General features: G+C 43.9%; 1 protein-coding gene and 2 non-coding genes across 10 annotated transcripts; all 3 read left to right on the top strand.

Annotated features, from left to right (window-relative positions):
* The first annotated feature begins 4,836 nt into the window (after positions 1 to 4,836).
* SMARCA2 (SWI/SNF related, matrix associated, actin dependent regulator of chromatin, subfamily a, member 2) lies at positions 4,837 to 184,671 on the top strand. Of its 8 annotated transcripts, none has more exons than XM_038769625.1 (36): positions 6,793 to 6,956; positions 7,503 to 7,646; positions 9,609 to 9,773; positions 19,325 to 19,585; positions 25,069 to 25,198; positions 30,210 to 30,542; positions 33,739 to 33,840; positions 40,534 to 40,783; positions 52,876 to 53,002; positions 54,599 to 54,772; positions 55,571 to 55,744; positions 60,848 to 61,018; positions 66,264 to 66,317; positions 68,672 to 68,802; positions 68,999 to 69,056; positions 71,472 to 71,572; positions 71,749 to 71,896; positions 73,803 to 73,966; positions 75,392 to 75,458; positions 76,109 to 76,219; positions 80,152 to 80,394; positions 81,554 to 81,667; positions 87,487 to 87,594; positions 88,206 to 88,292; positions 89,657 to 89,703; positions 98,034 to 98,200; positions 109,113 to 109,276; positions 113,139 to 113,366; positions 115,369 to 115,446; positions 118,431 to 118,649; positions 158,244 to 158,461; positions 179,060 to 179,165; positions 180,211 to 180,312; positions 181,791 to 181,923; positions 182,563 to 182,705; positions 183,761 to 184,671. In XM_038769625.1, exons 4-36 carry the CDS (start codon positions 19,361 to 19,363, stop codon positions 183,794 to 183,796), a joined length of 4,713 nt encoding a protein of 1,570 aa, XP_038625553.1. In that variant the 5' UTR covers positions 6,793 to 6,956; positions 7,503 to 7,646; positions 9,609 to 9,773; positions 19,325 to 19,360; the 3' UTR covers positions 183,797 to 184,671. The 8 variants fall into 8 exon arrangements, with proteins under 8 accessions (XP_038625555.1, XP_038625557.1, XP_038625553.1 ...); XM_038769630.1 differs by having other exon boundaries at positions 33,763 to 33,840; XM_038769628.1 differs by lacking the exon at positions 9,609 to 9,773.
* A 37,370-nt stretch (positions 184,672 to 222,041) lies between these two features.
* LOC119948232 lies at positions 222,042 to 222,179 on the top strand. The gene has a single exon (XR_005456643.1). It is a non-coding gene; the product is annotated as a small nucleolar RNA SNORA7 (small nucleolar RNA).
* A 1,260-nt stretch (positions 222,180 to 223,439) lies between these two features.
* Positions 223,440 to 223,577, top strand: LOC119948548. The gene has a single exon (XR_005456938.1). It is a non-coding gene; the product is annotated as a small nucleolar RNA SNORA7 (small nucleolar RNA).
* The last annotated feature ends 64,781 nt before the right edge of the window (positions 223,578 to 288,358 follow it).

Here is a 288,358-nt window from a genome sequence, read left to right on the forward strand (position 1 = left end):
TCGAGATCATCTGGATCTACACCGTTGGTCTTTAACACACTAATCAACACAGGCCAAAACCTAATCCATTTTTCATGGATTAGATTTTACTCTCTCGGTCAGATGCAATTTTAATGGTTACCTCTCCTTTTGGGCTCCTGTTTTCATTCTACAATAACTTCTATTTGCGACTACACTCTTTACAAAATTAAATGACAGTTGGCCCAATTTGCCAAGATTCAGTTTCTTCTACAGGAGGTGAGATATTCATTCTCTGAGCATCCTTACTTTTTTCTTCTTCTTTGGAGAAGCAGGGCAAATATCGAAGACTGGGAGAGTTTGAATGCAATCATTTGACCTGTAAGCCTAGAAAGATTCTCAGTTTTTGCATTCTTAGTTCTTCATTTCAAACCCAATATTTACTCCTCCTGGAAACTCCCCCAAGTGTGTATGTCCAATACAGACACAAAAGAGCAGGCTTTATCCCTTAATTTGGGAAACCCAGTTCAGAGATCAAATTATTTTCCCATCAAAGTCTGGGAGGCAAATTTTCAGCCTCTTAGGGTCCTTATAGCCTCCAATCATACCTGCTGTTGTGTACATTTTAGCAAAACAAATGTAACCGTCTCACTGGTTCTTAACAATATCTGTAAATTTTGCATTGCTTGACGGATATTATTTGCTCTACTTTCTACATCCTTTCTGCTGAGGTGAAAGGTACTTTAGTTGATTTCTACAGAGTTTAGGCCTAATCTTTGTGAATGAACTATCTAGTTGCTACTATGACAGCTTATATGCAAGAAAAAAATCTCCATAGTTAAAATTTACTTCACTTATCTAAAGGACCAAGGAAGAAGTCGAGTATTTTCTTTACACAAAAGGTCTACTTTTTTACAACGAGAGGGGGGAAAAAAGAGAGACGCTATTAGAATTGGCCTGGGGTCACTTGCTGTTCAATGTTATTAATTCTTATATTTACTATGTTCCCTTAGTCATTTTATGAACACCTAGCAAAATACAACTCTTCCTTTCAAAAGTATAGCCAAAAATAAATTAAACATAAAACATAGTCCTCTACATCTACCTAGCTAGCTAGTCTCTGGGTTTGAAAATGAAGCTCCTGACAGTGGGATTTGACGGTAGACTGTAAGCTGCTTTTGCGCAGGGAACCCCCCTACCAACTCTGTTCTCCCGTACTCTCCCGAGTGCTTAGTACGGTGCTCTTCACACAGTGAGTGCTCAGTAAATACTATGGATCGTAATTGAGGATGAGTAGGACTAAAAAAAAGACCAATGCCTGACCAACAATCCTTTCCATGCTGTATGCTTCTGACCATTATCCCTTATTGCCCTATTGTATTTGGTAGTCATAGTGCTGGTCCTGTTTTCAATTGTCCCTCTTTATGTCATGATAATTTCAATGCCTCTGTATTAAGAGAGTTGTCCCATTTCTAACTGTTGTGCAAGGGATGATCTTCCCTGGTTATGTGATTATCCGCGGTACACGAGCATGCAGATTTTTTTCCACGCATGTGTGTTTATAATAATGATGGCATTTGTGAAGCGCTTACTGGGTGCCAAGCACTGTTCTAAGCGCTGGGGTAGATACAAGGTAATCAGGTTGTCCCCCGTGAGGCTCACAGTCTTAATCCCCATTTTACAGATGAGGTAACTGAGGCCCAGAGAAGCGAAGTGACGTGCCCAAAGTCACACAGCTGACAAGCGGCGGAGCCGGGATTGGGACCCACGACTTCCGACTCCCAAGCCCGTGCTCTTTCCACAGAGCCATGCTGCTTGAGATGCAGTATGGCCCAGTGGAAAAAATACGGGCCCGGGAGTCTGAGGACGTGGGTTCTGCCACTTGCCGGCTATGTGATCTCGGGCAAGTCGCTGCTCTGTGCCTCAGTTTCCTCATCTGTAAAATGGGGATTCAAAGCCTGTTCTTCCTCTTGCTTAGACTGTGAGCCCCTTGTCGGACATCATCATCATCATCATCATCAATCGTATTTATTGAGCGCTTACTATGTGCAGAGCACTGTACTAAGCACTTGGGAAGTACAAATTGGCAACATACAGAGACAGTCCCTACCCAACAGTGGGCTCACAGTCTAAAAGGGGGAGACAGAGAACAAAACCAAACATGCTAACAAAATAAAATAAATAGAATAGCTATGTACAAGTAAAATAAATAGAGTAATAAATATGTACAAACATATATACATATATACAGGTGCTGTGGGGAAGGGAAGGAGGTAAGATGGGCATGCCAACGTGGGCACGTTGGCGAGAGCTTAGGGAGGTGCGTACGTGAGCGGGTCAGGAGCCCTAGTTTGCTGCTCCTCCCTACCCCCATTGCCAAAATCGCCTAGCCGGGAAGCAGCAACATTTCAAAGCAGTGAGGCAGCAGGGAGGGTTGGCATGGGATTGAAGGGTTGGCCTGAGATTCAGGGCTAAAGCACCCTGGAAGAGTCCCGCACTTGACTAAATGCCAGGAGGAATAAACAGAGGCTCCTGCAGTGTTTCTTCAGTACATCTGCTTGTTCTCCATTTAGGAGAGTGGCTCTAAGGGCTGCGGTAAAGGGCAAGGGATGGAGGGAGAGGGAAGGGTCTGTTCACGAGGGGAAGAAACTGCCCTTTTGAGGACAAAAATGTTGGGAAACGAATTACTGCCAGAGAAACAAAGTGAAGAATTAAAATAAATGGACCAAATATTGCCTAATACGACAAGCGTTCTCATTAGATTAAAGCCAAGTTACAGACCATCAAATTAGTTGGCTGTTATTAGCTGCAATTTATTAGGTGCTTAGAGCTTGTTTAAACATTTTTACTGTGTTCTTTACTATGTCCCTAATTTTGCTCAAGTTCTCTTCCTGTATACACTATAGTTTATAATTATATGGGCATGACTTCAGGCTAAAAAAAAAAGTGATTTTACTAGATACTTGGGGATGTACAAGTGTAATTCTGATTCCCTCGATACAGTGAGTTGGCTTCTGTCACCTTCATATTCACTTTGGAAGGGGTAGATAACCAGGAAACTAAAGTTAGTGATGAAGTAATAAGACCCTGGAAAACTACAGGATCGGTGATAATTAACACTGTATACCTAGCATTATAATTAGGTCATTACTGATTCTAATTCTGCCAGCCATGGGCCAGCAATGTAAACAATACTTGTCACTTAATGACCATATGGAGCATTCGGTGCTGTAGATATTGCTTCAAGTTCTTAACTTTTCCAGCTGGTTGTTAGGAATACCAAAGGAACTGAATTTCAAATACTGCTGCTCAAATGCAGCCAATTTTGCGACAGCAAAATTCCTCTTAAAATAGGATTTTACTCTAGGGAAAAAAATTCTACAAAATAGTCGCAATGCACTCCGAATGACTAATTTAGCCCATTACACGGCAAAATAAGGGATACATCATACTTTTCATAACCCTACCAAATAGGAACGGTTTTAATTTTAGGAGTCAAACACCTACATTAATCTGAATCTAAAATAATAGGTCAGCGTTAAGAGTTTTCCAAAATAATTCTTCACACTTCACAAAAACAATTTATTTCTCCGCAAGCATTCATCTCCTGGAAGGCCTTGCTAGTGCAGTAGTTCAGGCAGATTATAACAAGAAGTCACGATTCTAAACGGCCCCAGAAGCACTGGGTTTGTAATCTTAACTGGTTTTAAGTAACAGAATGGCAGACATGGAGATTAAAGTTCATCTGAAAATAGGAGATTTTGCTCTCGTCCGACCTTAAGGACCGGTGAAACCTCCAACTTTCCGCCTGGAACAATTAGTTGGTCTTTTTGTTTCACACGTAGCTTACCGGTTACATACCTGCCTCAAGTTCGCAGAACAGAGGCTTTCTGGACCACTACTTATGAGCATTGCATCCTCCTCAACTGTTCTTTCTGGCATTTGGAAATGTACAGCCCGCTGCGTGGAAAGGCAGATTGGGTCGGAATGTTCCTTAAAACCTCCTTCCCCCTCTGCCAAAAGGCAGATTGATAATTACAGTTTAGGAGGAAAGAAAGAAAAAAGAAAAAAAGAAGGGGGTGGGGGAGGTAAAGAGTTTCAGCAGGCATGACAATGCCCGTTTTTTGTGTCCCCCCCCCCACCTCCCTCATCAACAGCGCAACAAAAACAGCTTGTGGTGCAACTCAGAGCCCTCCTCCTAATCACCACTTCTCCTCTTCCCCCTCCCTCTCTGCAGGCTGGCACTGGCAGGCACATGCACGGTTAAATTCCAGCACCTTCTTCATCCACCCCCCCACCCCAAACTACTACCACCTATTAAGCTCGCTGCCCGATCTCTCTCTCTCTGATCGCCTCCCCTTCGGGTGGCTGAATGAGTCAAAAGAAAAAAAAAACCACAACCCCAAATGGAGAAGAAAGTCAAACAAGCTCGGTCTGTCCCGCACAATATATTTAGTGCATGTAGACTGCGAGCGCAATGTTGGGTAGGGACTGTCTCTATATGTTGCCAATTTGTTCTTCCCAAGCGCTTAGTACAGTGCTCTGCACATAGTAAGCGCTCACTAAATATGATCGATTGATAGAAACACGGACAGAGGCAGTCGCCTTTTTAGGCACACATGCCCACACTCATACAGTAGATCACATTCTTGTACACCTCCTCCTCCCCACCCGCCTTCCTCTCCAAGTAGCAAAGAGGCGGTGATTGACAGCCGGCCCCGCCCAATCAGGCTGCGGGGGGCCGGCCGGCTCGCCCCCCCGGGCCAATCGGAGGGCCTCTTCCGGAGCCCGTGGTGTCGGCGGGGCGGGACTTGCGAGCAGTCAGGAGGCGGAGCCAGAATTTAGGAAGAGGAGGGGATGGCTGTCATCAATGAAGTCATATTCATAATCTAGTCCTCTACCTCTGTTTCTGTACTCTGGGTGACTCAGAGCGGGAGAGAGCCATACAGCACACTCTTCACCAGCAAGGTAAATATAACTTACAACTCCTTTCTCCTTCCCCTCCCCCCCCCCCCCCCGCCCTTCTCCTGCAGCGGCTGCGGTCGCACCACCGCCGGCACGCACTCGACCTGCACCATTATTTAGTCGGTATTCGCACGCTTATTATCGATTGCACCTTCACGGCGACCAAAACAAACAGATAAACCAAAACAGAGGGCCACCCCGCCACTCCAACGCCCCCAAGTGAAGCGAAAAACGTCAGCGGTTGGATTGGTAGTGAGAGAGGAGGGGGGGAGGAGGAGGGAAAGTTTCAACAGAATCATTTTCTAGTAATGACATTAATAATTACTTCTTAATGGGCGAGGGGAGGGGGCTGAAAAGCTTTGCTCCTGAATGCCAAGTCGGCGGCGCACGGTTGCAGCACAGACCCCACAACAGCGCACTCGGGCAAGGTCGCGTTTTTTTTCTTTGGGGGGAAAAGAGTGGAAACGAGCTAGTTTCTAACGAGCAGTCATCGTAGTAACAGTTCGGGGGAGAAGCCGGCCGCTGCCGGTGTTTTCCGGGGCACCGGGGAAAAGAAAAGGGTTTCCAGCAAGCAGCGGAGACCGAAATAGAGCGACAGACGGAGGAGCCGAACGAAGCGGTATGTTGGACTTGTCTCCTGCGGCGTTTCCTCCTGCCCTTTGGCACAAATGGGGGCGCAGGCCGGGGAGAGGGTGCAGGCGCCCCGTTTCAATGGCAGGGGAGCTGGGTGGCCCTCTGAAGTGCGTGCGAGAAGGAGTTGAGGGAGCTAGTTGGAAAGGCGGCGGCATTAACCAGCAGAGCCGAGGAGGCCATGATCCGGATAATCGCCCTGTCCGTCACAAACATCACCCGCGCGGCCGGAGAGGCCTGGAGGAGAGAACCGGCTCCGACCCCCCCCCCCCCCCCCCCCCTTGCGTTTGGGACTCTTGCTTTCCGCCGGCCGAATCCGGCTCGGGTTAGGTGGCCGCTTTCCCGGCCGTCTTTCGCTTTCCTCCTCCCGGTTGCGTTGCGAAACACGGTCACGCCAGCGGGGAAAGGTGTGGCGATTCGCCTCCTTGAATCGATCAGTCGTATGTATTGAGCGCCTACCGTGGGCAGAGCACTGGACTAAGCGCTTGGGAAGTCCAAGTTGGCAACATAGGGAGACGGTCCTGAGTCCGGCCCGGCGCTAAGGCAGGCGGCAACCTGCTCGGCCTCCGGGTGCTTGCCCCTCGCCGGGGGCCCGGACTTGTGGCTGCGACTGCTAAAAAAAAAAAACCCCACCCCAAACGCCCTCCCCGGCCCTAAGAGTTTGCCATTATTTCCCCCCTTTTAGACCGTGAGCCCACTGTTGGGTAGGGACTGTCTCTAGATGTTGCCAACTTGGCCTTTTAGTCCAGTGCTCCGCACACAGTGAGCGCTCAGTAAATACCACTGATTGATTGATTGATTGGTGGAAGCGGCTTCTTGGGCCCCGGTGCCGTTCTCCGGAGACTTGGGTGTTGCAGAAGTTAAAAGAAGACAGTCGGGCCCGCCTGCGTTTGGGAGCTAGGGGAGTTGGGAGGAGGAGGAAGAAAAGTTTGGCAGGGCAAATGAGGAAAGGTGGCGAGGTGCGGGGCGAAGGGGGGCGGGCCTCGCGGCTAATGTTACCGTTTTTTCGTCGTTGGTGCGGGCGGGCGCGCGCGGGGGCGCGCTCTCGTGTGTGCTTGTGCGTGGTGTGTTCCCTGTTTGAGACTGGAAAAGCAGCAGCAGCAGCAGGAGGAGGAGGAGGAGGAAGGGGAGGCTTGGCTCCCCCTCCCTTGGTCCCTCCCAGTGCCCGGAGAGGAAGAGGCGAGGTTTGGTGGTGGTTGGTGGGGGGTTTCCGTGTGCGATCCGCGGAGAATCAGGAAGTCACAGCGGCGAAACACACACACACAGACACACACAGACATGTTTGATCGTTCTGATATGAGAGCTGGGGAGAGACAGGCCTAGAGCCCCCGTGAGCTATGCCCCTCGTCCGCCAACGACAGCCACCCACCCCTGCTGCCCCTTTGCGGTTCCACCGCCTCCAGGTAAGGGGACGCGCCCCGATCGGGGCCCAGGCTCGAAAGGCAGCCCTCGCTCTGCTCCCCCTTTTTATCCGCCCCTCTCTTTCGGTTAAAAGTACGGCGAGAAATATTCGGGGGCCGATCGATCGGGTGGAAAACTTTCCAGCGAGAGGGAAAGGCGGGGGCGGGGGGGGATATGTGATTACTGGTGCCCGGCTGCCTTTTCTCTCGGTTGGCGTGTACGGTATTTGGAGATTGAATCCAAACTTCGGGCCTAAACACGCCCCACACTCTCGCAGGGACTCCCAATTGCGAGTCCAAGTGCACTGTTTTCTCTCCCAAACATTTTCATTTAAGGGTAGGGACCGTCTCTGCATGTTGCCCACTCGTACTTCCCAAGCGCTTAGTACAGTGCTCTGCACACAGTTGATTGATTTAAGGACGGAGGACTGCGGGGAGGGAGGGACAGAGAGAGATTGGTCAGGACAAGCTGCATGTTATGTAATTCCAAGTGCAAGTGTGTGCGTTAAACACATGGTGTGTTTTTCCATTTGTTTATGTAACTGCTAGCCCAGAGTGTTTCCGAATTGCCGTCTTTCGCCAGCCTGATGGGTTTTCACGACTCGGGATCATTATCTTATGGACTGGTGCCATCGTTACCCCCAGTTGAGGATGGCGTAGGCTCTTCGGCATTCACATGAACATCAGGCGACTGTAAGACAACAGATAAGTTAGAGTTTAAATAAAACGCCCAAGTGTACCAGTGGTAGAAGTCAAATCCTTTACATCTTGATTAAAAATTGCTTCCACTGGAGGTGACTTTTGCCATGATTTTCCCCATTCGTTTGGGATCATCAGTACGTGGTTTTTTTTTGTTTTTTTTTTTTTTTTAAGACAGAAACTTACCCCCTGCCTGCCTTCCTTCCCTCAAACGTGCACGGAAAGATTACCCAATTGATGCAACAGCTACCTAAAGGATTTTTGAAGCTGAAGGCATTGACAGCTACCCATTACCACCAGCTTCGACCCAAAATGTAGTCGGAGCATGTCACATTTCTGATGCCGTCTCTTCAGAAATATTTCCCTGCTGCCTGCCTGGATCGCTGAATGTAGAGCCAGACTTCCAGGCTACTTCCAACATACTAGATCTGTGTTGGGAGGTGTGGCAGCTTTGGATGTGGGAGTCGATGCATTGTTATGCAAATGGAGACACACTTTCTTTTTGGGAACCTAATTGCCCTATTATTCCTCACTGACTTTTTTTTCTCCCTCTGAGCCCGTTTGTCACTCAAAAAAATGTACCAGGAGGACGGGATTAGGCGGTTTTTATGTTTGAAGTAATGGAGATCATAATGGTGAGAATGAAAAGACCCGATAGATCATAGAGTCCATCTCCTCTGTCAGTGGCATCGAGCAAAGAGACTTTATTGGTAATGAGCATTTTAAAATAAATTCCGAGTTAAGTGTCATATAACACATGTGAGATTGACAGAGGTGAATGCAGTGCTTCATTAAATGCAGTCTTTCTCTCCTGAATTACATCCCGGCTTCAGGACTGGCGTTACCGTGGGGTTTCATAGAAAATATGCACCACAAGAGTGTGTTCAAAGTCGTCTCAGATCTTTTCTTTTGTTCATTTCCAAAGTGGTTCGTGAGCATTTCTTGTCAAGTTTGAAAAGTGCTTTGACCAACACCTGAGGTCTGAGACTGACAAAAAAAGCGCCCCAGCTAGTATTTTATATTGTTAATGTTGGAATTCTATTTAATATGGGCGTGACAAAGTACAACTGGACACATAACACATTTCCAGATATTGATTTCAAAGTTTATATTTAACTTTGAAGTTGAGATTAGAAGCTGTAGTACCATAGAGTCGAAACAGACCTCAGGAGAGATTTAGTCCAGCCCCCAGCCTCCAGGTGTGGCTCCTTCTTCCATTAAATGATTACGGTTCCAACTATGTGTCGCTGTGCTGTAAGTGTTCAATTGTAAGGGGAGGAATCTAGCATTGAAGCAAAACTGCACCAAATAAAATGATAAAAATCTATTAAAGTAATCTTACCCAGTATTTCCTTCCTTTTAGCCATTTTTTGGAAGGTAGTCCTGGATAAATGAGACATTTATTCCCCCCCCCCCCCGCCCCCCCCCCCAGCCCCCACTCTCTTCTAGGCCAGCTGCTGGATCCTCCAGAGAAGTAATAATTCTGTTTATGACACTTTGACACATTGCCATGAAAATGGTTGAATTATCACAAATCTAGTGCTAAGGTTACTTGAAAGCAAAATCAAATACATGGAGAGATGAATGATAGGCTACAGGACCTGATAAATGACTAGTAGTTTTCATACTCTGTGCATGGTAAAATGATTTAAAAAGAGGTCATTGGTAAATTAGATGCATAAAATGGATGGCGTTGGGAGATGTGCTATGCTTGAAGGCTACAGCTCTGTTCCCTCAGGGGAACACATTTCCCTCTCTTCCCCCTCCTCTCTCCAGTCCCCTATCCCCTCACCACCCTGCCCCTTCACAAGAGACTGGAGTGAAGGTGCTCTCGAAAGCTAGATTTGTAAACCGGTGGTTGACTTCTTCGGTTTTATCTTTTCTCCTCTTTTCGAGTAATCCGCTGTTTAACCTGATGTTTCGTCTCTCCCGTTAAAAATGGATTCTGTTATGTAGACTGCGTTTTTCTGACATGTAGAGGAAAGTTGAGGTGGTATCTTTGAAAAGAACAGACTGAAGACATTTAATCGCCCATCAGAGACATTTCATCTCCCATCATTTAGTAAAGACAAGAAACAGTCTACACTCCCTAGATGGGGGGGGAGAAGACCACCCCTAAAGGTAGGTCAGTGGAAAGTGTGCAAACTCCAAATGTAACCATAGTGGTGAGCGAACTTGAAATAGTCCTTGTAGTTAGAGTATGCTTACTTCTTTCTTCGGGAATAGGTAGTAGTAATTTAGGTGCATTGCTCGGTCCTGAAGGTAAATTCATTCAGTCGTATTTATTGAGAGTTTACTGTGTGCAGAGCACTGTACTAAGCGCTTGGGAAGTACAAGTTGGCAACATATAGAGACGGTCCCTACCCAACAACGGGCTCACAGTGGACAGAAGACCCGGGGTGCGATTAATGGCATGGCGTGCTTAGGCCCCTCGGGATGGTACGATACGATGGAATCGGTCGATCCTGAACGCGAGTTTACAGTCTGGAAAAAAGGGAGGCGGGGGGGCCCCTAGTCACATCATGCAAGCTGCCCGGACCCCAAACGGCAACAAACTCACAGTGCATGATAAGATGTGGAGCACAATATGAAAATATTTGCCATATAACCCAATAATTTTACAATTTGAAAATGTTCTAACTTTATTTACTCCCATGTGTTTATTTGATTAAAAAAATAATATAGCACCTTTTCCCTAGAGGCCAAGGAGTTACGCAGAGTTTTCAAGTAGTGTAATGTTTCCTAATAACAAGTGTTTGTTAAAGATTGCAACATCAAAAAACCCTTAAAAGTGAAAGGTATGAGAGCGGTGGGCTGGATTATTTGGAAATTGGCTTTCTTCAGTCAGTGGTATTCACTGAGTGCCTATTGAGTGCAAAAATACTCTACCAACTGCTTCCAGAATATGTAACTGAATTGTATATTTTCACATTTTGGAATGCAAAAATTATTATTAGTAACCTTTTCAGAATGAAGGTATCTCTAGGGAGTGTTTTTTATCTTTTAACACAGTATTTCTATTGTGGTTTGGGGTCAACTATGAATGGACTTGTAATTTTTTAAACGTGATATTAATTATATTATTTCATGTATATATATCAATGAGAATGGAGGAAAAACTACCACCGTATCCATGTGCATACACAAAAATGTACAGTATTTGCCACATTAAACCACATAATTAAACTTACAGAATAAAGAACTTTGAATGTTTTTGCTTGCAGTGTACAGATGAGAACTGAAAGTAATTTTTCATGGTCATTGTTCTTGAACTGGAAGTCATTATAATTACTTTTTTGAAAAATAGTGCCCATGCTATTTATTTGCATCACGACAGCGGTCTTTAATACATTCTTTCAAGCTGAATTGCATGTGTTTGCATTTAGTAGTACTGTTCTGTTTTTCTGGCGTCTGAGATGTGCGTTTCCAGTGTGGCAATATTGGTGAGCTCTGTTTGTGATGAGCTGCTGCTTTGTTCACTCATTAAAATGTGCTCTGGAAATACTCTGTTGGTAACCTCCATTACCATTTTATTTCTAGGCAACTGAATTTTGTGTATTCTTGAGAACTTTAAGCCATGTGACTACTCCCCTTTTACATTTTTAGTATTCAGAAAGTGTTCATTTGAGAAAGTAACCTCTTGGGCTACTCTCCTGGTAGTTTTATGATTTTTAGGTGAATTCTTTAAGCTGAGGAATTGCTCATTGTAACTTGCTTACTATAGTAACATTTTTTATCTTGCCAAATATGATCGGAGTACAGATCTCTTTCAGATGACTGGCATTTTCATATTTGAAGCATTTACCACACATAGCAGAAGTGTACTCCAAAGGTTAGTTCTTGCAGACCTTGAATTCCTGCCTCTGCCCAGTGGGTATCGTGCATATCAAGGGTGTACCATTCATTCACAGTTCATTCAGCGTGTCATGGTTGGTTTTTGCAACCATGCAACAATATATATACAAGTTTTTGCAACAGTATATATACAAGTGCTGTGGGGAGGGGAAGGAGGTAGGGCTGGGGGCGGGGTGGGGAGGAGGAGAGGAAAAAGGGGGCTCAGTCTGGGAAGGCCTTCTGGAGGAGGTGAGCTCTTGGTAGGGCTTTGAAGGGAAGAAGAGAGCTAGTTTGGCGGATGTGCGGAGGGAGGGCATTCCAGGCCAGGGGGAGGACGTGGGCCCGGGGTCCGTGGCGGGGCAGGTGAGAACGAGGCCCAGTGAGGAGGTTAGCGGCCAAGGAGCGGAGGGTGCGGGCTGGGCTGGAGAAGGACAGAAGGGAGGTGAGGTAGGAGGGGGCGAGGGGATGGAGAACCTTGAAGCCAAGAGTGAGGAGTTTTTGCTGTCTTTTGATAGTAAAACAAATGTTGACAGGAACATTTTTATGACATTTTTACTTTCCAAGCTCCTTAGTACAGTGCTCTGCACGTAGTAAGTGCTCAGTAAATACCATCGAGGAAGATGAGGATGACTTAGATTCCATATGTTCAGTTTACGTGTGTGTGTGTCGAGTTGAAGATGATGCGACGGCCTAAGACCAGACAAGTGTGTATATATATATTTACTGGTGTGTGTGTGTATGTATGGTGTTTCTTACCGCACAAATAAAGGTGGAGCTGTTGTCAGTTAATTTTTAGGAGCACCCCAGTCTTTGAGAAGGGACTTCCGCATAATTTTGTACAGGACAGGTTTAAATACATGTAATAACACATGAGATATGTCTCGTGGTGCTGGTCTGTGGAGCTATCTGAGCTACTTTCGTTAATTGCAAAGAAGCTTCTTTTCAATCTTGTCTACTCTTAGTAGTGGTAGTAATTGTTTAATTAGTTTGATAACTAAGTGGATTGGTACAACATTGGGTCTTAGCTCTGTGATAGTGGGAAAAGCTCTGCAAAGAGGCTGCATTTTCAATTGCTTCCATTTCTAGTCTGTAGAGACATTCTAAAGTGAAAGGGGCAGTGGTTGGCAGGTGTTTACTAAGCAGGAGAGGTGGTATTTTGAAGGTTAAAGAAAGAAAAACAGGTTATATAACAATGAAGGAGGAAAATAAACTTGGGAAGTACTGCTCTAAAGACTCCGCTGCATAATCACTGCCCTAAATTAGCTCCTTCCCCTTTATCTTCCCTGAACCCTAACTTCAGTAGATATTCTTTTTTTACTTATTTCCCCTCTAGATACTTCTCGGTCCTAAAATACATCCTTGCATTGGATTGGTTTGGATTACCGATGGAGCATGGTATCTGAGAGGCAGAGTAAGGTGTCTGCTGGGGAATCATTTTAAAATCAAGGATCCTTTTGAGGCAGGGCTTTAGGATCATAAGGGACTAATTAGCCCCTGTGGTGGCTTCTTGTTATCTTTTGTTTTGAACAGTAAAGCTTCAGAGGTATTGCCAGATCTCACTCCTGCTAGAATGGGCTCCCAAGGCAGTCTAATTTTACTTGAACGCAACAGAGGACGTTCTAATTTGTTATCTTGAATGAGAGTTGGAAACTGTGTTTTGTTTGATATAGAAAATATGTGGAGTCTTGTGTGAGGGAGTTGTAGCTATTTGCTTTTCATGGAGTCTTGTTAAAAGAGCACATTTTTAAAGTTAGCCTTTTTAAAGTACCCTTATAGGTAATTGAAAGTCATAGAGTGAACTGTAGAAGTTCAAGTCTTTACACACACAAACATCGTGGATGGAAGCAATAGTAACCACCACATAACATTCTTAGCTTCCAGCTCCGAGAGAAAAGTTTTGGCCATTCTTGTGTGTGTATTTACTCCTCTCCGAGACTTCCTCCTAGACCGTGAGCCCCATGTGGGATGGGACTATGTACAGTCTGATTGTCTTGTAGCTACCTCAGTGCTTAGTTCAGTGCTTGGCACATAATAAGCATTTAACAAATAATAATAATGATGGTATCTGTTAAAAGCACTTACTATGTGCAAAGCACTGTTCTAAACAAATCCCTTAAAAGAATTGTGGTCATTTTGTGATTTGGTGGTTTCACCAAATTTTAGTGGATACACGGTCAATTAATTGCTATAGGCTACTAAATATATTTTTTAAAGGAAGCAGAGAGAGGGTGGGAGAGTATTTTGAACGTTTTGAGTTGTGGTCTTTATTTATTCACGTATCCTTGAACCATTGAAATCCTACATCAACATACTATTAAAAAGGACCAGTGAGCTTTGTAAATAGATCGTGTTATTTCTCTGAGTAGATATAGGCCATTGAAGTTCTAGGTTCTCTTGCTGGTTTCCCCTTAACCTTCACTTTCTTTATAAAATGGGGAAATAGGTAAAAAAAAAAAAAAGAATATCTACTGAAGTAAGGGTTCAGGGACGATAAAGGGGAAGGAGCTAGTTTAGGGCAGTGATTATGCAGCGGAGTCTTTAGAGCAGTGCTTCCCAAATTTATTTTCCTCCATTGTTATATAACCTGTTTTTCTTTCTTTAACCTTTAAAATACCACCTCTCCTGCTTAGTAAATACCTGCCAACCACTGCTCCTTTCACTTTAGAATGTCTCTACAGTAACTCACTACTCTTCCTGGTTTTCTCTCTCTCTCTCTCTCTCTCTCTCTCTCTCTCTCTCTCTCTCTCGTAACAGTACGACTGATTTATTTATTAAGCACATTCTGGGTACTAAGCCCTGGGAAGGAATACGTGGTCCCTGCCTCTCAGAGGGCTCACGGTCTAAAAATAGTAGGGGAGTGGGGAAGAGAAGACTGTCGACAGTCTCATACAGAGAGATGAAATACTAAGAGGACGTAAAGCTACAGTAGTAGTAGTGGCACCCTTTACACTGTACATTCCCTGCCCACAAGGAGCTAACACTCAAGTGGGAGAAAAAGGCATAAAAAGTGTTTTCAAGCTGAGTAATCCAAAATCAATAATTGAATAGATTTATAGAATGTAAGTGCTGAGGATGGGTGGAAGGAAGTAGAAGTGTACTGCAGGTGGTTTATGTGGTTTCTATATTCTGGGGCCACTACATTGGACAGTGGTCATCTCCTGGGGCGTTTGGGACTAAATATCATAACAGACCCAGGGGACCACCACAACTTTGTGACACCGTCACACAGGCGGAGTGGCATTCTCTGGGATTACGACATAGCCCCGCTTCTATTTTGGCCCTGGTTCACTTCACTTCTGGACGGGCAGTGTTCCAGGCATTGCACAAGGCCTCCCCAGTTCAAAATGGCTCTATCAGATAGTTGTCCAACTTGTTCCCAACGGGTTTGGCTTTGCCCTAGCCTGGGGAGTGTGAAGTAGCTGTATTTTCAGCTTTTCCATTACCTTTGATGTAATCTTGTGCAAGTTATGAAACTTACCTATACCCCTGTGCCACCTTGTATTCAATGGCGATAATGACTTTACCTGTGTCATGGGGATGTTGCCACAATTAATTAGATAAAGTCTGAAAGTGCTTTAAGCTCCAAGAAGCTCTCATTACAGTACAGAACAGTGCTATTAATGCAGTAGAACCCTGAATTCCTCTTTCAAGTGTCTCCAGGAAACATTCTGACATAATATTCCATTCCTGCCTAACACCTTTTTTCTAAGGTTTCAGGAGGCTGGGTGCTTTAAAAAAAGGTCCTTAGGTGATTTTGCTGTGTTTTAATATTTGTAAGGTCCATTAAGATTCAAAGACAAAAGGATAACATGAGCAGAAATATTATCGGATCATCTACACGAAACAAAGGACCATTAGAAAGTATCGACATAAAGTTAAACATAAACATAAAACATAAATATTTGGGGCCTGCCTGGTTTAGTTAAACTCACCTCAGGAAATACAATTTGAAAAAGGAAACAAAGTGAATGGGTATACTACTTTGAGATCCATGAAAGGGTGTTATATCTTGTAATACCCCTTGATTGATAGCAGACTCCTAAATTCTAAATGCAGACTAGAAAAATGAGAGCGTATGTGTGTGTTTGAGGGGTGGGATGGAAATGGAGTTACTTCCGTTTGTTTTATAATTACATAGAATAAATAACAATAGTTGGCTCTCCAGTGAATTCAAGGCTATAATTCACTCCCTAGACTCTCCTGTCGTTTTAGAAACCTCTTGAGCTGTGTTTTTCCCAGTTCCATTTTCGATAAGCAAAACCCTTCTAGTTACAACTTTTTATTCACTTTAAAGTAGTCTGTCATTCTGTGTTTTGTCTTAGATCCCGATTCACACCAACATAGTGAAATATGTCCTAAACTAATGTCACAATATTTTAAAAATACTTTGGTGAAAACTTTATAGTAATACATTTCAAGCATTATTGCGTCCCTAATTTGAATTTTACAAATAAAATAAAATTACTTCAATTAAATGGGTTGCCCTTAAGATCCCTTCCCTATCTCAGCCAGAAGGGAAATAAAGTTGCTAAAAATAAACTACTGAAGCTTGTGCCTCTGCTGACCTCACCTCCGTATGGTCATGTCCAGAGCTGTTGCTGATATTATTTTTTTTTTCCTTCGGGCCTTCAAAAACCCAGATGGAGCTGTAAAAGGACAAAATAAAAAAAGAAAATCACATGCAACCAGATAGAAGCCCCTCACGCGACCGTGCTCTTGCGTGTGTGTGGGCGTACATGCACACCCACAGATGCACGCGTGCACACACACGTCCACACCCACTTGGATTTGCAGTGGGGTGGCAAATTCAGGGTGCTCCCTGCTTCAGCTGGTGTGTCTGAGCAGAGGAAGGGGAGGAGGCGCCCATTTTCCTACCTCCTTCTGTGCCCACTGAATGGGGAGACATGCTTGAGGCAGGGAATAAGTGCTCTTGGCTCAAGTCAAAAGGACAGAATGCCCCAACGGTGGGACAAGAAAATCTGCCTGTAAGCCCTTCTCCTACCTCCACACAGTCCAGGGACACGATGCCTCCAATGGTGTGTCCAGACTAAGAGGAATCTGGCTTAGAAGCAGTCCTTCCCCCTTTGTTACTGGAGATGATCTGTTTTTGTAATAACAATAATAATTGTGGCATTTGCTAGGCGCTTATTATGTGCCAAGCCCTGCATTAAGCTCTGGGGTAGATACAAGATAATCAGGTCCCACCTGGGACTCATAAACCGGAGGGAGAGCGGGTATTGAGATTGAGTCCCCATTTTACAGATGAGGAAACCGAGGCAGTGAGAAGTTAAGTGATTTACCCGGGATTAGAACAAGTTCCTTTGACTCCCAGGACCGTGCCCTAGGCCCCACTGCTTCTCACGTTGCTTTTGGGAAGCAGCGTGGCTCAGTGGAAAGAGCCCGGGCTTTGGAGTCAGAGGTCATGGGTTCAAATGCCGGCTCCGCCAACTGTCAGCTGTGTGACTTTGGGCAAGTCACTTCACTTCTCTGGGCCTCAGTTCCCTCATCTGGGAAAGGGGGATCAAGACTGTGAGCCCCCCGTGGGACAACCTGATCACCTTGTAACCTCCCCAGCGCTTAGAACAGTGCTCTGCACATAGTAAACGCTTAATAAATGCCATTATTATTATTATTATTTTATGGATTTACAGGGTGCAGGAAGTTCTGGAAATAGTCCGCAATCAGTTTTATGCCCCTCCAATCCCCAGAAAATGGGGGACATCTATGAAAATAGCATTCTTCATTTAGTGGACAGAGCCCTGGTCGAACAGGCTGAGGATGTGACTGAAACTCCCAGCCAACTATGTCATTAGGCCTTTCTGGTCTTCACTTTACCTGTATATCAAGTGAGGGAAAACTCTACTTCTCTCGCTTTTATAGGGATGTTGTGAAGGGGAGTGGAGTAATAGATATGAAACAACTTTCTACCTTTATGCAAAAAAACACAACAATAAGTGAGCCCAGTGCCACCTCTTTTTTTCTGCTTCAGTGTATTCTTGGAATTTGCTTTGCAGACAGAAAGTGCTCAATAAATGCCATTGAATGATTGGAATAAGGGGTGCCCAGTAGCATGGGACGAGGGAGACTTTTGCCTCTGTAGGATTGGCACTGGTTTTTTTTTTTGGCAGAGTGGACAGCCACAACCGGTCTGCCCCATTCCAGCAGGCCCTCCTCAGTCTCTCACCCATCCAAATTTATCTCCTTATTCTTCACCCCCCCACCCCCATCCCATCCTTCTTCCTCCCCTGTTTACCCCCCTGTTCAAAATGGAAAGTTGGCACCCCTGTTTAGAACACATCCATGATCATTTTGCAGTAGATTATACCTGTGTTTGCCTCATTTGAAAGGGTTTTCATTGTTTATATCATCCTGTTCTTTTTGTTCGTTTTCGGGGTAGCTGTGTTTTCCAGGATGACTAGAAAATTCATTCAGTCGTATTTATTGAGTGCTTACCGTGTGCCGAAAATGCCAGTTACCAGCCACCGTTAGAGAAGCAGTATGGGCCTGGGCATCAGAGGACGGGGTTCTAATCCCGGTTCCGCCATTTGTCTGCTGTGTGACTTTGGGCAAGGCACTCAACTTCTCTGTACCTCCCTTCTGTCATCTGCAAAATGGGGATTCAATACCTTTTCTCCCTCCTACTTACTATGAGCCCAGTTGGGGCCTGATTATCTTGTCATCTACCCGAGTGCTTAGCACAGCGCTTGACACATAGTAAGTGCTCAGCAAATACCAGAATTATTCGTAGTATTAGTAGTATTGCCATGCTCCTCTGTTAGATACCATTTAAATATTTCTCTTTGCACTGTTCAAATTCTGTGTCCTTGAGTCATGCTTGGCCCTGTTGTGTTGAGCTATGCGAAGCTTTATTGTGGTGCTATAGCCATGGCCAATGGGAGCATGATCATTTTCTATTTTTGAACAGTTGCAGGGCCGTACTCAGCTCACTTTTCCTCCAAGGGGCCAAGACTGCTTGGTAGGTCAGGGATTGGTGATGAAAATCTTTTTTCAGCCCACTGGTGATAGTAGTAGTAGTAGTAGTAGCAGCACTTATTGAGCACCCACTTGGAGAGGTGCACTGTACTAGGTGCTTGGACAGTACAGAATGATGAAGTGACCCATTCCCCCTGCACAGGGAGATTACACTCTTAACGGGGGAATCAGACATAAAAATATTTAGAACTAGAGAGGTCAAAATAAGTACAGTGGGACCTTTCTCCCAGACCACCTTTTCCACTCTTGCTCAGGTTTTGGAAGAGGAGGAAGGAGTAGATTACCCTAGGACTGACCTCTCTCTTCAACATCTAGAACCTTGGCTGAGGAAATGGATAGGATTCCAGAACGCTTAGAGAGCTTTTTAGTGCCTGAATATTTATGAGGATGGATTTTGTTTTTAAATTATTATACATAATGAGTTATAAATGCCAGAGCCCTTTGTTTTTCAATTTTAAAATGATTTTTGTAAATGTGACCTAAGGCTAATAAGTGAGGGGGCAGCCAGTGAATGCCACAAAATAAACAAGTCTCTGGTAATGGCAGCTTTGAGCTTCCCTGTGTTTTCTACTAATAGATGTTGATTTTCTCTAGAGAGTATTTTTGGACTTTTATTAATTGGTGTCTTTGGAAGGCGGCTTGCAGATATCATCAAATCATTTACAATTTTTGATTTTTTTTCCCTCATTTGCCTTGCAAGAGGCATCACCTGGTCCAGGATAGACCTACGTGGCGCTTGTTAGGGAAAAAAAACCAAATGGCTTTAACCAATAAACGGGCCCACTAGCTGGATACCACTGATCCTAAATTTATTTTAAGAAATGTTCTTTCTCTGTTCAAATTAGCATTTCCCTGGTGTCTGGAAGAGAGACGGGAGATAGATGTCCACCCCAACGGATCCAGGTGCCATGCCTCACCCTGGGCCTTCACCAGGGCCAGGCCCCTCCCCTGGACCGATTCTGGGACCTAGTCCAGGACCGGGACCGTCACCGGGGTCGGTTCACAGCATGATGGGACCAAGTCCTGGGCCACCAAGTGCCCCACATCCATTGCCAACGATGGGGTCTGCTGATTTTCCACAGGAAGGCATACACCAAATGCATAAGGTAACAATTTGTACTTCCCCTCGGTCTGTGACTTCTGAGTCATATCTGCTTCGTTGTGCTGACAAAAAACAAGATTTTCCTACTGCCAACACATAAGAGCATCGAGTTGTATTTTGTGTCTTGTACGCCATTTTAAAGACCACCTAAATTCGTGGTAATCTTGAACATTAGTTATGGGCTAGGGATCATAATAGCCCAATCTGGAACTTTTGGAACCTGGGTTGAATCTAGAGTTCTGGCAGGTAGACGGTGTTCTTCAGCTTTAAACAATGAAAGTTTTGGCATGGGAGTCATTGATGGAGAGTTAGTTTGGAGCATCAGGTTGTAAGTTCCAACAAACTCCAGATCATCACTTTTACAAGGCGTGTTAAAAAATCCGGCCACTCCATGGAAAACTCCAAAAAATCTTTTGCCTACTATAACTCTTTTTTTTTAACAATAGAATTTTGCTTCTTAAAGGGCAGTGGCTTTGTTGGAGTGAAATGGAAAGAAAAGACTTTAGCCTGAATTTTTCTGGAATTTCTTAAAATACGTTCCAAAACTATTTGTAGGGTATCTTTTTTGGGGCTTTGAATTAAGGCTCTGTCTCCTGCAAATCCTGCAGCCTCTTCGGCTGATCTGCGTATGACATCAGATTGTTGCCGTGGGAATGATTGTGATGGCACAAATTTAGAATTGTGGCTTCCCGGCAGACTCCAAGGAAAAGCTGACAGAATTCTCACTGACAACTATGGTACTTGAGAATTTCAGCATTTAAAGGGAAAAGCTGACTAACTGATGAGTGTTTGAATGCTTAGCCAATTAGGTGAGACTCTCAAATAATTAATTTCTTATAGATTGACCATATACCATACACTCAGTTCTACTTTAACTTGGTCTTTGATTACTCGATTTGGATATAGTGCAATGTAAGAACTAGGGGATATTTTTTGTACAGTATGAATCTGTTCTGGTCTAGCGTGACCCACAAGTAGATGAGGTGTAGAAAGAAATGGTTTGTGCTCATGGTTTTGATCCTGGCTGGATGCCACTAAACTTCCCTGCCTCTGCCTCAGCCATTCTCTACAGTACATTTTTAGTTTGTTTTTGTAACTTCACTGTATTTAATACAGTAAAACAACAGTGAGTGGCAGGAAAATGCTTTGGCCAAGTAAATGCCCCATATGAAAAAGAAGGCGGTAATATTCTGGTAGTGGCGGACAAGCAGTATAGCCTGTCGTGATGGTGTCTTTGAGCCCTCCCCGCTCAACCCGTTGATTCCCAGTGAATTCATCGTTACTATAATTGTGATTTTTAATTATTCCTAGAACAAGAGGGTCTTTAAGAAGACAATCCTCATGTTGTAGAGGAATTCCCTGTGTACATCAGCCGTGTAAGCCACTAGTGGCTGAGTTCCACGCCTCCGGTTGCTCAGTGGAGCTGTCTTTCTTGTCGGGCTCAGTTTGTTCACTGTCCTGTTACTTTATTACCAGATATCCCTCTCCTTTTCTTTCACCTCCTTCCATTAGCTCCTGGGACAAGGTTGGGTTGGCACAGACTTATCCCAGCGGGGCTGGGGTCTAGGTCCCCAGTTCACTGAACTGGAAGAACTTGGTGCCTGACCAGAAATGTTTGGTAACTCACTTATTTCGGGCGTGTGGAGTTGAACCCTGGGATGCAATCTCAACCTCATGTGCCTCTCTCTTTTTTAGTGGTATTTGTTAAGCACTTCCTCTGTGCCGGACACTGTACCAAGCACTGGGGTAGATATAATCTAATAAAGTTGGGCACAGTCCCTGGCCCACATAACCCCCAGTTTACAGATGAGGTAACTGAAGCAGAGAGAAGTTAAGTGACTTGCCCAAGGTCACACAGCAGACAAAAATAATTGTGGCATTTGTTCAGCGCTTACTATGTGCCAGGTACTCTACTAAGCGCTGGGGTGGATACAAGCAAATCAGGTTGGACGCAGTCCCTGGCCTGCATGGGGCTCACAGTCTTAATCCCCACTTTACAGATGAGGTTACCAAGGTACACAGAAGTGAAGTAACTTGCCCAAGGCTGCACAGCAGACAAGCAGTGGAGCCGGGATTAGAACCCATGACCTTTTGGCTCCCAGGCCTGTGCTCTTTCCACTGGGCCACACTGCTTCTGCGGAAGAGTTTCCAGACATATCTGATTTGGGAACACCACAACCAGTACCAAGTCCCAGATTTCCTTCCTGTGCAATGCTCTGCCATCTATGTTTATCCAAACGCCAGTTTCTGCCATTTCTAACTTCTTTTGGATCAATCTATCAATGATATTGGTTGAGTGCTTACCGTGTGCTGACCACTGTACTACTCTTTCTATTTACCTGCCACAACTTTTCCAAGTTCCACCCTCTCTGCTACTGTATAAATCCTGAGAAAGGGACATCACCTGGAGGCAGTGTCAGGAGGATCCCTTTTTTATGCTCCTTCCTCCAGTTCACACAGAGGAACTGCTCCGTTCTCTCCTTTCCAACTCCTCCCTACCACGGTTTGGTTCTTGTCAGCAGGAATCAAGCACAATGGCCTCTTTCCTTGCTCACTACCACTTGATTTCTCTTGAACTTCTGAAGGAAATACCATTTCTTTCAGTGCTTTGAATTTTCATTAGAGCTTTTCCACTTTGCTTGGATGTGAAACTTGCTAAATGGCCTAGTTTACTCACTTCTGCCCTCCTCCTTTCCCCATTTCTATCTCAAACCTCCTTAGTCTTTCTGCTCTGTTACCACTCCAGTTACAGTACTTCAGCGAATTGTACACATTTACATGGGGCAGACCTTATTATAACGGCAAGTTTAAATAATAAAAAGAGACCTAATGTTCTGTCCTAATTGAACTAATGTTAAAAGTCTAATTTTCAAGCAATAAAAGCTAACCGGTAGTTTCTTTTTGTCACAATTCCACATGGTAGACCTGGAAAAAAGCCGTTCGGGGTCATTTAGACAGTGCCCAAAGGGGATTGCTCCCCTTCCGAAAGGGGAGGCGTGTTGGCAGTTTTAGAATCATCACCCTCTCCTAGTACCTCGTTGGCAGAGATTACTTTTTTGCCCAGAGACCTGTGAGAGAGACTAGTGTTTACGTGTGTTAACCCAACCAGTTGTGTTATCAGCATATTGGGGATACAGAGCATAAAGCTGGGACAGAAGTCTGCCACCTTGGCAGTATACTGACCTAAGATGCACCGATAGATAAGGGAAGGGATGGTGTCTACCAATTCTGTTGTTCTCTTCTAAGTGTGTAAGTACAGTGCTCTGCCCACAGTAAGTGCTCAGTAAATACCACTGAGTGATAAGGAAGAAGAAAACAAAAACAAGAAGGCCAGTTTATCCTCTGGGAGACTGTCTGATTGTGGCAGCATCAGATTCCAGAGCAAACTCAAGGTCTTGTGGGCCATTCTCAATATCAAGTGGCAAAACAAGCTCACAAGTAATGGCATTCTGGAACTCCATCAGCCTCCTAGCATCAAAGCTATGCTCACCTAAATCCAGCTACACTGCTCTGGACATGTGAGGAGAATGAGTGACAGCCGGATAGTGCTGTAATTATTGTACAGTTGCTGTATGTGAAGAAACTGAGAAACTCTAATAGTGACCAGAGCTGTTCAGAGCTTGCCTAACAGTTTTCAGTTTTAGTATGACTGGAAAACTTGGGGCTTGTTATTCAGACTGGGACATATATAAACTCCTAAGGAAAATATGAACAAAAGAAAGCCAGTCATTGTGATGAGAGGAGAATGAAAAATGCAGTGATGAAGGATAAAAATGATCCTCTCTGATCTCCCATCCTCCTGTTTCTCCCCACTTCAATCCATACTTCACGCCGCTGCCCGGATTGTCTTTGTGCAGAAATGCTCTGGGCATGTTACTCCCCTCCTCAAAAATCCCCAGTGGCTACCAATCAACCTACGCATCAGGCAAAAACTCCTCACCCTCGGCTTCAAGGTTCTCCATCACCTCGCCCCCTCCTACCTCACCTCCCTTCTCTCCTTCTCCAGCCCAGCCCGCACCCTCCGCTCTCTGCCGCTAATCTCCTCACCGTGCCTCGTTCTCGCCTGTCCCGCCATCGACCCCTGGCCCACATCATCCCCCTGGCCTGGAATGCCCTCCCTCCGCACATCCGTACATCCTCCCTCCGCACATCTGCCAAGCTAGCTCTCTTCCTCCCTTCAAAGCCCTACTGAGAGCTCCAGGAGGCCTTCCCAGACTGAGCCCCCTCCTTCCTCTCCCCCTCGCCCCCCTCTCCATCCCCACCGTCTTACCTCCTTCCCTTCCCCACAGCGCCTGTATATATGTATATATGTTTGTACGTATTTATTACTCTATTTGTACATATTCTATTTGTTTTATTTTGTTAATATGTTTTGTTTTGTTGTCTGTCTCCCCCTTCTAGACTGTGAGCCTGCTGTCGGGTAGGGAACGTCTCTGTATGTTGCCAACTTGTACTTCCCAAGCGCTTAGTACAGTGCTCTGCACACAGTAAGCGCTCAATAAATACGATATGAATGAAAATGAATGAATGTAAAATAAAATAAAGTCTAATCATCTAATTAAGTGTCCAGTTCACTTAACACTCGAGCCATCCACAAAGATATTTATAAACCCCACATAAAATAGATACCCTGCTGACACCTCTCTTCCACCGCCTTCACTCCCCTGCAACCCTTGTCTTCAAAGTCACCAATAACCTCCTTGCCAATCTAATTCTCCCTGAACTCTCAGCAGCCTTTGATACTGATAACTCTTCCCTGGCTCCTCTACTGCCTCCAACCTTCGCAGTTCTGAGTCCCCTTCTTGTTTTCCATTTACACCCACTCCCTTGGGGATTCATTCATTCATTCAGTCATATTTACTGAGCGCTTACTGTGTGCAGAGCACTGTACTAAGTGCTTGGGAAGTACAAGTTTGCAACATATAGAGACGGTCACTACCCGACAGCGGGCTCACAGTCTAGAAGGGGGTGACAGACAACAAAACAAAGCTTATAAACCAAATAAGTGGGATCTTATCCACTCCTGTAGCTTCAGCTAGGCAGATGACTACTCCCAAATCTACGTCTCCAGCCTTGGCCTCCTAATAATAATAATGATAACTGTGGTATTTCTTAAGCATTTAACTATGTACCAAGCATGGTATTTAGGGCTAGGGTAGCCACAGTCCGTGTCCCACACAGGGCCCACATTCTAAGTAGGAAGGAGAACAGGAATTGAATCCTTGTTTTAGAGAAATGAGGAAACAAGAGGCACAGAGAAGTGAAGTGACTTGCCCAAGGTCACCTGGCAATTAGGTGGGGGGCCTGGGTTTAGAATCCAGGTCCTCTGACTGACTCCAGGCCTGTGCTCTCTCCACTAGGCCACGTTGCCTCCCAGGATCATAATATTATCTATAGGGATTATAAAGCACTTTGGGGGCATGTCTAAAACCCTTTGATATTTTGAGTGTTTTGGAAGTACCTAACTTTTGTTTTTATCTGTTTCAGGCCATTGATGGCATGCATGACAAAGGAATGGTTGAAGAGATGCATTGTAGCTCCATGAAGGGCACTGGTATGCGACCACCTCATCCTGGAATGGGCCCTCCTCAGAGTCCAATGGATCAGCATAGTCAAGGTCTATGACGTTCACTTTCTTCATGCTGCCCGAACAGACTTTTTATTCCCGCTAATATTTAGCTTAGTTATTAGTGAAACATTGAACCACACCATTCATAACTTATTCCGTTGAAAATTTGGCAAAATAGGATCACCGAGAAATGTGCCTAAGGAAAGTTGTGTTTTTTTTTTTCCCTTCCTTGAATCTCTAATGGGATTGTTTTTTTTCTATACATTAGCTTATGTGCTGCATTGGGCATCATTCTGCCCTTGAGGTCCAGGTGGTGCTGGAGGAGAAGAATTGCCTGACCCAATACAGGCTCTGCACAGACCAAGGGACAGGGAAAACAAGTACCTTAGGGGAAAAAGGCATAATAATAATTAACAGTAGTTGTGCTAAATAATTATTCATAGTTATTATTACTGATCATTAGTAAGGCTAGTGGAAAGAGCACTGGCTTCCGAGTCAGGACCTGGGGTGTAATGCTGGCTTCACCAGCTACCTTGGGCCTTGACTTTGGGCAGGTCACTTGACTTCTCTGTGCCTCAGTTTGCTCAACTGTAAAATGGGGATATAATACCCGTTCTCCCTCCTACTTACACTGTGAGCCCCATGTGGGACCTGATTTTCTTGTGTCTACCCGAGTGCTTATTACAGTGCTTGGCATGTAGTAAACTTTGGGGTAGATAATCAAGTCGGACACAGTCCCTGTTCCACGTGGGGCTCTCAGTCTAAGTATATAAATATATATATAGATCTATATATATATATTTCCTTTTTCTCCTACCAGTGAGAAATAAAAGAAGGTGGTGTTTTGGCAGTATGTAAGGGATCCTCAGTCAGTGAGGCAATAGTATTCATTCAGCACCTACTTTTGTTGGGTACTGTATACTAAGTGCTTGGAAGAGTTCAGTAGAATTAGTTGACACAATCCCTGCCCTCATGGAATTTACAGTCTAGGAAAACATGGAGGTGGAGGCATATTTAATCTGGTAATGTCCCATAATGTTTTTGGTATTAGAGTGAAAATGACAAAGAATTTTGGTCAGACCATGACAGACAAATATGAAAGCTTTGTCCCCCATGTGGAAAACCTATAACTAGATTGAGATTAAGATGTCCAACACTGATTTAGCCTTGGCATGGTCAGTTGTAATTAATCGAACAGGCGTGGCTCTTAATTCTGATGAAATCAGGGAATATCAGTACGCATCTACTGTTTGCAGGGCACTATGCTAAGTTCTTGGGAAAGTCCAATAGAATTAGTAGACATGATCCTTACCCCTAAAGGAATTTACATGCCCTTTTGAGCACTGTAGATGAAAGGCTCTGTGTGCAGTATATTATTAGTAATAGTGATATTTGAGCTTTATTTTAACTGTGCTTTTAAGTCCAAAAATATGTCTACCTTCGTACGGGATGATGGCTTACCGAAAGCATCAATCAATCATATTTATTGAGAGCGTACTGTGTGCAGAGTCGTTGCACTAAACTCTTGGGGGAGAGTACCATATAACAGATTTGGTAGACATGTTCCCTAACTACGAGGAGCTTACAGTCTAGATGGGGAGACGGGCGTTTCAATAAACTACGGATATTTACAGGAGTGCCGTGGGGCTGAAGCTGGGCAGAATCAAGGGTACAAATCAAAGTGCAAGGGTGACACAGAAGGGAGAGGCTGAAAGGGTAAATGAGGGGCTTAGTTGGGGAAGGCTTCTTGAAGGAGATGTGATTTTGAAAAGGCTTTGAAGCATGTACATGAAAGCATGCACATCTAAAGAGGCTGCCATTTTTCACTAAACTACAGTAAAACATCAATAATTTGAATTGCAAGGAACAGAAGAAAAGGACTTCCAATTAACCATTTTTATTAAAGAACAATAGAGTATCCAGCTGGCTGGGGAATAGCAGTTGCTTCAAATTACCATTACTTTGAGTCCCCCAAAGTGGTGAGGGTTTAGTGCATTTACTGAAAGAAAAAACATTTGGGGGAGCACATCAGTTAATGTCATTTTTAGATAAGAGTAGGGAGCAATGGGTACATTTATGTATCTTTAACAACAGACAATTATGGCATCGGTCTAAAGATTGCTAACCTTTACTCATAACAACTCATGGGTCCATTTAGAGTATTTGAAGAGAAGCATAACTATTTTTCTTGAATTGTGTACCATATGGTTCCAAAGATAACGCTGTTTATTTTTAGTGCACTGAAGAGAACAATTTTTCTGTGACAGGTACATAATATTTAAGGGTTTTTTGATGGGAACATTCATACATTCATAGAACTACTTCTAACTTTCCAGAGATTATTAAAATAAGAGTTTTTATTGTTTCTCTGGAAGGCAGGGCAAGACTAAGGGAATAATGGTCCTTGAAGTCTGAAGTAGGAAAACTGCCACTCTTTGGGCTCACTTGTAAATGAGCGAATCAAAAATGGTTTTAAAAAGCAGAATCGGCAACTACTTTGTCATTCTGCTGATAAATGTCTATCTGCTTTCAGAAAAGCATTCAGTCACTGTGTTATTTTCAACTGAAGATGATTACCAAAATAAGTTTTGCAGTTTGATCATTTAGATTCTGTTTTCTTTAAGTTTAGTTGAATGCTAGTCATGTAGAAGGAATATTTCTCAGTAGCTGAGACACTGTCACATTTTTAATGTCACACTGTGACAAGATGATTTTGCAAAAAAAATCTGCTATTAATTTGATGGGGAAATCTTCACGATTGGTTTCTCTTTTCCCTCTTCTTTTTCCCATCAAAACTGATGAGAGAGAAAATTTTGTTCATGAATGGTTCAAGTGACCAGTTTGCTCTTAATACTTGAATTCATTGTGTTTGTAGTACTTGGTGTGCCCGCCTAATCTTAGTAGTTCTATTTTTCTTCTATTTCTTGGTAAATATAGTACTTGAGTAAAACCAGTTTGTTTAATGAAGTTAGCCTGTATCACCAGTAAGAATATCGTGTTTTTGCTTCTTAAGTATTACTAAACAGCTCCCTGTAGATTGTAAGTTCACTGTGGGCAGGGAACGTGTCTACCAACTGTTACATTGTACTCTCCCAAATGCTTAATACAGTGCTCTGCACAATAATAATAAGTCCGATTGAACCTATCAGTCCCTGATCCTAGCTAGACCCCCTGAATTTCATTATGGATTCTTAAACTGTTAATAAGGCCAAGTAGAGAATTACCATACAGTTTTTGCATTAGGGAAAGGGCAGAGCTTGGAGCAAGTGTGAGAAATTGAATATTCATTTTCATAAATGAAATCTCACTGTTAGCTTTATTGGCACCACTGGTGGAAGCGGGGAGGAGAAGAGGGAGAAGGGGGGAGCTTTTCATGGATCTTTTTGAAATGCCACTTGGAATCCAAATATTAATTGAGAAACAAGTGGATGTTAGTTATGGCAGTTAGAGAAAAAGCAGATGCTGCAGAAGTTAGCCAAATGTTTTGGGGTTTGGTTTTTTTCCACTTCAGCGGTTTCCCTGCAATTTACCAAGCTACCTGTAGATCTTGTTGAGAATATCGATGTCCTTTAGCCCTGGCTGTTCACGAGTGGTTAGCCAGAATTCATTTCATGCTTCTTTTTTCCCCCCCCCACCCCTTGTGAGGCATGAATTCTGGAGATGAAAATTACCTTCAGGGCATCTAGTCCCATTTCCCATCATGGCAGGATTGATCTTTGCTGTGCTTGTCCAGTCTTATTTTTAACTGGTTTAAAGTGGCAGGTCTTCTACCACCTTCTTTGGTGGTCTCCTGTAACACTCGTTGCATAATATATTGGTTTTGGTTCCCTCTTCCAGTTAGAATACAGATATAAATATATTTCTGACCCCATTTATTCCAGAAGTTTGAATGGACAAAGTTAACCTTCCTTTTCCAGTGCTAGTGACAGTGCTATTCCTTTTCCGGTGCTATTATTCCGGTGGCTGTGTGGATGCACATCAATAAAGATCAAATAATGATTGGGGAAACCTTTTGCTATGAAGGCTTGGGAATTTTGCATTCCTCATTTGTTACAGATCACATTAGGGATTTTGTTTTTTCTGGGTATTCAAATTAAACTTTACTACTGTAGGCATTATTTCACCATTTCAAATAATACCATTAAACTACTCTGTCATTCTGTGATTTTTTAAAATTTATTTTTTGTCTTCAAATATCCTCAAATCATATACATTTTAGTGCCTATTTGGCCAAGCTCACCACATTTGTTTATTTAAAAAAAAAATTCACTCAGGACTCCTTGTTCCTATTTTCTTTCTTTCTTTCTTTTCTTTCTTTCTTTCTTTCTTTCTTTTCTTTCTTTCTTTCTTTCTTTCTTTCTTTCTTTCTTTCTTTCTTTCTTTCTTTCTTTCTTTCTTTCTTTCTTTCTTTCTTTCTTTCTTTCTTCCTTTCTTCCTTTCTTCCTTTCTTCCTTCCTTCCTTCCTTCCTTCCTTCCTTCCTTCTTCTTTCTTCTGTAGGACTATTGTACCATTGTTAAGTATTCTTGTTAACAAAAATATCTGGCATAACCAAAATACATCTCATTTGATTCGATAATAAACGTGTCCAGTGGATCTCTGAAACTTTCCTTCTTTAGCCTTATTATTGCATTTGTCCAGTTTGGTATCAGGCTAGTGATTTACTTATGTCAGACATCAAAAAAAAAAAAGGATGTGATAGGGGATGTGTGTTCATAACAGAAATATACAGAAGTCTCTGCTCTGGGATTCGAAAGTCCCCCCACCGCTCTTCAAAGCCGCACTCTCTAGATGCCGATGGTTCCTGCAGGCTCTGTCCCTAAATGCCCAGGCTCATTGCTGCTCATTGCTGACACAATGAGGTGTCCTGCCTATTGCCAATATACTCAAATGATTAGTGTGCTTATATTTTTATTACTTTGTTTCATTTTCATGAATACGTTCATTTGAGTTAATATCCTACATGACCTAAATTTTTCACTCTAGCTAATTAAAAATGCAGCAATAGCATTGAGTATAGGTCAGAGTCGGTCTGTGATCACCCTGTATCTTTTGTTTCAGGTTACATGTCTCCACACCCGTCCCCCTTGGGAGCGCCAGAGCATGTGTCCAGTCCCATGTCAGGAGGGGGTCCAACTCCCCCCCAGATGCCGCCAAGTCAACCGGGACCCATGATACCGGGAGACCCACAAGCGATGAGCCAGCCCACCAGAGGTCCTTCGCCTTTCAGTTCGGTACAATTGCATCAGCTCAGAGCTCAAATTTTAGCTTACAAAATGTTGGCGAGGGGCCAGCCACTTCCTGAAACCCTGCAGCTTGCCGTTCAGGGGAAGAGGACATTGCCTGGCATTCAGCAGCAGCAACCGCCTCTTGTTAACTACAACAGACCATCTGGTAGGTTAACGTGTAGCTTTATGAACAATGTGCAGATCGACTTCCGAAAGGACTAGGACCCCCACGGGGGAACCTTGACTTGTTGCTCCCCACTGCCTGGCAGTTTGGGAATTGTTTCGGTATTTTGCAGTGTTCAGTCTCCACTAATCGTGTACATTCTGCTTTTAGTTTTGAGATTTCATCCTCTCTTCTTGCCTAGAAGTCTGGCAGTGGCAGAAGCCACCTGAACAGCCTTGTAATTTCACATCTTGTAATCAGCCTGATAAATGCCCAGAAGGCAGTGCCAGGTCCTCAGGATCCTACTTTTGGTGGCGTGCTGTGGGATCATTCATTTGAGGAGTGGGTGGGTGGAGGCTTTTCCAAGGCCCACAGCAGAAGAGAGTGGTTGAGGTTGAGTGGCCATTGGAAGGAAGCCAAAAGGACAGTGTGGTTGTTATTATCCTCAGAGAGTTTTCTGGATCATTTCTGGGTGACTTCTCTTTCTTTCTAATTCTAGCTGCTGTATCAGACAATTTGCCTCAGCAGGCCCCCATCATTCACGGGGACTGACTGTAACTATCGCTGCTTCATGATTAGTGTCTTTAGTCGATTTGAATTCATCGATATCATCTTAATGGCCCTAGAACTTATTTGGGGCGATAGTATTAGTAGTAATAGTAGTGGTAGTAGAATTGGATTTATTCAGAGCCCACTTAGTGTGGTTGTTGTGCAAGGTGCTTGGGAAGTACACAGTAACAAAGTGACACATTCCCTGCCCACAAGGAATTTATACTGCAGCAGGAGGAGACAAATCTGAAAATATTTACAGCTAGAGGGATAGTGATAATAATAATTATGGTATTTGTTAAGCATCTACCATGTGCCAAGCACTGTTGTAAGTGCTGGGGTAGATACGAGGTAATCAGATTGATCACAGTCCCTTGTTCACACGGGGCTCACAGCCTCAATCCCCATTTTACAGGTGAGGTAACTGAAGCATAGAGAAGCAAAATGACTCGCCCAAGGTCACACAGCAGACAAGCGGCAGAGCCGGGATTAGAACCCACGTCTTCTGACTCCCAAGCCCGTGCTTCTGCCACTAGGCCATGCTGCTTTGATATCTATATCTAGATATATAGATATAGATATATATATCGCGAATGCTAAGGAGCAGGTAAAGAAATTCCCAAGTGCTAGAGTTGGCTGAAGGGGTGATATGGCTCAGGGTGCTGGGAAATTAATTGGGGAAACTTGGAGAATTTCAATAATAGTAGACAGCACTCAGCATTAATTAAGTATTAATTGAGCAGCAACTGTGTGCAAAGCACAGTACTTAACACTTGGGAGAGCATAATAGAATTCGTACCCTCAAGGATCTTACAAATCTAGCTGGTAAAATGCTAAAATAAATTACAAATAGGAAGAAATAATACAGTGTATAAAATACGGACATAAGTGCTATAGGGGCTTGGGAGTATGTAAGTGCTTATGTTGGGGGAAATGCTGACATGTCAGTTGGGGAGAGAGAAACTGGGGTGATTGGAATCTAATCAGGAAAAGCCTCCTGGAGGAGATCTGCTTTCTTCTTAATATTTTACTAGTGTTATTCTTTATTGTAATAATTGTGTTATTTGTTAAGCACTTACTATGTGCTTAACTCTGTAGCTCTTTGTAAACCCTTTGAGGGTAGGCATCCTGTCTACCAACTCTGTTATATTCTCCCAAGTGCTTAGTTCAGTGCTCTGCACACAGTAAGCATTCAATAAATGCTCTTGATTGAGTTTAGATACAAGCTAATCAAGTCTGTCACAGTCCCTGTGCTACATGGGGCTCCAGAAGGGCTTTGAAGATGGGGAGAGCTGTGGTCTGTCCGATATGAAGGGGGAGGGTGGGAGTAGGAGATAAGCTGTGGGAGAGAGGAGAATAAGGAATGAAGAGTGCAAACTGGAGTGTAGTGGGGAAAAGCGTGGATAGGTAGGAGGGAGAGTGCTGACTGAGTGCCTTTAAAGCCACTGGTTGGGATTTCTGCTTTTCTTTTTAGAGAAGATTGGGCAACTGTTTGAGGTTTTAGAGGAGTGGGGAGATGTCTGTAGAATAACATTTTAGAAAAACAGTTTGGGCAGCAGAGTGAAATATGGCCTGGAGAGGAGAGACTGGAGACGGAGATAAGTGAGGAGGCTGATGAAGTAGTTGAGTCAGGATATGACAAATGGCCGGACCGCTGTGATGGCCGTTTGGATGGAGAGGAAGGGGTAGATCTGGGAAATGATTTGAGGAAGAACTGGCAGGATCTGCTGACAGATTGAATATGGGGGTTGAAAGAGAAGGAGGAGTCAAGGATATTACCAAGGTTGTGGTGGTGTCAGCTGTGATGAGAAAGTTTGGTGGAGATTTGAGAGGGAAGATTAATTCTGTTTTGGACGTATTGAGTCTTAATATAATTGACTATCTCAGCAGCTTCTCTATATCTCTCTCTTGCTTGCACCTTCTTTTGTTCTCTCTTGCTCTTTTTTAGGGTAGATGGCCTTAATTTCTACTTTCAGGAAGAACTTTAAAATTCTTTCAAGTCTTCCAAAGTTGGTCATCTATTTGGCATATATTTTGTTCCATTTTTCAATTACTATTTATGAGAAAACAGAATCTTTGTCAGGAGTTCAACTGGGCAGCATATTTCTCACTAAAAGTCATAACTCTCCATCTGTGACTTTGCCATATCCAGCAACAGAGAATTATGCTTTTAGGCAAGGAATAAGAACTGAAAACTAAACTATTTGAGAGTTTTCTTTTCTCTGAGGAGTGTCAGCGACTCTTTATAATGGAGTGTGTCCTTGCCTGCCATGGGTTCCACTGAACTAAAATCTATCATTTTTCCTTTCATTTACTTCTCTTTTCTTTTTAGAGATTAAAGCAATTTTGAAGGCTTCAAAGAGTATTTTGGTGGGTGAGGGGTGTTAGGAAAATCAGATTACTCCGTTGGTCAATTTTTGAGTGCCTTTTTTTCCCTTTTACAAGGTTTTTTTTTTTTTACACTCAATTTCAAAACTCTGCATTTCATTTTCACTCACTGGAATACACTAAACGGCCTAATTCTTGCCCTAAACTGTTATTTGCCTAAAGATCTAGGTGTGTCAGAAGGCAGAGGGATTACTGAAAGCACAGAAACTCAGTATATTTAAGATTGGGTATTTGCATGCATTTGTTTGTCTCTTGAATTCAGGTATCGGGATGCATCCAATTGCAGGTCCAGGTCCAGCTGGGGGACCTCCATCTGGAATGCCAGGACACACAGCTACAATGACTCCTAAACCATGGACTGAAGGTAAAGTAGAAGGCATTTGGAACCTTAAATACTTCTGATCACAATATTTTTTTTTTCTTGATGGTATTTAAGTAAGCACCTAGTATGTGCTCGGGACTGTACTAAGCACTGGGGGAGAACAAGGTAATCAGGATGGACACAGTCTATGTCTCACATAATAATAATGATGGTATTTGTTAAGTGCTTACTATGTGCGAAGCACTGTTCTAAGCACTGGGGGGATACAAGGTGATCAGGTTGTCCCAAGTGGGGCTCACAGTCTTAATCCCCATTTTCCAGATGAGGTAACTGAGGCACAGAGAAGTTAAGTGGCTTGCCCAAGGTCACACAGCTGACAAGTGGCAGAGCCGGGATTCGAACCCATGATCTCTGACTCCCAAGCCTGTGCTCTTTCCACTGAGCCACGCTGCATACTCTTAATCCCCATTTTACAGATGAGGTAACTGAGGCCCAGAGAGGTGAACTGACTTGCCCAAGGTCACCCAGAAGATAAGTGGCAGAGTCAGGATTAGAACCCAGTCCTTCTGACTCCCAGCCTGTCCTCTTTCCACTAGGCCATTCATTCATTACTTCATTCATTCAGTCGTATTTATTGAGCACTTACTGTGTGCAGAGCACTGTAGTAAGTGCTGGGAAAGTACAACTCAACAATAAAGTGAGACAATCCCTGCCCACACTGGGTTTACAGTCTAGAAGGGGGGCAGACAGACAGCAAAACAAGTAAACAGGCATCAATAGAAATAAGTAGAATTGTAGATATGTACATATATGCACAAGTGTTGTGGGGCGGGGAGAAGGGAGGTAAAGCAAAGGGAGCAAGTTGAGGCGACGCGGAGGGGAGGGGGAGCTGAGGAAAAGGGGGGCTTAGTCTGGGAAGGCCTCTTGGAGGAGGTGAGCCTTCAGTAGGGCCTTGAAGGGGGGAAGTGTGATTGTTTGGTGGCTTTGAGGAGGGAAGATGTTCCGGGCCAGAGGTAGGATGTGGGACGGGCAAGAGCGAGGCACAGTGAGAAGGGTAGCACCAGAGGAGCGGAATGTGCAGGCTGGGAAGTAGGAGGAGAGAAGGGAGGTGAGGTAAGAAGGGGCAAGGTAATGGAGAGCTTTGAAGCCAATAGTGAGGGGTTTTTGTTTGATATGGAGGTTGATACTAAATCACTGGAGATTTTTGAGCAGAGGGGTGACATGCCCAGAGCGATTCTGTAGAAAGATAATCCAGGCAGCAGAGTGATAATGCCTGCTACAGATCGCTTGAAAGGATGCTTTTATCAAGCCACATTTTCAAGCCAAGCTCTTCTTTAAACTTTCCTCTTTTTATTTTAAAATGCTGTGGCATAACTTCTACTTCTTTTTCATGTGGACCAGGTAGCCTCAAAGTCAGTATTTTCCACATAAGACCACATTAATTTGAAGTCCAAGCTCACCCCAACTCTTCCAGTGTCATTTTGACACGCTGTCCCTCTTTCATTTCTTTTGCGTTGGCTGAGTCTAGGAATTAGTCTTTGAAATGTTGCAAATTTCAAAGTCTTTGAAAATCCACCACCCTTTCTGTCTCACAACCCCGTAACTCTGGCGTTATCCTCGACTCCTCCCTCTCATTCAAGCCACATATTCAATCCATCACTAAATCCCGTCAGCTCGACCTTCACGACATTGCTAAAATCCACCTTTTCCCCTCCATCCAAACTGCTACCACATTGATCCAATCACTTATCATATCCCGCCTTGATGACTGTATCAGCCTCCTTGTAGACCTCCCTGCCTCCTGTCTCTCTTCACTCCAGTCTATGCTTCCCGCTGCTGCCCTTCTGGAGCCCCATGTGGCACAAGGACTGTGATAGACTTTATTAGCTTGTCTCTACAATCAATCTTTGAACATTGACTGTGTGCAGAGCACTGAACTAAGCACTTGGGAGAATACAACGAAGTTGGTAGACATGATCCCTACCCTCAGAGAGTTTACAAAGAGCTACAAAGAGCTAAGTTAAGCACTTAGTAAATGCTTAACACATAACACAGATATTTTGTATTTAACAAAAACGTTCCAGCCACATTTCCCCACTCTTCATGGACCTCCGTTGGTCGCTCACCCACCTCCGCATCAAACAAAGTCCTGACTTTAAAGCACTCAATCAATTTGTCCCTTTCTACCTCACCTCACTACTCTCCTATAACCCAGCCCGCACACTTCCCTCCTGTATTGCCACCTTTCTCTCTGTACCTTGAGCTCATCTATCTCACCGCCGACCCCTCGCCTACGTCGTACGTCTGGCGTAGAACGCCCTCCCACTTCATATCTGACAATTACTCTCTCCACCTTCAAAGCCTTATTGAAAGCATATCTCCTACAAGAGGCCTTCCCTAAGCCCTCCTTTCCTCTTCTCCCGTTCCCTTCTGCATCGCCTTGACTTGCTCCCTTTATTCACCCCCCCGCCCAACCCCACTACACTTATATACAAATCTTTAATTTTATTTATGTGTATTAGTGTCTGTCTCCCCCTCTAGACTGCAAGCTCATTGTGGGCAGGGACTATAATATGTCTGTTATATTGTACTTTCCCAAGCGCTTAGTACAGTGCTCTTAATAAATACAATTGACTGAATGTCCATTTGACCAAAGGTGAGGCTGACTGTGTATCCGAAGACATTCTATTGAAAGAGTTCTTCAATACTTTATTTCGCTATATAGTGATTTGTAAGTGTCCACAACCAAAATAAGATAATCTTTGATGACAAGACCCTGCTCATTCAGTTTTTTTTCCTCTCAGCTAATTATAATGACGCTGTGGGTCTCATATGACCACTGAGCACAAACAGTGGTTGATATTCCACAAAGAATATGACTGGCAGGCAACAGGCAAAACTGTAGTGCTGTACCTGCAACCACTGAGAAACAGAGCCTCTATATCTGTGCATTTCCCTGAGGACTCATGAGTCCCTCCTGGCCTAATAGCAGTACAAAACAACAAAAATCTTGTGAGGCACCAATTGCAGTCAGCATACTGCATGATGGTGGAAGAGGGAGCAGGGAGATAAACATAGAATTATGTAACCTTTAATTTGCCTCGCTCTTGAGATATCAAGGAGTGCCCTCCTTGTACTTATCAGGCCATGAATGACTTAGATAGATGAAATTATTTCTCCTTTTAGGCAGCCTGCATGTGAAGTACCTCTGCACAATCAGAATGAAATATATAAGCTGCCTCAGGGACAGGCATGAAACGTAATGATTAGGTAGTTACACTTTGGGCATGCCTAATTGAAGCAAGCTGTTTGATCCCCTTTTTTCCTAGCCATGGCAAAAAGAGCTTCCATCCAACAGGAGAGGGAAATATAGATCTTTTATAGGAAAATACATTTGTTTTTTGTTAGAGAGAGCAGGAGGTTCGGTGAGTAAGCAAAAGCTGACATCAGATACACATAAGTTTCTTTATATGTCGAGGTCACATATGTGATGGGCCTGCTTTGTTTTCAAGCTTCTCATTATCTTGTAAAGTCCTCCCATTCCTTGTTAGCAATTTGAGGGCTGAAACTGCATCTTTTTAGGTAGACCCTGTACGTAAATTACACACACAAAATAGCTCATATAGGTGCCATATTGTACCTGCCGCTATGTACCCCACAAACTACCTCTTGTCTTAGGCAGGAATGCAAGTGGCCATTTCCGAAGATGTTTTGAAAGTTCAATTCAGTATCTAGTAGGGAAACGGTATTTTTTGTTATTGAAGTCTGAGGTTTTAAGAACACAAAAATCCATGCTTCAGATCTCTAGCTCTTGGCCTTCAAGGAGAATCAGTGGATTAGGGCAAGTCAGTGGGGTAATGATATTGTATGGTAGCCAGCTGGCTGAGAAAACCAGCCGCCCATACCATATGAATTTCAAGGGCCCAGTGTGAAAATGAATTGATTCCAAACCAGATGTACTGTGAGTTTGCCTTGATTTAGATTAAATTTGAGCCTACAAGTAAGGTAATGAATATACCACAAATAATTATCACAGATTTCACCTACTAGATCTTTTTCCCTGTGTCACTATAAACAGATAACACCTATAAAAGTGAGCCAGCTGCATGCAGGTAACAAAACAAGGAGAATTTTTACTTTAGACCTTCTTTCTTGCTTTTGCATTTGATATCTTTGAACTTCGGGGAAAGATAAAGTAGGTTGAGTATTGCATTTTAAATCAGTTGCCATTAAAACGCTTTTTGGAAACTCAAATTTTTATTGTCATGTATAGTACTAAATGATCACACTTTACTACACTGTGGGTAGTATTTTATTTATTTTTATTGATAACTAATAAATAGTTCATAATAGATGCAGTTAACCCAAGTGCCAAAATATAATAAATGCTTTCTGCTTTTCAAGAATAATAAGTAGGGATTTAGGGTTAGGAAAGCAACCATCTTCTCGTTCCCCCAAGAAAAGGAGGAGGGGGATTTAGGGCGGCTAAAAGGAAGATCTCTGGTGTAGGGCTGTAAAGAACTGTAACATCACCAGGAGAGATGGTGGAATCTGTTCCTGGAAACATTTAACCATTCATTCCATCATCTGGATTGATTTAGGGAAACCATGCCTGGAGGCAGAGGGATGAAATTGATGACTTCTGAAATGCCCCTTCAAATTCCGAGCTTCTATCATTTGATGAAAAATTTGAGAACCAATTTTTTGAAGAACTTGAGATATAGGTACGGATAGTGCAGTGTAATAATAGCATTTTGAACAGAACTTTTGAGGTCGGGCACTTTTCTGAATATAAGATTTTAAACAAAGCCTTCTTTTATACCATTTGCTAATAATACTTTATGTGGCTTTCATGTGTGTGTGTGTGTGTGTGTGTGTGTGTGTGTGTGTGTGTGTGTGTGTGTGTGTGATGTTCTTTCTACACTACACTACAACAGGTTGCCAAAGAAGGCTGTAGAATCTCAGTGGACTGTCTTGGAAATGGTTCAGCTGTGGTCCTGCTTGAAAAATAAGAATAAAAAAAAAATACGTTTGGGGATCCTGAAATTTGTTGGTTAAGAACCCTGAACGATCTGCATTGTGGTGATGATAATGATTATGGAATGTATTAATGGCTTACTATGTACCAAGCACAGTGCTCAGTGCTGGGGTAGATATACGAAATCAGCTCTGTCACAGTCACTACCCCACATGGGGCTCACAGTCGAAGAAGTAGGGCGAGCAGGTGTCTTATCCTCATTGTACAGATGAGGAAACTGATGTAGTGATGGAATTTTATGAAATGCTTACTATGTGCCAGTTACCGGGCTAAGTGCTGGGGTAGGTACAAGACCCCACCGTCTCTTTTGGGGTGGTTTGCTACCCAATCCACAGGCTCTGTCCCACCCTGTGCTCACAGTCGAAGAGGGAAGGGGAACAGGTATCTCATCCCCATGTTCAGCTGAGAAAATGGTGGTACAGAGAATCAATCAATCAATCGTATTTATTGAGCGCTTACTGTGTGCAAAGCACTGTACTGAGCACTTGGTACTTCACAGAGAAGTGAAGTGAAGTGACTTGCCTCAGGTTACCAAACAGGCAAGTGGCTGAGCTGGTACTAGAACGTAGGTCTCTTGACCTCCCCGTCTGCCGCTCTTTCCATTCCCCAGAGAGGTTTAAGTGATTTGCCCAAGATCCCACAGCAGTCCAATGGCAGAGGTGGGCTTAAAACTTGGATCTCCTGACTCTGTTCTGTGCTCTTCCCCTTTGCTTCCTATGCTTCATGTCTCATGCTGTTGACAAGACCCGTAGCGACGTCCCGGACGTGCTTAGATTGTATTATTTGTAGAGTGAGGGGTAAATCTTTTTCAGTTCTTAGTGTCTGGTTTCTTTGAAAAGTGCATTATCAAAATTCTCTTTCATTTACTAAGCATTTTTATTGTGCTCTCTCTTGGGCGTGTTTGCTAAGAGCCACATATTTCAGAGCTTCACTCTCATTTCTAGAATTTGTAATGTTTTCGGTCTCCAGTCAAATGGGAGAGAGGGTTTTGTTTTAGTCTCCCATGGTTATTAACTGGGCTCAACAAATACACTTGTCAGTTATGAGTGAAAGCAGATAATCCTATGTGTAATTAGCAAATACAACAAGGAGAGGCAGAGAGGCAGTGAAGAAGAAATTAAACTGTCAAACAAACAAACAAAGAGATAAGCCGGAGATAAACTCGGCAAAGGAAGAGAGCATCTAACAGTAATATTTTTTGTTTCTGACTGGTGAACTAAGCTAACTTTGGTTTAACTCTGAGTATTATTTCATATCACAAATCTAGCGGTAGAGTTTAGCACCACTGGTAGTTTCTGTTCCGAAAAAGCCATGACCCTTTAGTTGAGATTGCGATGTCATTTAAGGAGTGTCCAAGGGAGCTTGCAACTAGTAAGTATAATATGAGGATAGCCATAAAATTAGATCTTACTGTTGTGCAACTCCCTTACTTTTAAGCGCTAAACTCACCTGTAAATCTTTTTTAAAACCCACTATGTGAACACATTAAAAGCTGGCCGTCTTAATCATTCTGTTACTCCAGTACCATTGTTTGCTGCGTTCACTAGGGAATGTTCTTTCTCCAGGTTGGTGCCAGATCACGTATGTTGAGCTTACGAATTGCAACTACTAGTACTTACTTTGGCTGTTGGATTTGGGGTTTGTTTCGGGTCAGTATTTTGCATGTGGGTGAGTTTTTTTCTTTTTTCATTCTGCAGGCCAGGCCCCAGATATGAGTGGTAGCAATCCACCCCAGAAGCTTGCAGTTCCTCCTCCAAGTGGAAGACCGTCACCTGCTCCTCCACCTGCGCAGCCTGCTGTTGCTATGCCTGGACCTTCTGTATCCCAGCCGACTCCTGGGCAGCCTTCACCTATTGTCCAACTCCAGCAAAAGCAGAACCGTATCAGTCCCATTCAGAAACCGCAAGGACTGGATCCTGTCGAAATACTCCAGGAGCGAGAATATAGGTAAGGCTAGTAGCGGGTGATAGAGATGACATGTAGGGAAGCGTGTGTGGTGAAATTATGAGTGCTCAATCTTTATTTCATTTGTGGCAGCCCAAATGTAACTCTGCAAAGTAGTTGCTAATGTAGCATTGCAGATCGATATTGGCTGGGTAGAAAGGCCTCTGTGGTTGCAGGTGGCCTCAGATTTGGAAATTCCGGGTCCTTGGATGACACTTATAAACCACTGAGAAGTTCCTGGTACTGGGGCCACACCTGTCTAGTGCTCCGCTACTGTTTTCTTGCTTGTTTCTGATCCCTTTGATCCTGATAACTGTCTCCCATTAATTAGCAGAGTACTTGGAAGGGTCGGCTTTCTAAAGTGTGTGGTCTAGTGGATAGAGCCTGGCCTGGGTGTTGGAAGGACCTGGGTTCTAATCCCGGCTCTGCCACTTGTCTGCTGTGTGACCTTGGGCAAGTCACTTCACTTCTCTGGGCCTCAGTTCCCTCATCTGTAAAGTGGGGATTAAGACTGTGAGCCCCCCATGGGTCAACCCGATCACCTTGTAACCTCCCCAGTGCTTAGAGCAGTGCTTGGCACATAGTAAGCGCTTAATAAATGCCATCATTGTTATTATTATTATTATTATTCTCTGGGCCTCAATGACCTCATCTGTAAAATGGGAGTTAAGACTGTGAACTCAGTGTGGGACCAGGGACTGTGTCCAACCTGATTATCTTGTATCTTCCCCAGCACTTAGTACAGTGCCTGGCACATAGTAAACACTTAACAAACACCATTTAAAAAAAAAAGAGTGTGGAAAAACGTGACTTTCCTAATACAGTGATGTTTTTTCATGCCTTGAATATATGAGGGTGTTGGACCTGGAAAAAGGAGAAAGAGGAGGGGAACAAAGGAGTTTTTTTCTATGTTGGACTCTTAAGCATTTGCAATCCCTTTCTTTTATCATCCTGAATCCCATTCCACAACTTCCATCCTGACCACCTCTTTCCACTTCGCCCACCCCTTTCCACCCTCTTCTACTCCCTAGAGAAGCAGCGTGGCCTAGTGGAAAGAGTATGGGCCAGGAGTTAGGAGACCTGGGTTCTAATACTAGCTATGCCATTTGCCTGCTGTAATCGTGGGTGAGCCACTTGATTTTTTTTTTTTCCTCATGTATGGTATATGTTAAGCACCTGTAAAATGGGGATTAAGACTGTGAGCCCCCTGTGGGACAAACTGATCACCTTGTAACCTCCCCAGCGTTTAGAACAGTGCTTTGCGCATAGTAAGCGCTTAATAAATGCCATCATTATTATTATTACCAGGCACACTAAACACTGGAGTAGAAACAAGCTATTCAGGTTGGACCCAGTCCATGACACACAGGGCTCACGGTCTTAATCCCCATTTTACAGATGAAGTAACTGAGGCACAGAGGAGTTAACTGACTTGCCCGCGGTCACACAGCAGGCAAGTGGCAGAGCAGGGATCAAAAACCAGGTCCTTCTGTTTCCTAAACTTGGGCTCTATCCACTAAGTCACACTGCTTCTCTGTGCTGCAGTTTCCTCATTTGGGAATGGAGGATTAAGTACATGTTCTTCCTCCTCCTTAGACCGTAAACCCCAGAGATTGTGTCTGATCTGCTTGTGTTGTGCCTACCCCTGCATTTAGTATAGTATTTGGCATATAGTAAGTGCTTAACAACAACCACAATTATTAATAAGACTTTCAGTGATCCTAGATTCTCATGGTATAAATTTTGCTGAGGGGTGGGAGGGGGGTGTGAAAATTGGAGTGGCAGTTAAGGAAAGAAAAACCTTACCTATTACAAAGGATAAGGGCAGAACAAAGTAACTCTATGGACTCTGGTACTGTATGTTGCTAGATTCTTCCCTCTTGCCCAGTCATCATTATTGTTGTAAAAAGTCACTTAAGAAGTAGTAGTGTCTACACTTTTGCAAGATTTGTGTTCTTATAATTTAGTCCCTGTTGTAGAGTTGGTGCCCGCATTCCAAATGGTATCAGTAATAACAGAAATATTGTCCCGAGATAAATGTTAGTGAAGACATGACCTAAGAAGGCTGTATTTTGCTTAAAGTAAAAAGTGAAAATTCAGATTAGATCATGTACTGAAGTGAGAAGAGATTAATTCCCTACTTAAATATATACTTTTTTCTTCTCTTTGGAATGCAGTCCCAGTCCTTGGTAATTTGTCTCCTTTGAGTAGTGCCGTTAAAAGATCAAGGAACTGTCCTGGTGGATAGAGATGGCCTTCAGTTTTATGGCATCTCACTGAAACTAATATGTAGTGTGTAAGTTTGTATTATGATTCATTTTTATGGGCAAACATGCTTCTGTGGCTTGACCTGGGCATGTGGTGGGATGGGCTCTGAGCAAGCTTTCTCCCCTGGCCCTCGCGGTGCGTTTATACCCGGCAAGCCTGTATTTAACCAGGCATCAGAACAGGACGCCTTTTGTGCCAGATGGATCATGTTCATATGAAAGCTACAGTCCGAGCCAAGTTCGCTATATTTTCTGACATTAGATTAAGGCACTCTTGGGGTCGGTCAACAGGTAGTGACCTAGCTTCTTTGAAACAGACTTAATACTCTTGGACCAATTCATCATCATCATCAATCGTATTTATTGAGCGCTTACTGTGTGCAGAGCACTGTACTAAGCGCTTGGGAAGTACAAGTTGGTAACATATAGAGACAGTCCCTACCCAGCAGTGGGCTCACATAAAGACTTTGTTTTATTAATTGGTGGCAAATTTACTACCGCAGATCAAGCTAATGCCGCTTGTGTAGCTTGCGGGGTGTTGGTGAAAGTGAGGTCATTTACGGTTAAGTGCATGGAGCTTTTCTGAGGAAAGTCATTTCATTTTGAAATTTCTAAGTGCTAAGTAAGACCATTTGCAGAATCACATGAAGTTTTCAAAAGTTGGATATTCCTCATCCTCGGTTATTATTTACTGAGTGGTGGATGCAGCGTTCTCCTTCCCGCAGGGTCAAACTACTTCTCATGAGGTGCTTTCATTATTGGGACTGTATTGTACTCTCCCAAGTGCTTAGTACAGTGCTCAGTAGTATTTCTTGAACTCTTACTGTGTGCAGGTCACTGTACTAAGCGCTTGGGAGAGTACTGTGTACCAATAGGCACATTCCCTGCCCACAAAGAAGTTGGATTAGTTGCTCTCCATGTATTATTCAGTAATAGTGGAGAGCCCTCCCTAGGTCCCAGCAGGCCTGCAAGCCAGGTCGAGCCAGACAGGATGAGGGTCGCCTCTTCCTTTCCCGCGCTCGGGACTTGACAGAGGGATGCAGCGTCGCAGTTATGGTGCCGCCATTTCTCCAGAAGTCCTGAAGGTGTATTTGTGGCCCGGCCTCCTAATAATAATAATTATGGTATTTGCTAAGTGCTTACTCACGCGCCAAGCACCGGGGTAGATAGAAGATAATTGGGTCGGACACATTCCCTGTCCCATGTGGGGCTCATAGTCTAGAGGAGGTTGCACCCCTTTGGGGTTAAAGGTTGGAGGAGCTCTTTGTGGGCAGGGATCTAATCTGTCTCCTCTATTGTATCGTACTCTCCCAGCTGCTTAGTACAGTGCTCTGCACACTGTAAGCACTCAATAAATACCATTGATTGATTGGTTGTTAAACCAGTCCAGGGGTTCCAGAGTTGTGGGGTAGGGCTGAGGCCACAGCAGATTTATCATGGGCTGGGTCAGGAAGTATGGCTCTACACGAAGCAGCCACTTACATACGCTATTTTTTATCATTATGGTATTTGTTAAGCACTTACTATGTGCCAGGCAGTGTACTAAGTGCTGGAATGGATGTAGATCAATTGGAGAATTTTGGATCTGCCAAATTGGAACTGACTGTATTTTTTCCAAACCGTGCTTTTTCAGTTGGCCACTCTCCCTGCCAGCGGCCCCTAATAATGTGCATTTGCAAGTGTTCCTTAATAATTGTGGTATTTGATAAGAGCTTAATATGTGCCAAGTGCTTAGAATAGTGCTTGGCACATAGTAAGCACTTCACAAATATCATAATTAAGCACTCTTCTAAGCACTGGGTTGGATTCAAGTTAATCAGGTCAGACACAGTCCCTGTCCCCCATGGGGCTCACAGTCTAAGAGTGAGAACAGGTATTGCTCAGTGGTATAGAGCGAGTCCCCCCCAGATTCCACAGGCACCTCATAACCTCCTTTCCTTTCCTTCTTGACTTGGAGGAGTCAGTGACCGGTGGTGAGAACTGGTTTTTGCAATTTTCATGTTCTTTCCAAAGGGCCGGGGTGGCTTATGGCTTCCTTTCCTGGGTTGTCAGGATCCGCTTGATGGTTCATTTAGATCATAGGTTCTAATCCCAGCTCCACCACTTGTCTGCTGTGTGTCCTTGGTCAAGTTACTTAACTTCTCTGTGTCTGTTACCCCATCTGTAAAATGGAGATTGAGATTGTGAGCCCTATATGGGACCGGGATTGTGTCCCTAGTTTGCTTGTATCCACCCAGTGCTTAGTACAGTGCCTTGCACATAGTAAGTGCTTAACAAATACCATAATTATTGTTATTATTATCATTTCTAATCACATGCTGCTTTAGCATACTCTGGTGTGGAAGGACAGCCTCACTGAAGGAGGACACTAGCTGTGTGACTAACAGCCCAATAGTTTTCTGTATAAATAGAAAGCTTCCACAGAGCTGCTGAGCTTTTTTTCCTTGTTCAGTTTTGTGATTTTTGACTTCTTCTTTTAGCTCCCTATAGTGCCAGTTCTCCAACTTAGCAGTTTGAAATGATGCCAAAATCATAGTAGTATGTCACTCATCTAAAGGTCACTTTTTCATTACTTGCTTTTGTAACTTCAGTTTTAGCACATCCTGCATGGGCCCAAACACGTAATGTGTAGCATATCATTTGCAGCTGTGCTGATGTTCGAGATGCTCTTTTCTAACAATCCTGTATCAATAAAAAGAAGGATCTGTCAGTATCCTTAAATTATGAGCAGTGCAGGGGATGGCAAATGGTTCTGTTTTTATCTGACCAATGTCTCCCCTTATATAAAGCTCTTTAACTTTTGAAATGATGAATCATAGCAGCATCCTCTCCGAACAGCTACTGGCCGTTTGGCATAACTTTTTGCCATTATCATCAATAGGAAAAAAGATTGGTGTGTATTGGCCACAGTGCAGGGCGCATCTTTCATCTCCGTTGTAATGCAATAGTCAGTTTCTGCCTGGATGAAGATAAATTGCTCAGCTGCAGAGATTAGTTAAATGTATCCTTTAAAGAGGGTTAGATTCACTCCCTCAAGCACTTGAAAAAGGCAGCTAGGAAACTTTTTCTCTTGGCTCTTTTATGATTGAATGACTTAATAGCCTTTAGCATTTTCCCCTGAAGACTGGAAGAGTCCAACATAACTTTATCATCTGATGAAGGATTAGAAGATGAGCCTGGTCTAAAAGCCCTCTTTTAGAATTCTGTGGCATTTACTTTGGGCAAAAATGATCTGTCATAACATTCTGTAAAAGATAACATTAATTTTTTTTAAGTGAAGTATAATATGCCCTATCCTGCCTGCAGTGGTTGAAATAAAACTGTCAGAATTCTTTTTATTGTTATTTTTTAATTTTATGTGTAAACTGGCTACTTTGTCTCGCTCATCTTAAAATCTACGTTTGAGAGGCGCAGCATGGCCTAATAGAAAGACCATGGGACCAGGAGTCAGGTGACCTGAGTTCTAATCTTGACTCTGCTACATGCTGTGTGACCTTGGGCAAGTTACTTCACTTCTCTGGGCCTCAGGTTCCTCATCTGTAAAATGGGGATTAAATACATAGTCTCCCTCCTTAAACTGAGAATCCAGTTTGGGACAAGGCGGTGTCCCATCTGCTTATAGTCTACCCCAGTGCTTAGCACAGTGGTTGGCACATAGTAAGCATTTTAAGAAGTAAGCACTTAGAGAAGCAGCATAGCTCAGTGGAAAGAGCACGGGCTTTGGAGTCAGAGGTCATGGGTTCAAATCCTGGCTCTGCCGATTGTCATCTGTGTGACTTTGGGCAAGTCACTCAACTTCTGTGACTCAGTTACGTCATCTGTAAAATGGGGATTAAGACTGTGAGCCCCCGCCGTGGGACAACCTGATCACCTTGTAACCTCCCCAGCACTTAGAATAGTGCTTTGCACATAGTAAGCGCTTAATAAATGCCAAAAAAAGAAGTACCACACTTAATTTGAAATTAACCTGGTTCATTCATTAGTAATAATAATAATACTAATGGCATTTATTAAGCACTTACTATGTGCAAAACACCGTTCTAAGCGCTGGGGAGGTTACAAGGTGATCAGGTTGTCCCACGTGGGGCTCACAGTCTTTGTCCCCATTTTACAGTTGAGGGAACTGAGGCTCAGAGAATTTAAATGACTTGCCCAAGGTCACACAGCAGACCAGGATTCAAACCCATGATCTCTGACTCCCAAGCCCAGGCTCTTTCCACTGAGCCACGCTGCTTCTACTTTGATCTTGATGCTTTTCTTGCTCCAAACTTCTACAACCTATTACTACTTTGTCTTTTCATTCCTAGACTGCACTTTATTACCTCCCTTCTTTAGAAAGCCCTAGATCCATTTCTTGAAAGTAAATCTATTCGATGAATTCCTCAAGCATTTTTCTCTATCTTCAATGGGAGTCCAATCAATCAATCAATTGTATTTTTTGAGCAATTAACTGAGTGCAGGGCACTGTACTAAGCTCTTGGGAAAGGACACTATAACAGCATAATAGAGTTGGTAGATGCATTCCCTGCCCACAATGAGTTTACAGTCTAGAGCGGGAGGCAGGCATTAATACAGACAAATAACGGGATATGGACGTAAGTGCTGTGGGGCTGAGGGTAGGGTTAAACTGCCCTCTTTACTGACCAAGTAGATCTGTATTCTAGATATGTGTATCGTTTTTCAAATTACTATACGAAATGCTATTCTCCAAGTTGTAACTTAAAAATATCTGTACTGAATGTTTGTGAATGAAATTTATTATTCCTCATCTGTGAATTATGTTCTCTCAAATTAATCAAAAACCTAAGGATTCAGTACGGAAGTACAGAAGTAAATCTACTGTACGTTCGCTATGAACAGGGAATGTGTCTACTAACTCCGTAGTATCATACTTTCCCAAGTGCTTAGTACAATGCTCTGTACACTCAATAAGTAGGATTGATCAATAGATTAATGTTCAGGCTTGGGAAGAAAGAATAGGCTTTGAATTCCATTGATCTATTGACGTCCCTTTCCCCAAACACCAATCAGTCCCATCTCAGACAGTCATGTAAAGCAAAGTACATGTCATGTAAAATCATGTAATGTAAAGTCATGTAAAATGGGTGGGTGTTGGTGGTGGTGGGGTGTGCATGTGGGTGTATGTGTTTTAAGTGTCGCACAGCTACTTGAAGGAACATAATGTACCAGTGTCATTTTCTGTACAAATAACTCTCCTACAGGAATCATAAACTTCTCCTCTGGACCTGAACAAATATCTGTTTCCTTTAATGGAACTCTCCTTCTTGCCAGAACAGTAACCCCTCTTGATTTACTGTTCAATCTGTATGAAAAACCTGACTGACCTAATTCTGTTTCAATTTTCTGTACTCTTGAGGACATTAAATGAGTCTCCTGCAGTTATGCAGTATTACATCCTTGTTGTTGTTTCGGGAAGTTTAGAATCTCGAATCTCTTTATAGGACTACCTGCTGTATCCCATTGATGCTGAGACAAAATTGTCAGGAGAAGGGCATTACTTAAAATGCAGACTTATATTAACAAAAAGAACAGGGGAGGGAGTGGGGAAAAGATATTAAGCCTATTTCCCAAGTGGCTTAATTTTCTGGGTTAAAGAAACCCTAATTTACCTGCTTTTTTCCCCTCGTGTTTGAGTCAGTCATGTAACTTCAGCATGGACCCCAAGACTGTTATACTCTCCACCTACCAGCTATCATAGAAGGAAAGTACTTTTTTGGTGAAGACCTGTTGTTCCATGGAAAACGATTAGGATTTCTCTTGTCGTAGTCCTCCCAGGCAGAAATGCCCCCCTACAGTGCAGTATTGCGCTTTTTTCCCCTGCAGTTCTTTAATCCTGGTTGTCCAAAAAATGTTTGCTTGCTCTGCTTGTTTGTTGGATCTTTCTTTGGAAAGGCGGGCAAGAGGTGATTTCTCTTCTAACTGTACTAAATAGATGGCCAATTTCAGTTTTGTTACCTGTGATGCCTTCTAAACCAGATTAGAAAATTCATTTTTTTAAAAAAAGTCACTATTAAAATTAGAAAGGCCTTTGATAAAGGAGGAGCAGCATGGCCTAGTGAAAAAACCATGGGTCTGGGGGTCAGAGGACCTGGGTTCTAATCCTGGCTATACCACTTACCTGCCGGGTGACCCTGGGCAAGTTACTTAACTTTCCCGTGCCTCAGTTCCTTCTTTTGCAAAATGGGAATTGGATACTTGTTCTCCCTCCTGCTTGGGACTGTGAGCCCCATGGGGGACCTGATTATCTTGTATCTGCCCCAGAGCTTAGTATAGTGCTGGGCATAGAGTAAGTGCTTAACAAATACTATTTTTATTATTATAAATTCAATCCCTGAGAAATGGGAAAACCCAATGGTCGGCCTTCGTAATTTCTTCCTAGATTCTTAGAGTTTGTTTTATTTTGTGCCTGTGAGGCAGCCTCATAGAAGATGGATCAAGGGGGCTTGAAATGTTAGTCTTTTATTTTTTACCGTTCACAATGAAGCCGTAAGTGGTTTGATGAAGATGTTTAGAGAAATACTAACTGCATAGTATTTAAGTGCATTAAACTATTCTGGGATCTAAATAGATGAAAAAGCTGTTGCTTGATTATGTGAAAAACATTATATAAGTTACCCAAACTGTGGGAGAAATGGGGAAAACGAGGCAAGCTGAGTTCGCATTTTCCCCATGAGGGTGAAATCAAAGTAAGACCAATTTTATTCCTGCCTGTCCCATATTTGGTGAGTCGATAAGCTTCTTTTGCTCCTCATTAGGGTATGGTTTTTAGGACTTGCACCAATTCTTTCTTTGAAACATTCGGGTTACATTCACCAAAATTATTTTAAGAACTAAGTTATTTCAAGTCCATTATGACAGTGGAAAATGTTAAGGAAAAACTGAAGTAGATTTAAACTGAAGTCACTTTAAGATATCATAAATATATACTTTTTAATGCTATTTCTTAAGTACTTACTGTGTGAAACACTCTTCTAAGCAGGAAGGAGAACTGAGGCATGGAGAAGTTAAATGACTTTCCCAAGGTCACACAGCAAGCATTTAGCAGAGGTGGGATTAGAACCCAGTTCCTCTGACTCTTAGGCCCGTGCTCTTTCCATTCAGCCATGCTGCTTCTGTATTTTTCTGGGAGCTTTCCCATCTCTTCACTTTGAAAATAAATAAAGCCACCAAGTGCCTCCCCCAAGTTATACATTTCTAAAATCTCCCAAGGCCATTCCCTCCTCATCATGTGGGTACCTGAGTGAGAAAGTAAAAGTGTAATTGTGTTTGGAGCTAAAGCAGAAGGCACAAGAAAGACAAATTTGATCAGTAGTTGCGAAGGATGGACAATAGAGAAAAAATTAAGGGTGGATAATAAGGGTACTCAGTTGTGCCACAATGCGTGCCCATACCTGTTTGGGCTACAAGACTATAAGGGAATCAATCAATCAATCAATCGTGTTTATTGAGCGCTTACTGTGTGCAGAGCACTGTACTAAGCGCTTGGGAAGTACAAGTTGGCAACATATAGAGACAGTCCCTACACAACAGTGGGCTCACAGTCTAGAAGACTAGGGAACTAGGTAATGTTTTTCCGACAGTTCTATTTGATTGGATACAGTGCAACATGGTGTCAGGAGAAACAGTTTGTGCACATGTGTACCACATCAAACATAATAATGATAATTATTATTGTTGTGGCATTTATTAAGTGCTTACTATGTACCAAGCACTGTACTAAGCGCTGGGGTAGAGTCCAGATAATCAGATTGGACACAGTTCTTGTCCCACATGGGACTCCCAGTGTAAGTAGGAGGGAGAACAGGTATTTAAGCTCCATTTTGCAGATAAGGGAACTGAGGCACAGAGAAGTTAAGTGACTTGTCCAAGGTCACACTACAGGCAGGCGTCAGAGCTGGATTAGAACCCAGATCCTCTGACTCCTAGGTCCGTGCTCTTTCCGCTCGTCCACGGTATTTCCCATGGTGAGTACCGTAGCATGTGTTTTCCTTAAAGAGGGGTTTTGTAAGTATATTTGGAGAAGTCTGTTAAAGATGAAATGCTTTCTCTCCCCCGGACACCTTATCCCTGTTTAGAATATCCAAGATGCCCAATTTTTTTGCACCCGAAGCACAGAATGGTAGCGATAATATATGTCCCCAAAATGCCGTCTGGCTTTGATTCTCTGAATAGTTCAGGCTTAAATATTCTCCATTCTATCCAGGGCCTCAAAATGAAGGGCTATTTTATCCTAAGGGGTAGCTTTAGTAATGCTAGTTACCATCCTGTCGCTTCATAGGAAGACAAGTTTGGTCTAGACTAATGGACCAAACTTATTTTTGATCAATTTCTGAGGCCAAAGTACATAACAAATTAAAAACACCTTGGTTTTTGGTCATTCTTTGCTGTTAGCACAGCTTCCAGGCAGCAAGGAAGAAAGGATCATTGGTCTGAGTGCAGAGCAGATACAAGTAAAACTCTGTATAGTGTGAGTCATAAATCAATCAAGGATAGTTATTGAGCTCTTACTGTGTACAGGGTTCTGCATTATCTTACTTTGAGCTTTGGGGCTAGTCACATCACTGTCCCGTTCATTCTTTTCCCTTATGTAGATGGTAATGTGGCCGAGTGGAAAGAGCACATTACTGGGAATCAGTCAGAAGACCCAGGTTCTAGTCCTTGCTGTGCCACTAGCCTGTTGTTTGACCTTGGGCAAGTCATTTGTCTGTCCCTCAGTGCCTGCTCTTCCTCTCCCTTAGACCTCTGAGCCCATTGTGGGGCCAGGACTGTGTCCAGTCTAATTATCATGCACCTACCCCAATGCTTAGTAGAGTGCTTGGTACATAGTAAGTGCTTAGTAAATGCCATGATCATTATTCATTCATACTCATTGAATGCTTACTGTGTGCAGAACACTATACTAATTGCTTGGGAGAGTTCAATAGGACAGTTGGTAGACACGTTCCCTCCCCACAAGGAGCTTTCAGTTTAGAGGGGGAGACGGACATTAATAGCAGTAAATAAATTTCGGAGAAGCAGTGTGGCATAGTGGATAGAGCACGGGCGTCAGAGGGACCTAGATTCTAATTCCGGCTCTGCCATCTAATCTCTGCCTGCTGTGTGACCTTGGGCAAGTCGGTTCACTTCTATGCGCCTCAGTTCCTCATCTGTAAAATGGGGATTTCGACTGTAGGCCCCATGTGGGACATGGCCTGTGTCCAACCTGATTACCTATGGTAGGGAGTTTTCTGTTTGACAAGGAGGTTGATGGGCAACCACTGGAGGTTCTTGAGGTATGGGAAAACGTGGACTGAATAGTTTTGTTGAAAAATGATCTGGGCAGCGGAGTGAATTATGGACTGAAGTGGGGAGGAGCAGGAGTCAGGGCGGTCAGCAAGGATGACTGACCGCTCTGATAATAGACTGTAAGCTCATTGTGGGCAGGGAGCATGTCTACCAACTCTGTTATATTGTTATATCGTATTCTTCCAAGTGTTTACTTCAGTGCTCTGCACAGAGTAAGTGCTCAATCAATATAGTTGATTAATCGGTTGATAAGTGTACTAACAATTTTGACTACTTGCAAATCATTGGAAGATGTACGAAATATGGTGGAGGCAAAATAGAAAGTGTTTATAGATATAACATTTTTGTGGACAAATGCAAAAGTATCCTGTTCTCTACTTACTATTCTAATCCAGGGAAATCTAATAGGATGTGAACAAATGCCTGAGAGAATCTGAAATGTACTTCCTTTGAGATTAACATTTGGGGTGATGACAAGTGATCCAGTTGTAATTGTTGTATTTCTTTTTTCCATTTCTCTAGACTTCAGGCTCGCATAGCTCACAGAATCCAAGAGTTAGAGAATTTACCTGGTTCTTTGCCACCAGATTTACGAACCAAAGCTACAGTGGAACTGAAGGCTCTGAGGTTACTGAATTTCCAGCGTCAGGTAATGCCTGGATTTAAGATTTAAAGATTTAAGAAATGGGAAAATGATATCATTGCACTGAATTTATGTGACTTCCCCTATAGTTCCGACTGAGAGGCTCACAAAAGTACAAACTTCATGTAAGCTCACCCTCTAGACTGTAAGCTCACTGTGGGCCGGGAATGTGTCTGTTTATCGTTATATTGTACTCTCCCAAGCCCTTAGTAGTACAGTGCTCTGCACACATTAAGTGCTCAATAAATATGATTGAATGAAGGTGCTTACTTACTGGTTCAGCTCTAACGAAACAGAGTACAGATTAAAATTAGATGACTTGAATTTCTCTTCGTTCTCTTTGTGTCTTAAACTAATTTTCCCCAATCTTATGGTGAAGTCATGGACAGGGAAGTGTGATGTAAGTTTTATAGAAAACAAAGCCAGAAATACATTGTCTTGTCCTTGAGAAAATTAATGCTTACCAAAGCCAAGGCTGATAGTTGAGTAGTGTCAAAGCCACATATCAAATTTTATCCATTTGAAGGATCAGTAAATTACTATTACTTTTTATAATAATTTCTACTGTTAGAAAATCATTTTGCATTGTACTTTGCAATTCCTGAATCTGTAGCAGACTCAGGGAGGAAGCTGAAGCATCTCTTTTCTTAATTTGGGCTTCTAGGAATAGCAGTTTCTATATATTAAATTTTGCCCTATGTTAGATAACAATTTAGATCAAAATGGAGCCATTCCTAATGAGAGCAAGAATTAATTTAGTAATATTTGGTTGGCCACTTGACCTCTTAAGGATATGTCTAAAAGCCCAGGAATGTTCATTTTCGATTTTTTTGTGTTTAGCTCTAACCCATCAGTGGAGCTAGGCAATAGATGGGTACTGTTTTGCTATAGCTGTTGTTTGAAGATAGTTCTCAAAATTCAGAGTTCTCTGAGAATCCATGTTCTCTCTTTCAGTACATAAACTGAGAGTTTTTCCAGTTAAGTGAACATCACCCAAAGGAGTACATCCATCGGTGCCTTCCAAAACTGTTTGCAATCTGGCCATATTGTTTTCTCATTTTGTTAGCCTGTTTTTTGGCAATTACGTTTGGGGGATTAAGCCACCTCCGTTCTTAAACTGAATAGCTTTTGTTAGCATCTGATAATACTTTACAATGTCATTCCTTTATCTCACCTGTATGCTAACATTCATTAAAGTTGATTCTCATTCCTGAAGAGAAACTTTTGTTTTCAATTCAAAACAAAGCAGGGATTAATATAAAACAGCCCATTAGCTCATTAAAATAAAGAATGCCTTCTTTGCATTACATTGTCATGGCTATTTCAGGAATGGCTTAAAGACCTAAATTTAAAGGAAGGAAAACAATACCAAGACTGAAAATACTATTTAAATTTTACAGGATAACTTAACTTTCTTAGTTGCCTCCGAGGCAGATTATTTGTTCAAGGTTTAATCGAAAGCAAGAGGGAACCATGGAGGAAAACCTCATGAAAAGTTAACATTGAATTTTATAAAGCAGAAAGTGTTTTCCAGATGAGGGAACGTGTCTTCCAGATGGGGAAAAATTCTTTTTGAAGTTTTAATTGTTCTCCTCTTGGCAGCTAAGACAAGAGGTAGTGGCCTGCATGCGTCGTGACACAACCCTGGAGACTGCTCTCAACTCCAAAGCTTACAAACGCAGCAAGCGGCAAACTCTGCGAGAAGCCCGCATGACCGAAAAACTTGAGAAGCAACAGAAGATTGAGCAAGAGAGGAAGCGCAGACAGAAGCACCAGGTATTCGAAACCTGGGTTAACCTCAGTTTTTAATGGGTATTCAATTAATGGGTATCCAAGGCAGAGCCAAAAACCACATGTGGAAATGGCATTGACAATAATGTGTGTTCTGTGGGTGAGGGGCAAATGGGGGATCTAGGGCAGTGCAAGGGGCAAGAAGGAGCAAGAAAGAAGTAAGGAGAAAATGGATTTTATACTAATTGGAAATGTGTTGGGTTCATTGTTCCCACTGAATATTGCAGAAATTTACGTTTTGGGTCCAAAGAGCAAATGAAAAGAAGTGCTGTGACCCTGACATTATTTTCTGGGATAATTAAAATATTGTGTCATTCTGTGAAACTCATGTCATTTGGGCCTAGAGCCATAACATTTAACTAATAGAAAAAGCAATATAAAGAGTATTATGTTATTTTTGGATCAATCCGCTTTGTCACTCCATTTTAGTTTTTGAATTTTTCTGCCCCATATGCTCAGCTAGCTATAGCTGCTGTTTTTGCTTTTGTATTTTTTGAGATTGTTTTAAGTATATTTTTATGTATTTTATCTTTTATGATTCTGGTTTAAGTACAGTATATGACTACCATGTTAAATTCTGTATAAACATTTAAAATCAAAATTGAGGTTAATGGAGGTCCATTTATTATGGCAGAAGATTTGCTATATGGTAGGGATTTAATTTAACTTCTAAGTGGAATTAATTTTAGTAAATTAGTTTTGGAAGGTCTGTTAAAATCATGGGAATCCTAAGGCATATGGAAATAGATTTTAATTGTACAGTCTTCCTCTCAATTCTTTTAGGAATATCTGAACAGCATATTGCAGCATGCAAAAGATTTTAAGGAATATCATCGGTCTGTGGCCGGGAAAATTCAGAAACTTTCGAAAGCTGTGGCAACTTGGCATGCTAACACTGAACGGGAGCAGAAGAAAGAAACAGAACGAATTGAAAAGGAAAGAATGAGGAGACTCATGGTAAGAGGCAAATCAGTTAAAATCTGTAAAATACCAGTTTATCCTCTACTGACTAGGTTAATAAAAACAGGGTAGTGAAGAAAGAATGCAAGTCGTTTCATTGACAGTTTGGCATATTTATGTGGGCAATCAGTCAATCAGTGGTATTTAATGAGCACCTACTGAATGTAAAGCACTGCGCTAGATGCATGGGACAGCACAACAGAAACAAGATGCATGTTCCCTGCCTTCCAGGAGCTAACAATCAAATAGAGGAAGCAGAGAGACATAAATTCTTTACAAAGAGGGGGAGCAGGAGGATGAAATGGCTGACAAAAGAATTAAATATACCACTAAATGGACATGTACATATGTGCTGAGAATGAGAATAAACTGCACAAGCCAAATACATAATGTAATACATAGTAGAACACATGCACATAAAGATAAAGATACAGATACATAAAGATACACATAAACATCTGTACTCTTTAAGTACTTCCTATTCACCCCACCCTCAGCCCCACAGCACTTATGTCAATATCTGTAATTTTTCTTAATGTCTGCCTCCTCCTTTAGACTATAAGTTCCTTGTGCTTTGCACATACTAAGTGCTTAATAAATGCCATTATTATTATTGTTACCAACTCTCTTATATTGTCCTCTCCCAAGTACTTAGGACAGTGGTTTGCACACAGTAAGTGCTCAATAAGTGCAGTTGATTAATATCTTTGGTTGATTGAGAGTGGCACCTGGGATATGCAATTAGGTTATCATGAATTAATCGGGGGCGGGGGACAGCCCTGAAGACAGGGAAATCTGTGGTCTGGCGGATTTGAGGGTGGGAGAGGGAGTTCTAGGCCAGGAGAGCAGTTTGGTCAAGGGGTCGGAGGTGGGAGAGGTGAGAGCAAGGCACAGTTAGGTGAGTTTGGGATGAGGGGAGAAAGCCACCTGGTTGTAGCAGGTGAAGCGAGATGATATGTAGGATGGGGAGAGCTGGTGAAGAGCCTTGAAGCTAATCAGGGGGAATATTTACTTGCTGCAGCAGGAGACAGGTAGCCACTGGAGGTTTTTGAGGAGTGGAGAGATGTATGCTGAGTAGCACACTGCTGTAGATAGGCTATAGCAGGGTGCACCAGAGAAGGACTGTAAATTTGGGTTTTGCTTTGCTCTTCAGCCAAAGTTATAATGTGTTGTTCTTTAGAGACTTTTGACCACCAAACCAGGAAGGATGGGAAATCCTTAGTAGAATGAATTTTTTGCAATGATTTCCCTGTCTTTAAGAAGTCGGGTTTGTTTGAGGTGTTTAAAATAACTTTACTACTAATAATAATGAGAATAATGAAAACAATGATATTTAAGTACTTACTGTGTCCCAAACACTGTACTAAGCACTGGGGTGGATAATCAGGTCAGTTACAGTGTCTGTTCCACATGGGGCTCACATTCTAGTGGGGGAAGGAGAAAAGGTATTTAATCGTCATTTTACAGATAAGGAGACTGAGGCCTGAGGAAGTAAAATGTATTTGTCATTTTACAGATAAGGAGACTGAGGCCTGAGGAAGTAAAATTGACTTGCCCAAGATCACACAGCGGGCAAATGGCAGAGCCAGAATTAGAACCCAGGTTCTCTGACTCCAGGCCCTTGCTCTGTCCAGTAAACAGCATGGCCTTAATATTAATCCCTTTAGTACAAAAAGCCTTGTAATTCCAGGATTATTTACCTTCTATACAGTAAAAATCTTTTGGTCTCCTTAATAACAATGACAGTAATAATGATAATGACATTTATTAAGCACTTTCTGAGTAAATTGGGTAGGTATAAGTTTCTGAAATGGGACACAGTATGGGAGCTCACAAATGATCTTATCCACATTTTACAGATGAGGAAACAGAGGCCCAGAGAGATTTAGTGATTTGCCCATGTTCACATAGTAGGCCAGTGACAGAGCTGAGGCTTGAAGCTCTAAACCACGATTCCCAATCCTGTGCTCTTTCCACTATGCCACAATGCCTTGCATGCCTCACGTTTCTTCTTGATTTAGTTTTTGCAAATGATTGAAAGCTAATCATCTTTTCTCTCTGATGGTACCAATAATCCCTTAAGGGCTCCTTCATTTTTTAAAATATTCATTAGTTATTTAATTGGAGGTAATTTAAAAACCAGTTCTTTTTCCACTGAAGCACTTCTAAGCTAGTCAACCCAAATAAAGAGGATGTACTATTGGTGTGGCTAGTTTTGTGGGTTTTTATTCTCATAATCCAACTACAGGACACTCAGAGATTTTGAATATGTATTCAAGCCATAATGATTGGAGACCAGAACACTTCCCAGGGAGTAGTGACTGAATAGAAGAGAGAGTATTGTCCAACCTCATTCAAACTTTAATTCCCCTGGAAATTCCTTGGACTAAGGTCATGATGTTATTACTCATTGTGTTTTATTGCCACTTATTTTGTAATGCAAAGGAGAAATCCAGCATATTTTCAAAGTCCTTGTCACTGATCATTATTTAGCTGTTCACAAAACTTCTATACAGCGAAAGTCCTGTTTTGTGAACAGTAATCCAGTGTTGTTCAATCTTGGCTTCACTTGAAACGGTCCTCTCCCCATTCTCTTCCAATCTCTCGGGCCACTCCGTCTCAGTCTCTTTCATGGGCTCCTCCTCTACCTCCCACCCCCTAACTGTAGGAGTCCCCTTCTATTCTCCATCTACACCCACTTCTTTGGAGAACTCAGTCGCTCTCATGGCTTCACCTACCATCTCTATTTGGACGATTCCCAAATCTGCATCTCCAGCCCTGATCTCTCTCCTCAGCAGTCTCATATTTCCTCCGGCCTTCAGGACATCTCTACTTGGATGTCCCGCTGACACCTCAAATTTAAGATGTCCAAAACAGAGCTCCTCATATTCCCACCCAAACCCTATCCTCCCCCTATCTTTCCCATCATTATCCACCCCAGCACTTAGAACAAATACCATTTTACATGTGCATATATATTTATATATCTAGGTCTTAAAGCATACTGATCCAAGTGCCTAGGTGATGCAGAAGTCATATGTGAGGGAGGAGGGAGTTCCAGTCCAGAGGGAGGACATGGGTAAGGGATCAGCAGTGAGATAGATGAGATCAAGACACAGTGAGTCAGTTGGCATTAGGGAGCAAAGTGGCCAGGCTGGGTTGTAGTGGGAAGGAGTTTCTGTTTGATGTGGAGTGGGGAGACATGAACCCAAGGTCTTTTTAGAAGAATTTTCCAGGCAGCAGAGCGAAGTACGGACTGGAGTGGGGAGAGACCGGCGGCTTGTGAGGTCAGCGAGGATAAGACAGGTGCCCGGCTTAGCATGGTGATGATTTGGATAGAGAGGACGGGGTTGATTAAGATAGAATTGACAGGATTTGGTGACAGATGGAGAATGTGCACTGAATGAGAGAGATGAGTCCAGCCACGGTGACGGGCTCGTGAGGCAGGGGTGATTAGTAGTGTTGTCTGAAGTGATGGGAAAGTGAGGGGAGGACAGGGGTTGGGTAGGAATATTAGGAGTTAAGTGTTAGACATGTTAAGTTTGAGGTGTCAGGAGGAAATACGAGACTGTAGAGAAGGAGAGAGGTCAGGGCTGATGAGGTAGGTTTGGGAATCATCTGCCTAGAGCTGGTAGTTGATGCCGTGGGAGTGAACGAGCTGTCCAACATCACAACAGTAAGTAAATATGGGCTTGTATTATGGACTTGTCTTTGAAGGAGTGTGCAGAAGTATGAACTTGCTCTACTGACTGTGGTAATGGTTTTTTGACCATATAGTTCTTTAAAGTCCCCCTGAACAGCTCTTTCTGTCAGGGCCTTCTTCAATCATTTTGGAAAGTTCCATCTGCTTTCCTGAAAATTTATGCAAGACTTAAATCCAAAAATCTTAGCTGATGGTGGGTAGGCTTAGCGGCAGCCATGACAACCTCCTCCTCCTCCGCTATTGGGGAGTGGGCTGTCTTTGCTTTATCTGAAAGCAGCACAGAATTAGGGTGGATTATTAGAGCTTTCAAGTAGAGCAGAGAATCTGGCTGTCAGTTTGTGTTTCAAGGGGGACAGGGGAGCCAGGGGAGGCAGGCCACCACATGAATGGGGGTTTCTCTGTTCCGTTCTGAAGCAGCCAATAATGGGGATAAAATAGAGCTGCTTTCAGATTCGGTGCAGAAGCCAGCTTTCAGTTTGTGTTTGGGGAGGGGCCGGACACCAGGGCGAGGCTGGAATTAATTTACCTGAGCCGATCGGACGTAATGTCCGGTAGGGCTTATTGGATCCTGGGCTACGTCAATTAATGTATTGCCATACCCTTATGTATTGTGGTCGTTTGGAGCCGGGGGTACACCTGTACATTGCTACAGTAGTTGACTCTCCTTAATCCTGCAGATTCTATCTTCCCAGCATCCCAAGACTCTACCTCTTTTTCCGCTTCCACACTGATCCAACCTCTTAGTATACCTGATCCAACCTCTTAGTATACCTCACCTCGACTACTGCATCAGCCTCCTCACTGACTTCCCTGCCTCCAGCCTCTCTCCACTTCAGTCTGTATTTCACTTCGCTGCCTGTATCATTTTTCTAAAGGATTTCACTTATACCTCCCCACTCCTCAACACTTCAGTGGTTGCTCATCCCTCTCTACATTAAGCAGAAAGTTCTGACCACTGGCTTTAATGCAATCAGTTCTCCTCGCCTCTCACCCACTACAACTCAGCCTGCGCATTCTGCTCCCCTAATACCAGCCTAATCGCTGTGTCTCGATATCATCTTCCTCAGGCCCTCCATCTGCCTGGAGCTGCTAACCCCCTTCACAAAATTCAACAGATCACCACTCTCCCCAGCTTCAAACCCTACTAAAATCACATCTCCTCCAGGAAGTCTTCCCTGAGTATTCTCTTGTCTCTCAATCAATCAATGGTATTTGAGCACTTACTGTGTGCAGAGCACTGTACTAAGCGCTTGGGAGAGTACAGTATAACAGAGTTGGTAAATAGGTTCCCTGCCCGCAATGAGCTTACTGTCTACAGTCTCCACCCTATTTCTCTCTCCCTTCTGGAGAATGGTTTATAGGATTTATACAATGTGTACCCTTCTTGTCCTGTCTAGGCTGAAGATGAAGAAGGCTACCGGAAATTGATTGACCAAAAGAAGGACAGGCGTTTGGCTTATCTTCTACAGCAGACAGATGAGTATGTGGCAAACTTGACTAATTTGGTATGGGAGCACAAGCAAGCACAAGCAGCCAAAGAAAAGAAGAAGAGGCGGCGAAGAAAGAAGGCAAGTGGTAAAATTAGAATCGGTTTTCGGATTTATATTAATCGGTTTGAGGGGGGCACAACCCTTGGTCTAAATCTTCTGTGGTAATAGTAGTCTTCATGGAGCACCCCTTACATGTGACGCACTGTCCTAGGTGCTTGGGGAGTACAGAATAAACAAGTGATACATTCCCTGCCCACAAGGACCTTACACTCAAATGTGTTTTTAGTTTAAACAACAGCTTGGATTATTGAATTGTTAGGGCTAACAGCTAATTGTTGCAAACGTTTTTCATAAAAATTAGGGATACGAAGTAAAAAGCAGAATTTTCCAACTATTTAAACAAGAGTTTGCCCTCACCTAGAAAATGATATACAGTTTTGATTGCCACATTTTAGAAAGAACATAATAGAGCTGGAGAAAGTACAGAGAAGGGCAGTCAGTGCGTAAATACTAACTTTTGAGCACCTACTTTGTGCAGAGCACTTTACTAAGTACTTTGGAGAGTACAGTGGGATGCAACATGGTCTTGTGGAAAGAGCGCAGACCTGAGTTTTAATCCTGGCTCTGCCACTTGCCTGCTGGGTGTCCCTGGGCGAGTCATTTGACTTCTCTGTGCCTCATTTATAAAATGAGGATTAAATACCTGTTCACCCTCCTTCTTAGTTTACAAGCCCCAAGTGGGGACTGGGACTGTGTCTGATCTGATTATCATGTATCTTCCCCCGTATTTCGTACAGTTCTTGGCCCACAGTAAGCCCTTAACACTTATTATTTATTATTATTATTATTATTATTATTATTATTATTATTATTATTACTGCAATGAAGTAAGTAGATATCCTTACCTTCAAGGATCTTGTAATCTAGTTGGGTAGACACTAAAATGAATTACAGGTAGGAGGAAGCAATTTTAGTAGAAAATAAAGTACGCGAGGGCCACGGGGTTGGGGGTGAGTCTCCAATTGCTAGAGTGACTCGGAAGTGCTGAAGTGGCAGATGGGGGGAATAGTATTGATGTCTTTCTCCCCCCTTCTAGACTGTGAGCCCATTGTGGGCAGAAATTGTCTCTCTTTTTTGCTGTATTGTACTTTCCAAGCGCTTAGTCCAGTGCTCTGCACACAGTAATCAATCAATCAATCGTATTTATTGAGCGCTTACTATGTGCAGAGCACTGTACTAAGCGCTTGGAAAGTACAAATTGGCATCACATAGAGACAGTCCCTACCCGATAGTGGGCTCACAGTCTAAAAGGGGGAGACAGAGAACAGAACCAAACATACCAACAAAATAAAATAGGTAGGATAGAAATGTACAAGTAAAATAAATAAATAAATAAATAAACAGAGTAATAAATATGTACAACCATATATACATATATACAGGTGCTGTGGGGAGGGGAAGGCGGTAAGGCGGGGGGATGGAGAGGGGGACGAGGGGGAGAGGAAAGAAGGGGCTCAATCTGGGAAGGCCTCCTGGAGGAGGTGAGCTCTCAGCAGGGCCTTGAAGGGAGGAAGAGAGCTAGCTTGGCGGATGGGCAGAGGGAGGGCATTCCAGGCCCGGGGGATGACGTGGGCCGGGGGTCGATGGCGGGACAGGCGAGAGCGAGGTACAGTGAGGAGATTAGTGGTGGAGGAGCGGAGGGTGCGGGCTGGGCAGTAGAAGGAGAGAAGGGAGGTGAGGTAGGAGGGGGCGAGGTGATGGAGAGCCTTGAAGCCCAGGGTGAGGAGTTTCTGCCTGATGCGCAGATTGATCGGTAGCCATTGGAGGTTTTTGAGGAGGGGAGTGATATGTCCAGAGCATTTCTGGACAAAGATAATCCGGGCAGCAGCATGAAGTATGGATTGAAGTGGAGAGAGACACGAGGATGGGAGATCAGTGAGAAGGCTAGTGCAGTAGTCCAGACGGGATAGGATGAGAGCTTGAATTAGCAGGGTAGCGGTTTGGATGGAGAGGAAAGGGCGGATCTTGGCAATGTTGCGGAGCTGAGACCGGCAGGTTTTGGTGACGGCTTGGATGTGAGGGGTGAATGAGAGAGCGGAGTCGAGGATGACACCAAGGTTGCGGGCTTGTGAGACGGGAAGGATGGTAGTGCCGTCAACAGAGATGGGAAAGTCAGGGAGAGGACAAGGTTTGGGAGGGAAGACAAGGAGCTCAGTCTTCGACATGTTGAGCTTTAGGTGGCGGGCGGACATCCAGATGGAGATGTCCTGAAGGCAGGAGGAGATGCGAGCCTGGAGGGAGGGGGAGAGAGCAGGGGCAGAGATGTAGATCTGGGTGTCATCAGCGTAGAGGTGATAGTTGAAGCCGTGGGAGCGAATGAGGTCACCAAGGGAGTGAGTGTAGATTGAGAACAGAAGGGGACCAAGCACTGAACCTTGGGGAACTCCCACAGTAAGAGGATGGGAGGGGGAGGAGGAGCCTGCAAAAGAGACTGAGAAAGAACGACCGGAGAGATAAGAGGAGAACCAGGAGAGGACGGAGTCTGTGAAGCCAAGGTCAGATAACGTGTTGAGGAGAAGGGGGTGGTCCACAGTGTCAAAGGCAGCTGAGAGGTCGAGGAGGATTAGGACAGAGTATGAGCCGTTGGATTTGGCAAGCAGGAGGTCATTGGTGACCTTTGAGAGCGCAGTTTCCGTGGAATGAAGGGGACGGAAGCCAGACTGGAGGGGGTCGAGGAGAGAGTTGTTGTTGAGGAATTCTAGGCAGCGCGTGTAGACAACTCGTTCAAGGAGTTTGGAAAGGAATGGTAGGAGGGATATGGGACGATAACTAGAAGGTGAGGTGGGGTCAAGAGAGGGTTTTTTTAGGATGGGAGAGACATGGGCATGTTTGAAGGCAGAGGGGAAGAAACCAGTGGAGAGTGAGCGGTTGAAGATGGAAGTTAAGGAGGGGAGAAGGGATGGAGCGAGAGATTTCATAAGATGAGAGGGAATGGGGTCAGAAGCACAGGTGGCCGGAGTAGCACTTGAGAGGAGGGAGGAGAGTTCCTCTGAGGATACCACTGGGAAGGATGGGAGAGTAGCAGAGAATGTTGAGAGCCGGGGGGTTGGAGAAAGGGGGGAAGAGACTTTGGGGAAGCGCTCAGTAAATACGATTGAATGAATGGAGATGAGCGATTAACCAGGGACGGTGTCCTGGAGGCAAGGCGATGTCAGAGGATTAAATTAGGTAATTAAAACAGTACTCCAGGCAAGCACCACTGAAGTACAAATTGCAGCAGTCTCCTCGGCATTCTGACACTTTACTGTCTCCACCAGTCGTCTGCTGTGTGACCTCGGGCAAGTCACTTAACTTCTCTGTGCCTGTTACGTCATCTCTAAAAAAAATGGGGATTAAGAGTGTGAGCACAATGTGGGACAGGGACTGTGTCCAACCTGATTAACGTGTATCTGCCCCAGCTCTTAGAACAGTGCTTGGCACATAGTAAGTGTTTAACAAGTACCATTATTATTATTATTATTAACAATAATAATAAATAGCAGTAATATTAGTCATCGTAGTAGTAACACTGGTACATATTCAGTGCCCACTGGGTGCAGTGCACTGTAGTAAAAACTTGTACTAAGTGTCTTGAAGGCAGAGGATGGGAAGCAGAGGCCCAGCACGGAGCTGGAACCCCTCTAATTGGTCCTGCATTGCCATGTATAACTTATAAGTATAACTCATAAGTGATTAGATATTGCACATTACGGACTAATTTTCTCGGGGGATGAAAAAAATTGAACAAACCCTTCCCGTGTACAAAATATATGTTGTAAATGAACGTAAGATCTGCTGATAAAGATGAATAGTTTGCAGGGGAAACAAATTGGGTAAAAAAAGAGTAATTTAAAAAATGCAGTGTGTGCCTGCTCTACGTAGGGACTGATGGTTTTTAGTCCCTTTTATTTTCCTAGAGGGCCATGCCATTTGAATAAAGTAGAAAAGTATGAAAGGCTTGAAAGATATTATCATCTCGAATTCCAGAATTTAAACTTGGTGTATTGAACGGAAATACTGGTGGCTAGAGTGGTGGGATTTCTTATCTTTGCAATTTAATTAAGATTACTGAATATCAAGGGCCTCTACTGATATTAAACTTTTGGGTTGGCCAATATAGATGTCAGTAAGGTGTTTAATAAGCATTTCACTGTCATGGTGACTAGATTTGCAATATGTAATAATCTGGTATTTTCTTGAATAGCATGAGAATATCCAAATGTGATTTCATGTATTTCATGTCCCCTGAATTTTTGTACGCCTCTGCTAAGTTAGAAGGAGAACTGGATGCCTCAGAAAGCCTCATCTGGCTAATTTCTGTGGTTGACTCTATTACCATAAACAGGAACAAGTGATGAATCAGGACTTGAAATAAGGCATTCAATCAACCAGGGATGTTGAATTTTCTTGTCATTTTAATAGAACTTAATTTAGAAACACCCAGTTCTGGATTTAAGCTTTATGATACATTTGCAGCCTTAAAAGAGTAACTATGTAAACAGTAACAAGATTTTTGTAAGGTTCTTTTTGTGGGCCCTTTTACAGTTTAAGTGCTTCTGTATTGATATAATGATTACTGATAACAATAAGGATAATGGTATTTAAGTGCATATACTTGGCCAAGCACTGTGGTAGATACAGGGTAATCAGGTTGGACACAGACATTGTCCCACATGGGGCTATATGGGTCTATATGGAAGGAGAATAGGTAATGAACCCCCATTTTATTGATGACGAAATTTGCCGAAGGTCACATAGCAGGTAAGTAGCGGAGCGGGATTAGAACCCAGGGCTTCGACTCCCAAGCCTGTGCTCCTTCCACTAGGCCATGCTGCCTCTCTTTCGTTAGTCCTCTTAATTGGTTCCATGTTAAGTGAAAGAGCTCTGTGACCTACAAGTTAGGGTGTAAGCTCCTTTTGCGCAGGGAATGTATTTGTGTTGAATTTTCCTTTAAATGGGTTAAAGGAGGTTGTAGTGAACTATGGATGTATGCATCACTTTTGGTTTTCTAAGCATTAGAATCCAGGTTCTCTGATTTCCAGGCCCATGAGCTATCCACTAGACAACCCTGCTTCTTATTTTGTATTTACCCTAGTAAAGCATGGTAAGCATTTAACGAGTATCACCATTATTGTCATTAATTCGTAGGTCTTGTTAGATGCTTGGGATGAGTGAGGATGGGAGCGCAGCTCAAAAAGCATTCATTGTTTAACAAATTATTTGTCAATAAACCTTTCATTCTATTATTAGTTTGAATGTAATATTTGATATGGGTTCATTACAGAAAGCAGAAGAGAATGCAGAAGGAATGGAATCTGGCCTCGGACCGGATGGAGAGGTAAGAATTTCCACAGTCGTAAAATGTTTGTGTGTTTGAGAAGGGTTTACATTTGTAGATTGTTTTGAACCCCTAAATTTCTTCCTGATTTATAAACATTCAGTTTAGTTTTTAATACCAGGAATAGGTTATAGTATGCTATTTCTGTTTAATATTGGTTTGTCTCAGAAGAGTTCAAGACGCTGTTCAAGAGAACCCTTAAGTAAAGCGCTCAATAAATACCATTGATGGATAGGGGACTTTCCTTAAGGGGAACTCTGGGGATTAGAATATAAAATAGTAGAATTGAAACAATGTGGAAGGATTGATGTGAGGGAAGGGGAATTTCTTGTATTAAAAACAACCCCTCCTTGTAAATGCTTAATTGGTCCACAAATGCCTGAAGCATGATTCTGCTAACGCTAGAGAAGCAGCGGGGCCTAGTGGCTACAGCGCACTCCGAAGGACCCAGCTCCACCACTTTTCTGCTTTGTGACCTTGGGCAACTCACTTCACTTCTCTGGGCCTCAGTTCACTCATCTGTAAAATGGGGACTTAGCATGTGAGCCCCATGTGGGATGGAGACTGTGTCCATCCTGATTAACTTGTGACATTGGGCAAGTCATTTAACTTCTCTGCACCTCAGTTACCTCATCTGTAAAATGGGGATTAAGACTGTGAGGCCCCCCCCCCCCCCCCCCCCCCCCCGTGGGACAACCTGATCACCTTATAATGATGGCATTTATTAAGCGCTTACTATGTGCAAAGCACTGTTCTAAGCACTGAACTTTATAACCTCCCCAGTGCTTAGAACGGTACTTTGCACATAGTAAGCACTTAGTAAATGCCTTCATTATTGTTCTTATTATTATCCACCCCAGCACTTAGAACAGTGCTTGGCACCTAATAGGCACTTAACAAGTACTTTAATTGTTATTGTTATTCTCTGTGCTTCAGTTACCTCATCTGTAAAAGGGGATTAAGACTGGGAGCCCATGTGGGACAGGGACTATTTCAACCTGATTATTTTGTATCTACCCCACCATTAAGTACAGTGCCTGGCACCTAGTAAGCACTTAACAAATGCCATTAGAAACAACAACAACAACAAAAAAAACCCTTATCCAATTTAACATGTTATTGTAAATCATTAAATTACCCTTGCAAAAAAAATGGCCACTTATCATGGGCTTATGATTCACCCTGTTCTTTAGCTTCAAGAATTGTTTTTAACATGTTTTACTTTCATATATAGAAGATTTCCCCCCCATGCCTCTCCTTTCCCACCCTCCCCACCCCCCCAGGCATTTAGGATTCAAGTATGTTGCTTGTCCAAGTCAGCTTCACGTAGTTTTAAATAGATGCACTTTTTAAAAAATTTCATATTCTAAAAGTAATAATGCCCATTTTCATTTCTGGCATGATGTGTTGGTCAATAAAACAAGTCATATCACAATGGCTAAAGGAAATGAAAGACAATATTTTCATGGAAAATTTTAGCAAATGGAAGATTTTTATCCTTTTGCACTAATTAGGAAGACATGCCATTTTAGCTTGAAAATTAATGACTTTGTGATCTGTAATAGTAGTAATAACTTGGGTGTATTATTGAAGTAGGAAATATAAATCTGGCTTGACATTGTTTTTATTAAAAGAATCACAATACTTTTTTGTCCACATTGCACTTCTGAGCTTAGTATTTGGAAAGGCAACTGACTGTTTATCTTGGATTTTCTGAGCCCAGATTGTGCAGCAAAACCAATGCTAAGGTTACATATGTTTCACCAGTTTTCATTTTGGGCTTTCTTTTGAATCCCTAGTTTTACAGTTGTCAGTAATCGCCTGTTACTTCTGTGAAAGAAATCAGTGTTTCCCTTTCCTGGGCATTACAATTGTCCACTACTCACTGACTGACCAAATAGAGGTCTCAACTAAAATCAGAAATTATCTCTTCTCCAGGAAGCCTTCCTGGTCTAAGATGTCATCCCCCGATCCTTTTTTCCCCTCTCTACTGCTTCCCCAATAATAATAATAATAATGGCATTTATTAAGCGCTTACTATGTGCAAAGCACTGTACATGCGCTTACTCCTATCCACTAAGTACTTAGATACTCTTTCCCTATCCTCACCCTCACTGCACTTATGTACATATCCTTATACTCAGTTGCATCTGCTACCTTTCATTTATTTTAATGCCGATCCACCCCATTAGACTGTAAGCTCCTTGAGAGCAGGGTTTGTCTCTACCAACTGTATTACATTCTTCCAAGCACTTAGCATAGTGCTGTGCTTAAAGTAAACGCTCAATAAATAGTACTGTTGAAACTGGAAGAATTTCTTGACAACAAGGTTGACATTTTTTCTTCCGCGATAGCCTATAGATGAAAGCAGTCAAATGAGTGACCTTCCTGTCAAAGTGACTCATACTGAAACGGGCAAAGTTCTGCTTGGACCAGAAGCACCTAAAGCAAGTCAGTTAGATGCTTGGTTGGAAATGAATCCTGGGTAAGTTGTTAACCCCGAGATACTTTGTAAGTAATCTCTCAGTTTTGGAGACTTTTTTTTTTAAAGGTGTAGATTTTCAATTTCCCTTGATGAAATGGTTGCCACTCATCCTCATTCTAGCACAAACTCTTGGAATGTGTGTACTTGGCTCTGTATAACAATAAAATAATTCCAATTTTTTCCCCCTTTCTCATAGTTATGAAGTTGCTCCTCGATCTGATAGTGAGGAAAGTGATTCTGAATACGAGGAAGAGGTATGTATGTGCATTAATGTTATCTTTACAATTGGCCTGAGAGTATAGGGGAAAGGGAATATAAAATGTGTATGCATAGAAACTCCGATTGAAGGAACTCTGCCTTTGGCAGTGGCTGTTATGTACTAGGCATGCTACCAGCCATGACAGCTTCGCCGGCAGCTGTTATGCCAGAGAGGACTACTGCAGCAGAAGGAGCTTGGAATAAATGGATGCCCTGCAGTCTGGCAGAGAACCGCTGAGGGTTAATAAAGTCTGTCTGTTTCCAAAATGATGCAGGCCTTTAGAGAGGTGGAAAGTTAGGGTGGGGTGAGTGAGTGAGTGAGTGAAAGGGTTTCAGGAATCAGAGTCAAAGGCTATTTCTTTTTTTTATGGTATTTGTGAAGCACTTACTGTATGCCAGACATTGTATTAAGTGCTGGGATAGATACAACCTAATTAGGGTGGACACAGTCCCTGTCCCACGTGGGGCTCACAGTCTTAATCCCCATTTTACAGATGAGGGAACTGAGGCACAGAGAATAATAATAATAATAATGGAATTTTTTAAGCGCTTACTATGTGTGAAGCACTGTTCTCAGCGCTGGAGGGGGATACGAGGTGATCAGGTTGTCCCACATGCATTCAGTTGTATATATTGCGTGCAGAGCACTGTACTAAGCACATGGGGCTCACAGTCTTAATCCCCATTTTACAGATGAGGCAACTGAGGCACAGAGAAGTTAAGTGACTGGCTTAAGGTCACACAGCCGACAAGTGGTGGAGCCGGGATTAGAACCCATGATCTCGGGCTCCCAAGCCCGTGCTCTTTCCACTGAGCCACGCTGCTTCTCTAAGAGAAGTGAAGTGACTTGCCCGAGGTCACACAGCAGACAAGTGGTGAAGCCAGGATTGGAACCCAGGTCCCTTGACTCCCAGGACCTTGCTCTTTCCGCACTAGGCCGTGTTGCTTCTCTGCTGTGGGTCGAGAGTGTTGAGGGACACCTAGAAAAGAACGAAATCAGCAGCTGCGCAGACTTTACTGTCTCTGGGAGCCTTGGGTGCTCTGAGTCCTTTTAACCGGGTCTAGTTTAAGGGGAGGAAATGGGAATTGAGGAAAGGCCGTGATTGGTGGTCTGTTTATAGTTCCGCCTCCTGTAGGGTTCACAGATTCGGTTAATATTTTAATTTCATTGGGTAAATGAATAGAATATTTTATTGCTCTTCGGAAGAGTAATTGTTCATCTATTTAGTATTAAAATGTCAAATTTTTAACACCCAGTAGAAATCCGGGGTTACTAAAGGCATCAGAGAAATGGAAATAAAAAGATGTATAGTGAAGGAAGGTTTCATTTTTTTCTTAGAATCCTATTAATATATTGTCATGTGGTCAGTGCTTACAAGCTGAAAACGATGTTTTATCAACTTCCTTTTCTCCTAGGAAACGGGCAAGTAGTACTGTAAATAAGATTAGCGTTTAACTTGTATTATTTGTCGGGTCAAGTGGGCAGTGACTCTTTGCTTGTTGAGCGTATGAATTTCATAAGGATCAAGGCTTGATTGGAAGATGGAGAAGCAGCTTGGCGTAGTGAGAAACAGCCCAGCCCAGTCGATAGAGCACAGGCCTGGGAGTCAGAAGGATCTGGGTTCTAATCCCGGCTCCGATGCTTGTCTGCTCTTTGACCTTGGGCAAGGCACTTCACTTCTCTGTGCCTCAGTTACCTCATCTGCAAAATGAGGATTAAGACTGTAAGCCCTATGTGGAAAAGGGGCTGTGTCCAACCTGATTAACTTGTATCTACCCCAGTGCTTAATACAGTGCCTGATGCATCGTAAGCATTTAACAAATCCCATTAAAAAAAATCTGACTCGTGTCTGCTGTCCTCACACCCCTTGAGGCTGAAAGAAAGAAGTACAAAGCAGAGCACTTAGCAAGTAAACAGATTATGCAGTATCAGCTACTGATGATTTTGTAGGACAACCATAATGTCAGTTAATATTCATCTGTCAGTGAATAAGGAAGAAAATGACTTCGCTCAGAGCAGGAAAATTTGGCAGGATTCATTTGAAAGAATTAGTCTTTAAAATCGTAGAAAACAGTATTTCAGCAGAGGATACAAGGGATACTTAGCATCACTTTCAGACTATTGAAGTGCTTGCAGTCTACTGTTGAGAGCTGGTGAAATAATGAGTATTTAAAAAAATTACTGACAATCTTTACTGAAGTATTCCAAGCACTTGCAGTCGTTAAAAAACAAACTGTGCAAACTCACTGCTTTTTGCTAACTTCTTTTCATCAAGCATCTGTGATCTTTAGAAACTTAAACCTACAAAATTGCCATTGAAATCAGTGGATACTATTTCATGGAAAGAAGCATGCTGGGGCAGTAGGTATTTGCGTTATGTCATTTTTCAATTTACCTCTTTCTTCTCCAGGATGATGAAGAGGAGTCAAGTAGACAAGAAACTGAAGAGAAGATACTCTTGGATCCAAATAGTGAAGAGGTTTCTGAAAAAGATGCTAAACAGATCATTGAGTGAGTGGCTCCATATACATCTTCCTCTCTTGGAAGTCAAATGACTGCGCCATTCCATTATGTATTTTCATTAAGGACTCTTGCTTAAGAGTGATATCGCAAAATGCACTTCTGGACACATCTGTCTGGCAAGGAGACGGTCAATAGAATGCACCCTATTTATCTTTCCATCGCAGGACAGCCAAACAAGATGTGGACGATGAATACAGCATGCAGTATAGTGCTAGAGGGTCCCAGTCCTACTATACCGTAGCGCATGCGATAGCGGAGAAGGTGGAGAAGCAGTCGGCTCTTCTCATTAATGGCTCACTAAAGCATTATCAGGTAAGAAGTCTGGTTTTTGTGGCCTTTTCATAAGAGATGGAAGAGATCTTTCATTTTTCACTTTAACTTGGGCATGTCATGTACACCGTGGGTACTCAGTAAATATTGATGAAGATTATAATGATGGTTACGTTAACGAAGAATATTGGCGTGAACTCTTAATTGAAAATGGTCCGTGGTGCTGAAATAAAGCAGCGATGTGTCGCTTTCCTAATGTACCCCACTTAAAAGGACAATATTCAAATTAATCACTTCAATTGGAGTTTTATTTTTCTACAGTAGAGATTATTTGCAGACAGTACAGGAATTCCAGAGATAAAATGATAGCCTGGGAGAAAGACTAAAATCCTCTTCTCTGATGAGAATTCCCTATTTCCGATTTTGCCACTCCAAACTACCACAGTTTTATTTTCATCATTGGAGGTCTGTGGCAGTTTTGTTTTCCTCTTTACTTTTGTGAGATGAATTTTCCTTTATGGAATTCTCGCCTAACATTTATTTCAGTTCATGGACATATTGAGGGGATAAACTCTCTCCCCCAGAATTCACAACCGCATTACAGTGCCACAGGGAAGAACTGTGTTTCAGCCTAGAATAAGCAAAGTGGCTTTTGTAAGTGCTAGTTTTGACTAACAAGGCCCGTGCTTTACTAATGTAAAGTAGAGCTTTACTACTGGGAAGCTCTACCTAGTGCAGAATTGAACAAGCCCTGCTTGTTTTAAGGGATTGGTTAATGCCATGGACCATCTGGGTAGACCTGAAGAATCAGTCTTAGGACGCAGAGTATTCCAGGGCAGAGGCAGAAACACCCTCTTTAGTGGTAAAAAGAGAGACTGGCTCATTGATTCAAGTCTATGAAATTGAAGAGTAATTGGGTAACATTGCTTCGCCTTGAAAGGGCAGGCTATGTTTGGGTTTTTTTGTTTTTTTAATGATGTTTGTTAAGCGCTTACTATGTGCCAGGCACTGTATTAAACCCTGGGGTAGACACAGCTCATCAGGTTGGACATAGTCCCTGTCCCTTGTGGGGCTCGCAAGTCTTAATCCCCATTTTGTAGATGAGGTAACTGAGGCACAGAGAAGTTCAGTGAGTTGCCCCAGATCACACGGCAGACAAGTGGCAGGGCCCGGATTACAATCCAGGTCCTTCTGATCCCAGGCCCGTGCTCTATCCACTAGGCCATGCTGCTTCTCAATACTTCTCTACGTGAAAGTTAGGTAGACTAGTCACCTTTCGAAGGAGCAAAGGTAAGTCAGAGGATGGCAGTCCTGGAAGTCCGACCCCACCACAAGTCTCTGAAGCTCTTGGTAAAGGGAAGGCCGCTTGCTCGCCCACCCTGTGTTGTTCAAACCTACAGCCCTCCTAGGAGAGAGTTTATGCAGCACCCTCAGGGCGAGTCATAGCCCGATCATTGGTAGAGCCCATCCCCACAAAGGTGGGCAGGGAATGTGTCTGTTTATTGTTATTTTGTACTCTCCCGAGCGCTTGGTACGGTGCTCTGCACACAGTAAGCGCTCAGTAAGTACGATTGAATGAATAAGTGAATGAATAAATGCCTGATTCAAGCCGTTTCAGGTTGGAAAGTGCTTCGGATTCCACATTTTTTGCTGGAGTTGGAATATAGAGTTCTAAACTGGTGCAAATCTCAAATCTGCCGGAAACGCCAAACAGCAGGCTCAACTGATTTCTTGATCTGATTAACTCACAGCATCTGCCAGGTGCCATTTATTATTATAGGTTCATATTTTAAAATTGTCTTGTGCTGGTGATTTCCCCCGCGCCGCCTGCTCGGGAAACCCCCAACAGCACCAAGGAGTTAAGAAGTCAACCCTTCCCTTCAGTTTGTATTGGTATTAATTACCTGTGCGGATCTTGGATAATTGAAGCAATTATTCTTCGTTTCAGCTCCAGGGCCTGGAATGGATGGTGTCGCTGTATAATAACAATTTGAATGGAATTTTAGCTGATGAAATGGGGTTAGGAAAGACCATACAAACTATTGCACTCATCACTTATCTGATGGAGCACAAAAGACTCAATGGCCCCTATCTCATCATCGTTCCCCTTTCGTAAGTAAAGACATGCACTCCACCCTCCATCTTTCTAGGCATTGCAGATGGCTTATCAACAGCCTGTCCTTGTATTTACTTAATATAGTGAAGTGTGTAGTAGGCTTGCTAAGGACACTGTTCTCAAACTAATTTTTCATTTTCCCCCCTTTGATTGCCTGATATTGGCAGGATGAGCAAGTGTTTTTTTTTTATTAGCCATTAATATTATTCCTAGTTACTTAACACAGTGTACCTTAATCTCTTTCTCTAAATGACCCCAAAAGAGGAAAAGTTGTATTTTATTAACATTCTCTCAATTTTCAGTGATCCACTTGACAAGAGAATTTTGTGCAGCAGATTGTATCCTTAGATGCCTCTCTGGTATTACTATAAGCCAACTTCACTAACTGGTCTGTCATTAACATTGAACTGACTTTTAAATTCTTCTGTATATATTCCTGCAGGAAATCTGTCCGTCTGCATTCATTTCCCACCAGCTCACCCACCAATTGTAGATATCTGTCTGCGAATATGTGTTGTTTATTGAAATTCTGCCATTTGCTTCTGAATTTTGGATGAGCAAGAACAAGATTTCGCTACAGATTATGATATTCATTCATCATTTACTAGGTGGCAAACACTTGTGCTAAGCACTGGGGTAGATACAGTACAAACAGATCTGACACAGTCCCTGTCCCACGTGAGGCTCATAGTCTGGTAGTCTTAAATTTGAGTCTGAGTTGTTGATGACATTTAGAGAAAGTCTGTCAGGTGCAGGGATTTTTATTCCTTAATTCTGAATCTTTCACATTAGTAATGTCCTTGCGATTCAAGTTGTATTTTCTAGAGTCCACTGATTTGATATGAGACAAATTATGCGCCCTGAAGGACAGTGGTTCTCTGTTTTGTTTGTAAGCCTCATCACTCATTTCTAAAGTACTGTCAATTCAAGATCACCATTTTTTTTTACACAATGCTTCTTTGTGGAAATTATTTACTTGGTCTTTCAATACTTTTAAGGTAATTTTTGCTAAGGCGTTTGGTCTGAACTCATATACTGTGTCCAAAAATTCATAATTTTAATTTTGGTTACTCGATTTCACAGTGACACACTATCAGTTTCCTTCCTTTTCCTACCATTATGTTTCCTTTACTGTTCCTATAAGAGTCTCTACACCCACCCACACAGACACGCACCCGCACACACAAAAACACACACACACACACACACACACACACGTATTGTTCTAGGCAGTGCTTACCCCAAACTCTTCTTTACCTACTTTTAACATTGAACATGTAGTTGCAATGTGAGGTACACTGTCAAGGTTCTTTTAAAATGAACTGGAAAATTGTCTGGGTTTGGTCTTCTGTTTTTCCACTGAATCTTACCTTTAGAAACATCCGCGCCAGTGCTATTACTTTTTTTTTCCTGTTCTCTAGGACTTTATCTAACTGGACATATGAATTTGACAAATGGGCTCCTTCTGTGGTGAAAATTTCTTACAAGGTTTGAAGTACTTTTTTATCTGTAAATCTGGAAAAGTAAAAATAGACTGTTTTTTCTTCATTCCCTATGCACATCTGTAAACTGTATTTCGTTGTAAAATTTTGTCATGTACATCATGTACTAAACAGTGAGAGTTAATCATCCCAAGAAGATTACTGTAATAAACCATAATTACTTTCAGATAGTGAAATGCAGAAGAAAATTGTTAATTATCATATTGCAAGGTTTCTGATGAGAGTAATACAAATGATAAATACTGCACATTCAGTGTATTGCTGAATGGTTCACTGTCAGTCTACTGCAGTTCCAACTGTTCCTATAAAGTCAAGCAATTACGAAGAAGACTAGTCTGACTGCAGTACACTGCCATCGAAATGGAGCTTTTCAATCCAGCAACTAATTCTCTAGTACAAGGTTGCTGTAATTTTCTCTGCTCTTCTCCCTCCCTTGGTTTCCATTGGGGAAGCCATTCTGCAGGGATCTGGGAAGTATCAAGAGGTGTGTGATTTCGCTGAGTACTTACTTCATGGATAATGGCCTGACTATGAGAGCGGATGCATATGCACTTAAGCACGTGCCTTTTCCCGCTTAAACAGTGATACCGAGAAGTCATTGTGCAGTTATTTTCAAGGGATTTTGTTTTCTTTCAGGGCACACCAGCCATGCGGCGTTCCCTTGTTCCTCAGCTCCGGAGTGGGAAGTTTAATGTCCTTTTGACTACTTATGAGTACATTATTAAGGACAAGCACATTCTTGCCAAGGTAGATTTTATATTATTCTTTCCCTCCCTAGCTCCATACCATCCTCTATCCAGCTTGAGCTCTCCAAGCAATGGAAATTACTATACGTGGCATGCCCGATGTTGCGTAGGGACCGTCTCTATATGTTGCCGATCTGTACTTCCCAAGCACTTAGTACAGTGCTCTGCACACAGTAAGCGCTCAATAAATATGATTGAATGAATGAATATTGCTGTGTTTGCCAGTTTTGGGCAAGGGACTATTGCAACCATAGACTTCTGCTTCCTATTTATTTTGAGTTTGATCTTGAAACTGTCACCTGTCTCCTCTTCTTATGGATAAATGGTCTTCCACCCTTAGACTGCACAAAAGTTCCTTTCCCCTACCATTATCTCTCTAGAGGTTCTTAACCTGCTTTTGAAGAAATCAGTGGTTTTTGTAGGTGGTTTCTTAGGTAATTCTTCCCCACCACTCCTTCCCATCACGTATGTTGTGCCTGCACTATGAGCTTCAGTTAAATAGTAGCCAGAGCTGAAAGTATTCCATTTTTGTGTCTTTTGAAAACTTTGCTGGAGTTTGTTGAAAGCTGGATTTTTTTTCCCCCAAAGTCCTAAAGTTCTCTATAGATTTCTGGCTGCAGGTTATGTTTTTCCATTTTGGGGTAAGGTGAAACGACATTCACAGGAGTCACAGACTTGGTGGCAGATCCAGCAGCAGAATTGAACCCTCCTAATTTTTCCACCTAGTGATTATGATGATGATGGTATTTATTAAGCACGTCTTATGTCTCAAAAACTGTACTTAGTGCTGGGTTGATACAGGCTATTTAGATCAGACGCAGTTCTTGCCCCACATGTGCTCACAGTCTAAGGAAGAGGGAGAACAGAGAGTTGATCACCATTTAGGCACAGGGAGGTTAGGTGACTTGTTCCTGGCCACGCAGCACCCAAGCCAGCCTAGAACCTGAGTCATTAACCGTGCTGCTTCCCAGTTCTCTGCCTGTCTCCCAAACTAAGCATGAAAATAGCTTTTAATTCCTGCATGCACCATTGCTCCCTTCCCCCTTCCTCCTAGAAACTTGCAAAGAACAATCAGTCAGTACATCAATCAGTCAATCAGTGATGTCGATCAAGTGCTTATTGTGCAGATCACTGAAGTAAGTGCTTGGGAGAGTACAATAAAATAGAGTCTTTGACATGATCCCTACCCTCAAGGAGCTTGGAGTCTATTGAGGAGACAGATATTGAGATGAATTACAAATAGGGAAACCTGCAGAGTATAAGAAGATGTACATAAGGGCTGTAGGACTGGAGTGGGGTGAATATCAGAGTGCTTAAGGGTTATAGGCTCAAGTGCAGAGGGGATGCTGAAAGGAGGATGAACATGGTGGAGAGATGAGAAATTAGGGAAGAGATTTGATTTTAGTAGGGCTCTGAAGGTGGGGAGCATTGTGGTCTGTCAGTTATGAAGGGGGAAGGAGTAAGGATGTGAACAAGAGGTCGACGGAAAGAGATGAAATGAAGGTAAAGGAAATAGGTTTGTATTAGAGGAGCAAAGCGCGTGGGCTGGGTTATAGTGGGAGAGGAATAAAGTTAAATAGGAGGGGTAGAGCTGATTGAGTGCCTTAAAACCAATGATAAGGAGCTTCTATTTGATGTGGAGATGGATGGGCAACCATTGGAGTTTTTTTCAGGAGTGGGGAGATGGGCGCAGAATGCTTTTTTAGAAAAGTGATTCTGGCAGCAGAGTGAAGTATGAAGTGGAGGGGGCGAGACTGGGGACAGGGAGGTCAGTGAGGAGGCTGACACAGTAGTCAAGGTGGAATACCCCAAGTGCCTGAGCCAGTGCCTGAGCCAGCGTAGAAGCAGTTTGGATGGAGAGGATAGGGCGGATCTTAGAGATATTGTGAAGGTAGAACTGACAGGATATGTGATAGACTGAATATACAGATTGAATGAGAGATGAGTTGAGGATAATGCCCAGGTTACAGGCTTGTGAAACAGTGGGGACAGTGTCGTAATTATTTTTAACCTTCATGCCATGTGGAGAAATCCCGTTTTTCAGGCTGCTTCTTCCTGTGCTTCCTCCATTTCTTTAGTAATTCTTCCCCACCACCCCCTCCCATCGTGTAAGTTGTGCCTGCATTATGAACCTAAGTGAAATAGTAGCCAGAACTCAAAATATTCCCATTTGTGTGCCTCACTTCCCATGTTCGCCCTCTCTTCTCCATTGCCTGTGTTTTGGGGGCTATACCCTTAAGCACTTCGATAGTCTCTTATAACCCAAGCACTTACTACAGTGCTTTGCACACAGTAAGCACACCATAAACACCGTTGATTGATTGATTCTGTGGATGCCTTGGGATTTCAAGTGGAGATGTACATCTGTTTGGAACCCTCTCAGTATAAGCAGCATAAAACCTCAGAGTGTAGAAGCTGCTAAGCCCCCTAAATCAGAAGCCTTTCCTGGGAATTGCCACAATTCTAGGGAAAAGATGTGGAGTATTTCAGATAGAGTATTTGTGGAAATGTGCTACCAGGAGAAGCAGCCCCTCCTCCCCCTCTGCATCCCCCCGCCTTACCTCCTTCCCCTCCCCACAGCACCTGTATATATGTTTGTACATATTTATTACTCTATTTTACTTGCACATATTTATTCTATTTTATTTTGTTAATATGTTTTGTTTTGTTGTCTGTCTCCCCGTTCTAGACTGTGAACCCACTGTTGCGTAGGGACCGTATCTATATGTTGCCAAATTGTACTTCCCATGTGCTTAGTACAGTGCTCTGCACACAGTAAGCGCTCAATAAATAAGATTGAATGAATGAATGAGTAGTGGATGGAGATCGAGCCTGGGAGTCAGAAGGACCTGGGTTCTAATCCAGATTCTACCACTTGTGTGCTGTGTGACCTTGGGCAAGTCACGTCACTTCTCTGTGTCTCAGGTACCTCATTTGCAAAATGGGGATTGAGACTGTGAGCCCCATGTGGGGCAGGGACCTTGTTCAATCCGATAAACTTGCATGTATCCCAGTGCCTAGTACAGTACCCGGCACGTAGTAAGTGCTTAACAAATACCATGTAAACAACAAAAAGGGAGAAAAGCAATAGGAAGGTGGGGAGGAGAGCAGGAGTGGAAGGATTTGTTGGGGCCTGTGGACATTCTGGCAGGCATCTTGGTCATGCCATTCATTCATTCAGTCTTATTTATTGAGCACTTACTGTGTGCAGAGCACTGTACTAAGCGCTTGGGAAGTACAAGTTGGCAACATATAGAGACGGTCCCTACCCAACAGCGGGCTCACAGTCTAGAAAGGGGAGACAGACAACAAAACAAAACATATTAACAAAATAAATAGAATAGTAAATATCTACAAGTAAAATAAATAGAGTAATAAATATGTACAAACATTTATACAGGTGCTGTGGGGAGGGGAAGGAGGTAGGCGGGGGGTATGGGGAGTGGGAGGAGGGTGTTCACCTTTTACCTGCATGCTCTTCAGTTTTTATACCTACGTGATTGATTAACATTCTTCTGAAGTCATTTCTTTTCTTCTAAATAATCCTTCCCCAGTACGACCTAGAAAATTTGTCAAGCAATCAGAAGGAGGGACTGGCATGAAAGAAAGAGAAGGATTCTGTGACTGTTGTTTCCTTGCTACTAATCTGGGTTTGGTCAGCCATCACTTGGGTTTTTCATGAGGTGATTTGCCATCCTGCCCATGAAGAACGGAAACAGCCCCATTCCGTAGCTTCACTTGAAGATTTGTTGCTATTAGGTCTCGTAGTTATTTGTTTATGTTCTTTAAAAATTGCACAGCATCTATGACTGAGGGAAAGAAATTGGCTATTTGGCTTTTCCCAGTTCCATTTGGAATGGAGATGGATTTGCATGGTTGTGATTTTTATATATCAAAGTGGCTAATTATCTCTACTATCTTCCTCTGTTACAGATTCGATGGAAATATATGATAGTTGATGAAGGCCATCGAATGAAGAATCATCACTGCAAGTTGACTCAGGTCTTGAACACCCACTATGTGGCTCCAAGAAGGATACTCTTGACTGGGACCCCACTGCAAAATAAACTGCCTGAACTTTGGGCCCTTCTCAACTTTCTCCTTCCCACCATCTTCAAGAGCTGCAGCACATTTGAACAGTGGTTCAATGCTCCATTTGCCATGACTGGAGAAAGGGTACAAATCCACTTTTCTTTTTCTACTAGACCCCTGCCTAAACTGTCACCCACACTATTCTCCCATGCAACTCAGAAAGGCCCGAAGGGGAAATTTAAAGGTCAAGCTGGTGGTGGCCGCACATTGTTTTAAAGATGTGTTTCTCTACCTGTTTGCTCATCAAGACAAGTATCGTTCACCTATTTAAATGCTTAGGTTTGTACTTTCAGTCTGTTTAGGTCATTCATTAGAGTGGTCTAAATCCCCAGGTGCCCAGGACTTGTAGTTGTGGGACTTAGATTGGGCCCCAAGCCCCACACCTAGAAGTAGATAATGGGGTTTTCAGAGCCTCTTTGCCCATCTACCCCCTTTCATTATGGCAAGCACTGTACTAGATTTTGGGGTAGATACAAGGTGATTGGGTTGGACACGGTCCCTGACCCACACAGGGCTCATGGTCTAAGTAGGAGAGAGAATGGATATTCAGTCCCCATTTTGCAGATGAGGCAACTGAGGCACAGAGAAGTTGTGACTTGCGTAAGGTCACAGCATACTGTGTAGCACCCCCCCCCCCCCCCAACAAGAAGAGCAGGTTGTTGTACTTTGGCTGGTCGATCTGGAATGCAACTGCAGGGATTATTTTATTATTATTGGCCATATTACTTATGTACTACGTGAAATGTTCTGATGTAAAGTTTCTCCAGTGATGAGCCAATTTTGAAATACTTCGTTTTGCATCTTTGTGTTCTTTGTCTGACTTGTAGTAACAGTAGCAGCAGCAGCAGTAGTAATAGTAGCATTTAGTGATTCCCCAGAGTTGGCTGGACACTAGCACCTTCATGTAGGAGAATCAGGGAAGGAGAGCGGAGGGGAGTCCTTTCACTCCAAACTTTGGGAGGGTGCATTGTTGCACCATTTCAAATTATAAAAGAAAATATCTCCTTTATCAATTATGCTATTAATTACTGTATCTACACAAATATCTAGACATACATATGTACATATATATATGTATATATATACACACACAAACACACATACAAAAATATATATTTGTTTAAATATAGCCATAAATTTAGACCTATATATGGGGAGAAAAAAGAGATTCTTCAGATTTAAAATTATTTTGCTCAAAACACAAATTTCATACTTAATGTACATTTTAATTACCTTTTCATAGGTGGATTTGAATGAAGAAGAAACTATTTTGATCATCCGGCGTCTCCACAAAGTGCTTAGACCCTTCTTGCTGAGGAGACTGAAAAAGGAAGTTGAATCCCAGCTGCCAGAAAAGGTGTGTGGAATGTTTGAATGTTGTTTGCAGTTGTTCTTAAAGAAAGCCTGGGTGAAAGTGTGGCCATAAAACAGTTTGTTCACAAAATGTGTTGCTGTAATTACAAGCTTCATTAAAATAATTTTGAGGCACTTGATTTTTTTCTACAAAAGAACAAAAGCATTTAATGTAGATAATGATGTAAATTCCATGTTTTCCAAATCACTTCAAAAAAATTTTTTTGGCAGTTTCAAACTAGAATCATCAAATCCAATAATGTCCATTGGATTTTAGATTCTATTACTGCCAACTATCGTCATCATCATCCAAAAGCATAAATGGGCCTGTTTGTACAAAAGCAGTATTCTAAACATGTCAGAATTGTTCTGCTTAATGATGAATATGAGCTTTGTGGCTTCAAGGTACAGGTGTTATTTTAAGGTGAGCCTCTAGAGAATTGTACTTTTACAGTAATAATAGTATTTTTTAAGTACTGTATGCAGAGCACTCTACTAAGCGCCAGAAAAGAGTGTATAAGTGGGAATTAGCCGCGGACCCTGTTCCTTGACGACTCACCCACTGGGGTTTTTTTAATGGCATTTGTTAAGCACTTGCACTTACAGTGTCAGGCACTGTACTAAGCACTGGGGTAGTTACAGGTTGATCAGGTTGTACCACAGTCCATGACCCACATGGGGCTCATAGTCCTAATCCCTGTTTTATAGGTGAGGTAACTGAGGCAAAGGAAAGTTACTTGCCCAAGGTCACACAGCAGAAGAGTGGCTGAGTCAGATTAGAACCCGGGTCTTCTGACTCCTGGGCTTATGCTCTATCCACTTGCCCATGCTGCTTCTTCAGTTGTGTCTCAGGATGTTCAGTACTTGTTTGGTCATTATGATGTTGATGGTGCCAAAATACCTGATGGGGTGTGATAAAATAGTTTAAAATTTGATTCTTATCCTACAGTGACATATTGTCCAATTATTTAAGAAGTTAAGGTCTTATGATCTGGTTTTAATCCTTTATAAGCCTGAGACTATTTTTGGCTTAGTTCTCTTTTGCATTTTGAGTTTTGGTAAGTTTCCAAACTTAGAGAAATGATCCCCAAACCACAGAGTTTAGTTTGTTTTCATTAGGTGCGGCATAAAACTGGTCTCAGATACAGAAAAGGATCCCCAGTATTTAGTATTCCTCTCACATTAGGGGTTCCTTTAGTTTCCTATGGACAGTAAGCTCCTTGTGGGCAGGGAATGTGTCTACCACCTGTTATATTGTACTCTCCCAAGCACTTAGTACAGTGCTCTGCACGCACTAAGGGCTTAATAATGATTGTTTGATTTTTTTTTATTCTCCTAATGCTGATTTTCTTGGCCATATTATTTATTTACTACGTGAAATGTTCTGATGTAAAGTTTCTCCAGTGATGAGCCAATTTTGAAATACTTCATTTTGCATCTTTGTGTTCTTTGTCTGACTTGTGGTAACAGTAGCAGCAGCAGTAGCAGTAATAGTAGCATTTAGTGAGTTCCCACTTGGTGCAGTGCACTGTAGTAAGCACTTGGGTAGTACAGAATAAAAAAGTGACCCATTCCCCTTCCACTCTAAAACTATGAGCCCTTAGAGGGTCAGGGACTGGGTCTGAGTCTCACCTGTGTATTTTTTCCCCAGTGCTTAGTACAGTGCCCTGCACACAGCAGGTGCTTAATAAATTTTACTACTACTTACAAAGAGCTTATAAAAATAAATATTTAAAAGTAGTGATCAAAATAGAGTTGAAATATATACATGAGTTCTAAGGAGGATGTAAATCAAATCGTAAATGCTAGAGTTGGCTGAGGGATGATATGGCTCAGGGTGACGGGAATATAATCAGAGAAAGCTTAATGGAGGAGGTGGGATGAATTCACTCAGTTCAGTTTAAAGGGGGTTTGGCATGAAACAGCAAGGATGCTGCTTACTTTTTGGTGCATAAATTATTTTCGTTAAAACCCTCATTTCTTAACCTTCAGGAATAGAGATAACTAAATATAAAAACCGATTACATGCTTTTCTCCTCAGTACTCTGGTTAATCTCCAGCAGCCTTTCTTACACATTCTTAAATTCATGTTGAAAATTACTGTCTTTGAGTTTGTGCTCTTCCTTCTGAATTTTCTTTGTCTTTATTTAGCATGATGGCTTTAACTTTTTAACAAGAAGGCCCAGCTTCCTAGATGTTCTGTTTAAGATCAGCGAAAGTAACAATATTGCTACCAAAACCTTCAGAGCCAAATGAGTTCAGGGATACAGCATATTTTAGAAGTGACACTTAGGAGTTGTGTATAATTAAACGTAAACATTTAACTCCAGACAGCCATCCTTCATTATAAACCACTGGGGCCTCCCCAATCTCCTAAAGGCTTTAAAAGTCAGCCCCTGAAGGGAATGAGGCTTCCATTGTGCGGTGGCCTCCGATAGCAGCAGTGTGGCTGTGTCCTCTGAGACCGTAAGCTTACCGTGTCTGTTTGTTATACCAAGCGTTTGGTACAGTGCTCTGCACACAGTAAGTGCTCAATAAATACGATCGAATGAATGAATGAATGGTAGGGGGCAGCCTCATGGTCCAGAGCCTCCAATTTTATAGGGTCTCTTGACTATATTGTTCTCGTTCTTGGCCCATCTACTGCTTCTGCAGGGAATGGGGCTTCCATTGCTCAGTTTGTGTCTGGTCTGGAGTATAGCGTGTGTCACACCCCCAGCTCTCCTATACCGTGGGGGTGGCATTCTCGTAGAACCCCAAATTCAGAATAATAATAATAATTTTGGTTTTGTTAAGTGTCTACTGTGTGTCAAGCACTGTTCTAAGCGCTGGGGTAGATACAAGTTAATCAGTAAAAGCCGGGTACGGTGGAAGATCTGAGTGTTTGAACAAAAGATTCAAAATTGTACTAGTGGGATATATGTTAATAAAATTATAATCTATGAAGTTATTTATTCCTAAACTAACTCAGTATTCAACATCCTATTTTGTAAAACAAGTAGAGGACACCATGGGCAATCACTCTAAAATTGCAAAGCATTGCAACTTAAGTTTAGGAGAGGAAGTTAAAAAAAATAATTCTATGTTCAGTGCAAGATTGTTGAGAACAATGAGCCTTGCTGCAGAATCTGGGCCAGGATAATTACGGAATTTGGAATTTGCCAAGGAAACAAGATTCACAACTACCACTACTTAGACCAATTCCCATGTGGTGCATAATGAGTACATGTGATCAACGCTGTGGTGTTATATAAGAAATCAGAGGCAGCATCAGCCAATACCCACAACCTCGTGTCCTGTCAGGTGGAAACTTAGCTTCTTGCAGTGTCATCAACTCCATTTCCTTCTGCAACACAATTTTTGGGAAAAATTTAACATCCATGATGATTGAGAGAGTGTAATCCTAACTTGTGAAATCTCCCAAATTCAGAATGACTTGCTTCAGATGGCAAAGTGAAAAGACTTCTCTGCTCTCTGTTGTCTGGCCCTTCCTTTTGGACATGAGAAATGTCATACTCATGCATTTCAAAAAACGGCGTAGATATTTTGAGATTTCTTTTTTCGAAGTGTCCAAAGACAGTTGCAGTATTGGCACCATATTACTGGATCAAGTTAAGTAGTTGTGGTGACTTTTAAAAAGACAAAAAAGTGACCAGGGATTCAAATTCCACATTTTTCAATTACATTCTATCTTTTAAAAATTCCATATTCATCTCTAGCCATGAGATAATCTGCCGTGATGTTTCTTTGAAAAGGTTAAAATCTGAAAAAAAAGCCAACAAGTTCTGGATAGGGCATAAGGTTATTTTGGGCCCAAATTTAGAATATTTCCTCTTTTTTCTCCATATTTCTTCCCTTTTCTGAAAAAGGGCCAGTTTCCCTCTAATCTGATTTGGTACAGTGGAACTGTTGACACAAGATGTAATGACGGTTCCATCTGGTCTGACAAGTTCTTTCTAAAGAAGCTATTAAATGAATATTCAATTTATCTTCGTCTGTGACCTCTTCCTCCTGGCCCTTGGAGCTGAAAATAACCCGATCACTTTTTTAATCAGTTTATTAAGCATTTGGCAGCTTGCTGATTTACTTTTAATCACATTATGCAAGATTTCTAGACATTAATTTGACCTTATTTGGAAAGTGACCCATTTTTATTATTTAACAAAGCAAAACAATGAGGCCAGACTGTATACATTAGGCACTCTGTGGAGATCCAGCAAGTGTATGATAAAGGGCAGGCGAGTTCTTTTTGTTATTAGTTGCTTTTATATTAGTGGTGGTGGTAGTAGTAGTAGCATTTATTGAGCACCCGTTTGGTGCAGTGCACCATACTAGGTGCTTGGGAAGTGACACATTCCCTGCCCACGAGGAGCTTACACTCTGTGGGGGAGCCAAACAAAAATATTTACAACCAAAGTGGACAAAATAAATAAAATGAGTAGACAAACACATATATAATGATAGTAATTGTGGTATTTAAGTGCTTACTATGTGTCAGGCACTGTACCAAGTGCTGGGATGGATACAAGCAAATCGGGTTAGATACAGTCGCTGGCCCACATGGGGCTGACAGTCATAATCCCCATTTTACAGATGAGGTAACTGAGACACAGAGAAATTAAGTGACTTACCCAAAGACACACAGCAGACAAGTGTCAGAGCCAGGATTAGAACCCAGGTCCTTCTGATTCCCAGGCCTGTGCGCTCTCCACTGGGTCGCTCTGCTTCTCCATGGGCAAGCACATATATGTTTATGGTGCATGCCTATTTAACTGGAAGCACATGTAGCTTCCCCCTCATCATCAGGAAGTAATATTTCCTTGAAGGACAATTCCATAGACAATCATGGTATACAAATAATCTCTCTCTCTCCATCCACTTTTTATCTTGGGAGGGAATGGACTATACCTAAGTACTTAGTACAGTGTTCTTCACACAGTAAGCATTCAGTTAATATCACTGAATGATTGATCCTTTTTTTCAAAAAAACAGTGACAGCATAAACTAGTATATTTCATTTGAGTTGTATCATTGTATACAGCCATTTTTGACCCTTTGAAATATGCTTTGCAAATGTAACAAGGAATATCACAACGTATTAGCCATTGTTTGACTTTTTTTTAAAGCCTTTCAGTTCAGGTAGTGTAGGGAGAAGGGACTATTAAAAATCCATTGTTGGTTATTTTGTTAGAAAACATTTATATAATTGCAAATCACCCTCCCTCAGATGTGTTCAGAACAAGAAATTACTGTAGACACTTGCCCCAACAATAACTTTTTGAGGTAGCCATTGTAAGAAATGATTAGTGTAGTTTGACTACATCCCTTCTTCCTCCCTACCCCAGGGCATACCCTCTTTCATTCATTCATTCAGTCGTATTTATTGAGCGCTTACTGTGTGCAGAGCACTGTACTAAGCGCTTGGGAAGTACAATTTGGCTTCTTGACACTAGCAAGGGCACTGGTGTTTAGAAGAAGAACCATAATCCATTGATCAGTGGTATGGAGCGTGTACGGCATGCAGAACTCTGTACTAAGCGCTTGGGAGAATACAGCAGAGTCGGTAGTCACGTTCCGTGCCCACAGTGAGCTTACAGTTTAGAGAGGGAAGCAGCAATTAATATGAATAAATAAATCATGGATATGTACATAAATGCTGTGGAGTAAATATCGAATGCTTAAAGGGTATGGATGCACGTGCATAGGCGACCCAGCAAGGAGAAGGAGTTGTGGTAAGAAGGCTTAATTGGCAAAGTTATGTTTACACCGTCCTGAGCATTGCAATACTCTATTTAATCTCCTTTCCTGTTATCTTTTTCATAGGTGGAATATGTGATCAAATGTGACATGTCCGCTCTGCAGAAGATTCTGTATCGCCATATGCAAGCCAAGGGAATTCTTCTCACAGATGGTTCGGAGAAAGACAAGAAGGTACCAAAGGACGAAGCTCACATTTAAGCCACCATAACGATTATTCTTATCCAACAGCCTATTGCATATATACCGCAAGGGTGGCTGCTTAACAGTGGAGTGTTTGCAGTGAACTTATTATGAGCCTTTTGCTGCTGTTTTAGTTAACAAAGGAAATCTAAGCGCAAAAAACCCACCACTTTAAGCCGTCATTGTAGCTACCTCATTGTTTTACTGTTTTTTCAGCTCTGCCTAAATGTGCAAGGCTGCAAAATTTGTGTTTTTGTTCGGTGGCAGAGTAGTATATGGGAACTCTTAAACCCAGTTTGAGAAATTGAGATAAAGGTTTTGTGCTTAGGCCAGCTCAGACCGCTTTTGAAGAATCATTCGCCTTGCAGTGCTACCAATTTCGTATGGTTATTCCCGCTAGTTAACATTTGGAGGTTTTGGCTGAAATAATACTAATATATTGTATTGCTCCTATCCAGAACTTGAGGCTGCTGTGAGGGGTATTTAGAGGCCACTTGTGAGTCCTTATTACCTCTGGTATCGGTTTCTAAGTGTAGTAACTTAGTTGCAAGCGTGTGAGTCAAGCATTTTTCTCTTTCATTACTCTTTTTCTTCATTACTAGGGGAAAGGAGGGGCTAAGACTCTTATGAACACAATCATGCAACTAAGAAAGATATGCAATCACCCATATATGTTTCAGCACATTGAGGTAAGTCTGTTTATGCAGTTGATCTGATGGATTATCCATGGGTAATATGACTGTATATTTTTGGCTAAAAATCCCAGTTCATTGTGTTCTCCCACCTGGTTTAGGATGGCGGATGTGACATTTTCTGTCAATGGGCACTTCAGCCTTTGAGGCAAGATGCCCATTAGCACACTGACATAATATCCCCCTCCTCTCCTTTCTACTCTCCTTCTTCCTCTTCCTCATCTGTTCCACAAGAGGCTCATTGCCTGAGAGGAAGGGGGAGCAGCTATTTTATTCCCATTGTACAGATGAGGTTATTGAGACTCAGCGAAGTTAAGTGACTTGCCCAAGGTCACACAGTAGGCAAATGGTGGAGGTGGGACTAGAACTCAGGTCTCCTAATTCCCAGTCTTGTGCTCTTTCCATCAGGCCATGTTCTGCACTCTCTCCTCAAATACATTGGTTCCATTTATTTATTTTTTTACCGGTCAAGGTAATGGTGATTAATTGAATTTGTCGAGCACTTTTGTTTTTTCCAAAGCACTTTTCACATCAATTATTTCATTTTGTCTTCACAATATTCCCGTTAAATAGGGAGAGGTGAGCGTTACCACCACCATTCTACATCTGTTCACTAATTTTGCTCTTTGTTGGTGTTTAATCACAGTCTTCCAAGTATTGTTAAATTAACTCCACCTCCATTTTTGTCACTGACACCTTAATAAATTATAGAATGCAGTAGTAACATCACAAAGACCGTGTCTGCTTTGGACAGAGTTACTGATGGAGTGTTACCATTTTGGCAGAATCCATCATATTAGGGTGATTTGCTACGTGCACTTTTTGCCATCGGATTGCGCGGAAGAGTTGGAACACATTAGCTTGAGGTCATAGTCAAGAGGTGTTGTCTCTTGATTAGCCATCAGTTTTGCCTTGTTTACAGCTGCTGCAGAGGGATAATGGTGAGTCCTCGCTGTCCTATCTCGCCATGCTAGCGTACGCCCTGAGTAACAGCAGCGAAGTGTTGTCCGGCAGTCAGGGGGCCATAACTTGAGTCAGGTTCCTGGCTGGATTCAGAGGCGGTATCCGGTTCCAAAAAATGCCGCTTCTCCTTGCCTGACATCATCTCCACAACCACTAACATTAGGTTTGGGCTCCTTATGTTCATCTCATACTGGTTAGGACCAAATGTCAGGCTCTCTACAGAAAAGTGATTTTTTTCAAAAAGATATGCCTGGCCTTTGCAGATGTGGACATGGAGTGCCACGAGGTTCATTTTCCAACCGAGTTTTATAGTTGTTACTCATTTGGAGAGTGTGAGGGGGGGAGGGTAGGTGGATGTAAGAAATATAAATAATTCATCACTCATTTCTCTTTTGTAGGAGTCCTTTGCTGAACATCTGGGCTACTCAAGTGGTGTCATCAATGGGTAATTTATTCTTTTTTATTTTGTGGCAAAAATTGTTTCTTTTGCCACAAAATCCTAACAGGTCTTATGCACACTGGCAATACACACAATACCTAACGATGCAGATAATAAAAAAAAACTAAATTGCCTGCCCCTAATTTTCTGTATTGGTCTGCCTTCCGTCTTAGAGCTCTACTGCATCTAGTTTTTAAACTCTTTCAGTATAAATAATTGTCCTAGGTAAATGACTGTTTAAAAACATATATCAATCAATCAGTCGTATTTATTGGATGCTTACTGTGTGCAGAGCACTGTACTAAGCGCTTGGGAAGTACAAGTTGGCAACATATAGAGACAGTCCCTACCCAACAGGGGGCTCACAGTCTAAAAGGGGGAGATTAGATTATATTCTAAAAGCAGAATATATCTGCTCTTATGTATATTGCTAAATGTTACTCCTGTGGTCTGAAAGACTTCTTGCAGCTTCATAAATTACTAAACTTAATCATATTTATTGAGCACTACTATGTGCAGAGCGCTCTACTAAATGCTTGGGAGAGTACAATATAACAGAGCTGGTCAACAGGTTCGCTGCCCACAAGGTGTTTACAATCTATAGGGGGAGGCAAGCATTAAAATAAATTACGGTTATGTGCATAAATGCTGTGGGGTGAATGAAGGGTATAAATCCAAGTTCAGGAGGTGCCTTAAGCAGTAAGAGAATATGGTTAATTAGGTTTCAAATAAATGACCGAATGACCGAAATAAATATTTCTTTTACAGAATTTGTTACAGTTGAATGTTCCCTACCTCACAGGTAGTTCACTGGAGGATGTCAGATAGACTACAGTGAAATTTAATTTTATGGACTACTACTGCCTAAGTAATGATTGAAAGTGGAGGCAGTCAGAGGGGAATCTGTTTTCCCAAAAAAAAAAAGGGATCCACGATTACTTTTAACTCTTACCCTTTCACTTCCCACCTCTTGCCCCTGATGACTCTGCCATGTATTTTGTTGACGAAACCAAAAGGCACACATGCCCCACAAATTCTTCCCCCCGATCACCCTATCTTGCATCTCAACCATCTCTCAAGAGGGGATCTCTCACCTGCTTTTGAAATTTTCCCCCTCCACCTGCACTCCCAGCCTCACCATTTTATCATCATCATCATCATCAATCGTATTTATTGAGCACTTACTATGTGCAGAGCACTGTACTAAGCGCTTGGGAAGTACAAATTGGCAACATATAGAGACAGTCCCTACCCAACAGTGGGCTCACAGTCTAAAAGGGGGAGACAGAGAACAAAACCAAACATACTAACAAAATAAAATAAATAGAATAGATATGTACAAGTAAAATAGAGTAATAAATATGTACAAACATATATACATATATAGAGGTGCTGTGGGGAAGGGAAGGAGGTAAGATGGGGGGGATGGAGAGGGGGACGAGGGGGAGAGGAAGGAAGGGGCTCAGTCTGGGAAGGCCTCCTGGAGGAGGTGAGCTCTCAGCAGGGCCTTGAAGGGAGGAAGAGAGCTAGCTTGGCGGAGGGGCAGAGGGAGGGCATTCCAGGCCCGGGGGATGATGTGGGCCGGGGGTCGATGGCGGGACAGGCGAGAACGAGGCCCAGTGAGGAGGTGAGCGGCGGCAGAGGAGCGGAGGGTGCGGGCTGGGCTGGAGAAGGAGAGAAGGGAGGTGAGGGAGGAGGGGGCGAGGTGATGGACAGCCTTGAAGCCCAGGGTGAGGAGTTTCTGCCTGATGCACAGATTGATTGGTAGCCACTGGAGATTTTTGAGGAGGGGAGTAATATGCCCAGAGCGTTTCTGGACAAAGATAATCCGGGCAGCAGCATGAAGTATGGATTGAAGTGGAGAGAGACACGAGGATGGGAGATCAGAGAGAAGGCTGATGCAGTAGTCTAGACGGCATAGGATGAGAGCTTGAATGAGCAGGGTAGCGGTATGGATGGAGAGGAAAAGGCGGATCTTGGCAATGTTGCGGAGCTGAGACCGGCAGGTTTGGGTGACAGCTTGGATGTGAGGGGTGAATGAGAGAGCGGAGTCGAGGATGACACCAAGGTTGCGGGCTTGTGAGACGGGAAGGACGGTAGTGCCGTCAACAGAGATGGGAAAGTCAGGGAGAGGACAAGGTTTGGGAGGGAAGACAAGGAGTTCAGTCTTCGACATGTTGAGCTTTAGGTGGCGGGCAGACATCCAAATGGAGATGTCCTGAAGGCAGGAGGAGATGCGAGCCTGGAGAGAGCAGGGGCAGAGATCTTACAAAAACACTGCACCCTTTCTTCTTTTCTCCCTGACCTCCATCGTCAAGGGCTCGTTCCATTCTGCCTTCAGAAGCACCCACGATTCCCCAGCCTAAAAATATCCTTCCTCTGAGCCCACTGCCCCATGCAGCCATTGTACCATCTCTCTCCTAGTAGTTCTAAACAAACTCCTATAATGGATTTGCCTCCACTTCTTCTTCCCAGACTCCCTTCTTGATGATGATGATGATGATGATGATGGCATTTATTAAGCACTTACTATGTGCAAAGCACTGTTCTAAGCACTGGGAAGGTTACAAGGTGATCAGATTGTCCCATGGGGGGCTCACAGTCTTAATCCCCATTTTACAGATGAGGTATCTGAGGCCCAGAGAAGTTAAGTGACTTGCCCAAAGTCACACAGCTGACAATTGGCAGAGCCGGGATTTGAACCCATGAACTCTGACTCCAAAGCCCGGGCTCTTTCCATTGAGCCACACTGCTTCTTGACTCTACAGTTGGGTTTTCAGCCCCTTCACTCCCCTGAGACCACTCTTTCCAAGGTCACTGATAACCTGCTTCTCTAATAACCTCAACTCCCTTGCTGTCCTATCGTCTCTCACACCCCCAACATCATAATCCTTCCCATCGCTCACGCTGGGGACCTTGGCATTTCCCTTGATTCCTCTCTTTCAGCCCCTATTTTCAGTGTGTCACTACATTGTGTCAGTTCTTCCTGCACGTTACCTCCTGAGTCCACCGCTACCTGTCCATCCGAACTGCTACCACACTGGTCCCAGCACTTATATTCCAACCTGACTATTAGCCTCCTCCCCGCCTCCATCCAGCCTCTTCTCTCGCCGACAACAATAATACTGACTGTAGTATTTGTTAAGTATTTAGTATGTGCCAAGCACTTTACTGCAGATTGGACACCGTCCCTGTTCCACCTGGGGCTCACAGTAGGCGGGAGAAGAGATCTTGATTCCCATTTTACAGGCGAGGAAACTGAGGCCCAGAGAAGTTAAATGACTTGCCCAAGGTCATACAGCAGGCACGTGGCAGAGCTGGGATTATAGCCCAGGTTTCCTCACTCTCAGTCCTGTTCTCTTTCCACTAAGCCACTTGCTGCCTGGATCTTTCCTACAACACCGTTCTGCTCATGTCACCCCACTCCTCAAAAACCTCCAATGATTGGCTAGTCCTCTCTGCAGAAAGCAGAAACTATTGTTTTAACTCTGCTCTCTCTTCCCCTCCGAAACATTTCTCCATCCTTATTGAGTCCCATTTCCCCATCCTGATTGAGTCCCATTTCCAGTGCCCTTGCCAGTTGTTTCAGATTTTTAGCTCTGTCCCCAAACCCCCTTCCTCCTACCCCATCTCCTGCCCATAATGGCCTGGTCATGTACTTTATTGAGAAAATTGAAACCATCAGGCGTGATCTCTCTAAAATCTCCCATGCTCCTCTCCAATCCCTCCCTTCTCAGTCAGTCAGTCAATCGTATTTATTGAGCACATACTGTGTGCAGAGCACTGTACCAAGTGCTTGGGAGAGTACAAAATAAAAATAGACACATTCCCTGCCCACAACGAGCTTACAGTCTAGAGGATGAGCTTACTGCCCCTTCTTTGACTCTCCCATCTTTCCCAGCAGTTGAGGAGTTCTCCACTTCATCTCAAATTCCACCCCCTCCACCTCCACCCTCCTCCTTTCGCACCTTAGTCAATCAATCATATTTAGTGAGTGCTTAGTGTGTGCAGAGCACTGTACTAAGCACTTGGTAGAGTACAATATAACAGAGTTGGTAGCCGGATTCCCTGCCTTCAACACTGGGCCCCTCCCTTCTTCGCTCTTTGACCGCCATCTTCAACAGTTCCCTCTCCAGTAGCTTCTTCCCCACTGTTTTCAACCATACTCATGTGTCCCCTATCCTAAAAAATAAAAAACCTCTCTCTTGAACCCACGACTTTTGGAAGCAGTGTGTTATAGCGTTCCCCCTTTCCATCCCCCCGATCTTACCTCCTTCCCTTCCCCACAGCACCTGTATATATGTATGTATGCTTGTACTTATTACTCTATTTATTTTACTTGTACACATCTATTCTGTTTATTTTATTTTGTTAATATGTTTGGTTTTGTTCTCTGTCTCCCCCTTCTAGACTGTGAGCCCACTGTTGGGTAGGGACTGTCTCTATATGTTGCCAACTTGTACTTCCCAAGTGCTTAGTACAGTGCTCTGCACACAGTAAGCGCTCAATAAATACAGTTGATTGATTGATTAATAGCAGGTAGAGCATGAACCTGGGAGTCAGAAGGTCATGAGTTCTAATTCCGGCTCTGCCACTTTTCTGCTGTGTGACCTTGGGCAAGTCACTTCACTTCTCTGGGCCTCAGTTACCTGATCTGTAAAATGGGGATTGAAACTGTGAGCCCCACGTGGGACAGGGACTGTGTCCAACCCGATTTGCTTGTGTCCACCTCAGTGCTTAGTACAGCGCCTGGCACATAGTAAGTGCTTAACAAATGCCATAAGTATTATTATCAACCCCCTTTCTCAGTCAGTCAGTGTCATTAAATCGAGTGCTATGTGCAGAACACTGTGCTAAGCACTTGGTAGAGTACAGTTTAGCAGAATTAGTGGAAACATTCCCTGTCCATAATGAGTTTGCAGTCTAGAGCGAGCTCATTCCCTCTTACCCTTCTGGTCCAAACTCCTTGAGTGAGTTGTGTACCCTCATTGCTTGCAATTCCTGTCCTCCAATTCTCTCCTTGACCCCTGGCTACCGCTCCCTTCACTCCATTGAAACTGCCCTCCCACAAGTCCCCAGTGATCTCCTTCATGCCAAATCCAATGGCCTCTACTCCATCCTATTCCTCCTCGACCTCTCAGCTGCCCTTGACATTGTGAATCAGCCCCCTTTCCTGGAAATATTATCCAACCTTGGCTTCACTGACACTGTCTTTCCTGGCTCTCCTTCTAGCTCTCTGGCCGCTCATTCTGAGTGTCTTTCACGGGCTCCTGCTCTCCCTCCCACTCCCTAACTGTGGGAGTCCATCAAAGCTCAGTTCTGAGTCTTTGTTTTTCATCTACACCCACTCCATTGGAGAACTCATTGGCTCCCATGGCTTCACCTACCATCTCAATGCAAATGAATCCCAGATCTCCCTCTCCAGCTCCAGATTTCTCTCCTCTGCAATCTCGTATTTCCTCCTGCCGTCACGACATCTCGGCTTGGATGTCCCACCGAGACCTCAAACTAAACTAGTCCAAAACAGCACTCCTCATCTTCCCCCCCCAAACCCTGTCCTCCCACTGACTTTCCTATCACTGTAGACAGCACCACCATCCTCTCTGTCTCACAAGCCTATTCAACTTGCATATTCCATCTTTCCCCAAATCCTGTTAGTTGTCCCTTCACAACATTGCTAGAACCTGCCTTTTCCTCACCATCCAATCTGCTACGATGTTAATCCAATCATGCATCCTATCCCACCTTAATTACTGCATCAGCCTTATTGCTGCCCTCTCTGCCTCCTGTCACTTCCCTACTTCATTCTGCTGCCCGGATCGTTTTTCTACAAAACCTTTCAGCCCATGTTTCCCCACTCCTCAAGAACTTCCAGTGGTTGCCCATCTAACTTCCTCAACAAACAGAAACTTCATACCATAGGCTTTAAAACATGCAATCACCTTTCCCCCTATTACCTTACCCCTCTGATTTCCTACTAGAATCAAGCCCACACATTTAACTCCTCTAAAGCCACCCTACTCGTGGTACCGTGTTCTCGTTTATCTCACTGCCGACCTCCCATCCACGTCCTGCCTCTGGCCTGGAACTCCCTCCCCCTTAATACACAACAGACAGTTACTCTCGCCACATTCAGAGGCTTATTTAAAGCATATCACCTCTAACAGCCTTCATTTCCTCTTCTCTCATTCTCTCCTGCATCGCCCTTGTACTTGAATTTGTAACTTTTAATTCACCGTACCCGTAGCCCCTCAGCATTTATGTACATATCTGTAATTTATTTCTATCAATGTTTGTCTCCCCTGTAGACTTCAAGCTCGTTGTGGGTAGGTAACGTATCTACCGACTCTGTCATATTGTATTCTCCCGAGCATTTAGTACAGTGCTCTGCACACAGTAGGCCCTTAATAAATATGATTAATTGATTAATTTGCTTTAAGACAATCAATCAATCGTATTGAGCGCTTACTGTGTGCAGAGCATTGTACTAAGCGCTTAGCACTGTACTCCAGAAGGCGGTCCTTTTTTTTTTCCCCTTTCATGGTACTTAAGTGCTTACTATGTGCCAGGTGCTGTACTAAGCGCTGGGATCGATATGAAGGTAATCAGGTTGGACGCTGTCCATATCCCACATGGGGCTCACAGTCTTAATCCCCATTTTACAGATTAGGGTTCTGAGGCACAAAGAAGTTAAATGACTTTCCCAGGGTCACACAGCCGACAAGTGGCGGAGTGTCCTTCCACCTAGTTATCCTCTCTCTTCTCACACTGCACCCAAGTTCACACCCTTTATTTTTCTTAAGCCAGCCTACTCACATTGTACGCCTTTATTGTCTCTTTCCTGTCACTTGTGATCTCTTGTTCACCCCCTCCTTTCTACGTGGAAAAACCTCTCACTTCACATCTGGCAGGTCATTGCTCTCCCATCTTCAAAAGCCCTCCTAAAATCACATCTCCTTTCAGGCTGTAACCATTCAATTTCCCGTCTCCCCATTATTTTTCCCCCACAACTGTCACTTCAGTGCTTCAATGTTCAATGTTCACTTCAGTGTTCATTCATTCATTGTATTGTGTTCAATGCACCGTACTAAGCACTTGGGAGAGTACAATAGACACATTCCCTGCCCTCAATGAGATTACATCCACATCCCCTATACACCGGGTATTCATTCATTCAGTCATATTTATTCATTCATTCAATCGTATTGAGCGCTTACTGTGTGCAGAGCACTGTACTAAGCGCTTGGGAAAGTACAATACAGCAATAAAGAGAGATAATCCCTGCCCACCAAGAGCTCACAGTCTGGGGGCAGGGGGGTACTCTGCTACATAGCAATTAGATAGATATCTCTATACTCTATTGTTTTTTCTTCAAATGATATTTGTTAAATACTTAACCGTGTACCAGACACTATACTAAGCGCTGGGGTAGAAAGAAGATAATCAGGTTGGACACACTCCATGTCCCACACGGGGATCACAGTCTTAATCCCCATTTCCAGATGAGGTAACTGAGGCACAGAGAAGTTAAGTGACTTGCCCAGGGTCACACACTAGACAAGTGGCAGAGCTGAGATTAGAACCCAGAGCCTCTGACTTCCAGTCCCATGCTCTTTCCACGCGGCCTCACTGTCCGTCTCCGCTTTTGGGTTGCAAGCCTTTTGAAGGCAGGGATCATGTCGGCTAAATCTGCCGTTCTCTTCCAAGTACTTAAGTACAGAGCTCTGCATGGAGTAAGCACTCAATAATTGCTATTGATTGATTGAGTTTTGTAACCCCTAACCAGTGTTGATGTATAAAGGAAGGGTTGATTATTTGGAAGAGATGTATGCTAAATTTTTTTTAATGGCATCTATTAAGCGCTTACTATGTGCAGAGCACTGTTCTAAGCGCTGGGGAGGTTACAAGGTAATCAGGTTGTCCCACGGGGGGCTCACAGTCTTCATCGCCATTTTACAGATGAGGTAACTGAGGCAGAGAGAAGTGAAGTGACTTGCCCAAAGTCACACAGCTGACAATTGGTGGAGCTGGGATTTGAACCCATGACCTCTGACTCCAAAGCCCATGCTCTTTCCACTGAGCCATGCTGCTTCTAAATAAAAATATCCTTGTACATAATTCATAAGTAGAATATTTTCAAAATATTTTCAAAGAACTATTGTTGTGCCTTTATTTTTCCCTCCCTGTCTTATGTACACAATGTAGTCTGTACCACTGTTGGATCAGAATAAGAAAAATGAAAGAATATCTGAACTATGTGTCACTCATCTGTACCATGATTTTCAGTATAGTAACAAATGAACATTGTTTTTGTTTTTGTTTTTTTTCTGGAACAGAGCCGAGTTATATCGGGCCTCAGGGAAGTTTGAACTACTTGATCGGATTCTACCAAAGTTAAGAGCCACTAACCACCGTGTATTACTCTTCTGCCAAATGACTTCACTCATGACCATTATGGAGGACTACTTTGCTTTTCGGAACTTCCTTTACCTACGCCTTGATGGTGAGTTCAGTAGGAAGTGAGGCACATAAAAGTTGTGCAGTGAAAAATGTGAAGAGATACTAGGCACTTAAGATTCAGCCACAACAACAACAACAACAACAAAAAAAAACAAGCAAAAGAGAAGAAATAACAACCAGGGTGCAGGTGATCTAGATTGTAATTTTCAACTCCCGGAGCTTAGCAGGAGCAAAACTCAAATGAACCACACAGCTGTTTTCTCCACTCGGGGATTGTAACAAATGAATCTTCACGTAATTGTCAAATATTAAAACTAATTGTTCTTGAGGGTGCTTAGGTCTGCATACGGCAAAAGGCTAATGGAATTTGCTTGTTAACAGTACTAACAGTGGCCCCACTCAATAGACAGCTAATGAAAGAGGTAGTTCAGCATGGCAGAGCTGGAATGTTTTATGTTGTGCCTGTGGAGAAAGGGTGGAATTTCTAAAGGGTTGCTTCCTGACAGACTCCTGGCCCCGCATGCCTGCAGCTGTGGAATGGAGGTGCTGGCAGTCCCGTTCTCACCTCCCCCAGTGTAAATTCTGGAAACTATCCTCAGGCCACCCAGCTGTTCGGAGGATGAGGACACCAAATAGGGGCTTTGGGCACTTCAGCTAATGTCTACATTACATTTGGTGGAGGCATGCCCCTGCAGGGTGGATTATCTCACAGCCCTGGATTTGGAACAGAGAAGACCCACACCTGCATCCCTCCACTCCCAAATCCAGTTTTCTTCCTCTGCCATGTGTGTCAAACCCTGTGAACATGAACAGTCCTACATCAACCCTTATTTGAGCATGGCCATAAGGCCTTCATGGAAACTGTCTGCAGATAGTTCTTTATTTTTAAATTTGACATATTTATGTGGTCCTCTCATTGTGGACAGGGGATGTGTCTGTTTATTGTTATATTGTACTCTCCCAAACGCTTAGTACAGTGCTCTTCCCAAAGTGAGTGCTCAGTAAAGTGAGGTGTACTCATTTTTTATGATAAATAGCAGAGAGTAAAAATATCTCATCGTAGAACTTAATGATTTATCCATCTAAAAGCGACCAGGCATTGCAGACAAGGAAGATTCACCTTTTTGAGATCTGCCTTTTTGAGATCAAGTATAAACTGTAAATAGGCATTTCCTAAATGGTTGCTACGGAAATATGCATATGTAAACACGTGGGAGAGTACAGGAGAAGTAAAAGATTTAGTCCCTGGTCAACTGAGAAATAAGTGCTTGTCAAAATGATGCAAGCAGTGAAAAATCACATAAGCATTCAAGGACTAATGAATAATCAGTCTCTAATTCTGTGTTGGTGGTTCAGAGGTTGTGCCCTATCACAGGAGAAGGGATGAGAATATGGGCAGCTAATTTCAGATTTATGTTCATTGAAGGGTAGAAAACTGTCAAATAGAGAAATTTAGTTTTTAATTTAAAGTACTTTTGTGTCTTCCCCCCCTAAATTTCAATACTTTTTTTCTTCTACCTGTGCTTTAGACTTGTTGCCGATCTTTTTTAGCATACTTTTGTGGCCCCCTAAATTTCTCTACTTTTTCCTTTTATTTGTGCTTTTGTTGTTGATCTTTTTTTAGTTAAAACGTTTTTGAGTTAGAGTACAACACTGTCAAGCTGTTTCCACTTGTGAAGTCATCTATGTGATGTTCCTATTTTTAAGAGTTTGTTTGCATTTCTAATTTTGATTTTCCACATACAAAGTTTTCCATACTGAGTAATTAGTACCTGTTTTTTTTCAAAAGGCCTTGTACAGAAAAAGGGTTTAGAGTAAGTCAAAGTTTATGTCAGGCCAAAACTTGCCGATTTTTTCCTTTCTTTAGCTTTCAAGCCAGTTTCCCTTCAGTCACTCCTGTTAGTTCCTGTGACAGGACCTTTGGGTTTTTTTTTTTTTTTCTGAACTACATTATGAAAACAACTTTGAGGATTTCAGATTGTTTTCCCTCTTCTACCTTAAATAGGGGTAGCTGCTTTTTTTATGTTTTTTTTTTTCCTGGGCATATTTTAAATGATGAAGTAAGTTGTATTCCAGACACTGTGTTAATGCGGTATTATGTTTGAGATGGATTAATCAGAAAGTTCCAAAGTAAGATCATTTTACTGTTTGGCCTTTGTCTAATTTCCCAACTTGCTCCATGTGTTTTGTTTGCTCTTCCTTTGACCTATATCCTCTGTTCCTCAGAGGCTAAAAATGTTATTCTTAGCTTGGTAACTGAAATTGTCACCGCCCTCCTCAAAAATCTCCCGTGTTTGCCTATAACCTCCATATCAACCAGAAGCTCCTCACTATTGGCTTCAAAGCTCTCCATCACCTTGCCCCCTCCTACCTCATCTCCCTTCTCTCTTTCTACAGCCCAGCCCGCACACTCCGCTCCTCTGGTGCTAACCTCCTCACTGTGCCTCCTTCTCTCCTGTCCCACCGTCGACCTCTGGCCCACATCCTACCTCTGGCCTAAAATGCCCTCCCTCCTCAAATCCGCCAAACAATCACACTTCCCCGACCTTCAAAGCCCTCCTGAAGGCTCACCTCCTCCAGGAGGCCTTCCCCAACTAAGCCCCCCCTTTCCTCAGCTCCCCCTCCCCATCACCCCAACTCACTCCCTTTGCTCTACCCCCCCTCCCCGCCCCACAGCACTTGTGTATATATGTACATATCTCTAATTCTATTTATTCATATTAATGCCTGTTTACTTGTTTTAATGTGTAAATATATGTATATATATACATCAGTAATTCTGTTTATATTGATGCTATTGCTACCTGTTTATTTGCTTTGATTTCTGTCTCCCCCTTCTAGACTGTGAGCCTGTTGTGGGCAGGGATTGTCTCTCTTTGTTGCTGAATTGTACTTTCCAAGCACTTAGTACAGAGCTCCGCACACAATAAGAGCTCAATAAATACTACTGAATGAATGAATGAATGAATGGAGACCCTCATATTCCAAAGAAATCCAAGCAACAGTCAACATGGTCTGTGCAGTGTATTGATTTCTTGCCATTCACAATACACTTTACCCATTTAATGTCCTGGAATTCCTTTTCAAAAAGTGACACTCATTAAGAATGTGAGGGAATCATAAATTTGGATCCTCTTCGAACTACTTCTAAGATGGCAGAACCCTTGCTTTTACTTTAGACGCGTTTAAACCTTTAGTCATTCCCTGAGTAAAGCACATTTTCAAAGGCACCGTTGCTTAGTGGATAGTGCACAGGCTTGGGAGTCAGGACTGAATTCTAGTTCTGATTCCGTCACTCGTCCGCTATGTATGACCTTGGGCAAGTCACTTAACTCTACTGTCCCTTAGGTACCTCATCTGTAAAATGGGGATTAAGACTGTGAACCCCATGTGACATGGACTGTGTCCAACCTGATTATGTCTAATCTACCCCAGCACTTAGTACAGTGCCTTCAGTGCTTAACAAATACCATAAAAAAGCAACTATAAGTATTTTTCTTCTCAAACAATCATAATGAAATTCTTTCTCTTTATTACCCAAATAAAAGTTTTATTACTTGCCAGTCATATAAGGAACACTGTGATTCCTCGTAGAAATGAAGAGGGAGACCATGTTTTTAAAGTACTGTAAACTCCTTGGCTCAATATCATTAGTTAAATTGAACACCACTTGTACATTTTCAAAAAAAAGTTTGACTTGGGTATAAAGAAAATAGAAATGTTTAGTGGTTCTATTTGGTATATTCAGTACACAAATTTCAAATGAAAATATTGATCAAAATTTTTTCAGATACAGTAGTTTTTCCACGTAACATTATATATCAGTATGTGAGCTTTCAAATGCATAGATTTGGGCACTTTTAAATTTTGTTGGTTAAAGGAAAATGACCTTCTGATAAGATTGTTTAAAAGTGTGCTTTGAGATTATCATAATGCAAAAGATGAGTTAACTAAAACTTCCTATTCAAAATGTTACTTCAGTGGATGACTTGAGCAAGTGTTAGTGGAGAAATTTTTTAGAAGGCAATTAAAACCTGGATTAAAGTTAGCCAGTACGAACATTTAACTACATCATTCACTTGAAAATTATCTCAATCACACGTGAGTTCATTATTCATTATCTCTTTGAAATATCTAGTTTCAAATTGATAATGCCATGAATCTATTACTACTGCTACCAAATACCTTAAGTCCTATGCCATCTGCAGTAAGCATTAGGCTTGGATCATTTCCATTCATTATCATTTGCATCTTCCCACGAAGTAGAGAAGAACTGATTATCAGCAAAGATATTGGCCCACCCCTCACTAATGAAGACCCTCTAGATAGCTGGTTTTTGGAGCTCAGAATTGACTTTACTGATGATGATAAGGTTTTTATCAGTGAGTGAGAGCAAGTGTGATAAGGCTGATGCCTTTCTGATTATGTTTTTGCACCTCCGGTTAAAATCCAACATTCTCTGTTGAGCGTAGTTTTGGGGAATTGGGCCATTTTGAAAGTAGCCTTAAAAATTGTATCATTTGGGGTGAGTAGGGTGTTCTAAAATAAGTTTTTTTCACCTTCCAGACTACCAAACTCAGCGTGTTCAGAACTTTATAAATAACATGCCAGACTTTTTTCATTCATATACTTCTAGACTTCAGACTTCTAGATTTTAAGATTCAAATGTTTCAGTTTTGCAGATTTAAATGAGGGACACCACAAATACGGATCTTCTGTTGAAAATATTTTAGGGTTCTTCTGAACTTTTGGTCCTGATTTTACAGCCAGGGATACATCAGTGTATTTTATTCTTAGCCCTACTAATTGGTTTATTCATTCATTCAGTCATGTTTATTAAGCGCTTACTCTGTGCAGAGCACTGTACTAAGCGCTTGGAAAGTACAGTTCAGCAACAGTTAGAGATAATCCCTGCCCACAATGGGCTCTCAGTCTAGAAGTGGGGAGAATCTTCTTATTAAACATATTATCCTCGGAAATGTGACTTTTGTCAGATGTTTAGATTTGATTCCAGTATATTCTGGAGTTGAACTTTTGCCCTTAAATTTGCCACAGTTTGCTGTATTTACTCCAAGATTTCAGAACACAGATAACAGTGACTGTAGAGATTCATGGGCAGACAGCCCATATTTGAAAAGCCTGGCTTTTAGGTCTTTTTCCCTAACAGTTTTTCATTTGGGTTAGTGTGATACTTTTCCATACATGTAACTGGAAGAAAGAGGTGAAACAAGGATAATACTGTTGTAAGAGCAAAGCCTTGTATGAATGTTCCCCCCCTTCATCAGTCTCTCTGAAGTACCTAAATGTTGTTAACACCATTTAGAAAGAATATACTGAGCTACAGAGATTTTATAGTAACCGTGAGAAAACTGGAAACTTGTTGGGTAGGGCCCATCTCTATATGTTGCCGATTTGTACTTCCCAAGTGCTTAGTACAGTGTTCTGCACACAGTAAGAGCTCAATAAATGCGATTGAATGAATGAATGAAAGAAAACAATAAAATTCAGATTCTCTCCAGGGATATATACCTTTCTCTGGGGATGTCTTGATTACTAGGGCCCTTGCCATTTAAAAGTGTTATTCTTGGAGAGCAATTTTTGTTTGTTTTTTTTAAAACTGTAAGAGCATCACTGTACAGAAATCAGTGGATTGTAATATTCACACAGATTTCAAGGACCTTAAACTATTCTTAAAACCCATTTTTTGGTGCAAACCCTGGGAATGTGGTTTTAGTTTTTCCTATGCCCATTTGTTATTTTGCCTTAAAGATTACCTACAGTGCTTTAGTACTTTTAAAATAGTCTCCAGACTCAATGGGGTGACCTATCTTCAAGATATTTAAAGGACAGATTCCTGTCACTGTTAGTCAATCAGTAGTATTTATCAAGTGCTTATTGAGAACATTGTACTAAGTACTTGGAAACACAATTGGTAGATGTAATCTCTGCCCAGAAGGAGCTTACAGTCTACAGGGGGAGACAGACAATCAAATTGGTTGATTGGTTGATAGGGAAAATGATTTCAGGATATGGGCTACTTAAGAAAGCGAAACAGGGCGTTGACCACAGATACAAAATGGAATGTCCTTATGTTTCTTAGACTGATGTCTCAAGACAGTTTCGCAAACAAGCAAAAATGATGTACCTCCACAAAATTGCTCACCGACCCACCTCAAGAGGCTCATAGGCAGTCAAAGAAAATGAGCTTCTTTTCCCCTACTCTCCCATCATTCAGGGTTATTCACTTTGAGAAAGTGGCTAGTCACAAGCCTGCTTTAAGGTGATTATGACAATAGCCACATAAATCTTTTCTAGGTTTTTGTTTTGTGTTTTTGTTTTGTGTTCTTGTTTTTTTTCTCCGAAGGTGAGTAAGGGACACGCCAGATGATCACTCTGGTATCCGCTCCCGGATACCCTCCGGACTCGCCTTGTAAAGCTTGAGGGGCTGCCTCCCTTGATAGCATGCAGTCTGGCCAGAAAGAGGTCAGTCTCTGTCCCTCCCATGTACCTAGGGAGGCTGGCCCATTCTCCCCTCCAGTTTCCTTCCTGACGCCTTGCTGAGAAGACTGCAGAGACTCTCCTCAGGTAAGCTTACTTAGTCTGGGCTTGAGGAGGGTGTCACATGCCCCTCCTCCGCCCCCCCCCCCCCTTCCCCTCCCCTACTAATCCATTGACAGGCCATTCTGCAAAAGCCTGCAGGACTTCAGTCCTCCCATGTTAATGCTGGCCCCTTCCATTCACCCTAGGGTCAAAAGGAGGGAAGTTGTTCCCACCCCCTAACTCACTGGCTTAAGGGCGTTCCCTCACTGGGGTCTGCCTGGGCCCCAGCCAATCCCGCACTCCTTCCACCTTATAATGGACTTGGGGGATTTATCCCAAAGTCCTCTGTTAGCCCTGCGAATTTCTTTGGCTCCTAGACAGATTCTGGAGACTATTCTAGTTGACTGTGAAACTGTAGATCATCTCAGGCTCTCAGGTCCTGCTGGCTGGAACCTCCATTCCTGTTTCTCCCTGCCACTCAATACTGTGGGGTAGGGGAGGGTTCCCAGTCCTTGGGTTCAGGACTCCCTCCCTAGCCACAGCTCCTCTGTTCCTTCTTTCCTTTGGAGGAAACCAGTTTGGCTAGTATAGCCTAGCCCAGCCAGCCCACTACCTGTCTTTGCACTGGGAACTCCTGGCTTTCTCTTCTCAGCCTGCTATCTGGGGAGACAGCCCCGATCACATATACAAAGGGACCTAGACTAGGGCAGAGTTCAAAAGCTTATTGTAAGCCCTTAGTTTCTGCTCCTCTCTGGGGCTGGAGGTTCCATCCTTCCAGCTGGCTGCCATATAGCATCGCAGTTCTTAGTGCTTATGCACACGTTGGGCAGATGTCCCCACAGATACTATTTTCAGTTGCTTGTGTCTTCCTTCTTTCTTTAAAAAGGAGTAGGATGAAAACGGCCAATTTGTTCAATAACTAGATCTTGTATTTTGTTGGGTTGTTTTTTCCCCCCTAACGCCGTGACACTATTTCCTAAAACAAATTGACCAAACTTAAGTGAGTATGCTCCTTCCCCACCTTATCAAGGTGATGATAACCTTGATGATACCTTATGTTGCCAACTTGTACTTCCCAAGCGCTTAGTACAGTGCTCTGCACACAGTAAGCGCTCAATAAATATGATTGGTTGATTGATTGATGAGGTTACCTGGGTCTTTCCACTAGGCCACGCTGCTTCTCCTTGAAGGATCTGTTCAAGCTTAACTGCCAATCAAAACCCCTCCTACACCTGGAGATATTAATGCTACTCTCACCTAGCTGACCAAGCCTCCGTTTGATTCCCTACATTGTTGTGGCCTTAAATTCCTCATCTGGAGTGTTGTGCTTTTGGTGGTCATCACCTGAATCTCACCCCCTACCCCCAACACACACACACACACACACACACACACACACACACACATTTAGGAGCTCAAATGCTGACAATTCCCATCCTTACTGGTGTCTTTGAGAAAGCCAAAGTAGTTTCCGGCCTTTACCGTCAACCAGGAGATCATTTTGGCCCTCCTTCTTTATGAACGCTAAACCTCAAAGTGAGGCCACCCTCCATACTCTGGATATCAAGAGGGTGGTCCTTTGCTCTTTATATCACTCCAAAGCATTCAGGGTTAAGTGACTCTTGGTCTCCTGTGTGTCTAGCTTCATGGTGCAGGCCGGTGAAAAGATTCGTAGAATACAGTCATTTTTATAATGAAGCGGTGGGGCTCACCCTCCCAGGGAGAGTCTCAGTTCAGGCCGTTGGGTCGAGCAGCCAACGCAGTGGCTCTGAGCAATTTCTCCATAGAAGGCTGACAGATGTTCTACTCGATTTACGTTCATCAACCATGGTTACTTGGATATGACCTCGAGGGACAAGGTCTATTTTGGAATTTCCACCCAGAGTGATCATCATCTGGCATGTCCCTTTCCCGCCTTCAGAAAAACAAAGTTTACTTCCCTAACCTGAGTTCTTCGAAGGTGTGTAGGCCTGTCAGATGATCACACCTGCTCTCTCCTCCTGCCCCTCCCCACCCAACACACACAGATGCGCACACACTCCCCAAAGACATTGCTTGTTTCTTTTTGTGTTTTCTTCAGCAGGGCCCCCACTCTCTTTCAGGAAACTGGAGGGGAGAAGGGCCAGCCTCCATAGGAACACGGGAGGGACTGAGGTTGAATTTTTTCGGGTCAGACTGTCTCTCCAGAGAGGTGGCAACTTAAGCTTTACAAGGACGAGCCGAGAGGATATCCAGGAGCGGCGACCAGAGTGAACATCTGGCATGTCTACATACCTTCGGAGAATTCCTCCCAAGCTAATCTAGCAGAACCACGCTGGTGACTCTCCTCCTCACTGGTGTCCCCACCTCCAGCATCTCCCCCCTTCAACCCCTATCCCATGCTGCTGTAGGAATCGTCTTCTTGCAGCATCTTTTTTATGGTGTTTAAGTGCTTACGAAGGGTCAGGCACTCTTCTAAGTGCTCCTCCCAAACTGTAAATGATTATCCAGCTCCCTCCACATCAAGCAGCCTTGGCTTCAAGGCTCTTGACCCACTACCCCCCAGCCCATACTCTTTTCTCCTCCCACAGTCACCTTCTAGCTTTACCACGCTCTGGACTCTCCCACTTCTGTTCCTTAGCTTGTGCGGTTCCCCCCAGCTTGGAACGCCCTTCCCCCTGCAAATTCCACCAAGCCACCAGGAAGCCTTCCTAAAACCTAAATAATTGTGAAATTAGTTAATCACTTACTGAGTTCCAAGCACTATACTGAGCCCTGGAGAAGATAGAAGATAATCAGGTTGGGCATGGTCCTTTTCCCACATGGGGTGCCCCCCCCCCCTTTTTTTTTACTATGGTATTGATCAAGTACTTACTCTGTGCCAGGCACTGTACTAAGCACAGATACAAGCTAATCAGGTTGGACGCAGTCCACGTCCCATATGGGACTCACAGTCTTAATCGCCATTGTGATGAGGTAACCGAGGCACAGAGAAGTGAAGGTCACACAGCAGACCAGTGTCAGAGCGGGATTAGAATCCAGGTCCTTCCAACTCCCAGGCCCGTGTTCTATCCAGTAGACTATGCTGTTTCTCAAGCACTTCTCCAGGAGCCCTTCTCCAATTAATTTACAGCATCTCAGTCATGTCAAACCAACACTCACCTCTTTACTTTGATCCTATCATCAGCACTCATGTGCATATGTTTTTTTAATTAGTTTATATATGCATTATAAATGTATATATTCAATTGGTTGTTTGGATATTTCATCCTAATAAGTTTGTTCTACTTCCTGTTTTATACATATTCCTCGGGCTTTCACTTTCTGTGAATAATTTTTGTCTCGGTGGGGAATGTGTGCTTTGCCTCTGTTTGCTCTGAAGTATCGTTGAGTGCCTGTTGTGTGCAGGGCACTGTACTAAGTGGTTGGGAAAGTACATTAGAGTAGGTAGATATGATCCCTGCCTTCAGAGAGCTTGCAGTGTGAAGGAGGAGACAGACACCAAAAAAGTTTACAGAGGAGGAGGAAGGAGAAGTGGGAACCTTCGTGACCTAGCAGAAAGAGCACCAGCCTGGCAGTCAGAGGACCTGGTTTCTAATCCCAACTCTGCCACTTCCCTGCTGTGCGACCTTGGGCAAGGCACTTCTCTGTGCCTCAGTTTCCTCATCTGCAAAATGAGGATTTGCTACCTGTTCTTCTTTCTTGGAATGTGAGCCCCATTTGGGACCTGATTGTTTTGTATTTATCCCAGCGCTTAGTCTGGTGCTCTGTACATAGTAAGTGCTAAACAAATACCATTATTATTATTAAATGCATATGAGTTTGTGCTTAAATACTAGGGTCGGTACGATATATACAGTAGTCCTACAGGTTGTTGTATGTACTCAAGTACTTCTCTGGTATAAGACCTAGCACTTAGTAGGCGCTTAATAAATGCTATTGATTAATCTTGTTTCCCGAGAAATTGCTCACGCCTTTCCCTTGGCTTGTAACTTTCTCCCCCATTAAATTTTCCAAAGCACATTGCTCTCCCCCTTCAGAGCCTTTGTAAAAGCTATCTCTTGGAAGAGGTGTTCTCAATTAATCCCCACCTATTCGATCATGTCCAACATGCCCTTGTGTGAATGTTTATTGAAATGCCCCCATTTCTTTTTATAATTTGAATCAGTGTTCTTACTCTTTTATGTATTGTATATTTGCAATTCGTGTGCCCCTGCCTCCCCCATTAGATTGTAAGCTTCTGCAATTCAGGGACTGTGGCTTTTCACTTCTATTGTATGTTCCCACACATTAGATTGAATGCACTGCACGCAGCAGACACTTAATAAATGATGGTGATGTTTGCACAGACAAGAAGAAAGGGATATTTCTGACTAGTTTTTGTTCCATTGTTGGGCGGTAACAAGAAAATCCTTCTCTTTCTGTGTCCCTATTAGGCACTACAAAGTCAGAAGATCGTGCTGCATTGCTGAAGAAGTTCAATGACCCTGGTTCACAGTTCTTCATCTTTTTACTGAGCACGAGGGCAGGAGGTCTGGGATTGAATCTTCAGGCAGCTGACACTGTTGTCATTTTTGACAGTGACTGGAATCCTCACCAGGTTTGTAATCGTTTGATTTACTTAAATGCCCAAGTCTCTGATTTCGTAACAAAATCGGGAAAAGATCACAGTGCCATTTACCTGTATGGGACCAAAACGGATTTTCAAAGGGTTGAATTTAGCTGCAAAGATGTTACCACCCCAAGTCATTACTAATGAGTAATGCGTGTCCATTACTTTTGAAGAATGCCTGTTTTGGCATGCCTTATGCATCTTTGGAGAATCCCAGTTGTGTGATATGTAATCCTGGTTGTTCGTTTACCCGACTCCTTTCTCTTGCCCCAGAATGTGTTTTTTTGTGTGTATATAATTATATCTTCCTATTCCATTAAGCTGTCTTGGTTTTTCCATTTTTCCATGTCTCCCCTCCTACCCCCTTCCCGATTTCAGATGTCAAAGATTCTCTTACTTCCATTGCATTATTCCTTACTCCTCTGTCCTTCTGAGATTAGACCCACTTTGCTTTTTTGGAGTAGTTTAACTTCTAAGGTAGTTGTTAAGGGGTAACTGTGCTGCAGTAATAATTTCCATAATTTTACTCTAGAGAGCCGAAAGAGTTACTGTTCTTCCTAAATTGGCTTCCAAAAAACCATGAATAGCTTTCAGATTGTGAGTATTTGGCTGAACGAGACATACTTGGAACATAGCAAAATTGATTTGAAGGTTAAAACTGGAATATTTTTAAATAGCCACTATTTTATTCATTCATTCAGTCATATTTATTGTGCATTTACTGTGTGCAGAACGCTGTACTAAGTACTTGGGAGAGTAGAATATAACAATAAACAGACACATTCCCTGCCCACAGTGAGTTTACCTTGGTTCAGTTGATGCCATCTGCAAACTCCTACGTATGGATTTCTTGCTCATTATTGAAGCATGCAGCTTTCTTTGTCACTCTACAGATCTGCCTCTCCCTAAACGTTTAAGCATTCCTGTTCACATCTGCTTGTAGAGATGGAGCAAATTTCACAGTATTTTATCTTTTTAAATAAATATTCCTACCAACTTCAGTTACCTCTTTCTAGCACAAGCGGTATACAGCCAACAAAAATTTACTAGAGAAAAGAAATGTTAGAAAATTCCCACTATTTTCTCTATCACTCACCTGAAAGCACTCTAGGTGGTACTTTTATGAACAACTGCCATACAGTATTATACAGAACTCTGAACTTGATACCTGGTGATTTTAAGTTTACAAAACTAAAACTGAAGGTATAGCCCACCGTTTTCTTCTCCTTTGTCAGACAGGAATGTTCACTGAGCTAGGTGTTAGCTTTTTAGGCACTATTCAAATGCATATAAGTAGTATCATAACTTAAAGTTTGAAAATTAGAAACTATCTGGTGTCATGACTAATTTAAGGAAGATCTATGAAACATACCAATTTTTTTTTCCCTCTGGGGGGAAAATCCATTGGCAGAATCAAAACAGATGGATTGAGATGGGAAAGAGATTCAGAATGCTGACTAGAATTAGGCCTCTTCATACTCCCTTAACCCCATCACAAATCCCATTTCTCCCTAAAAGCTTACATAACTGCAATTAGGATCGGCAGGTATGTTCCTATCTCTAGTTCTTGAATTACATACACAGGATACGGGGATAATGTTATATATTTTAATTCAGTAGGGATCTTTTTTGTTGAACAGCACAGTATTCATAGAATGAAAGGACTAAAACAGTATTGAGGTCATCTAGATCAGCCCACTGCTACTCTGAAGGCCAGTGGCAAAATGGGATTAGAATCTGGATCTCCCAACTTGTAAACTAGGCTCTTTCCACCAGCCACACTGCAGCCGTGTCTTCTCTGAGCTAAATAACCCTATTTCCTTTTCAAAAAAATTGCACTGGGTCAGATTTATAACTCAGCTTCCTATTGCAAAATGAGACTGACCAGATTCTTGAAAACAAAACAAAAATACGCATACAAAATCCTTTACGCTTACTCCGTGGTCCTGGAATTTACTCACTACCAACTGGCAGCGTGAACCAGTAAACATTTGGCAGGGGCAAGGAGTAGGCACCTCCTTTGTTCTCTTCTTTCCCTAATCCCCAACCCTAGCCCTTCTTTGCTCTCTTCTTTCCCCCACAACCTGGAGTTAATCGTCTCTCTTTTCTGCTTCTTGGAGCTTGCACCCCATGGACTGGATGTCGGCGACCCATCTCTGGATGGAAGAGAAGGAGGAGAAGTGTGCTTTTCACTTCTTTCCTACAGGACTTTTTTGTAGTGCAAGTGGGGAAGGGGACCCTATTAATCTGCAGTCTCACTCAAACAGTCTCACCAGGCAGCATATTCTAGGGGAAGAGGACTGCGAGTCAGAAAACCCAGATTCAAACCCCAGCTCTTCCACTGGCCTACTGTGTGACCTTGGACAAGTCATTTAATCTTTCTGGGTGTCTGATTCTTCATCAGTCAATCTGTCAGTTGCATTTATTGAGCATTTACTGTGTGCAGAGCACTGTACTAAGCACTTGGGAGAGTACAGTACAACAAAGGTAATAGAAAAAATCCCTGCCCACAAGGAGCTTACAGACTAGCCGGGAGCCAGACATTAAAATAAATTACAGATGGATATGCACATAAGTGCTGTGGGGATGGGGTGAATTAACACCAAAGTGCTTAACATCAAAGCCACTAGAAGCAGTGTGGCTTAGTGGAAAGAGCCCGGGCTTTGGAGTCAGAGGTCATGGGTTCAAATCCCACTCCGCCACTTGGCAGCTGTGTGACTTTGGGCAAGTCACTTAAATTCTCTGTGCCTCAGTTCCCTCATCTGTAAAATGGGGATTAAGACTGTGACAACCTGGACAACCTGATCACCTTGTAACCTCCCCAGTGCTTAGAACAGTGCTTTGCACATAGTAAGCTCTTAATAAATGCCATTATCATTATTATTATTATTACGGGGTACAGACTCAATCGCATAGATGATGGAGAAAAGAATAGGGGTAGTAAGGGCTTATTCAGAGGCCTCTAGGAGGAGATAACTATTTTGATAACTATTTGACTTTGATAACTATTATGACTGTGACTTCACCAGCTCCCAACTATGGAAAGTTGGATTCACTTTCCACTGAGTGACTTAGCCTTGTCTTTGTCTCAGACCATAAAGTTAAGCAAGTGACAATTTTATTTTAATTCCTTAGGTATCAAGGAATTGAGTATTACTACTCCCTGCTCTGCCCCTTGTCTGCTGTGTGACCTTGCGCAAATCACTTCACTTCCCTGGGCCTCGGTGACCTGATCTGTAAAAAAGAGGATCGGGAATATGAGCCCCATGTGGGACAGGGACTGTGTCCAACCTGATTTGCTTGTATCCATCGTAGCGCTTAGTACAGTGCCCGGCACCTAGTAAACGCTCAACAAATACCATTTTCAAGCGCTTAGTACAGTGCTCTGCACACAGGCGTTCAGTAAATGCGATTGAATAAATACGATTGAATGACTAGTTGTCCCAGATCTTGACATCCTGTATATTGTTGTTCCTACAGTACAGTTGTCTTTTTAACTGCAATGGCCTGCACACTAAAGAGAACGCATTGCTCCCATCCCTTTCATTGCAAAATAGTTGACCCTGAGGAGAGACTAACTCTGGCGTTAATCCTGGGACAGATGACTGTCATTTCGTGTGCATACCTATTGAGACTTAGTTTAAAACCATCAAACTCATTTCAGTTTGGACTCAGCTCTTCCTTCTAAGATGAAAGGGTGGTGTCGTATTTGCTCAACCAACCCCTTTGTATTTTTGGTTTTAGCTAGCCTTTCTCTAAGCAAATGAAACACCATTTTAATTGTGTTTTCCCTTAGAAAACGCATTTTAGACTCTTTGGACATAACTGGATTATATATTCTCTTGACCAGGACTTGCAAGCCCAAGATAGAGCTCACCGGATTGGTCAGCAGAACGAGGTTCGCGTACTAAGGTTGTGCACCGTAAATAGTGTGGAGGAAAAGATTCTGGCCGCTGCCAAATACAAGCTCAATGTAGACCAGAAGGTTATTCAGGCTGGCATGTTTGATCAAAAATCTTCAAGCCACGAGCGGAGGGCTTTTCTACAAGCCATATTGGAGCATGAGGAGGAAAATGAGGTACCATGCACACATTTATTGCGAAATAAATGGAATCTGTTTTTCTTTTTGCAAAAATAGAAATAATTTCTTTACTTTAGGAGATTCCTGGTGATTTGAAGTTATTTATTTACAATTTTTAAATTCTCACATTTTTCCACAGGAGCAACCAGGCTGTTTTAGTTATTAACATTATTTTGACTATTAAAACCTATTAATTTGAGATGTAGAGAGCAGGACCCAAATCTGAAACCAAATTTATGATTTTGACAGTACAAAACTTTTTGGAAATCTGATTTGGAATGCTGCTTGAGATAAATAACCCATCCACACTTTCCCACTGGATGGGGCCTCTGTTTTCTCAGAACTTGCCAATGGGGTGAAAGGGTAGGACTGAGGCTAAGTGAAAGAGCTTTGCTGTATGGCATTGTCAGTGGCCTTAACACTTCGTGTTGGTTTCAGTGTGGTGGTTTTTGATTGAAAAGGAACAAAGAAAGGCAGCAAAAATGATTTGGTGATAAAACAACTTCCAACCGAGAAGGGCCGAAACATTTAGGACTCTTCTGTTTGGAAAGATGACGTCTAAGCGCGCCCATGATTGAAGTCCCTAAAATCATGAAATATCTGTGGACAGAAAAGTATTGTTCAGTAAATCCCACAGTGTCAATCAATCAATCAATCAATCAATCAATCGTATTTATTGAGCGCTTACTATGTGCAGAGCACTGTACTAAGCGCTTGGGAAGTACAAATTGGCATCACATAGAGACAGTCCCTACCCAACAGTGGGCTCACAGTCTAAAAGGGGGAGACAGAGAACAGAACCAAACATACCAACAAAATAAAATAAGTAGGATAGAAATGTACAAGTAAAATAAATAAATAAATAATTTTTATCCTGTCAGGGCCAGGGGATCTTGAAATTTGAAGGTGGTAGGTTCAAAACAAAAGGAACTGTTTTTTTCCCACACAGCAGTAAGTTATGCCGACAGGTTTTAGATACATTCAGGAATAATGAGTCTATAATAGGTTGTTGGTATAGGGAGAATCTATGTATCCGTAGTTAAAAGGATAACTCTCAAGGGGAGCGTCTATCCGAGTTTTCCTCCAGAATTCCTGGGTTGATTAAATCATTATTCTGACCCAATAGGTTTTTTTAGGTGATCTTTTTTCAGCTAATTTGTACAATTGGGCATTTAAAATAGAAATAAAATGAGTTTTCTTTAGTCACAAAAGGATATATGGCAGGACTAGGTTTTAAAACAACCCAGTCTGTTTCCTGTTTACTTAAAGCCAAAAGAAATCTTCCCCAGAGTGTCAAGTAAATCATTTTGACGGGGCTCCAGGCTATTGCAGGGAATGCAGATTTACTGGGCCTTTTTCCTACAGAGGCATCAAGGAGTTCTCTGCTGCAGCCCTCCTCACACTGCCCTATTTACACAGCACCTATACTACTCTAATGCTAGGTAGCCACCACAGTTTATATACAGGACTAAGCTTTTACAGGCATTTCATTTGTCTTTTGCCCCGAAAATAGGGATACTCAAGATTCAGTAACTTATTTTGATAACACATTAGCTCTTTGAACAGGCATCGGAAAAGCGGGGTAGTAGGGGACGTAATCCTGTTAGCCTTGTGCTATAAACAATTAAGTTGAGCATTAGCCAACTGTTTTTTTCTACTATTTCCACCCACTTGATTTTTAAGCTCCAGAAGTATGCCCTAAAACGTGGAAAGTGGGTTTGTGGCGTAAACTTTCCAGTGTCACTCCAACTTCTGTAAAAACCATTTTATTTTGTAGTTTGTGTTCGCGGGCAGGGGTAGGCAATGTTTTAAGCCACCATTAGGGCCAGAGACAAGATGAGGACTCTTGATTTCAGAGGTATTGTGAGCATGCTATTAATGTCCTTGTTATTTTAGTCCTTAGATAATCACCTCTTCTCAATTTAAAAACTCTTCCTAGAATAAAGTTTTATCTGTTTGTTTCATTATTAATCCCTGGTATCTTTGTTCCTGCCACTAGGAAGAAGATGAAGTTCCTGATGACGAGACTTTGAATCAGATGATTGCTCGACGGGAGGAAGAATTTGATCTCTTTATGGTAAAGTCACAATAATCGTGACATAAATTGCTGAAACCCGTGACATTCCTTTTAACACACTTTTAGAGCAGTTGTTACCCTCTCAAACTCCCATTATAAAGTCTGCCATCATCTTCTAGTTATTCACTAACTGGGGGCAGATGATTTTGTCTGGTAAGAACAGAAACTACAGCATGAAGCCTTGGAGTGTATTTTAAGAAAAGTTGAGGAAAAAGGCAATTATTGGCAGATGAATAGTAGCCCACTTAACCAAATTGAAGCTGATGAGAAACCCAGAGGGGTAAACTAAATTGGGCACCCCCTGTTTAAGATGCCCAGTTGATTATTAGGAAAGGGAGAGGAGATGATTTTTTTTGTTGTTGTTATTGCCATTGTAAGCCAAATACAGTCAACTATCAATTTTCCCAGTCAAGCTCCAGCTCCAGCGAACTGGAAGATTGAAAAGTGACTCCCGTGGCTTAGTTTGGCTTGGACACGCCCCCGGTGTCAGCTGGTCTGGTGCTTTGCCAGACTTTTCCTGCCTCTGCAATGCAGCTGTCAGGCATTCAGTAAGATTCCTATGGAACATACTCTTTCGTGGGAAATTAGGGTAAGCCAATGTTCCTCTGGACTGTAAGCTCGCTGTAAGCAGGGAAAGTGTCTACCAACTTTGTTTATTGTCCTTTCCCATGAGCTTAGAACAGTGCTTTGCACACAGTAAGCGCTCAGTAAATATGATTGAGCTCTTTCACCTCCATTCCCATCCCCTGAATCCACTTCTGCCCATTCAGCCTCAAACCCTGCTGGTAACTGAAAATTTTGAGGGGAGAGAGAGAGTTATAAATGCATAGACCCACACTCATAAAACAATAAAAAACAGAAACCCAGTGCTTTATTGTGTTGCAGTCGGAGAAATAATCTAATGCAGCTGTTCTCAATGTGGGACGACTACAGTCATTAATGGGTTAGAATACAGCCTTCTCCCTGGCTCTGCTGAAAGTTTTTAACATTTTGCTTTCCCTTAAAAGAAAAAGAATCATTATGGTAATGAGCTAAAATCATAGTCAAGTAAGACTGTATTTCCACTTTTCACTCCAACACCTCTTAGTGAAATGGATTGAGTGAAGCTCTTAGAGTAGCAGTGAAGTTTTGTGACAAGAATCCTAGAAAGTCTTATAAGTTCCAGTGCTTGCTAAAATTGCCACGAGTTTTTCCCTTCTCTGGATGCATTCTAGTCAAGAATCATTTTTTGGTTACTAAAAATATTCAGTTTTTGACATTATGGTCTGTGCCAAATGCCTGAAGTTGAGAACCTTCCTTTTGAGCACATATGGGGAATAGAAGATTTAGCTACCTAAGCTAAAAATTGAGGTTTCTGTAACTCTGACCAGAAAATGGCAGTTTTATGCTTGCCAATACAGTCCCACAGTATTTGCTGTAGCACACTTCTGGTTATCAAGGAATAGTTAAAGGATTTATATATACTGGGGTTATTGGCCAGTCAGTAGTCATTCATTTAATCATTGGTTTTATTTGTGGTTATCCAACATGCCAAAAGGAGCATAACAGAGGATTCGATACCTGTTCTCCGTCTCCCCTGGATTGTGAGCCCCGTGTTGGACGGGCTATTTTGCGATCTGATTAACTCGTATCCACCCCAGCACTTAGTGCAGTGCTAGATTCATAGTAACCATTTAACAAGTGCCATTATTTTTATTAATTATATTAATAAGGGTAGGTGCATTATTAATAATGCACCTCTGCTGATTTGTAAATATAATAATGATTAATGATAATAACTACTGTTATTACAAAGCAGCGAAGGAACATTTGCCATTGAAGTTCTGAACAGTACATTATTGTTAAAATTCAGTGGGTTTTTATATCTGCTTATCAAATAGAAAGAGGTGTCTGCCCTCTCGCACACTTCTGGACCTTTGTCACCTTTGGGATCCTGTGGAGAATGGGCTCATCTCTGGTTTCCCTCCTCCAGCCCCTTTCCACCCAAGAGGGGAACTCAGAGATGCAAGAGGAGAGTAGTATTTTTGGTTTCCGGTCTGTCTGTTATTTAGACCTCTGAGAATGGAGAGTCAAATAAGAAGTTAGGCTTTCCCTTTTTTCACATGTGTTTCCTTGTTCCATCTCTGGATTCTCTGTTTCCCTTTTACTTTTCCTCCCAAGATGGCAAGGCACTTAGTGAACGATTCCAGACAGCCCCTCCTCAGGGACGACGGTGTTGGGTGATGGCAGCTCCACCTCCGGCCTCTCTATGGCTCTGAGGGGTAGGGTGAAGCACAGGGGGAGGGGTTAAGCCCAATCAATCAATCGTATTTATTGAGCACTTACTGTGTGCAGAGCACTGTACTAAGCGCTTGGGAAGTACAAGTTGGCAACATATAGAGACAGTCCCTACCCAACAGTGGGCTCACAGTCTTTGGCCTTGTAGTGGCAAGCCTATGGGGACAATCATTCATTCATTGTCATATTTATTGAGCACTTACGTTGTGCAGAGCACTGTACTTAAGTGCTTGGGATAGTACAGTGTAACAATAAACAGGCACATTCCCTGCCCACAATGAACTTAAAGTCATTCTTGCCCCACCTCTGTGGCATTGGCCATTATGCCCTAAGAGTCACTAATGATCCAAAATTTCTGGCCATGCCCAACACGGTTTTTCCGTGTTACCTGTTTGATCACCGAACCAGTCTAAAAGTTTTCATACTTTGAAAAAAAAAAAAAGAAAATTTTGTCACGGAAAAATGTTTAAAAAAAAACCCCAACAAAAACCTTGTTTTCTGATTTATAGTTACTGGGCATCTTAGGCATTACTTTTGACCAGAGTGCCTCTCAAACTCCTTATTCATCTGATTACAAAAGACACGGAGTGGTGTGCTGCAATTTAAAGGGCACTCTAAAAATTGCAACCTTTCTGAGACGTTACCACGGTAAGGAATAACGCTTCACCCTCGGACTCTTCTAACATTTTCATCAATTGCTCTTCCAGCGTATGGACATGGACCGACGCAGGGAGGATGCCCGAAATCCAAAGCGCAAGCCGCGCTTGATGGAGGAAGATGAGCTTCCCTCTTGGATCATTAAAGATGATGCTGAAGTGGAAAGGCTTACTTGTGAAGAAGAGGAAGAAAAAATATTTGGTCGAGGGTCCCGCCAGCGCAGGGATGTGGACTACAGTGATGCCCTCACCGAGAAGCAGTGGCTACGGGTAGGTGTGACATTTTCTCTTCCCCGTTCTGGCCGACCGACAGATTTCTTCTGTCAAATGGCAAGAGCAGATAGAGAAGCTTCAAGTCACATGAGCAGCCTTTTACTAGATAAGGTCATTTACTTACTGTAAAGATTCAATCGAGAGCAATTTAAGGAAATGCTAGAAAAATAGGTGTTGTGGTAGGACTTTCTATCTCGAGAGCCAGAATTTTTACCGTGTGAGACTTGCTTATGTTCTGTTATCGGGTATGTTGTCACGCTGCCCTCTCTCATGCTTCCGTGCTCTTTAAGCAAGGCCGTGCCTTTCTGATTTCGGGCAGTTTGGGGCAGTTTTGCAGACTGCTTGATCCAGTTGCTTGCGACTACGCGTTTGTGTTTGATGGCCGGGTCAGATGTATTCAAACAATACCTAATGCAGAGTATCGTCGTAAACGTAAAACAATTAGAATGGAACCTCTGCGAACTTCAAAAGATTTGGTCCTGATTTCTTCTGAAAATTTTTCGCTTCAGATTTTCAGGCAGGCAATGTCTAAAAATACTTGGGGAAGCAATGATTATGGTATTTTAGCGTAGAAAAGTAAAATCCTGTAACAGAAGTTGTATAAAAGCGTCTCGTTCAGTAAGACTTCCAGAATGATCCAAGTTTTTAGGTGCTCAGCTGAAATAATTCAAAGTTCAACTCCATATGTAGCAGTCCTTTGTTTTCTAACATAATGCTCTACTTATGGTAAAATTCTATCTAAGAGTGCAAGGGTGAGTGAAAAGATTGAGGAGAGGCTGGCAAAATCTACTGCGTTGTTGGTACTTAAGGATGGATCTGTGCTGCACTTTTAGTTCCCTTAGAAGGCGTCTTGGTGTTCTGATTGCTGCAGAGTTTCTGCTCAAGGAGAGTAACCTCTCTCCCAATTGATCCCCTCTAGACTAGTCTTAGCCCTACAATAATAATAATAATGATGATGATGGTATTTGTTAAGCGCTTACTACGTGCAAAGCACTGTTCTAAGCTCTGGGGAGGTTACAAGGTGATCAGGTTGTCCCACGGGGGGCTCACAGTCTTCATCCCCATTTTACAGATGAGGTAACTGAGGCACAGAGAAGTTAAGTGACTTACCCAAAGTCACACAGCTGAAAAGCGACGGAACCAGGATTTGAACCCATGACCTCTGACTCCAAAGCCCGGGCTCTTTCCACTGAGCCACAATAGAAATACCCCTCGCAGTTATTTGGTAATTTTTGACACGAGGTTTCCCTATGCCTTTTTAAATCACTTATTCTGCCCTTCTGGCTTGCTGGTACTTTTTTTTGTTGTTGTTTATGGTATTGGTTAAGCCCTTACTATTTACCAGGCACTGTACTAAGTGCTGGGTTAGGTGTAAGATCATCAGGTTGGACACAGTCCCTGTCCCACATAGGGCTCACAGCCTTAATCCTCATTTTACAGCTGAGGCTTGGAGAAGTGAAGTGACTTGCCCAGGGTCACACAGCAGAAGAGTGATAGAGCCGGGACCAGAACCCAGGTCCTTCTGACTCTGAGGCCTGTGCTCTTTCCACTAGGACATGCTACTTTTCAGGTCACTAGCCAGCCAGATGCTTAGGTATCCTGATAATAATAATAATAATGATAGCATTTATTAAGCACTTACTATGTGCAAAGCACTGTTCTATGCGCTGGAGTGGATACAACATGATTAGCTTGTCCCACGTGGGGCTCACAGACTTAATCCCCATTTTACAGATGAGGGAACTGAGGCACAGAGAAGTCAAGTAACTTGCCCAAAGTCACACACCTGACAAGTGGCGGAGCCGGGATTTGAACCCGTGACCTCTGAGTCCAAAGCCCGCGCTCTTTCCACTGAGCCACGCTGCTTCTCTGATGTCATCCATTCCTCTCCCACTGGAGCTGTGTTATTCAGGGCACACTGGTGAGGTGATGGATTTCAAGGACTTCATGTTTGGGAATCTCACCCTGCCGTTTGAGGTTGTGTTGGTCTTGTGGATGGTCCTGGTGAAACTGCATTAGAAACCGGTTGTGTCATCACTTGTAGCAGAAGCAGCGTGGCTTAGTAGAAAGAGCATGGGCTTGAGAGTCAGAGGACGTGGGTTCTAATCCCGGCTCCGCCACTTGTCTGCTGTGTGACCTTGGGCAAGCCACTTCATTTCTCTGTGCCCCAGTTATCTCATCTGTAAAATGGGGATTAAGACCGTGAGCCCCACCTGGGCAACCTGATTACCTTGTATCTAACCCAGCGCTTAGAACAGTGCTTGGCACCTAGTAAGCGCTTAACAAATATTATAATTATTATTAGTAGGTCCTGGTCTCACAGCCAAATGGGAGGCTGCACAGCATATAGCCAAAAGGAGTTGGATGCCCTCCTGTCACCAAACACTGTTTTGCAGTCTTTCCAAAAGCCCTACTAGCCCTTTTGATTATGATTTTTCTCTCATTGTCTGTCATTGTGGACACTCTACTGCCTAAGCAGTAGAATGTGGTGACAACTTTAAGATCTGTGTTCATGATGAAAACCTTTGTCTGTTTGTAGGCTTTCTGGGATGTGGGCTAGTATGTGATTTCTGGTTCCCTAAATGTGGAATTAAATCTGTGATGGATGCAAATAGATTAGAAACTATCTGAATGTTTGTTATGCAGAGGTCAGGGAAGGGAGGCAGGGGGGAAGAACGAAAGATTATCTATTCAGGGTCATCATTTATAAAATTCAACCTCCAAATTTGATTCTCTTTGTTTATAATATCATGCTTGTGTGAATTCTCGAAAGGTCTCCTGCCTTTTCCCCTTTCAAATCCACCACTGTCTTGCTCTAACTAAAATCTTTCTACTGCTCACCAACTCTTCTGTCTTCAGTTTCCTCCCTCATCGACTCCCATGCCCAACCAACTCCACCAATTATTCCAAACCCAAAACGCCTGCTGCCCTCACCAACTCCCTCACTGACTCCCAATAATGTTGCCAAATCGTATGTTGGTAAAATACAAACCATCAACCATGAACTTCCCAAAGTGTCCCCACCAACTCCATACCACGCTAGTACCCCCTCCTCTTTTTCTCCCCCTTCCCAGCTGCCTCTCAGGCGGGGTCTCTCAAGATGCTGTTTAAATAATAATAATGATGGTATTTGTTAAGCGCTTACTATGTGCCAAGCACTGTTCGAAGCGCTGGGGTAGATACAAGATAATCAGGTTGTCCCAGGTGGGGCTTGCAGTCTTAATCCCCATTTTACAGATGAGGTAACTGTGGCACAGAGAAGTGAAGTGACTTGCCCAAAGTCACACAGCTGATAAGTGGTGGAGCAGGGATTAGAGCCCACGACCTCTGACTCCCAAGCCCGTGTTCTCACACTGCTCCTCTACCCCCTTTACCCCTTCTCTACCCCCCCATCTGTGCTTCAGGCCCTGTCCACTCCCACATCTTAAAAAGACTTGTTCCCACTCATCTTCCCTCTATTACTACTATTTTCAACCTCTTTCTTGAGTGGTTCTTTAAATATGCCCATTTACCTTACACTAAAAAGAACCCCCAAACCCTTCTCTTAATTTCACTGCCCTCCCTAGCTATAACCCTTTCTCACTGCTTCCACTGCAGTCCAAACACCCTGAAAAGATGGTATACATCCCTCTAACTTTACTTTTTCTCCACCAACTCTCTCCCTGACCCTCTACAATCAAGTTTTCGACCCTTTTACCTTACTGAAACAATACTCTCCAAGGTCACCAGGGACCTCCTTATAGCCAATTCCAATAGGACTTGCTCCTCCGTGACTACTTGGCTGCCCCTGACACTGTGTACCAGCCTCCCTTCTTGAAACCTTTCAGGCATTGTTTTTTGTCCACAGTCTGCTGATACTCCTCCTGTCTATCACGCCACTCAGTTTCTTTCATTGGCTTCTCTTCCACCTCTCAAACTGTGGGTGTCCCAGCGGGGTCTCTTTTGGGCCCCATGCTCTTCTTGCTCTGCACTCACTCTTGAAGGGAGCTCATCCACTTGGTATAGAGCTTCAGTTTCCACCTCTTGGTGGATGATGTCCGCATCTCCCTCTCACTTTATAGTCCCGCATTTCGTCTTGCCTCTAGGACATTTGGATGGCCTGCCAGCATCTCAAAACCCCACATACCTGAAATGGAGCTTTTCATCTTCCCACCTAAACCCACTCCTGTTGACTTTCCCATATCCATTGGAAACGTCATGATTTTCCTTGTCGCAGAAACCCGCTACCTTGGTGTCATCCCCAATTCCTCACTGTCTTTCAGCTCTCCCATTCAACTGCTAAATCTTGCCAGTTCTTCATCCACAACATTTCCTGAATCCACCTCTTCCCCTGTAACTCCAACAACTGCAACCCTGGTCCAAGCCACTCGTCATCTTGGTTAAACTACTGGGTAGGTCTCTTCACTGGCCTTCCTGCCTCCAGCCTTTCCCCTCTTTGGGCTATACTGTACGTTGCTGCCTGGATAACCTTCTTGAAATATCATTCAGAAAACAATTCTCCACTTCAAACCGTGCCCCTCTCTCTCTGCATCCAGCAAAAACTCCTAATTGGCTTCATGGCCCTCCACCAGCTTTCCCTAGCTTACATACCAGTTTTCTTCACCTACTACTACTCCCAACTCACACTCTTTGTTCTGTCTAAACTCACCACTTAAAACTCTTATGCCTCTAGTACCTGGCTCCCACTGTTCTTCCCATCTAGAACTCCCTCCCCTGTCAAACCTGCCACACTAGTTCTCTTTCAAAAACCCTCCACCTCTTCTAGGAAGCCTTCGCTGATGAGTTCCCAACACCCTAGTTGGGGCAAGTCAAACTCCAACTTTAACGCTTCTGTATTTCCTTTCTCTCCCCTGCCCTTATGTACATACGTGTCTTTAATTGTACTGTATTTCATCCTTACCTTTCTTGACCTTTCTAAATCCTTTTGCTCCCAGTATTTGTAAATAACTTTTCACTGACTCCCTCATTAGATTGTACGCTCCTTGAGAACGGGGAGAATGTGCACCTTCTGATGGTAAGCTCCTGGAAGAGGAGTTCCATGAACAGGAATTGGGTCTTCTGACTGTATTGTGCTCTTCCAGTGGGCAGGGAAATCAAGAGATCTGGGTCCTGGGCCCAGTTCATCCTGTAACAGTGCTTAGTACAATGCTCTGCAAATAGTAATCGCTCAATAAATACGATTGATTGAAGGAGGACAAAGACCCCATGAGTACTTCACCCAATCTGCTCACTCGTCCATTCCACTCTTTTTCCCAATGAGAATAAGATTGGCAGGAATGAGAGCTTGTGAGTAGTGTTGGACAGGCTCTCCTTCTGAAATCTCAGGGCTGAGGTTTATCAACTGTTCCTGATGGGAGACTCCCTCATTACTCTCCCAAGGGTTTAGTACAATACTCTGCAAACAGCAGGTGTTCAATAAATATTGTGATTGTTTTTATTCTTGTCTCCCAAGTGTTTAATACAGGTTCTCATTACACACTATTGATTTAAATATGACTACTCAACCAGTCAGCTCACCTAACTTTCCGATACTATTTCATGTCCAAGACTGAGCTCCTTATCTTCCCTCCCAAACCCCTCTCCCTGACTTTCCCATCACTGTGGACAGCACTACCACCCCTCCCGTCTCACAAGCCTGCAACCTTGGTGTCATCCTTGACTCTGCTCTCTCATTCACGTCACACATCCAATCCGTCACCAAAACCTGCCGGTCTCACCTCCGCAACATCACTAAGATCCACCCTTTCCTCTCCATCCAAACCACTGCTTTGCTGGTTCAATCTCTCATCCTATCCCGACTGGATTACTGCATCAGCCTCCTCTGATCTCCCATCCTCCTGTCTCTCCCCGCTTCAGTCTATACTTCATTCTGCTGCCCGGATTATCTTTGTACAGAAATGCTCTGGGCATGTCACTCCGTTCCTCAAAAATCTCCTGTGGTTGCCTGTCAACCTACGAATCAAGCAAAAACTCCTCACTCTTGGCTTCAAGGCTGTCCATCACCTCGCCCCCTCCTACCTCACCTCCCTTCTTTCCTTCTATAGCCCAGCCCGCACCCTCCGCTCCTCTGCTGCCACTAACCTCCTCACTGGGCCTCGTTCTCGCCTGTCCCACCGTCGACCCCCAGCCCATGTCCTTCCCCTGGCCCGGAATGCCCTCCCTCCGCACATCCGCCAAGCTAGCTCTCTTCCTCCCTTCAAAGCCCGACTGAGAGCTCATCTCCTCCAGGAGGCCTTCCCAGACTGAGCCCCCTTTTTCCTCTCCTCCTCCCCATCCCTACCTCCTTCCCCTCCCCACAGCACTTGTATATATTTGTACAGATTTATTACTCTATTATTTTACTTGTACATATTTACTATTCTATTTATTTTGTTAATGATGTGCATATAGCTATAATTCTATTTGTTCTGACGATTTTGACACCTGTCTACACGTTTTGTTTTGTTGTCTGTCTCCCCCTTCTAGACTATGAGGCTGTTGTTGGGTAGGAACCGTCTCTATATGTTGCCGACTTGTACTTCCCAAGTGCTTAGTACAGTGCTCTGCACACAGTAAGCGCTCAATAAATACGAATGAATGAATTTCTTCTAATTATTTTCTTTGTTTTAACATGATGATTTTTGCTTTGAGTTATTAAGATTTACCCCATAATTTCAGATTGGTTTTTCCTGTTCTGTTAGGAGTTGATATTTACTTTAGCTCTTAATCGATAAGTTAAGAGCAGTCAGTTCTCCTGTAATGTGAGGGTTGTATTCTCGAATAACCTCACCATGAAGAAGCAATAATAATAATGGTGATTGTGGTATTTGTTAATCCCGTTTTATGTGACAAGCCCTGTAGATGCTGGTATAGGTGCAATGTAATCAGATCAGATGGCATTCTTGTCCCACATGGGGCTCACTGCTTTAAGGGGGAGAGAGAACAGGTGCTTAATCCCGATCAGTAAACTGAGGCACAGAGCTGTTAAGTGACTTTGCCTAAGGTCACACAACAGGGAAGTGGTGGAGCTGGGATTTGCATCCAGGTCCTCCGACTCCCACTTTCCACTAGGCCAGGCTACTTTGCAGGTAGACACACGTTGATTTCACCTGGTGTCTATCCACTATGCTTAGTAAAAATGCCTGCTGTGGAAAAACGGACTGTACCTCAGGCCTCTGTGTATAAGAAGAGGTGGCAATCTCTCCTAGCATTTTAATGTGTGAATCTGGAAACATCCAAATATGCTTACGGGCTTAATGGACACAAAGGACTTTAGCTCATTTTTACGGACGGTCTATCAATTCTCAGCAGCTGGCAACCCTGCTCTTTGCCTTCTGGGATAAAACTGGTGCAGAGCCACAGAACTGATTGTAGGTTACGGGTCACATAGCATAATTCCTCAGCTCCTGCCCAGGGAGCCAAAAATCTGACACATAACATATAGGTGTTAAATACCAAATATAGTTGTGAAATTTTCTTGCACTATTTTCCCAGAGATAAACATGGAAAACATTGGTTGAGATTGAGCACATATACCTTTTAGGTTGTTGTGTGAGTTTCTAATTAAATGTTTCCAAAGATCTCGCTTACCAGCATAAACTCTACGTGACTTCTTTAATTATCGTTCATATCTCATTTGTAGAAGACTCTAGCCATAACACTCTTGAAGTTGCTTGGTACTGTCACTTGCTAACATTTCCTGCAGAATTCATTGGAGGAATTCTCTTTAGGGTGGAATTTACGTCTCTTCCTACATCTAAATGGGTATATTGATTTGTGCACACCTATACATTTTTGTTCATTGGCAAAATATTTCTAAAATAACTTGTATCAAATTTGAATTGAATAATTCTTTAGCTAAGTGCTAATGATTCTTCAGTTGATAGTCTTGGCAGTCTTGGCCAGTCTTGATCAATCACTCCAAATTGATGAATTATTCTTAATGGGAAGGCTGCCATTCGAGTTCAGCAATTTGTGTACTGGCTGGCATCTTAATGCAAGCAGTATTGAAGAAAAGATTCTATAAAACAGAGGTAAGACAGGGATGCTTTTAAAAAGGCAATTGGACTCTATCTATTTCTTTTTTGATTATTTTCATTTCCACCCTAAATCTTCTTGCCAATACGGTTTAAGTGAAGAGCCACCTTTAGTTTAAATGGCTTTTCTGAATTGATGCAATAACTATGTAAAATGATTTTTGCCCCATAGAAGAAAATGGGAATACACTCTACTATATGTGCTGTAATGTTTAATTATAAATGTAATTGAATTGTTTTTTTGGAATTTTCATTGTCTCAAAAAACAGTCTATAGTACCGAATCAGTCAGTCAGTTGTATTTATGGAGCGATTACTTAGCATCGTACTAAACGCTTGGAAAGCAAGTCTAGTAGATAGAGCATCGGAGTCAGAAGGTCGTGGCTTCTAATCCGGGGTCCGCCACTTGTCTGCTTTGTGACCTCGGGCAAGTCGCTTCACTTCCCTGGGCCTCAGTTACCTCATCTGTAAAATGGGGAAAAGAGTGTGAGCCCCATGTGGGACAGGGGCTGGGTCCAACCCGGTTTGCTCGCATCTACCCCAGAGCTTAGTATGACATTTTGTACGTAGAAGGTGCTTAACATACCACAATTATTATTATTGGTAGAGCACGATATAACAATAAACAGATACATTCCCTGCCCACAATGAGCTTACCGTCTAGAGGGGAAAACAGACATTAATATAAGTAAATAAATTACAGATATGTACAGAAGTCCTGTGGGGCTGGGAGGGGGAATGAACAAAGGGAGTAAGTCAAGGCGATGCCAAAGGGAGTGGGAGACCGGGAAAGGAGGGCTTAGTCAGGGAAGGCCTCTTGGAGGAGATGTGCCTTCGATAAGGCTTTGAAGGTGGGGGAGAGTCATTGTCGGATTTGAAGGGGGAGGATGTTCCGGGCCAGAACAGGACTTGGGCTCGATGTGCTCTGTGATTCACGGAATCACTGCATCCATGGATAGCAAATAGTGTCCATAATATAAGGGCTTCATTTGACAATATTCACGACCCTGCCGTCTGGGTGTGGGCTCCCCTCTTTGCGTGGTATCCAGCTGCCCGTGTGTTACCGTGTGCGATCTCAACAACGTTTCTTATTTGGATTTAAAAGCTCATAGAGAAGAAGGGGCCTGTCTGGGTTTCAGTTGCTCAGCCCCAGGTTCTGGTGGGCCCTTTAATGGGTACTATTGATGAGGATGAGGATGGGATCCCCCCAAATCTTCATTTTCTTTGTATACCGGAGGGCGATGGAGTTAGTTGCATGATCTAGTATGCCAAGAAGAGAAAGTCAGCATTGCCTCCCTTGATCCTCCGTGGGGTTTTGTGGTCTCCAGGAAGAACTGATCGAGAGGGTCCAAGTGCCAGCTGGGGCTCTAAGATAAATACCGGACAACATAAGGAAGAATCGCATGACAGCGAGATGTGTTAAAATGCCGAGGGAAACTGGGGGCTCTTCATTTCCTAAAGGACTTTTAAAAATAGGACTGTCTCTCACTGAGGGCCTGTCACCTGTATATATGTACGTATGTTTGTACATATTTATTACTCTATTGTATTTGTACATATTTATTCTATTTATTTTATTTTGTTAATATGCTTTGTTTCGTTCTCTGTCTCCCCCTTCTAGACTGTGAGCCCACTGTTGGGTAGGGACTGTCTCTATATGTTGCCAACTTGTACTTCCCAAGTGCTTAGTACAGTGCTCTGTACACAGTAAGCACTCAATAAATACGATTGATTGTACTTCCCAAGTGCTTAGTACAGTGCTCTGCACACAGTAAGCGCTCAATAAATACAATTGATTGATTGTACTTCCCAAGTGCTTAGTACAGTGCTCTGCACACAGTAAGCGCTCAATAAATACGATTGATTGATTGAATGAATGAATAAAGGCCAAACGTGAAGAGAACAAAGTGACCTCTCACAGTCCCCGTTAGTCCTAAAATGAGTGTTTTTCCTTTTAATTATTCCTGAGGGACTGGTGATTTGCTGGGGCTCAGAGCGAATTTTACCTTGAGGGTGGGTATTTTTTAGAGAAGCAGCATGGCTCAGTGGAAAGAGCCCGGGCTTTGGAAGCAGAGGTCATGGGTTCAAATCCCGGCTCTGCCAACTGTCAGCTGTGTGACTGGGCAACTTCTCTGGGCCTCAGTTCCCTCATCTGGAAAATGGGGATTAAGACTGTGAGCCCTCCGTGGGACAACCTGATCACCTTGTAAGCTCCCTAGCGCTTAGAGCAGTGCTTTGCGCATAGTAAGCGCTTAATCAATGCCATCATTATTGTTATTACTGTTATTATTTTTAACCTCACTTATTTTTTCCCCTCCGACCTGGGTATTTGGAAGCAGCACCCATACTACCTGGGAGGAGATCGCATCGTTTTGGGGGGCAAAAATTTCAAGCAAGCTGCATTTCCTTGGTCACACACAAGGGAGAGCCACGGCCCCAGAAAATAGATATGGGTAGAGCCAAATGATAAGCTCAGCAGCTCTTATAGTAAACGGAAATAATATTTGGTTTTTTAAAGGTGGGGAAAAGTTGCAATACTAAAATGTGGCAAAACGCGGGGGGCGGGGGGGGGGGGGAGGTTGCGGTTTTATTTCATTTTCAACTCCCAACCCGTCAGCAAATATCGGAATCGTTTTCGCTTTGATTTCGTCTTCTCGTTGTAACGCGTTCTCCATTTTTCTGTTACGAAGATAACTGGCCCTGCCCAATACATAGAAAAGACAGAGCCCCTGCTCAGTGGGAGTGCGGCGTGAATAAATAAAACATTAAAATAAGGCAATGCGAAGAAAATGGCTTTTAAAACAGCATGGTGAAAAGGAAACTAGAGGCCCCTACCTAATAAGATCACTATTCAAAACCACAGAAATATTCCATAAGATGGCACTTCAGTGCCCCCAAGCTAGCCTATGAAAACTCAAGGGCCCAATCCACCTTTCATGAGCCAAAATCATAGTCAGAATTTGAAATTTTAGTTTGTGCGCCAGCCCAAAATAAAATATTTCTAGAATTATTTGTGGTGCTGTTATGTGTTGGTTTCCACAAATCACATGACCCCTTTGTCTATTTCTTTGTATTTAGCGTCATTACCTTTTTGTGGAAATGTCTGGCGGGTTTTTGAGTGAATTTCTCAGGCGCGATAGTGAATGAAGACCTTAGTCTCCCACCACATTATCTTGTTTAAAATACCTTGCTCTTTTGTTTGACAGATGTATGAAAGATATTGTAGCTTGAGTTGGGAAAATCAAATTAGTGGGAGGAAGGACTGAAAGATCACTCCATTCTCCTGCCCTGTCCCCTGGCTGAGGCACTGGCGTCAGAGGTTACGGCTTCTCCTGCAGCTCCAAAGTTTTACACGATCCTCACATTGCTCCCCGTGCCACCGACTCATACGTCCTATCGTTCAGAGAAGCGGCGTGGCCTGGTGGAGAGAGCACGGGTTTGGGTGGCCGAGGTGGCCTGTCTGCTGTGTGACCTCGAGCAAGTCACTTTACTTCTCTTTGCCTCAGTTATCCGAGCTGTAAAATGGGGATGAAGCCTGTGATCCCCATTTGGGTTGACATGCAGCTTTGTGAAGCGTTTCACATTTTTCTGTTTATTGTCGCGTTGTACTCTCCTAAGCACCCGGTACAGTGCTCCGCACACAGTAAGTGCTCAGTAAATACGACTGAATGACTGACAGGGACTGTGTCCAACCTGATTGGCTTGTATCTACCCCAGCGCTTAGTGCAGTACCTGGCATGTAGTAAGCGCTTAACAAATACCATTAAACAAATTTAAATTGTAAGCTCCTCAAGGGTCCCAGTGTTGTCCTTCAGTTGTACTGTCCTGAACACCTATTACAGTGCTCTGCACACAGTAGGGGCTCAATAAATACCACTGATTTACCAATTGATTCTCCCCTTTCTAGCAGTAACTTTGTCTGGGAAGTAGGGAAGCAGCATGGCTCAGTGGAAAGAGCTCAGTGGAAAGAGCCCGGGCTTTGGAGTTGGAGGTCATGGGTTCAAATCCTGGCTCTGCCAACTGTCAGCTGTGGGACTTTGGGCAAGTCACTTAACTTCTCTGGGCCTCAGTTACTTCATCTGTAAAATGGGGATTAAGACTGTGAGCCCCCCGTGGGACAACCCAATCACCTTGTAACCTCCCCAGCGCTTAGAACAGTGCTTTGCACATAGTAAGCGCTTAATAAATGCCATCATTTATTTATTTATTTTTTTAGGGAATAGCAAAGGAGCTGAGAGAAGTTAGCTACAGTAGCAACAAAGTGATTCAGGAGCAGTGAGAAGCTATCACTCCTTGAACTGAACGTACCCCTTCTCTTTCTCCAGTTCCCTGTCTCCTGACTGCAAGCCCCCTAAGGGACAGGAGCTGGGTCCAACCTGATTTCCTTGTTCTGCTCCAGTGCTTCATACAGTGCTTGGCACAAAGTCAGCTACGATTATTGTTACCATCATCATTATTATTATTATTATTATTAAGTGGCAGGGAAAGGCTAATTATCTGCTTTAGTTAGTACCAAAACTAGGGGTAGGGATTGGTGGTGATGATGATGATGGAGTCTCTGGTGGAGAATGATGAAGCACCCCTCGGTCCTGAGGACTTGGACCCTCTTCTCCTGGAAACACTATCTAATCTTGGCTTCAGTGATGCCGTTCTCTCCTGGTTCTCCTCCTACCTCTTTGGTTGCTCCTTCTCAGACCTTTTTGCTGGCTCCTCCTCTGCCTCCCACCCCCTATTCGTGGGAGCCCCTCGAGGCTCAGTTCTGGGTCCCTTTCTATTCTCCATCTATGCCCACTCCCTTGGAGAATTCAGTCATTCCCACAACTTCAACTACTGTCTCTATGTGGATGATTCCCCAATATACCTCTCCAGCCCAGACCTCTCTCCTCTGAAGCCTCACATTTCCTCCTGCCTTCAGGTCATCTCAACTTGGATGTCCCACCAACACCCCAAACTTAACATGTCCAGAATAGAACGCTTCATCTTCCCACCCAGGCTCTCTTCTCCCCCAGAATTTTCCATCATAATAGACACCATCACCATCCCCCATCTCAACCCTGTAACCTTAACATTATCTTTGACAAACTCTCTCATTCAGCTGATATATACTGTCTGTCATCAAATTATGTTGGTTCTCCCTTCACATTTATAGACTCTGCCCCAAGACTGCATATAATCCCTATTTAATCACTTAATCAGTGATATTTATTGAGCATTTACGGTATGCAGAGCACTGTTGTATGTGCTTAGGAGAGTACAATACAATAGGCTACTGTAAAAACTCATTCAGTCCATTCCTTCATTTATTCAGTTTGTTCAGTGGTATTTGTTGAGCACTTACTGTGTGCAAAGCACGGTACTAAGCACTTGGGAGAGTACGGTATAACAACAAACAGACACATTCCCTGCCCACAATGAGCTCACAGTCTAGAGGGGGAGACAGCCATTAATAAACATACATAAATAAATAAGCAAGTAAATTACAGCTATATCCAGGTATATACAAATGTGCTGTGGGGATGGGAGGGAGGATGAATGAAGGAGCAAGTTAAGAGCAGCCCAGAAGGGAGTGGGAGAAGAGGAGAGGAGGGCTTAGTCAGGGAAGGCCTCTTGGAGGAGATGTGCCTTCGATAAGGCTTTGAAGTGGGGAAGAGCAATCATCTGTCTCATATGAGGAGGGAGGGCATTCCAGGCCAGAGGTAGGATGTGGGTGAGAGGTTGGCAGCGAGATAGACGAGATCGAGGTGCAGTGAGAAGGTTAGTGTTAGAGGACCGAAATGTTTGTGCTGGTGGGGTTGTAGTAGGCGAGTAGCGAGGTGAGGTAGGAGTGTCTCCCTACTCCTCAAAAACCTCCAATGGTTGCCTCTCCATCTCTCCAAACAAAACGTCCTTACCATTGGCTTTAGGACACTTGATCAGCTCTCCCCCTCCTACCTTATCTTGCTAATCTACTGCAACCCAGCCCATACACTTCACTCCTTTAATGCAGACCTACTGACTGTACCTCCATCCCATGTATCTCATGGCCAAACCCTTGCTCGCATCCTCCCTCCTGTTTGGAACTCGCTCCCCATCATATCTGACAATCCACCCCTCTCCTCATCTTCGAAGCCCTACTAATGTCATATCTCCTCCAAGAAGCCTTCCTCGACTAACCCCTCATTTCCCCGCACTCTCTGCCTGCCCTCTGTGTCCTCTGTGCCCTTCCACCTGGCCCTTTAAGCAGTTTGATAGTCACTCCACTCCCAGCCCCACAGCCCTTAGGTACATAGTCTTACACTCTGCCATTTCCTTTATCTGTTATTTGTCTTAATATCTGTGTCCCCCTTTAGACTGTAAGCACCTGGTGGATCAAGATAGTGCCTACCGACTGATGTGTTGTACTCCCCCAATTCATTCAATCATATTTATTGAGCGCTTACTGTGTGCAGAGCACTGTACTAAGCGCTTGGGAAGTACAAGTTGGCAACATATAGAGATGGTCCCTACCCAACAGCGGGCTCACAGTCTAGAAGGGGGAGACAGACAACAAAACATATTAACAAAATATGATAAATAGAATTGTAAATATTCATTCATTCATTCAATCATATTTATTGAGTGCTTACTGTGTGCAGAGCACTGTACTAAGCGCTTGGGAAGTCCAAGTTGGCAACATATAGAGATGGTCCCTACCGAACAGCGGGCTCACAGTTTAGAAGGGGGAGACAGACAACAAAACAAAACATATTAACAAAATAAAATAAATAGAATAAATATGTACAAGTAAAATAGAGTAATAAATATGTACAAACATATATATATACAGGTGCCGTAGGGAGGGGTAGGAGGTGAGGTGGGGGGATGGGGAGGAGGGGGGGGGCTCAGTCTGGGAAGGCCTCCTGGAGGAGGTGACCTCTCAGTAGGGTTTTGAAGGGAGGAAGAGAGCTAGCTTGGCGGATGTGCGGAGGGAGGGCAGGCCAGGGGAAGAACGTGGGCCGGGGGTCGACGGCGGGACAGGCGAGAATGAGGCCCATTGAGGAGGTGAGCGGCGGCAGAGGAGCGGAGGGTGCGGGCTGGGCTGGAGAAGGAAAGAAGGGAGGTGAGGTAGGAGGGGGCAAGGTGATGGACAGCCTTGAAGCCGAGAGTGAGGAGTTTTGGCCTGATGTGTAGGTTGATTGGTAGCCACTGGAGATTTTTGAGGAGGGGAGTAGGGGATTTTAACACCTGTGTCCCCCTTTAGACTGTAAGCACCTGGTGGATCAGGATAGTGCCTACCAACTGATGTATTGTACCCCCCCCCCCCCCCAAAGTGTTTAGTAAAGTGTTCTGCACACAGTAAGCACTAAATTAATACCTTTGATTGATCCTGAGACTTGGGGACCGGCAGCCACCACGAAGGAATTGATTATAGCGAAAATGGTTTGCACAGTGCTGCTTGCACTCTGTCATTCACATTTCTTCAGGGACCCAGAGTGCCACAAGTGTGTATAAGTGGGCAGGGGTGCCTGTATAAGTGTTTTTGCACACACGACGCATTTTTTTAAATAGCATTTAAGTGCTTACAGTGTGCAAAGCACTGTTCTAGACACATTTCCAGCTGAAGCAATCACAGCAGAATGCCAATGCTGTGCCGCAGCACCACAACCCATCCGGCATTTGCCTTGGTAGCTGCTGGAGTCTTCACTGTCCACGTTAGCTAATTTTCAGGCTATCCGCGGGCTCTGCCCACCTTGTGGACCGCCCTGGGTGATTCTTCAGTCAGACAACTTCCCCACTGATGGCGTAGTCCCAGCTGGCATTCCCCTCCTGTTGCTCTGGAAAACGGGAGACCTGGGTCCGAGGCTTGGTTCTGACTTCTCGGGCCAAATCATCAACAGGGATAGTTTCTGACCAAAGAGCCACCGTCGTGAAGTGGACAGGTGCAGCGGGAATCCTGAAAAGTGGGCAATTAGTTGGGGAGGCAAAGACTGCAGCAGTTGCCATGGTGATATGTTCCGAGTCAAGGTGCCGCGGCACAGCATTGGTGTGGCTTTGCAGCCACCTGGGCTGGAAATGGGTCCCTCAGGTGAAAGTCCTTTGAGTGTACTCCAAAGGTGGCCCCCCTGCCCACCCACTCACTCATTGCACCCCAGGGCCCCAGCAGGAACGTGACTGACAGGGAAGAGAGAGGGCTGTGGGGATGGGAGGGAGGATGAATGAAGGAGCAAGTTAAGAGCAGCCCAGAAGGGAGTGGGAGAAGAGGAGAGGAGGGCTTAGTCAGGGAAGGCTTCTTGGAAGAGATGTGCCTTCGATAAGGCTTTGAAGTGGGGGAGAGCAATCATCTGTCTCACATGAGGAGGGAGGGCATTCCAGGCCAGAGGTAGGATGTGGGCGAGAGGTTGGCGGCGAGATAGACGAGAATGGGGCACTGCCCACAAACCTTTGGCACTTTTTTTTAATGGTATTTGTTAAGTGCTTCCTGTGGGTCAAACACTGTTCCAAGCGCTGGGGTAGATGCAAATCAATCAGGTCAGACACGGTCCCTGTCCCACACGGGGCTCACAGTTTAAGTAGGAGGGAGAACAGGTATTGAATCCACCTTTTACAGTTGGGGAAACTGAGTCACAGAGAAGTGAAGCGACTTGCACAAAGCCTCACAGGAGGAAAATGGCAGAGCCAGTAATAGAACCTAGGGAATAATAATAATAATAATAATGGCATTTGTTAAGCGCTTACTATGTGCAAAGCACTGTTCTAAGCGCTGGGGAGGTTACAGGGTGATCAGGTTGTCCCACGTGGGGCTCACAGCCTTAATCCCCATTTTACAGATGAGGTAACTGAGGCCCAGAGAAGTGAAGTGACTTGCCCGAAGTCACACAGCAGATATGTGGCGGAGCCGGGACTCGAACCCACGACCTCTGACTCCAAAGCCCGGGCTCTTTCCACTGAGCCACGCTGCTTCTCTAATAATGATGGTATTTGTTAAGCACCTACTATGTGTCAAGCACTGCTGTAAGCGCCGGGAGAGATAACAAGCTAATCTGGTTGGACACAGTCCTCTGACTCCCAGTCCCAAGCTCTTTTCATTAGGCCCTGCTGTTTTCTCACTTAACAAATACCAACATTATTATTATTATTATTATTGTTATTATTTCCTACTTTGATTACTTTCTACATGGAGGTTCCCAGACTTGAAGCCTCAGGTCAGATTCTCAACAGCAGACTCCATGAGACTCCATTCATCACCTGGAGGGCGAGGACTAGATTCTAGGTATTCTGATTTCCAGAGCCAGGCTGTTTCCATGCTGTTTTCAGCGGTCCAACACCAGAGCATGGGGCATGATGGAGACCAGGAGAGAGAACACAACTGTGATCTCTTTTCTTCTCAAAACTGGGTGTCGTGCAGCGCTTACAAATTACCTAAGGGCTCATTGGAGTCATTAGACTCATTAGAGTCAGTTAACAGTTGGATCAATTGCGGAGCAGGTAAATGGGCCAGAAGGGCGAAATAAAATCAGTTTTTGTTTCACATCAATCAATCAGTCAGTGGTATTTATTGAGCACCTACTGTGTGCAGAGTAGTAATAATAATAATAATTGTGGTATTTGTTAAGCCCTTACTATGTTCTGAACACTGTTCTAGGCACTGGGGTAGATACAAGTGAACTAGGTTGGACACAGTCCCTGTCCCACTTGAGGCTCACACTCTTCTCATAAGACTTGTATCAATTTCACTTTTATCATCCTGAGAGACGTATATCCGCCAAGCTGGCCCTCTTCCCCCCTTCAAAGCCCTACTGAGAGCTCACCTCCTCCAGGAGGCCTTCCCAGACTGAGCCCCCTTTTTCCTCTCCTCCTCCCCATCCCCCCCGCCCTACCTCCTTCCCCTCCCCACAGCACCTCTATATATGTTTGTACAGCTTTATTACTCTATTTTACTCGTTCATATTTACTATTCTATTTATTTTGTTAATACTGTGCATCTAGCTTTATTTCTATTTATTCTGATGACACCTGTGCGCATGTTTTGTTTTGTTGTCTGCCTCCTCCTCCTAGACTGTGAGCCCGCCGTTGGGTAGGGACCGTCTCTATTTGTTGCCAACTTGTACTTCCCAAGTGCTTAGTACAGTGCTAAAATAAATACGATTGAATGAATGAATTTTAAAGATGCGGTAACTGAGGCACAGAGAGTTCAGTGTAACAGATTTGGTAGACACGTTCCCTGCCCACAAGGAGCTTACAGTCATATAAGTTTAATTTAAAGGATTCCCTTTGCCCTCTCCCTAACCTTCAGAGAATGAGTGAGCTGTCTGCCCCTCAGTGATTGTGCGTTCTTCCACTGAACACTGCTAAAATCAATCAGTCCATCGGTGGTATTTATTGAGGGCCTACTGAGTGCTAGGCACTGTACTAAAGACCTGAAGAGTAGAACAGTAGCAAGACACGCATTCTCTTCCTCCAGGGAGCTTATACTCTAATGAGGAAGGCAAACACAAAGGATTTACAGGTGGTGAAAACCAGAGGAAGAATAAGAATGAACCAGGAAGGAGACATTTTCTAATGGTATTTAAGTGCTTACTATATTCCAGGCACTGTACTAAAGGCTGGGCCAGAAACAAGCGATTTTGAGGGGTTTTTGGATGATAGTCTTTAAGTGCTTACTGTGTGCCAGGCATTTTACTAAGCACTGGGTTAGATACAAGCTAATTAGGTTGGACACAGTCCATATCCCACATGGGGCTCACAGTCTTAATCCCCGTTTTACAGATGAGGTAACTGAGGCACAGATAAATTAAGTGATTTGCCCGGAGTCACACAGCAGACAAGTAGCAGAACTGGAATTAGAAGCTAGGTCCTCTGACTCCCAAGCCTGTGCTCTTTCCACTAGGCCACGCTACTTCACTTTGGGATGAAACACCTGAACAAATAACTGAACACAATTATAAAAATATACGTACGTCCACAAGGGTTAAGAACAGTAATATGCTCAGAATGTGACTCATTCATTCATTCATTCATTCAGTCGTATTTATTGAGCACTTACTGTGTTCAGAGCAGTGTACTAAGCGCTTGGGAAGTACAAGTTGGCTCGAGTTTTGGGAATTAATTGGAGATGATTTGTTGAAGGAGGTGGAATTGTAGGAGGTCTTTCAAGATGGGGAGAGGTGTGCCGCCTGGCAGATTTGGTGGGGGAGGCCGGAGTCGAGCGCGGTACAGTTAAAAGATGAGCTTGGGAAAGAGCAAAGACTGCAAGCAAGGGAGCAGTGAGTGAAGAAAGCTTCAAATGCAAGGTGGAGAGCTCTGAAACCTCTAGTAAGGAGCATCTACTTGATGCGGCGGGAGATGAGAAACCATTGGAAGTTTTTAAGGAGTGGAGTATGTTTTCTGGCAACATCTGTCTCACTCATGTGCTTAGCTTTCACGTAGTGCAAGGACTGTACTATTGCAAAATCTCGTGGCAAGGAAAAGTCACAGTGGAGCACCCATCACGACTGACGTGGCGCACTGCATCCAAACAGGCTCGTGTTGTCAAAAAAAATACTTTAATTCCCTAACAGCCTCCTGGCCCAAGCACGTATCGGAAGTATCCATTACGGCAGAACTGGAGGCATAGTAGACTGGAGCCCAAGTGAGCCTCGACAGGTCTAAACCTACGGTGTTCAGAGGAAACTTGGCCCATCCATCACCCTCCCTAAACAAAGAGTGCAAGACACTGCCAAATAAACAAATAAAATAAGCACACGATCAGTTTGATCCCGATACCGTTGGAGAGATTTTGGTGTCTTCTGCTGATGACCACCAGTGTCCACTTTGGTCAGAAATGCATTTGATTGTTTTTTGGGGTTTTTTTTTTTTGTGGGGGGGGTTGCTTTTTTTCCTGTCCAGTTTCCCCATGGCACAGATTTCAGTGGCCGGTACATAGAAATCTCCAATGTAAAAGAAATCTGAAGGTGTGACAGCACACAGAAACACGGAAAAACCCTTTGATACTGGGAAGTTTTGACTTCGTCAGTGTAATATGTCGGCCCCGTTGTTGGAAATTTGCAAAATGTGCAGGAAATCCAGCCTTGACTTCAAAGCTGATGCTCCTGTGCAGTTTCTTGGAGTTGCATGTTGTATTTTCCACATAAACATCTGACTCATTGCCTTATTTCTACATCTTTCAAGTGGAATTAACGAGCCAAATTCTCCCCGGCGCCTAAGTCGCTCCAGTTATTAAATTAGATGTCTAGGGAGGTGCATTAATTCGTAAAGCACTAGGGAACTGTTTAGTGAACTGCCAGAGTAATGCTGTAAAAGGTACCCAGGAAAATGTTTAGTTCAATTACTATAGTAAAGAGGCTTGAATTACAATCCTATGATCTAGTGGGAAGAGCAGGGAACTGGAAATCCTGGGATCTGGGTTCTAATCCCAGCTCTGCCATTGACCTCTTATGGTCAGGAGCCCCACGTGGGACCTGATTATCTCTAGCTTGGTGCTTAGCACAGTGCTTGGTACATAGTGAGTGCTTAACAAATATAATTATTATTGTTATCATTATTACTACAGCATAGCCTAGCGGAAAGAGCCCAGACCCGGGAGTTCTGGGAGTCAAAGGACCTGGGTTCTAAGGCTGGCTCTACCACTCACCTGTTGTGTGACCTTAGACGAGTCACTTCACTTCTGTGCCTCAGCTCCCTCATCTGCAAAATGGGAATTCAATACTTGTTTTCCCTCCTACTTAGAGTTTGAGCACCATGTGGGACCTGATCAGTTTGTATCTTCACCAGTGCTTAGTGTAGTGCTTGATACATAGTAAGTGCTTAACACATGCCACAGTTATTATTTTCATTATTACCACCTCGGTTTCCTCATCTGTAAATTGGAATAAAACACCAGCCCTGCCCCACCTTTTGGATTATGAGCCCTATTTAATAATAATTAATGGTATTTGTTAAGCGCTTACTATGGGCCGAGCACTGTTCTAAGCGCTGGGGTAGATTCAAGGTAATCAGGTTGTCCCAAGGGGGGCTCACAGTTTTAATCCCCGTTTTACAGATGAGGTAATTGAGGCACAGAGAAGTTAAGCGGCTTGCCCAAGGTCACACAGCAAACAAGTGGCAGAGCTGGGATTAGAACCCATGTCCTCTGACTCCCAAGCCTGTGCTCTTTCCACTAAGCCACGCTGGCTTCCCTGTGTCAGGAACTGTATCCAGTCTGATTATCTCTATCTAACCCAAGGTTTAGCACAGTACTCTGGCACATAGGAAGAGTTTGATAAATACCTTTTTTTTTTTAAAATCCTGTTCTTAATAGTGGAATGAGGAGACCAAGTTTGACCATGATACCAGTATTTCCCATGTTATACACTCAGGCTACTTGGATGTTTTAGACCAAAAGTATATACCTACAGTGCACTGACTGCAGTAGTAATGTATTAAATAGAATATAGAATATTCTATTTAATAGAATAGGATATAAATAGTAATGTATTATGTTGCCAACTTGTACTTCCCAAGCGCTTAGTACAGTGCTCTGCACACAGTAAGCGCTCAATAAATATGATTGAATGAATGAATTAAATAATGCTCCAGTAATCTGAAATAATGACATCCTTTTGCCTTTTGGAATAGAGCTAGAGATGATTATAGCAATGGTGAGCTTATGTCCTTTTCTCCCTCCTATTTAGACCGTGAGCCCTATGTGGGACCTGATCATCTTTTGTTTTTTATTCGTTTTTATGGTGTTTGTTAAGCGCTTACTGTGTGCCAGGTACTGTACTAAGCGCTGGGGTAGATACAAGGTTATCAGGTTGAACACAGTCCCTATCCCGCATGGGGATCACAGGCTTAATCTCCATTTTACAGATGAGGCACAGAGAAGCTAAGTAACTTTCCCTAGGTCACACAGCAGACAAGTGGCAGAGCCTAGATTAGAACCCAGATCCTTCTTACTCCCAGGCCCATGCTCTATCCACTAGGCCAAGCTGCTGTTTAGCACGTAGTAGTACTTAACAAATATCACAATTATTATTCTCCTCCTTCTCCTCCTCCTCCTCCTTCTCCTTCTTCTCCTTCTTCTTCTTCTTCTTCTTCTTCTTCTTCTTCTTCTTCTTCTTCTTCTTCTTCTTTCTTTTTCTTCTCCTTCTTCTCCTTCCTTCTTCCCCTTCCTCCTTCTCCTTCCTTCTTCTTTCTTCCTCCTCCTCCTCCCTCCCCCTCCATCTCCATCATCATAAGGGATTTTGAGAGCGAATCTCTTGCAGACTTGCACACTGTGTCCATAAAAATGTAGTAATACACCTTTTTACCAAGTGCTTTTTCATTCATTCATTCATTCAATCGTATGTATTGAGCACTTACTGTGTGCAGAGCACTGTGCTAAGCGCTTGGGAAGTACAAATTGGCAACATGTAGAGACGGTCCCTACCCAACAGCGGGCTCACAGTCTAGAAGGGGGAGACAGACAACAAAACATGTGGTCAGGTGTCAAGTCATCAGAATAAATAGAAGTAAAGCTAGATGCACATCTTTGACAAAATAAATAGAATAGTAAATATGTACAAGTAAAACAGAGTAATAAATCTGTACAAACATCTGTACAGGTGCTGTGGGGAGGGGAAGGAGGTAGGGCAGGGGGGATGGGGAGGGGGAGAGGAAAGAGGGGGCTCAGTCTGGGAAGGCCTCCAGTGCTTATTACAATGCTTATTATTATTACAGTGCTTATTACAATGCAGTTGATTGATGAATTCCGATTCTTTGCTGTTTGAATTAATAGAGTAATACACTTCCTTGGGTGTCTACCCTAATCACTAGGGATAATGAAGTCCCATATTTCTCCTGGTAAGTGAGGGTCCCGGTCCTGGCATGGTCCCCCAACGCTCTGCCGGGGTTGTAAACTGCTCCTGCATGCTCTCGGACTCATCTAACCCACTGAGATTGGAGCCTACTTTGTGTATTTGTTTGTGGTGGATTTTCATCTGTCATCACTCCTGTTGGATCTGCCTCCAATCCCTTCTCCCCAATTACATCCTTAGATTATGCACCCCCTCCACCCCCAAGGACAAGGATCATGTTTAATTACCACTTAGGTGTTCTCTCCTAGCGCTTAGAATGATGTTCTGCACACAGTAAGCACTTACTAAATACTATTACTGCTAATAAATATTATTTTTGACCAGCTTCGCCGGTTGGGTTTGAGGAGTAATTGGCTCTAAATTTGACTAGTCTATCGGTTCAACATATTACTTTAGTTATCTCTAAACACTATAACTAGCCACGGAGCAGCATGGCTTTCTGGATGGAGCACGGGCTTGAGAGTCAGAAGGACCTGAGTTCTAATCCCGGCCCTGCCACGTGTCTGCTGCGTGACCTTGGGCAAGTCACTTCAGTTCTCGGTGCCTCAGTTACCTCATCTGTAAAATGGGGATTAAGAGTGTGAACCCCATGTCAGAAAGGGACTGAGTCCAGTTTGAATGACTTGTATCTATCCCTCCTCTTAGAACAGTGCTTGGCACCTATATTCATCAATCGTATTTATTGAGTGCTTACTATGTGCAGAGCACTGTACTAAGCGCTTGGGAAGTACAAATTGGCAACACCTAGTAAGCACTTAACAAGTACCATAATTATCGTTGTTATTATCACGAATAGAAAAATAAAATTTACTTAGTGTCGATAAACACCGACTCGGTCAGGAGTATTTTCGAGTACCTACCATTTGCAGAGCGCTGGGATCACCTTTACCAACTCTATGGTACTTTCTCAAGCGCTCAGTACAGAGCTCTGCAGGTAGTAAGCACTCAATAAATACCATCGATTGATTAAAAGACATGCTGCTCTCTACCCTCAAGAGACTTCAATCTGTATTGCACTTTCCCAAGCGCTTAGAACAGTGCTCTGCACACAGTATGTGCTCAGTAAATACCATTGAATGAATCTAACAAGAAGAATAATTTTCATAGTGAAATCACAGTACTTAAAGGAAGTGTTTAACAAAAATTCAGTTGTACTCTTGTTCCGTAATGCATTCTCTTTCATGGGAATATATAGATTTTTAATGATATTTGTTTAGCACTTTCTGTGTGCCAGGCACTATTCTCAGCACTGGAGTAGACACAGACTAATCAGGTTGGACACAATCCCTGTCCCACCTGGGACTCTCAGTCTTAATCTCTATTTTACAGATGAGGTAACTGAGGCACAGAGAAGTTTAAGCAACTTGCTCAAAGTCACAGAGCAGACAAGTGGCAGAGCCAGGATTAGAACCCAGGACAACCCAGGACCTCTGATTCCTAGGCCTGTGCTCTTTCCACTTGGTCACAGTAAGCACTCAATAAATACAATTGGGTGATTGATTGACTGATAGGCCACACAGCTTGCCATACTTGTTATATTTTTAAAGCTACATATCCCTTTGGGTGAATTCCTTCATTTTTCTTCACAGAGAAAATTACAGTGTCAGTAAAATCAAGGAACACTTAGGGGTGGCCACTAAATTTTACCTCCAGTGGAGTAAAGGAATGTTTTGTAATAGTAAGCTCAACTAATTCGGTCTTGCTTGGTACTCCCACAGCCAGACTGCTTCGAAGAACGTAGCTCAGCGCTCTAAATGAGATAAAAATGTTCATAACTTTCTCAGAACCAAGCAGAAATAATTTTTCGGGTGTCACGTCATTGGCCTTATCCAAAATGCAGAACTCCAGTTACCTGTGGTAGGTTTTCTTTGACAACGGGGGGTCCATTATACTGGTGGCGGTGCCTTACGTCTCAGTTGCTGGGGAACTTTTTCTGTTTGCAAGATTGCCTCTCAGGATGACCCTAATGGTGAGAGGGGCCGAACTAATAGTAATAATAATAATTATTATGGTATTTGCTAAGTGCTTACTGTGTGCCAAGCACTGTTCTAAGCGCTGGGGTAGATACAAGGTAATCAGGTTGGACCCAGTTCCCTGTCCCACGTGGGGCTCACAGTCTCAATCCCCATTTTACAGATGAGGTAACTGGAGCACAGAGAAGTGAAGTAGGAGTGGATTTCTGGTAGAGCTTCTGCTCCTACGGTGGGCACCTCTAGCACCTGCACCATTTTGCGCCCAACGATTGGCTCAGTCCCCCTCTCAAGCTTATAGAGTCTAAAAATACCCATCCGTTGCCTTCCCAGCGATAGATTGCCAGACTATTTTTAGCCAAGTCAAAGCCTAGGAACAGAGCCAAGCAGACATGGAGACAGAAGAGCAGGCCCTGTGGCCTTAGGTCAATTTTTAGTTTGGGATCCAAGGCTCAGTTAAGAGATGGCACAGTAGAGCCGGGAATGCCTCCTTAGTGGGTTATTCTTGACTTAACCACAATTCTAGGATTGAACTTTGCTACAGGGATTTTTGCTATGGAGGTAAGTGAATGATGTTACTGAAATCACAGGGTATTTACTGACTTGAGCACGTTTGTACAAGGCTCTGTTTTAGGTCCCCTTCTCTTCTTACTTTTATACTCACCACTCCCCTGGCAAGCTCATCCACTCCCATGGCTCCAGACAGCCACTCTCCTGGTCCAGGCCCTTGTCGTATCGTGGCTGACTACTGCCTCAGCTTCCTAACTAGTCTTCCTGCCTTCAATTTCTGCTCTCTCCATTGCACACTTCATTCTGCTGCCTGGATCATTTTCTAAAACATTGTCCTTGCTGCCCACGTCTCCCCACTCCTCAAAACCTTCAAATGCTTACCTATTCCTCTCTGCGTCAACTAGGAATGTCTGGCCATTGGTTAGAGTCTAAGCTCCTCGAGGGCAGGGATCTGCCAGATCTTCCAGCTCTTTTACTCTCCCAAGAGCTTAGTAAAGTGCTCTGCACACAATGAGTGTGTCTCTGTGCCTCACTGTGCCTCATTCTCGCCTGTCCCGCCGTCGACCCCTGGTCCCCGTCCTACCTCTAGCCTGGAATGCCCTCCCATCTCACATCCGCCAAACTTGCTCCCTTCTGTCCCTTCAAAGCCCTACTGAGAGCTCACCTCCTCCAGGAGGCCTCCCCAGATTGAGCCCCCCGTTTCCTCTGCTCCTCCTCCCCTCCCCATCACCCCCACTCCCTCCCTCTGCTCTACCCCCTTCCCCTTCCCACAGCACTGGTGTATATTTGTACATATTTATTATTCTATTTATTTTATTAATGATGTATACATATCTATAATTCTGCTATTGCTGCCCGTCTACTTGTTTTGGTTTGTTGTCTGTCTCTCCCTTCTATACCGTGAGCCCATTGTTGGGTAGGGATTGTGCCTATCTGTTGCCGAATTGTACTTTCCAAGTGCTTAGTACAGTGCACTGCACAAAGTAAGCGCTCAGTAAATGCGATTGAATGAATGAGTGACTAAGTGCTCAATAAATGCCACTGATTGATTGACTCTCCCACTTTCTTCTCCAACACCCCTAGCTGGGTCTCACTCTTTGTTCCTCTCGAGGTAACCTACTCACTCTGCCCCATTCCCGTCTCACACCATCAACTTCCTGCTCATGCCCTCATCATCATCATCAATCGTATTTATTGAGCGCTTACTATGTGCAGAGCACTGTACTAAGCGCTTAAGTCCCAGTGCCTGACAGTCTATCCCCACTTCAAGTTCTTCCATCCACAGCTCTCCTCATTTTCAAAGCTCTTTAAAATCCCATCTCCTCCAGGAGGCCTTCACTAGTTACTTTTTTTTGGTATTTGTTAAGCGCTTACTATGTGCAAAGCACTGTTCTAAGCGCTGGGGGAGGTACAAGGTGATCAGGTTGTCTCACGTGGGGCTCACAGTCTTAATCCCCATTTTACAGATGAGGTAACTGGGTTATCCCCCCAACCCCACCCCCATTGCTTGTTCAGCTCTTCTGTGACATCGGAGCACGTCTTTACTCACAGTAACAATAATAATGATAGCATTTGTTAAGCACTTACTATGTGCTAAGCCCTGGGGAGGATACAAGGTGATCAGGTTGTCCCACGGGGGGCTCACAGTCTTAATTCCTATTTTACAGATGAGGTAACTGAGGCACAGAGAAGTTAAGTGACTTGCCCAAGATCGCACAGATGACAATTGGTGGAGCTGGAATTTGAACCCATGACCTCTGACTCCCAAGCCTGAGCTCTTTCCATTGAGCCACGCTGCTTCTCACAAGGCTCCCGTAGTACTTAGGGCGCTCAGTACACTAGTCGATCAGTACGTACTCTTGACTGATTGATTCACCTATTAATTCTGCATTCCTCGAGTCTCCTATTTAATCACACAGTAGTTTTCTTTGGCTCTTTAAGCAATCTTGATCCAAAAGCCTCCAGAGTCTTGCCACTTTATCCGAGGAAATGTCTATTTGATTGCTACAGGAAATTGGGTCAAAGCCAGCTTGGGCTTAGTGGATGGATATAATGCCAGTTAACTCTTGAAAGATTGTATTTCTTAGTTATGCCATTGGTCTATGTTGTGATCCTAGCCATCTCATTTCATTTGCCCTTGGTTTGGTTTCTTCACCTGCAAAGAGGGGATGTTAATATTGAGCTTCCCTACTTAACAAAAGACTGTCAAGGCCTGTAGTCATTTCCATCCCGTGCCATGTGTTGTTCCTGTTTAGTGTCCAAGCGTTTGAGGAACTACAACCGATGCATGAAACGTCGTCCCTGGCCTCAAGGAGCTTACGCTGACGTGGGAGCTGGACAAAAAATATTTTCTAGTAGCTTAATCATGCTAAATAATGGATTGTACAATTGGCAGTGCAAATGCTCAGGAAGGGTGCTATAAATGTGTGGATGACTTGATAAGACCCAGGGTGTTGGGAGTTAAAGGGTGAAGGCTTGTCGGAAGAAGTTGCATATGAGGAGAATTTTGAAAGTGGGTAGAGCAGCGCTGTGTCTGATTTAGGGGAGGGAGGGGCGTTCCCGGGCTGGGAAGTGAGGGGCCGGAGACAGGAGAGTGGAGAGCGAGGTACAGTTGGAAGATTTGCTTGGGAGGAACAAAGAGAATGGGCTGAGGAGTAGCAAATGAAGAAAACTGATATGTAAGATGAGAGTTGGGCAGAAAGCCTTTTAGCTAATTGTAAAGAGTTTTTGCTTGATGTGAGGGGAAATGGGAAACCATTAGGGGGTTTTGAGGAAAGGGGAGAAGAGATGAGCGATGCTTCCAGAAGATGAATCATGTGGGCAGTATGTAGCATAGATTGGAGGGGGAAGAGACTGGAAGTAGGGATGAGAGTGAGGTGATTTATAAAATACTAACACTAAATCCTATTCACCCTATCAGTCAGTCCATCGAGGGTATTGATTTTGTACTTACGGTGTGCAGAGCACTGTACTAAGGACTTGGGAGAGTACAAAACAGTAGGGTTTGTAGCCACTGTCACCGGTCCACAAGGAGCTCCCATTGTAGAGGGGGAGATGGAAATTAAAATAAATTCCAGCTGGAAAGTCATGTCTCAAGCAGACCAACAATGCTTCTTTTGCCTTTTGCTTGATTGACTGATTTGTGATTTTGTGACAGTAGAAGACTGTACGCACAAAGGTGATCAAATGCTGGATAAATGAGTTTGAAACTGGGAATTCAAAAATAACACCGTTTTCATGGTATGACCCATTCATTTCTCCAGACTAAAGGATCCTGTGTTCCTCCTCTCTTCATTCAGGGAGGACAATGGGTCCAATTGCGTTCCAAAAATCTGTAAGGAATTATGCTGGGTAGCCCATTATCCATTCTGTCAGAGTGGATTGTAAATTGATTGTCAGCTAATATTGATATGGTAACCCCTAAATGTCCCCTCTCCTGTGGTAGCCTTACAGGTCACAATTGCGGTGACTTTTGATCGATGAAGAAAGTAGGAAGATTACTGTGGTGCGGCTGACAGTTGTCATTCTGAAGCGGATCAATAACATCAATAATTTAAAAAATCTTCTGCTGTGGCAGTTGTGAAGGCAGAGAAAGCTTTCTTTGTTCCTATCATGCCATCTGCAGTTTACATCCAGCAGAACTGTTTTAGATTGTGGGCAGTCTGATTAATTCACACTGTCTGCAACCTCAAAGTGTCACCATTTTCTCTGTCTAAGGAGTTTTCCATCTGCTTTGCAGATAAAATTGCTCAGATTCATAGTGGTAGCAGATATATGCCAAAGGATATTTGTGCAGTGTCTTCTTTCTGTTTGACTTTCTACCTGGGGATGCTAAAGGAGTTCCAAAGGTGCTCACCATTCTCCTCATTACGATCACTAAGAGAAAGATGATAGAGAAGGTTGTTGAGAAGCAACTAGAATTATTTGCCCTTTTAGTGGAGCTTTGGGTTTACAACAGAAGTATATGGGGTTTGGTGGTGAGCGATCTATTCCCCACTCCAAAACATCACCGTGGGACCGTAGACCCCATCCCCTTGTAGAGGTTGGGGCAGGGGACGTTTAAAGGCTGCCTTCCCAACTGTTAGAGCACTGGGGAGGCTGCAGGAGTCGGGAACCAAAAACTGTGGCTTGTCGAGTGTGGATTCACGGTCTCGGTGTTCTAGCTCCACAGAGCTAATTTCCAGAAGCTCGGGTGGCTAATGCGTCCATCTGCATCTGGTGGGGAGATTGTCACCTTTTAATAATAATGATTGTGGTATTTTTTTAAAGGCTTACAGATGGGCTATGCCCTGCGTGAGGCGCTGGGGTGGATACATTATAATCAGGTCAGACACCCTTTCTCTGAGATCTAGAGCAAACCACTATGAAATATGCCTTCGTGAACTGTAGGCTGGACTGCATCCATGTAGCCTCTGTGGGTTACTGTTGAAGGGCATATGACCTGAGTTCTAATCCCAGTTTTGCCACTTGCTCTGTGACCTTGAGCAAGTCACCTACCTGATTCAGTATTTGTTCTCCCTCTTACTTAGACGGTGACCCTCGTGTGAGACAAGGATTAGGTCTGACCTGGTTAGCTTGTATCTACCCCAGCACTTAGAACACTGCTTGATGCATAGAAAGTGCTTAATAAATACCCTAATCATCATTCTTCTTATTAGTGTTAGGAAGCTGCATTAGGTATAGAACGCAGCACCTCCACATCTGAGTGAAGTGAATTATTGGAGAAATATTTCCACTTTGCCCTGCATTCTCTACTAGCTTCCGTTAACACTTAAATCAGGCGGTAGCACTCTCGGTGCCCAAACCAGAGGACGGCAGCCTCTGGCCATGCTGGGGCTACCACTGCTCACTTCAGGATCAGCCCCGTAATTTGAAGTGGCCACCCCGAATAACTGTGCCACATACTTATTTCCTCGGGGAGCCAGGCACCGGCCCCATCCCCTTTCCCCTCCTCTGTATTGGCAAGACAACCGTTTTTAGGAAGCAGTGCCTGTTGTAAGCCGGCCATTGGTCCGCTCAGGGATTTTTACTGAATGCTCATTCTCTGCAGAGCAGTATAAACCTGCAGTGGTTGCCCATTCCGTGCTGTGTCCAGCAGAAGCACCTGACCATTGGTTTTAATGTACTCCATCGGCTTTCTCCCTCCTACTTATCCTCTCTCCTCTCCAGGTCTAGCCCAGCTCACACTCTTCATTCCTCTCAACCTAAACCACTTGCTATGTCTTGTTCTCATCTGTCCTACTGCTGGTATCATGCTCACACTTTTCCCCTTGCCTGGATCTCTCTCCCCCTTCACATCTGGCGGACCATTGCTCTCCCCGTCTTCAAAGTATTCGCAACCACTGAAGCACTTAGGTTCCTATCTTATGTACCCTCTTACTTCCTCCTCTCAGAAATGTATTTAAGTGTCTGTCTCCCCCGCTCAGTCATAAGCTCCTCGAGGGCAAGGATCATATACATTCTCAAGTGTACAAGCTAGGAACTCAATTTGTGCCATTGACTGACTGAATTTAAAAGGAGTTTACAATTTGGAGTGTAGACAGACTCTTAGGAAAAGGTATAAGCCGCCTTCTTCAGAAGTAGCTCACAACAACATTACAAGCTCATTGTGGACAAGGAATGTGTCTAATAATAATAACAATTATTATGGTATTTAAGTGCTTACTATGTGCCAAGCGTTGTTCTAAGCACCGGAGTAGATACTAGGTAATCAGGTTGTCCCACATGGGGCTCACAGTCTTAACCCCCATTTTACAGATTAGGTAACTGAGTCACAGAGAAGTTAACTGGCTTGTCCAAGGTCTCACAGCAGACAAGTGGCGGAGCCGGGATTAGAGTCTACTAACTCTGTCATAGTGTACTCTCCCAAGTGCTTAGTACAGTGTTCAACACACCACAAATGCTCAGTAAATACCATTGATTGATTGCTTAACACATATGGAATCATGTAGCGGTCTCCATGGATTCCTAATAGTGCAATGGCCTATCCAGTTTTTCTTATCAGTCTATCATTCAGTGGTATTTATTGAGCACCTATTGTGTGTAGCTCATCTCATTACTCTTATTTGTACGTATTTTGATGTCTGCCTTCCCCATTGGGGCATGGAACATGCCATCTCTTTATTTTGAACTTCCCAAATGCTTAAGTACAGCGCACTGCCACCGGCAGATGCTCGGTATATATTATGCTACTGGGAGACGGCTTAGGAAGCAAGCCATGCTGGGTCATGGGCTTGGGGAGGACGCCCAAGTCTAGGAGAGCTCAAGGCCAAGCGTAGATAGGGAGTGAGCTTTGAAGAGTCTGGAGACAGCCAAAAATGCCACAACTGCTGAAGTAGCCAGATGCTGTGAACAGGAGGAAACAAGTTAGAGAGAGTTTAAGCACTGCAGCAACCTGGCCCAGAGCTCAAGCAAACCAAGCAGTAAAGATTGGATGGAATAGCGCTAAAGGAGAACTGGAGGTGGGCTGCTATTCTCAACCTCACATGTGGAGAAATATGGGGCTCCGTTCTTCTGCAAATTCTTATTCACACAGACCGGATAGCATCATCACTTCATTCCTTTACATCGATATAAAAATTGATCCATTATTTTTGCCGGTGGGCGAAATGATGGACCAATGTTCTGGTAAAATTCAAGAGTTCCTTATCTATCAGTGCATCATGTGGCCACATGCCATAAATTTAGCAGATTGTTGTAATGATTTTCAACTAGATTTTGCCAGCAGATGGTTGTCTGTGGCATGGCTAATACCCAGTATCAGTTGATAAGTTTGTCAAACCAATCGCTTTCTTGTCTATGCCAAGAGTATCCACAGTCTGATTTCATGTGTGTTCATATTAATAGTTTCAGTAGTCAACAGCCAGTATATGCCCTAGAGAATATAGATTAGAGATGGTTCTTCTCCTTGTAGAGCCTGCAAGCTAATGGGGAAAATATAAAATATAGAGTCATCAGCAGTGTGTACCATCTTTCTCTAAAGAGTCTATGAGGAAATTTAATTTGTGAGTTGTTCCTTATTATGAAGATTTGGGACATGGATTGTCAACAGATAGGCTTCTTGGTGTTTTTGAGAAGCAGCATGGCCTAGTGGCTAGAGCATGGTCCTGGGAGGCTGAAGGACCTGGGTTCGAATCCCGGCTCCCCCACTTGTCTGCTGTGTGATCTCGGGCCAGTCGCTTCACTTCTCTGGGCTTCAGTGACCTCATCTATAAAATGGGGATTAAGCCCGTGAGCCCCATGTGGGATATGGACTTTGTCCAACCTAATTAGCTTGTATCTATCCCAGCGCTTAGAACAGTGCCTGGCATCTAGTAAGCGCTTAACAAATACCACTAAAAAAGAGGAAAAAATGAAACATCCAGGTGTCTTACTGCCTCAAATGAAAGATTTAAATCGTACCTAATATGTAGCCCTGATTAATTTTAGGAAATGAAGCAGACAAGACAACCACTACCTGATTCAGCCAAGAATTCTATCACAGAATATTCTTTTCTGGGCAGTAGACCTTAATCATCTATTCACTAAAGCATGATGGCCCAGTCAATAAAGCTGTTGTAAAACTCTTAATGTCATTTACCAGCTCTGTTGTATTGCACTCTCCCAACTGCTTAGTACAGTGTTCTGCCAACAGTAAGCACTCAATAAATACCATTGATCGATTAGTGAACTTGCATTTCTGTTGCAGCAGAGGTCTTGAAATTCCAAGGAACTGAAGATATTATTGATGTCTCATTTTATATTTTCTCTGAGGAAAGTGAAAGGGGGAATTTTTTTTTTTTTTTCAAATTTAATCTTAGGTTTGATCCCTCTTTCATTTTTCCCTTCCCTTTCATTTTTGGAATGGGCAGTTCCACCATCATAGGTAAATGAGCATTAAGGTGATTATAGTAGAAATGTTAGTAGGAGTAGTAGGAGTAATTTGTTGTGTGCATGGAATGTGTCTTTTATTGTACTCTCCCAAGCACCTACTACAGTGGTTTGCATATAGTAAATGCTCTGAAAAACACAGCAGAAGCACACAGTATGTTTCCTGGCCACAAGGAGTGTAAAGTCTGCAGATTTAGTGCATTATGTGCTGTTTGGTGTAGGTGCAACAAAAACATCAATACTATGTCTTTGTGATGAAGCTCAGTGAACCCAGACCCCGGGGTCTATGTTGATTTTGATTTCTGGGAATTTTTTTGGTCGATTGGGACTGAGAGGATGCTCACGTGCTGCTCTGGAAGAAGAGAAACCTTACTGTGACAAGGTAAAGGGGGAGGAATCTCCAGCCAAAGAGATTTGGAGTGTGTCTAGCATTAAGAAAGCAGTGTGTGGAATTTGGAGGAATCCTTTACTAATATACTTGAAATGTACTCTTTGCCAATCAATCAGGAGTATTTTTCAAATGCCTACTGTGTGCAGAGCACTGTACCAACCACAGTGAATTTCAAATATCCTACTAGAGGTATGCTCAATAAATATGATTAGTGATGATAATAATAATAATGATGCTCATCATAATCCTGAAGCCATTATTACGGTCTCCAAAGGAGCACTAAAATTGGCATTGGGCTTCCATTTCCTTCTTTTCCGCAATAAGACTCTGAGACGATGTCCACCTCTACCTTTCCAACAGGTTGACTCAGGTACCAGAATGTTGGAGCCTTTTCTGTATTTGTTAGGCCAGATGAAAAAACGATTTCTTCATTCAGATCCCATTTATTAACTATCTACCTTCTTAATCGTAAAGTAATATTTCTGTGCCGGAATTCATTTGCCTGGAATATGGCAATAGTTCACATTATGGGACATGTTCACTGAGACCGCTGGATGGGAATTTCTTTTTAGTGAATTACAGTATGCCTGTGTACTATTTCTTGATGATAATCTCCTGGGTCTGGTGAAATGGACGGTATTTACCTTGGAATAATGGTGTGCACCGGGAAGTGGCACTCTAGTTATTCATTCCTCAATGTCGATTGGTTCATTTGGATATTTTACATACAGATATATTCTTAAACTGGTGAGCAAAGGGAATTTTAGTCATTAATGTAATGCAAGTTTGAACGTGCTGCTGCTTTTTTTCAAAGGAAAGATTGCACACCTCTTAGGATAGTACACTGGGTGTTTGACATGTTGAAAGCAAGTAGGAACTTGTGGTTCAGTCTTCTATTTAAATTTCAGCACTTTGAGTTTAGTTTTCTCTTTGGCGCTTGAAGGAGGAGGCACATGTCCCCCACACCCAGGATACTCAAGTGCAGCATGTTCTTGAAGCTCTCAGTATATCGGAATCGGTGCACTCACCTGGGTGATTTAAGAGCCCCCCTACACACAGATGACACACAGAGGAACACACCTAAGGAGTTCCCTCTTAAAAGTTTGCTTTTATGATCTGCTCACATTTTTCGCTCCCATTAGTTATCCTTCGAGACTCGTATTCATTTTTTCCCATGGCAAGTGCTCCTGCTTTAAAGGATTTTCCATCCCAAATATCGCGAACCCACAGCTTGACCCGAGGGCCTTCCTCTGTCCACCCATCTAGCTTCTGTGCACCAATGGGTGAATCTCAGCATCTGTGGTGTTGTCTTTGAGCATGAAGGACAACTATATTATAATCAAGCTGCATCGAGGTAAATTCATGGCTCTGTTGATCGTCTAAGATACGCCGGGACAAACTGGATTTAACTAGCCACGTTTTGTGCCCTTTTTCCTCCCCCACATTCTCCAGGAGCCTTTCTGCTCTCCAGCAAAACCCAGGGATTGCCTCTGTCTGGGTGCCCCATTAAGCTCCTCTGCCACAGCTGATCTTGCTTCTTACCACCCTGCTCTCTCGGTGGTCTTCTTAGCATGGTGGGCTAATTAGCGACCCTGAGATCCAGTAGACTGGAAAGTCCTTGAAGGCAGGGGTCGAGTTTACCAGCTCCGTTGTATGTACGCTCCCAAGCGTTTATTGCTACATTGTATTCTCCCAAGCACTTAGTGCAGTGCTTTGCCCACAGTAAGTGCTCAACAGATACGATCAAATGAATGAATGAATGAAGCACTTAGTACAGTGCCCCCGCACAGTAAGAGCTCAGACCGTGGAGTGATTGGGAGGGAGGAGTCGGTCAATCGCATTTCTTGAGCGCGTACTCAGTGCAGAGCACTGGACTAAGCGCTTGGGAGAGTACAGTACAACAATATAACAGACACAGTCCCTGCCCAAAAGGAGTTTACAGTCTAGAGGAGGAGGACAGAGCAAAAAGAGAAAATGATCCTAGATCCTGATGATCTTGACCTGATTTTCCTGTTCCTACCTTGGCGCTTGGGACATAGTAAGTGCTTAGCAAGTACCCCAATTGTTGTTGTTATCCAGCTAAACCACCTCAGAGAACTGGAGGGAAGCAGTCCTGGGGCAGCTAGATGGTTTATAAGTTTCGTGCCACATTGGAGGCAGAAGAAGTGAGCACAGACTAGTTGGTGATTTTTGAATTAACCATTTAAAAAAAAAATAGATCCATCCCTCTGCTCCCTTGCACTAGCAGGGATGCTTCTGGGTAGCTATATAGTCAATCTCTGTGCATTGGGTGGGCACAACCTCTTCATTTTTTTCTCATTTTAAAGCACAGATCAGTGTAACTACACAATATCATGGAGTATTAAAAAGAAAGTAAATACCTCATCCCCCTACATGGTTCTCTGGACTATTTTCTTTTTGGTCTGAATGCCTGGGACTACTCTATATCCAAATCTGGCATTGTCTCCTTTGAGCTGAAAAGAAAAAAAAAAAAGAGCAGTTGGTTGCCTCGTTTTATGATAGTTTACAGCTGGAATCATAGAAATGGCCACCTGTAGAAAGAACATGGCCATCCAGTGGAGGAAAGAGAAATACTCTGTTTTGATTGGGAAAATGCAATCCCTCAACCCTTTAATTATTTTAACCTAGCAAGAGGACAATAAGCTCCAGTTGAGTTCTATCCTGAAAAGCCTGAACACACCTTTAAGAAAAAAAGGTGCGTCAAGCAAACTTAACTGGAGTTAAATGTAGATCACTGTTCCTGTGGGGAGGAAAGTGTTAATTTCTTATTTGTACACTTTTTTTTTTTTTCCCCTGACTTCCTTCCTATTCACTTCATTAAATCTAGAAGCAGTTCAGCATGGGAGCCGTCTGTATGTTGAATTAGGGCTCTCGCATTGTTGCCCAACACGTCACCAGTCGGAAACTGGGGGTTTGCATCTGTGATTTATTTCATTATTGTGCTGGTAAAAGGTTTGGAAGTGCATTCTGTTTTGGGTAGCACTCTAGCTTTGTATAGCTAGTTTTTTTTTTTTTTTGTTTTGTTTTGTTTTGGTTTTTTTCCTCTTAGAACAGAGTTCAGTGAGCTGAACGAATTTAATCAGCCGTCTCGAAAAAAAGCATTTTATAATCTACACTTATTTGGTTTACATACAGCAGCAATCTTATTCAACTTTTTCAGTGAGAAAAGCAGTAGGAAATATTTAAGTAATGAATTTCCAATAGAAAAAGACCCGCAGAAATCACCGAACATTAAGTACTGCAAATGAATGTGTGCTTTGGTGGGGGAAGGGAGGTGTGTTGTGATTCTCTGCATTCCTGGTTAATGCAAAAAATCTAAAGAGGAGGAACGTTCTTTGTTTCCATGTAATTCTAAAAGCAGTGTTTAATATGAATATGCATGTAGTCGTATTTACAATAAACAGTTTCACTAATACAATACTGTATTGAAAATTAAATTCTGCCCACTTTACTCACAGATTTACAGATTTAAAAGAATAAACATTTTACGATTATGCTTTGTCCCTTTATCTCAAAGAGTGGATGAGAACAGAAATACCTCTTTTGACAATTTTCTCCCCCTTCCCCAACCATATCACCTTAAGAAAAAAAAAAACCTGAGAAATTGATTACAGGATCAAACTGAAAGTGAAGTGTCAGGATTCTTAGGCATTTTAAAAAAAGATATAAATTAACAATTTTGTGGCAAAATATTTTAGCATTAGTTCACAAATATTGCATTTCCAAAGTGCATTTGATGGAAATATTTACCTTTTCTTGATCTTTAATTTCCTATCCTTATTGAAGTGCTTTGAAACCTGTGCATCCTCTTCAGAGAACAAAACAGTTCAGTAAATAAAACGGGTTTAAAAACACAAAAACGCACATCTTGCTTTTTCTAATTTCTTAAAAAGAAATGTAGGCATTAAATTGCTCGGTATTGATGTAAGAATTAAAATGCTCGCAAGAATCAATAACCTCAGCTAAAAATCTAATTCTGGTGCCTGGAATAATAAGGGAAAATATGATAAGTAGTTGTCAATATTAAAACAGGCTGAAGGGAGAAGGCTTCGGGCCTTGTAGTAGGTAGAATGAAACAGCAGATTTGAGTATCCACAATCCTTTCAGTATTAAATTTTCAGTAAAATAAAATTACTTGTATATGAAAACATAGCCTTTCCCCAGCTCTCTTTTTTTTCCTGATCAGCTGATGAAGAGACTAGCAGCTCGCTGCTTTGCTGGCTTGTTAATTTTATCCCCACTAACTGTGATTTCCGATAGCCGGCCTGCTGATAGTGGTAAGGTAAATATCCTTTTTCATTGCCGTCTTGAAGATTCAGTAGAACTACATCACAGGCATGTGTAGGTGTGTAACACATTAGAAGCTGGTGTTCTCCGTATTTCTTTGTGCAGCTGAGTGCTTAGGGAGAGCAATAACATTAACTGTTGACAGCCTTGCATGCTGTATTTATTATTAGCATTTTCAGCTTTCAAGATTTGCGGAATGGTTTTCTTAATCTTCGCGAGCTGCAGTGTGTGTGTAGCTGTGTAGTGGTGATTTGCTTTTGCTAAATGAATATTAATGAAATTATGTGGAGATTTTTTTTTTTCCCTTCCCTTTGCCTCCTAACTCATCAGATCTCGAGCCTCCTTCATCGTGGTTATCTGAACACTGTGGAAGCGTGATGGAAATTGTCTTTTGATTATTAAGGCCTAGTTTCAGGCTGTCCCTCAGGATTCTGTGTTCATGTTTGTTCTATGGATTTGCACATCGGAGGATGCATAGGAAACAGATTTTGAAATCCCACTGGCATTTTTAACATGCCAGATTGTTTTGTGTTGTGCAGCAGGTTTTGTTCACAAAACCTTCTTTTTTTTCTCAATAGACTTTGTTCACAAGTGAAAGAAATTATGTCTGAGCTGTAATCACTCTTTATATTGATTGTTATCCTCACATGATCATAAATATTAGCCATGTTTGGTGCTGTGGAGAAATGAAGGTAATTGCCTTATGATTAGAGCTCTTTCAGCTACGAGAAAGGATTGATTAGCATTTGCATACTCAAGGCAATATTGAGAGGCAGACGGAACAAATAACAACACCAGTTGTGTTTGAGGAAGTATTAATCTTAAAATCGAATTTTAATTTTTTTAATGGCTTTTTTTCTTTCTGTGGTCAGATTTTCCTACACTTCTATTTCTGCTGGGTTTTTTGCTTTTGGGTTTTTTTTTCCTTTAAAGTTTTGTGCTTAACCCTAAAAAGTTTTAACTTCTGGGTTTGTCACCTGCTTTTTAGCCAGTTTGTGAACAGCTTTTTGGGTTTTTTTTTGTTTTTTTTTTTTTTAAAAAAAAACCTGGTTTGTTTTATAGAAATTTTATTATATTTCTGCATTAGTGCTCCTGACTCTGGTAAAAAGCATACGGTTGCAGGTAATTGCAAAAAGTGTTTGTGTGTGTGTGTGTGTGTGTGTGTGTCAGTGTGTGTGTGTGTGTGTCAGTGTGTGCTCTTTTCTACATTAATTTAAATGCAGTTATAAATGTGACTGTTAGTTTTTTTTATTTTACTGCTTGCCTCATCAAACAAAATGTGCTCACAGTTTCAGGACAGGTCTTAGTTCAAGTTTTCAATTAATCTGCTCTTGATTTATGAAAGAAAAAAAATCCGAATCTTGCGTTTTATTGTTTGATAATGTATTTGAAGGGGGGAATGGATTTTAGTTTCTTCTTCAGTAATGGAATACCAAGGTCTCTTTATTTTGAAATCAAAATTTGATATGAGTTCTGTTGTTTTCAAACACATAACACAATTTCTTTAGTGCTTCGTTAATATTTATATGTAAATAGTCCTTCAGGCCTTCAAGATATTTAAATAACGAGAGCTAGATTTACAGTGCACTTTTCCAATATTTTTTTCTAATTCCAGTGATTTCTATTAACTTTTAGTTTTACATTGTGTTTCAGTTAATAGTAGATTTGTCAGCCATACATTCTTGTTTTGCTAATTTTTTTTTTTTTTTTTTTACTTTCTACACCTATGGTTAATAGGCAATTGAAGACGGCAATTTGGAAGAAATGGAAGAGGAAGTGCGGCTTAAAAAACGGAAAAGACGAAGAAATGTGGAGAAAGATCCTGGGAAAGAGGATGTGGAGAAAGCTAAGAAGAGAAGGGGCAGACCTCCAGCTGAGAAATTGTCACCTAACCCACCCAAACTGACAAAGCAGATGAATGCCATTATTGATACTGTAATAAACTACAAAGACAGGTGAGATTGTATTATTCATTCTCCTTTTTCCTTTCTAATTATGAAACAGAATCAAAAGAAATAAATTTAAAGAAAAAGTACACTTCATATTTGCAGAGTTCTTGTTTTTTTTTTTAATGTCACTCAGAAAAACAAGGACAATCACATGCAACTCTCACACTTGTAAGATAACCAAAATAACCTCTTTGTGAGACACTATAAATGCTGAATTAGTACTTAGAGGGCCACTTGGAAATCAGGGGTCTGAATAGAGCCAATTTTGTTTCCACCTCCAAATCGGGATTTCATTTGGATGGGATCTCAAAGGACTTCAGACCTATTGTGGGATGGGTATGGGAGGGCCTGTATTTCTTTGAATTGATGGTATTATTGAGTGCATTAAGGTTGTGTCCAAAACTAGATTGGTGTTTTCGAAAAAGGTTTTGTCTTATTTTTCCCTCCTAGCACCCTATTCAACTTCCAAGTGGTCCTATCTTCATTCAGAGTTTTCCCCTGTGGTGCTACTCAAGCAGAGTGAGCCCAGTGCTTCAGTACACTTTTTCTATAGCCTGGAAGATTCAGATCTGAATTTTTCCCAGTGCCTGACCACTAAATAACTAGTGAAATTGATCATGATTTTAACCTACATTCTCTGCAGACTGTTAATTAACAATAAACAACAAGTTTGTAGACCAGTTGGAAGATATCCCTTAAATCCTCTTTCCAGTCTGTGTAATGGGTAACGAAATGGAACTGCACTTTAGTTAGGTGGTTGTAGTGTCTTCTGGTAATTCTTACAGCAAAATTTGTAATGGTAAGACTGAAGAAAATTAGTGGTTTCTCATAGTTTTAATGGCGATATTATCAATTTAAATTCACTTTATCAAGCCGTTGTTGCCCTATGCAATTGAGTATCAGAATCCCCAGTGTGGAAAAACTGGGGTGATTGTTGTAGAAATAATACGTAGGGGTGGGCTGCATAGCACATGACGAGTAAAATGCAAAAATGGATGTGAAAAAGGCAAGAAACTCCATGGTAGCACAGTGTTCTGTTTTGATGCATCTTCTGTATGGGCCATTTTCTCCATATTCTCTAGCAGTATTTTCAGGATCTTGGAGGCTTTTTGATTGTTTTTGTTTGCACTTGACAACATAGTGCTCTCCACTTGTTGTTGTTAATTTGTATTTCCTACATCAATCTGGTCTTTGCATATTATAACTTTTCAGGCATTAACCAAGTACTTCCGCAATGATCTATTATTGAGATTTTTGTTAATCTCCTGGTTCTGTGACAAGTATTCAGTAATTCCGCCTTCTGAATTGAGGCCAGGATATCTCAGATAATTGACTTTACCTTGCTGTACTTCACTTCAGTCTCCATGTTTACTTCAGCTCCTCCTCTAGACCCAGGATCTTACCTTTCTTTTCTGCGTATGTTTTTGGAATACACTCAGTTCTGCCATTAACGCCTGTTTTCAGTGAGGGAACATTCTTCTGACACTGCGAGCCTGTTTGGGGCTCAGCGTGCCGTGTTAATTGAAAAAACTGCTTGTGTGCGTGGCTTTGAAACAAGTGAGTCCTACAGAGTAAGTTTTCCGTAACGCGAAGTTTGGCCAGACCTTAGCCCTCGTGTTATAGGAGAACTGGGTGTATTCTTGCTTAGGCAGACAGCAAAGTATTTTAATAAGTTCCACTTGGAATTTTTGCTTGTTGCTTTGGTTGTACCAAACAACGTGATATCTACTCTGTTGGCTAGGATGTGTTGGTCTATCATCATGAATGTCCCAATACAACTTGAAGTGACTGTTTTCCAACACATTCTTGGGTTCATTCTTCTAATACAGGCATCCCCCAGGTTACAACCACCCCACGATACAACCACCCCGGGGATACAACCAGTATTGTTTGATACCTTACCCCAGGTTACAGCCACCCCACGGTACAACCACCCCAGGGATCCAGCCTGAGTTGCTTGATGCTTTGCCCCACGCAAACGCCCGACCGGTTCCGATGTTCTGGCCGAGCGCTACAGGTAAGTAAATCCCTCCCCGCCCCTCCCTATCTGAGCTGAGATTAAGCCCGCACCAGTGAGTGAATCTTGGAGGAAACTGCCCACATTTTGTGTCAGATTTTCAAAGCATTGAAGAGACCACTGAACAGATAACTAAGGAAATTGTTAAACTGGGGAGGCAACTTGATTTAGCCATGGATGATGCAGCAGTCGATAAGTTAGTTAATTGCCTCATTCAGAAATTATCAATTTCCGACGAGTACCTCATCAAACTTTGACAGTCCGATGTAGCGCTGTGAGGTGGTGAAACGGATGAAGAAGGAGGTTTGGTTTCTCCACCAGCAGCGAAAATTTGGGGATTCAAAAAACCTTGCCTTGGTTTTCAAAAAAAGCAGATGAATCTTGTAAGATGACTGAAGAAGAAGAGGAGGAGAAGAAGATGAAGAAGAAGGAGAAGAAGAAGAAGAAGAAGATCCTAATGGAGAGACAAGTTCAGAGGAGCACAGAATTGTTTAGCCTGTTGGGTGAAGTCTCCCAGCAGAAGCTACAGATAAACCTCAGTCCACTGACGAAGCCTCGGGACCAAGAACCTGCATGGTGGAGTTGATGATGGTGCTGGTGGTTTGCGCAGCCCCATTCACACACTCCTGTTCTCGCCAAATCCTATTATCCCTGGGGCAGTGGGATTTAGCCTGCAACAAGGTGTCTGAAGAAGAAGAAAGAGAAGGAGAAGAACGAGAAGGAGATGGAGAAGGAGGAGAAGAAGGCTGCTGTTCAATCCAGTTCTTCAACAAGTTCTTCACTACCAAAGTCAGCAAAACAAGCTTCTACTTCTGCAACCTCCTGCTGCGACTTCACAATCATATTACAACTCCTCATTTCTTGAATATTGTGATGTTTTCTTTGGAATTACCTTAATAAAGATTAAACAAATAGTTTAGTTGATATCGTTCTAGCATGTAAAGCGTAGAGAAATTTCTCATTACTTTTCCAGGAGTCGATTTGTAACATATAGGTCTAGGGGAAAACTTACCCCATGATACAACCACATTTTCAAGGAACGTAACCCAGTTGTATCATGGGGTATGCCTGTGTGGTGCAGATTCACTCCCTAATTTTTGATGGAAGGCTAATGCTTGTTGCATAATTCTAGTGCATCTTCTAGAATCCGCAGCCAGCAGAGTACTGGTGATTCTAGTTATGTGGTATTGTTGATCCCAACTTTCCCATTTCCGAGTTTCTCTTTGCCCCTTTCCTCATTCCCGTTGTGAGGAAGGGAAATCACTGGCAAAGCAGCCTCTGCGCCCTTGCCTGCTCCAGTCTGTAACAATTGGTCTTGTTTTGGTTTCATTGTGAGGCGAGCAGAAACGTATTGACAGCAGAATCGTCACGAATTATGCCAGTCTGCTTCCAATAATCACCAACAATATTTGTTTTGTGTCTGCTGTATGCAGAAAACTGTACTGGGCACATGTGGGGATAGTCCAAAGAAGTAGACGATATGATCACTGCCCTCAAGTTGCTTATAATCTAATGGGAAAGACAAGCAGACATAAATTGGCCCGTATGCAACAGTTGAAAGAGTGAGAGAGTTGATGTAAATAATCAAACCCCAGTGAATAAATCAGTAATAAGTAAACAGATAAATGCATGAAGGCTGAGATGGCTGAGAGGAGGTCATGAACAGAAAGGTGGGAAGATTACTCAGCGACTCATCATCAGGATTTTTTGAGCACCTACTATATGCAGGGCACTGTACTAGGTGCTTGGGAGCACAGAATAAAAGTAAAAGACCCCTGCCCTTCAGGAGTGTACAGAAATAAATCTCTCAAAGAAGGGGTGTTCTGCACACAGTAACTGCTCAATAAATACCATTTGATTGAAGGGGTAATCTTTTAAAACGGCTCTGAAGGAGGGGAGAGAGATTTTGAGGGAAGGCTGATTCGGAAGGTCATTACCAGCTGCAGGTAGGAAAGTCAAAAGTGAGGACGTTGAAGAGGTCTGCTTAGGCAGAGCAAAGAGCATGAGAAGGGATGGAATGAGAAAAGAGGGCAGATAGGCAAAAAGCAACCAACTGGTAGCCTTGAAACCAATGGTCAGAACTTGGTGTTTTATGCAAAAAGTAATGAGGCAATCATTGGAGATTTTTTTTTGGAGAGGAGCAATGTGGTTCGGTCAGTGCTTTGGAAAGATGATAGGTGTGTCTGTGTGGATGATCGACTGAGGAAGGGAACAGGCAGGAGGGTAGGTAAAGAGGCGGCTGTTCCGGTGATCCAGCCGGGAGGTAACCAGGGCTTGTGCCAGGATAGGCGTTGCAAGGGTACAGTGGACAGAGTGGCTGCATGATTAGAGGCGAAAAGCCAGCAGGACAGAGGGACAAGGCTAGATTTTGCCAGCAATGAGCACACGCTTTTTGCCTCATTAGTATAACTACTTAATTCTGAAATATTAAATCTACAAATGTCATCCTAAACACACGTTTTCAACTTTTTCAAAATTTTTTTTCTATCAGATAGCATTTATGGAATGCTTATTCAGTGTAGGGAATTATACTGAGTGCCTGAGGGAGTACTGTAGACTTAGTAGACATGGTCCCTGGCCTCAGGGAGTTTACAGTCTAGGAGGAGAGGTAGACACTACAATTACAGATAGGGAAAGCAGCGGAGCTTAAGGAAATGTACCTAAGTGCTGGGGGATTGGGTGAGTGTTATTGGTGCTTAGGGAGTGAGGACTCAGCATAAGAGAAGCAGTGTGGGGGGAAATATGGCGGAGAGATGAGAAATTAAGCAGGGAAGGCTTCCTGGGAAATATGCTTTTTCCTCAGTGTTTTATCATGAATACAGCTTATTCCTCTCTTCTGTAATAATAATAATGATGGCATTTGTTAAGCGCTTACTATGTGCAAAGTACTGTTCTAAGCGCTGAGCGATACAGGGTGATCCGGTTGTCCCACGTGGGGCTCACAGTCTTCATCCCCATTTTACAGATGAGGTAACTGAGGCTAAGAGAAGTTAAGTGACTTGCCCAACGTCACACAGCAGACATGTGGCGGAGCTGGGATTCGAACCCATGACCTCTGACTCCAAAGCCCATGCTCTTTCCACTGAGCCACACTGCTTCTATAAATTCGCAGAGGTGTCCCTCTGCTTCTCTTAAAGGGGAGAATCCGGGAGATTATTCTCATTATCACCACCACCCTAATGAGTATTTTCTTTGCTTAAAAGAGTTCAGTGTGCTTTCAGGAAAAGTTCAAAATTTTATCTTGAAGGCTAGGGTAATCAGTGATTTTTATTGTTTTTTTATTGAAGTCTTCTGGTAGAGCAGACATGAACGTTATTTCATTTTCACAGTAGGCCCTACCTCTCCTGATCATTTACCTATTTTTAAAAAGCTGATTCTCCCCTCAGAAAAGGTCCAAGAACTGTTGTGTTGTTGTACACTCCAAAGCGCTTACTATAGTGCTCTGCACACAGTAAGCACTCAATGAATATGATTGATTGATTGATTGATTCCCTGGGGTAGGAAGGTAGTGTGGAAATATCTTCCTACCCCAGGGAAACATTTCTTGGACCCGAAGGTGCAAACCAGGAACGGGTCCATGGAAAGCACTGACTTGGCCTCGTCTTCATCTTCCACTTTCTCATCTGAAAAATATGGGGTACTCCAGCTTGCCAGGTGAATGGCAGCCTGGCAGCTGAGCTCTCATAATCATTTTGAGAAATATGGCCACAAGAAATATGTTAGTTGGACTCTAGGGAAAGGATATCCCGATTTATACTGGGCCAAAATACCATGCAGATTGTAAATAGTTTTCTGGATAATGCAGCTGCTCTCTTTCTCTCTTTTAAAACCTAATTTACACTCAGCCAAGATCCATTCCATTCTCTAATATTAAAATGCCTCCTTTCTGGATGGTGAATTTCCAGTCTGTGTCACGGATCGTTTACATTAAGACTGACCGATTCTGATAAATCAGGCTCGAGTCGACATTTCTGTTTACATTTATCTGATAGGCCATACCTATTTTCTAAATGGGTAAAATAATAAAATTATTGGCAGAGGTCCACAAAACATTTGTGTTGCAATTAGTCTATTTGGGAGCAATAAATTGAGTAAAAAAAAAAGATTTGCACACTCACCTGTCACAGACTTACACTCTACCACTAGGTTCCCACACACTTCACTCTCCCACAGTGACCGACAGCCTCCCACATTTAGACGTACACACAAACACACACACTCTGTGTGTCTCTGTCTCGCTCTCCTCTCTTGGTTCATGTGCTTAATGTTGGAAGAGGGGAGATATGTGAGCCCCTCTTGGATTCTGAGCCCCAGGGGTCGTGCTGAATTCTCACCTGTGTGTTCTCTCATAGTGCTTAGTACAGTGCTTTGCATGCACAGTAAGCGCTTAATCCTATTGCTGCTACATGGATGGGGTCCTAAGTCCAAGGTGAAGTGGATTTGAGCGGTCATTTTTGTTTCGACTCCACGGGTATCCTCAGTGCATGCTCACTCAGTTGAACCCCCGGCTGCCACTTTGGTTCTGGCTTTCCGTGCTTAGCTCTGAGCACTGGCATCCGTTCCTAGTCTCAGCCTCAGTGTGGTGTAAAAAATGTCTACTGGTGTTATAACTTTCACTGCCTGGGAGAGGAGTGTAGTGCTACAGCTAGTAACTCCTGTTTAGAGACTTATGACTCTTTGTAGCACCATTTTTCAGTAAATGAAATAAGGCTGTCACCTGATTTAATCAGGGTATAAAATAAGTATACAGTGCTCATGATTTTCATTGCAAAATTCTTTTCATTTTTATTCAAAGTACTCAAGATTGGGGCCCATGAATGAAATGTTTGTTTCTATGCTTTCATCGATCAATTAATAGCATTAATTGAGTGCCTACTGAATGGAAAGCACTTGTACTAAGTGCTTGGGAGAGTACAGTGAAGGTAGAAGACAGTTCCCTTCCCTCTAGGAGGTTACAGTCTAACTGGGTCACACGCAGAATAATTCATGAAAAGAAGAAGGATGATGATGATGGTATTTGTCAAGTGCTTACTGTGTGTCAAGCCCTGTTTCTAGCACTGGGATTAGGTACAAGATAATCAGATTTGGCACAGTCCATGGGGCTCACAGACTAAGTGGGATGGAAGCAGTGACTGAATAGGGTAGGTAAATCAGCGTATACACAACTGCTATGGGAGGTTGTGAGGGCATAGGTGTTGAATTGACAAAGGGGAGGGAATTCCAGGCAGGAGGAGTGGTGTGAGCCAGGGACTGGAATTGGGATTGTTGAGGATAAGGCCCAGCGAAGACATTGTGTTTGGAAGAAACAGAGTGTGAGAGCTGGGATGTAGTAGAAGAGAGTGGAGAAGTAAAATAATAATTGTGGTATTTGTTAAACACTTACTCTGTGACAAGCACTGAAGTAAGTGCTGGGGTAGCATGGTGTGGTGCATAGAGCATGAACCTGGGAATCAGAAGGTCATGGGTTCTAATCCCGGCACTTCACAAATACCATAATTATTATTATTATACAGGATAATCAGGTCCCACATGGGGGGCTCAGTCTAGGGAGGAAGGAGAATAGGTATCAAACTGCCATTCTGCAGATGAGGGAACAGAGCATAATACTGATTATGGTATTTTTTAAGTGTTTACTATGTGCCAGGCACTGTACTAAGTGACTTGTCCAAAGTCACACATCAGTCAAGTGGTGGAGCTGAGATTAGAACTCATGTCCCAAGCCCGTGCTCTTTCTACCATTTCCATAAAGGCAATGGTCAGGAGTTTCTGCTTGATGCAGAGACATATTGGTAACCATTGAAGGATTTTGAGGCATGGAGGGACATGTGCAGAATGCCATTTCAGAAAGATGATCTGGACAGCAGCTGCATACACTATAGACTGAACAAGGGAAAAGATGGAAGCAGGAAGATCGGTGAAGAGACTTGACGTGGTAGTCTAGTAGGGAGATGGTGAGAGCTTAAACCGACCTCACCGTGCCATCATCTCCTCAGCACTTCCAGTCGGTATTTTAGTTTGGGAGTTGTGGCTGATGAAGTGGTAAAAATAGGGCAGGGAGGGATGAGTCAATCCAGTCAGCCCCTCTGAAGGTGTGTGCACTGTTTTCCCTTCAATTAAAGTAGCCTGTGTATTCCTATTCGAAGTGATACATCTTCCATCACTTTGAAGTGATTCTAACTGTTCAACCTCAGAAAAGTTTCCTGAAGCATAGCTTCCAGCCGGGAAGATCATTTCAACTACTCTGCAAATCCCCTCCCTCTTTGGCCCCTGGCATATTTCAACCATGTCCCCGGGCATGGGGGAACAGTCTCCTTACTGAATTCATGGAGAGCATCAAGCTCATGGAAGTTGATTTCTTGTCATGAACCTGATTATTGATATTTTTGGTAAAAGTATTTAATTTCATCTTTAAATTTATTCAAAAATTATCTTTATTCATGGGGTTATGGGACACAGGGATGGTTCACCTTATTGGGCTATTAGAATTATGGAGCAGCTTTTCTTTTTTTGAAAAAAAAATGCCCCTTGGTCGATAACTAAGAAGTAACATCGAGTCTTCTCAGAACCGGAAAGTGCAGTGGGAGGAGAAATCTGCAACTAAGGTTAGAGTGAGTGAGTTTAAGCATACAGATTGAAGGAGCTATTCCTAAAATATGGAAGTGACTGGAAGATAATTGTGGCTAGGAGAGGAAGAAAGATCATAACGTAAGAAATGTCAGTGCTGTGCTCCACCCAGTCTGTCTCCAACTGAAGTGTGCAGTGGTGCCCTCCTTTCCTTAACCTCCTCGTGGTTATGGAGGTATGATTTAATAATACTAACTTTTTCCTGCTACAACCCTAATTTTCCCTCTAGTAGCCCATCATATTGATGCCATTATATCGATTTCAAGGTCATTCTCTAGGTGTCCAAAAAAGGACTCTTTTTAGCCCGTGAATATTCCCTTAGAATGGGAGCTTTTTAAGAACAGAGATTAGCTCTCTCCTTTAACATCGATCCCAAGCATCTGCTGGTGCTCAAGAAAGAAATATCAGTTGACTGACTTCTTAAAGGATTTACCATACTTCAGTCTCTCATTTAGAAAACAGGTCTGACTTGTTTGTAAGTCTACTAGATGCTGGTGTTTGGACATATAATCCATTATATATGATTGAATGTCAAATTGCATTTCCTGAAGTTTGCTGTATCCTTTAGAAGACAGTCCTTATTTGTCCTTATTAGGGGAAATAGAGAATTGGGGAGTGCGAAATTTCTGTCTGGGCTCTGTCGCTGATTCCCGGTGAGGTTTTTAGCAGGAAGCTGACGACAAATCACCTAAAATAAACTTCAGTCATCAACACATTTAAAATCATTGATGAGTATAAGAATTAAAAAGTGACTCGGTGACAAATGCAATTGTCATCACCTTCTTCTTTGCCAACTGTCAGGGACCCAGCTATTGCCAAAGCAGATGGAAGTAGTGTGGTCTAGTGGGAAGAGCCAGGGCCTGAGAGTCCGAGGACCTGGGTTCTAATCCCTGCTCTGCCACATGATGATGATGATAATAATAATAATAATGGCATTTATTAAGCGCTTACTATGCCTGCTGTATGACCTTGGGCAAGACACTTGACTTCTCTGCACCTCAGCTACCTCATCTGTAAAATGGGACTCAAGACTGTGAGTCCCATGTGTGACAGGGACTGTGTCCAACCTGATTAACTTGCATCTACACCAGTGCTTGGCACATAGTAAGTACTTAAGTACAATAATAATAATAATAATAATAATGATAAGTAGCAAGTGGATAAAACTCCATTTGTTTTTCAACTTTGGCCCTTGGCTTCTAGCCTCTAAAAGTTTATTGTTGACACACACAAAAAATTACCTTATTCAGGCAGGAGCAGCCGATGGCCTGTTGACAGTTGGTTTTATCACTGTAAAAATGGAATATTATGGTAAAGGCTTGTTGACAATTGACCTATAAACACTCTATTTCTGAGTACTTTATGGCCTTGATTATCATCAGCAGTGTATACTGAGCACTTCTTACGGAGTACTCTAACAGACTCTCGGAATCGGACAACAGAAGTATGTCCTCACATACATATTCCTTTTTCCTTCTTCCTCCTATCTAGAGTTTACTGCGTTCCCCCGGCTAGACTGTAAGCTCTTTAAGAGAAGGGATCTTGTCTATTGTATTTTCCCAAGCTCTTTAGTATGGTGCTCTGCACACTGGCATTCAATAAATGCTATTGATTGATTCATTGGTACATGTCCGCAAGATGCTTAAAGTCTTTTAAAAGTTCAAATGGATTTTTCAGTATGGAGGTGTTGTGAGAGTGAGCGCTCATAAAATACTTGGAGATGCACACAGTAAGAGCAGTATAGATGTCGGTTATTCTATTGAAAATGTTTATTTTCAGTTGATTCCCCCTTTTCATGTTTTTTTATTCAACCACTTTTGATTTTTGCATAACTTCTTTTTCTTCGCCAGCAAAAATTAATGTTGATCTAGCACATCCCTAGAATGATCATTTCTTTGTTATAGTCTGCTGAAGAGCAATCAGAAGAAACTCTAAACCTACCATTTTGTTGCGAAACCCAGGCTAGGGTTGCATGGTTACTTCTTTCTGATTCATTTTACTTACAAAAAAAAATAGAACAGATCTGACTTTTCCCTTTCCCCATTCCCCACAAGTATGTATCAGATGGGCCAGATTTTAGATTTTCACCTTGGCCAAGTGGTCTAAGGCGCTGTGTTCAGATTGCAACGTGTCCTCTAGGGTCCTGGGTTCGAATTCCGCTTCTGACTTGAATTGAGGAGCAGCGTGATGTAGTGGGTAGGGCACAGGCCTGGGAGTGAGTACCTGGGCTCTAATCCTGTCTCCACCACATGTCCGCTCTGTGACACTGTGCAAGTCACTTCTCTTCAGTTACCTTACCTGGAAAATGGGGACTAAAAGTGTGAGCTCCCTGTGAGACAGGGACTGTGTCCAACCTGAGTACCTTTTCTCTACCTCAGCGCTTAGAACAGTGTTTGGCAGATAGTAAGCACTTAAGTATCATAATTATTATTATTACAAGCCCTTTGGTTTCAGATTATCGTCTGCAGTCTGTAAAACAGCCAGTCAGTCCTGCCCCAGAGTATCTCTGTCACTGTGAGGGGCTGGAGCAGTTTGCTGTTGACACAGTGAAAAAATGTGTTTGTAATTTTCAAGGCCATTTGGGGGTATTGCTGCGTCTGGTATCTATGAAAGGAATCAGGAAGGGGATAGAAAAAAAATCATTTTGTCACTTTGGAAGATCTGGAACACTTTCTGTGGTTCTGACTGCCACATTCATTCATTCATTCAATCGTATTTATTGAGCGCTTACTGTGTGCAGAGCACTGTACTAAGCGCTTGGGAAGTACAAGTTGGCAACATATAGAGACGGTCCCTACCCAACAGCGGGCTCACAGTCTAGAAGGGGGAGACAGACAACAAAACATATTAACAAAATAAAATAAATAGAATAGTAAATATATACAAGTAAAATAAATAGAGTAATAAATCTGTACAAACATATATACAGGTGCTGTGGGGTTGGGAAGGAGGTAGGGTGGGGGGGATGAGGAGGGGGAGAGGAAGGAAGGGCTCAGTCCCACATCTTAGGTATGACAGAGGCTTTTTCTCCTAATGGGTTACTAGAAGGAAAATTTGAACTATAAAGGTACGCATGAATGGATGCTAGATGGTACATCCCTAGATATTAGAATGGATATCAAGGGGAGCAACTATTGCGTGGTTTCTCCAAGCACCCTATTGTCACCGTTGGAGATAAAATGCCAGGCTGGATGTTCTTATGTTTACTTGGAAGATTTTAGGGCTTCTTGCTGAGGCTCATGATGATTATAAGTAAAAGGAAACCACGTCGTACAAGAAATGGAAGTTGTCTGTGGGTTGTGTATTAGCCAGAGATAGGGTGTCATTAACTTGCAATGAAGGTTAACTGCAGTGGCCTTAGCAGCTCTGAACTATGCCATGCCAGAAAGGGCTAAATGACCTAACTCACTGTGTTTTTTACTTTCAAAACCAAAATAGAAACAAAATGAGAATTGAGTCATTTTGGCTGAGATGCTTAGTCTTTTCTTATGTAAAGAGAATTCCTTCTGACTTATGCGTACTAAAACTATAAGTAGGGTGATTTGTCCACCATTAAAAGTTCAATATCTGATCTGGTGAAACTTGTAGCGTAATGACAGTCCGGCACTGTCTGGGTTATTTAGTTTCATCAGTTTCTATAGTCTTTCACTCTGAATGTGTCAGACACCCATTCCCTGTGGGTAAATATTTGATGTTAAATCCTACAATTTAAAAATTATTCAGGCTGCCAGATGTGGTAGTTTTGCCATTCAAAGAATATCACTAACTCTGAGTTATTTGTTCATACAGCTGTGTGTAGGCTTTTGATACAGTCTTCTCTTTAGATTTTAAGCTCCTTGAAGATGGAGATTGTCTTCTACTTCTATTGCACTCCCCCAAGCACTTAGTAGAGTGCTGTGCATAAAATAGGTGCTCAGTAAATAATATCAATTCATTGCCTCTTCTTGAAGGCTCTTTGATATCAACGGAGGGTTTTTTTTTTGTTATGTTGAAGAACCTCAACATAGTAGTAATGGTATTGAGTGCTCACCGACCGTCTTCCAGTGTATTAGCCAATTAAGTACTTGAAGAAAATTAAATCCAATCTCCATAAATTGGAGTTAACTGTTGCCTACGATTTCTAGTCATCACGTTATGGCAAGCAACTTTTAGAGTTAAAAAAGTGATGCCAGAGATTCAGGAAATGATTTTATTAGTTTTGGCAACCTGACTATTACATTGAACTTAGGCACATTTTTCTGATGCAACTGAAGATGTTTCTCTGATATAATTGAGAAAAGGGTCTTAACTGTACAGAAAATTGAGGATGGGAACTCTGGAGAGCCATCCATTTTCACTTGCAGTCTCAGAAAAATGTGACACTATAATTTTCAGCAAGCTAGTTTGCTAACTCAATCATTTGGCTGCATCCAGATGTTTTTTTGAAATTTTCTATCCATTGAGGTCACGTTTTTCATTCATTCATTCATTCAATCAATCGTATTTATTGAGCGCTTACTGTGTGCAAAGCACTGTACAAAGCACTTGGGAAGTACAAATCGGCAACATATAGAGACGGTCCCAACCCAACAACAGGCTCACAGTCTAGAAGGGGGAGACAGACAACAAAACAAAACAAGTAGACAGGTGTCAAAACCATCAGAATAAATAGAATTATAGCTATATACACATCATTAATAAAATAAATTTTGATGCTTTACCTTGGGTAATAATAATCATTATTATTACAATGGTATTTCTAAAGTGCTTACTACATGTCAAGCACTGTTCTAAGCACTGGGGTTGGTACGAATGAATCAGATTGTACACAGTCCCTGTCCCTTATGGGGTTCACAGTCTAGGTAGGTGGGAGAACAGGTATTGAATCCCCATTTTACAGATTAGGAAACTGAGGCCTGGAGAAGTTAAGCGACTTGCCCAAGGTCACAAAGCAGGCAAGGCAGAGCCATGTTTAGAATCCAGGTCCTCTGACTCCCAGTCCTGTGCTCCTTCCCCTAGATCGTGGTATTTTGAAATGCGGGTGAAAAACACAAAGAATGGTTCTTTCATGATTTTTCTTGTACTTTCTCTGAGGACCAAGATTCCAGAGCTGAACTATTCTCTTGAAAGTTGTAATGATGTTGATGCATTGCCTAGCCCATGAAGAACTTGGGGCAAACTGCAGGTCTTTCATAAAGACATCCTAGGATAGTCAACTTGAGGACATTTAATGCCTCTCTGCAAGGATGGGCCCTAATTAGGCCTTTCCAGCTCAGACAACCACATGTGTGTTTAACACCATCTAACATAAAATGACGCAGTCAGTCAGCAGTATTCTAGACAGAGATTTCTTGCTCTGCATCCTGTGTAGCCTTACAAAAGAAAAACAAGGCTTGGTTCTTCCTCTTGAGGAGCTGACAGTCTGATGAGGGAGCAAGACAAGCGCAAATACACAAATGAAAAAACCTCAAAATTCAACATATAGAAGCATACAACATATAGAAGACAAGCAAGATCACAAATGATAAGAAACAGATAGATGTTTATAGAGCTGTACGTGCAACTTTCTGGACTCATTAGCAAGATTGTATCCAGGATGGGGTTCAAACTAAGACAGTTTGCTGGAGGTTGCCATCAATTTATCAACGCGTCTCTCCCATTGGGCGGCAAGCTCTTCAAAAGCAAGGATCCCATCGTATTCTTCTAGTCCACTGCTCTAGCTCAGTAGGTTTTCAGGAAATACTTTGGATAAATACCGCAATGAAGGGGGGTTAATCATTTTGAAGGAGCAAGGTCGTTTGAGAGAGGTGCAACAGCACGGAGGCAGACGTTTGTGTGTGTAGGTTTGTTTGGAAAAGAGACCGTGATGCAGAGGTACAAATAATTAGGTGGTGAGAAATTGGAGGTACGGTTGGCGGCTTGCTTGTAAAGCCCTAGTTCAGGAGTTTGAATTTGAGGTGATCAGACATTGCTTGCTGCTGGAGATGTGCGAAAATATGAGTGGCAGATAAGTGAAAGTCCTGAAAATGGTACTATATCCATGAGGGCATACCTTTAAATATCCTCTCTTCTTTTATTTTTACCTGGGTCATAGTCTATCAGCTCATCTAGTTCATTGGCTTATATTAGCTTTTGCATGCTAGTGGGAAAGCAAAGCGTCATCAATTATCTGACAGCCGCATCAGTTATCTGACACAAAGCCGTCCCCTTTAATTTTGAAGAAATCCGCTCAAAGCAGTTGTGGATTTCCGTGTTTGGCTCAAGGCTAGTTTTAAAATTATAAAACATGAAAACACACAAGTTTATTGCACAAGACGACAAAGTAGACAATGAAGGAACTCATGCAGCATATTTACATTTTGAAGCTGTGTGGTAATAAAGCTTTACTATTGACCACCATGGAGGTCTCCTGGACTTGTCTCCGTGATCTGTTTTGTTCAAATGAGCAGGCCTAGAATTCTCAATTATGCCAGTTGAGAGGGGAGCTCAGGAGCATGGAGAGTAACTCCAAAAACTCCCAACTGAGAGATTAGGTATTTTCAGAAGCTGCTTTTTAAGATGGAAAAAGTAGGAACAGGGGAATTATTGAAGATATTTAACCGGATTTAGGTTTTTTAGGTAGAGTTCTTTAGGAATAGGTGAACATCAATTCTGAGCGCTTTTAGAAGTTTGATAATGTCTGCTGTCACCAATGTTTTAGAAGCCTCTTTAGAGAGTGTGAATTATAGATAAGAAATTCCTTCTCTTTATACTGGAAAAGGGAAGGGAATGATGGCTCAGGGTCGCTTTTCAAATGCAACAGTTCTCCATGCCAGACTTGTATATATATGACCAGTGACCTTAACATCAATAAATACGATAAGATCGGTGGGCCCTTCTAATGGCTCAGTTTGAGGCTAGCTTGTCCCCCCTGCCTGCTGTCTTTTCTCCTCAAGATTCATTCATTCAATCGTATTTATTGAGCGCTTACTGTGTGCAGAGCACTGTACTAAGCGCTTGGGAAGTACAAGTTGGCAACATACAGAGACGGTCCCTACCCAACAGCGGGCCCACAGTCTAGAAGATAACTCTCAAGATAACTTATCAACTCACTCTCAAGATAACTTGCAAAGCAAATGTTTTACAGTATGTGTGTCCTGGTCCTCCACAGAAATGGAAAATGTGAACATTTCCTCCCATTGGTGTTAATTTAATACCGTCTGGGACATAATTTGCTACCTCTTTCAATTTGGATCTCCCCATCTTGAATCATCACTACTCCTCTTCTTAAAAAAGGAAGATCTGACTTTAACAAATCGGTTGAGAATTAAACTGGGTTAATGGGTCACTTATTTTCCCCAATGTTCTTGCTTTTTGCCTGGGATAATTTGTACCTAATGTGCTTAAGTATAATAATGATGTAAAATGATATTATGTGATGGGGTAGATAGGAAGGGGCACTTCAATTTACCAGGAGAAAAATAACACCATCTGTTGGCTCCATAAATAATAACACCGTGATGGCAACACGGAAATGTTTTTAATAGCCATTTAAGTAGAAAATTACATTTGTTGACTTTCTGTATTGATGCTTGGAAGTTTTAATTGTCATTTAAAAAAGAGAATGATACAAGTTGGTAAGCACCTTTTCTTTGAAATTTTTTAACGTCAAGCCGCTAAAATTGTGGGTGTTTTGACTGCACGAGGTAAATGGGAAAGAAAAATAGTAGGTCCTTTAGTGAAATAAAATTGTGTCTTGGTCTGGCAAAAAGAGGAATGGATTGACCTGCACCTGAAGTGCATTTTTCATAGAAGTATGTACTGGGGAGGGAAAAAAATATGTCCCACAGATGGAATCCAGCCTGGCTTGGAGCCCACAGCAGCTTTTACTGGGCTCCAAACCAGCCACGGGTGCTTGCCACAACCCCAAAATCACCAGTATTGGGGCGGGCAGGGGGGCCCTATAACGGGTCCAGTGTCTGACTGACAGTCAGGTAGTTCAGTGCCGCCTCGGGCATAGCTGCATTTCCAATCCGCCTCCCCAGACCCCCGCTCCCACCCTGAAGGTGGTTGGACGGGATGGCTTAGCGCGTGGCCGTCCCAGCAAATGATTGCCCACCCTTAACCTAGACTCCTGGGCAGTTCTCTTCAGTTGGGAAAAATAAAAGTGACTGGGTGCCTGCCGGGGTAGCCTAACTAGAAATGAAGTGGTTAGTGAACAAAAGGCAGTTTCCCAGTGGGACTAGTTGGGAAGTTGTAGCATTCTCTTTCCTGTTTGAGTATTCATGCCGGACACATATACGAGAAGGAAAACGGGTGACCCGGTGCAGTAAAGAACTTCACCCGTCCCTCTGACGGGGATTTTTCTGTTAATTTATGCAGGTCTTCTTGCTCTTTGGTATTTTTCTTGCTAGTTGCTAGGCAACTGGGCAAGTTACTGCGCATGTATTTTATGATAACTGTCATTATGATTATTTTTTAATTATACAATTGGGAATATGGACTAAAGCAACATATTGCCATTTATGCTTAATGCTTACCTTCTAACATTTTAGCACACATCCAGAATAGCCTTATGGAATTGGCAAAGAGTGATGTATAACTTTCACGTGCATCTTGAGGCCAAACAAAGGGAGAAGGCGATGGCAGCCTTCTGCGAAAATGGCTAGCCCCTTCAAGCTTTTATTAATCTAGGCAGGTAGTCAGGTGTTCGGATCTGACATACTGGTATCTAACCTTTTAAGTCACTAATATTATCTAATGATCAATCTATTCATTCCTAGTAATCAGTTAAAATCCAGATGGTAAATGCTTTCATTGCACCGGAATGTCCAGCCCATTCACACCTCACGTTTCTTCACCTAGCCAGTCTGAAATAAGGTATTGATCCCCATAGATACTATTCACCCAAGCTATAACCCCGAACACCATTTAGACTGGCTTTCATACTGGGCCAGCCTGAAAGTAGCAGGAAGATCCCAAAGGGCCGGTGCCTATGTGAGTTAATTCCAAGGGGACCAACTCGCGGGGAACGGAGCTGTGGGAAGTGTGGTGGGTGGAGCGGCAGTGGTGGCCAGAGGAGTTTCTGTACCTTGACCCCTCATGCCAGGGAATTCCTGTGAAGTTTTTGAGACCCTGTGGGGCCCTGCTTTCAAGTCCCTTCTGAAAAAAAAAAAATACATGGGGGCAGCCAACATGACTGAGAACACTTGCAGGGTGGGGGCGGTGGATGCGAAAATGCTGGGGGAGGGGAGGTCTTTTTCTTCTCTTCAGCTTTTTCCTCTCCGTGGGAATCTTGTTGTGTTTTATGTGGCTTTTAGGCTCAACTGTGCAAATAATTAAAGTGATACTATAGGCGTGTCTGCACAGCGCCCTCATCACGGTTCGGGTTCATAATTTGCCGACAGAACTCGCCACAGCAAATTACAGTCCCGCGTGTCAATAGGGTCACTCAAGCAGATACCCCAAATGCGTATCAGTGAAAGTGGGATTTCCTTCCCACGTTTTTATCGGGTGATGGTAGTGAAATGGAATGGGGGAAGGGGAGGGAGCCAACATGGAGAAAGGAATACGTCCCGTCTCCGAACCGAGTTCGGAGAACTTGGGGATGGGAGCGGATGGAAGCAGGTGACCTACATTTGGTCAGCGATGGCAGCAGAGGGAGTCAGAGCACCACAGAGATTATGAGATGGGGGGTAGAGAAGGGCAAGCTGGAAGGATTGGTAGTGATAATGGAGGAATTGAAAGGAGACTTATCTCCAGGGCAGCAGCAAAATGGCAGGCCAGAAGAGAGGGAAGGTGATGGAGGTGGAGCATTTTCTACCCAACCTATCCCCAGGAAAGGGATAGGTTCGTCTTCCCATTCATCCTAAAATGCTGACTGAGAGAATGGGCACAATTTCATGGTAGTGCTAAGTGTGCACACCTGGGATGGTGATGTAGCTCTTTCCCAGCTCATTAGCAGATAACTCTTAATGGGTTTTGGAAATACCGTATTGAAGTCTTAGCATTTTCTGCTACAGGTGAAGTATGATTCGGAGAGAAAACATATTAGTATGATAATAAAGTCATATCGTAATGTAGTATCTATGGCTATGCAATTTTGGGGGGAATGTAAAGAGCACTTACATGTATATATGTTTGTACATATTTATTACTCTATTTTACTTGTACATATCTATTCTGTTTTATTTTGTTAGTATGTTGGTTTTGTTCTCTGTCTCCCCCTTTTAGACTGTGAGCCCACTGTTGGGTAGGGACTGTCTCTATATGTTGCCAACTTGTACTTCCCAAGCGCTTAGTACAGTGCTCTGCACACAGTAAGCGCTCAATAAATACGATTGATTGATTGACTTATAGAAAATGTTTGGGGGGATTTTTATCCACTACTGGTTGATGGTCATAAAGTAGCAAACATATTATTGCATTAAATTGTGTAAAAATGTACTGAAATATATGGCATCATGTCCCTTAAATAAGACAACTTTACACACATCCCATGAAATGCAAAATTATGGGGTCCTTCGGTGATGCTAGGTGAGAGTGAGTGGTTTGTCATGTGATGGGATCGTGAGAAAGGACATACCGACTTTTTATTCTCATTATGTAGCTATACACTCGTGTCTTTAAATTGAAGCAATCAAACTAAAAGTTATTTTAAATTGCTGTCAGAATTTGAAGGGAATTTCAAGGAGAGGTTGTGAAATCTGATGGCAGTTCTCTTTCAACTCACTAGCAGAGCTTTATCTTAAAAGATGGTATTCGGTTGACTGAAAAACTCTTAAAAATTCTAAAGAGGATTAAGGGATTTTTTTCTAAAGAATACATTTTTACATAGTAGCCTTCTAGCACGCAGGAGCTGTGGATTTTAGTCTATTAAATCACTTTAAAGACATATTAGCACACAGGGCTAATATGTTGTTCCCCACTCCTCAAGAACCTCCAGTAGTTACCCATCCACTTCCACATCAAACAGAAATTTCTTCCCAGAGGCTTTGAATCACTCAATCACCTTGACCCTTCCTACCTTACTTCCCTGATTTCCTATTTACAACCCAGCACATTCACTTAAATCCTCTAATGCCAATCTACTCACTGTACCTCGATCTCATCTGTCTCGACGCCACTGACCCCTCGCCCACATCCTGCCTCTGGCGTAGAACCTCTCCCTCTTCATATCTGACACACAGTCATCCTCCTCACTTTTAAAATCTTATTAAAGCACACCTCCTCGAAGAGGCCTTCCGCAACTAAGCCCTCATTTCCTCTTCTCCCTCTCCCCTTTGCGATACCCTTGCACTAGGATTTGCACCTTTTATTCACCCTTCCCTCAGCCCCATAGAACTTGTGTACAGTTCTGTAATATCATTTATTCATTTATATAAATATTAATGTCACGCCCCTCTCTCCCCCCGCCCCCGTAGACTGTAAGCTGCTTGTGGGCAGGGAATGTGCCTATCACCTTTGTTATACCGTACTGTCTAAAGCGCTTAGTACGGTGCTCTGCACACAGTAAGTGCTCAATAAATATAATTGATTGATTTATGGCTATGGTTCACTGGAATATATTGGGTTTTTGTGTTTGAATCCCATATTCTACCTGTTTGGTGAGATAAGCAACCTAAAGAAAGCCCAGTGAGTCATCAGAGCCAGTGTATTTTCTGAATGGAACTAAAACTGTTCTTCACCCAAATTTGCAGAGAACAGACTAACGGCCCACCAAACAAGTCTAAAAAAATGTGTGTCCAAAACAAGACAGATTCCAACTGATTTGAATCAAGTGGAACAGCAACCACTATGGCAAAATCCACCCCCCCACCATTGGGTTGAAAATAAGGCTAAAAACATTTCTGCTTTTAAAGAAACAAGTGGCTATAAGGGTTTTTTTTTTTTGAAAAGGACTATATGTTTTGCCCCAAGCAAACTCAGCCATCATATTTTGTTCCATTAGCTATCCTCTTTAGAGAATTCATTTCTTTCTATTGCTTGGTTTTTGTTTTCCACAGTTCAGGACGTCAGCTAAGTGAGGTCTTCATTCAGCTCCCATCCAGGAAAGAATTGCCAGAATACTATGAATTAATTAGGAAGCCAGTGGACTTCAAAAAAATAAAGGTTGGTGTAATATTTGAAAGCATCGTTTCTAAAATATACATGATAGCTATCCTGTATGCCTAAAAATGACACTACCGATCAATGTGTGGTAAGAGGCTCAAAAGACCAAATTGCCAGATACAGTCCTTTCAGCACTGAGCACGAGAAGAGAGAGCCATTTCCTATGTGCAGGGCCTGACAATGTTTTCAATTCGCCTCTTGCTCTGATGATTAGCCCTCTGCATCAAAAGAGGCGTCGCGTTCTAATGGCCGAGCACTCGGTTGCTCTGCCTGCCGCTCTGATCTCCCAGCAGGCTATAGCTGAACTGTATTGTTTGAGGTTAAGAACGTAGAAGTGTTCATTATCCATCAGAGATTGGAATATGATGCAAGTGTGTTTGAAAGGTAAATTTGCACATATCTGTCACACTGATTTGTCTGCTAAGGAATTAAATATTTCATCCTTGTGTCTTATTTTGAAGACACTTGGTTCTCACCTTTCAGCTCCAGCATTACAGCAACCCGCTTCTGTTGTCGAGTTGTTGTCTGAGGAGGGTTGAAGACTCTCACTGTTTCCGTCTCTCTCCTCCACTGGATCAGATTTATCCGTAGATCCAGGAAAGGATTGGCCCGTGGGTGTTGGTGGTGGCTGTCCCGGACACATGTCCCAAATATGACTCTTTGACGCCTGCTGTGAGACCTGTTGGAGGGAGTGGAGATGCGATCGCCACATCCTTGACCCATGTCCAGCCATTTGCAACCACCAACATAGCCCTACTCCCAAGCCACACCATGCACACACCAAGAGGGTGTGCATCTGGTTTTGAGGAGCCAAGAGCACCATGCCCAGCTGCAGAAAAAAATCCAAGGGGTGGAAGGGCTTGCTCCGCTGTTCACCGCCCTCTTTATGCATTGGCATCACCTTTCTGGACACGAAGGGAAGAACTGCGGTGGCTTCCAACTGACCCTTCAGCTCAAATCACATTGAATTGATTTCAGTTTTATGGCACAATGTCCAATAGCCAAGTGATGTGTATAAGTCTTTTCTTTCTAAAAATCCCAACAGGAAAGAATCCGGAATCACAAGTACCGGAGCCTCAGTGATTTGGAGAAAGATGTCATGCTACTTTGTCACAACGCCCAGACCTTCAACTTAGAAGGATCACAGGTCTGCTTGATTTTACTTGAAATTTTGAAGTTTAAACATGCCCACCTAGTTTTGTATGGGCTACTTTGATCTGTACTTCTTTACTTTTTCATTGATTGTCTATCGTTACTACTAGGAATAATTTGCTAGAGTTCTTGATAGAAAGTTCTTTGTCATTTTGCTGGAGTGTGTGTGTGTGTGTGTGTGTGTGTGTGTGTGTGTGTGTAAATTTGCCCCTTTTAGCATTTTCAAAACTATGCTAGGTCTTTGGTGTTTTTCAAATTATAATTTCTGTCTTCAAGCCTTCTCATACGACTGTTACTAAATAGGGCAGGAATTCAATTGGAAGCATTTTGAAAGAAAATATGTTAAAAGGAGGATGTTGTGATGTTCTCTATTTTATAATGCCCTTTTAGAGTCAGTTATATTACATATGTTCATTTTAACTAAATTTTCCTCGAGGTTTATGCATTTTTAAGTATCCAGGCAGATTACTAGCATAAGTTCCCTTCGAGAAGTTCCTATATTGACTTTTTGCTCTCAGAAGTTGAGGTGGCTGTCTGCGACAGGAAAGTCTAGAGGGTCAGGAGAGGCACAAAACTGTCCTAGAGTTGGTTGATAGAGGAAGCAGTCAGCAATAGCCTGGCACCTTCCCGTCTGCATCCTTGGCCAAAAGTATTAATACCATTAGAGAGCTGAGGGAAGGGGAAGGCAAATAATCTGAGAGGGATCAGAAAGAATAGTCACCTGCCAATGTACAAGATGGTCGTATTTTTCTGTTTTCTTCCATTTCTGGTCCGATCACCAGATAAGAAAGAGTGCAGACGAAGTCTCAGAATGATGTTTGGTACATTCTCCAGGATGATCGCTATGTGTTCTCATGACAAAGAACAGTACTAGCATAAAGCCTTTCCTTTCAGAGATGTTTTTAGGATAAGTTTAAGATAAAAGCTGATGTGCTGAGCTGCCTAACCTCAGAAATGTTAATCAAGGAGTCTTTTGCAGATGAGAATTGACTGGCTTCTAAATATGATCAATTTCAGGATGTTCATTTCCACTGGTAAATATACTATATCATTGAGCGATGTCCTTGACTTTGATGTGGAAGATAGTTAACATTAGGGACCCATTACTTCTTTGAAGTGTTTTCTGTTTAATACAAGCCTAGCCATAGGAAAATGGAATCTGATGCAATTGTTAAAATCCAGATGCACTTTATGGTACTCTTCCCTCTGTATTTTGGAAATTTGAACCTGCTAAACACACAGTAACACAGCATAAAAAAAATATGTTGAGTTGAGTTGGGGGTTTTGTTTGCTTTTAGTGTAGAAAACATTAGCCTTGGCATTTCTTGTAAAAATGAGCACAATCATCATTGTTTCCTGTACTGACAAATCAAGCTGGTCTCTGGGCGTTCGCATTGAGAACAACATTCTAAACTATGAATTTTTGATGAAGCCCAACCTGCAATTTGAGCAAGTTTACTTTTCCTACTGCAGATCTATGAGGATTCCATTGTTCTCCAGTCAGTGTTCAAGAGTGCCCGGCAGAAAATTGCCAAAGAGGAGGAGAGTGAGGATGAAAGCAACGATGATGACGAGGACGACGACGAAGATGAATCCGAGTCTGAATGTAAATCCCGGGGTCCGCCTCTCCCAGTTCATTATTCCCCGTGGTGTTTTTGAGATGATTTTCAGATTTATTTAATATACTTTCGTTGCATGCAGTTTCCCTTTCCCAACACTGCCCTGCTAATTCCCGCCATCTGTTCTTACTGAGTTGCTCTTCTAGCTTTCTAGTGTGACTTTGTAGAAGGAGCTGCCCCGTGAAAAACAGAGCTATTAAATAGGCTTCTCTGGTTCTTCGCCTACCTCCAGCCTTTAAACGTCATTTACATCAGCCCTATTGCTGAGACTGTCTCGGTGGCGGTATACTCTGCATTCTTCTTTCCCTCTTTTTGAGGATGGGTGGTCACCTGGCTTCCAGGTGCCTTGTTCAAAGAACCTGTACAGAAAGAAATTTCTTAAGCGATCCAATTTGAAAAGTTCCATAGGCGGATATGTGTGTACTATGGGATGGCTAATATCTTTATTGACTGGCTGGAGAAAAATGGCCGTGAGCCCCATGTGGGACAGGGACTGTATCCAACCTGATTACCTTGTGTCTCTGCCAACGCTTAGTACAATGTCTGGAACGTAGTAAGCGTTTAACAAATGCCATCAAAAAAAAATAAATGAGTACTGACCTATGTTTCTCACCTTTTGCTCCCAGCAAAATCTGTAAAAGTGAAGATTAAGCTCAACAAGAAAGACGAGAAAAGCCGAGACAAAGGGAAAGGCAAGAAAAGGCAGAGCCGAGGCAAAGCTAAACCTGTTGTGAGTGACTATGATAGTGATGAGGAACAGGATGAAAATGTAAGTATTCCTTTGGCAGAAGTAATGGAAATGTGTTTTCCCTTTCGTTCTCTGCTTTACTACTATCTGAAATGCTCAATCTCACCCAACTTTTGTTTCTTTTCCTGAGGGTGTTGATGTACGGCTTTTCAATGCACTTATCCACCAGGCTCATGATAAAGGGTGTCAATTAGGCCTCATGCTTTCTAATCGATCGATCATTTCTCAAAACCCTAAAAGATGCCTTCGTCATTATTTTTCAAACTCTTCCTTAGGTTAAAGCCCCAGAGAAGACTGAAAGGGGCCTTTATTGTTAGTGTGTTAGGTGTGGCAAGATAAAATTGGCGGGTTGGGTCACCACTGGAGATTAGATTGAGCTAAGCCAACTTCTAAAATGGACTTCAAAATATTTCAACTTTTTCATTTCCTATTTTTGGAAATGTGCATTTATGCTAAGTGCTGGGGACCCAATATCAGCATTGGATTGGAAAAAAAAAACCCTGTTGCCTGGCAACCTGAACTGTTCCATGTGGCCGGGTCAAACCCCACATGGCCCTGTCCTCTCCTTTCCGTCTCCCTTTCAGAGAATGACCGTTTCCAAAGTAGAGCATAGAGTAGGTCATGTTTCTGCCTGTCCACAGGGCAAGGGGCATGGAGGGAGAGACAAGCTCCTGGGCACCTATAATGGCATGGTCTAGCCCTACCCTGGCTTGGACCCAGATTTGCATAGCAGTTTTCACACTGTTCTAGTTTTTTGCCGAAATTTAGGAGCAGCGAGCACTTGATTTGCAAGTTTTGGTCATTTTTGCCCCACCGTCACCAGAAAGGTAACGTCAGGAGTAAGAATTATCCATAACCCATTCGCCCTCAGCATCGAAAGCAAAATATTGCCCCGTCGTGTTCGCGACCGGATTTCAAAGGTAACCGCACTTACGGATTTTTTCATTAGGAGCCCATCTTTCCCGTCTTGTCTTCCTGCCTTTCTTTCTGGTTTGCCTTCCTTGTGCAGCGTCAGACATAACTGTAGAATTTCTGACCTTTATTGAATGTGGTTTTTGTTTTTATTTGACCTCCAGGATCAATCAGAAGCAAGTGGAACTGATGACGAGTGAGCCACCTAGTGCTTATTTTCGGGTCAGAACTGAACTCCTTCCTCCCTTCTCTCATTTACACCCAGTAAATTCATCCTGTTAGCTAGACATTGAGTTGTTTCTGTATTCTCTTCAACTATAAGAATAGCTTTAGAATAGTGCCAGACAAACATATGATATCATAGTGTAAAAAAGAAAAAAGAAAAAAAAATTTGTAGCATATTGTGACCAAATGGGCCTCAAAGTTTCAAATAAAAAAAAAAAGCTTTTGATGGAAAATATGTGGGTTGATAGTATATTTGTATGGGTCGGGTTTAGTTTAGTAATGGTTTGGTTGTGCCTGATTTTATCACCTGATCAGATGCTCTAAAACGGCTTAGCATCGGAAAGATGAAAAATGTGTTTTTTGTAGCACTAATAACCAGGAGGAGCCATTAAAAGCCACTGGTTATTTTATTTTTCATCAGGCAAATTTTCAAGGTTTTTATTTGTTCTGTATTGTTTTTTACACTGTGGTACATATATGCAACTTTGTTTAATAGCTGATAAGTGTACAGTAGGTAGATTTCACCCACCTTACCCCATATACGTTTTTCCACTTTATGCGCAGTGATCTCTGGAAAAAATGCTTTTTGAATTGTATCAGATTTATGTCTACTGTAAACTTTGCTCTTTTTTGCTCTTGATTAAAAACAACCTGTTGGATTGAAAAATGCTATTGAATATTGCAATCTATATAGTGTAATGGATGGCTTCTTTCATCAAACTGATCTTCTTTGTTACCAGTGTGGATTATCACCTTTTCCCTAAAGTGTACTTAATCTTTGCTTTCTTTGCACAATGTCTTTGGTTGCAAGTCATAAGCCTGAGGCAAATAAAATTCCAGTAATTTTGAAGAATGTGGTGTTGGTGCTTTTCTAATAAAGAGATAATTTAGCTCAATAAATGCTGCCTTGCTTTTATGAGTTCTCAGGGATAATACACCTTGTTAATGGGCCCGAGCGACTGTACCTGGAACACTCCTGTGACTTAGGAGACCCTGGAGCTGGCTGGAAGTCGACAGGAGCACCTCTGTGGGAAGATGCCGTGACTTTTATGCTAGTTATTGAAACGGAGTATAAAATCAGAATGTTTGTTAGTTCTAGAATCTGAGCTGAAAAGGAATCGGTTGCTTGCTCGAAGCAAATACACCACAGAAGCATGACCCAGCCCAACAGTAGGTTGCTACCATATCAGTCCAGTAGTATGTATTTAAAAAATTTTTCTTCGATGAATACGAATAATAAATAATAACCATATGGATTAAGCCCTTATAGCGTGTAAGTCACTACGTTGAGCACAGGGACAAATCCACGGAAGTTGATTCAGATACTACCCCGACCCATTGGTGCTCCCTATCTAAAAGGTGGGGGGAGCCAGGCACATTAGGAAGGGGAAATGGGCTACAACTACAGTGAAAATAACAGTTGGGTACTGGTTGATGAAGGTCAAATGAAGCTTGACAAATCTTTTCATATGGAAATGATGCTTCCTGGGATGCAGTGACTAAAAGGAGAGTTTTGCATTCTATTTAATACCTTGTATTATCGCAGCTTAGTCTTGCTTTCCCCTATGAGAAAACTCTAATTACCCTTGGTAATGTGTGAAAATGACCAAGTTTCACAAATGTAACCCCCAGAGCTCTGACAAGCCCGGGTTGCTGGGTGCATTTGTGTCAGCCTCAGAGCTACGTGGGAGCCATGGTGGGCAACATCAAGCTGCCTCCACCGCAGGGCACAACTAGCAGGCCACATCCTGCCCATATTTTGCCTGCCCCTGTCAGAGAGAATGGTGAAGGAAATAAACTACTGTTACGTGAATCCTCCGCGTTAAGCATGAAAATGTATTACAGGTAACTATCCTCTGTAGTCAAGGATGTGTAGTGTGACTGAAAAAGCTGTGATCTGTCCCAAACAGAACTCCTTATCTTCCCACCCAAACCCCTTCCTCCCCCTGACTTTTCCATCACTGTAGATAGCAGCACCACCATCCTTCCTGTCTCACAAGCCCATAACCTTGGTGTCAGCCTTGACTCATCTCTCTTGTTCAACCCACATATTCACTCTATCACTAAATCCTGTAGGTTCAACCTTCACGATATCACTAAAATCCACCCTTTCCACTCCACCCAAACTGCTACCACGTTAATCCAAGCACTTAGCCAATCCCACTTTGATTACTGTATCAGCCTCCTTGCTGACCTCTATGCCTCCTGTCTCTTCCCCACTCCAGTCCATAATTCATTCCACTGCCCAGGTCATTTTTCTACAAAAACGTGCAGTCAATGTTTCCCCACTCCTCAGGAACCTACAGTGGTCACCCACCCTCTCCGCATCAAACAGAAACTCCTTACCATCGGCTTTAAAATACTCAAAGCACCTTGCCCCCTCCCACCTCACTACTCTCCTACTACAACCAAGGCTGCACTCTTCGCTCCTCTAATGCCAACCTACTCACCGCACCTTGATCTCGTCTATCTCGCCGCCAAACTTTCGCCCACATTGTGCCTCTGACCTGGAACTCCCTCCGTTTTCATATCCGACAGACAATTACTCTTCCCACCTTCAAAGCCTTACTGAAGGCACATCTCCAAGAGGCCTTCCCTGACTAAGCCCTCTTTTCCCACTCCCTTTTCTGTCACCCTGACTTACTCCCTTTATTCACCGCCCTTCCCCAGTCCCCCAACACTCATGTACGTATCCGTAATTTATTTATTTATATTAATGTCCGTCACCCCCTCTAGACTGTAAACTCATTGTGGGCAGGGAGCGTGTTGTGTTGTACTTTCCCAGGTACATCCCCCAGGTATTGCTGCTAACAAGGAATCTAAGACCAGTGAAAGAACCAAAAACACTGAGTTTCTGAGACTCAAAAGCAAAGAACGAATATTTCCTTAAGCAAGTCAGTTGAACTCACGCTTACCGTAGTCTTTGGCTGTTCGCTTCTATCTCGATATGTCTAAAAATGAATTCCATATTTTTCCTCGTTAACCCACTCCTCCACCCAACTTTTCCATCACAGTTGCAACCACCACCATCCTCCCATCCCCAAAGCCTGCAGCTCTGGTTTTATCACTAACTTCTCATTGTTTTCATTCTCACATTATGTCACTAAATCTTAAAGTTTTTCTTCCACAAAATTTTTCAGATCCACTCTTTCCCCTCTATCCAAATGACCACCACCCTAATCCAAGCGCTTGACTGTCATATTGGCCTCCTCACTGGTCTCCCTGATGCCAACGTTTCCCCTGTCTGGTCCAAAGTTAATTCAGCTACCCAGATCATTTTTCAAAAACTTTCAGCAAACATCTCTCCTCTCCTCAAAAACCTTCAGTGTTTGCACTTTCCTCTCTGCATCACGTCAAATCTCCTGACCATTGGCTTTAAGACACTCAATCAGCTGTCTCCCAAATACTCCACTCATCTCCTGCTACTTCCCAGCTCTCACTCATTTTTTTAAAATGATATCTGTGTAGCATTTACTATTTGCCAGGCACTGTACTTAGCACTTGGGTAGATATAAGCTAGTCGAGTTGGACACAGTCCATGTCTCGTGGTGCTCACAGTCTTAATCCCCAGTTTACAGATGAGGTAACTGAGGCACAGAGAAGTTAAGTGACTTGACCAAGGTCACAGAAGACAAGTGGCAGAGTCAGGATTTGAATCCGGGTCCTCTGACTCCAAGGCCTTTCCATTAGGCCACTCTGCGTCTTCCTCAGCTCTCATCGCTGTGCCCTGTTATTGACTCTTCTGCCACTGGCTCTCTCATGCTCTGCCTCCGGTCTGGAGCTCGTTCCCCCATCAAATCCTCCAGAAAACAGCCCTTCCCATATTCAAAGCCCATCTGAAAACCCACCTCCTCCAAGACGCCTTACCAATTAAACCCCATTTTTATGGTATTTGTGAAGCACTTACGATGTGCCGGGCACTGTACTAAGCGCTGGGGTGGATACAAGCTAATCGTGTTGGACAGAGTCCCCGTCTCACCTGGGGTTCACAGTTTAATCCCCATTTAACAGACGAAGTAACTGAGGCCCAGAGAAGTGAAGAGACTGGCCCAAGATCACACAGCAGACAACTGGCGGAAGCGGGATTCAGACCCTACTCCTTCTGACTCTCAGCCTGTGCTCTATCCACTAGGTCACACTGCTTCCATTGCCGGGTTGAATCCATCCAGTGGACACCCTTTAGTTTATTCTCCCACCCTCAAGATTTACGCATCCTCGGGATTCACTGCGCTAGACTTCATCCTCCCAAGGGGATTTTAGTTTCTTTAAATCATTGAGATAGTCTTTGCAAGTCACTGCTGAAACTGATTCCCTGCCCAGATCTTCAGGTTTGTGGGAAAAAAAAAAAAATGAATCAATCGCTGTTGGGGCATTTCAAACCCTCAATGTACATTCTTTTCAGGGGCTTGTTCATTCTTGGTCTGACATCCTGTAGGCACTATTTGTTTTCACAGCAGTAATCCGCCCACCTCGTATATTTTTCTCTTTGTAAAGCCCCAAATGCTTTTAATAAGCTCTTGGATTTCTCCTGTAGTCTTGTAATTTCCTTCTCTGAATTGACTCTTTGGAGAGTTTCCCGAACCTTCCCTCAGGAAGCACCCCCAGCTCAGCCCCTAATACAGACCCCTCAAAATGTTCTTTGGTTTTAACCTCACACTCTTCCTGTTGCCGTGACACAGCTGGGACATTTGCCCCATTTTACTCCCCAAACTAGACCGTGGGCACCCCCCAGCCCGCCCCCCTGCTAGAAAATGAGACTGCTTAAAGGCTAACTTGAATCTAGACTCAAAGGCCCCTTGGGGGAAGGTGTTTTCTGACACCGCTGAAGTTGATGATATAAAAAGCAGCTTTACGCGTGCCATCGTGTTCACCATTAGTGAGTATGGGCCTTGGCTTTAGGACCCACCGCAGGTGTGTGCTTTTCCTGGATGGGTTTGGCAGCAGGTACCCGATTTTTTCCCACTGTTCTTCAGAGGGAGAGGGTCAACCATCGCCAGAGGAAGCATGCCCCAGTAGCCCCACACTTAGAAGCTCCTCCCGCTAGACTGTAAACTCCTGGAAGCGGAACCCAGGTCATTTATCTCCATCGTATGCGCTCAAGCATTTAGAGGGCTGATCTGCTCGTGGTAGATGCTCACATCGATACTAATGCCACCTCATTTCTATCTGCCATCCATGCCACCTGCCTGCTGGCTTCAGAGCTGACAGACTGGGGCTGAGAAAGGCAAGGCTGTCATCATCAATCGTATTTATTGAGCGCTTACTGTGTGCAGAGCACTGTACTAAGCGCTTGAAGGCTGTCGGCCCTCCTAGCCACCAGCTGTCAATTGGGTACGTCCCAGATCCATCGGGAAGCCCGCGTGAGGCAAGAATAGAGCAGAGTGGCTGCTCTGTCTCCACAGTCCCCACAAGAAGCAGTCTAACGCAAACTGGATTAAATTGCTGTGGTTTTTCCAAGTTACCCATCCTCGACTCTTTGCGTTGAAAACCAAGGGGCCATTAAGCAAGAGGGTGCCATCAGCCAAGGTGCTTTTGATATTTTGGGTTGGTTGTCTGTGCAGTGGGCCTGCAAGTAGGGCTGGGACTATCCAGGATAAAACAAGTGGTTCAACTCTGGCTAGGGTGCGAGCCCACTGTTGGGTAGGGACTGTCTCTATATGTTGCCAACTTGTACTTCCCAAGCGCTTAGTACAGTGCTCTGCACACAGTAAGCGCTCAATAAATACGATTGATTGATTGATTGGGTGGATCACAGTGCTCTGCATCCAGGGAGCACTCAATAAATACCACTGATTGATCACCCATGCCATACCCCGTGCAGGGCCTCTGAGAAGCGGGTGCCTTGTGATCCGGTAGTCTAGGAGTTAAGCCTGCACACTCGGTCCCTGTATTTGTGGAGAAGCATGGCAAAGTGGATAGAGCACGGGCCTGAGAGTCGGAAGGTCATGAGTTGTAATCCCGGCTCCGCCACTTATCTGCTGTGTGATCTTGGGCAAGTCACTTAACTTCTCTGGGCCTCAGTTCCCTCATCTGTAAAATGGGGACTGAGTCTGCGAGCTCCACGTGGGTCAGGGACTGTGTCCAACTTGATTTGCTTGTATCCACCCCAGCGCTTAGTGCAGTGCTTGGCACACAGTAAGCGCTTAACAAATACCATCATTATTACTGTGGTTCTGTTCCTCCCGTTCCCAGCAAGTCATCATCTTCAATGGCATTTATTGAGCACTTAAGGGGTGCAGAGCACTGTGCTAAGCACTTGGGAGAGTACAACAGAATTGGTAGGCACATTCCCTGCCTACAGTCTAGAGGCCAGGAGATGAGCCATTCCCGGGCCCCAGACTTCTGGAACTCCTTAATCAATCAATCAATCGTATTTATTGAGCGCTTACTGTGTGCAGAGCACTGTACTAATCAGATCCTTAATCCTTAATCAGATGCAAGATGCCCTGAAAATCTGACTAGCATTCTGCCACTAGCTGGACCTCACTCTCAACTCTCCCACCTCCATCCCCTTGCTCACATTATTCCACCAGCCTGTACCTTCTCCTCCACCTCCAATCTGTTGAGCCACAGTTCTTCCCACCAGCAGAGCCCTCCTAAAATGGTCTATCTCCCGCTCTGGACTGTAAAGTCATTGTGAGCAGGGAATGTGCCTGCTTCTTACATTATACTCTCCCAGTCGCCTAGAGAAGCAGCGTGGCTCAGTGGAAAGAGCCCGGGCTTTGGAGTCAGAGATCAGGGGTTCAAATCCCGGCTCTGCCAATTGTCAGCTGTGTGACTTTGGGCAGGTCACTCAACTTCTCTGTGCCTCAGTTCCCTCATCTGTCAAATGGGGATTAAGACTGTGAGCCCCATGTGGGACAACCTGATCACCTTGTAACCTCCCTAGCGCTTATCATTATTATTATTATTATTATTATTATTATTATTATTACAGTGCTCTGAACACAGTAAGCACTCAATGTACCCTAGTTACCTCATCTGTAATATGGTCATTGAGACCGTGAGCCCCACATGAGTCAGGGACTGTGTCCAACTCGATTTGCTTGTATTCACCCCAGCACTTAGTACAGTACCTGGCACGTGGTAAGCGCTTAACAAATACCATTATTATTATTATTATTGTTATTATTAAATACAATTGACTGACCTCCTTCAACGAGCCTTGACCAATTAACTCCCAAGTCACATTAACTGATCAGCCACCTCTAACACTTGCATACTTAAATTTTTACACCACTCAGAACATATCAGAATATATATATATATATATATATATATATATATATATATACACACACACACATAAAATTGTATTGTCAATTTATTTGTTCTGATTTAACCCTTTTGGAAATTAGGAGTTTAGGCTCCTTACGGCAGGGGGTGTCCCACATCCCTGGTGTATTTCCCAATCATTCAGTCCAATGTGTTGCCCCCAGCCACTACTCTTTTACTACTCTTTTACTACTTTTACACTTTTACTACTACTAGAAGCGGAAAGTGAGTCAGAGAGCCCTGCCCTTCAGCGCATCCTCTCACAGTGTCCAGCCTGATTATACTGTATCTACCCCAGCACTTAGTAGAGTGCTGGGCACACGGTAAGCACTTAAATACCATCATCATCATTATTATTATTAGTGCAAGTCAGTCATATTTATTGTGCACTTACTGTGTGCAGAACACTGTCCTAAGCGCTTGGGAGAGAATAATATGTTGCCAACTTGTACTTCCCAAGCGCTTAGTACAGTGCTCTGCACACAGTAAGCGCTCAATAAATACGATTGAATGAATGAATAATATAGCAATCTAACAGATTCGCCGCCCACCACAAGCTAACAGTCTATTATTATTAGGTGTCCTAGAGGTGAAATTCTGGTACAGTGAATATTATGACCAGTTTTGTTGTTGGTCAAGTTTAGGAAATTGCTAGCAGCACTGAGTTGCATTCCACACATATTTTAAGGCTCAAGCTGTCAAATCAGCCTACTTTCAATGTACAGAATTTCTACTGAGTAATGGGTCCCTGAGAGACGTTTTACGTGTGTGAGCCCTTAATAGCAGTTTTACATTCAGACCACATTTCTTTTCATGGGGAAAAGTTTTGTAGATAATGATTCCTACTACAGGCCTCTGGCCTCTGTGGATTCTTAATAAATATTTAATGATCATGATGATACAATTTGGAATAAATTTGGGCATCAGCATCTCAATGTCCAAATTATATTCCCCTGGCAAAATATGGCAAGAAAACATTACTTTCAAGGTAATATATTCAGCTAAACATTGCTGTCGCATGGATGCTCAAAGTAGCCTGTCAGCTGGGGGTGTTTAGCAATGGATTTCTTTTTGGTATTTATTTGCACGGTTATTAAAAAAAAAAAGCATACACACACACTTGCAGAGCACATAACAAAGCAAGATTAAAATATACGATCATCTAATTAATTACAATTCTGCTCGCTTTGTTATTGCATTCTGTTCAAATGCCATAATTATTATCATTATTATTATTAAATGAAAGAAGATGAAAAAAATACTGCACTGTCCTATAGTAAGAGATGGGCTCTTTGCTGGCCAAAAAAAGACACTCCTACTTTAAAATAAAAAGGAATAATATTGTCAGCATTAACACTTTAAGCTTACAATTTCCAAACCTGCCCCTCTAACCAACTCCAAAGAAACTAATGTTCCTGAAATGACCTGCTTTGTGTGTCAATAGGCTATATCCTCTTTGAATAATTGGGAAATCTTGATGTTTTGGAAAGTGTAATTATTACCCATATCCACACACAAATATCCTCACACTCATGTCTTTTTCCCAATTTTCAAAATGGTATTTGTTAAATACTTACTATGTGCCAGGCACTGGGGTAGGTATAAGCTAATCTGATTGTACACAGTCCCTGTCCCACATGGGGCTCACCGTCTTAATTCTTATTTTACAGATGAGGAAACTGAAGCACAGAGAAGTTAAGTGACTTGCCCAAGGTCACACAGCAAATGGCAGAAGCTGAATTAGAACTCAGGTCCTTCTGGCTCCCAGGCCAGTGTTCTAGACTGTGAGCCCGCTGTTGGGTAGGGACCGTCTCTATGTTGCCAACTTGTACTTCCCAAGTGCTTAGTACAGTGCTCTGCACACAGTAAGCGCTCAATAAATACAATTGAATGAATGAATGCTCTAACCGGTAGACCACCCTGCTTCTTCCCCAGCTCACCTAACTGTGCCATTTAATGGACTCTCCTGCCAGTGGCCACACACAGACTTTGATGGCTAAACCCAATTAGTTTTGTTTTGTACTTCACCAAACATTCAGGTTTTAACTCTTCTTTATGGCACATAGCCTGGCCCGTGTCCTATTGCTTGAGACAAATGTATCGCCAACTTTAGTCGGAAGCAAATGAACAGACTATACTTCACAGGGCGAATTTCTGTTCCTGTTTTCCAAATAGAAATGAGAACACAGCACTTGAAAGAACTATTGAGGTGTTCTTTGGGGTCAGATAATTAAACAGGTAAGATGTATTGAAGATCATCATCATCATCAATCGTATTTATTGAGCGCTTACTGTGTGCAGAGCACTGCGCTAAGCGCTTGGGAAGTACAAGTTGGCAACATATCATCACCATCATCATCAATCGTATCAAGCGCTTACTGTGTGCAGAGCACTGTACTAAGCGCTTGGGAAGTACAAGTTGGCAACATATAGAGACAGTCCCTACCCAACAGTGGGCTCACAGTCTAAAAGGGGGAGACAGAGAACAAAACCATACTAACAAAATAAAATAAATAGGATAGATATGTACAAGTAAAATAGAGTAATAAGTATGTACAAACATATATACATATATACAGGTGCTGTGGGGAAGGGAAGGAGGTAAGATGGGGGGATGGAGAGGGGGACGAGGGGGACAGGAAGGAAGGGGCTCAGTCTGGGAAGGCCTCCTGGAGGAGGTGACAAGTGGCAGATGAGAAGCATGATGAGAACAAGATGAGAAGCAGCGTGGCTCAGTGGAAAGAGCCCGGGCCTTGGAGTCAGAGGTCATGGGTTCAAATCCCAGCTCTGCCACTTGTCAGCTGCGTGACCTTGGGTGAGTCACTTCAATCAATCAATCAATCGTATTTATTGAGCGCATACTGTGTGCAGAGCACTGTACTAAGCACTTGGGAAGTACAAGTTGGCAACATATAGAGACAGTCCCTACCCAACAGTGGGCTCGCAGTCTGAAAGGGGGCGACTTCACTTCTCTGGGCCTCAGTTCCCTCATCTGGAAAATGGGGATGAAGACTATGAGCCCCCCTGTGGGACAACCTCAGCACCTTGTAACCTCCCCAGCGCTTAGAACAGTGTTTTGCACATAGTAAGCGCTTAATAAATGCTATCATTATTATCATTAAATTGTCTGTGTTTATACCAGAAAATTGTTGGGCATCTTACATGAACGTCTTTCCATTCCGTTCCCGAGAGGCCCGCCAGCCATCACACCGCGCGGCCTTGCTGCTCCTGGAAGGCTCCTCTCCACAGAGCGCCGCCATGGACGCCCAGGACTCCGTTCCCGAGAGGCCCAACCGCCCGCCCGCCATCACAGGGCGCGGCCTTGCTGCTCCCGGAAGGCTCCTCTCCTCAGAGGGCCGCCATAGACGCCCGGAACTCCGTTCCAGAGAGGCCCAACTGCCCACCCGCCATCACACCGCGTGGCCCGGCAGGCTCCCCTCCTCAGAGCGCCCCCATAGACGCCCCCTGCTTCCCCCCCCCAACTTAAGCGACCTTCAGTGCCCCCCATCCCCGTCCGGTCCTGATGGACTCACCCCCCACACCCCGGAAAAAAAGGCCCTTGTTAGCACCAAGTTACATTAACGCCAACCTCATTGGCACCTCCTCAGCCCTCCCATGCTAGTTGGCTGTTGGCTCCTCTCCCCGGGTAGCTCTGCTCCCTGACCCCCCTTAACAGGCCCACCCTACTCCAGCACATAATAGTTTGTATCTGCTCTCTGTGACATCATTATCTGCCAATTTTACTATTGCCATAGCATATTAATTGTTTAACTACACCCTGTGATGTCATCGCCTACTTATATCGTTGCTACTGTTTTATTGCTTCTGCATCTCAATTGTTAACCTCCCGCTGACTTTACCATGAATTTTCAATTCCCTTGCTCCCAACTGCCATTCCCATTCCTCACCTTCCCCTTCCCCTCCCCCACCCAGCTTTTTCCCTCCCTCTCCCCCACCAAGACCACTCCCCCTCACCCCCTACCAAGGATTCCTCTGTACCAGCACCAGTCCTCCACTCCTCCCTCCCGGCCCCCTCCCTCCCCTTCTCCCCGCCCCCACCCCATCCCAGTTCTCCTTTCCCATCACCACCCCCCTTCCCACTCTCCCCGCCCAGGCCCCCGCCAACTCATCCCAATCCAAACCCTCCCCACCCCTCGCACCCTTCCCCCTCCCTCCCCTCCCTCGACAGCTGATGCCAAGTGTGGCCTCTGGAACCCCCACTCCGTTTTAAGTAAGATCCCTTTCATCCTGGACCTATTCCTTTCCAGCTCTCTACTTCTCCTCGCCCTAACTGAAACACAGCTGTCTCCAGACGACATGGTCTCTTCTGCTGCTCTCTGCAGTGCAGGCCTCTTCTTCTCCCACTCCCCCAGACTCACCGGAAAAGGAGGAGGTGTCGGTTTCCTTCTCGCCCCCCAGTGTCGCTTTCGCACTATCCCTCCTCCCCCTTCCCTTTCCTTCCCTTCCTTTGAAGCCCACATTATTCGCCTGCCTCTACCACCCCCTCCAGATTCTTGTAGCCGTCATCTACCGCCCTCCCGGCCCCACCTCAAAATTCTTTAACGACTTTGACCCCTTCCTCACCTTCCTTCTCTCCTTCTCCATGCCCACTCTGATCCTCGGAGACTTCAACATCCACATGGATATCCCTGATGACTCCTCTGCTGCCCGCCTTCTATCTCTCCTCGACCTCTTGCTCCACCCCACCTCACCCACTCACCAACTTGGTCACACCCTCGACCTCATCATCTCCTATCGCTGCACTGTGTCCACCCTCACCAACTCTGAAATCCCTCTTTCTGATCATAATCTTCTCACCTGCCTCCTCACTCACACTCCTTTCCCCTGTAAATCCATATTACTCCCTCACAGAGATCTCTGCTTTCTTGACCCCATCCATCTTTCGGAGCGCCTCACACCCCACCTCACCGCCCTCTCCTCTCTACCCAGTCTTGATGAATTTAGACTGTAAGCCCACTGTTGGGTAGGGACTGTCTCTATGTGTTGCCAATTTGTACTTCCCAAGTGCTTAGTACAGTGCTCTGCACATAGTAAGCGCTCAATAAATACGATTGATGATGATGATGATGATCAGATTACTGCTCTCAACTCTACCCTTTCTACTCAGCTAGACTCACTCGCTCCCCTTTCCCTTCGCCGCTCTCGTACCACTAACCCACAGCCCTGGATCACTGCCACTGTCTGCCTCCTTCGCTCTTATGCTCGAGCTGCCGAACGCTGCTGGCGAAAGTCTAAACACCATGCCAACCTCGTTCACTTCCAGTTTATCCTTTCCTGCCTTAACTCAGCCCTCTCCTTTGCCAGACAAAACTATTCCTCCTCCCTTATTGACACCCATGCCCATCACCCCCGCCAGCTCTTCCGTACATTCAACTCCCTTCTCAGGCCCCCGGTTCCTCCCCCTTCTCCTTCCCTCACCCCCAACGATCTGGCCTCCTACTTCATTAACAAAATAAAATCCATCAGGTCCGACCTCCCCAAAGTCACTTCCCCCCCTTCTCCAACCCCCCAGCTCTCAACACTCTCTGCTACTCTCCCATCCTTCCCAGCAGTATCCTCAGAGGAGCTCTCCTCCCTCCTCTCAAGTGCTGCTCCAGCCACCTGTGCTTCTGACCCCATTCCCTCTCATCTCATGAAATCTCTCGCTCCATCCCTTCTCCCCTCCTTAAGTTCCATCTTCAACCGCTCACTCTCCACTGGTTCCTTCCCCTCTGCCTTCAAACATGCCCATGTCTCTCCCATCCTAAAAAAACCCTCTCTTGACCCCACCTCACCTTCTAGTTATCGTCCCATATCCCTCCTACCATTCCTTTCCAAAGTCCTTGAACGAGTTGTCTACACACGCTGCCTCGAATTCCTCAACACCAACTCTCTCCTCGACCCCCTCCAGTCTGGCTTCCGTCCCCTACATTCCACAGAAACTGCCCTCTCAAAGGTCACCAATGACCTCCTGCTTGCCAAATCCAACGGCTCCTACTCTATCCTAATCCTCCTCTACCTCTCAGCTGCCTTTGACACTGTGGACCACCCCCTTCTCCTCAACACGCTATCCACCCTTGGCTTCACAGACTCCGTCCTCTCCTGGTTCTCCTCTTATCTCTCCGGTCGTTCATTCTCAGTCTCTTTTGCAGGCTTCTCCTCCCCCTCCCATCCCCTTACTGTGGGGGTTCCCCAAGGTTCAGTGCTTGGTCCCCTTCTGTTCTCGATCTACACGCACTCCCTTGGTGACCTCATTCGCTCCCACGGCTTCAACTATCATCTCTACGCTGATGACACACAGATCTACATTTCTGCCCCTGCTCTCTTCCCCTCTCTCCAGGCTCGCATCTCCTCCTGCCTTCAGGACATCTCCATCTGGATGTCTGCCCGCCACCTAAAACTCAACATGTCCAAGACTGAACTCCTTGTCTTCCCTCCCAAACCCTGCCCTCTCCCTGAATTTCCCATCTCTGTTGACGGCACTACCATCCTTCCCGTCTCACAAGCCCGCAACCTTGGTGTCATCCTCGACTCTGCTCTCTCATTCGCCCCTCACATCCGAGCTGTCACCAAAACCTGCCAGTCTCAGCTCCGCAACATTGCCAAGATCCACCCTTTCCTCTCCATCCATACTGCTACCCTGCTCGTTCAAGCTCTCATCCTATCCCATCTGGACTACTGCATCAGCCTTCTCTCTGATCTCCCATCCTCGTGTCTCTCCCCACTTCAATCCATACTTCATGCTGCTGCCCGGATTGTCTTTGTCCAGAAACACTCTGGGCATGTTACTCCCCTTCTCAAAAATCTCCAGTGGCTACCAATCAATCTGCGCATCAGGCAGAAACTCCTCACCCTGGGCTTCAAGGCTGTCCATCACCTCGCCCCCTCCTCCCTCACCTCCCTTCTCTCTTTCTCCAGCCCAGCCCGCACCCTCCGCTCCTCTGCCGCCGCTCACCTCCTCACCGGGCCTCGTTCTCGCCTGTCCCGCCATCGACCCCCGGCCCACGTCATCCCCTGGGCCTGGAATGCCCTCCCTCTGCCCATCCGCCAAGCTAGCTCTCTTCCTCCCTTCAAGGCCCTACTGAGAGCTCACCTCCTCCAGAAGGCCTTCCCATACTGAGCCCCTTCCTTCCTCTCCCCCTCGTCCCCCTCTCCATCCCCCCATCTTACCTCCTTCCCTTCCCCACAGCACCTGTATATATGTATATATGTTTGTACATATTTATTACTCTATTTTACTTGTACATATCTATTCTATTTATTTTATTTTGTTAGTATGTTTGGTTTTGTTCTCTGTCTCCCCCTTTTAGACTGTGAGCCCACTGTTGGGTAGGGACTGTCTCTATATGCTGCCAATTTGTACTTCCCAAGCACTTAGTACAGTGCTTTGCACACAGTAAGCGCTCAATAAATACGATTGATAAGCAGGTGGATAAATGGTAGGGAGAAATGTTCCTTTATTTTCTAAGGTTTCAAAAAGCTTTAGAAATTCTCAATTCATTCACTAGCTTTCAGGTGAGGCAGATGCAGCAGGCCAGCCCTCTTGCTCAGCAGCACTCTTGAAATTTGCACAAAGCTTACCGAGGTCCTTTGTATTCCTCTTCAATTCTGTTCAGGTACTGAAGAGGAAATAGTGTAGCCTGGTGTAGTTAAATAGTAGGTATGGAATTACTACTGTGTGCGGAGCACTGTACTAAGCACTTGTGAGAATAAAGGAGAAGTAAGAGAGTTATGGTCTCTGCTCTCTAAGACCTTGCATTCTAATAGGGGAGGCAGGCCCACATAAATGGTATAATACAGAGGGAATAGGAGGAAAGAGAGAGAGCCTGGAACTGGGAATCCGGAGATATGGGTTCCAATTCTGCCTCTGCTACTTGCCCGCTCTGTGATCTTGGGCAAATCGTTTAACTTCTCTTTGCCTCAGTTTCCTCATCTGTAAAATGGGACTTAATTACCTCCCCCTTAGGCTGTGAACTCCAGACGACCCCCAGGTGAGACATGGATGGTGTCCAACCTGATTAGCTTGTATCTACACTGGTAATAATAATAATAATAATAATAGCATTTATTAAGCACTTACTATGTGCAAAGCACTGTCCTAAGCACTAGGGAGGTTACAAGGTGATCAGGTTGTCCCATGGGGGGCTCACAGTCCTAATCCCCATTTTACAGATGAGGGAACTGAGGCACAGAGAAGTCAAGCGACTTGCCCAAAGTCACACAGCTGACAAGTGGCTGACCGGTACTTAATACAGTGCCTGGCACATAGTAAGTGCTTAACAAATACCACAAAAAATGCTTGGCACATAGTAAGCATTTTAATAATTACCACTTCAATCGACCAGTCAGTCGATCATATTTATTTAGCGCTTACTGTGTACAGAGTATTGTACTAAGCTGTTGGGAGAGTACAATATAACAATAAACAGACATATTCTCTGCCCACAACAAGCTTACAGTCTAGAGGGGGAGACAGACATTAATCATTAATATAAATAAATTACAGATATGTATATGAGAGCTGTGGGGCTGAAAGGGGGGAATGAATAAAGGGAGCAAGTCAGGGTGATGTAGAATGGAGTGGGAGAAGAGGAAAGGAGATCTAAACAAGTCACATCTCCTCTTTGTGGCTATTTCCTCACTTGTAAAATGAAAATAATTCCTGCTTCGCCTACCTCCCAGGGAAACTGTGAGGATAAAATGAGCTAATGGAAAAATCCCTTTGAAAAGGTTGAAGTGCCTTACAAATTCAAGATATCAAGGCATTTCAAATGCACCCCAAAAAACACCTAAATAAATTAATCAAATATATTTGGGGCAACTTGACTGTAAGCTTGCTGTGGGCTGGGAATGTGTGTACCAACTCTCTTATATTGTACTCTCCCAAGTGCTCAGTACAGTGCTCCGTACACAGTAAGCGCTCAATAAATACCGTGGATTGATTCAATCGTATTTACTGAGCTCTTCATATCTGGCAGAGGATCACTCGCCCAAACTTCCAAGCCTCCAGGCTTTCCCCGACTAAGCCCTCATTTAATAATAATGATGATAATAATAATAATAATGGCATTTATTAAGCTCTTACTATATGCAAAGCACTGTTCTAAGCGCTGGGGAGGTTACAAGGTGATCAGGTTGTCCCACAGGGGGCTCACAGTCAATCCCCATTTTACAGATGAGGGAACTGAGGCACAGAGACGTGAAGTGACTTGCCTAAAGCCACACAGCTGACAATTGGGATTTGAACCCATGACCTCTGACTCCAAAGGCCGGGCTCTTTCCACTGAGCCACGCTGCTTCCTTCTATGTCACCTTTGCATCTGGATTTGCACCCTTTATTCACCACTCCCTCAGCCCCACAGCACTTAAGCAGCGTGGCTCAGCGGAAAAGAGCCCGGGCTTTGGAGTCAGAGGTCACGGGTTCAAATCCCGGCTCCGCCACTTGTCAGCTGTGTGACTTTGGGCAAGTCACTTCACTTCCCTGTGCCTCATTCCCTCATCTGTAAAATGGGGATGAAGACTGTGAGCCCCTCGTGGGACAACCTGATCACCTTGTATCCCCCCCAGCGCTTAGAACAGTGCTTTGCACATAGTAAGCACTTAATAAATGCCATTATTATTATTATTATTACACACATATCTATTTTTTATATTAATGTCTCTATCCCCCTCTAGACTATAAACTCATTGTGGGCAGGGAATATGTGTACTCTCCCAAGTGCTTAGTACAGTGCACTGCACACATTAAGCGCTCAATAAATATGACTGATTGATTGACTGATATTCTCCAAAATCCTTTCACAAGAAAATGTGCTAACAGCAGCGTCATTCTCTTTGATGGATTTTACTGCATGCTTTTTATCCACCTGTGCAGCGACATTCCTCAATGTGAGCATCTGGATCTAGTGGCTTCCCCACGGAGTTAGAGAATGCATCCTGTGACAATGTGTTTATGCACATGAAGGAAAGGAGCCCTGAAGACAGTCAATAAGGTAATAAATGAGTTGGTGTCTTGGCTGCTGGCTCATCATATATGATGCACATATTGTTTGCCTAATGTCTTCTGAACCATCTAGTTGAAAATCATTAGCCACTATATTTGAAGATAAATGGAAAACATAGGCACCTAAGTCAGGTCACAGTAAGCTGTAGAGAGACATTAACCGTTATTTGTTATCAGAAAAGAAAAGTGAAAACTAAAAATCCTTAAATATACATTAAGTAGGCTAATTAGCCTGTTTTTTGTTTCTCCCTCCTTGCTCGGGTTCCCATTATTTTCAGTTTGAAGAGCCATCCCATTCCTGTGTTGCCACTAAGGAATTTCTAAGTTATCACCAACCTCAGCATTGGAATTTTGGCTGACTGCTCCAGTTAAAACTTCAAAGTACTCCCAGTAAAAATGAATTCTCTAATTATTATAAAGTCAATGCTAAAAAGACAAAACTAGGCAGGAGTAAAAATGACTCCAAAATCCAAGGGAAAAAATTAATGAATGTGGTTTGACCTAATGTGCCTAATCGTTTCCTTTAGAATTCACCTTTCCGTCTTTCCATTCTCTTTTATCTCCTATTTTGAGCATGTCTTCCCTGTGGGTTTGTAAACTTGTTGAGGGCAGGGATTGTATCTTGTACTTCTGCTGTACCTTCCCAATTGTGTAGCACACAATAGCTGTTCAAAGAATACTATTAATTGGTTGAGTGAAATCCCTCTTTAATGTAATAGCGAGGCATTGTGGCCTAGTGGAAAGAGCAGAAGACTGGAATCAATCAGTGGTATTGATTTTGTGCTTACTGTGTGCAGAGCACTGTACTGTTTGGGAATCGGGAGGCCTGAGTTCAAGTCCCAATTCTGCCCTGCTGTGTGACCTTGGGCAAATCGCTTGACTTCTCTGTAGTTTATTAAGCACTTACTCTGTGCGGAACACTGTGTTTAGTGCTGGGAAAGAGTACACAAGTGGGAATCAGGCATGAACCCTGTCCCTCAAGGGGCTCACGAAAATCTGCCCTTTCCTCTCCATTCAAACTGCTACCATGTTAATACAATCACTCATCCTATCCCGCCTGGATTACTACATCAGCTTTCTTGCTGACCTCCCTGCTTCCAGTCTCTCTCCACTCCAGTCCATCATTAATCAAATTAATTCGACTCCGCGGCCTGGAACATTTTTCCGTGAAAGCGTTCAGGACATGTCACCCCGCTCCTCAAAAACCTCCAGTGGTTGCCCACCCACCTCCATATCAAACAAAAACTCCTCACACGGGCTTTAAAGCACTCCTTCCCCTTGCCCCCTCCTACCTTACCTTGCTTCTCTCTTTCTACAACCTTGCCCCCGCACTTCGCTCCTAACCTCCTCACTGTGCCTCCATCTCATCTGTCTAGCCACCAACCCCTAGCCCACGTCCTGCCTCTGGCCTGGAACGCCCTTCCCTCCTCAAATCTGACAGATTAGTCACTCTCCCCGCCCCCGTTTCAAAGCCTTGTTGAAGGCACCTCTCCTCCAAGAGGCCTTCCCACACTAAGCCCCACTTTCCCTCATCATGGAGGAGCGGTGTGGCTTGCTCCCTTTGCTCTTCCCCCCTCCCAGCCCCACAGCATTTCTGTACGTATCTGTAATTTTATTTATTTGTATTGGTTTCTGTCTACTCCCCTCTAGACTGTAAGCTCGTTGTGGGCAGGGAATGTCACTGTTTATTGTCGTGTTGTACTTTCCCAAGCACTAAATCCAGTGCTCTGTGCACAGTAAGCGCTCAATAAATACTACTGAATGAATGAATGAATCTCTGGCCCTCAATTTCCTCATTTGTAAAATGAGGATAAAATAGATTATGAGCCCCATATGGGGCTAGGACCGATCTGATAGCTTTGTATCTACCCCAGGACATAACACATAGAAAGCGCTTAGTGAATGTCATAAGAAATAAATACATTTGTTGAATAATAATAGTATTGAACAACTTTATATGTCATGTCATGTGGGAGGCAGCGTGGTGGATAGAGCACGGGCCTGGGAGTGAGAAGGTCATGGGTTCTAATCCCGGCTCGGCCACTTGCCTGCTATGTGACCTTGGGCAAGTCACTTCACTTCTCTGGGCCTCAGTTGCCTCATCTGTAAAATGGGGACAGAGACCGTGAGCCCCACGTGGGATAAGGACTGTATCCAACCCCATTTGTTTGTATCCACCCCAGTGCTTAGTTCAGTGCCTGGCACATAGTAAGCACTTAAATACCATTATCATCATCATTCATTATCAAGCCAAGAAATTAATAACAGAGCAAGGCCATGTATAGAAGAGATTACCAGAAAAGAGACATCCAAAGCCTCTTAATACATATAAAAAACAGCAATGACCACCTAAATCAACTGGGAAAAAATGTGTTTCCTTGCAGAAAAATATATTACTGAGTATGTGGACGGACTGAAAAATCCTATAATTTATTGGTCTAAAACAACATTGTTCTTGGGAGCAAATGCAAGTCATCACTTAAAGCTGCTATTCATTATTAAAGAAGAATGTTCATCAATTATAATGCCAAGAGGTACCCTTTATGGAGAATTGGATTATGGCATAATTCAAGGCAATACAAAATGAATCACTGAATTTAGCAATGGATAAGAACAGTTGGGCCAACTACCAGTGCAAAAGTGTTCCCTTAAATTGATTCTCCGGAATTTTCTCCCATCTGACTTTAAATGACCCAGGGAGTGAAGGAATATTCTTAATAGATCCATCATTTATTATCTGTTACACCTTCATATGGCGCTTCACTGATTCAAGGCATTTATTCAATGCCTGCTGTGTGCAGAGCGCTGTACTAGGTGCTCGAGAGACTACAATAAAAGTAAATGACATGGTCTCTGCCCTCGAGAAGCTTACAGTCTAATGCTCTTTGTCAACACTGCCAGCTGATCACTTTTCAGGTGCCTGACTTTAACACTGCCACTCTGCTACTGCCATCAGCAACGAACTGGGCGTGAACTGGGGTGGAGAATGAGGGAGAGGAGAGAGGCAGTGGTGGGGATGAGCTGTGTGGGGGATAAGCCACAGTTTGCCAGCCGCAGCAGAAGAGGCGGTTAAAGACAGTATCTAATCCGACAGATATCCTCACGATTGATGGTTTCAGAGGGGGCTTTACAAAGGGGCCTTTACGGAGCGACTTTCTCAAGTCTACTGAGGATCGATTTTGGCATTGAGGTGGGGGGGGCGGGGAGAGGAATCAGGAGGGATCAGGGTCCTGTCTACTCTGCCTCAGGGCTGTCCTCCCCACCACCCCCACTTTGTATTTCCTTAGAGACCACCCATTTACCCCTAATTTTCCTGGAGCTGGAAGACTACTCCAGACTACTTCTGTAAAATGGGGATTGAAACTGTGAGCCCCCCCGCATGGGACAACCTGATCACCTTGTAACCTCCCCAGCGCTTAGAACAGTGCTTTGCACATAGTAAGCACTTAACAAATACCATCATTATTATTATTACTTACCGCCCTCACCCCTCCCCACACTTCCCCCACCCTGCTCCTGGCCAGGAAGCAAGCCATGGGTTTTTCACAGGGAAGCAGGAGAATGGCTGCGGCTGGAAAATATTTCCCATTTCCCTCCCACTTGTATGCAGATTACTATCAAACTTTAAAAGGTATCGAAACTCCACCAGCCTTGTAAAGGGGAGGCAAATACCTTTCTCCCTTCTACCCCAAACTCCATCAGCGGCACCCAGACGGCCTCTCCCCTTCCCCACCACAATTTCTGATATCCCCTTTCCCAGGGATTTTGCTTGGCTATTGAAAGAGCATGGTAGTCAGTAGTCAGAGACCTGGTTAACAGATAATAAGAACAATAATTGTGGTATCTGTTAAGCGCTTACTATGTGCCAGGCAGCGTACTAAGCATTGGGTTAGATACAAGATAATCGGGTTGGACACAGTCCCTGCCCCACATAGAGCTCACAGTGTTAATTCCCATTTTACAGATGAGCAAACTGAGGCCCAGAGAAGTGAAGTGACTTGCCCAAGGTCACGCAGCAGCCAGGTGGCAGAGCCGGGATTAGAACCAAGGTCCTCTGATTTCCAAGCCCATGCTGTTTCCACTAGGCCACGCTGCTGACATGAGAGGCAAGATACAATCATAATAATGATGATGGTATTTGTTAAGCGCTTACGATGTGCCAAGCACTGTTCTAAGCGCTGGAGCAGTGCTGAGTGCTCAATATACACGCACTCTGCCATTCAAAACCTGAGAGGATTGTGTCAGCGTGGCTCAGTGGAAAGAGCACGGGCTTTTGAGTCAGAGGTCGTGGGTTCAAATCCCAGCTCTGCCAGTTGTCAGCGGTGTGACTTTGGGCAAGTCACTTAACTTCTCTGGGCCTCAGTTACCTCATCTGCAAAATGGGGATTAAGACTGTGAGCCCCCCATGGGACAACCTGATCACCTTGTAACCTCCCTAGTGCTTAGAACAGTGCTTTGCACATAGTAAGCGCTTAATAAATGCCATTATTATTATTATTATTATTACGGGGGACTCAACAGGCGAATTTTTCCACCAATTTGATCTGGCCTAGGTGTGACGAGGATGCACCGGGCAAACCCTGCCTAGGGCAACCAGTCAGAGGAGGGGGAGGGAGGGGCAGCTCATAAACCAATGTTTTAACTGGAGGAATCCAAACCACAAGGGCTTCCCAGAAGCCATTCACTTGTGCAGGAGTTATACTAAACCTTTAGAGAGAGCCAGGGACCTTAGTGGGGGGAGAGGCAGGGCGGCATGAGAGTGAAAGACAAGGCTTTGGGGTGACTGCCCCTTCAAGCTTCTGCCCACTCACCCTTCCTGACAAACTCTCAAGAGGCTGGATTCTCACGGCCAGCTATTTCCCCGGTTCCGCTACAGTTCCTTTCCAGCACGTCCCTCGGATAAGCTCTCCTCTTGGTCCTCCTGATGCTTCTCAGCTGGAGCAGTAGACTGAAAAACCTGTGGGAGTTTCTGCCCTCCCATAAACATTCTTACTGTGTTACTGTGGGAGCTAGCCAAGGAAGTCTGGACAATAGCCAGTGAGGGTCTGCTGAGGCCAGGTAAAAACTAATTTGGTTTGCATTGTGCAGGTCCAGCCTGTGTATCCTGTCGGAGGCTGGAAAGGACCTTAAAGATGCCAGTCACCGAAAGGCTTTTTCAAAGATCCCTTTGCAACAATGCATCTTTAGTTATGTGTCCTTCCTTTACACTCGTGATGAAGGCTTGAAAATAATAGGTCCAAGGTCACCACTGGCTACTAAATATAACGGCCTGGCTACTAGTTCTAAAGGTTACATGAACTTTGCTCTCTCATGTGCTTTAGCTATGGCAATGCAGAAAAGGTTTTAGCATGGAGACTGACACTTGAACTTTAATCTGCCCAGGTCTGGTTTCTGCAGCTCCTTTTGGCACTTGGCTGCAGTGAGGGGTTGTTCTGCCTCTGATGGGGTGAGTTGGCTGGCTCTCACCACTGGACCTTTAGTAGACTATCAATTTCTCCCCTCCTTGAGGAACTACTCTCCTTCATTCACTTATTCCCCATTTTATTCATCCTTACATCTTTGTCTTGTCATTTATTATCTGTTCAGCCCGTCTCTCACTCCCATGTTGCCCATTCAATTCTAATCTGGATTCTAGGCTTTTCACAAGCCGGCCTCTGATCAAATGCCAACAGAACTGAAAGGAGGGTTCAGTAGAAGCAAAGGAAAGCAAGCAGGTGTGACCTTTATTCTTTTCTTTTTCATTTAAGGTCTAAATGTTCCCTCAGGACCCTCTCACCTGCAGCCACTGGCCCACCAGTCCCCACTACCCCATCAACTTGGCAACTCCAACAGGATGCTCAGAGGAACCACGTGATGTGCCTTCCTGGATGTATATTTAATAATGAGCGATGTGCCAGCTAATGCCCCTAACTCTTAAATTCATTAAATAGTTTTTACTGAGCCCCTACTACATGCAGGACACTGTATACTTGGCACTGGTGAGAATAATGGGATCCCATCACAAACTCTCAGCTCTTCTCTAGGCTGTAAGCTCCTTGTGGACAGGAAACATGCCTGCCAACTCTGTTATACTGTACAGTGCTCTGCACACAGTAAACACTCAATAAATACCGTTGAATGATCACTGGAGATGAAACTACCATCCTCCCTTGTCTCACAAGCCCGTAACCTCGGCATTATCCTCGATTCATCTCTCATTCGGAATATATATTCAGCCTGTCACCAGGTCCCGTCGGTTACCCCTTCGCAGTATCTCTGGAATCTGCCCCTTCCTCTCCATCCAAACTGCCACCACGCTGGGCCAAGCACTTATCATATCCCACCTTGACTACATCAGCCTCCTCACTGACCTCCCTGCCTCCTGTCTCTCCTCGCTCCAGTCCTCTGCTGTCCGGATCCATTTTCTAAGGAAACATTCTGTGCATGTCTCCCCAGTCCTCAAAAATCTCCAGTGGTTGCCAATCCATCTCCACATCAACCACGAACTCTTTACCATCTGCCCTGAGGCACTCAACCACCTCTACCCACTTCAATGCAACCTCACATCTCCCACTACAAACCAGCCCCACACTTCATTCCTTTAAAGCCAATCTATTCACTGTACCTCAGTCTCATCTCTTTTGCCGTTGATCCCTGGCTCATGTAATCCCTCTGGCCTGGAACTCCCTGCCCCTTCATTTTTGACAGATCAATACTCTCCTCATCTTCAGAGCCCTACTAAAATCATACCTTCAAGAAGTCTTCCCTGACTTCCTTCTCCATTTCCTCACCCCAACTGCCCTCCCTTCTGTGAGGTTTATGCACTTGTGTCTGTACCCCTTACCCACTTTGGTACTCATCTCACCCCAGTAATAATGATGATGACAATAATAATAAGGATAACTGTTCATTCATTCATTTATTCAATCGTATTTATTGAGTGCTTACTGTGTGCAGAGCACTGTACTAAGCGCTTGGGAAGTACAAGTTGGCACAACATATACAGATGGTCCCCACCCAACAGCAGGCTCACAGTTAAGTGCTTACTAATGTGCCAAGCACTCTACTATGCACTGGGATAGATATAAGGTAACGAGATCATTCATTCATTCATTCAATCATATTTATTGAGCGCTTACTGTGTGCAAAGTACTGTACTAAGCGCTTGGGAAGTACAAGTTGGCAACATATAGAGACGGTCCCTACGCAACAGCGGGCTCACAGTCTAGAAGGGGGAGACAGACAACAAAACGTATTAACAAAAAATAAATAGAATAAATATGTACAAATAAAATAGAGTAATAAATACGTACAAACATATATTCATATATACAGGTCCTGTGGGGAGGGGAAGGAGGTAAGGCGGTGGGGGATGGGGTGGGGAGGGGGAGAGCAAGGAGGGGGCTCAGTCTGGGAAAGCCTCCTGGAGGAGGTGAGCTCTCAGTAGGGCTTTGAAGGGAGGAAGAGAGCTAGCTTGGCGGATGTGCAGAGGGAGGGCATTCCAGGCCCGGGGGATGACGTGGGCCGGGGGTCGATGGCGGGACAGGCGAGAACGAGGCACGGTGAGGAGGTGAGCGGCGGAGGAGCGGAGGGTGCGGGCTGGGCTGGAAAAGGAGAGAAGGGAGGTGAGGTAGGAGGGGGCGAGGTGATGGACAGCCTTGAAGCCGAGGGTGAGGAGCTTTTACCTCCTCATCATCAGACACAGTCCCACAAGGAACACACAGTCTAAGTAGGTGGGAAAATAGGTTTGAATCCCCATTTTATAGATGAGGAAACTGAGGCACAGGGAAGTTAAGTGATTTGCCCTAGATGACACAGAAAGCAATTTGCGAAGCTGAGATTAGAACCCAGCTTTCTTTTTATGATGTTTGTTAAGCACCTACTATGTGTCGGATGCTTACTATGTGGCAAATGCTGTGTCTAAGGATCGGGTTAGGTCCAGGCAGAAGCAGTATGGCATAGTGGATAGAGCACGGGCCTGGAAGCCACAAGGTCATGGGTTCTAATCCGAGCTCTGCCAGTTGTCTGCTGTGTGACCTTGGGTAAGTCACTTCACTTCTCTGTGACTCAGTTACCTCATCTGTAAAATGGGGTTTAAGACTGTGAGCCCCACATGGGACAGGGACTGAGTCCCTGTTGGCTTTGAGCCCAACATCATGTAATCGTAAATTCGAATCATTTGGCTCTAGCGATTTGACTTGTTCACGCCAAAACTCACCTCCCGTTTTTCAGCTTTACAGGGTCTTGTTCCACTTTATCCCTGTCCATGTATCATCTCACACCCCAGAAGTGTCATCTGTCAATTTAGAAATCTCACTGTACCTTCTGCCTTCAAGCACACTCAAGTCTCCCCCATTCTAAAAAAGCCATCACTCGGTCCCACAGACCCGCCAGCTCTCCCCCCCTTGTCCCTTCTCCTATTTCTGTCCCCAGATCGTAGAACAGGTCACATGCACCGGCTATCTTCATTGTCTCTCCACCATCTCACTTTTTGAGCCACATCAATCAGGTTTTATCAAAATGTGCACTCTCTAAGGTCATCAGTGACATCTTTACAGCCAAGTCCAATGAGCTCTACTCTGCCCTAAGTCTCGTTGACCTCTCAGTCCCATTCTGATCACTCTGTCATACTTGAAACACTATCAGGTTTTATTTTTGTCAACAGAGAATTAGCCTGGTTCTCTTTCTACCTCTCTGACTGCTCCTTCTCAGTCTCATGTTTCGGAAGCTCTCCGCCAACTCTCTCCATTGTATATATCAATAAATCAATGGTATTGATTGAGCACTTACTGCGTGCAGAATACTGTACTAAGCACTTGGGAGAGTACGATACCACAGAGTTGGTAGATATGTTCCCTTCCTATAATGAGCATACAGTCGAGCAGGGGAGACATACATCAAATGTATCAGTTCTCTTCACCTGCTACTCTCCATACTTTCATAATAATAATAATAATAATAATGGTATTTGTTAAGTGCTATGTGCCAGGCGCTGGGGTGGATACAAGGTAATCATGGGCTTGGGAGTCAGAGGTCGTGGGTTCTAATCCTGGTTCCTCCACTTGTCAGCTGTGTGACTTTGGGCAAGTCACTTAACTTCTCTGGGCCTCAGTTACCTCATCTGTAAAATGGGGATTAAGACTGTGAGCCTCACATGGGACAACCTGATAACCCTCTATCTATCCCAGGGCTTAGAACAGTGTTTGGCACATAATAAGCACTTAACAAATAATAATAATAATAATGATGGCATTTGCCATAATGATGGCAAATACCGTTATTATGATATTAAAATAAATTACAGATATGTATAAAAATGCTGAGGGTGAGGTGAATATCAAGTGCTTAAAGGGAACAGATTCAAGTGCACAGGTAACACAGAATGGAGCAGGAGTAGGGGAAGTGACTGCTTAGTTGGGGAAGGCTCTTGGAGATGTGATTTTATTAAGGCTTTGAAGGTGGGGAAGGTGATAATTTGTCAGAAATGAAGGGGGAGGGAGTTCCAGGCCACAGGGAGTATGTGGGCAAGGGGTCGGCAGTGAGTTAGACGAGCTTGAGGTACGTACAGTGAGTAAGTTGGTTGCGGAGGAGCTAAGTGTGAAGGAATCAGTGAGGGAAGATAGGAACGGACAAAATGATTCAGTGCTTTAAAGCCGATGGTAAGGAGCTTCTGCTTGAAGTGAAGGCGAATGAGCAACCTTTGGAAATTTTGAGGAGTGAGGAGATGTGGATTGAAGGGATCCTTTAGAAAAACGACCTGGGCAGCAGAGTGAAGTATGGACAGGAGAGGGAAGAGGCAGGGAGGTCAGAAAGAAGGTTTTCCCAAGAGCTTAGTACAGTGCAATGCACCCAGTGGGCATGCAATAAATACCTTTCCCACTACAAGTAGTACTCTTACTACCACTTTACCCCACAGAACTAATGCCCCTGAGGTAGACCCCCTCTCACTTTGTCAAAAGGTTATGGAAAGTGTCAATTACTGTAAAGCTGGAAAAATGCTTCAGGAAAAAACTGGCAGGTTTTCTAGAGAATCCTATAGTTTAACTAAAGTGGTACTTTGAGCTATGAAAAGGAGGTGAAATGTATTTTTAAAGGCAGTAGCATTTGCCAGCATTGCAATTATCTTTTCAAAGACATTCAGTTGCTCCTGCATTGGCGTATTCCATAGTGTGGGCACTTATATTAAGAAAAAAAATGCACCACCCTACAAAATTCATTTTCAAAAGAGTTCCATACTACTTATTTTACCTCAATAGTTTAGCGGCATTCTTCTTAGTTTAGTTTTACTCAATTGTTTGTTTTCACAGCAACTGTTTCTTAAATAACTACTATGTTCAGAGGACTCTTGTTTTATCATCCCCAAGCTTTGGGAGGCAAGACTCAAAAGCAAGAATTGGGGCTTTTTTCTCAGCAACAAAAAATTAAATAAAAACCTCAAGCGTACAACATGATTGGTTCCTCAAAACTGCATCTTGGATTAAAATGCTGTAAATCCAAACTAATTTCATCACAGAAACAGGCACTTCGTGACACTTGTTAAGTGCTTTCTGTGTGCCAAGCACTGTACTAAACAATGGGGTAGATACAAGATAATCAGAATGGACAAAGTCCCTGTCCCACATGGGGCTCAGTCTAAGTAGGAAGGAGTAAGTAATCAATCTATTGAGTTCTTACTTTGTGCAGCACACTGTACTAACTGCTTAGGAGAGTACAATACAACAATGTAACAGACACATTCCCTGCCCTCAGGGAATTTATGGTCAAGGACTTAATCCCCATTTTACAGACGAGGAGACTGAGGCACAGAGAAGTGACTTGCCCGAGGTCACACATTAGGCAAATGGTGGAGCCCGGATTAGAACACAGGTCCTCTCCCTCTCAGGTCCTTGTTCTTTCCCCTAGGCTATGCTGCTTCTCTTTATGAACTTATGAATTCATTTATGCCTATCCTCATGGTTCGACCTTCACAACATCACTAAAATCTACCCTACCACATTAATCCAAGCACTTATCCTAACCCGTTTTGATTACTGCATCAGCATCCTTGCTGACCTCTCTGCCTCCTGTCTCTCTCCACTCCAGTCCATACTCCCTTCTGCTGCCTGGGCCATTTTTCTACAAAATCATTCAGTCCCATTTCTCCACTCCTCAAGAACCTCCAGTGGTTGTCCATCCACCTCCGCATCAAACTGAAACTCCTTCTCATTGGCTTTAAAACATTCAATCGCCATTCCTCCTCCTACATTCCCCCTCATCCTTCCTTAATAAGTTCAGACTCCGGCTGGGCACTGCAAGCACTTAAGGCAGGCTCTCAAGTGGACCAGGTCTGGGAGCAGCGGATTTAAGACCAGTGTGGAAAGACCGTGGGCTGGGAGTCACAGGCTTGGGTTTTAATCCTGGCTCTGCCATGTGCCTGCTGTGTGACCTTGGACAAGTCACTTAACTTCTCCGTTCATTCATTCAGTAGTATTTATTGAGCACTTACTGTGTGCAAAGCTTACTCTGTGCCTCCGTTTCCTCATCTGTCAAATAATGACAATAATGATAATAATTGAGATATTTCTTAAGCACTTATTCATTCATTCAATCGTATTTATTGAGCGCTTACTGTGTGCAGAGCACTGTACTAAGCGCTTGGGAAGTACAAGTTGGCAACATATAGAGATGGTCCCTACCCAACAACGGGCTCACAATCTAGAATTATGTGCCAGGCACTGTACTAAGCACTGGGATGGATCAGGTTGGACACAGTCCCTATCCCACTTGGTGATCCCAGTCTTAATCCCCATTTTACAGATGAGGTCTGATGCGCAGAGAAGTTAAGTGACTTGCCCAAGGTCCCACAGCAGACAAGTGGCGGAGCTGAGATTAGATCCTAGGTCCTCTGACTCAAAGGCCTGTGCTCTATCCATTAGGCCATGCTGCTTCCTAAATGGGGATTCAATACCTGTCCTCCCTCCCGCTTAGACTGTGAACCCCACTGCGCCCGGCCTGATTAACTTGATTAACAGTGCTTACCACGTAGTAAGGCTTAAATACCATAATAACAGTAATAATGATGATAATAACAATAATAATAACAACAATAATGATGATGATGATGAAATTTAAGCAGTGGCCACAGAGGAGGTGGTGATATGGAAGAGGAAATGCGAAGTTGCAGAGGGGAGGTGCTATCTGTAGCTGACTCACATGCTTCCCTTCTCTCCCTTCCTCTCCCCACTCTTCTCCCTTCTTTCTTCCCTTTCTTCTCCCCTGTGAACAACAGCTATTGGTATGAAGCAGCTGTATGGTACACAGTGACATCATCACATTGCCCCAAGCCTAGTTGTATAGTCATCACAAGTCACATGGTGAGGGCCTCAATCGTACAACTGGCTCTCCAAGCACCAATTGCCCATTGGTTTAATTTTGTTTGGTTCTTCTGCCCAACAAAGCTACCAACTCCCAATCATTGCCGTCATTCTCTATTTTGGGTTGGCTGCCGAGACCCAACTTGTTGGATGAGCTTGGCTCCGCACAAAGCATAACGTGGCTTACTTACACAGGCTGCTGAGCATGCTTAACACTCAGTCACATATTCATTCATTCAATCATATTTATTGAGCGCTTACTGTGTGCAGAGCACTGTACTAAGCACTTGGGAATCTGAAGACATTTGAAGTTCTACTAGTAAATATAAAAGACACAAATCCATCGCTTCACCAAGGCCAGACAAAAGAGCATTTTCTAGTACTTTCTCCCTACACGGTTCCAGAGGAAAATAGAGGAAGGTACTGAATCTGAGATAGTGTGAGATTAAAACCAAATTCAACTGCTCATAGGGCACTGACTCTTGCTTTATCCTGGGGTAGCGAAGGCTTGTGAAAGAGGACTAGCTACTGGTTCACATTGTCCTACTTGTAATGATGCAAATTATCTTTTGGTCACTTTCCTCTTGCTTTTGGGGTTCTAACTATTGGAGAGACATTTTGAAAATGGAATTTTTTTAAGGTGAAAAGATCCCACTGAGATGAATAATAAGATTCCAAAATTAAACATTTGGCTCTCCCTTTACTTGGTTATGTTAACATAGTTTGTGGAAATAATTAAGAGACGGTGTTAATTGAAAAGGAATACTATCAGATATAGTATTCCCCTGCTGCTCAAAAAGCACTTAGGAGCTATTTCAATGTTTATTTTCCAAGCTGAAGACATTGTTGTTTGATAATCTTCTATTACATGATCATTATTCGGGTTTCTGTTTTCCTTTACTAATGAGGGTGTAAACTGTTCTCTGCTGGATTTTGGATGGGCTTGTGGTCCACTGGCATTGGGCCCTATCACTGCTATGGATAGGTGCAAGAAAGAGTTTTGATTCAGGGTGGGCGGGGAATGTGTCTACCACCTCTGTTATATTGTATGCTCCCAACCACTTAGTACAGCGTTCAGCATACAGTAAGCACTCAATAACTATGATTGATTGCCTCAGCCCCTGAGATTCTCCATCCATCCTGGATAAGAAGCGACTCTTGCATATTCTTGCCCCCTACAACCAAAGAAAGTCTATGGCCTAATGGAAAGAGCCTGGACTAGGGACTCAAGGAGAGTCATGTAGCTTTATCATCAGTACAGTGCTCTGCGAACAGTAAGCATTCAGTGACTACGATTGATCACCGATGGTATTTTCTGAGCATCTGCTGAGGGCAAAGCTCTGAATTAACCACTTTGCGAGAGTACTGCAGAAGCGAGACACCTGCTTACAGCTCCCCGCGGGTTTATAATCTCGCGGGGTGGACAGACAAGCAAGAACTATTTACAAATAGCCGGAGCAGGAGGGAGAAAAATATAGCCGGAAATAATGCAAATGTGTCAGGATGAAAACACCGAATAAATCACTGGTATACGAATACAAATATGCATGTGTACCTATGTCCTGGGGATAGGAATGAAATATATAAGTGCTAACGGTGAAATATATAAGTACAGGGGTGGTGAGAATCAATCAGGAAAGGGTTCACGGAGGCCCTATAGACTGTAAGCTCCTTGTAGGCATAGAATGGGTCTACCAACTCGGCTATATTGTACTCTCCCGACCTCTTAGTACAGTGCTCTGAACACGGTAAGCACTCAATAGACACTATTGCTTGACTGATTGAAGATAGGGAGGGCTGAGGTCTGGCAGATTTGGGGTGGGGATTTGGTCAATCCAGGGCAAAAACTGCTTTCAAAATTAGGGTAGACACCATTGTCAAAAAGTATTTCTTAATCATCCACTTTCAAGTGGTGAGGTGCTGAGTGATGCCCGAAATAAGATCCTCGGACAGAAAGGACGCATGCCAAACGTAAGTCAAAGACTCTCCCCTTCCCTGCCCCATTATTCACACTATGCGTGTCATGAGAGGGGACTTGAGTTCATTCAATTCATGCAATTGTATTTATCGAGCGCTTACTGTGTGCAGAGCACTGCGCTAAGCGCTTATGAAGCCCACATCATCATAAAAGGGGCGAACAGGGTGAACACAGAATTGTCCATCAAATCCCACCACATCAGAATGCCACTGAGGGAGGCACATACAAAACAGACCGAAGAAACACTTGTTCACATGGCAGGTGGCAAACAATGTAGAATTTCTTATCCCAGGCTGAAAAGATCAATAAGTTCACGAGGGGTTTGAATAAATTCATGACCAATAATGAATTACTAGCAAAATTATTTGCTCACAGCAGGTTTGTCGTAAAGAGCATTTCGAATCTCCTCCTTAGCACACAGAACGCCATGATTTTTCTAGTTTTGCTGATTTTCTTTTCCAGTTTTTGCTTCTAAGGCTTTTCACCAAGTGAAGGTTGATTTGCTTTTCTTTTGGATCCCTTTTGACAGCTCCCCATTGATTTCCCCCTCCCACCCCCAACATAGAGAAGCAGCGTGGCTCAGTGGAAAGAGCTCGGGCTTTGGGGTCAAAGGTCATGGGTTCAAACCCTGGCTCTGCCAATTGTCAGCTGTGTGACTTTGGGCAAGTCACTTAACTTCTCTGTGCCTCAGTTACCTCATCTGTAAAATGGGGATTAAGACTGTGAGCCCCCTGTGGGACAACCTGATCACCTTGTAACCTCCCCCATAGAACAGTACTATGCACACAGTAAGCGCTTAATAAATGCCATTATTATTATTATATGTTCCCTTCCCACAGTGAGCCTATACTCAAAAAGCAGAGAGAAATGTAAAAAAATATTTACAGCTACAGAGGTCAAAATAAATATTTGACTACCCATATATGCATGCACTCGACAGCCACATTTGATTCCAAGAAGAGCCAGATGTACCTTGACGGTCAGAGTAGTAGCAATAATGTTTTTTTTAAGTGATTACTGTGTGCAGAGCACTGTACTAAGCTTTGGGAGAGAATCCACAGGTGGGAATTGGACATTGGGCCCTGTCCCTTGGGGGGCCCACGATCTAAGAGTGTAAGTGGGGAGAAGGGACTGGAGACAGACACGTCAGGAGTGATGAAACATTAAAACCCAACACAAATACACAACAGTCTCAAATCTCAGCAGGGATGGAGGAGATGGAGAGCAGCTTTTATCCCCAGCCTGGCATGCACAGACTATGCTGGGAGCAGGGAACCTCGGGGGTGGGAGGAGAGGTCGGCTCCTGACCCCGATCTAGATTCCTTTGAATTGCTATCTTTCCCCTTTACTTTGGCTAGAGATGTACACTAAGGAAAGTTAAAAAATATGAAGACTGTTCATTTATCCTGAGTTTCTGAAGATGCAATACTCCACTGACAAGGTTTGCGTAATTCACATCATTAAATGAAAATTCATTCATTCAGTTGCATTTATTGAGTGCTTACTGTGCGCCGAGCATTGTACTAAGCTGGGGAGAGTACAACAGTGAGCCGACACATTCCCTGCCCATAATAAACCACGAAAATCATGAAAACCATATTTTAGCTGTTGCTAGCATCTACCTACGTTGAGCAACATAATCTTATGCCGGTTTTGAATTGCATTGCTACAAGGAATAGCCATGACCTAAACTAAGAGCAGCGGAAAGTGCACTGATCTGAAAATCTGGATTCCAGTTCTGGGTCTGTCTGTGGTCAATCATATTTATTGAATGCTCAATCATATTTACTGAGTGTTTACTATGTGCAGACCACTCTAAGCTCTTGGGAGAGGAAATATAACAGCTAGTAGATACATTCCCTGCCCACAATGAGCTTACAGTCTAGAGGGGGAGACAGACATTCATATAAATAAGTAAATTACGTATCTGTGTATAAGTGCTGTGGGGCTGAGGGTGGAGTGAACAAAGGGAGCAAATCCAAGTGCAAGGGTGACGAAGAAGGGACTGGGTGAGAATGAAATGATGGCTTAGTCGGGTACGGCCCTGGGAGGAGATATGCTTTTAATAAGGCTTTGAAGGTGGGTGGCTAACATGGGTAAAGACCAAATATACACTTTGGAATATGCTGTCCCCCTCAATCAATCGTATTTATTGAGCACCTACCATTCCTTCATTCAATCGTATTTATTGAGCAGTTACTGTGTGCAGAGCACTGTACTAAGTGCTTGGGAAGTACAAATTGAGATGGTCCCTACCCAACAACAGGTTTCCAGTTTTCTCAAGGTCACTATAAAATCTCTGTAGCTCAGTATATTCTTTCTAAATGACGTTACCATGTGCAGAGTACTGTACTATACACTTGAGAAAGTACATTACAGTAGCGTTAGTAGACAGGTTCCCTGCCCACAAGGAACCTAACAGTCTGCAGGGAGAGACAGACATCGAAATAAATTACAGCTAAGGGAAAGAGTAGAGTAAATAAGGATATGTACACAAATACTGTCGGGTGGGGCCGGGTGAGTATCAAAGCGCTTAAGGGGCACACAGCCAAGTGCATAGTTGACACAGATGGGAGGGCAGATAGGGGAAATGAGAGCTTAATCAAGGAAAGCCTCCTGGTGGAAATGAGATTTTAGGATTTTGACAGGTGGTGGACTGCCAGATTTGATGGTGGGGTGGGGGGAGGGCCGTAGTTTCAGGCCAGAAGAAGCACGTGGACAAGGGGGTGGCAGTGAGAGAGATGAAATCAAGGTACAGAGAGTAGGCTGTCAGAGGAGTGAAACAGGCTGATCGGGTTGCAGTAGATCAGCGAGATAAAGTAGGAAGGAGAGAGCTGGTTGTGCGCCTTAAAGCTGATGGTAAGGCCTTTCTGTTTGGTACAGAGGTGAGTGGGCAACCACTGGAGGGTTTTGAGGAGTGGGGAAACACGTACTGAACATTTTTTCAGAAAAATGATCTGGGCAGCAGAGAGAAAAATAGACTGGAGAGGGGAGAGACGAAAGGCAGGGAGGTCAGCAAGGAGGCTGATGCGGGTAGTCAAGGCGAGAAACAATCAGTGCTTGAATCAGGGTGGTAGCAGTTTGGACAGAGAGGAAAGGGCAGATTCTAGAGCTGTTGCAAAGGGAGAACAGACAGGATTTGGTGACAGACTGAATGTGCGGGTTGAATGAGAGATAAAAATAGAGGATAATGGCAAGGTTGTGGGATTATGAGACAGGGACGATGGTGGTGTTGTCTACAGTGATAGGAAAGTTAGTGAGAGGACAGAGTTTGGGTGAGGAGATTTTGATTTCAGACATTTTCAATTTGCTATGTCAGCGGGACACAATAATAATAATTAAGAGCGATGATATTTGTTAAGTGCTATGTGCCAGGCACTGTAATAAGCACTGGGGTAGATACAAGCCAATCGGGTTGGACACAGTCCCTGCCTCAAGTGGGGCTCACAGTCTCGATCCCCATTTTACAGATGAGGTCACTAAGGCTCAGAGAAGTGAAGTGACTTGCCCGAGGTCACACAGCAGACAAGTGGCAGAGCCGGGATTAGAACCCATGACCTCCTGACTTCCAGGCGCATTCTCTATTCGCCACACCACGCTGCTTATCTGAGTCTCCATGTCTTGAAGGCAGGAGGAAATGCAAAACTGCGGAGGAGAAAGTCAGGGTCGGAGAGACAGATTTGGGAATCATCCACATGGAGATGGTAGTTGAAGCCATGGGAGCAAATCAGTTCTCCAAGGGAGCGGGTATAGATGAAGAATAAAGGATGGGACCCATAACTGAGTCTTGAGGGACTCCCACACTTAGAGGGTGGGAGACAGAGGAGGAACCAGTGGAAGGGATTGAGAATGGAGTGGCCAGAGACACAGGAGGAGAACCAGGAGAGGACTGTTTCTAGGAAAAGGGGGTTATTCGTGATGCTGAAGATAGCTGAGAGGTCGAGGAAGATTACGATACTGCAGGGGCCATTGGATTTGGCAAGAAGGAAGTCATTGGTAACCTTGGGGAGGCCTGCCTACTCGCTCGCTGCTCTCCGTACCCCAGCGAGAACGTGACTGGAAGTGAAGGGGGCTTTCCAGGGGCACGGAGCAATCCACTAGCTCGATTAGCAATTCCGCTGGCCAGATTCTCCGTCCTGAACTCTGAGAGCCCGGGTTTGTCAGTCATTCCTGAATGGAGACTCCGTCATTACACGGGCTTATTAGGAATACATGTTTCTTTCAGAGGTCCTTCCCTTATTCTTAGCATTCATTCAATCGTATTTATTGAGCGCTTACTGTGTGCAGAGCACTGTACTAAGCGCTTGGGAAGTACAAGTTGGCAACATATAGAGATGGTCCCTACCCAACAGCAGGCTCACAGTCTAGAAGGATCTGGAAGCATCAATATGTCTGAGTGATTTTACATATATGGCATGGATTTTTTTTTTCCTTCAAATGATTAAACACTAAATACCTAGTTCCTATCACACGCTCTCCCTTGCCCTCCCTCCCACACCACTCCCAACCAATTTCAATCACAGTTCCCTCTTTGTGTGTGTCCCCCTGCTTTGTCCTGGCTTGGCCATGCTTTAGTGCTTAAGAAAATGACTACCTCGTCCCTCGCCCAGCTGGGGTGAAATGTCCCCGGGGTCCTTTAATATGGTCTGCTCTTTCCTGTCTGTCTCTCCCATTTGGCTTTAGTGCTTCTCCTGGGATGGGCAAACAGAAGGATGCAACTTTGGCAAATGATCCTTGGGGAACAAGCCCTCCGATTGTTGTGGAAGACCCCCGAGGTCCTCTTTCAGGCAGGAGTGGTCGCTTAATTAATGAGGGAGGCTTAAATGTGCATTTCTATGAGGGAGGAAAACGTGCAGGGGAGAACGCAGCCTTGATGTATGCACCAGCCAACAAAAGATGCCAGCGTCAGTTTGATTTCAAAGATAAACATTCACGAGGGGGATTTCTTAGAAAGTGGGATTATCTGGAAACCGGGACCTGAATGGAAACCATAAATAAGTGATTTCACAGCACCGAAGCAGGAAGCACATTATGCCTCTTAAATTATTCTGAACGAGCATGTCCTACCCCTCCCAGGTTCCCATCGGTTCGGTCATTGTATGCACAATTGGTGGGCGTCTTTTAAGTGTGGAGTAGTGACAAGCATACTTAATTGGGTAGGCTGAGTGTGGTTGTAGCAGAAGGTTTGGGTACCGCCCTGGTCTTCCTGAAATCCAATCCGGATCTTGCCAAGCGCCCAAGCCACCGATTCGGTTCCGGGCTCGTCACCCTCCAGTCAGGGTTTTCCATTTCTCAAGTCTGCACTCCCATGCTGCCTGTGGGAGGAGGGGGAACGCAGAGCAGCCTCACGCTCAAAAAATGTGTTTTAATATGCATCCGTTTTCCGGATCAAAAGAGTCGGTAGTTCCTTTCATCAGTTGCCGGAGCAGTCATATGCTCCAGGCAGTCAGTCTCTCATTCCTAGCAGGATGGGTCTGCCCTGCATGAGAAGAAAATTTACCACGATACAAAGCGGAAGATTTTTGCGTCAGGTCGGAGGACAGGCGAGGTCTCATTCTGCCTTAAACTCACCATCTTAGGTGTGCACCTGGCCCCTTTCACCCAGAAAACCTCGGTGGTATTTCCCTTTTATCTGCCCTATTTTGGAGGCTGACATCATCTGCCAATCACACCTCCTTCCCAGGATCTAGCTGGACCATGGAGGCGGGCCGGGAGGGGACAGGTCATGGTGAACCCACGTGGAAACCAATGTAGGATCCCAAAAGCCTGTTCAATACCTGGCAGGTGGGAAGGCCTAGGTCCACAATCACTCCCGGAGCTCAGATTTGTTCAACTGACCAAGGAACGCTAGGGCTGGTGAAGCTGACAGGATTACCGTGCAGACATTAATGATGAAAATTACGTCGCCCTGCCAAAGTGATACTCTGCTTCTCCAGAGCTGGGATTGCTTGAGTCCCCAGCACGCTGCTGCCCTGCCTAATTTTTCAATGACTCAATCGCTGGGGCTTCTCCCGTTTAACTCGGGAGATCCCGTTCGGAAAAGATTCGCGAGTCTGTACGCGGACGTGTGTACGTGCGTGGTGGGGGGGAGGGACTCGGGGATCGCTGAATTGAATGTTAAGCGCCTCACAGGGGAGAGGAGAAGGCTTTGTTCCTGGAGGATTAATTTCCTGAACAACAGCAGAACTGAGGAGGGAGGCAGCTGGTGGTCTATATAGGGTTCAGAAAAGATCATGAACGTGCCATCCACGGTATTGGCGCACAGGCCTGCCCGACTAAAACCCTGGTGCGTGGTGAAGCACGAAAAGCTATTGTAACATCAAGTGATGCTGAGTTCTGGGCAGCGAGGGCACTCATAGGCCGAGTTTTCTAACAGCTAATCATTTTCTGGGTCCTTGAAATCTCATGTGCATCTACCAACTCTATTGTATTGTACTCTCCCAAATGCGCAGTACAGGGCTCCGCACACAATAAGCATTCAATACCATTGACTGATTGCTATATTATGCACCAGATTTCAAGGACTCAGAAATTTGGTCCCCGAGGGGGTTTGGATAGAGAAGGTTTATTAGATGAGATGAGCTCCACAAAGGATTATCCTTATCCATTGGTTATCCATCCAGTGGTTTAAACCCCTCTCAGGGTCGCATCTGGAGAGTTTCCAGTACTCTACCAGTCTCGACTACGGGAGGGAGAGTCAAGCAGAGGCCTATCCATTCCATTCCTAGGTTGGGCAGTGGCTAGCGAGTGGAAGGCAATCTGCTGCAAACTCACCTGTGCTGTACAGCAGTGGCATTGGAGACTCAAGTTTACTGTGCGGAAGGCGGCAGTGGTAAACCACTTGCATATTTTTACCAAGAAAACTCTATGGATACACTACCAGAAGGATTGCAGATGGAGGTGGGGTGTTCTGGGAGAGATGTGCCCACGGTGTCTCTACAGGTCGGAGATAACAGGACGGCATAAAACAAGACAAGTGCTTTAAACTACTATGATATTGGGCCTGGCGACAAGGGGACGGAGTCGGGGAAGGAGGAGGTGGGACATTTTGATGAGCCCAGCTCCTCCCCAACCTCAAGAGTGTCCCCCTCCACTGACACCACCACTTCCAGCCCCCTCCCCTTCACCACCACTGCAGGAACCAATCAGAAAATCCGGATCGTGAGCGTGCCATAAATCAACCCCTTCGACTGGGTGGAGGATGATCAGACATGGGTGCCCAGAGACGGTCAAAATGCAATCAAACGCAGCCTAGCCAGTGCACACCTGTATCGCGTACCCTTGAGGTTAAGGCGCGAACATCATTTGTACATGCTTTGTTTTGTTGTCTGTCTCCCCCTTCTAGACTATTAGCCCGTTGTTGGGTAGGGACCGTCTCTGTATGTTGCCAACTTGTACTTCCCAAGTGCTTAGTACAGTGCTCTGCACACAGTAAGCGCTCAGTAAATGCGATTGAATGAATTTGCACCCACCAGCAGCTGCACTTAAAGTTGAGCCTACAACTCATGGCTGCCTGGGCTTTATGAGGTTGGGGAAGGGAAGTGGAGGCCAGCCAGTCATTGAAGACTGTCCCCTCGTCCCCCTCTCCATCCCCCCATCTTACCTCCTTCCCTTCCCCACAGCACCTGTATATATGTATATATGGTTGTACATATTTATTACTCTATTTATTTATTTTACTTGTACATATCTATCCTATTTATTTTATTTTGTTGGTATCTTTGGTTTTGTTCTCTGTCTCCCCCTTTTAGACTGTGAGCCCACTGTTGGGTAGGGACTGTCTCTATGTGTTGCCAATTTGTACTTCCCAAGCGCTTAGTACAGTGCTCTGCACATAGTAAGCGCTCAATAAATACGATTGATGATGATGATGAAGAGGCATGACTGCAGCCACTGGTGACCAAAAAGGCGGCAGCGGCTGGGGACAGGCACGGGGGCTAACGACGCAGCCGTGAGCTTGGGTCCCGCCAATCATGGATAGGTGAAACCGGGAACAAAGGAAAAATGGTGACTGCCAAGGTACCGCCCCCGCCCCCTCAGGATCACACCCGGAGAGTTTCCAGTACTCTATCAGTCTCGGCTACGGGAGGCAGAGTCAAGCAGAGGCACACCCATTTTATTCCTAGCTTGGGCAGTGGCTAGCGAGTGGAAGGCAATCTGCTACAAGTCAGAACTCACCTGTGCCGGGCAGCAGTGGCATGGGAGAGTCGAGGGCAGAGACTCAGGTTTACTGCGTGGAGGAGGCAATGCTAAACCACTTCTGTATTTTTACCAAGCAAACTCAACGGATACCCTACCAGAACGACTGCAGATGGAGGTGGGGCGCCCTGGGAGAGGTGTGTCCATGGAGTCGCTGTGGGTCGGATGCGACTCGGCAGCATAAGACAAACCAAGCCAAGGTGCTACTACGTGTATTCTGTTCTCCGGAATTGAAGAGAACATTAATGGTGCAATTTTGTCCAAATGTGCAGATGTTCCTGAAAAAGGCAACGGGCCAATGCCCATTCCTTCCACACTAAAAATCAGGAGATGGCTGCTTTAACTTTCAAGAAACCTGGTGGGGTTTCTGATTTGGCCAGTGCCATTCTATCAGTTCCCATGCTTTCAGAGAGCCCATCTCCAGGACTCAAGGTTCACAATCAAACCGTTCTGTCTTTGACCATTAAACCAATTATTAAACCAATCTTGAAATTCTCAGTGACCAGCTCCCCTTTCTCACCACTCTACTAATCAATCATATTTTTTGGGCATTTACTGTGTGCAGGGCACTGTACTAAGCGCTTGGGAGGGTACAAACAACAATATAACGGACACATTCTCTGCCCACCACGAGCTTACAGTCTAAAGGGGAGCTCCTTATTCTGCTTCTTCCTAGCTGTTTCTCAAGAGGAAAGCTCCATCTGCTCTTTAATCCTAAAAAGCAGCGTAGCCTAATGGCTAGGCACTGGCCTGGGCATCAAAAGGACCTGGGTTCTAATCCAGACTCCTCCACGTGTCTGTTGTGTGACCTTGGGCAAGTCCCTCGGTTACCTTATCTGTAAAGTGGGGATTAAGATTGTGAGCCCCATGTGGGACAGGGAGAGTTTACAAGCTGATTAGCTAGTAGTCATTCATTCATTCAATCGTATTTATTGAGCACTTACTGTGTACAGAGCACTGTACTAAGTGCTTGGGAAGTACAAGTTCTACCCCAGCACTTAGTACAATGTCTGGCACATACTAAGTGCTTACCATAAAAAATAAAATAAAAATACTGAATCTTATCCCCTCTACCTCTTATCCCATTCCTTTTCACTTTCATGTACTCTCCTTCCCTCCCTATCTTCTCTCTCTCCCCTATCCCTTCAAACACACTCAAATTTCCCCTATCGTAAAAAAAAAAAAAAACAGCTTCTCAGGATCCCAAAGCCCTCCAGCTGTTGCTCCACATCCCTGCCCACATTCTCTCACAACTCTCCATACACATTGGAAACATCCACTGTCCCCACTTTCTCACCACCAACTCTCTTCTTTATCCTCTAGAGCTTAGTACAGTGCTCTGCACAGAGTAAGCGCTCAATAAATGCGATTGAATGAATCAGGCTTTTGTCCTCTTTACTCCACTGAAACACCAATCACCTTCTCAGCGCTAAATCCAACAGGCTCCATCTATTCTGTTCTAGTCTTCCTCAACCTTTCAGCCGGTTCCAACACTGTTAACCACCTCCTCCTCCTCCTCCTCTTCCTCCTCCTCCTCATGCTATCAGATCTTGGTTCTGCTGGCATAGTATTTGCCTGACTCTCCTCCTATCTCCCACTCTCACACCCCTCTGTTTCTTTCACTGGCTCCTCTTCCACCCCTCTCCCACCTAACTGGGGGAAGCAGCGTGGCTCAATGGAAAGAGCCCGGGCTTTAGAGTCAGAGGTCATGGGTTCAAATCCCCACTCCGCTGCTTGTCAGCCATGTGACTTTGTACCTCAGTTACCTCATCTGTAAAATGGGGATTAAGATTGTGAGCCCCACATGGGATAGCCTGATCACCTTGTATCCTCCCCAGCGCTTAGAACAGTACTTTGCACATAGTAAGTGCTTAACAAATACCAAAATTATTATTATTATTATTATTATTATTAACTGTGGGTGTCCCACAAGACTCTGTTCAGGATTCCCTACTACATTCACTCCAAACCCACTCTGTTGAAGAGCTAATCCTCACATAACCTGACTGATCCTCCCTATTTTGACCTTACATTTTTTCTTAATAATAATAATAATGATGATGGCATTTGTTTAGCACTTACTCTGTGCAGAGCACTGTTCCAAGCACTGGGGGGGGGAATACAAGGTGATCAGGTTGTCCCACGGGGGGCTCACAGTCTTAATCCCCATTTTCCAGATGAGGTAACTGAGGCTCAGAGAAGTGAAGTGACTTTCCCAAGGTCACACAGCAGACATGTGGCGGAGCCGGGATTCAAACCCATAACCTCTGACTCCAAAGCCCTTGCTCTTTCCACTGAACCACGCTGCTTCTCTTGCCTCCAGGACTTCTCCATTTGGATGGACCAACAGCCCTTCACACACAGTGTGTCCAAAACCAAACTCCTCATCTTTCTTTACTCCTAAATCCACCTCCCCTTCTCTCAACTTCTCCATCTTTGTTGATAACACCACCATCTTCCCTGATCCCGATCCTTCCTCCAAAACGTTTTCCAAATCTACCCCTTCCTCTCCACCAAAACATTCCTCACCTTGGCTCAAGCATTCACCATATCACTTTTTCGTGTGTTTCTTTCTTTTTTTAATGGTATTTAAGTGCTATGTGCCAGGCACTGCACTGAGTGCTGTGGTAGATACAGCAAATCAGTCAGTCAGTCATATTTATTGAGCACTTACTGTGTGCAGAGCACTGAACTAAGTGCTTTGGAGAGTACAATATAGCAATATAACAGACACATTCCCTACCCGCAATGAGATTACAGTCTAGGGGGATCAGGAATCAGGTTGGACACAGTCCATGTCTCTCTTGGAGCTCAATCTTAATCCCCAATTCACAGATGAGGTAACTGAACCACAGAGAAGTTAAATGACTCGCCCAAGGTCATACAGCAGACATGTGGAGGAGCTGGGATTGGAACCCAGATCCTTTGACTCCTGGGACCATACTCTTTCCAGGTTCGAGTAGCATATCAGCCTCCTCACCCTGCCTCCAAGTCTCTCCCTCCTTCAGCTCATACTCCACCATAGTCATTCAGTCGTATTTATTGAGCGCTTACTGTGTGCAGAGCACTGTATTAAGCGCTTGGGAAAGTACAATACAACAATAAACAGACACATTCCCTGCCCACAACGAGTATACAAGTCTAGAGTGTCACTCCACTGTTCAAAAGCCTCCAACGGGTAACCCATCTCTCTCCTCATCAAACAGAAACTCCTCACATTGGCTTAGCGGTTCTCCAGCAGCTTTCCCCATCTTACATAGCGACTCTCTTCACCCACTACTCATTCAATCAATCAATCGTATTTATTGAGTGCTTACTGTGTGCAGAGCACTGTACTAAGCGCTTGGGAAGTACAAGTTGGCAACATATAGAGACAGTCCCTACCCAACAGTGGGCTCAATCGTATTTATTGAGTGCTTACTGTGTGCAGAGCACTGTACTAAGTGCTTGGGAAGTACAAGTCGGCAACATAGAGAGCCAGTCCCTACCCAACAACGGGCTCAATCGTATTTATTGAGCGCTTACTGTGTGCAGAGCACTGTACTAAGCGCTTGGGAAGTACAAGTCGGCAACATAGAGAGCCGGTCCCTACCCAACAACGGGCTCACAGTCTAGAAGGGAGGGAGTGTACCCCATTCTGGTCTCACTTACCTCCGGCCCCTCGCTTACGCTTGTTTTCCCACCCCGGAACTCCCTCCTCACCCATATCTGTCAGACTTCAGCACTGCCCCACTTTGAAAGGCCTCATAAAATCTCAGCTTCTCCAACAAGCCTTTGTTTTCAATTGATCTTTTTTGGATTTTCCTATAAATCCCATTACCCTCAGGCTTTGATGCCTGGATATGTAGCTGCTTGCATAATTTTCCCAAGCTGGCATTTGAGCTTTCTGTCCAGTAGACTGGGTCCTTTCTAGCATTCACTTTATGTCTCCTTAACTATTTACATGCTAGTGATTTCTAGGCAATGTTTGGAAAGATTTATTTTTCTCTTTTTCTGTTGCAATGCTATTATGTTCTTTGACTGCTTAGACCGCCGTATCCGGAATGGAGCACGCTCAGGGCACGCGTGGTTTAGGCCACATAGTATTCTGGGGATTGTAATGTCCAGTCCAGAATGTCCAGTGCTCTGCACACAGTAAGCGCTCAATAAATACAACTGAATGAATGAATGACAGTCGATCAATTAGGCCTAATTTAGCAAAGACATAGGAAGCAAAGCTAAACTCCTCATCTTCCCTCCCAAATCCTCTCTTCCACCCTTACTTTCCCATCACGGCTGACACCACCACCAACCCCCGAGAAGCAGCGTGACCTAGTGGAAAGTGCATGGGGCTAGGAGTCGGAGGACCTGGGTTCCGATTCCGGCTCCACCACTTGTCTGCTGTGTGACCTTGGGAAAGTCATTTCACTTCTCTGCACCTCAGTTACCTCATCTGTAAAATGGGGATTAAGACTGAGCCCCTTGTGGGACAGGGACTGTGTCCAACCTGATTAACTTGTATCTACGCCAGTGCTTAGTACAGTACTTGGCATTCATTCAATTCTATTTATTGAGCACTTACTGGGTTCAGAGCACCGTACTAAGCACTTGGGAGAGTACGACACAACAGTAAACAGACACATTCCCTGCCCACAACGAGCTTACAGTCTAGCGGAAAATAATAATGATATTTGTTAAGCACTTACTACTGAGCACTCTGCTAAGTGCTGAGACTGTGAGCCCATCTTCTAGACTGTGAGCCCGTTGTTGGGTAGGGAGAGTCTCTATCTGTTGCCGAATTGTACTTTCCAAGTGCTTAGTACAGTGCTCTGCACACAGTAAGTGCTCAATAAATACAACTGAATAACTGAATGAGGTGGATACAAGCGAATCGGGTTGGACACAGTCCCTGTCCCACGTGGGGCTCACACTCTTACCCCCATTTTACAGATGAGGTCACTGAGGCACAGAGCAGTGAAGTGACTTGCCGAAGGTCACTCAGCAAACACGTGGCGGAGCCGGGATTAAAAACCTTCTGACTCACCAGCCCCTGCTCTATCCACTAAGCCATGCTGCTTTGCTTAACAAATGTCATAAAAAACCAGAAAACAAGACAAAACCTCCCAATTTCTGAGGCCGGCCACCTTGGCCTTATCCTTGACTCCACCCTCTCTTTCAACTCTCTTATGACAGCTGTTGTTAAATCCCAAATCCACACCTTCCTCTCCATCCAAACTTCTACTACCTTGGTTCAGGTGGTTGTCATAGGGCAGCTTGATTACTCCATCAGACTCCTCACTGGTCTTCCTCCCTCCAGTCCATATTTCAATCTGCTGCCCTGATCATTTTTCTAAAATGTTGGTTTGCCCACATCTCCCCAGTCCTCAGAAACAACATCCAGTGGTTGCCCATTCATGTCTGCGTCGATCAGCAATTCCTGACCGCTGGCTTTAAGGCATTTCAATCGGTCTTCTCCCACTACACTCCAGGTCGCACACTTCATTCCTCAGCAGCTAACCTGGTCACTGTGGCTTGTTTTCATCTCTCCTGCTGCCTCTTACTTTGCCAGGAACCCACACCCCCTTCAAATTTGATCGGTCACAACTCTGCCATTTACAAAGGCCTTCTGATCACACCTCCAGGAGGCCATCCTCCATTCATTTCTAATCTTCCCTGTTTATGATCACTACTTATTGCCTATTCAGCGCTTCTGCACCATCTAAGCACTCAAGAACCATATTTCACCTATCTTCCATACCCTGTTAGTTAAGCACTAGCTCACATACACATCCCCTTCTCCTTCCTCCACCTATCAATCTATCAGTGGTGTTTATGGAACACTGTACTAAGCAGCTGGAGAGTACAATATAACAAGAGTTGTCAGACACAGTCCCTGCCCACAACAAGCATACAGTTTACAGTCATTCCTATCTGGAATGTATTTTATTCATTCATTCACTCAATCGTATTTATTGAGCGCTTACCGTGTGCACAGCACTGTACTAAGAGCTTGGGAAAGTACAACACGACAATAAACAGTGAAATTCCCTGCCCACGGAGAGCTTAGTGTCAATCTTTCCTGCTAGACTATCAGATCATTGAGGACAGGGATCATGTCTACTAATTCTATTGTATGCTCCTAGGTGCTTAGGAGACACTCACTAAAGACTTGTACTTCCCAAGCGCTTAGTACAGTGCTCTGCACACAGTAAGCGCTCAATAAATACGATTGATGATGATGATTGATGACTATTGATCAACTAATTTAAATTACAGGTGATTTTAATAAGACCATGCAATGAATTTAATTCTTAAAAAATGGTGCTTTTTTTTTTTTTTACAACTGATTAGTCTTGGGATTTTTTGTGCGTGTTCTGGATTTTGAATTTTGTTTTCAATTGATTTTTTTGGATGATCCCATACATCACATTATCCTTGGGCTTTGATGCCTGGATATGTAGCTGCTTGCATAATGTACCAAAGCTGGCATTTGAGCTCTCTGTCCAGTAGACTGTGTCCTTTCTCCTATTTGGTCTACATCTCCTTAACTATTTATACACCAGTGATTTCTAGGCGATGCTTGGAAAGGTTTATTTTTCTCTCTCATTTTCTGTAGTTTTTTGTTGTGATGCCCATTGGGGTTCATTATCACTCTTTTCCAGCAGTTGTCAGATAATTCTTCTCTCGATGCCCAAATCCATTTCCTCAAAACCACTTTCTCCTTTGAATTCAACTCCCTCACTCCCCCGTTCCGGCACTGCTCTTGTACCACCAACCCACAGCCCTGGATCACTTCCATGGTACACTTCCTCTGCTATAATTCTGTTCTCCACCTGGCAACAACACTTCTCCCTTATTGATGCCGGTGCCCAATCAATCAATCGTATTTATTGAGCGCTTACTGTGTGCAGAGCACTGTACTAAGCGCTTGGGAAGTACAAGTTGGCAACATAGAGAGACAGTTCCTACCCAGCAGTGGGCTCACAGTCTAAAATTGCCCATTACCCACATCAGCTGTTTCTAACTTTTAATTCCCTCCACAGCACCCCATCTCCCCGCCTCCACCATTTCTTGCCCCTAATGACACCATCACCTATTTCATCAATAAAATTGAAACAATCAGGTATGATCTCCTTAAACTCTCCCCTCCACCTCTTCAGTCCCACCCCCCTCCTGCCCCCTCATCGACTCTCCCATCCTTCCCAGTAGGATCTTAGGAGGAGATTTCCTGCCTATTTTCAAAATCTACCCCCTCCATCTGAATCTCGGATCCTGTCCCTCAGCACCTTTTTAAAATACTTGCCCCCTCCGCTTCTTCCCTCCCTGACCATCTTCTTTAACTGCTCGCTTTCCAATGGCTACTTCCCCACTGTTTTTAAACATGCTCCTGTATCTCCTATTCTATAAAAAGCCTCCCCTGACCCCAAGACATCCCTCCAGTGTTCAGCCCAATTCTGGCCTATTAGTCCTTTCCAAACTCTTCGAGCAAATTACTTCCATTTCCCTCCTTGATTCCCTTCAACCTAGCTTTCACCCCCTCCACTCCACAAATACTGCCTTCAAGGTCACCAATGACTATCTTCTTGCCAAATCCAATGATCTTTACTCCACTGTAATCCTCCTAAACCTCTCAGTTGCTTCAACACTGAGGACCACCTCCTTTTCCTTGAAACACTATCTCACATTGGCTTCACTGATATTGTTCTCTCCTGGGTCTTCTATCTCTCTGGATGCTCCTTCTCAGTCTCTTTTTCAGGCTCCTCCTCTGCCTCTCACCCCCTACCTGTGGGAGTCCCTCAAGGGTCAGCTCTGGGTCCCCTTCTATTCTCCATCTACACCACTCCCTTGGAAAACTCATTCACTCTCATGGCTTCAACTAACATATGTACACAGATGATTCTCAATTGTATCTCTTCAGCCTTGATCCCTGTCCTTCTCTGCAGTCTTGAACTTCCTCTTGCCTTCAAAACATCTTGACTTGGATGTCCCACCGACATCTCAAACTTAACACATCCAAAACAGAATGTCTTATCTTCTCACCCAAACCCTGCCCTCCCCGAGACTTTCCTATCAAACATGGACACCACCACCATCTTCCCTGTCTCATAAGCCCAAGATCTTATCATTATCCTCAGATTCATCTTTCTCATTCAACCCACATATCCGGTCTGCCACCAAATCCTGTCACCTTCACAACATCAAAACCCTACCTTTCCTCTCCATCCAAACTGCTACTACCCTGATACAAACATTTATTTTCCCACCTCAATTACTGCATCAGTCTCCTCACTGACCTTCCGGCCTCCAATCTTCCCCCTCTCCATTCCACACTTCACTCTGCTGCCCAGATCATTTTTCTAAAAAAAGTTCGGTTAACATCTCCCCACTCCTCAAAAACCTCCAATGATCACCCATCTACCTCCACATGAAACATAAGCCCTCAATCAGCTCTCTCCTCCTCCTAGCTAATCTCGCTTCTCTCCCACTTCATTCAATCATATTTACTGAGCACTTACTGTGTGCAGAGCACTGTACTAAGCACTTGGGAAGTACAAGTCGGCAATGTTTCGCTCCTCTAACACCCACCTACTTACTGTACCTTGATGTCTTCTCTCTCATCAACCCCTTACTCAGGCCCACTTTATAGCTGACAGACCACTGCTCTCCCCATCTTCAAAGTCTTACTAAACTCCTACCTCCTCCAGGAAGCCTTCTCTGACCAACCTCTCCTCACCTACTCCTTCTCATCTATGCACTTGAGTCTGTAACCCTTAAGCACTTTGACACTCACCCCACCTCCAGCCTCACAACACTTATGTAGTCGGAGATCAGATACGATAGGAGGGTAGAGTTGATTGAGTGCCTTAAAGTTGATGGTAAGGAGTTTTTGTTTGATGCGGAGGTGGATGGGCAACCACTGGAGGTTTCTGAGGAGAGGGGAGACATGGACAGAATTTTTTTTAGAAAAACGAACTGGGCAGCCGAGGGAAACATAGACCGGAGAAGGGAGAGACTGGAGGCAGGGAGGTCATCAAGGATGCTGATGCTGTGGTCATGGAGGGGAACGATGAGTGCTTGAATCAGCGTGGTAGCAGTTTGGATGGAGAGGAAAGGGTATATTTTAGTGACATCGTGAAGGTTGAACTGACAGGATTTTGTAGTAGTTTGAATATGTGGATTGAATGAGAAAGAATAGTCGAGGATACCGGGCTTGTGAGTGGCGGGGGGGGGGGGGGGGGGGGGATGGTGGCACTGCCTACAGTGCTAGGAGAGACAAGGGAGGAAAAGATTTGGGTGGGAAGATGAAGAGTTCTGTTTTGCATATGTTAAGTTCGAGGTGTCAGCAGGACATCCAAGTCGAGCTATCTGAAGGCAGGAGGAAATGTGATACTGCAGAGGAGAGGTCAGAGCTGGAGAGGTAGATTTGGGAATCATCCACGCAGAGATGGGAATTGAAGCTGTAGGGAGCAAAGGAGTTCTCTGAGGGAGTGGGTGTAGATGGAGAACAGGAGCAGAGCCAGAAATGAGCCTTGAGGGCCTCCCATTGTTAGGGGGTGGGAGGTAGAGGAGGAGTCCGCTAAAGAGCCTGAGAAGAGGGCAGAGATACCATTGCATTGCACTATGCCTCTCTCCTTCTTCTGCACCTCCAAGCCAAATCTGTAGTGAGAACCTCTCCAATGCCACCCAAACCATCTTCCTCTCCCGCCCCCTCCTCCCAGCTCTCCCTCCCATACTATGCGCTTGCTCTTTCTCCTTGATTGACAATTTGTATCCGACTGTGTCCCCCATTAGATTGCAAGCACTTCTACCGTATGCTTGTCAGCACCCAGTTAAGTGCTCCGTGCACATGCTGCTGCAGGTATTCCTCCTGTTTCCTCTGAGTTCCAACTCTAGCTGAGACCTTTTCCTATTGCCTTCGGGCTCTGGTGCCTGGTAAAAATGCCTTTTCTCTCTCCCACCAAACCCTGGGACCAAATGCAGGGTGGGGACTTCTGCTCTAGGAAGCTATGGCCCCTCAAACCCCTGCCCTTTCAAAGTCTCACCCCCTCAAATCTCACTCCATTTTCCTCCGCCCTCTAAAGAAAAGTTGGCATCCCATGGCTTAGCGGTGTGCTAAACGTGATCTAGAGAGAAATGCAATTTTCTAATTATGTAAGAGGTGAATTGAATTTAGCTTCGGCCCCAAAAGTAGCCGAATGGGCCCCCTAAGATACCAGCAGTGGCTACTGACAGCCCCAGGAAGGAGAATGTGGCGGAGGGTCGCACCAACCAATGGCTGATGGATATCCGTTGCCTTCTAGGCTGGGCTGTGGTGCCCAGAGGACCCGGCTGCTCTGAGGGGGCTGCCCCATCCCCGTCCTGTCCTTGAGGACAAGCAGCGATTCCTCTCCAGTCTTCAGTGCTTAGAACAGTGCTTTGCACATAGTAAGTGCTTAATAAATGCCATCATTATTATTATAGAGGTGGTGGGGGTCAGGCGGAGGGTACTGCCACCCGTGGGAGTTTTCTGGGAATGTGGTGGCTGCCACCTCTCTCCTCCCACAGTCTCCTGCTGCCCCTCTCTGCCCCCACCCCCACCCCCCCAAAGCCTCCTGTCGCTTACCTTTTCCCAGCAAAGTGTGGAAAGGAAGGAGGAGAAAGGAGTTGGAGCACTAGCCGGTAACATCATGCCATACTCAGCCTACCTTCATTCATTCATTCAGTAATACTTATTGAGCGCTTACTGTGTGCAAAGCACCATACTAAGCGCTTGGGAGGGTGCAATATAACAACATGTACATTCCTGCCCACAACGAGCTTATATTCTAGAGGGGGAGACGGACATTAATATAAATACTTGCCACCTCAAACCCTCCCCGCAAGGGCTGAACCCCGCATCCAGAAAATGTCAGGCAACAGAGGGCACGATGCTGATTAATTTACTTCCCTGGATCACTGAGGTCAACAGGAATGGCATCAGGCTCTGAAAAGGGTGTGTTAATGGCTTACAACAGAATCCTAACTCCAAGCAGTCTTCAACTTGGATTTCCTTCTCCTTGCATTGCTTGCACCATGCCTAGGTGGGACTTTCTGGCAATCAAGGCCAGGGATTAGCGGAAACAGCCCCTGAGCCCTCCCCATCAAGTGGGGACCAGGAAGGAGTAAATACAGATAGCGGGTCAAGCCCACCCTGGCGAGGACCCATCTGAAACATACCCAGCTCCCTCACAGTCATTAACTGCGACTTTCTCAGCCAGGGTCTAATACCAGACAGGAATCAGAGCCGCGGCAGAGAAGGGAGTATCAGAGAATTCCCGGGGTGTCGGGGCCCTGACAGGGGGGAAATGGAGGTCTCTAAGGAGCCATCACTTGGGTGAGCCTGGGCCAGCACAAAGAGAACCAGGATGAAACAGATGCAAAGCTTCATAACTGCAGGACCTGGACAGAGCAGAGGCAGCAGAGACCTGGATCTGAGCAGAGCTGGCTGGAGGGTTCTGGTTTATGGCAGAGGGGAGGTGGAGGAAGGGTGGGGAGGGAATGAGCCAGCCTGTTAGGGAATCAAAGAGGGAACATCATGTGCTTGGTTCCCAGTAGAGATGCCTGGGTAGCAGCAGAGCAGAACAGGCAGGAAACAGGCAGACGACTAGTGTCAGCCAATGGTCACCCTGTCCAAAACAGGCCACGCATCTGGACGTGTGACTCATCTCCTTGGGTGGCTGGACAAGACAGGAGGGATCACAGGACATTATCGCTCAGGTGGAATCTGCAAAGCCGGAGGGTGGGCCAGATGAGACGGGGGCAACAAAGCAAAGAGCCAAGCGATGGTCCCAGGCTTGAATGAACATTCGATAGGGGTGTTCGCTGAAGCTTGAAGGTGGAAGGATCAAAACCAGCAAAAAGGGAACGCTCTTTAGTCAGAGGCTGATACGCGTTTGCATCAGGAAATTGTGCAGCTTAAAAGGTGAGTGGGTTCAATAGGGCTTGAGTGATTCCTAAGCCCTCTTTCCCCTCTCTACCTTCCATTCTGGTTTACTGCATTTGGCTTTGTACCCCCTTAAGCATTTTGATACTCACCCAGCCCCACAGAACTTCTGTCCTTATCCTTCTACTCTACTGTAATCTTTTTAATGTCTGTCTCCCTCTGAAGACCGTAAGCTCCTTGTGGGCAGGGACCACGTCTACCGACTCTGTTGTAGCGTACTCTCCCAAGTGCTTACAGCTCAATAAATACCATTGATTGATTGACAAGTGGTACTTGATGATTTACTAGGATGATGGAGTGAAGAGGGAAGAGTTTGGGGTGCAGCTGAACCCAGTAGGCCTCTTTGGGAGGCAGGAGAGCCCAGAAGTGGTGGTGCCCTGCAGTCTGTCTCCCCTCCACCGACCCCCGAATGGGCTCACCTTGGGGAGATGGAGGGCAAAGCTTTGAGCTGTTTGTTTGTTTTAACATATAAAGGCTAATTACTGTGGATTCCATCAGGCCGCCCAGCCGGCCCCTCCCCAACCTGTAACTGGGAAGTCTGTTTAGGTCATTAAGAAGAACACCTTGCTTGGGCCTATTGAGTCGGAATTTTGTTGGAGTACTTTTCTAACCCATCCAGACATCCAAGGTGTGTCCTGACTTCCCACCCAAGGGTAGGTTCCCTGCAAACTTACTGGCCTTGGCATTCCCCTTTGGTCCTGACCTTACCGTGGTCCAAACAGGATTCTGCCCAGGATGCTGGATCAGGATGTCCAGATCTATCCAAACTCTTCTTGAACCCACTCATGTTTTGGACCACTCAACTTCCACTTGCACATGTTTATCAGTCACTGGTCAAAGAGCATTTGCTTTGGCTTGTATTTTCATCGGCAGGAGATTCTGGTTTCTTTTGCCTCAGCTCCAGCTAGTGGTCTGTCAGTGAGACCATCTGATGTCCATTCTTGCCTGGGGATCATCTTTTGGACATAATAATACGGATTCAATACCTGTTCTCCCTCTCACGACTGCGAGCCCCATGCGGGATCTAATTTGTACCTACCCCAGTGCTTAGAGTTTGACACACAGTAAACACTTAAGTGCCCTGAAACAAACAATAATAATAATACACGCTACTTAAGCAATCAATTGTATTTGAGCACTTACTATGTGCAGAGCACTGTAACAATTTAACAGAGTTGATAGGCACTTTCCCCGGCCATAATGGGTTATGCACTAAGGGTCAAGCACTGTTCTACACCCTGGGGTGGATACAAGATAATCACTTTGGACACAGTCCCTGTCCTATGTGGGGCTCACAGTCCAAGTAGGAGGGAGTAAAACGAAATACCCATTTTACAGATGAGGAGCCTGAGGCACAGGGAAGTTAAGTGACTTGCCCAAGGCTACACAGCAGACGAGTGGCAGAGCTGGAATTAGAACCCAGGTCCTCAGACTCTCAGGCCGGTGCTCTTTCCACTGGACCACGCTCCTCCTGATCTTTAGTTCCCTCTTGTCCCATCTGGCCTGCCGGAGTGATAATAACCTATGATTATGTTGCCAACTTGTACTTCCCAAGTGCTTAGTACAGTGCTCTGCACACAGTAAGCGCTCAATAAATACGATTGACTGATTGATTGATCATTCCTGTCTTATCCAGCCACCAGGGCCCAGACCCTGATCTGCAGGAGGACCACGGACCGTAGAGGGGATGGATAGCTCTCAGGACCCTCGTTCCCAGACCTGGGCTTTATTCAATGCCATGGGCTTATTGATCAGAGGGTGAAACTGGACCAATGATTTGGTGAGGAGAAAGCAGAGGATGCTGGAATGGAGATTCACAGTTGCCCTTATTTCTCTGCCCTTTCCAGCCCATTCCTGACCCCTGGAGGAATGGGAATGAGGGATTAGGGTCAGCTTGGGCCTCAGCCCATGATCCCTGGGCATCAGACTTGGCTCTAAGCTGGGTTATAGCAGGAAAAGACATCAGCGAGGTATGGGGAATCCAACTGCTGAAGAGCTTTGAACTTGAACAAGGTCAAGAATTTAAGAACTTCATTTGGATGTGAGTGGCGATTGAGAGGATTTTAAGGATGCAAGTGCCATGATCTGACCAATATATTAAGGTAGATGATTCTGGATATAGGCTTTAAGGAGCATAGCTGACAATCCCCCACCTTTCCAGTATTCTAGGTATTTATCTGTTACTGATTTATCTATCCCCTTATGTTTATTATTGTCATTGCTGATGATGATGATGACAATATTATGTTGAGCATTTACTCTGCTCTAAGAGCCTGGGTAGATACGAGGTTGTCGGCTCATACACAGTCTCTGTCCACCATGAGGCTCGTAATCTTATACTCATTTAACAGATGAAGAGACTGTGGCTCAGAGAGGTTAAGTTACTTGCCTTAATTCACACAGCAGACCAGTGGTAGACCTGGGACTGGAATCCAGGTCTCTTGACTTCCAGTCCTGTGCTCCCAGCTACTTGAGGACAGGAGTTGTGTCTTCCACTTTTATGGAGACCAGCAGGGAAGCTCTTATGAAAGGTGGGACTGGAGGTTGTGGGGGCGTGAATAAAAGCAATGCCAGTGAGAGCAAAGAAACATTACAGCAGGGAGATCGGCAGGACCTTCTTCAGAGCACAGTGTGGAAAGGAGGCAATTATCTGGTTAATTTCATTCCTTTTGACAGCCAAAATGATTAACTCAGACCCCCAAATGGACATTCTGGCCTAAGTAATCCCTTGAGAGCATCAAAGAAACAAGGAGGAAGAGGAAGCCAGGACAGAAAATACAACAATTTATAAACCAAAATCAGTTCATTTGTTTAAGAAGAAACTTGTCTTTTCCACTTTTGCACTTCACTCTCTAGGAACTGAACCATCAACTCCAACAAAGAACACTGCCAGACTCTCCAAACCAAATTATGGCTCCATCTGATTCTATCATAATCATTGCTTTGATTTTTACGTGTCCCTGTGGCCTCCTCTTAGAGGAAGTTACCAAATCATACACACTCATTCATTCAATCGTATTTATTGAGTGCTTACTGTGTGCAGAGCACTATACTAAGCGCTTGGGAAGTATAAGTCGGCAACAGATAGAGACGGTCCCTTCCCAACAGCAGGCTCAGTCTAGAAGCGAGCTCCCAGTTAGACTCATCCTGTTTTTATCAAGTAAATCGCAGAGTTGCTTCATTAGGGGAGGTCATTGCAAGAATCATATGAAGAATAAGGAACTTTATAAACATTTCCCCCAAATTTCTCCTTGATTTTCAGATATATTAAGAACAGTCTGCCCTTCCCCCCAGGACCCCTGCCCCGACTGCTACCTACCTGCCGACTTGTACTTCCCAAGTGCTTAGTACAGTGCTCTGCACACAGTAAGCGCTCAATAAATACAATTGATACAGAAACCTCTAGGAAGGGACCATTTTCCTTCCACCCCGCCCCCCACCAACACTCCTAGTACCTGGAGTGGTTCTTCCCACAGCTCAGAGAATGGACCAGCCTGCAGTTTGGGTCAGGTAAGGAATGTGGGGCAGGGCTGGGCTCCCGCCGGAGCACACAACACACACACACACACACACACACACACACACACACACACACACGTGTCACCGTGTGGCTGTCCTCTCCCTGAACAGTAATAACTACTGCCAGTCGCTCAATGACAACAGCAGCCAGACAGACACCCGTGCCCAACTTTCAAATGTTTCACAATCATCAGGCTTAGGGTACCATTTATATTGGCCACAAGTCCCCCCCCCCCCAGCAGGCTAGGTTCACACATCTGGCACCCACCGCATACCAGAGCAGAGACATCCCAAAAGGTTCGCGTCGCTCTTTGCTGGTACATTTTCCTCCCCCGCTTATTCTGCCAAATGATGCCTCCTACCTGCCCCGATCCCTCTTCCCGTTCCCACTCGTTCTCTTATCGGGCCACATACAGTCCAGGACAAACCCGTTCATTCCGATCGCAACCCCCTTCCCGCTCCCGTCTCGGCCCGTTCGGACAAGGACACGTCTTGCTCGTTCTTCAGCTGGTATGCGTTGGGGCCAGAGCACGCTTGCGATCCCCTCACTTAACTTGGTTGGGCACCTATGGTGACACAGTAACACCCATGTTACCATAGGGTGCTCTCCATGGTAACAGTGATAGCTTAGTCCCATTGAAAGACAAGACAGGAGGGAGAGCCCATAATCCTTACACCAGACTCTACTCCCAACTGTTACTGACCCAACCCGGAGGGACTTAAACAGTGGCATTCATTCATTCATTCAATCGTATTTATTGAGCGCTTACTGTGTGCAGAGCACTGTGGAAGCGTGAGGCCTTCTGGAATCTTAGCAGCTTGGGAAGGCTCACGGCTGTGGCTTATGAGACTTATCATTACTGTTACAACTTCTCCTACTATTGTTACTACAAAATACATAGTTTTAGATATTCAGAATGGTGTATGTGAGGCAAAGCTAAGACTGAACCTTTAAAAATTATTTTGACTAGATAAGAAATGCTATTTTTTTCTTTGCTCTAAGCAGGCAACATCTGGGAGAAGAAACAGAACATCTGACTGAATACGGGTCTACTGCGAAGCCCTTACTGATATCACCAACTGGCATCAGATTAATCTAAGACTGCACAAACAAGTGCTTAGCACAGTGCTCAGTACCCAGTAAGTACTCAATAAATACCATTCATCAGTTGACTGATTGACTGACCTAGAGCGTGATTGTTACTCTACACCATTTCCACCACCGTCATCAAAAAGGCATAAAATCCAATGTGGCCAGGTACTTAGTTCATCTTGAGAGAGATGCCAGGATGCAGAGAAACCATGATGTCTTCCATTGCCCAGTTTAATGGTACAGCTGGGACACCTGAAGGGGCCAGGGGAGGGGAGGGGGTTTGAGGACTGGAAATTTTTCATTTCTAAGCTGCTGTGGCAACTCCAACAGCTGCTGACTGTGGGCCCGGTCAAAGTAACAGCCAATCAATCGTATTTATTCAACAGTATTATACTCCCCCAAGTGCTTAGTACAGTGCTCTGCATATAGTAAGCACTCAAAAAATACCACTGATTGATTGAACACTTACTGAGTGCAGCACACTGAACTAAGGGCTTGGGACAATACAATATACCAGAGTCAGCAGACACATTCCCGGCTCACAAGGAACTTACAATTTACAGCGGGAGCCGGACGTTAAAATCAATTACAGATATGGACGTAAGTGCTGCGGGGCGTGAGGCGAGGACCGTGGCACGGAGGGTGGTATGCTAAATCAACATTTTGGCTTAGGGCGCAGTCACATTTCTGACCCTATGCCCAATCTGAAGTTCAAGCAGGAGGCCAGGGATATGATCCCAATTCAGGGTTGGGACATAACCCCCGTTTGGGTTCCACTTGAAATTCCAGCCTGGGGCAAGGGACGCACCTTAGTCGGAGCTCGAGCCTGGACCCAGCCAGAGTAATTTGGGAATGTGTCTACCAACTCTTTCAGATTGTACTCTCTCGAGCGCTTAGTACAGTGCTCTGCACAGAGTAAGTGCTCAGTAAATACCATTGATTTACGGACTAACAGGGTAACGGCTCTCAGGCTGCTTCCTCCCCCTACACCCTTACACCTCAGGCAATGTTTAAAGCAGTCAGCTGTGGACCAAGGAGATGGAGGTTGGGGACCACTTTTCTAGCCAGTTATCAAGCACCCCAACTCAAATGTCCTAATACCCTACTAATATGTATATATATTTGTACGTATTTATTACTCTATTTATTTTATTTGTACATATTTATTCTATTTATTTGATTTTGTTAATATGCTTTGTTGTCTGTCTCCCCCTTCTAGACTGTGAGCCCGCTGTTGGGTAGGGACCGTCTCTACATGTTGCCAACTTGTACTTCCCAAGCGCTTAGTACAGTGCTCTGCCACAGTAAGCGCTCAATAAATACGATTGAATGAATGAATGGCCCACTATAAGGAGAACAGCTGTCAGGAGTTTCCATTCACAGAGATATCCCCCCCAAATCACTGATCAACAGGGAGAGCGTAAGGGGAAAGGAGCACAAGGCTTAGTGGAATCCCGGCTCTACCGCATGTCTGCTGTGTTACCTTGAGCAAGTCACTTAACTTCTCTGTGCCTCAGTTACCTCATCTGTAAAAATGGGGATTATGAATGAGTCCCACTTGAGACATGGACTGTGTCCAACATGATTAGCTTGCATATGTTGCCAACTTGTACTTCCCAAGCACTTAGTCCAGTGCTCTGCACACAGTAAGTGCTCAATAAATACAACTGAATGAATGAATCTACCCCACCACTTAGTACAGTTCCTGGCACATGGTAAGCACTTACATACCTTTTCTTTCTTTTTTTTTTTTTAAAAAAAAGGAGAACCCCTTTGGATAGCCATGGGATTCCTAAAGAGTTTGGACAATTGCAGCTGGAGTTGTTGAAGGAATATTGGTGATTTTTTTGTTTTTTAGGATGTTTTCTTCAGAATTTGCAGCAGCTAGGTGCTGTGAGTTCTGATTGCAGTGATCTGAGACAATTAGACAGGTGTCTTGGTAGGGCTGTCAAACTGCTTAGGAAGAAGATAACTCCATTTTATTCCAGGGCACACCAGAAAGGACTAAGATGATGTCCTACTGCAGTCCCGATCCCACTTTTCCCCATTTCCTATCCTATTCCATTGGACTTATTCGGTCCACAGTCCCAAACCTCAAATACTTAAGAAAGCTCAAAGACACTGAGCATTTTCTCTATATTGTAAAATGAAGGGTGTGTTAGTCTTTGGATATTTATTAGCACCAATGTTGTCTTGAACATGAACTCCTTACAAATGGGGATACCACCTTTTTGGCTTGCACAACACCAGGTATACTGCCACACGCATGCAGGTGCTTTGGAAATATTCCTGAGGATAATAATGATACATGTCCTCTGTAAGGAGAACGTACCCTCATGCTCCTGGGATACTAATGATTAGGATTTGTTTTTCTTTTAAGATTCGTTTCAAATTTTCTCTTTTCTGTTGCCTCCCTAGATCCCCATATTTTTATTCAAGTAATTGAAGCGGTTTAATACTTATTTCGCTTACTCCTTCCCTTGAGGACTTAAGAAGGACGTGCTAGTCTTAAATTGGTAATTATTCATTTTAATAAGACAACAGATTATGCCAGATAAATGTAGCGGTCCTTTGGGTTTGAAGATATCTCACCTCGGAAGTATCTTTTACCACGCGTGCAATACATGATCATCAATCGCTTCCACAGAGTGTGTATGTCAAGATTATAGCTTGCTGGCATTTATTCACTGCCATCTGCTAACTGGCATGCCTGGAGCTGTTTTCAATTCTGCTATGGTGTATCAACTATCTTCTGGAAGCCCCTACTTTATGATGGTCAGCCTCTCCCCCCAGCCCCTCACAAACACACACATACACAACGCTGACTTTTAGACTCATCAGCTTGATGCCGCAATCTTGATGCCGAGAAGCAGCGTGGCTCCGTGGAAAGAGCACGGGCTTTGGAGTCAGAGGTCAGGGCTATACACCACTTGTCAGCTGGGTGACTTTGGGCAAGTCACTTCACTTCTCTGTGCCTCGGTTACCTCATCTGTAAAATGAGGATTAAGACTGCGAGTCCCCCGTGGAACAACCTGATCACCTTGTAACCTCCCCAGCGCTTAGGACAGAGCTTTGTACATAGTAAGCACTTAATAAATGCCATCATTATTATGATTAATCTTTCTATGACCGCCATATCATTGGAAGTTGTGTTTTGTTGTGATTTTCAAAGATTTCTTTGGTCCCGCTTGCTTGGCCTCGTGGGTTAATCACAGGGCTGGGAGCCAGATGATCTGAGTTCTAGTCATGCCTCCGCCACTTGTCTGCTTTTAGACTGTGAGCCCACTGTTGGGTAGGGACTGTCTCTATATGTTGCCAACTTGTACTTCCCAAGCGCTTAGTACAGTGCTCTGCACACAGTAAGCGCTCAATAAATATGATTGATGATGCTGGGTGACTTGGGAAAGTCATTTCAGTTCTCTGGGCCTCATTTCTCTCATCCTATTTAGGATGTGAGCCTCATGTAGGGCCCGATTATCTTCTCTCTAGACTGAAGCTCGTTGCAGAGATGTCTACCAAATCTTAGATTGTACTCTCCCAAGCACTTAGTACAGTGCACATGATAAACACTCAAATGATTGATTAGGGATCTCTCACTTTAATTACCCAGCAGCTATATGTTCTCCCTGCCTCCAGCCCCCTTACTGAAGATTTAATGCGACAAGCATTGATATGAAGTTTGTATCTTGGTTATGTTCCAGGATCTCATTTTCTGTGATCCTATCTGTTGATGATTCTGAATAAAGGAGAGGCAGAGGTATGCAATGTGTCAACCTATGGCTATTTTTTCCATCCCAACACCGTCTGGCCATCTCCAGTACCAAAGAAACTTCAGAGGTTTTGCCAGTGGCTTTGAAGCATGGCAGAAATTGAGGGAACGTTCAGAGAATGCAGTTACACAGAGAACTGAGTCGGCCACTGTTCCACCACTTGTCTGCTGTGTGACCTTGGGCAAATCACTTCACCGCTCTGGGCCTTAGTTACCTCATATGTAAAATGTGAATTAAGACTGTGAGCTTAATTCTACATACCTCATATGTAAAATGTGAATTAAGACCGTGAGCTCCACTTGGAACATGGGCTGCGCCCAACCTGATGAGCGTGTATCTACCCAAGCATTTTGTAGAGTGCCTGGCGCTTAAATACCATTTTTAAAAAGTGAACATAACGGGTGCACATGGATAAACCTGCATTTGCCATGGATCCCAACCCTGATTTCTTAGCTGTTGAGTTAGACGCAATCAATCGTTGGGAAATCAGGTCTGATCCACAGAGCAGGGAGCTCTTGCCTCTTCAGTGGACAGAGATCTGATATCAATCAATCAATCAATCGTATTTATTGAGCGCTTACTGTGTGCAGAGCACTGTACTAAGTGCCTGGGAAGTACAAGTTGGCAACATATAGAGACAGTCCCTACCCAACAGTGGGCTCACAGTCTAGAAGGGGGAGACAGAGAACAAAACCAAACATACTAACAAAATAAAATAAATAGAATAATAAAATAAATAGAATCTTAAGAAGCAGCATGGCTCAGTGGAAAGAGCCCGGGCTTTGGAGTCAGAGGTCATGGGTTCAAATCCCGGCTCCGCCAATTGTCAGCTGTGTGACTTTGGGCAAGTCACTTCACTTCTCTGGGCCTCAGTTACCTCATCTGTAAAATGGGGATTAAGAGTGTGAGCCCCCCATGGGACAACCCAATCACCTTGTAACCTCCCCAGCGCTTAGAACAGTGCTTTGCACATAGTAAGCGCTTAATAAATGTCATCATCATTATTATTATCTTGCCTGATCTAAGGCACAGGACATTTTTGCAGGGTAAGATAGGGCTCACTGTGGACAGGGAATGTGTCTGTTTGTTATACTGTACTGTCCCAGGCGCTTAGTACAGTGAAGCAGCATGGAGCACGGGCCTGGGAATCAGAAAGTCATGGGTTCTAATCCTGACTCTGCCACTTGTCTGCTGTGTGACCTTGGGCAATACCTTCTCTGTGCCTCAGTTACCTCATCTGTAAAATGGGGCTCAAGACTGTGAACCCTACATGGGACAGGGACTGTGTCCAACCCGATTTTAGTACAGTGCCTGGCACATAATAAGCACTCAAATACCAAAATTACCATTATGAGTGCTCTGCACACAGTAAGCGCTCAATAAATACGACAATGACTGAATGAGATAGTTTCAAGCACACATATTACTGACGAGTGTCGAGGCTGTGAGTCCTGGACTGGCTTTTCCAAACATTCATTCATTCATTCACACACAAACACACACACACACAAAACCGCGAGGTGAATCTCACTGTCAGTGACATCTCTGAGTATAAAGGACACCTATATCAATCAAGCTTCACAGCCACATAGAAGACTGGACACGATCCATCTGTTCTATTAACATTCAATTTGGCCTTAAAGTTGATGCCACTCCGGCATCACAGGTTCTAGTCCCAGTCTCTCCACTTGCCCGCTGTGGGACTTTGGACAAGCCACTTAACTTCTCTGGGCTTTGCTTTCCTAATCTGTAAAATGGATATAAAACACTGTTCTCCCTCCCTCAGACTGTGAGTCCCAGGTGGGATGGGGACTGGGTCCGACCTGATTATCTTGTATCTATCCCCTCACTTAACACAGTGCTGAGCACACAGTTAGATTTTGCTAAACACCATCATTCGAACATTATTATTATTCTGTTGAGAGAAAAGCTGGCCCGATTCAATTTTCTACTTCTTCTTTCATTCATTCATTCAATTGTATTTATTGAGCACTTACTGTGTACAGAGCACTGTACTAAGCACTTGGGAAGTACAAGTTGGCAACATATAGAGACGGTCCCTACCCAACAGTGGGCTCACAGTCTACTTCTTCATTCAGCCTTGCATCACCAAGGTGCTGCCAAAGAAATGGAGTATTTTGCTCTGTATTGATGATGGAAATCCTTGCTCTATTTAGGGGTTTTTGGGTGAGAGTTACATGTTGTATGTTGATATTTAATCAATAAATAGTATTTTTGGAGTTCTTACTGCTTGCAGAGCACTGTACCTTAAGTACAACACAATAGAATTTGTGCACACAATCCCTGACCCCAGGGAGCTTACAATCTATCAGAGGTATTTCTGGAGTGCTTACTGGGTGCAGAGCACTGTACTAAGCTCTTGGGAGAGTACAACGTGCAATACATAACACAATCTAACCAGGGAGACGGACATTAAAATAAATTACACGGACAGGGAAGAGAAAGAGTATAAAGATACGTACATGAGTAATGTGGGGAAAATGAGGACTTAAGTGCATAGGTCACACAGAAGTGCTGAAGTGGTAGCAGGGAGGAAATAAAATTGGGAGAGGACAATTAATAGGGAAAGTCCTCTGGGAGGAGTTGGGGGGGAAGAAAGAGAGAGAGAGAGAGAGAGAGAGAGAACGCGCATGCGCGCACACATGCACTGGCCTGCAGAGAGTGAGTACTAACTCCATTCAACTCTTCCAAATGCTTGAGTGATCTGCACAAAGGACTTAATAAATAACAGTGATGGAATTTGTTAAGCGCTTACTATGTGCCAAGCACTGTTCTAAACGCTGGGGTTTAGATACAAGGATACAAGGTAATCAGGTTGTCCCACGTGGGGCTCACAGTCAATCCCCATTTTAAAAGCAAGGTAACTGAGGCACAGAGAAGTTAAGTGACTTGCCCAAAAACCACATAACCGACAAGTGGCAGAGCCGGGATTAGAATCCAGAACCTCCGACTCCTAAGCCCGTGCTCTTTCCACTAATATTGTTTGATTGATCTGGTTCTAGTCCCTGATCTCTTCTCTGGTTTCACTGTCTGGCTCATCTTCCACCTCTCATCTTCTAACTGTGAATGTTCCGAGTCCCCTACCCTTCTTGCTCTTCACTTGATCTTTCTGGGAGCTCAACCATTACCACCTCTATGTCGCTCAATCAATAGTATTTACTCAGTGCTTACTAGCTGCAGAGCACTGGGCTAAGCATTTGGGAGGGTACAGTACAACAGAGTTGGTGGACACCTTCCCTGCCCAAAACAAGCTTACAGTCTAGACTCCAGCCACAACTTCTCTCCCACCTATTCAATCTCGTATTTTCTCTTCACTCCTGAGCATCTCCATTTGGATGCCCCTCTGGTCAAAACTGAACTTCTAATCTTACCATCTAATCATCTTGTCCTACCTCCCACCTTCCCATCCCCAATGACACTACCGTCCTCCTTGTACCCAAAGCCCACAATCTTGCTGTTGACTCCCATTCGACTCCCACATTCCATCCACTAAAGTCTGCCGATTCTACCTACACAATGTTCCCATATTCACCCTCCCAGCTAGTCAGCCACGACCCTGGTTTAAGCGCTCAACATATCATGGTTAGACTACTCTATCAGCTTCCTCATTGGCCTCCCAGGCTCCAGCCTTTCCAGCTTCAGACTATACTCCACACCGTTACCCAGATCATCTTCCTTAGAGGTCACAACATATATCTCATCACTTCTTCCAAACCTCCAATGGCTAACCATTTCTGCCAATCAAGCCAAAACTCCTTACTATTGGTTTCAAGGATCTCTAACCGCATTCCTCACTTTACACATTGGATCTCTTCAACAGATCCACCTAAACTCACCTCTAATTTATATGCCACTCTTGACCCTCCCACCTACAACCCCTTGCTTACACTATTTTCCCTTAATGGATTCCCCTTCCCACCCAAATTCACCAGGCCACAGCTCTCCACATATTCAAAGCCCTCCTAAAAGCTCATCTCATCCAGAAAACCTTTCCAATTAATTCCTGAGATACCGTCAACTTGTTCTGGGTGACGAAGAAAGCTTCACAGACTCTGTGTTGGGTTCAAGCGAGTCAGAGACGAGTTTATTTCAACTAGCGCCAGTTGACAGGCAGCATTTCCTCTACTTGTTAAGGCCAACTCAGCTCCACGGAATAATGAGTTTCTTTATATACAGTTGGTACAACATCCGAGCTTCACATGTGGTCAAAGAGCCCAATACGTGGTATATGCTCTAAGAGAAGCAGCGGTAAATTCCAACTAGGGGTAATTGCTTGGCCCTGCCTGGTTCTCCCCATTTTAGTGGTCAGGTTGGCAAATACCACTCTCTCTCAGGCTGATCAGCGGGCCAGAGTCCCGACCTCGCTAGGGGAGGAACTTCTCCACCCTGTCCCGAGATCTTGATGTACCAAGCTCCCCGATAAGGCAGACATCTGGACAGGACAAAGGAGGAGGGGATTTGTGATATGCCTGCTTTGAGTAAATGGTGGCTTGGCCAGACAAAATGGAGTGCAGGCCTAAAGGCCCATCACATTCCATCCTTTGCTATTCTACCACTCCTAGGGATGCTAGTCACTAGAGTTACTCTGGTTGACTCAGATAAGACGGTTATGAGACAATCGAGGGGGCCTAGAGGCTAAACAGCTCAGAGAGGATGGTCTGAATGAGGAGGGGCGGATGCAAGGCTCCGACCACTCTGCTTCCACGTGGGCGGGGAACGTATCTACCAACTCATACTGTGCTCTCCCAATCACTTAGTGCAGTGCTATGCATATAGTAAGCGCTCAATAAATACAATTGATCCAACACCATGGAGCTCAACCGACTTTATGGACAGAGAACTTGGCAAATTTGTCAAAGGTGGCTTATCAAAGCAACTCTACGCTCTTTCAAGCGTACTATGGTCGGTTTCAGCCCTGCTAGCAAAGAAGGGGTGGAGTGGAGGGAGGAGGCATGGTGGGACTCCCTCAGCAGCCAGGTCTAGGGTGGTGTTCGGAATAGTACATCCCATATTTCCAGAGGGACTCACTAATCTCCTCCACAGGCCCCTCCCCCTTCCCTACCTGGCTCCGGACTGATCCTCTTCCCCTCCCCACCCCTCGAGGGCTGGAAACAGAGTCGGCCTCGGGTCTAGGGAAGAGACAGCAAGCATGACTCAGCTGAGACTCACCATCAGTCACTTCCAAGCTGGCGTGAGCCGGTTTCCAAGAGGCAGGTTTTCCCTGGGAGAACCAATCAGAGGAGGGGGTGGGAGGGGAAGATCTAAACCAATCTTTTCATTGGGAGACTCCAAACAGCAAAGGTTTTCCGGAAACCTATCAGTTGTTGTCGTAAGTTGGGAAGATCAGCAAGCTGCTAATTTATCCCATAACCATTCCTGATACCCCAACAGCCACCCTTAGCACTACCATATTTCTATATTTCTCCCGTGTAACGCACCCTTGTCCATTTCCTCTCTAGTTGCACTCTGTGCCACCGCAGGAATATAATCGGAAGGGAGACGACAGAGCGAAGTGACAGAGTGGGATGCCAGGCACACCGCCAGCTCTATAAGCAATTCCCTTGCGAGATTCTCTTTCCTAAAGTCTCAGGGTGGAGGCTTGTGGCGCCCGACAGGAGACTCCTTTACCCATTTTCAGCACTTATGTAGAGGATGATGATAACCACAGTACTTATTAAGCAGTTACTAGATGCCAAGCACGGGGGTAGTAACGAGATAATCCGATCGGACTCAGTCCCTGTTCCATTCGGGGCTCACAGTCCAAGAAGCAGGGAGGAGAGGTATTTTAATCCCCATTTTACAGATGAGGAAACTGCGGCTCAGAGACGTTAAGTAATGGGCCCAAGGTCACTCAGCAGGCAAGTGACAGAGCTGGATAAAGAACAGGAATCTGACTCCCAATCCCATACTTTTCCTACTAGATCATGCTGCATCCCCTCGGTTGTCAGACTGAATCCCTCGATTACCTCATCTTCCAAAAAAGCCTCAGCTCCTGACGAGTAACCCCTCTCCTGAATGCCAGGTTGGAATGTCTGCTGCTGTTCCACATTGCTGAAGAAAATGAGCACCATGTGTTAAAAATACATGTTCTGCCCTCTCTGCTTAAGTATGCCTCATTTTGGTTGCCCATGCAGCAGGGCTTGAATATTCCGCTATCCTCCTCATATTTCTTACCCGGAATTGGCAGAAGGTGGTTGAGATAATGTTGGAGGTGGAGCTGAGGTCAAGGGACTGAAGGGAAAGTAAGAAACCTGCTGGAGAACTACATTCCCCAGTCATCTGGAAATGAGAATCTAACCCCCCGCCCCCACCTCCTTCCCTCCGTGCCCAGTGGTTTGTGCGTTTTTACATGAACTACAATCTGAGCAAGATGTCCTGAAGAGTGGAGACCTCACCAGAAGGAGTATCCGGTTTCTATATCTGTCCTATCCATACTGTCACGCATTCATTCCATTGTATTCATTGAGCGCTTACTGTGTGCAGTGAGCTGTACTAAGCACCTGGGAGAGCACAACAATAAACAGACACATTCCTTGCCTACAACGAGTTTACAGTCTAAGGGGAAAGATATTAATATAAGTAAATTACAGATACACAGACTGTCCATCAGGTAGTCCAGGGTCTTGATGTCCCAGCTGTATCAGGTCAGTTTACAAGCAGTGAGTATAGTCTTTGGGAGATGACTGTTTTTACCATCTCCAAAGAGGCGCAGCGTGGCCTAATAATAATACTAATAATGGCATTTGTTAAGTGCTTACTACATGCAAAGCACTGTGGGGGGGATACAAGGTAATCAGGTTGTCCCACGTGGGGCTCACAGTCTTCATCCCCATTTTACAGATGAGGTAACCGAGGCCCAGAGAAGTGAAGTGACTTGCCCAAAGTCACACAGCTGACAAGTGGTGGAGTCAGGATTCGAACCCATGACCTCTGACTCCCAAGCCTGGGCTTTTTCCACTGAGACACGCCGCTTCTCCGATGCTGCTAATGAAAAGAGGACAGGCCTGCTAGTCCCTGGGTTCTAACCTCAGTTCTGCCAGTTGCCTGCTGTGTAGCCTTGGGCAAATCACTTAACTTCTCCTTGTCTCAGTTTCCTCAACTGTAAAATGGGGATTTAATACCTGTTTTCCCTCTTATAATAATAATGATAATAATGGCATTTATTAAGCACTTACTATGTGCAAAGCACTGTTCTTACGAGATGGCACAGGGGCTGCATCTGACCTAATTATCTTGTATCTTCCCCAGTGCTTAGAATAGTGCTGAATACCTAATAAGCGCATAAATACCACAATTATTATTACCAAGTAGTGTCATATTGTTCCATTTAAGAATAGCTTTTTTCCCCCCTATTGGCTTGTTCTCTATTTCCTATAGCACCACAGAGTTTGAACTCACCAGGTATGGTCTGTCAGTAACCTGCTTTGGGGTTTAGTGAGGTAGGAATTTTACTTCTGGAAGCTGTATTTGCTTTTCCAGGCCATGATGCAATATATTACCACAAAGCTATAATACCAACCCTTTGCCAGGTCATCCAAATACATACATATATGCTGTCCTTAGGCCTGATAAGGCCGCTCATAGCCATAGACTCCCTCAAGGCTTGGAGATGGTGTTCCTTGGTCCCCTGAGATTGCTCACTGGAGCAGACTCCCCCTAATCTGGAAGATGGGCTCCTATGTCCTTTGAGGCTACTGAGAGTTGCACACACACCCCCAGGCTGGTAAATGGAGTCCCTAGGACCACTGAGACTGCTCATAGTGGTCTACCCCATAGACTGCAGTATGGTGCTCCTAGGCCCACTGAGGTCACTCACAATGGCACGATCTCATCAGGCTGGGAAGCGTGTCCCAAAGCCCGCTGAAGCACCTCAGAGTGGTAGAATCCCTTCTACCGGGCGAGGGTGTTTCATATGTATATATATATATATATATATATACATATATAGATAGATATATATGTATATATATAGATATATATATATATACATATCTATCTATCTATATATGTATATATATATAGATAGATATCATCTATATATATAGATATCTATATCTATATCTATCTATATCTATCTATCTATATATATATATATACACACACCACTATTTGGGTAATCTGCTAGCATTCATTCCTATCAAATATCCCCTCAGGCCAATTGTGGATTACCATCCTTTTACAGTGCTTACTACAGTGTTCTGCACACATCTTTTCTAGCTCCTTCCTCAATGGGGGCAGAATATAGCTCTTCCCCATCTTCAAGGCCCTCCTGAAATAACATCTCCTCCAGGAGATTAAAATTTCTTCTCCCTGGGCCAAAACCTCCCAAATGATCACTTCTGCACTTCTGTGCCAACTACACTTTTATGCACTCACACCCACTAGAAACACTGCTGTCCAAAGTGACTTACAAACCCAACAATTTAAGGACCTACTCATCCACAAAACCATTTTTCCTTTCATCTTCTGATTGTAAATCATTTTGGGTCTGTCTGCTCTGCTAGAGTGTAATCTCACTGAGGGTAGGGATTCTATCTTCTGACTCAATTGTATTGTACTTTTCCAAATGCTTAGTACAGTGATCTGCACACAAACTCTCAATAAATACCATTGACTACTACACTCAATATCAAATGGCAGGACAAGATTGGCAGCAATGAGATCACAGGAAAACAGTTTCTATAGCATTTATTTTATTTTTTGATGGCATTTATTAAGCGCTTACTGCCATCTACTATGAGCAGAGCACTGTAGTAAGCACTGTACAAGGGTGGTAATTCAGAATTGGTCTGAAGGGACATGTGATAGGAATGGATGCTAGCAGAATACTCAAATAGTGCTTTTTTTGATGACCTGGTAAAGAATTTGGTGCTATTGCTTCATGGTAATAAACAGCATAATGGCCTGAAAAAGCAAATACAGCTTCCAAAAGTACCCTAACATACTCCCAGGAGAATATAGCTCATTCTGAACAAGTTCCTGTCAGGTTTACTCAGGAAACTAGTTATCAAAGGGTGGGGGAACTGAGAAATCTGCTGCAATTACTTTTCAGCGTGCCTTTGGAAAAATAGTGAGCTATTGATGGAAGAGGTTGCTGGCTAGAAAAGTTCTTGCTCCAAAATTAAAATCCTCAGACACATAACAATAATTGTGGTATATATTAAGCGCTTACTGTTTGCCAGGCACTGTACTAAGCACTGGGGTAGATACAAGTAAATCAGGTAGGACACAGTCCCTGTCCCATGTGGGGTTCACAGTCTTAATCCCTATTTTACAGATGAAGGAACTGAGGCACAGAGAAGTGGTTTGCGCAAGGTCACACAGCAAACAAGTGGCAGAGCCAGACTTAGAATCCAAGACCTTCTGATCCCAACGGCCATGCTGCTTCCCAACACAGAACGTGTCTTCCAACTCCATTGTATTGTACTCTCCCAAGCTCTTAGTATAGTGCTCTGCACATAGTAACCGCTTAATAAATACCGCTGATTGAGCGATAGGAAGATTTTTCTCGTAGTCTCTTGTTATAGGGCATCGCACACTGAAGCAGTAACTAAAGAGTATCCCGATGGCCTAAAAGGTGTAGCGTGACTTCTTAAGGAAGCCAAGTTCCCTCCAAGGAGTCCAAGAACCGGGAGAATCGGCTCAAAGGTTTGGACAGTAACTGAAGGGGAAGGAATACTACTCAGGAACAATTCCCAGTCTGACCATCCTCCTAACTTCTCCTGGCTGATCATGTTTCTGAGCTACTAGGGTTTCATTTTAAATAAAATGAAAGTTACATCAAATGATTTTTTTAACTAGATAGAAAAGAGTAAGGAGCTCTAGAATAGAGTCCCATTTCATAATTAAAATGGGAAACAGTGTGGCTTAGTGGAAAGAGCCCGGGCTTAGGAGTCAGGGGTCTTGGGTTCTAATCTCGGCTCTGCCACTTAGCTGTGGGACCTTGGGCAAGTCACTTAAGTTCTCTGTGCCTCAGTTACCTCATCTGTAAAATGGGAATGAATCCTGTGAGCCCCACGTGGGACAACCTGATTACTCTGTATCTATCCCAGCGCTTAGAGCAGTGCTTGGCACATAGTAAGCACTAAATACCAACATTAATCAATCAATCAATCATATTTATTGAGTGCTTACTGTGTGCAGAGCACTGTACTAAGCGCTTGGGAAGTACAAGTTGGCAACATATAGAGACAGTCCCTACCCAACAGTGGGCTCACAGTCTAGAAGGGGGAGACAGAGAACAAAACCAAACATATTAACAAAATAAAATAAATAGAATAGATATGTACAAGTAAAATAAATAAATAAATAATATTATTATTACTTTAGCAAGTCCCTTAACTTCTCTGTGGCTCAGTTACCTTATCTGTAAAATGGGGATTAAGACTGAGAGCCTGCATGCGGGACATGGACTGTGTCCAATCTCATTAGCTTGTATCTATCCCAGTGCTTAGTACAGTGCCTGGCACATAGCAAGTGCTTAAATGCCACAAAAAAAAATTAAAAGGGAGTAAAAGGATGAATATACCCTCAGGTGTCTTAGACGTCAAGGGTTACATTCTCAACAGCTCCTACACTAAGGAATTTTCACATTACAATACGGGTGCCTCAGTTGATGACTCTGACATTCGAACAACCCTTTCTAATGACATCAAGCCACATTCTATCCAGATAGATAGATAGATAACTCACTGGCAGCTGAGCGCATCCAGATTCCCAAACAGTGCTCGTTCCGAACCATGCAGGAAAGACACGCGTCATGGAAGAACTGAAGGGGCTCCCGTTTCAGCAATCCCTAGAGCCAGTGTTGTTCAAAGCCAGAAGTCCTAGAGGTGACAATGGGACAGAGTTTTTGGAAGATGGAAGAGAGTCACGGGAGCTCCTTTTGACGTTTATAACCAGGGAGCAATCGGCCAGTGGTTATAATCTGCCCATGGATCGCAGTTTCCGGTTTGTCGTTTTCAATGGAAAACGTGAATGTAATACCATCTGGAAGAATCAAGAATCTGCATGGCCAGGTGGAGTGCAACATCAGAAGTGAGTGCTCTCACTCCCCGGGAAGCAGCATGGCTTAGTGGATACAGCACAAGCCTGGAAGTCAGAAGGACCTGGGTGCTAATCCCACTCCGCCACTTGTCTGCTGTGTGACCCTGGGCAAGTCACTTCACTTTTCTCTGACTCAGTTACCGCATCTGTAAAATGGGGATTAAGACTGTGAGCCCCAGAGGGGACAGGGACTGTGTCCAGCCCGATTTGCTCGTATCTCCTCCAGCACTTAGTACAGTGCCTGCCACACGGTGAGCATTTAACAAGTACTGCAATTATTATTATTATCACCACTTAATTCCTAGGAGGAACCACCACAACTGGCATATAGGTTTTGGTTGATTTTTCTTTTTTTTTTTTCCAGAACCTCCGCTTGGGTATTTGGAGGGACTGCATTAACTGACTGACAGTGAGATGATAAATACTTTCGCAGGAACTGGTTGCCATGGTTTCAACAGGCAGAGACTCCAAGGTCATTCCCTGAAAATCTTTCACTATTGATGTCAGCAGGGTAATTCCCCCTACCCCTCTAATCACTCACTCCACCAGGGCAGGCCAAGTTATCCAGTAGTCTAATGGTGATCACTGCCCTGGGCAATAAAACATCTTGCAAAGGCAGGAGGAAAAGAAGTAGAAAAAAAAAATGCAGCATACCAACCGGTCACTGATGGCCAAGCAAATGCTATTAGGCTTGGGATGTTGGGTCTTGGAGGAAGAAAGGGTCATTTAGCATTGAAATAATTAGGAGCCTCAACTCTCCATTTAAACGATCTCAAAATGATAATGAGAGCCCTTGTGAGGTGTGGGATTTCAGATACTGCTGCGGGGTGTGTGGGGGGGTGTAGTGGCAGATGTGGGGGCGGAAGGTACTGAGTTTTGTATCTTTGCTTACCAAAAGGTGACCGTTTCATGGCAACTAAGAAAGTTCCACAAGAGGACACCAGAATAAGCCAGGGTTAGTGCTAAGCACTTAGCACATTGCTCTGCACACAGTAAGCACTGAAAAACCATTGCTTGATCAGCAGATTTAGCCTCTTGTGCTCCAGCATCCAGACATTGATGCACGTCTTTCCCAAATCAGCATTCCCACCTCCTCATTTCAACTCCTCATTGAGCTTAGTGGAAGTCAGATTAAATGTTTCCCAGTCAAGATGGACACAAGACGGTTTCAGAGAACCGGTATATGTTTAGAAGCCTGATGGGCGGGGTGGGAGGACACCCTGCATAATCACCGGAGTACGTTGAACATTGAAGAGCTCTCTGATCAGTGATGAGCGCCAATATGAGAATTCAGCAGGTAGTGGTTCAGTCAGGTTTATTTGCCATTCAAAAGGGGCCTCTGCTTTAGGGAGTTGGAGGCTTCAAACATGTTCTCTCACTCTCCAGATCTTTATCCTGTGTCTGCCCTCTGTCACACTCTGTATCCCAGCCAGGGGTGGAGACTTCCTGTGGCTGAATAGTCCCTGAGCAGCACATGAGCCTTTTAGATTGCACTTTAGATTGAATGTTATATTTTACTTTCAACAGTGATATTTATATATTTCACAAAGCTCTCATTTACAGTTTGGTTATCCATTATTCTCCACATCAAGCAGAGACTCCTGATTTTTGCCTTTAAGACATTCAGCTCTCTGTCTCTCCCCACTACTTACTCTCACCCCTCTCCCACTACAGCCCAGTTCACCCACTAGTGGAAAGAGCCTGGGCTTGGGTGTCAGAGGACCTGGGTCCTAACTCCAAATCCACCTTTTATGTATGTGTCAACCTTGGGCAAGTCACTTAACTTCTGTGTCTCAGTTCCCTCATCCTTCCTACTTAGACTGTGAGCTCCATGGGGGACCTGCTTATCTTGTAACTACCCCAGTACTTAGTACAGTATAGTAAGCACTTAAATACCACAGTTATTACTATTCTCTCCTCTCAAGCCAGCCTGTTCACTGGGCCTTGTTCTCATCTCTCTTGTCGCTGACCTCTCCCTTTTCACATCTGGCAGACCACTGCTCTCCACGTCTTCAAGACCCTTGTGAAATCACACCTCTTCCAGAAGGCCCTCCCTAATTAAATCTCCCAGCTCCTTACCATATATCCCTCTCAAATGCCTCCAGCATTTTCCCCATCACCTCAGCACTTGACTACTTATCCCTCCATAGCACATACATGCATTTCTTTATACTCTATTGCTTCCTCCTACCTGTAATTTTTTTTAGTGCTTGTCACTCCTGCTAGACTGCACGCAAGGAGCATGTGGCGACTATTTTGTTTTTTAATGGTACTTGTTTAGCCCTTACTTAGTAAAGAGGTGGTGTAGATGCAAGGTAATCAGGCTGGAAACAGTCCCTGTCCTCCATGAGCTCAGAGTTGAAATTAGAGAAAGGAGAATTTAATGCCCATTTTACACATGAGGAAACTGAGGAGCAGAGAAGTTAAGTGACTTGCCCAGTGTCATGCAGCAGGCAAGTGGCAGAGCAGGGATTAGAACTCGGGTCTTCTGCCACCCGGGCCCATGCTCTTTCCACTGGGCCACAATGATTCTCTTGTACTCTCCGAGCTGCTTAATAGTGTTTACAGAGTAAAAACTCACATACTACTTGATTGCCAGTATCCTTAGCCTTCTTAGAGAAGCAGTGTGGCTTAGTAGAAAGAGCATAGGCTTTGGAATCAGAGGTCACAGGTTCGAATCCCAGCTCCACCACTTGGCAGCTGTGTGACTTTGGGCAAGTCACTTAACTTCTCTGGGCCTCAGTTACAGCACTTAGAACAGTGCTTTGCACATAGTAAGTGCTTAAATACCATTATTATTATTCTTGCAACATCTTTAGGAAATGCTTCTGATATGAACTTCACAATTCATTCAATCGTTATTTACTGACTGCTTACTGTGTACAGAGCACTGTACTAAGCACTTGGGAGCATACAATAAAACAGTAAACAGACACATTCCCTTCCCACAGTGAGCTTACAGTCTAGAGGGGGAGTCAACTCCTGCTCTGTCATTTCTCACTAACTGCAGACTCTTTTGCCATGTACTTTTTTTCCTTCCAGAACTCTGGGCTCATCACCTCTAAGCTTCACCAGGTATTAAAAGGGATTTTCTTGCGTCCATTGTGCTGAGTTTTAGGACTTTTATGGTTGACAAAGGGGAAACCTACAGACATTTAAATTATGATATTAAGGGCTCATTATGGGCTGAACACTGAGGTGGATGCAAGTTTATGATGGATCGGCAGTCTCTGTCTCACATGGGCTCACAATCTCTTTCCCATTTTACAGAAGAGGAAACCGAGGCCAAATTTTTAAATTTAAATTTTTGAAGTTCATTGAGGTCCTCACTGACAACAGTTCCTCTGTGTGAGATGCAATTAACAAAATCTCCATCATCCACCTTTAAATTAAAGTTGCTTTCCTAGTGCAATGGCTTCTTTTCAAGGATTTCTTCAACACCTTGAAAACTTGACACAAACTGTGGCTGGCTGAGCTTCCTTGAAGATCAATTCTTTGTCGATTGCTTAATCTTAGCTCAAGAGGGAGGATTAGGCATTTTGTAATCGATGAATTCAATTATGGTTTTTGATAAACACTATGTGCCAAGCACTGTACTAACCACTGGTATAGATACAAGGTAATCAGGTCAGACAGTCCCGGTCCCAAATAGGAATCACAGTCGTGGGCGATAAAACATTAGATAATATAAAGTGGCATCCTTGGGGTATGCCTGTAACCTGGGGTATGTCGGTAGTGACCTTTTCGTTTCCAAGCCCACAACAGCCTTGATTGTCACCTTCTTCTTTCAGGAGGTTCACAGGTATGGGATACACAAAATCACCACTCTATTAATTGTCCCGGCATCTGATGGAGCAGCTGTTTTCAAAGCTGCGTCAGAATCCGTCTTCCAAACCACCTCTGAATCTGCGAGTGTGTCTGTTTATTGTTAGTTTGTACTCTCCCAAGCACTTGGTACAGTGCTCTGCGCACAGTAAGTGCTCAATAAATACATTTGGTTGAGTGAATGAATCTTTTACCTGGTTAAACACACACACACACACACACACACACACACACTATAACAAGGGGCCGGAGGAAAGTAAGTGGAGTGACAACATAATGCACAGTACATCTGTGCTCTCTTATCTGCACTGGCTACCAAGCAACATCCAGAGTGTGGAAAGAAAACAGGATCTACTTGGGGTCTTGCTTGCTTTAGAAATCAGCTCACCCACTGTGCAACCCCACAACAATTGAAAGCAGTTGGCAGGCTCCTGCTAACAATTCCCAGCGGCAGAGCCTTTCTGTGGACTGTTGGCAGTTGTGTAACTCCTTTTCCCATCTGGAACAGAGCCCTGGCTTAACTTTCAGGCAAGCCTCTGGGCTGGGCCTGGGGAGTCAGTCTCATGCCCAGTGAGCTAGGGCCGTGGAAGTGCCAGGGGAGCCAAAGAGCCGGGTCAGAAACATAGAACACGGGAGAGGAGGCTGCCTCTCTGCCCTCGGTGAGTTCACTGTTGCAACGAGTGTCAATGCCTTATGAGAGAAGACGGAGAGGAAGGGGAGTGAGACGTGGCAGCTTGAGACACGGATCAATTCTCGTCTTCTCCCCCTGGACTTCTCTAACTTTCCTACTCTGGAACAGACAAGAACATAATCTTGTGGAAAGAGCACAGGGCTGGAATTTGGGAGACCAGGGTTTTAGTTCCGCTTCATTCACTGTCCTATTTATCGAGCGCTTACTATGTGGAGAAGCACGGTACTAAGTGCTCGGGAGAGTACAATACAGAGACACATTCTCTGCCCGCAACGAGCTTTCAGTCTAGAGGGGTGAGCTTACAGTCTCCACTGCTTGCCTGCTGGGTGACCTTGGGTGAATCAGCTATTTCATGCCTCAGTTTCCTCATCTGCAAAAGGGGCATGAAATATCTGTCCACTCTCCCTCAGATTGGGAGCTCTATGTAGGATATATGTATATACGTTTGTACATATTTATTACTCTATTTATTTTACTCGGACATATCTATTCTATTTATTTTATTAATATGTTTTGTTCTCTGTCTCCCCCTTCTAGACTGTGAGCCCACTGTTGGGTAGGGACCATCTCTATATGTTGCCAACTTGTACTTCCCAAGCACTTAGTGCAGTGCTCTCACACAGTAAGCACTCAATAAATACGATTGATTGATTGTTGATAGAGACTGAATCCAATCTGATTATCTTGTATCTGACTCAGCACTTGCCATGTAACGCTCAATAAATACCATTGCACTTATTAAAGCACTGGATAATCAGGCCACACACCACCAGCTCTAAATTGGAAGTGTTGCTTCTGCAGTGCTAGATAATGTTCCTTGAGGTGAGGGTGTACTGTACACGCTAAATAAAAATGTGCATCAAAATGGCAGTTTCCTCCCTAGGATTTATTCGGGAACCAGTAAGCAATGATTCAGACCAGCTAAAAATGGAGGAGAATATCAGCCACCTGCTATGCCTGAAATTATCTTGCCACACAACAAAGTCTTTTCTGCCAAAGAGCTGGTGGTCTTGACCCATTGGAACTTGGAAGTCTACTTCTGAGCCAACCGCAGTGCATGCACAGGAGCTGGTCCGTTTAGTCCTCAATGGCAAAGCTTGGCCTAGTTTCCGTTTCCAGCCATATCAGAGGAAGAGAGAGATCAGAAGTGATAAGCGAACCCGGGGAAGCACCCATTTGAGAGAACAAGGGCAGAAGCATTTTTCTAAGCTGTGACTGGGATGGCTGATCAGACCCTGAATAGCCACCGGACTCTTTGACAAATTGTGTGGAAAGAATAGTCTCAATTCCCATCTTGTACAGCCAGTCGGTTTCCGATAGGGCTGCCTTTTCATCTTCAGAGGGCACCTTACCCTTTCAGCAGCTGGGGGAGCAAGGAAGAAAGGTCCCTATGTCCAATTGAACAGATCCCACTAGACTGTAAGCTCCTTGTGGGTGGTAATAATAATGATAGTAATAATGATGGTATTTGTTAAGTGCTTACTATGTACAAAGCACTGTTCTAAGCACTGGGGGGGATACAAGGTGATCAGGTGGTCCCACGTGGGGCTCACAGTCTTAATCCCCATTTTACAGATGAGGGAACTGAGGCACAGAGAAGTTAAGCGACGTGCCCAAAGTCACACAGCTTGGCGGAGCCGGGATTTGAACCCATGACCTCTGACTCCAAAGCCCGTGCTCTTTCCACTGAGACACGCTGCTTAGGGATCAGACCTACAAACTCTATTGGACTGTAGTCACCAAAGCTCTTAGTACAGTGCTCTGCACACAGGAAGCACTCAATAAATATCATTGATTGATTGACTCAGCTGAGCTGACTTGTCCAGATAGGACTCAGGAAAGAGAGTACCGCATTCTGGACGTGGGCCATTAGACCTCACTTATCTGTCTTGAGCATGAGTCTTAAGTGATTGGAAAAAAAAATAACCAGTCCAGCCCATTCAACAACATTCCGATTCCCAGCAATGAAAAGTCCAGTGTGGCAGCTAAATAATGTTTGGTGAGCTATGGGCTTGAGAAGCAGTGTGGCTTATAGGAAAAGCCTATAAGCCTGGGTTCTAATCCTGGCTCTGACACCTGCCTGTTGTGTGACCTTGGGCAAGTCACTTCACTACCTCACTTTCCTCACATGGAAATACTGTTTTCACTCCACCTTTGCCTGTGAGCACATGTGGGACAGGGACTGTATCTGATCTGGTTACCTTATATCTAGCACAGAGTAAGTGCTTAATACCACTATTACCATCATCAGGTACCTTGCAGGTCAAAGGGCACGTGCTCCCTAACTGGAGGACGGATGAGTTGGTAGTTCCATCTGAAAGCCTCTTGGGAAGCTGATTGCATTCACATGCTGCCTCGGGTGCACTTAGGACCACCAATATTTAGGGCTCGGCCCAGTATGTCACCTCTTAGCCCTCTGGAATGGGAACCAATCCCTGCAAGCCGAACGAAGAACGGACCAGGCCTCTGGGAAATCCTCCAACATGCTGTCAACTCACGGGTCACTTCCAGGACCTCTCCACCCTGAAGCAGGCCCCCATGCCCAAGAGACTAAACATAGAACCGAGGGTTGAATTCTGAGCCTGGGAATTTGCATTCAAAAGAGTCCTCCACCCCTGTAGCAGCTGAGGGAAGCCAGGAAGGGGGAATGCTTTAAGCAAACTGGGTGAATTAAGAAAAAAAAAAAAAATTCTTGAGAAGTCCTGAATTTCAACTTCTTCATTTGTGACAAAGGATAATACTGCTGTACTGACCTGCTTTACCAGACTGTCATGTGAATGGACTTAACAGTGATTGGGGACTATCTGAAAATTCCAAGCATTGCGTCCATGCTAAGAATTTGCCCCTTGACATGTAAATACATTCATTGCATGTCATTCCCATGCTAGATATACAAAGAACACTTATTCTCCTGAAAGCCAAAAATTGCCTTATTTTCTCCCTTTTAACAATCTCCTGAGTCCTCATCCTCTTGTCTATTTTTTTAAACATAAACTCATCTAAAAGCAAGAAGCCATTTGTCACTTAGGGCCCCTTAGAAGACTGGAGTCAGCTTAATCAGAGATAAAGACCAAGTTCTGATTTCAAACAGCCTGTTCTGCATCCTCATGTTCTCCTCTACCAGCCAACTCTGTTGTATTATACTCTCCCAAGCGCTTAGTGCAGTGCTCTGCACATAGTAAGCACTCAATAAATATCATTGATTGATCTACTGATATAACTTTACATTCTTCCAGAACAATGCTTCAACAGTGGAAAGGCAGAAAGCACCTGAGGCAATATGCTGTATTTCCTGGCATAATTTCCCCTTTTTTGAATTTTTTCTAACCTTAAAACAGGGTGGGGCTACTATGAGTCACCTAAAAATTAAAACTAGCAAGGCAGTTTTAAAGTAATTCCCCTCACCTACTATATTGCACTCTTCTCACCTCTTAGCTCAGCCAATGCACAGGGTTATCACCACTTACAATTCTGTGGTACGAAAATGATCATTTCCTCTTATAAAATCAGGGTAGGGTAATTTTGTGAGAAAAATACAGTGAATAATGTGACTGACCCCTTTAGCTCGGTGGCTGCTTGAGGGCTTTTCAAATCAATGGTATTTGAGCACTTACTGTGTGCAGAGCACTGTACAAAGCAAACACTGAAGAAAATATTCAGGCAAATGGGAAGGAGAATGGTTAAATCATTGCTCCATGGATTTGGTGCGATGAAAGGATTTTATTGAAAGATTTGTTACTGGTCGCTCATCTGGATTTTGTTCTCTCTGAGCTTCTCAGGGCAGGGGTAAGACAGGGCTTGGGGTGAATGGAAAAACTTAGCATATGGTGTGACAGTCAAGCAGGCAAGCTGACCTCAGAGCTCTCGATTCAGGCTCTGAGATGGCATCAAGCGAGGTACCTCCACAAACCTTTGCTCTGCCTCCACGTTTGTTTGCCACTGGGGGTGTGTAGACTTGGAAAGAAAACCTCTTTAGAAAGTACTTATCCCTTGCAGGCTTGACCAATGGGTCTGCACAGCTCGAGGTATAGGATTAAGCAGTTATTCAGTTGATTTGCTCCCTATAAACAATCCCACTGGATGTCAGGCCAAAAAAAAAAGAAGGGGTTTTCAAGTAAGGGATTCTTCCAGTGTTGTGATATTGCCCTTTGCAATCTCAGCCATTGTGCTTCTTTCATTATATCCTTTCACCCTTTTTTATTTGCTCCTTCTGGTGAGGGGAACTATGCAACCAGAGTCTGAGAAAGTAGCAGAAGGGTCTTCAAACTAGGCTACCAGTTTATTGAATTACTTGTTGTTTATTTATTTCCAAACAGGATGTCTAGAGCCAGAAACAATTTGGCCCCAAGATCATTCTTCTCTGAATCCCTCCCTCCTAAACAATTTATTGCTCAGATTTAAAAAAAAAAACCCAAAAAAACCCCACCAGCCCCTTCCCCCATGCCTTTGAAGTTGGGGGGCAGGGAGAAATCCTGCATTCCCTTCCCAGAAGTTACAGGAAAGAAAAAACCAAGGGCTAATTTCTACCCTAAAAGTAATAGTGGCATTTGTTGAGCACCCACTTGGTATGTTTCACCTTAACAGGTATTTGGGGAGGACAGAATAACCAAGTGACATGTTCCCTTCCCACAAGGAGCTTACACTTCTAACAGGGGAGACAGGCATTAAAAAAAAATGTCTCCATTGGCTTCAGTGAGCCTCTTAAAGGGGCAAACTGGGTCTTTTCCCATCCCTTTGGATCATCTTTTAAAATGACAGTCCTCCTAAGCATCCAATAATTAATAATGGTATTTGTTAAGTGCTTACTATGTGCCAGGCACACTACTAAGCACTACTGTGGATTCAAGCAAATGGGGTTGGACACAGTCCCTGACCCACATGGGGCTCACAATCTCAATCCTCATTTTACAGATGAGGCAGCTGAGGCACAGAGAAGTGACTTGCCCGACTTCACACAGCAGACACGTGGTGGAGCTGGGATTAGAACCCATGACCTTCCGACTCTCTGATCTAAGGTAGTGCACTAAAGGTTTTCTAATGACCTTCAGCGGGCACAGACAGCTGAATAACTTAGGGGCCAGCCATGGACCCATTGGAGCTTTCTGGCAGAGTAGTCTGACTTTACAAATCCCTGTTACCTTAATTTAGTTTTAGTGACTCGGTCATCCTTGCTTGAGAAAGTGTGCCAGGGGATACACTGCGTATTATCCCTGAAGCCTGTCAGTCCGCACAGCACCATCTTCTTTTACTAGAAAGACAGACACTCTTCAGGCAAATTAGACACTCACTGCATTTGTGTGTTCACTGGCCAAAATCAGCAATATGTTGGTTTTACCATACACCAATCTGGAGGCAGTGAGACCTAGTGGATAGAGCCTGAGGGAGTCACGAGATCTGGATTCTAAAGCCAGGTTTGAGCCCAGCCTGTGTGACACTGAACAAGTCAATTAACCTCTCTGTAAAATGGAGATAGGATCCATTGATGTTATCTATTGAACACTTACTGCATGCAGAGCACTGTGCTAAGCACTTAGGAGAGTTCAGTGGAGATAGCAGACACGTTCCCTGGGACAGAGACTGTGTCTCATCTCATTACCTCATATGTAGCCCAGCATTTAACACACAGTAAATGTCGATTAAGTGTCTCAATGTCATCAACCACCTTTTATAGGTAGGGGGAGACAAGCACAGATTGGTTAAACAAGTTGCCCAAGGCTATTCAGAATATGGGAGAAAATGTATTTATGTACATATCCATATTTATATTAATGTCTGTCTCCCCCCTAGATCATAAGCTCTTTGTGGGCAGGGAATGTGTCTACCAACTCTGTTATAGTATACCCTCCCAAGCTCTTAGAACAGTGCTCTGCACACAGTAATCACTCAAATATGATTTACTGATTGAAAAAGTCCAGATTTCTTTAGTCTCAGTGCAGGCCTAGAGTCATTATGGAGGAGGCTGTTTTGCTTACCAAGGTGTACTTTATGCAGAGGTTTTTTTTTTCTTTTTTTGCCATACTTCTAAAACATTTGTACTTGTAAAAAATCACAGTCTAATATTAATGGAATTAAATGAACAAGTCAGGGAAACAGAGTGATGCTCAAGTGGAAATAGCTCAGGCCCGAGAGTCTGAGGATTTGGGTTTTAATCCCAGCTCCGTCACCCGCCTGCTGCATTCCCTGGGCAAAACCTTTAAATTTGTCTGTGCTTCAGTTTCTTCATCTGTAAAATGGGGATAACATGCCTTTAGATTCTGAGCTCCATATGGGACAGGGACTATGTCTGATCTGATCATCATGAATCTACCCCAAGCACTTGGCACGTAGTAAAAGTGCTTACTAAAATACACATCATCATCCTCCTCCTCATCTTTAAGAAGTATCCCTAGTTCCAAGGGTCATCTTATAATGTCCAGATCAAGGTTATTCTATTTATGCTCTTGACAACATTAATCACTGCTTAGCCTCTCCTAGAAGGAAAATTGTGACAGGAAAAATGGCATCTGTGGACCCACCAGCCTTAATTTTCTGCTAAGAGTTAAATGTGCCTGTAGGCCCACGATTCTTTCTAAGGCACTCACACTTGATAGGTACAGCCTCTCCAAATGCAACGCCATCTTTAAACGAAAAGACAAAGCTATTACTATTGAGAAAAAAAAAAAAGCCTGTAGAATAAATCGGTGCCCTGCAGAGATCGTTCCCAAGAACCAATTGTCAGGCAGGGGCTAATTTTGAAAGACCATGTCAAATTCATCTACTCTTCTCCCTGTTAAGATGTAATATTAGATGGTATAAGCTTCTTTTAAAAAAAAAAAAAAGAAACAAAACCCAGTTTTCCTCCCTTCACCCCATCCCTAGTAGTGACTACAATGATTTCAGATTTACATGTTAGGAGGCAAAAAAAAGTGTTACCCAAAATTTGGCAGGCCATCACTTCCCAAATGAATGGGAAAATTAAATTGCTTGGAAAGAAGAATAAACAAAAGCCTGATGTCATGAAATAAATCCCTTTCTATGAAACACTATCGAGAAAAGGGGCTGTGGGCTGATTGTGTTTCCCAAGTATCCAAGCCATTTCATTTCTTTCCTCTGCCTTATTCTTTTCCAAAAGCCAGGGTTTGGCTTTACCCTATTGTTACTCATGAAATATTAATGTTGCAGGAGGGTAGAAGTAGGAACCATTGACAGAGACTTGCAGTGACTGGAATAAGTGATTAGCAAAAAAAGTGCTCCCTGCTACCCTGCCGGGAAAAGTGGTTTGGCAGCAGTGAAAATTACAGGGTTAGTGAGAGCTGTCCTTAGCTCCCATCCCTGGTCCTATCTCGCTTGCTGCCGCTCACTAGCTCACACCTGCTCCCTTTCCCCCAGAAACGTGTTCTTCCCACACTGTGAATGCCTGCTGGTCCTTGGGGTTAAAATAATAATTGTGGTATTTATTAAGTGCTTACTACGTGCCAAGCACTGTAATAAGGGCTAAGGTAGATGCAATATAATCAGTTCAGACAGTCTCTGAACTACAGTCTAAGAGGGAGGAGAACGGGTATTTGATCCCATTTTACAGATGAGGAAACAGAGAAGTGAAATGACTTGCCCAACGACACAGCAGACAAATGGCAGGGAGAGGATTAGAACCCAGGTTCTCTGACTCCCAGGTTCTTTCCACTAAGCCGCACCACTTCGGCTTACTTACAGGAATTTTTTATATCTGCAGCTTTCAGCCATATTGTGTTTTTGGTTTGTGGCTCTTCAGTTCATGAGGCTTGGCCATCCCTGCTCTAGTCCCTCCTTTGGACCTTAAGGGAGGTGGTCCCGGACAGGGGCACTAAAACTCGGTGGGTAGAAAGAGGAGGTGGGGGGGGGGGGGGCATTGCTAGAATGATCCCTGATGGCACTGGAGAACCCACGACACTCCTTTGCTGCCCACCTCCCAGCCCCACCTATTTTATTTAGAATGTTTTTAACTTTGCAAATATTCTATTTGAAAATACGTATATCTCCCAGTCACTCCGAGAAAAAACAGCAAGAATAAACAAGTATTAAAAAATAAAAAATAAAAACCAGTGCATAATTGCCTGCCTCCCTCCCCCCTCTCCCCCCCAAATGTGGCCTTCAGCCAGGAATCAGTTCCCCGACCAATTTCTTCTTCCTACGTGGGTTGGAATTTTCGTCCTCCCCATCCTTAGTTTGTTTCTCATCTTGCCTGACTTAGGGTATGTGGCTGTGTATGTCTCCTCCTTGGCTCTGGGTAGGCTAGCCAAATTCTAGACAAGACGACAATTCTGGCCTACCCAAATTCTGGACAAGTTGACACCACACACGTTATCCTGAACTCACCGTGTAATGTCACGAGTGCAAATTTGTGGATCTTGTGCAGTCCTAAAATATTTCAAAATTGGGGGGGGGGGGGGACCCTGAATGCCCCCCTCACCCACCCACTCACACCTACCACTTTCTCTAAATAATCAATGGTATTTGTTAAAAGTTTACTGGGTGCAGAGCACTTGGGAGCGTACAATACAGTAGCCTTAGTAGACACAATCCTTGCCTTCAGGGAGCATACAATTGCATTCCCTGCCAAGATCAGAGTGAAGTCTGATACAGCTCCTGAGCCCCAGAACTGGGAGGGAGAGAGGAGCAAGGTGCTGAAAATAAAAAAAAACATAGATACAACAAATTTTAAATAAATAAAATTAAAATAAGCATCCGGTTCCATATTGATACCGGACAGGAGCTGAAAACCAGATGACTGATGACCCTAGCCCTGTGTGTTCATTCATTCATATTTATTGAGCGCTTACTGTGTGCAGAGCACTGTACTTAGTGCTTGCGAAGTACAGGTTGGCAACATATAGAGATGGTCCCTACCCAACAACTGGCTCACAGCCTAGAAGGGGGAGACAGACAACAAAACATGTGGACAGGTGTCAAGTCACCAGAATGAATAAAAATAAAGCTAGATACACATCATTAACAAAATAAATACAATAGTAAATATGTACAAGTAAAATAAATAGAGTAATAAATCTGTACAAACATATATACAGGTGCTGTGGGGAGGGGAAGGAGGTAGGGCAGGGGGATGGGGAGAAGGAGAGGAAAAAAGGGGCTCAGTCTGGGAAGGCCTCTTGGAGGAGGTGAGCTCTCAGTAGGGCTTTGAAGGGAGGAAGAGAGCTAGCTTAGCGGAGGGAGGGCATTCCAGGCCAGGGATCGATGGCGGGACAGGCAAGAACAACGTACAGTGAGGAGGTTAGTGGCAGAGGAGCGGAGGGTGCAGGCTGGGCTGGAGAAGGAGAGAAGGGAGGTGAGGTAGGAGGTGTGTGTCTATGCCTCTCTGTTTTGTCTCCAGTGCTTGCCCCTTAGAAGTCCCCATGCTCTAAACAAAAAGATCCTCACCTCCCCCTGACCTCACAGCTTCTGGAAAGTTTGTAGGAGTGTAGCTGACCCAAATCCCCAGTGAGATCCTCGGCCTTCAGGGAAAAGCCCCATCTTGGCAGCATTGTGTGTTACACACTGTAGGGGATGACTCACCTTCCTGGTCATGGTTCATGAAATTCCAGTGGAAACAGTGGGTCACTGCACTAAATAATTGGACATTTCAGCAACCTTCATTCTCCACCTGTTTTCACCAAATGCTTGTAGCATCTAAGTTAGGGGATAACAACATGGCCTGATGGAAAGAGCCTGGACTTAGGAATCAGAGGACCTGGGTTCTAAATCCAGCTCTGCTACTTGCCTGCTGAGTGGCCTTGAGTTAGTCACTCTGTGGCTCAGTCTCCTCATCTGTAAAATGGGGATTTAATACCTGCTCTCCCTCCCCCATAGACTGTGAATCCCATGTGCAACAGATACTGTGTCCAACCTGATTAGCCTGTATCTATGGAATTTGCTGAGCCTCTACTTTGTGAAGAGCACTGTACTAAGTACTTGGGAGAGTACAAAGTAGGAGAGACAATCCCTGCTCTCAAGGAACTTGCAGTCGACTGAAAGAAGATTCCTTAACTTCTTGGGTCCTTTTAGGTAAAATGAATATATAAGGAGTCCCTGCTACGGAGAGGGAAAGGGGAAAGCCAGGGCCCTCCAAACATTTTAATATAGACTCTCCCTTGGGTGCATTCTTGTGTCTTGGGAGGTGGGAGTGTGGTGAGGGAAGGAAAGCAAGTCTGGAGGCTTGCCAAGGAAAGAAAACTATCTCTGCATAATAAACATCTACCAAACTCCCCCCCCCCCCCACACACACACAAGTGGGCAAACTCATAAATTCTAGGGTTGACATTTGTGCAGACTCTGAACATTTCTAAGGCCAGTTCTTCAGCATACACTACTGGGAAAGCTTAAAAAGGACACTAGTTGTATTGCATCACTTTGGCTGCTCCAACTAGAGACCTGAAAACCTACAATTTACCCAGTCTCTTGCAGGCATCTGTGGGAAAGTTGTGTGTTGGGTCAAGTTATTTGTATTTCTATGCAGGTATGATTTGGGGGTGGATAGGTTCTGCTGGATAGGCTTGAGGGTGGACGGAAGACAGGTAAAATGCTTTTTTTGAAACGCACACACACACACCAGTTGATAACCTTTCTCCTCCGCTTTCTTCATAGTTTTGCTCAGGGAGCACTAAAGAGCCCAGAATTGTATGGCCTGCTGGAGGCATCCAACACGCATATTTCCAGGGTTTCATATACTTCCTTCTTTGTACACAGCTTTGGCTGGGAATTGCCACCCTACAAAGCCAATGCCTGCAACTATTTTAGGATACTGGACATTTTCTAAACTTTTGTGACAAAGTAATTCCAAGGAGTACTGTTCTTTTGGAGTCTTTTCTCTCTCCTTTATGCACAGTTTCCAAATAAGGATCACAACAAGCTCCCATTATACAGTGGATTCGAGGTGGGGAGGGAACATGGTGACCCCCAGCCCTTGCATCATAGTTTAGACTAAACAAAAAACAAAAAAAACACACCCAAAACCCAGCTACCCAAGCCATTCACCCAGGCTTCAGCAGTGAGGTTTTCTGGATTGGTGGCCATGGTACTGCTATCCCAAAACAAACAAGTGGCAGCTTTCCTCACCTTTCTCTAATCTGTAAGCTCATTATGGGTAGGCAATGTATGTCTGTTTACTGTTATACTGTACTCTCCCACGTGCTTAGTACAGTGCTCTGCACATAGTAAGTGCTCAAGCAATACCACTGACTGACAAGCTGACCCAAGCAGGGAACAACAACAACTGTGGTATTTGTTAATTAATGATGGTATTTGTTAAGCGCTTACTATGTTTAAAGCACTGTTCTAAGCGCTGGGGAGGTTACAAGGTGATCAGGTTGTCCCACGGGGGGCTCACAGTTTTAATCCCCATTTTCCAGATGAGGTAACTGAGGCCCAGAGAAGTGAAGTGACTTGCCCAAAGTCACACAACGGACAGTTGGCGGAGTTGGGATTTGAACCCATGATCTCTGACTCCAAAGCCCATGCTCTTTCCACTGAGCCATGCTGCTTTGTTAAGCACTTATTACATGCCTAGCAAGGTACAAAGCACTGGGGCAGGTAAAAACCACATGGGGCTCACAGTAGGAGGGAGAGCAGGTATTGAATCCCATTGTGCAGATGAAGGAACAGAGGCACAGAGAAATTAAGTGACTTGCCCAAGGTCACAAGAGGCAGAGCTGGGATTAGAACACAGATCTTCCAACTCCCAGGCTCGTGCTCTTTCCACTAGGCCACGCTGCTTCCCCATCCCCAGGAAAGACACAGGGGATAACTGAATTAGCCATGCGCCCCCCCCCCCCAAAGCTTCAATGATGCATCAATCATATTTATTTAGCTCTTACTATGTCCAGAGCACTTAGAACAGTGCTTGGCACATAGTAAGCGCTTAACAAATACTATCATTATTATACACTATATGCTTGGGAGAGTACAATATGGAAGAGTTGGTAGACAGATTCCCTGCCCACAGTGAGATTAGTCTAGAAGGGGAGACAGATATTAATATAAATAAATTACAGAGATGTACTTAAGTGCTGTGGGACTAAGGGAGGGGTTAATAAAGGGTGCAAAGCTAAGTTCAAGGGTGACACAGAAGGGAGTGGGAGAAGAAGCAATGAGGTCCTATTCAGGGACAGCCTCTTGGAGTAGATATGTCTTCAATGAGGCTTTGAAGGTGGGAGAGTGATGGTCTGGTGGATACGAAGAGGGAGGGCATTCCAGGGCAGAGGCAGGATGTGGGTGAGAGGTTTGTAGTGAGATAGATGAAATGGAGGTACAGTGGGCAGGTTGTTTAATTAGAGGAGGAAAGTGTGCGAATTGGGTTGTAGTAGGAAATCCAGGAGGTAAGGTAATCAGGGGCAAAGTGATTGAGTGCCTTAGAGCCTATGGCAAGGAGTTTCTGTAAGATGCTGAGGTAGATGGGCAACCACTGGAAGTTCTTGAGGAGTAGGGAAACATGGACTGAAGAGTTTTGTAGAAAAATGATGCAGGCAACAGAGTGGAGTGGGGAGAGACAGAAGGCAAGGAGGTCAGCTGAGAGGCTAATGCAGTAATCAAGGTGGGATAGGATAAGTGCTTGGATTAAAGTAGTAGCCAGTTTAGATGGAGAGGAAAGGGCAGATTTGAGTGATGTGAAGGTGGAGCTGACAGGATTTGGTGACAATTAATATGCGGGTTGAATGAAAGAGATGGGTTGAGGATAATGCCAAGGCTATGAGCTTGTGAGACAGGAAGGATGGTCATACTGTCTATAGTGACAGGAAAGTCAGGGGGAGGACAGGGTTTGGGAAGATAAGGAGTTTTGTTTTGGACTTGTTAAGTTTGAGGTGTTGGTGGGACAACCACACAGAGAGGTCCTGAAGGTAGGAGGAAATATAAGACTGCAGAGAAGGAGAAAGATCAGGGCTGGAGAGGTAGATTTGGGAAGCTTCCAGTTCACTTCGAAATCTGATCCAGGCACTCAAAATGTTTCAGGGAATATGGTTGGCCCCACGATGGGCTGGTGTGGCAAAATCAAGCAAAAACTCCTCACTCTCGGCATCAAGGCTGTCCATCACCTCGCCCCCTCCTACCTCACCTCCCTTCTCTCCTTCTACAGCCCAGCCCGCACCCTCCACTCCTCTGCTGCTAACCTCCTCACAGTGCCTCATTCTCTCCTGTCCCACCATCGACCCCCAGCCCACGTCCTTTCCCTGGCCTGGAATGCCCTCCCTCCACACATCCCCCAAGCTAGCTCTCTTCCTCCCTTCAAAGCCCTACTGAGAGCTCATTTCCTCCAGGAGGCCTTCCCAGACTGAGCCCCCTTTTTCCTCTCCCCCTCCCCATCCCCCCTGCCCTACCTCCTTCCCCTCCCCACAGCACTTGTATTTGTACAGATTTATTACTCTATTTTACTTGTCACATATTTACTATTCTATTTATTTTGTTAATGATGTGCATCTAGCTATAATTCTATTTGTTCTGATGATTTTGACACCTGTCTACATGTTTTGTTGTCTGTCTCCCCTTTCTAGACTGTGAGCCTGTTGTTGGGTAGGGACTGACTCTATACGTTGCCAACTTGTACTTCCCAAGTGCTTAGTATAGTGCTCTGCACACAGTAAGTGCTCAATAAATACGATTGAATGAATGAATGAAGAGTGGGCCACAAATTAGTTTGCTATACTTAGTGCCAGAAGGAGAATGGAGTTCCATTAGACTGTGAGCTCTTTGAGAGCAAGGATCATGGCTACTAAATCATTGGTACTTTCTTAAGCCTTAGTTCAATTGTTCTGCACATAGTAGTTGTAGTATCAATCAATTGGTTGGAAGCGTTCTCCTTCAGGATGGCCTTTGTCTCTGGGTCTCAGCAAAGAAGAGCCTTCTGATAGGGTATTGATAATAATCATAATAATAATGGCATTTATTAAGCACTTACTATGTGCAAAGCACTGTTCTAAGCCCTGGGGAGATTACAAGGTGATCAGGTTGTCCCACAGGGGGCTCACAGTCTTAGTCTCCATTTTACAGATGAGGTAACTGAGGCACAAAGAAGTTAAGTGACTTGCCCAAAGTCACACAGCTGACAGTTGGCAGAGCCGGGGTTTCAACCCATGACCTCTGACTCCAAAGCCCATGCTCTTTCCACTGAGCCACACTGCTTCTCAAACAAAAACTCCTCACTCTCGGCTTCAAGGCTCTCCATCACCTCGCCCCCTGCTACCTCACCTCCCTTCTCTCCTTCTACAGCCCAGCCCACACCCTCCACTATATAGTTTATTATGAATTTTGCTTTTTTTCTGAATATGCTGGTTCTCAATGGTGTCATCATCATTTCTCCTTTGAACTCATGTTACATCTTTGTTTCAAGGTCAGAGTACAGGATTCACATGAAAGAGAGACACCCTGACATTTCACAAAGATGACCTACCAGCAGGGAATGCTGTTTTAGCTAGACATTACCACTGTCTTGCTGTGTGACTTTGACATCCCCCAATTGTTCCATCTGTTAAATGAAACTCTTACCAACAAGGTAGTACCAAATTACTCAGTGGCATGGCAGAAAGACATCTGTGGTTCATTCATACTACTTCAGCAGTGTCGTTAAGGGTGAATTTTATTTCATCATCCGAACAGCCTTCAAAATGTACAAAAAAGCTGGAAAAGGAGACATAATCTACTCCTACGGAAATCTGATCAGAAAAGCAGCAGAAGCCTTCTTAGAGGTTATGGGAGCAAGGTAGTTGAGGGCAGGTAGAACTGTCACCAAGTCTCCAGACTGAGCCCCCTTTTTCCTCTCCTCTTCCCCATCGCCCCCGCCCTACCTCCTTCCCCTCCCCACAGCACCTGTATATGTTTGCACAGATTTATTGCTCTATTTTACTTGCACATATTTACTATTCTATTTTAATGATGTGTATATAGCTATAATTCTATTTATTCTGATGCTATTGACACCTGTCTACTTGTTTTGTTGTCTGTCTTCCCTTTGTAGACTGTGAGCCCGTTGTTGGGTAGGGACCGTCTCTATATGCTGCCAACCTGTACTTCCCAAGTGCTTAGTACAGTGCTCTGCACACAGTAAGCACTCAATAAATACAATTGAATGAAGTCTCAGGGGACAGTCACTTGGATTCATACTAATGGGTCTTCTATAGTTTCAGACAGCTGGTCCTAATGGAACCGTGCCCTATAGCAGGATGGTTTGCCACACCCCAGAGCAGAGGTTGAAGCTATCCTCTGTTCCTGACTCTCCTCTAGCCTCAGTGATGATTGAGCCAGGTTGGCAAGGGGGTTCAAGGTGGTGGGTGCAGTGACTAAGGCTGAAGTTCCCCCTGGGGTATCTTAGTCCCTTCCTTATTTTCAGGCGCTCCAGAAAAATATATGCGAGTGGCCCTTCAAGCCACAATTTCATTACCTTACTCTGTAAACTCATTCCAAATTCCTTCCCATCCCCTGAGGGGATGGATTCCCACCAAATCAATGATATTTATCATTTATCCCTTCAAGGCCCTACTGAGAGCTCACCTCCTCCAGGAGGCCTTCCCAGACTGAGCCCCCACCTTACCTCCTTCCCCTCCCCAAAGCACCTGTATATATGTTTGTATGTATTTATTACTCTATTTTTTATTTGTACATATTTATTCTATTTATTTTATTTTGTTAATATGTTTTGTTTTGTTCTGTCTCCCCCTTCTAGACTGTGAGCCCACTGTTGGGTAGGGACCGTCTCTATATGTTGCCAACTTGTACTTCCCAAGCGCTTAGTACAGTGCTCTGCACACAGCAAGTGCTCAATAAATACGATTGAATGAATGAATATTTATTAAAGGCCTACTGTGTGCAGAGCATTGCACTAAGTGCTAGGGAAAGTACAATAGAGTAGGTAGACACAATCTCTACCCAAAAGGAATTATAGATTAGGAGAGGCAGATATTAAAATACATTACAGAGGGATATGTACATAAGGGCTGTGGGGGTGGGGTCAAAGTGTTGGAGCATTACAGACTCAAATGCATAGGTGATGGAGAAGGGAAGGGAAATAGGGGAAGCAAGGGCTAGTAACATAGAACACTTTACACCTCTCTGGTTCCCACTGCTCTCCTTCCTCCCCTTGTCCTCTTTCCTTCACCCCTCCTCACACGTCGTCCACTCCCAACTTCTTGGCGGGCTCCTGGAAAGCAGCATGGCCTAGTGGAAAGGGCCCAGACCGGGAGTCAGGGAATTGGGTTCTAATCTTGGCTCTGCCATTTGCCTGCTGTGTTACCTTGAACAAGGTTATCACGTCACTGATCTGGGTCTCACTTTCCTCACCTGTAAAATGGGCATTCAATACCCACTCTCCCTCCTACTCACACTGTGAGATCTGAGAGAGACGGGGGTCTGTGTTCAACCTGATTACCTTGTGTCCGCCCCACAGCACCTATTAGAGGGCTTGACACAAAGTAAGCACTTAATCACAAATTTTGAATATTATGCCTCCTAAATCTGATGCCCATTTGTTCAAAACTCATTTTCTTCACTGCATTACTTCTCTCCTCACCTTCATTATTCTAACTTCCATGAATTGGTGTGGTGGTGGTTCCTTTCCCCAAAGCCACCTTCAGATTTTCAGTGCATTTCTCTACGCCCAGTTAGCACAAAAATCCAGAAAGGCATCTAACAACATATTCCTTCACATTCTTCAATTTTAAATGGTTCTGGACGTACTCCGAGAACTTGCTTGGCTGTGTGGGCCCCACGTAATGTATTTTTCCAGCTGGGACTCCGAGATAAGAACATGATGGGGTTGCAGTGATAAGAACCCCAAGGAGTCATGGCACTTGATTAGGCTACAGGGAAGAACAGAGCTCCATAGACCAAGGTCCCAGTTTTGGCCCTTTGCCCGCTTTGAAATTCATGTGAAGATTGAAGCAGCGTGGCTTAGCGGAAAGAGCCCCGGTTTGGGGACTTCTCCAGAAGTCAGTTAACTTCTCTGTGCCTCCGTTACCTCATCTGTAAAATGGGAATGAAGACTGTGAGCCCCACCTGGGACAACCTAATTACCTTGTATCTACCCCAGTGCTTTGAACAGTGCTTGGCACATAGTAAGTGCTTAACAAATACCAACAGTATTATTATTATTACTACTATGAAAATCCCATGGATAAAAAAGAAAAACTTCTAGATCAGACCTTCCATTGCATCCTCAATCCTTACGCTCTCTGCAAAAACTGCCAACACACTCCAATTGCATGGTGGTTGTTAATTAGTGCCATGTGAGAAAAAAAATGAACTCATTTGTCTAAATACCCTCAAGGTGATGATGCCTATCAATCAAAGACAGGAAATTAAAAGTTGAGGCAGCAATTTCATCCTTAATTCAAACTGCAAGTTTAAAATGCATTTGTGTCAGGCACTCATTTCAGTGAACAAGATACCTAAATCAAAAGCAAACTGGTTAAAGCCAAAGCCTTTCCTGACTATACTAGGTCAAAAAGCCTCTTGAATGTTACTGCTAACATTCAACATTTATGGAGCTCTCTTTCTCAATACACCTCCTCCAGATTCAGCTTTGCTTCTTTCATCTTTGCAAAAACCTGGAGTTCAGAGGAAGCAGTTTAGGTTTTAATCAACGGGGATTCTTTGTTGATCCCATCCCACTCACATTCCTGGAAAGTTTAGACAAGCTCTGAAGTTAACTAAAGTAGATAAGCCCTCACAAAGAATCAAAAAGATGAGAAGCCGTAGAAAGGAGACTTTAGGCATTTGAGGTTCTTCTGCTTTCCAATCATCTCAGTACTTGCTCTTTTTTCCCCACCTCCCAAACATACACCCATCCGCTCCCCTTCCCCCTCCCTTTTTTCTTTTCCTCCTTGGTCCTTTTTTCATCTCTTGGCAAATGAAATGAAGGAAATAGACTTCAGGATAATTTCATTATTAATTGAGTCTGCTGTCATTCTGATTTGCCATCTCAGTGTGACAAATACATTTCAAGAATTTAATCAAGAGGAAAGCATTCAGAAGAACAAATCCTAGTAAACAGGCAGCAATTTGCATTTCCCAGAGCTCCACATTATGGATAAGTTTTCCCAGCCCATTCAGGAGATGAAATGAAAAGTGGTTTTGATAAAAACAAAAACAGACCCACCAGAGAATAATGGTAGGAAGTGGATTTTTTGGATCTAATCTTATGAACTTTAGTTTCGGTCTTGAGAATCATTACAGCTTATGGAATATTTTGACAGCTTCATTGCCTCAGAAGAGGCTGGAGTCCTTCTCCGGTGGGCACTCTTTATCCTTGTAAAATAACTTTTCCTGATTTCAGTGCTTTACCTTGTCTCCACTCAAACCCCTGCTTGCTCTCCATGGGAAGTGTCTTTTGCCAGATTTCAAAATGCTCGCAAACTCAAACTCCTCTGATTCCACATGCTCATTGAGCATTTTCCATGCTGGCAAACCTAAGTGTGGACACGGTAGCCTATATGAATCAAGCACCTAATTTTCAGTTTCCTTACCCCTTCCAGTTAAAAGTTCCAAAGTCCAATGAAATCAAATGATTTAAAAAAAAAAACCAAAACGACACAGCCATTGTGATGGAAAAGCAGAAACCACAGAAGGATTGTTAAGTCTAATTAGATCACATTAGAGTTTGCTGGTGCCAATAAGGATTTCTCAATGACATTTATTGAACACTTACTATGTGCATAACACTGTACTAAGCATTTGTGAGAGTGCAATATAAGAGTTGGTAGACACGCTGCATGCCGACAATGAGCTTACGGTCTAGATTTTTGTCCCCTTCTATGTTTATCAAGCTTCTCCAGTGTGCCAAACCTCTGGGCATCACATAAATCCCTGTTAGGTACCACGGAAAGGGTCACACAAATAAAGCTGATGTCCAGGTTGGACATGGCTTCACTTAACAATTGTTTCAGTGGAGGGAGCATGAAGACAGATGATGGGGGTCAGGGGTCAATGTATTGCCAAACCAGCAAAGCAAGAAAATTCTAGACTTTCCCGTCCTCACTGCTGAAGCAGTAAGATAGCGTTCATCACCGAGGGGTTGCTCGGGAGCTGAATCAGCCACAGAAGACTCACAGGGAATGTGTCTGTTTATTGTTGCATTCTACTATCCCAAGCGCTTAGTACAGCACTCTGCACACAGTAAGTGCTCAGTCAATACGACTGACTGAATGAACTGCACAAGCTTACGCTGGCAGTGGCTGAACTGCACTGGATTACTTTCCCATGTTTGGCAATTGAGGCACCACAGTACAGCCAAGTGAATGGAGATTTCTTTGCCTTGCTCTCATATGTGGGTCAGGAAGATTTTTTTTGAACAAGCAGTTCTGGGCATTAAATTAAGTTTTTAATTATTTCATGTCATTTATGTCTACATATGTTCCCATGTGCCTAGTAGAGTGCTCTGTACACAGTAGATGCTCAATCAACACAGAGGACAAACCACCAAACCTTTGGAGCAACATTTGCTATTGACTGGGCTAAGTGATTTCCTGTTCCAACACCTTCATTTGTTCCGCTAACTCTCCTCCTTTCCCTCTCCACTCCTTACCTCTCCTGCAACAGGACTTAGTCTAGTCATTGTTGGGGAGAAAGTCTTAAGGATGATAGAGGCAAATGGATGCTCTAGGAAAGGCAAGGTGAGGGTAGGGGGGCACATTTGACTTGTCTTTTTCATGCCATAAATACACCAGAACCTTGGCCAGGCCCTGTAGAAACCCAATCATGAGTTAGAGACTTTGGGAAATGTCACATTTTCAATGAGTCAGTTGTGTGAACTTTCATACTTGGGCTCTTTTTAGGAGGCTTTTCCCTCTTCCTTTGAATTTCTGGTTCTCAGATCAACAGGCACTGGAAAGAAGATGGTCTTGGGAGAAGAGGATTGGAAATGGAGAGATCTTGGTTCTTTCCTAGGTTGTACCTAATTTATGCAGGGGCAAGCCACTTAAACTCTTGGATCCTGAGTTTCCTCTGAGTCTCGCCTAAAAAACAGGGTTAGGAATTCTTATCTTTTCTGGGCTGAACAAACCAGTAGGTTTATTCAATATTTCTACAAAGTACTTTTAAACTCAAAAAGACCACCACTCTGTTACTTCAGCTCTTTCTTTATCCTGAATCAAGCTCTTAAAATTTAGTTATTGCATCTGTCTCCTCATTGGTCTACCAAACTCCAGCTTTTCCTCTACTCACTCTACAAGCTCTTTTCCTAAAACATTCTTCCCCTTTACATCTCTCCATTCCTCAAAAGCCTCTAGAGGATACAGATTTCTCACCACATCAAACTGAAATGCCTCACCATTTTACATGTTGGCTCTCCTTACATTTTTTATCCTTCCCCTAACTCACTTAAGTGTACCTTACTGTCAACTCTCCCACCTTCATCCCCTCCCTTGTTCATGTCCTACCTGCTGCCTAGAATTCCATCCCTCAAATTCCAGGCAGTCCAGAAGAGGTCTAGCAATTGCTCCAGGAGTCGCTTTCAGGGAAGTTCTTTTTCTTTGGAAAATTCATTCTGAATTACTAGGATTTACCTGAATTCTTTTTCTCCCTATTTGAAATTGTTCAAAGGCTGTGGACACAGTAAGGTAGCTAAGGTCATTTGCTATGGAAATAAAGATGCCTGCTTTGAATGGATAATGGCTTGCATTTTATTAGCTTCTTTTATCCAGCCTACTTTACAATCCATGGCCCTTTTAATCCCCACTGAAACAAACCACCTCTGAGGAGGAACTTTACAGCCATTAAACAACTGTTCATACACACTATTAAAGAAGGAAAGAATCCATGCCCCACAGAAAACTCCAGAGGACACAACTGGCAGAACATTATTAACACTAGAATTTGGCTGGGACAGTGCCAAATAAAAGCTGTGGAATCCCAAAGCAGCACTAACCTTAAATTTTCTTCTCACCCTGAATCTCCTCAGAAGGTTTCAAGACTGGACTGTTGGTGAGAAGCCTTTTCAACCACAATTGAATGACTAACAGCACAGTCACAATCTGGAAGCACCTGAGCTTCCAGCATGGCTCAACCTATTAAGTTCTGACCAGACCTGATCCTGATCTTAATTAGCTGGGAGTCCCAGGAGCCAGAACCAAGTGAAGCCCAGAAAGCAAATTACCTGAGGCTTTAAAAGCGATGCCCACAGCTGCTCTGTGAGCTGTTAGGCCACGTCCAAGTTTTCTTTTGTTCTGATTTTTGTGAGGAGTGTGCATCTTTTGCCCTTAATGCCATGCCCAAGTTCTCTTTCTCCACAAGTTTTTCAGCTTATGTTCCTTAATGTGCTTATCTTCCCTAATCCCTATTCAGAGTATCATCTCCCATCCCAAGCTCTATGAAGCTTAATTCCTGGCCCTACTTCTTGATTCCCCAGGTGAACAAGATGAGTCTTCTTGCTAGGGAACAGAGCTGTAGTAGAAGCCACCAAAGATGTTCTGGCCCAGATGTCAGTGGTATTAAGGGCATGGGAGAGTATAATGCAACAGAGTTGAGAGATATGTTCCTTATCCACAAGGAGTTTATAGTCTAAAGGGGGAGAGAGGCATTAAAGTAAATTATGGCTATGTACAGAAGTGATGGAGAGCTGAGAGTGGGGTGGATATCAAGTGCAGATCCAAATGCAAAGATGACGTAGAAGGTAGAGGGAGTAGGGGAAATGAGGTTTTAGTCAGAGAGGGCTTCTGCTTCAAACATATACCCAAGAAATACTGGATTAGGTCAGACCAATGGACCACCCAGCCTAGTAGTCTATCTCTGTCATGAATGCTTGGAGGGCACTGAAATGACTGCTCTTTTGACCCCCACCTCTACCAAGAAAAGCTCTTAAATCAGGAGCCAGAAGGTGCCTTCAGCTACTGATTAGTAGCTTCCAGTTATAGTTCATGTGAGTGATATGAAACTTGTGGAGTTTAATAGCCCCAAGCTTGAGGATGGTCTTTGCAGGAGTTCTAATGAACAGCAACAAAATTTTCTTGCCCACCTTCCAGCGCTGCTGAAGTCCATTATTTCCAGGATACCCTCACACCTTCCCCCACCTCACTTTGTCCAGCAGTTGTCCTTGGATGCTTTAATATGTAGTTCATTCAGCACTTTGCTATTCCTTTGTGATTCTGCTGTATTTTTCTGAGTAATGCAGTTCTTTGTGCTGTAAGTTTGTGACAGCTAGAGTGAAAGTGGCAAGGCATCTGGAGAAAAGTTAGAAATACAGTGGCTGTTTTTATTGAGCTTGAGAGAGTAATCTGAACTGATTTAATTAAAGTTGCACAGGCTGACTGGGGAGACGGAGAGCTAATGCTCAATCAGCCTGGTTTTCAGAAGCCCAGTCCCCATCTCTGATTGGTGGATCATCTCCTGAGAACATATTGCTGTTTCTCGGTGCCCAAGTAAGCTGATAACTTTTTTGCAATGAAATTGTCCATGAATCTCTCAACTCATATGGGTCAGGTCTACTTAGGGCCTATAACTCACTTCAGAGCCCCAGAAGTAACCCATTTGCCCATGTAGCCTTTAATAAATAACTTATTCAGCTGTAGACAGTATGAAAGGCAGGAATCTTTTTTTTCCTCTAAGAGTTCCTGGACCTGTTGTGATTCCTCTTAATGGAAGAGGTGAAGAGCTGAAAAGCACAAACTAGGGTCTCAATAAATTTCAACCGGCCCATCTGGAGAGTGAACACCTAGGTTAGGAAAGCATATGCTGATGGAAGTGATTTTTCTATTTTTGTTTAAGAGTTGTCCCTGTATTCCCCTGCCCTGGTCTCAGGGTTAAGTACCTGTTATCTGGGCAGTGAGACTTGGTAAAGTCTTCCTCAGGGAATTCTTTTTTTATATTTTTCCCACTGGAAGGGTAGTATGTCTGTAGGGCTGGTTCCTCTGAATGCCTTCCATTCCACCATTCAACCAACATGAGAAGCAGCTTGGCCTAGTGGATAGAGCCTGCCCCTGGGAGTCAGAGGACCTGGTTTCTCATCCCAGCTCCACAACCTGCCTGCTGTGTTACCATGGGCAAGTCACCTAACTTCTCTGTGCCTCAGTTCCCTCATCTGTAGATTGGGGATTCAATACCTGTTCCTCCTACCTAGACCGTGAGCCCCGTGTGAGACAACCTGATCAGGTTTATCCAACCTGATAAACTTGTGTCTACCCCAGCACTTAGAACAATGCTTGACACATAGTAAGAGCTTAACGAGTACCATAATTAACCATGGTGGCCTTCACTTCCCAGAGTGACAGTTCCTGTCATGGCTCCCTTTCCTTTTCCCCCTCCTTCTTTTTGTGAATACAGATGTTCAGATCTTTGCTTGAAAATGTGTAGTAATTCATACATGGGTACAGTAGTCTCTGCCTCTTCCTGTATAATGTAATATACATGGAACGTCTCTGTTCCATGCCTTTGGAGAAGGTGGTTAACCGGCCGCTCCTTTGTTGACCTGGAAGTAGTATGTGTACATTACCTTAAGAGAGTTACACAGTGTAATGATGTCCTACAAAACATCTTATGGAACTGGAAAGAACCTGCAGCCTTTTCCTCTAGGTCCCTGTAAACAGGAGCACTGCTTTCTAGCCACTGGACCTCGTGGAAGGAACCGGACAAGGCAGAGTGACATGGCATTTTAAAATAAATATGCCAGAGAAAAAGTCAACTGGTACCATACCTGTAGCACATGGGGGGGAAACCAGCTGAAAATTGGGCTGTACGATATAAAGCTGGATCAATCAATGGCATTTATTGAGTGCTTACTGTGTGCAGAGCACTGTACTAAGTGCTTCGGAGAGTCCAATACAGAGTAGGTAGACATGTTTGCTACTTGCAAGGAGCTGATAGTCTAGAGGGGGAGAAAGACATTCAAATAAATTACAGATATAAACATATGTGATATGGGGCTGAGTTTGGGGTGAATATCAAGTGCTTAAAAGGAGCCAGAACCAAGAGCATAGGTGAAATAGAAGAGAGAGGGAGTAGTGGAAATGAGGGCTTAGTAGGGGAAGGCCTCTTGGAGCCTCCTCTCTGTCTCCCATCCTCCTGTCTCTCCCCACTTCAACCTATACTTCACGCCACTGGCCGGATCATCTTTGTGCAGAAACGCTCTGGGCATGTTACTCCCCTCCTCAAAAATCTCCAGTGGCTACCAATCAACCTACGCATCAGGCAAAAACTCCTCACTCTCGGCTTCAAGGTTCTCCATCACCTCGCCCCCTCCTACCTCACCTCCCTTCTTTCCTTCTCCAGCCCAGCCCACACCCCCCGCTCCTCTGCCACGGCTAACCTCCTCACTGGGCCTCATTCTCGCCCGTCCTGCCATCGACTCCCAGCCCACGTACTCCCCCTGGCCTGGAATGCCCTCCCTCCATGCATCCGCCAAGCTAGCTCTCTCCCTCCCTTCAAAGCCCTACTGAGTGCTCGTCTCCTCCAAGAGGCCTTCCCAGACTGAGCCCCCTCTTTCCTCTTCCCCTCCCCATCCCCCCACCCTACCTCCTTCCCCTCCCCACAGCACCTGTATATATGTTTGTACAGATTTATTACTCTATTTATTTTACTTGTACATATTTACTATTCTATTTATTTTATTTTGTAAATATGTGTTGTTTCGTTGTCTGTCTCCCCCTTCTAGACTGTGAGCCTGCTATTGGGTAGGGACCGTCTCCATATGTTACCAACTTGTACTTCCCAATCGCTTAGTAAAGAGCTCTGCACACAGTAAGCTCTCAATAAATATGATTGGATGAATGAATGAATGAATGAATTTGATCAATTCAGTCCGCACCTCTAACCTCCCTGTTTTCAGTAAATCCCATGCTGCTCTAAAAGAACCAAGAAACACAGAGGGGAATCAACTTCGGGCAAATTTAAACTTTGCATAAGATCCACCGGCTCCTTAATACAGTCCTGACATCTGGAGAACTCTGTGAGTTTATCCAAGTGTGAAAAGAATTTTCCAACCTCAGAAACCTTTGAGTATCTTGCTCTTTTTCTGTCTCCTGAAGCACTTAATGCCTCTGATTATGTCCAGATGGGCTTCTGTCACCAGGGTACCAAATTAGTGTCTAACAAATGTAATATGCTCCATTGCAAACATGCCCTGTTTAATGTCCTTTAAACTTTCACTAAACCTTTCAACACAGCCAGCAGTCCGGTGCCATGTTCTTGGTGCTTAAACATCATCCCACGTGTCAGGGAGTTGCTCCTAAGATCCCAGTCAGCTGGGAAAATCCCCTATGGAAATGTTCAGATGCTGAAGATGTGCCAAATAGCTGCCAACCTGTGAAATCTGGAGAGCACCATCCCGGGGGGAGAGGCATAGAGGATGGCCAATGATGCATGCACTGGCAGTCACCGCTCTGGGGAAGCAGCGTGGCTCAGTGGAAAGTGCACGGGCTTGGAGTCAGAGTTGATGGGTTTGAATCCTGGCTCCGCCAATTGTCAGCTGTGTGACTTTGGGCAAGTCACTTAACTTCTCTGTGCCTCAGTTACCTCATCTGTAAAATGGAGATTAAGACTGTGAGCCCCCCCCCGCCGTGGGACAACCTTCTCACAAGTCTCACAAGCCCGCAACCTTGGTGTCATCCTCGACTCTGCTCTCTCGTTCACCCCTCACATCCAATCCATCACCAAAAACTGCCGGTCTCACCTCCACAACATCGCCAAGATCCGCCCTTTCCTCTCCATCCACACTGCTACCCTGCTGGTTCAATCTCTCATCCAATCCCGACTGGATTACTGCATCAGCCTCCTCTCTGATCTCCCATCCTCCTGTCTCTTCCCACTTCAATCTATACTTCACGCTGCTGGCCAGATCATCTTTGTGCAGAAATGCTCTGGGCATGTTACTCCCCTCCTCAAAAATCTCCAGTGGCTAAAAATCAACCTTGCATCAGGCAAAAACTCCTCACTCTCGGCTTCAAGGCTGTCCATCACCTTGTCTCCTCCTACCTCACCTCCCTTCTCTCCTTCTCCAGCCCAGCCTGCACCCTCCGCTCCTCTGCCGCCGCTAACCTCCTCACTGTGCCTCGTTCTCGCTCATCCTGCCATCGACCCCCGGCCCACTTCCTCCCCCTGGCCTGGAATGCCCTCCCTCCGCACATCCCCCAAGCTCGCTCTCTTCCTCCCTTCAAAGCCCTATTGAGAGCTCACCTCTTCCAGGAGGCCTTCCCAGACTGAGCCCCCTCCTTCTTCTCCCCCTCCTCCCCCTCCCCATCCCCCCTGCCCTACCTCCTTCCCCTCCCCACACCACCTGTATATATGTTTGTACAGATTTATTACTCTATTTATTTTACTTGTACATATTTACTACTCTATTTTATTTTGTTAATATGTGTTGTTTTGTTGTCTGTCTCCCCCTTCTAGACTGTGAGCCTGCTATTGGGTAGGGACCGTCTCTATATGTTACCAACCTGTACTTCCCAAGTGCTTAGTACAGTGGTCTGCACACAGAAAGCACTCAATAAATATGATTGAATGAATGAATGAACAACCTGATCACCGTGTAACCTCCCCAGTGCTTAGAACAGTGCTTTGCTCACAGTAAGCGCTTAATAAATGCCATCATTATTATTATACACAGTAGTCAGGTAGATTAGCATAAGTGCTTGGATCAGCATAGTAGCAGTTTGGATGGAGTGGAATGGGCAGATTTTAGCAATGTTGTGAAGGTAGAACTGACAGGATTTGATGAATAGCTTGGTAATAGTAATGGCATTTATTGAGCACCCACTGAATTAAAGCCTACTTGGAAAACACAAAACAAGAGAAGTGGCATGGTTCCTGGCCCCAAGGAGCTCACATTATAACAAGGGAGACAGCCATAATAGCATTTGCAAATAGCCTAATTAAAGGAAATAATTGAGAGTGTACATATATTCAGAGTCCACGGCAGGGACTTTCCTGGGCAGGGAACGTGTCTACTTTGTTATATTGTGCTCTCCCAAGTGCTTAGTACAGTGCTCTGCACACAGTACGAATTCTATAAATGCTATTGATTGATTCTGAGATTTGATTAGTGGTTCAGGAATCTTTTATTTGACCATGAGGATAAGCACTTTCATTCATTCATTCAATTGTATTTATTGAGCTCTTACTGTGTGCAAAACACTGTACTAAGCACTTGCATATTCAGTCATTCATTTTTTTTATGGCATTTATTAAGTGCTTACTATGTGCAAAGCACTGTTCTAAGTGCTGGGGAGGTTACAAGGTGATCAGGTTGTCCCACGGGGGGCTCACAGTCTTCGTCCCCATTTTATAATAATAATAATAATGGCATTTATTAAGCGCTTACTATGTGCAAAGCACTGTTCTAAGCGCTGGGGAGGTTACAAGGAGATCAGGTTGTCCCACGGGACAGTCTTCATCCCCATTTTACAGATTAGGGAACTGAGGCCCAGAGAAGTGAAGTGACTTGCCCAAAGTCACACAGCTGACATGTGGCGGAGCTAGGATTTGAACCCATGACCTCTGACTCCAAAGCCTGTGCTCTTTCCACTGAGCCACGCTGCTTCTCTTCATTCATTCAATCATATTTATTGAGCGCTTACTGTGTGCACAGCAGTGTACTAAGCGCTTGGGAAGTACAAGTTGGCAACATATAGAGACGGTCCAAGCACAACTGCCTATTTCAGAAAATGACCTTCCTCCAACCACACCTTGAGAAAATATTCGCTTGGTAATGAACTCCCAAAAGGGGACTTCAGCTTTTACTAGAAACCTGCCTAGTTAGGCCTAGAGGAAGAGGAAAATCTGTCTGTGCTCCCCAGCAGGCAAAATAATAATAATAATAATAATTGATGGAGCAGCACGACAGAGGCCAGAGGCAGGATGGGTCGGCAGCAAGATAGATGAAACTTAGGCATCTTGGGCAGTTTGGTGTTAGAGGAGCCATGTGTGCGGGCTGGGTGATAGAAGGGGGCAAGGTGATTGAGTGCTTTAATGCCAATGGTAAGGAGTTTCTATTTGATGTGGAGGTGGATGGGCAACCACCCGAGGTTCTTGATTGTTGTGTGTGTATGTATATAAGTGTTGTGGACCTGAGGGTGGGGTGAATAAAGGGCACAAATCCAAGTAGGATGCAGACGGGAGGTGAAGTAAGGGAAATGAGAGCTTAGTCGGAGAAGGCTTACACTCTACAGCTTGAACGTAGACATTCAAGGTGGTTATGCCTGTTCACAAGGCTCATCAGGATTGAGACAGGACCCACAGTGCTACAGGCCCACCTGCCATAATTCGAGTTGGAGGAAGGCTGACCTGTTTTAACAATACAGAGCAGCTCTTCTCACACAATGCTGAAGGGACTGTTGGTCCTTCTTGCCTTGGTTTTATCAATTACACTTGCCCACATTGATAAAAATCTCATCTTCAAGGCCCTTCAAGGCCCTGCTGAGAGCTCACCTCCTCCAGGAGGCCTTCCCAGACTGAGCCCCTTCCTTCCTCTCCCCCTCGTCCCCCTCTCCATCCCCCCATCTTACCTCCTTCCCTTCCCCACAGCACCTGTATATATGTATATATGGTTGCACATATTTATTACTCTATTTATTTATTTATTTTACTTGTACATTTCTATCCTATTTATTTTATTTTGTTGGTATGTTTGGTTTTGTTCTCTGTCTCCCCCTTTTAGACTGTGAGCCCACTGTTGGGTAGGGACTGTCTCTATGTGTTGCCAATTTGTACTTCCCAAGCGCTTAGTACAGTGCTCTGCACATAGTAAGCGCTCAATAAATACGATTGATTGATTGATTGATTGATTGATCTTCAGTAACATCTTCCAACAGAAAGGACAGCTACATAATATCTTTACTCTGCATATTGTAAAAGCTAAACTGTACCGGGGATAACAACGCAAATTCCTCTGAGCCAAATGCATATTCCCAACTTCCAAGCGCTTGCAC

The sequence above is a fragment of the Tachyglossus aculeatus genome, chromosome X4 (genome assembly GCF_015852505.1).
Source record: "Tachyglossus aculeatus isolate mTacAcu1 chromosome X4, mTacAcu1.pri, whole genome shotgun sequence".
Lineage (NCBI taxonomy): Eukaryota > Metazoa > Chordata > Mammalia > Monotremata > Tachyglossidae > Tachyglossus > Tachyglossus aculeatus.

What these genes read in the sequence shown, in the direction of transcription:
- SMARCA2 (XM_038769627.1), top strand. Translation starts at nt 19,361, where the DNA reads ATGTCCACCCCAACGGATCCAGGTGCCATGCCTCACCCTGGGCCTTCA. An exon ending in TAACTACAACAGACCATCTG is followed by an intron (nt 30,543 to 33,738) that starts GTAGGTTAACGT and finishes TCTTGAATTCAG; the next exon opens with GTATCGGGATGCATCCAATT. An exon ending in ACAAGCACATTCTTGCCAAG is followed by an intron (nt 76,220 to 80,151) that starts GTAGATTTTATA and finishes CCTCTGTTACAG; the next exon opens with ATTCGATGGAAATATATGAT.